This window comes from Chlorocebus sabaeus, chromosome X (assembly GCF_047675955.1).
Source record: "Chlorocebus sabaeus isolate Y175 chromosome X, mChlSab1.0.hap1, whole genome shotgun sequence".
NCBI classification, from domain to species: Eukaryota; Metazoa; Chordata; class Mammalia; order Primates; family Cercopithecidae; genus Chlorocebus; species Chlorocebus sabaeus.
The window spans coordinates 21,348,814-21,637,171 of NC_132933.1; the positions used below are offsets into that span (position 1 = coordinate 21,348,814).

At 38.0% G+C, this 288,358-nt stretch overlaps 1 protein-coding gene across 5 annotated transcripts; it reads left to right on the plus strand.

Annotated features, from left to right (window-relative positions):
- The first annotated feature begins 18,209 nt into the window (after positions 1 to 18,209).
- Positions 18,210 to 138,439, plus strand: MBNL3 (muscleblind like splicing regulator 3). Of its 5 annotated transcripts, XM_037989146.2 has the most exons (11): positions 19,094 to 19,304; positions 31,457 to 31,557; positions 70,011 to 70,890; positions 104,952 to 105,116; positions 118,166 to 118,357; positions 119,436 to 119,672; positions 123,653 to 123,803; positions 125,784 to 125,819; positions 128,207 to 128,301; positions 129,046 to 129,119; positions 130,812 to 138,439. In XM_037989146.2, the coding sequence occupies exons 3-10, from the start codon at positions 70,714 to 70,716 to the stop codon at positions 129,100 to 129,102; spliced, it is 1,110 nt and encodes a 369-aa protein (XP_037845074.2). In that variant the 5' UTR covers positions 19,094 to 19,304; positions 31,457 to 31,557; positions 70,011 to 70,713; the 3' UTR covers positions 129,103 to 129,119; positions 130,812 to 138,439. The 5 variants fall into 5 exon arrangements, with proteins under 5 accessions (XP_037845079.1, XP_037845074.2, XP_007990913.3 ...); XM_007992722.3 differs by lacking the exon at positions 31,457 to 31,557; XM_037989151.2 differs by lacking the exons at positions 19,094 to 19,304; positions 31,457 to 31,557; positions 70,011 to 70,890 and adding an exon at positions 18,210 to 18,323.
- Positions 138,440 to 288,358: the final 149,919 nt, after the last annotated feature.

The window sequence follows — 288,358 nt, forward strand, 5'->3', positions numbered from 1 at the left end:
AGCTATTTTGTCTGATTTTAGTGTAGTCATTTCAGCTCTTATTTTATTATCATTTGTGTGGCATATCTTTTTCCGAACTCTGGAAATTATCCAAAGTTTTGTAGCAGTCCAGAGCTCTAAAAAAGTTAATCCTGAGAAATATTGTCAGTTTTTAAAATTGAGTTTAAGAATAAATTTCAGAGGTCTACACTCTGCAATTTTTACTGATTTCATTGTTTGACTTATTCTTTCAGGACATTGAAGAGTTTTCCTAAGTATCTGGGTTTGAGAGACTTTTGTTATCGAGTTTTGACATAATTGCATTGTGATGAGAACATACTCAATCTGAATAACTTTATTTTGTTAATTGATGGAAGTTTTTCTTTTAACTTGGAATTTTAGAGTTAGAATAAACTATAATTAACTGAAGTTTAAATAAATGGCCTTTTAAATCTCATTCCTTGCTGAAAATATTTCACATACATATGAAATATATAAATATATATAAATATTTCATATGCATATATGTAAATCAACTTTCATGGACCACTCAGGACATAGACACTAATGGATGCAAGAGAACATTTCTGTACTGGTTAAGGATTTTGCAGTGTTTAAGGGCCATCATTCAAATATACGTTTTGGTGTCAAACTGGTCTGGATTCAAATACCAGTCCTATTACCACCATGTGACCTTGGACAAGTTACTTAACTTCATGTCCTTGGACAATTTAACATCACTAGTCTTCCATTTTGTCATCTATAGAATTAAAATATATTACAACTTTTACATGATTGTTGTCAGGATTAAACAAAATGACCGATATCTAGAATGGCTGGAATGGAAGACATGTGAAGGAATAGGGTGTAAAATGTTAGCTGGGGCCAGATCAAAAAGAGCTGGGCATGTGAAAAGTGCCTCATAAATCTTTATTCTTTTCCCTATTTCTTTATATAGCTATCACAGGACAAGCGCAGAAAACTGGGCTTATTGGGAAACGAAGACACTCTCCCCTCCAGAAGATCTGGTAGTGTTTGCTAACCAAATTGGCTGTCTTGCACTTGCATTTTTTTTTTTTTTTTGGTTTTGTTTGTTTGTTTGTTTGTTTTTAGTAGAAATGGGGTTTTGGCCAGGCTGGTCTCAAACTCCTGACCTCAAATGATCCACCCACCATGCCTCCCAAAGTGCTGGGATTACAGGCGTGAGCTACCGGCCTGGCCACTTTATTGTTATTTTCTTCTCTCTGAAGGGTAATGACAACAACATTCCAGGAAAGTGAGACTTCTAGTTGGTTGAGTTCCAATTAATTGAGGTTTTATCTATTATCAATAACTGGGAGTTGACTTTAAATAGAGAAAAAAACCTTGTGATCCTCTGAGTACGTAATTTTGAATGGAAAAGTGTTAAGACTAATCACTTACTCAAGGGTCTGTGAGAAATTCTGTATTTGGCTTTTTATTTTGAGGGTCTAGGGTGGCATCAAGTATTACATTTCTAAGAAGAAATCCATTGAATAAAATTTTGTTCAAGTAAACTCAAATTAAGTTTCCCAATTAATTCATTTAGCTTTCCTTTAATAAGTGTGTTTTGTGTTGAAATACCGGTATAAAAAGAATAATAAGTATTAAGTCAATTGAGAGTAATTAGCAAAATGGTTCTTCCTTTGTTGGGTTTAAATGTGGTCTGATCTTTGAGGGTTTAACCTTTTCTAATAGGATCGTTTGGTATTAAGATAGAGAAAAGTGAATCATTAGTAAAATTCAAGCCACTATATTCTGCTTTTAAATCTGTGTTCACCTTTCTACTCTTGTAATCTAAGCTCAACTGTTCATTCCTTTTATCTCCATCCTCTTCAAATCTTCTTCGTGTTTTCCTTATAGATTAAAAGATGGGAATTTAAAGCACTAGTTTTATGTAGTGTGTGGATGTGTACAAATGCCTATATTTGTTTACGTACATACACATACACCTTATTCTTGAATGTGCACCTCGGGGTCTACAAAAGATATCCACATATCTTGATTGTTTATCACAAAAGCGTTTTGAAGTCAGAGTTTTTGATCCCCATTGTTAGAAATGGGGAAGCCTAGATTTTTTAATCCACTTTAAACTAAAATTTTTTCCCCTATACACACAATATTTAAATAATATTTCATAATTTAAATATAAATTAGTGCTGTCCGTTTCAGGGCTATACACTTACTTCAGCTTGGTTAATGACGCTCCTCTTTGGAAACTATCTTCTGAGCCCATTCTTATGACTCTCAGTGGCGCAAAAGTTTGGTCTTCTGAGAGTGGGTTTAATTTTTGGAAAGGACACCTTCTCTGGAAGCAAAGTCTAATGCAGTGCGGGGGCGGCGTTGGATCAAACTGAGCAATGCTGTTTTTGTTCACCGACTAGGTGTGGATCTGAAGAAATGACTGTGCTTTTCTTTTGCAACTCAGATACTGACTCTAAGGACATTTCCCCAAGAGGAGTTCCAAAATGGGAAGTACTGGCAGTGAAAAGGCTACTTTTGAAAGACAAAGGTCACTTGGATGTTTCAAGTGCTGAGAGTTTCCTTCAAAGTGGTCTCATTGCATTTTAGGCAGGCAGTGGTCATTACACAGTAGATCAGCTTGTTCCCTGATGATTTAAGTATAGCTTCACTTTCACTGACCTCACCTTCTATAAAACAAAGCCTTGAAGCACTTAGCAGGAGTCACTTATTTTAAAAACCCTAGGCCTCCCTTAAATCACACTTGTTTCCTTCAGGCCCTCTGTAGGCATCACCCTGAATCAAAGTGAAGAATGATTTGGATGTCCTGCTGATGTAGGAAACATCTTAGTGAAGAGAAATACCTCTGCTGATTGGATTGAGGAATCCTAAAAGCTAGATAACTTATTCCAAATCTTTCAAATGTAAAGAACTTGGATGCATGTGTGTTTTACTCCTCTGAAAGGAACTGTGACTCAGGTTAGGACTGAGAAACAAATGTAATCACTGGTATTCAACATCCTTTTAATTCTGGGAGGTCACAATGTTAAAGGGACTTAAGGCAAGGATCCCATAACCAAAGCATGCTGAGAAATACATAATAGGATTCAGGAGAAATCATCCTCAGGAATATTAAGAAATAATCACAGTTCTGTGGTGCCTTTCTTCTTTGCTACTGAAATGCAGCCAACTCTTGGTGGCAGAGCACGCAGCCTACTTCCACACAGCACACTGCATAGCACAAGTGGAAAGAAGAGTAGGAAAACTTTCAATGCCTTCCCAATGTTTAACCAAATTTTTATACTCCTGTGAAAAAACCCTGATGCTTCTCATTGTAATGCTTTGTCTGGAAAGAGTAAGTATCTGGTAATTGACCTTGGTTTAGGGTTCTTGGAAGCTACAAACACAGGGCTGCCAGTTTTGAATTTTTCCATTGCATTGTGCAATGGCACAGTCAGGGGGTTCTGTCCTTGGACCATTATGCAGTAAAGGAGTACACAAATAATTCTTTAAGAATGTTCACTTGTGAATAGAATTTGCTGCTGTGGCATATGCTTCCTTTAGAGACAAGGAGCACTGGCAGAGGGATGGTGCTGGCTACAGAGGGCCACCCTTAATGCATATTTTGACTTTTGATTTTTACAGCCAAGGCTGGACTGTTCCTTTTGGACTTTGATCTAAGCCTTAGTCATTCATTACACATTGTTATGAACCATTGGTTTAAATTACACTGCCTTTCTTTATACTCTCCTCCTTGGTCTGCCTTCCTAGGTCCATTAGAAACATTGCTTCATAGAAGCACTATTGAGAGAAAACAACAGTGCTTCCATATTTCCATATTTCCCTTCTTATGTACCCCTTCTCTCTCTGTGTCTTTCTCTCTCTCACTCTCCTTCCCCTTTCCTATTTAGTGAAGCACCTGCATTATTTGTATGTGACCATTGGCCCTTTTATATTTCACAGAATAGCAGAAAGAAAAAACAATGACAATTTTGAAAAATGTACTACTTAAGTACACTCCATTTTTTAAAGTTGCTTTTTTCTCTGACCTATGTCAAATGTAAAGGTCTAAGCAGTATTATAGTCACACTCCCATTTAACTGTCACTCAAGCAATCAGAACCTTCAAACAACTGGCAGAAGTTGCAACTGCATGTACAATCTGGGGAATCTTACACTGACCAGAAGACCTGCACTCCAAAGCTGGCTGCCTAAGTCTTCAGACACATGGGGAAAGATGCTGAGGTTGCCTAGCAGTACTTCACATATGCTAATTGCAGCCATCAATGATTGTGGAAAGAGGGGACTCTGTGGCTAAGATTGGCTGGTCATGGCATAGAATCAGTTTGAGTGCATCTGGGGAAAATGATGCAGGCTTGTATAAAAAGGGTTGTATTTACCAAGGAAATACTGTATCATATATGAGCTGTTTTTAATGAGCTGAAAAGAATTATTTTTATAATAAACAGTGACACAGTCTGGTGGAGAAATGCAAATGTCAATTTTTTTTCTTTGCCTTAGAAAAGAGGAAAATAGGTCTCATCATAGGATGAAGAAGACAAAGATGAGTAAAAATTGGGAGAGGGAGTGTACAAAATACAAGACACTTAAAGCACTCATCTATAATTTCTCCAGTTCTTCTGAATTATCTATCTATGCCTGAACCTATACAAACTGTGGTTTGAATTGGGATGGAAAAGTACTGCCCCAGCCTGCAGTTTAGAGGTCTCAGACTGTATCTAGTTCAACTCATTTCACTCATGTATTCATTTATGCCTTCCTTCCTTCATTTATTCATCAAACATGTTTGAGGGCTCACTGCATTCGAGGTGATAGTAATACAAATATAAGTAAGATACAGTCCATGCTCTGAAAGAGTTCAAGGCCTATTGGAATAGTGCATTAGCAGACAGAGTAGAAAGTGGAGAGGCTAAGTTGTGTCCAAAACGTAGTGGGAGCTCAAAGGGAAGTATGATCTCTTTTGCCAAAGTAAGGTAAAAAAAATCATAATAGGGCCGGGCGCGGTGACTCACGCCTGTAATCCCAGCACTTTGGGAGGCTAGGGCAGGTGGATCACTTGAGGTTAGGAGTTCGAGAACAGCCTGGCCAACATGGTGAATCCCCCATCTCTACTAAAAATACAAAAATCAGCCGGGTGTGGTGGCACACACCTGTAGTCCCAGCTACTCGGAAGGCTGATGTAGGAGAATCACTTGAACCCAGAGACAGAGGTTGCAGTGAGCCGAGACTGTGCCACTGCATTCCAGCCTGGGCCACAAAGTGAGACCCTGTCTCAAAAAAAAAAAAATCATAATAATTCACAGAGCAGGTAACACCATTACTGATGAAGAAAATGAGGCCTGCAGAGGGAAAGTGAGCTGCCTAAAGTCTGAGTGGGAGGCAGAATTGGATACCACCTTGCCATTGCTATAAAGGCCTTTGGTATCACACCTCAGTACAGTAATAACAGGCCAGTCTTGCCCCCATAAATAGCAAAGGAAACCTGAACCATTTACTTAAAAAATTCCACAGAAACAAAATTACATTCTCCTATGGGACATGGGAGGTTAGAGAGAATTATTAGAAAGATTTAGTGTTCCCTCCCTTTCCCTCCTCCTCAGGCTTATTCTGCTCAGTCAGAACCACCCAAGACAGCCTGGACTTTGGGTCCTCATGAGCCTTTTTCCTAGTGGGTTGTCACCAGGGCTGATGGTTTGTCTGCAAGAGTGACGTCCTGGGGTTGGTAAAGGGCTGTATTTCTAATCATCTGTAACTAAGAGGTTAGATCAGTTAGCACATGTGTTATCCTCATTCAGGAGTGAAGGGAAGTCCACGCTGCTGGGGCAGCCTCGCCCCAGTGAGCAGTTTTATTACATAAAGAAAGAAGAATCTCCCCTTCTCCCCCATTAATCTGAATCTCATTTTCTAATGAGTCCACCTTCTGGAAATGTTACTGGAGTTACTTACATGATCAGCTTCAAGGGACTTCTTTATTAAGTCATAATCAGAGGGTTTTATTTGATAAGATTTGAACATGAAGAAAAACAGCAACAACAGACCAAGTCTGGCAATCTGTCTTTATTATTATTTGTTAACAGTAAATACAAGGGTAAGGAATTATGATCTCACCTCTTTCCTTGATCATTTTAAGCATATTTGTGATAGAGGTCTATAACCCTTTTTGAGTTAAGATGTGTATATCAGAGGGAGTAAGATGATGGATGAGTTATCTAAGAATATGCAATAAATTGGTAATGCTAGAGGCAATGATACTGACTCTCAAGCTCGGATTTAACTTCTTTTGGGTCACATTACAATCAGAAAGTAAATGTGTGCTATGTGTAAAATATGCAAAGGAATATTGTACCACAAAATTTTTACATGCTGTCATTTAAATGGGAATGTTAGCTACACAAAATGAAAGATTATAATAATGCTAATAGATTTTTTTCTTCTTAGGCTTTATTCATTTATTTGGAAAACATATAGGGTTACACTGTTCTAAAAGTTATAAAAGTTCTAAATTCACTCATCTTCATAACTACCTTTGAGGTAGATACCATTATTATCCCCAATGTACATACAGATGTTAAACTGGCTTATTTTAAATTTTAATTTGTTAATAAAGGGAAGAAGCAGTTACACATTTACCTCCCATTATTATTCAAATCGAGTAGACCCATTTTTTTTCTTCAAAAGAAAATGATTAAGGCAAATTGCCAATTTCCATTTTTTCAGAGAAATCAATGTTTATGGTATGCCCGTTATCCTGCCTTATCCTCAATCTCACCCTTCCCTTCATCAATGAAAATGTACTATTATTGGCTTTTGGAAGAACACAGTAACTACTGTATAATTACACGCTATCTCTCAGGAGCAAAGCAGACTTGGGGTCTGAATGTTATTTACAGCCCCATGTTTTCCTTCCCAAGACTTCTGCTGTCTTCTAGCTAATTTTAGCTGTGTGAAGGAGGAAGACTGATGGATCCAATTGCCAAAGCAGACAGAGTGTGGACATGCAGTGCCAGGTTCATGCCGTAACTGGTGATCACACCTCAGTAGAACCTTGCAACAGTTCTTGTAATCCCAGCTGGGCCTCCCCTGAGCAGAGACAGCAATTATGTGTAGTGGCTTTCAGATGTAAACAAATGTTCGTGGGGAACTGACTTATAATCAGCCAAGTCATTTCATTTATGGCTTGCATCAAATTGGAATGAAAGGCTCTGATCAGGGAAATCGAGCACATTCATTTACTATCTCAGCAAGTGTTTTTAGAACGTATGTACATTTCTTTCCCTTTAGAGATATGACTGTTCAGTATATTTAAGGCTTTGAAAGCACTTTAGAAATAGAGTGTATCTTAAAACTAACTCTATATCTCCTTTTGTACTTAGTTCCAGTATACCAAGTACATTTGGCCATTTTCCATTACTGTTATTTATTATGACTCAGTGCCATATGCCTGGGAAGGGATAACATAGAAAATTATGTTTTTACGGGAACGTTGGTGGTGCCATGTTGTTTCTCTGTTTCTCAGTCTCTGTCTCTGTTTCTCTCTCACACTTGTACTAATTGTGCTTCAGCAAATGCTTTAAAATGATGATAGCTGAGAGAATTGTTTAAAAAATACAAAAAACATACTAAAACTTTATATAGAATGAGTTAAAAACCAGAATGTCTATTTCTTTCAGCCATTGGTTAGGTATGAAACAAAAACTGTTAAAATGCATGGGCAGATGTGGAAAATGTGAGTACATAAGACCAAATGATTCCGGACCTCTATGGCCTGCCATATACATTTCTTTCTCGTGGTTCTTGGAATCCGTCCTGCCTTGCTATTTTCTTGAATACAATATGCTGCCTCTCTGCTCAGGTCTCCTATCCTTGCTTCTGCAGTGCCCATGACTATGCTCCAGCCATTTAGCAAGTACTCAAAACTTTAAGACCACTCAGTGTTTGAACTCAATACACAGAGGAAATGCTAGGTACTTTGGAACGTGAAAATAAAAAAGTGAACTCCTCAAAAAGAGGTGTATGAACTAGTTTGAAAAACAAGATAATGTGCAGGAAGAATTCAAATCATTAGGTAAGCAGTCTGAAACTGGATATGAAGCAGGGAATCAAAGTAGTCTCGGACTGGGTAAGTTTCCTGGGGGATACGGGACTTCAAGGAGTCCTTGAAGAGAAGTCAAACTTGAGGTTTATGGAGGAGGTAGGAATTGTGCTAGTACTGAAGTATTTGGACCTGAGCTCAAGTCCTGCCTACTTCTCATAATGGCTGTATAACATTGGGAATATTAATTTATTTACCACACACTTATATAACTGTTTTATATATATATATATATATATATATATAGAACAGTGCTTACAAAGCACTGTTCTAAGTGCTTTGTAAATAGTAACTCACTTAAACTTTATAATAATTCTATGAAGCAGGTACTATTATTATCCTCATTTTCCTCTAAGAGGAAACTAAGGAACAGAGCGGTTAACTAACTTGCCCAGGGTCATACAGCTAATAAGTGATAGAGCAGGAGCCAAACCCAGGCAGCTAAGTCTACACTAAGCTACTATACTATGCTGCAAATTCACAGCTTTTCTATTAGTTTTCCATTTATTGAACAAATAGAGGCAAGAATTCATTTGGGTCCTGTTTTGAAGAATATATGTGATAAGGTCAGTGAAGAGTGCCTGGTACAAAGAAGGCACTGGATAAAAAAGCTGTTTTTTTCCTCTCTCTCTTTTTTCATTTCCTTTCTCTTGAAAACTCAGCTTTCTCCTGGTTCTTGGAATCAGTCCTGCCCTGCTATTTTCTTGAGTACTGTATGCTGCCTCTCTGCTCAGATCTCCTATCCTTGATTCTGCAGTGCCCATGACTATGCTCCAGCCATTTTGTGAATACTTTGGGTTTTTTTTCCTTTTATTTTGTTAATTGACTTATAACAATTGTAACTATTTCTGGGGTACATAGTGATGTTTCAATACACATATTGTACAGGATCGGATCAGGGTAATTAGCATATTCATCATCTTGAACATCTATCATTTATTTGTGTTGGGGACATTCAGTATCCTCCTTCTAGTTATTTGTGAGTGATTTCTTAGTATGTGTTAAGTTCCCAGCCACAGGTGCCTACCTCACCCTATGTAGCAGGCCAACCTCTAAATTACAGCCCCTTCTAGTCAGTAGTTACTGAGCCGGACCTAGCTGTGTTCCACACAGGACATCCCTGTCCTGTCTTGGGGAGGGATGGGGAGGCATGTGTCTTCTGTAGGCACTTATTCACTCAATAGGTACTTAATACATATCTCCTTATTGTGTGTCTGGCCCTGTACTAGGTGGTGTATGATACACATGAAAATAGGGAAATGAAAAAGAATACAGGACAAAGGGAGTAGGGAAGACAGTAGGGCTGAGGAAGCTCTATGCTCCATCCAGGAGACCGTGCAGCTCCTGGCTTTGCCCAGCTTTAGTCCTCAGAAGCCCTTAGGCTGCCTCCCCATGCTCTTTCCCTCTTCTTTCCCTCCCAGCATCATTTAGCCATCCTTCATCTGCTGGCTTCAGGGTCCAACTCCCAGAAGCTAAGTAATCTGATAAAAGTAATCTCTGCTAAAGTGGTCATCCAGCTAACAGGTTGATGTGTTATTCTTCCCGGGTAATTTGTTCATTTTGAGAGGGGTTTTTTGAAGACATTAAGGCATGATGGCAGGAAATTTTGGGTCTCATTGCAGCCTGGAGAGGAAGAGAGTGCCCCCACATGACCCAGGCTTTCAGGATTAGCCTCAGTCTGGTTTCTATGGCCATTTGCAAAATCTTCCTGGTGCCAAAGGCACTTCACTGTCTTATGAATTTTATTATGCCTCAACCAAGTTTGGATCAAAGAGAAAATGCATGATCCTCCTGTTTTTTTTTTGTTTTGTTTTTTGTTTTTTTTGTATTTGGAATGCGTTTTCTTGGACCCATGAAGAAAATTCTCCTGATCGCAAGAGAAGCTGAGGAATGGGCTATTTGTACTTGGATAAAAATAGGCAGTACTCATGATCTGGTAGGCAGCATTCTAAGTGCTTGACATATGTGATCTCATTTAATTCCCACCGCAAACCCCATGAAGTAAATACTATCATTATCTCACTTTTTTTTTTTTTTTTTTTTTTTTTTGAGACGGAGTCTCGCTCTGTCACCCAGGCTAGAGTGCAGTGGCCTGATCTCCACTCACTGCAAGCTCCGCCTCCCGGGTTCACGCCATTCTCCTGCCTCAGCCTCCCAAGTAGCTGGGACTACAGGCACCCGCCACTGCGCCCAGCTAATTTTTGTATTTTCAGTAGAGATAGGGTTTCACCGTGTTAGCCAGGATGGTCTCGATCTCCTGACCTCGTGATCCGCCCGTCTCGGCCTCCCAAAGTGCTGGGATTACAGGCGTGAGCCACCGCGCCCGGCATTATCTCACTTTTTGAACAAAGAACTGAGGCACAGAGAGGGTAAGTAAGTTGTTCAAGGTCACACCGCTACCAAGTGAACCCATGAAGTGTGGCTCCAGGATCTACGCCCTTAATCACTATCCTATCTCTATCAGTGTCTCAGGTTCAAGTCTCCTTTTCCTTCATAGAATTAGCAGATATATCAGACACAACAATTGGCTCATAGAGAGTCATCATTAAGGCACACACTCTAATCTCATAGCCAGGGTATTGCAGCCATGCCCCGTGTTTGGCAGAGCAGAAACAGGCCACTGACCTGGCACTCTGACCTTGCTCATAGGAGCTTAAGCTACTCTGAGGTTGATATCACCCTCTTCCCTTCTATGCTGCACAAGGTTGACAAGGGACTGCCTCTCAAGCCCTCCTTCTCCCACTCCATTCTATCCCAAAAAAGGAAGGAATGCTCAGCCCTGGGGGTTGCTCTGTAGGTTTGACAAAGAACAGCTGAAGTGTGACTAATCCTATTTTCTAAAAGTAAAAGGATGATTCTCCAAACCCTCCAGTATGACCAGAGGTAAGCCAATCTCTTCTCAAGCTAACGTGCATGCTATGCCTCCAAATCTGCAATACCTTCCACATTCTCTCACTAATGGAGCACTTACTGTGTGTCAGGTACTGTGTTAAATGCTTTCAAAACCTTGCCATATATTAATCCTACAATATATTCTTCAAAAAGACACTAGTATTATCTTCATTTTATTTGTGAGGAAGCTGAGAGAGAATAACTTGCCCAAGGTCACTGTACTACCAATAGCTATTTTTTAGCTTCTTGACCATTCTCTGCATTTGTGCATTGCCATTCAGTTTCATCTCAGGTTCCATGATTAAAGGCACCCATTCATACTGATACTACGTTCACAATATCTTGAATGCCAAATACGAGATCATAATTATTGCATCAACATGTCTCATGAGAGTTAAAAGCATGTTTTAGCATAATTAAGAGGTAGATAGTTGAAAACACAAAAATTGGCATAGCAGGGTTTCCTGTACATACACATGTAAATCTTTAATGTTTATGTTCACTGTTCTTCCTGTGATGATAAATCTAATGGAATTATGATATGTAGTATTTTCCACTTGACATAGTTTAGGGCCTTGAAGAAGCTTTTGATTTGGCCTTGCCCATGCATAAACAATTAAAAGACAATTCAATTTGAGTGCCCTTTATAACAGAATTTAAAAATAATGAATTCAGTTCACTTTAAAAATGAACGAAAGCAATGTTTTATTCAACAGATAAAACAAATAAAATACATTCCTGTTCCATATTTTAACCATTCCAAGAACAGAGGCAAAAAAGAAAGCTAAGAAGGATAAAAGGGGGAAAAATGTGTAGTATCCAGGGTGACAGAAGAAAAAAAGAAATATAGTTGGAATAGGGAGAAATGAAGAAAGAGACAAAGTGCCAGAAAAAATATTCATAGAAGGTAAAATAACAGATGTTGAGAGATGCAGAGAAACAGAAAAAGAAATGGCACAAGGTGACATAAATAGAAGTAGTTCATTTGAAATAGAGGTCTGATTCTCCCATTGAATTATTTATTTCTCCAATTCAGTAATGTTTTGTTAGACAGAACGCCAAAATAATAAAATAAATAAAACAATATCCCCATTTTATTTTTTTAAAAGCAAATGAATATGACTGGATACAATGTGAAAAATATAATTTTGCATTTTAATCTTTTATTAATATTATTTTATGCAATTTTCTTGGTTTTTATTACAGAATGAGTATATAGTAAATAGTTTAAGCATTCCACTATTTTTTAATATTTAGGTTATTTTAAGGATTATTTTTGTATTCAAACTAAGGTTGCTTTTTTTCTTCATTTGAATTATTGGTTTAGGATAACTTGCAGGATTAGAATCCCTGGGTCCAAGACTATGAACATTTTTATAATTCTTGACTCTTTTTGCAATGCTATTAGCAACTTGAATGAGTCTTTTCTTCCAGAGTCTGTATAGTATTGGGTTTTGTAAACTGTTAGTTTGGGCAGTTGAATTAGTATCAAATGGTGCCTCCTACTTTGAACTATATATATTTCTTTTAGCGTGATGATGTTCTTTGACCATTTGTCCCTTGGGATCTTGGGGACCTTCTAAATTTGTAGTACTTCTGAACACACTTTAGATGATATTAATTTATCTCTGACATTCCTAGCATTTCCACCATTTAATCTCAGTTTTGACCCTGATTTTACATTGTTGTATTATGCTGTACTCTCTGACCAGTCTTTGTAATGTTTTCTATTATTTCAAAACTTTAAAAAATCCCCATAGTTGATTTAAATAGTCTAGTCTCATGGTTAGTCTATTTCTTCTAGTTTTTAAATTTTTCTTTAAATATTTAAGTATTTAGCATATGTAGAAAGAATTGTTATATATGGTAAGAGATAAAAGCTTATGTTAATTCCTCTCCATATCCATGACCAGTTACCCCACGTGAATTTATTAAATAATGAGTGTTTTCCTATTGTTTAGTTATGCTTTGTACATCAAACATTCAATTCTTACATTTACTAGGGCTTTTCCTTGGTCTCGAGGTCCCATTTACTGATTTTTTGATTTGCATCAGAATTCTGCTATTTTAACTAGTGTTAGCTTATAATACATTCTAGTATTTGGGAATTGTTTTAGACTTTTGCTTTTCTAGGACAGTCATATACAATTGTTAATGTATCATTTTTGAGATAATGGATATCTTCATTTGAATTGTCTACATTTATAAATCGATCTGTGAAGAAGTGTCATCTTCATACTGTTGGTCATTACATTCAGAAACACAGTATGACTTTACATTTATTCAAATTTTTCTTTATTTCTGCCATTAAGGTTTTATATTATTTCTTTTTCTCACAACTCTTCTGTATATTGACTTACTTCCAAATATTTTAATGATTTTGCTTTTTATTTTATTTACTTAGAGACAAGGTCTTGCTCTGTCGCCCAGGCTGAAGTGCAGCGTTGCAATCATGGCTCAATGCAGCCTCAAGAACTCTAATAATGTCTAATCTCTTTCAGTTAATTCTGAGGATTTTCTAGGTATACAGCAATATTGTCTAAATATTTTCTATCTTTGATTTTTAGGGTATTGAAAATACTCTGCATGATATTATAATGGTAGATAATGTCATTATACGTTTGTCCAAACTCATAGAATTTTTAACACCAACAGTGAATTCTAATGTAAACTGTTCGTTGCATGATAATTATGTGTCAATGTAGGTTCATCAATTGGATGTTAATAATTGGAGAGGTTGTGCATGTGTTGGGGCCAGGCTATATGAGAAATCTCTTCACCTGTCAATTGGACTGTGGACCTAAAACTGATTTTAAAAAATAGTCTTGATTTAAAAATTCTCCATAGTTTCTTCCTTTACAATATTTACTTCTAATCTATTTTTATATCTTATTGCCAGATCAAAGATTCCTCAGAAACACTAGACTTAATAAATGATTAAAACACTTATTTTAGTCCAGCTTTTTGGAAAATAATGTTTTATCAATAGGTAGGTGGTTAGTTCTTTGTTTTTCGAGTACACATTTTTTATTATGTCAGAGACATAGTTCATTATTCCTGATGTTAACCATAAACAGGAGTTAGATTTTATTAAATGCTTTTTTTGGCATTTACTTGGATAATCATATATTTTTCAATATATTGATAGTTGTTGAAATTATCTTTACATTTCTGGGATAAACAATACTTGATCAAGACAAAGTTATTTTAATACATGTCTCTATTGTATTTGTAGAATTTTTGTTAAAATGCCCACATCAATGAGAGGCGGTGTGGCATACTATATGGAGCAAGTGTTTGAGTTTAAATCCAATTGGACCTCACAGCAGCTTTATTCAGTACTGTGCAGTAGTTAAAACATGAGCCCTGTCATCAGAGAAAAATAGTGCAGAATCCTAGTTCTGCTACCTAATAACTTTTTTACTTTGGGCAAGCCTCAGTTTTTCTGTTTTTATGGGGACATAAAAGTAATTACCTTATAAGGATTGTTATGAGAATTAAATGAGTTAATTTGTGAAAAATACTTAGTACAGTGCCTAGAGTAGTTCTACATTAAATGATTACTGTTAGAATTATTGTATTCCTAAGTGAGACTAGGGCTTGCATTTCTTTTTTATATCATGCTTCCATTTTTGAATTATTCTTACCTTTTTGTATCATTTTATCTATATCATTCTTAGCACATTTCCCTCTGAGGGCAATTTTAAGAAATATACTATACTTTTCAATAATCAAGGATAATTTGTATAATATGTTCTTAAAAGGCTTGGAAGAGAATTCACCTTGTAAATCCATCAGGCCCAGGTGCGCTTTGAAGGATTTTTAAAAATATATTTGTCCTGTTTTCTTCTGTATTTATTAGAATATGTCCAAATAATTCTGAAAATTTTGTCCATGTGAAAAAAAACACTGAGTTTCAGAAATTTTCTTTGCAACCTGAGAATTGTTGATCAATTTGTTATCTATGCTTGCAATTGTTTCTGCATTCAACTAGTTACTAAATTGCCTTATAGTTTCTCCTGTAAGAATACAGTCTATAACATTTTACAGAGGGGTTACCTTGGAAGCCAACATTTACTTGATTGTTTAAACCTTTTTCCCATTTATTTAGTAGGAACCTTTGTGTTGAACCCCAAAGTCCAAATTCCCAACTCTGAATGAAAAAGACTCTTCAAGAATGAATGAATAATCAGTGTCTTCAGCTCCTGAACCACCCTTAAATGGCCAGAGGCTTCTCTATGGAATTACCACAAATACTGCTGTGGGGCTGGAGCCTGTGGAGCCATCGCTAGAACACAGCAGTAGCAAATAATACTATTGTTGATAGACCAGTGAGAATAATTACACAAGTTCAAAACAGAAAAGAGATGTTTGACCTTTTGTCCATAGCACGGCCTTGCCCATATGTCCAGTAGTACACGTTGACTGTCTGTTTCAAAGAATAATGAATGAGTTATGTGGCTTAGCAGAGGAGTAAAAGGATAATTCTGATAGAACATGCTGAAAGTTCAAAAACTTCTCAAGACCCTGGTTCACTGATATACGCATGAGTTTAACTTTTCACCTATCCGATATCTCTAAAAACACAGCAACATTTGTTTGGTGGTGGAGTACAATAATCCTTTTATTAAACCATTACATAACTTTTACAATTCTTTCCTGCATCAAAGTTAATTATATTTATTGGAAGAACATGCTACTTGAGAGGTTACTACATCCTTACCCAGAATCCTAGCCTTAACATTTGTGTAAGTGTCCATCTCAAGCGTTAAGACCTAGTTAGAGCACAGAAAGCATGTCCCCTAGGTTTGCTGAAACATTTGCTTACACACCTGCATTTGACTGGCTAGGAGAGAAGGACGGGACTACTTCTTTCTTCTTCTTCTTTTTCTTCTTTTTCTTCCTTCTTCCTTCTTCTTCTTCAGCCAGGGACTTAATTTTTCAATCCGAGTTGCAAGACACTGACTTTTGAAGATCCGGCAGGATAGTGGTTCTCAGATGATCTCAAAACGCAATGGGGGAACAGGCATATGTATTCCGAGCCTATAATGCACATACAATATTGTAAGAATTCATCTTGCGTATCAGTCACTACACGATCCTATTTTTCCTGGGTCATGCCACCAATTATGCCTAAAGAGAAGAACAGAAGAGAAAATGTTGGCTAGCTCTAACCACTCTAGGAAAATGGAAAGAAAGTAATTCCAAGGTGAGTCCGCCCCAGAGAGCAAATGGGCCTTTTAAAAATGCTGAGGGGAGGGACTAGCAATTTCTTAGGGCCTTTGACAACATTCCCCAGTGGCCTAGTGGCATGGAAATTTGCCTAGCTTCATTTGTGGAGGTCATGCCACCCTGGATAAAAGGAAGGCAGTTTACCAGGCTAAAATTTGTTTATAAGGTTTCTTTCCCCTCCAGTATGGGAAAGAAAATACTAAAGTATCATCTGCAATTTTCACTGGCCAGAAATTAAAAGCAACAGACAATGTTGAAGCTATAGTATCCCAAGAAATAGCAAATTGACCTATTTATGCCTTAAATTTAAGATAAAACAATTATTTCAGCAATTCAATAAGATTGAGCCAGTTTTTGTGTTATTAGCAAAACCCCGAATGTCCCAAAGGAGATGTGGCTTGCAATGGTGGACAGAGGTAAGAGAACGGGTGTTGACCCAAGTTATGTTTAATATAAAGACTCCTTTGTTGACTCGCTGTGATAACAGTTCCTCATTTGTTAGATCATTGGGTATAAAGTTATGTAATTCAGCCATGCCCTTCTCTCTAGCTGACGGTGGTAGCCAACATTGCCTACTTTTTGCTGTGGTAGATCTTGGACTGCCAAAGCCACTTCCTGTATGTCAGACACATTTGACTTTTACAACAGTTCAGGCAATTCGGCAAATTTGAAGGAAGGTGGGAAGGGGTGGTTAGGAATTAGAGTCTTTTCCCCCTTTTCTCAAATAACTGGAAACTCCTACTCTCTTGACTCATGCTAGGTTTCTACCCAGTATAACAAAGTATCGGACACCATCCCTGCGCATTGTCCCAATGACTTTCACAATACTTGCCAAACACCATCGGGTATTTTCTCAATTATTTGAAGGGTAGTTTGTACCCAGTCTTCTCCTCCCAACAATTACCACCCTACTCTATTATCTTGCACTTAACAAACGGATTGATTTCTTGCCTAAAATTAGCTGGAGAATTCTATTTGGATCAGTCCATCAGAATTAAAAAGTATAATTAGCCTGAGAATTCACTCCACTTTTCAACCTAACTGCTGCTTAAATATCTCCTGCAATGTTTCGCACTTTGTGCAGAGCATGTAGAACTCTGTCTCTGGGTGAAGCAGTTGATTACAGGAAAGCAGCCATGAATTGCTATGAGCTTGTCACTGACGATCCTGCATATGTGTGCGTTATCAACTACAATTGTCTTCGTAAAATTAAATAAAAGCACGCATTTATTATTGTGGGGCTCCAATTACGGGACAGCTGGTGCTCCTATTACACTTGCATTAAATCGAAACTTGTAATTTCCCTGTGCAGATGCACACTTTTTAATCAAGATATAAAACTGCATTTGCTTTGTCCATTTTCCAAAGTATCTGGAACCTTACCTCAGGGTTCCTCTTATCCTGCAAACTCCGTGGAAGAAGGGGAACAGATTGCACTGATCAGCATTTCCCTGCCTGAAATTCTTAGAGGGAAATAAAGGATTGGGGCATTTATGAAAGATAAAACCCCCAAGAAGGCAGCTGGTGAGTATGAATGTATTTATTTAGCCTGTAGTGAGTGGACATATTTATCGACTAAGATCAATTTTGAAAGGACCCATTTCGCCTCTCACCTGTCTGGGAAGTGTCTATGAGCGTCCCGCTGTGAACCACCCTGCCTTTCTCACTGGTACTTCAGTTCCTGAAGCGCCAGAAACTTTGCACCCCCACCCCACCCCCGCCTCTGGGGATGTGTGCCTGCTCCGTTTGTTTTCGCTTTTGTAAAATCTGAGCGTTATGATTTGTCCCCCTTTCCCTTCCTAATGAAATGACAAAGGGTCTGTGCAGCGGGGGCTGGGCTGCCGGGTTTGGGGGCGAGGCGCCACACCCCCTGAGAATAAAGCCCGCGCTGCGCTCTTGGAGAACCAGGCACGAGTGAGCGAACCACACAAAGAATATTATTTCGCGACGAAACAGCGCCCTACAGGAAGAAAGTGCCCGCACTCCGAGCGTGAGCCGGAGCGCGACTTTTTGGCGCTCTTTGGGAGCAGCGAGAGGGAGGCGGAGGCCAGAGAGTCCGGGGTGGGCGCGGGAGCCCGGGCGGCCCGTGGCCAAATTCCCGTCTGTCCCACAGCGGCGCGCGGAGCCAGGTGAGGTTGGCGGCAGCACTGGTGACGCGGGGCGCGCCGCGCTACCTGGCCGGGCGGGGCGGGGCCGGGCGCCCGCGTGCGCCGCTTCCGAGTCCGGCGCTCCGGATGCCCGCGCGCGGCTCCGCTGGCCGGCGGAGTTTCGCGGGAGTTTCCGTTTTGGCGCCTAAAGCCCCTCGCCGGCGCCGTTTCCCTCCGCGTGCCGCGTGTGTCCGGAGCTGGACGCACGGAGCCGCGGCCCTGGCCCGGGCTGCCCGGGATCGGCGGGGCTGCGCGAGGGGACGTCTGGCGTCCGGCGAAGGGCACTGGCCCGGGAGGAGGGCACGCCTTTGGCAAAGGCCGGGCGGGGTTGGGACCGGGTTGCTATGGTGGCTGCGAGCCCGGGCGGGAGCCCCACGCCCGGCCTCCGCGAGGGAGCTGGGGCGCTACGAGGTGTGCTCCGAGTGGACTGAACCAAGAGCCTGGGAGGAGCGGGGAGGGCCAGTCCGTGGCCTCGTCCCCTCCCCCAACAGCCCGCCGGCCGGCCCCGGGAAGGGGCCCCGAGGAGCCCAGAAAAGAAAGTATTCTGGCCCCTGGAATCGAAAGGAGTCTTGCAAAAAGCACCAAAGGGTCAAGGGGGCAGAAGGGAGAGGGGGATCCGTCGCCTCCGTCCGAGAGTCCGCTTGCGCGTGTCTGTAGACTTGACATTTTATACCCCAGAGCGGCCGACTTGGAGCCGGGTTGCGAGTTCCAGCCCTTAAGTTCTGGAGGTGGGGCGGGCTTTAATTTGCTTATATCTAATGATTTCAGGAACCTCGCTTTAAAATGGCGGCATTCAGTATGCACCCCTGCTAAAGGCTCTCCCGGCACCGGGGCCACCTAGCGCAGCGCTGCTTTTGCTTCTGCCGCTAACAGATGGCATGTGCCGCTGTCGCTGCCGCTGCCCCTGCTGCTGCCGCTGAGAGCAGGGCCCCTTAGCCTCTGGGTTTGCGCTAGCAGCGTAAGGTAAGGCTGGAGATGAACTGGGATTTGTAAGCGAGGCTGCTTTCCTAGGACTCCGAGGAAATAATGCCTTTTACACTTCATTTTACAAAATAGCAAATAGAAGGAAAAGTCATCCTGCAACTTTGTTGCGATTTTAGAGCTTTGACCATTTTCCTCCTCCTTTCCTCCTCCTGTTTCTTCTTTCTCTTCCTGCTCCTCTTCTCTTCCTCCCCTTCCTTCCTTCTTTCTTTTTTTTTCTGCTTTCTTCTATCTTTTTAATTTAAAGGAACTTCTTGCATGGCATATCATCATCAGCAAATGCTTTTTAACAACTAATTTCCCCATTTTCACGCGATATCGTGAGCAGTGCCACAGCTTCCTTGCAGAACCTTGTCTCTTCCTGCCCTGAGTCAACACATTTGGGCAGCTCGCTTTTACTACTGGGCTTTGAAGGGCATGAGAGTAGATTTTAGGAGACTATTAAAAAGGGAACTTTAGTTTTTAACACTCACACAATAAGCTTTTATGGTAAGAAAACGAAATTAAACCCAGACAAGTAATGAAAGTTGACATTTAAGTGATTCATTGTTGTAGTTTCGTAATTAGGGTAATAGACCTACTGTGTGTTTTTCTGAGCACTCTTAGCTAGCTAGCTAGCTAGATGAGAGATAAAACAGAAAAATTGATTGTGGCTCTAATTCAAGTAATATGTTTTAAAAGAGTTATTTTCTCCTAGATGTTCTTACATCGTTGGTAAATTGAGCTGGGATCCCCACAGCCTCTCCGTCTTCGTGGGTAGACTTCATGGGAAAGAATCAATTAAAACTTGCAAGATTTAATTTTGAAATGATTGGTACATTTTTATTAAGCGGATTCCCTGCTTTAGTGAATAAACGTTTGGGTGATTACTGATATAATGTTTGGGAAACATTGTTGGTATGTGGGAATGACTAAACATCCTTGCTTGATACAATTTATCTGAATTTTGTTTTGTTTTGTTTTCCCCTCCAATGAAAGGTAAATAGACAATGAGGCTTATCAGACACCTTGGATTTTTCCTGATTATTTTCTCATTTTCTCCTTGGCCCATGAAAATCTAGTCCTGAATAACTACTTTTTAAAGTAATTTTTAACTTCTTTCTAATGTGCGATACTTTTGGGGGATGCTTTCATATTTACCAACACTTCTTCAAATATAACCTAAAATGGGCTTCTGCCCACAGCTTAGCTGATAATATTCTATCTCTGTTCACTTCTTACTTCTCCCAAAGCAGGTAGAAACTACTTGGTTGGCAGACACTCTGCTACTAAATTTAGCAAGTGTGTGGAAAGGGAGAAAAATATTATTTTGCACTTATTAAAGCATGGTGCAGTTTTCTGCCCAGGTGCTGTAGTCTACCTAGAAACAGTCAAACTGTTTACAGTGGAATTTACTGTACAACAAATTTTCAGCAATTTTCTGTAGTATTCTTGAGAGAAGTATGTGGGGCAATTCATTGCTTCATGTCTAGAATGAGAGTTCCTGCAGGTAGAGCAATAAACACTTGCATTTTGGTAAAGGGAGGATGAGAAAAAGCAACTTCTCCCATTTTTAGTGATTATGGACTTAGATCCCATTTCAGTACTGTTTGCTTCCGGATGTGCTGCCTTGCTGCTAAAAGACTTCGGACCAAATGCATCCTTAAAAAAAAAAAAAAAAAAAAAAAAGTGAAAATACTAAACCTTGAGGCTAGAATAGATAAGCTAAACTGGTGTCAGAGAAATTAGGAGGAAATTTTGCCAGTTAACACTCTGCTGCCTCATACAGTGATGAGATTGGAGACCTTATATGAAAACATAAGTGAAAGAGTTTGTTAAAAAAAAAATATTTTGAGAGATAATTGATATAGTGCTGGGCTAGAGGTGGTGACTGCATGTTTTGCTCTACTTCCAAGAGCTACTTCATTTCTCTAATTTCCTTTGCTACTTTAAGCAATTGTAATGACTCCCAGGACTATTATAAAGTACGTTTTTTCCGCAACTGTCCACTTCAGGCATTTCACAACAGCTGCTTTTTATGATTATGAGCTGGTGGCAAAGTACCTTTGGTATTCTCTTGCACCTACCCTCTACCTAAATAATGCTTTGCACAAACTAGGTGCTTAATAAATGTTACATTAAAAAGAAAAATGAATAGCTTATAAACTCACAGTGGAATGGATTTTGGGTATAGCTTTTAATTTAAACGGAAGGCATTTTTGTGCACTTACAAGAACCTAAACATTCAAAGAAGATTAGAATGTACATTCCCCTGGTTGTCTGTATTGTATTTGCTTCTAAAGGGTTCTCTTGCCTCTCATTGTACTTCCAGGCACTTGCATGCTTCATGCTTTTGACCAGTAGGTGTATTATTATCTCTCCAGCTTCACTGTGATACTTCCCAGTAATCACAGCAGCTTGGGAATAAAAAAGGTTTTGTCTTTTGAGTGACTGTATAGTACCACACATGCTGGAACAGTGACAGTCTCTTGACTGTTGTGCAGATGTTGACAGTATAGTTTAGTACAGTTTTGTTCTCCACCCAGCTGCCTTTATGTGTGAGGGAGGAGGGGAGGGAATGGTGTGAGAAGCTCTAAAATGATGAAGATTTCTATTGATAACATTTTACTTTTATTCTGCTTATAGTACAATAAATTCAGGAAGGTGGCAGACCTTTTCTGTTTTCAAATAAATAATGTTGCCTGATAGGCTTCCAAACAGATTGGGGCATAGCTGACAGTACATAAGTTATAGTACATTTTTAACAAGTAATTTCATCCTGTAATTAAAGTTAGACAATGGTCACTGCCATGTTAACACTATCAAGTGTCTGTAAGAGCATGAAGGCTACACTCACCTTTACTTCATCAAGGTTCTTCTATGCTGTTGAGTTTTCTTATGACATTGTCTACTAGGCAGAACAGATGGATTTTTCCTCATTCAAATGTATGTGATATCAAGAAAATGGAAATCCGAAGTTGTGTTTGTGGGATTTTTCTGCCTTTCTCTAGGAGAGATATAGCTCTCACTTCAAATATAGAAAGAAACCCGAGCCTCAGCTAAAATGAGATGGACACTTTTCCTGAAAGAGAAGAAACTGTGTCTGGGAGCAAGTTGTTTAACTGTCAATTAAACAATCAGTAAACAAACATAAATTATGACTGAAAGAAAGCAATTAGATCTTTAATAATGTGGGCTTTTAGGTCTTAAGGATACCAGATGGTTCCATGACATTCTGTTCTTTCTAAATGGTTATCTATTGCCTCAAGATAGCCAAATGACAGTGTTGGAAAGGCAACTTTGAGAATTAGGATAAATAAGGTATCAGTTGTCTTATTGGATATTAATAACATCCACATGACCTGAAAGGGTTAACAAAATATTTTTTTCAGATCATTCTAGTAAAAATGCATTATTAACTCATCATTTAGATCTGCTTGGTATTAGATTGAGTGACATTGTTTTTAAAAGATTGATGGGGAAAACAATACAATCTGAGAAGTAGGACCTTACCATTTTTATTTGAGAAATAACAGGACTTCCAAATTGCCTGGGCACACAAACACATACGTGAGTGTGCAAATTAGTGGTCAGTTCAAAACAATGTATACAGATGTGCATTGCTTTCTCACTGGAATATTACAGAAAATACCTATTTTTACAGCATTCCTTCAATTCTAAGAATGAAAGAAAAAAGGTTCACTGTAAACTGTAATAAATATTTGATATAGTGGTGTCTTTCTGAGGCTCAGGAAAAGAGCCAGGGCTCTGAATGTTCAACTCCAGGCAGTTAACTTTCAGACAAAAAAAAAAAAAAAAAAAAAAAAAGAGATGTTTTGCTCAGAACTCAAGAGGAAGCGAGAATAAAAGGAGGCATGATTTAAATGTGTGTGTGTGTGTGTGTGTGTGTGTGTGTGTGTGTGTGTGTGTGTGTGTTCTCCCTTTGTATGAGTATGGTGATTTTCTAGAAGCCCAAGCATAGGACTCAACTTGACATGCTTCCTGAAATACTATGTTGACTCTCAAGTTTTACTTGCATCAACATTAAGTTGGCTCATGAGGAAAAGAAATGATTTGTTTTCTGATTTGAGGCAGGAGTTTGTTTTGTGCCCGGTGAGTGAACTTGAAGGGCTTAGAAAGAAAGGGCCTCCCATTGAGAAAAGGCAACCTGGACAGAAATGCAGGGGGTTGGCAGTAGAGACTAGAGGTCATTTGATCTCTCTAAGCCATGGGAGCATCCTGGAGTCTGATAGTTGGCTGGATTTTGTTTTCAATTTAGGATCATTCAAATTAGCTTAAAATTGTCCACATTGGATTCTTTGAATCCTGAGCTTCTTGGCATTGCCTTCAACTGGTGTGGAAAATTGGGAAAGGTTCCTTCAGGCTTACTCAGGTTTCCTTGAATGTACCAGTAACTATTCATTAAGCAGAGGTTATTGGGTCTTTTTACCTCATATCCCTAATGCCTGGTAAATAGTAGGTTCTCAGTAAAAGTTTGTTAAATAAATGAAAGACTATATTAATCTTTCTAACTTGTTTTTGCATGTTATGAACATTCTTCCTTATAGCATTATTTCTGTTTTTTATTGACAAAAGAAAAATCAACACCAATAAGCAGACTGAACACTAGATTGAATGACTGTTCTGTTAGAGGCCACAGTAGCAACTCAAGTCCAGGGAGATGCAAGCAATGCAGGTTTGGGAATGAGACCTTGAGGACTGGCCTGAAAGCCAGCTGCTACTTTTCTTTCACCTGTAGTTGCATTTAGAATACCTCCCCCACATCCCAGGGATATCAGTCTTCATTACAAAGAAATGTTTACATAGAAACAGTTTTTTAACTGTTTCACCAGATTAAAAATAAGAAAAAAAAAAATCAGAAATACTGTGACTCTGATGCCTCCCGTCATGTATACTTTAGGAAGTGATGAAGTTACAGACAAAATCCAAAAAGGACACTGGGAGCTGTCTCATTTTCAGTCAGATGTTGATTGCCCATTTAGAGGCTGGATTTGCATAGGTTTTTACTTACCAAGATACAGGTATGAATAGTGCCTCTTTTTATTGTGTCCAGAAAGCAAAGTCCACACAGTAGAAGAGACAAGAGCTGTCATTTCAGATCCACCACAATCATCTTTTGTGCCCAGAGGATAATCAGTCTTTAGGTTCAGCGCTTGCAGTTTCTCCTTATGTGGCAGTACAAAGTAACCAAACAACAGGTTGTGTTGGAGAGTGGCGTGGGAGGGGTGGTCTATTAGCAAAATGAGAGAGTGAAAGTGCCAGAGAGCTAGCATTTCACCTTTTGTTTTGTAGTACTCAGCTTCTACGCGGGAAAGCAAAACAACACAAAACAAAAGCACGCTGTAGAATATTAACTGGACATATATCTCATGAAATAATTCCTTACTTAATTTACCAATAGGGAAAATGAGATTGTCACAATATATAATATTAAGGTGGTTGCTTTAAGGTTGGATTCATATACTATACACTGGTTTTTCTGAATTCCATTTAAAATATGTAATGAAAAATTCAACAAGACCCATGGCACAGAGGTAGGGGATCACATTTAACCTCAGTACCCAAGTGAAGAGTTTGTATTCATCCTCTGAAAAGTAGGCGCTTGATAATGGCCCAGTTGGGGGTGCTGTTTTGTTAAAGGGTACATTGATATTTTAAAAATTGTTTGCTGTCTGTGATCCATGAGGATCCCAAAGAAAGAATGGGGGCATTTCTTTCAGAAGTGATTTTGAGAAAATTTTAAACTCCCAACTCCTTTATGTCAGCATTTTCCCCCAAGTAATTGGACATGAAGAGAAACCTTATTAGCTCACCCAGATACATGAAGTGAAACATAGTACATGTTATAGAGTTACATTTTATATTTAAGGACTTCCAAATAAAATAATTAGGGAGGGACTGGGGTACCATGCCTGTGTAATCTGCTATGTTTCATGAATGCCTATAGCAGCGGCCTCAGCTGCAGACAGAGGCTGTGTCAATATGCATTCTGTTGGCTTTCTGAAGTCAGGGTCAAGGCCAGACTCAGATTGACAGGCTCCCCAAGGGAGGCCCTTTTTTGAGAAAGACTTTGGATTTTGGCGGGACTTTTTTGTGATGTACTTTATATGTTTACATTTGTTAAATTAACATTGTAATGCAAATGAAAATATAGGGTCAAAATACATAGCCTATACTATACTGCATCTGAGGCAATTTGTGTATTGGAGACCTTAGGTAAATGGTCATCATGACATTTAGTCATCATGACATCAGAACCAGGGAGGAGACCAGTATGAGCAGTGAAGGGCTTTATGTCTGCCTCTAAACTTCAGTTCAGGGTATGTCCCACTCACCATAGAAGATGAGTTGAAAATCAGTGTCACCCATCTAAATGAGGAGGAAGGGCTAAAACCTGTGGATTGACCAGAGGGAGGGTCTGGGAGTTCTTTTTACAAATTTTTATGTATATTTTAAATTGACACTTAATAATTGTAATATTTATGGGGTAGAGTGTGATATTTCAATACATGCATACAATGTGTAATGATCAAATCGGTATATAGCGTATCCATCACCTCAAACATTTGTCATTTCTTTGTGTTGGGAACTTTCAAAATCCTCTCTTCTAGCTATTTGAAAACATAAACTAAATTGTTATTATCGTCACCCCACAGTGCTATAAAACACTACTGTTTATTCCTCCTATGTAGCTATAGTTTTGTGTCCATTAACCAGCCTTTGGATATTCCCCCACCCCCACCCTTCCCAGGCTCTAGTTACCAATGTTTTACTCACTGCTTCTATGAGATCAACTCTTTCAGCTTCCACATATGAGTGAGAACATGCAGTATTTGTATTTCTGTGCCTGGTTTATTTCATGTAACATGATGTCCTCCAGGTTCATCCATGTTTTGGTGGGACTTCTGACTGACTCGCAAGTTGCCCCTCTTCCCCATGTTTAATAACCTGGTTTTGCTGGGGAATTCATTTATATACACTGAGATTCAGTGCAGCAACAATACCAGGGCAGAATGCTTTTGCTTTGTTACCGAAACTCCCCCTCCAAAGCTCTTTTGTGATTGAAAAGTTGATAGGCTAGAAAGACGTGTCCTAAGGCTTGGCATTTCACAGTGCTGAAAAAAAGACGAGACTGCCTCCGTATTTTGTGAAGAGTGTGATCATCATCATCATCACATCATCATAAAAGGATCTAAAATGTGATTTGATTTAGAGAACTCTCATACATGCACATACTTTGAACTTGCACAAGTAATTTTGTGGGATGATGATGATGATGATGAGAGGAACCTCTAAGAAGCTAGTTTTCTGGGATATAGTAGTTTCCAGCTCTGTCACTTACTAATCAGGCATATGAAAATTGTGGTTCTGAATATTTATCCTAAATTAACAGGAAACAGGCAACCTAAGATCTGATTTTAAATGCTTTTACAAATATGGGCTTTTATTCCAATATTCATTAAAATGCAGTGGTTCAAGTGACTGAATCTGTAACCTGTGTTAAGTGAATGTTTTTTGGAGAAAAGTTACATTTTTCACTTTCAAGCCTAGATCATATAATAGGCCTCCTTGTTGCCTTGTGTCTATCCCCAAAGAAATCTCTGTAATATTTTTAGCCATCTAAGAAAACAGTTCAGACAGAGGCACTCAGAAACGGTGACAAGCAATGACAGGAAATGCTGGTTGCACTGGGCTCCTTCATAACTTAGTGAGGCCACAGCTGGCTGATTTGCTTTTAACTTCCTGTTTGGGGGCTATTTGAGTCAAAAGTAGCTGTGTTTTCCATATAGAGTTTTTTTTTTTTTCTTTATTCTGTAAGGCCACAATAAATCTGTCACTGGGCTGCATGTTTTGTATATTTTATGAACTGTATCATGTGGTTTGAGTTTAATTTGGAAGGCAGTGCTTTTACAATCAAGGTCCCTCCCCGCCCCCCCACACGTGCAGCTTTGTGGTCTGGGATTGCATGGGCCTTCGAAAGTTTATGGCTTTATTTACACAATAGTGATTGCTGAGGAGGGCATTTCCTGCCAGCTAATGACTGGTTGGAAGGACCAACAGTCCAAATCCACGGAGAGAGGACCATTCATTAAATGCCAGGAAGCGACCAGGCTGCTTTTCTCATGAAGTAGTGGGGAGAAAGTGAAACCACATTCTGCCCTTTGAAGAGCCCAGAGCACCATGGGCAGAGCTGGGTATGGATGTGGTGCCTCTTCATCCATATGGAGAATGGAGCTGCTTTTCCTAACAGGGACGAACTACTTATTTCCCATAGGTTGCCAAATTGGGCCTTCGATGGGAGGGCATTTCCTATAGGTAGATGGTCCAATAGAGACTGGCCAAATAAAGTTGAAGGCCCTGAACTTGCCATTAACGTCTGCCAGATAATTCTTAACTCAGAGCTGTTACAGGTACTTGAAAAACCTTTAAGATCACATGATTGAGTTTCCTAATTGGTTGAATAACTGATCATTAGTAAAGTGGACAAAAACTTGGAAAGGAATGGAAAGAACGGTTTGTTTTCAAGGTCAGTCTAGCAGGTTACAGCTATTTTACTTTGATCTCCTAATATAATGAAGGTAAATAATATACATGAAGAGTGCTTTGCCTTTTGTGGAAGTACCATTGAGAGCTGTAATAGTGATCATGTAACCCATGACATTTCCAGGAAACAGTTTTGTCCTCGGTATAATTCTTGCCTGCTATAAAGCAGCTGAGGTGTGAAGAGTTTGGCATTGATTTAGAGCAAAAACAGAATAAGATCGAGGCTGGGTTCGCATCCAGGAATCCCTGACTTCCTGGCCTGCCCTTCACTCCCTTAGCTTCCTAAGCCTTCAATTTGCCAAAAAGTTAAATGTTTATAAAAGACAAACATCTGTTCTGAGTTCTTTGGTAGGTACCTCCATATAAAGGAGGCTATGTGACAGGCCTCCCCCCACCCCCACAACTCCTCCGACTCCACAACTTGGCTTGGTCCTTTACCTTGAAATTTAAATTTCTTTCATATCTTCCAAATTTGGTGGGGGGATGGCAGGGGTGGGCTGAATCTCTGAAATAGAGGCAATCATTGATGGCCAGACACCTGCATTTCTTCATGGGATTGAGTAATCTGTTACATGCAGAACAAACCAAATATTAAGTTTCATTTTTGAGTCTGGCAAATGTCATTACATGCTTTTTAAATATTTAGTAATCCAGGGATTGCTGGTCATTACCAGTTCACAAAAGTGAAAGGGTTTTCTGAAGTTTAAAATGTTCCACAAATAAACCGTATACTCATTACTGTTGTTATTAGATGATGCCCAGAGCAGATTTATAAACAAAAAAGTGGCTGATAAATGAAAATATATATATATTTCAAAACATGATTTTAATTTTTGAACATTTTTGAGTTTGAATGTTAAGATACACTAAAATTTTGAACACTCAAAGACAGTATTTGATTTAGAAACTAGTTTGGACTAAGAACAAATAAAGTTTTTTTAAGTAGATTGGCCTGAATATTTACACACATTTATAATTAGCAAAACAGCTGCATGTATGTATGTATGTATGTATGTATGTATGTATTTTTTATTTTTGGAGTTGGAGTCTCACTCTTTCACCCAGGCTAGAATGCAGTGGTACCATCTCAGCTCACTGCAACCTCTGCCTCCTAGGTTCAAGCGATTCTCCTGCCTCAGCCTCCCAAGTAGCTGGGATTATGGGTGCCCGCCACCATACCAGGATAATTTTTGTATTTTTACCAGAGATTGGGTTTCACCATGTTGGCCAGGCTGGTCTTGAACTCCTGCTTCAGGTGACCTGCCTGCTTTGGCCTCCCAAAGTGCTGGGATTACAGGCGTGAACCACCATGCCCGGCCTGGACATTATTATTTTGTTTAGCAAAACCTTTTTTTATAGGTAATCTAAAATATATATTTCAAGCTGATTCAGGTTCAGTTATCACAATCTGAAGTAGTGGTATCAAAATTGATATAGGTTTACTCTACTGTATTTGGAGCCAACAGCATTACCTTGTGGTATTAGAAAAGCCTATTTATTCTATCATTGTAGTTTTCAAGTGGTAGGCAACAACTCATTAATGCATAATGAAATCCATTTAGTAGGTTGTGACTAGCATTTCTATTAAACAGAATTGCATTAAATAGTAAGAAAATATCAACATGTGTCATGTAGTAAGATTAGATATTTTGGGGGAGACTTATTTCAAATTCATGCACATATTACTGAGTGAGGATGTAAAGTGTGTTTCTTACTATTTGTTGCTGTCAGAAAGGTTTAAAAGTCAGTATTTTAGTGGATGTTATTTCTGTGTCAGAAATATTTTTCCTCTTTTTTTCTGACGGGAAGATGGTCAAGGGATGCTGAGGGCTTTGGTGATAACATACCTAGTGCTGTTGGTTCAGTACCCTGATAGTTATGTGTCTGCTTTTCAAACTGAACAGTAAGATATTGCTATAGATGTGCTATAAGATTTAATGTCCAAGGTATTTTGCAATCCTGAAGGCAGAAACTTTATATATTATGTATTTACTAAGTGGTATTGCCAGAATATTAGGACACTGAAAATAAAACTATCTGGGAACAAAAGCCAAAAAAGGATGTTTAACAACAACAACAACAAAATGACAACTAAAAATCTTGGGACAATTGGGTGTGAGGTGCTTCGAATGGCAAAACAATTATCCAAAAATTTTAAATGTTGGAAGAAACTCCAGCTCATTTTACTGAGTTAAATATAAGTTAAAGGGCTCAAAAATTGTTTTTGATTTTCATAAACCAAAAATGGTCACAGCAAGAGAGAATGTATTTGCAAGAACAAAACAAGCTGATTCATAAATAAATGTTTGTGCTGGAAAAAAAACTGCTGGTGCCTATTTTTTCTGCAGTGAACAAAGGCACATTTTAAAATGAATTTTAAAATTGTAGATGAGGCATAAGCTGAAAGTCTGTTAAATATACCTAAAATATTAATGGGAGTGATTACAGAAATAAAGAAGAAAATAGCCACATACTCTTCCTATCACTTTTTTTTGTACTAATGAGTATTGAGCTTAGTAGTAGGAAAAAATAAGATGTACTCACATGAACAGATAGGAGATTAACTACTGAATGCAACCCATTAGGAGAATGGAATCGTCCTTAGAAGTCTGGCCAATTTGCATATTCCTTAGAATTAAATAATTGTCAGGGGGAGGAAAATATTGCCTTCTGAGGGTACTATTGCATCTCCAGTAGGATCGTGAGGAGTTTGTCTTTACCCTCACCTCTCCTGCAGTTCCCTCCTGTTGTCATTAAATCTCTTTCTGCCTGGGACATACTAAATTCATTTCCCAAAGGTCTCTTCCTGTGGACAACCTTCAGAGCCTTAAAGCACTGTTGCTTCCTCAGCTTTGCGACTTGACATGCAATAAGGCTTTATAGATATTTAAATGTTAAACTGAAGTTACTGCTCTGAAAATATAATGTCAGCTTTTTTGAGTTAGTGACTAAACTCTGTCATTGTGAGTTTGTATCTCCCTCCTCAGATATAGTACATTTAAATATTAAGAAGAGGAAAAGATTTACACATCTTCTGATTGTGTAATTAGCAATCAGTTTATGACATGAGATGTAAAACAAATTAAGGACCATAATAAAAGGTTACATCATCACCAACAAAACCCGTTATATACATTATTCTGTTTATGACGATAAAAACTAAAAAATGTTGAAGGATGAAATTGCATACACTCTCTGATCCTGCGAGTTAAAAGTTTTAATTCTTCCTTATTCTGATGTTAAAGTTTTTTAGAAAGCAGTAATACATATTTTGGGGGATTATAGGATACCTTTGCCTATAAGCATCTATTTCACTGTAAACATTTATAGAGTAGTATAGAGTCAGTTCAAGACGGTGTGGGGGGTTTGAGTGTGAGTTATTCAGGATTTTCAGCTGTAACAAGCATGTAGTTGATTGTTTTAGGCAAACAAAATTAGCCTTTGTTTTGGGTGTCAGCTACCTTTTTCACGTTAGCCTTTTGGGATTTTTTGTTATGGGATGCTTGACAAATTAATAGTGATAAGCAAAAGCTCTGTGAGAGGGAGTGCTCAAGCCAACTAAACACCAACTTATCATTCATTTCATGCAGCATTCTAACTTTCATCAGGCTGTCTGGGAAATATTATGACGTGTTATATAATATTACATTTGAAACTTTAAGGTGTACACGGAACTCAAGACCTTTGACAGGTGAGTTTGTTTTGTTTATTGTGAGCGGAAATTTCCTTCAGTAGGCAATGAGACTGTCAAGGCAAACTTTCTTGTAGAATGGAGGAGGAGGAAGGAAGGAGAGAAAGAGCTGCACGGTTTCCTAACATTTTGTTTGGGGAATTCCTTATACCACATTCCTCATTTTCATGAAATCCAAAAGAAGGTTGAAATGCTATATTGCTGTTAGCAGAGTTTTCCCTAAACTAGTAAGTGAGGGAAACCCCTTGTTCCCAAGAATTGCAACCATTAACACTCTCAGGAAGCCTGCAATGATTTGGACATAAGGAAAACAAAATATATACACCTTCTATGTACTCACAACATTTTTTAAAAAAATAAAAATAAATATAATCATGTTGGAAAAAAAAAACTTGATCATCTCGGATCCAGGAGAGGAGTCCTGGCTCATATTATTCCTCATGTTGAATAATCATTAAAACAGAAGAAAATAAAACCCCCTTGAAATGGCAGGTTTTTTAAGTGAAAATAAGTAGGGTTTCCTTGGATTCCTATAAGGAGACTCTTGTGAAGCACTCATCCAGACTTCTGAGAGTTTATACTTTTTGCTTTCTAGAGCAGGAAAGACTTAAGAAATAGGAAGTCAGAAAATACAGTAAAAATCTATGGCTTCTGTGCTGTTAAGGGTCCCTTTCTGATTGGCTTGGTGCGAATAATGGTATAGAATTTAACTATGTAAGATGTTAGAGGCCTGAGACTTCCCTTGATGCTTCCTTATGCTGGCAGGCCCAGGCAGTTTGACATTGGCTCTTGTAGCACTTGGGTGGCAGGAGAAACAGTGTTTACAACCACCTTCACCTCCAGGAATGTATTATACTTTTAAATCAATGTTAGTATCTGTAGGCAGGAGTTTATATTTAGGAATAAAATTTGAACCCCCATTTTCACACCCAATAAAAACGTCCTGTAATAGGTGTTTATTCAGAGTCAACTGACATTTATTGAACAATTACTGTGTGCCAGATGCTCTGCTAGGTACTTTCATTTTGTTATGACAGTTTTTTTAAGTTATGAAATACAATTGGTTCTAGCCAGGCAAATACTGTCTTTGGCATCTAGTAGATATCAGGCTAAAAATTGCATCCTCAAGACCCTGTTCACTTTTTATATAAAACACCCCCCCCAACACAATCATTTCTTCTCTGTCTTGCTTCATCATTTGGGGACCATCTAATGGCCCATGGCCTGCCTCTTCCATCCATTAAGATATTTATTTCATTATAAATCAAGCCAACACTAATCTGTTACCCATCTTGATGTAACAAAAGGCTGCTTTCAGTATTTGATGGATGGTGCTACAGTAGGATAGAAGAAACAGAGGAAGAGGCTTGAGAGGTGGATGAAGAGTGAGGGGTCAGGAGTGTGAAATGATGTGGAGTTAAGTGCTAGTGAAAGCCATGTAGAAAAATCTAGAATAACATTGGATTAAGTCTAGAATGCAGAGAAAATAACAGGGCAAGATGTTGGAAGTTAATCCCTCACCCCTAGGAGTGGCCAGGGCAACCCAAGTTGAGCAGCACCAGAGGATTTTTTTGTTATAGAAGCAAAGGGCAAAGAAAGTCTAGAAGAAGTGAGCAGTCAACAAATACCGCAGGAATTATGTAAGTTGAGGCCACTGGTTTTGGCATTGAAAAGGTTGTTGGTGATTTTTGAGAGCCAAGAAGCTGGTTTCCAGTGGGTTGAGGAGTAAATGAAAAGTTGGAAAGTGAAAGTGGTAATGATGACTTTTTTTCAGATATATGATGATGAAGGATGAGATATGTTGGAACTTAAAAAGGAAATTGCATCAAGGGAAGGAAGAGTTTTGTTATTAGGATAGAGACGACTTAGATGTGCTTACTGGCTGATGAGAAGGAAGCAGAAGAGAATATTGAAAATGTCTGTCAAGCATGGAATATGTTCTGAATGGCTACCCTACTTGCCCAACATCTCTGTTAATATGCACAGTATTAATTGTGCAGTCTGATCAAGTAATTCATGCAGAACTCTGGTGAGCCTGAATTTTGGGTACTCTTTATTCTTTTTGCCTTTAAGGTAGAGGATTAGGGTTGTCATAAAATAACTGGGATAGGTATAACCAAAAACAAAAAAGGAGGAGGGTGAAAGACAGTGGAATTCAGCCAAAATAACAGATAGGATTATTTTTAAATGGCTTCAGAGGCAAGACAGTGCTACTGAAATAGTGCAAATGTGACTGACATATTTTTACAGCACATGCTCAATGAAAATGAAAGAGAGGGTTGGGGAAATCTATAAAAATGAGAATTCAAATATAACTATAGAGGATATATTTTTACTCTATGATTTGCCTTTGCACTAGGATTCAGTGTCTTTCATAAATTTGGAAATTTACCATAGACATTACTTCCCTTATGTTGCATCTGACAATTTCAGTTTTTCATGGATTTTATATTTCAACTTGTAATAATAATTTAAAAAACCTCAGGTCTGGTTCAATTTCCCTCATTTTAATCACCATCCCTATTCTCACATCTAGAAGAATATATTTATTTCCTCTTTTCTTAGAAGCTTATGAATTATTGGTAGAAAATATCTCTACCTTAAGCTTTGAATTTAATGTCTAGGTTGATTCTAGTCAAACAAAAGGTGATGCTGCTCTGAGGTTCTGCAAATTTCTTTTTACTCTGAAGCGGAAAACGTGGCAAATTTTCAATGCAAATACATTGAAAAACTTAAATCTTTGAAGTTATATTGTAGAGATACTAATGATCTAAACCAGCATTTTCAAAACTGTGTTTATTTTGCCACATGTTCTAGGATAAAAAAGATATATTAGGTGGAATGCCTGAGAATTGAGGTTGAAACAAACACCACATTCTGAGAATTAAATTGCATTAAGGCTATATTCCTAAAAATATATGTATACATATGAGTTTGTGTGTGTGTGTGTGTGCATGTGTTTATTCTTTTAAATTTCAGCTTTTGGCTTTTTATGCTGCATTTCAAGTTACTGTGCAAATATTACTTGTTGATAAGAATTTAAGAATACTCTTTCTATAGGAATCAAAGTAGATTAATGGCATCTTCATGCCAAGAGAACACATTGCACAAAATCAATTTAGATTAAAATCTTTCCCTAATGCTAGAGAAAAATGTTTATTAAATGCATTTCTAAAATGAATACAGGAATTTGCTTTTAATTTTGTTTATGGTTTCTAGTATAAATTTCTTTATCATTTTATACTGGGGAAAATATATTTTGTAGTATCCTATATAGAGAAGCAAGTCAAATGGCTTTACATTTAGATTATGGAGGATATAGTTTTACTTTGTTGAAGTAAAAATATTCAGCAGGTTTAAATTCTGAAATAATAGCATGAATGAGCTTATTAAGCTTGTGATCAACGATTTGCAACTGTTTGCTTGATAATTGGAAGGATTGCAAAGGAAGGCAAGTTTATATGGTTGGTTTAAATTAAGGCTATTGTTTTGAGGGAATCAGACAACCCTTGTAATCAAGTTGTGAACTCAGTGCATCTCTGAACTAATTAATTTAGTGTGATATCCCCTCAAAGTCCATGTTCTGTGTTACCAATTAGCTACACCTCATAGGAATCTTAGTCTCTCTTTCAGGGTCTGCTCTCTAGTTTAATATTATGATGATTATTTACTGGATTCAGTAAAGAAATTCAATTTGCAAGCAGATCCTTTTCGGATTTGGATAGTATCAATAATCAACATTCTTAGAATCCTTTTCCTCTGTAAAATAATATTTTTAACACATTTTACACAATGAAATTAAAAGAATTAAAATGGGAAACCTATAGAAAAGATGCATTTTCCCCAAAAGTCTTTACTATGTTATCTTTTGAGGGGTATGTGTCTGTATGATTAATACTGCAGTAAATACCAAAGAAATGACGACTTGTTTGTTGAGCTTTAAGTGGAAAAAATCCAGCAAGGAAGACAGAAGTGAGTGATGAGAGAGTATTTCCAAACATATCCCTCTTAAAATGTCTTAAAATGACTTTTCAGTGAAAAGCTTTTGCCTCCATCTCTGCCGGGCTGCATTTTAGTTGAGAGAGAGAAACATTTACTTTAGGATGCTAAGTACCTTGCCTTATTCAAAGATAGAGAAGCCTAGTTTGAAGGACTTGTGATCTTTGAGAGGTATTCACTTCTTCCAATTCAAATTCCAGTCAATTTCTCTTGTGTCTGTACATCATCAGAACTCCCTTTTGTCTGAAAGTGCAAGCTCACATTTAGTCCCTTAGCCCCAGTTCCTGGTACAGCATCAATGTTCCTAAATATCCACATTGACATCCAAACTTTTGTGTCCTCTTTTCTTGGCATGAATTTGATTCTTCCAATACTCAAATTGAAAATTGTGCCCTTACATGTGTAGAGCAGTTGGCACAAAGGGGAAGGGGGCTAATTTATCTGACTCTAGTCAATAAGCCCACATAATTTCACATGAAAACAGCAAATCTACAAAACACATGGAGAAAAGTTCAGTATACCAGTTGTGTGTGATGTCTGCAGTTGACCTTCTATAGCATATCAATGCTGGCATCCTCCCAAAGCAGACTTAGCCCAGGAAATCACTATACTTATACTCTTGGAAAATTGCTTCACTAACAAAATATATTAGATAGCAAGTCTTCTTTTTATTTTCAAAGTATATTTACAGACTACATATGTTTTATGACTTTATAACAGAGCATCCTAAGTGCTAAATATATTCCCTTCCCTCCTGCAGCATGTACACACAGAAATAAACATAGGAACAGCTTTAACTTATATTGAAACTACAGTTATGTAGTAGCTTGCAGTTACATTGTATTTTTATTTTACAAAAAGGGGGTCTCACTCTGTGGCCCAGGCTGCAGTACCAGTGGCACAATCAGATCTCACTGTAGCCTCAAACTCCTGGGCTCAAGCAATCCTCCCACCTCAGCCTCTTGAGTAGCTGGCACCAGAGGCATGTGCCACCACGCTTGGCTAATTAAAAATAACTTTTTTAATAGACAGGGTCTGCTGTGTTGACCAGGCTGGTCTTGAACTCCTGGGCTCAAGCGATCCTTCTGCCTCAGCCTCCCAAAGTGTTGGGGTTACAGGCATGAGCCACTGCACCTGGCCCAGTTATATTATAGATGTGTAGCAGTTGTGAAAGTTTTTCAATTGTGTTTTCCCATGTAATAACTGACCTAAAATAAATCATTTAATCATATCTTTTTATTTTAATGTAATATTAACTGATAGCCAGTTTTTAGTTTCAGAGTGGGTCTAACTGTAGAATTATCCACTAGGGAGAAAAAAGGAAAATAAAAGGAATATTGATATCATATTAAGAAGTGGTGGGAAGTAGTGATGTAATTTTGTACTTTTTTCTAATAGTAACAGCTACTTACTCTGTGCTAGTCTCTGTGGCAAGCACTTTGCACATGTTATCTCATCTAATCCTCACAGCAACCCTGTGAATTTGGTGTTCTTATTTATCTCCTTTTTACAGATGGGGAACATGGGACTCAGAGAGAGGAAGCAGCATGCCCAAAGACATTCTGCTAGTAAACAGTAGCATCAAAACTTGAACTTAATGCTCTAACGTTGGTCTATGCCTATAATCCCCGTGGTTATATTGTGGAAATATAAAAAAAGGTTTGATTGGGAACTTGAGTTTGCTGCTTGTCTCTTCCACAGTGTATTAGCCACCTAGGATTGGGCACTGGATAAAGATAGTGCTGCTTGAATGAAGTAAACATCTGGAACCACCAGATGGGACAGACATTACAATTCACTTCCAAATTATAGAATTATAAACTGTTTGAAGTGGAGGGGGGAAAGCATCATTTGATTAATAATACATTTGTGCAGAATAAGACTGTTCGGCGCAATATTTTCAGTAATAGCAAGCCTAAATGTTTCAGACTTTTAAAAGTTGTATTATGGTGGGATTTACTATTATATAATAGAGGTAGTTCTTGATATTTTTCTAGGAATGTTTCATTTAGGAGACTTTAATGTAAAGTGTTAAATGCTTAGAAGTATCTAGCATTTTTGAAATTACAGCTTGATTTTTCCCTGATATTTGACTCCCTAGGACTTTCCTATTTCCCTCTCCTTTTCATCCCACTTTCAGTTTTTTTGTTTTTGTGGTTTTTTTTTTTTTGATTTTGCATTTGTTGTTCATTCAACATACTTTATTGAGCACATACTATGAGTCAGCCGTGTTTCTAGGTGCTGAGGATATAACTCTGATCATGTAAGTAAATTAATTTTAGTGTTAATGTAAAGGACTTAGACATTTTTCTATAAATTGAGTCTCACAAAGCATCATTACCTTTATTGCCTTAGATGTCCTTCTTTAGCCTAGTCATGTTGTTTTAAAATTGTACTGATTCAGTCACAATAGCCAAAAAGTGGAAATAGCCCAAATGTCTATCAACTAATGGACAGGTAAGCTAAATGTGGCATACCCATACAATGGAATAATATTCAGGAATAGAAAGGAATGGAATACATGCTGCAATGTAGATGAACCTTAAAAACATTGTATTAAATGAAAAAAGGCAGACACAAAAGGCTGCATATGATATGATTCAATTTATATGAAATGTCCAGAAAAGGCAAATTCAGGGACAAGAAAGCAGATTAGTGTTAGTGGCTGCTTAGGGAAGAAGGGGTGGGAGTACAGCCTAAGGGAAATGGGGTTTCTCTGGTGGGGGAGTAAAAGTGTTATAAAATTGACTATAGTGATGGTTGCAGATATTAGTAAACAATACTAAAAATCACTGAATTAATACTTTTTCAAAGGGTGAATTTTATGGTATGTGAATTATATTGCAATAAAGTTGTTATTAAGAATTGTACTGACTTAAATATGATATGTTATATTATTCCCATTTTAGAATTACAAATTTAATCAATAGCTAAATTGAGGGGATTGTTGATCTATTTTTAAAGAGAGCAATGGATTGGAATAGCTTTGGATTCCACTTATTCTTTGATCTTTTTGGGAACAGTTGATTTCTTACCTGAAGACCCACATCAACTATCTCTGTTCTTACAGATGCCTTCCTTTTTGGTCCCACTATTTACTGAGCACTTGGCCATGCTGCCTTACATGTGGACCAAATCATTGCCTTCCCAACATCTAGCACAGTGTCTTCCATATGACAGATGCTCATGACTTCCATTGGTTTAGCATGTACTTGTTGATGACTTATTTATATGTAGTATTGAGCCAGACACTGGAGATGAAGATGTGTCCTCAAGGAGCTCACAGTCAGCCAGACAGCTAAGCAGCAGTTACACTACAGTGTGACAAATGTTGAGGTGGAGATGGGCAGACATGTTTGATGGGGATGCTGAAACCCTGAGTATAATTCTATGTCTGGATCTAGTTCATTCACTTATCCGATATGCATACCCCATCCACGGTATTCTTCTCTATATTTGAACACATCCAATAACAAGATGCTCACTTTTTTTTTTTTTTAATTATACTTTAAGTTCTAGGGTACATGTGCATAACATGCAGGTTTGTTACATATGTATACTTGTGCCATGTTGGTGTGCTGCACCCATCAACTCGTCAGCACCCATCAACTCGTCATTTACATCAGATATAACTCCCAATGCAATCCCTTCCCCTCCCCTCTCCCCGTGATAGTCCCCAGTGTGTGATGTTCCCCTTCCCGAGTCCAAGTGATCTCATTGTTCAGTTCCCACCTACGAGTGAGAACATGCGGTGTTTGGTTTTCTGTTCTTGCAATAGTTTGCTGAGAATGATGGTTTCCAGCTGCATCCATGTCCCTACAAAGGACACAAACTCATCCTTTTTTATGGCTGCATAGTATTCCATGGTGTATATGTGCCACATTTTCTTAATCCAGTCTGTCACTGATGGACATTTGGGTTGATTCCAAGTCTTTGCTATTGTGAATAGTGCCACAATAAACATACGTGTGCATGTGTCTTTATAGCAGCATGATTTATAATCCTTTGGGTATATCCCCAGTAATGGGATGGCTGGGTCTTATGGTACATCTAGTTCTAGATCCTTGAGGAATCGCCATACTGTTTTCCATAATGGTTGAACTAGTTTACAATCCCACCAACAGTGTAAAAGTGTTCCTATTTCTCCACATCCTCTCCAGCACCTGTTGTTTCCTGACTTTTGAATGATCGCCATTCTAACTGGTGTGAGATGGTATCTCATTGTGGTTTTGATTTGCATTTCTCTGATGGCCAGTGATGATGAGCATTTTTTCATGTGTCTGTTGGCTGTATGAATGTCTTCTTTTGAGAAATGTCTATTCATATCCTTTGCCCACTTTTGGATGGGGTTGTTTGTTTTTTTCTTGTAAATTTGTTTGAGTTCTTTGTATGTTCTGGATATTAGCCCTTTGTCTGATGAGTAGATTGCAAAAATTTTCTCCCATTCTGTAGGTTGCCTGTTCACTCTGATGGTAGTTTCTTTTGCTGTGCAGAAGCTCTTTAGTTTGATTAGATCCCATTTGTCAATTTTGGCTTTTGTTGCCGTTGCTTTTGGTGTTTTAGACATGAAGTCTTTGCCCATGCCTGTGTCCTGAATGGTATTACCTAGGTTTTCTTCTAGGGTTTTTATGGTATTAGGTCTAACATTTAAGTCTCTAATCCATCTTGAATTAATTTTCGTATAAGGAGTAAGGAAAGGATCCAGTTTCAGCTTTCTACTTATGGCTAGCCAATTATCCCAGCACCATTTATTAAATAGGGAATCCTTTCCCCATTTCTTGTTTTTCTCAGGTTTATCAAAGTTCAGATGGCTGTAGATGTGTGGTATTATTTCTGAGGACTCTGTTCTGTTCCATTGGTCTATATCTCTGTTTTGGTACCAGTACCATGCTGTTTTGGTTACTGTAGCCTTGTAGTATAGTTTGAAGTCAGGTAGCGTGATGCCTCCAGCTTTGTTCTTTTGACTTAGGATTGTCTTGGAGATGCGGGCTCTTTTTTGGTTCCATATGAACTTTAAAGCAGTTTTTTCCAATTGTGTGAAGAAAGTCATTGGTAGTTTGATGGGGATGGCATTGAATCTATAAATTACCTTGGGCAGTATGGCCATTTTCACGATATTGATTCTTCCTATCCATGAGCATGGTATGTTCTTCCATTTGTTTATGTCCTCTTTGATTTCACTGAGCAGTGCTTTGTAGTTCTCCTTGAAGAGGTCCTTTACATCCCTTGTAAGTTGGATTCCTAGGTATTTTATTCTCTTTGAAGCAATTGTGAATGGAAGTTCATTCATGATTTGGCTCTCTGTTTGTCTGTTACTGGTGTATAAGAATGCTTGTGATTTTTGCACATAAGATTTTCACTTTTTACTAACACAGTGAAATTAAGCTGCATTTTTCTAATCTACCAAATGCCCATATATTTTGACATCACATCTATACAGTATAATTACATAGTTTGTAAATAAAACTTAAATAGAGCTGTTAACATTACTTGGCACCTCCAGAAATGATACCATATCATAATAGAACTTCGAGTAATCTTTATTATTTTATAGAAAGTACTTGGATTTTTAATGGGCCAAAATCTCTGGTAAGCAATATGTATAAATTTTAGATTATGTTTGTATGCTTTTGTGCCCATTAGAGGCAGTACAGAGTGGTGATTGACAGTAAGCGTTTTGGAACATGCCTGAATTTGATCCTAGCTCTTCCACTCATCTGCTTGTAATCTTTTTTTTTTTTTTTTTTTTTTTGAGACGGAGTCTTTGCTCTGTCACCCAGGCTGGAGTGCAGTGGCACGAACTCGGCTCACTGCAAGCTCCGCCTCCCGGGTTTACGCCATTCTCCTGCCTCAGCCTCCCGAGTAGCTGGGACTACAGGCGCCCGCCACCTCGCCCGGCTAGTTTTTTGTATTTTTTAGTAGAGACGGGGTTTCACTGTGTTAGCCAGGATGGTCTCGATCTCCTGACCTCGTGATCCGCCCGTCTCGGCCTCCCAAAGTGCTGGGATTATCTGCTTGTAATCTTGAACCAAGTTACTTAGCCTCTCTGTGTCTCAGTTTCCTCATCTGTGAAATGGGTACAAAAATGGAACCTGCCTTACAGGATAGTTATGAGCAGTAAATGAATTAATATATATGAGTATGCTAAAATTAGTGCCTTGCACGTGGAAAACCCGTGCATATTTTCTGTTGTTATATTTTTAATTCAACTGAAATGCCATGTTTTATTAGTCTGTTCTTCATAAATTATACACACTCACCATTAAATGATATTCAAGTCATTGGAAATTGAATGTTCCTTTTACAAGGACCTGTAGTTTTTGAGTGTTCTCACACCAAAGGCCAACTAGATTTTCTGGTATCTGTACTTGAAAATAAGAGGTCACGGTTGACATTCCTTTCTGCTCCTTTTGCATGGTCACAGAGTTTTATAATGTCACATGCCTATCTCCTATCAGTTAGCTTGATAAAATCTCTATAACTCACACATTATTTCATGCCAAAGGATCAGTGCTTTTAAAATGTTTGATGCATAGTTACAAATCCACAGGAAATAAAGCATAAACAGGGTTGGATTTACACTTCTTGTCTGCATTGATGTCATTCTGTTTGCCAGTCTTGTGATTTACAAGGGCATTTTTTTTTTAGTCAGCCAGTAGCATCATTGGCCAGTATGCTGTCTAGGGACCAAAATTTAGTGGTGACTTGCAGTCTGTCTTGCTGATAAATGTTTTTGGCAGGGTTTGGGCGTTCTGCTTGGTCAAAAATTGACACATACAAAGTAATTTAGAATAACAAATTAACATTGAGATTATTGTTTTTGCCTTAGTGCAGATGCAGGTTACTAATAACTTTTCATCTTTCAATTTGCTTCATATTTATTATGTACAGTGCAGTGATGATATATAGTCATTTTCAGGATTAAGCACAAGTATAAACATTGAAAATGGCATAAAAGAGTGATGGAGCTAGTTTGGCACAGAAAAACAGAAGCCTGTTGGGACATGATGCTATACTATGTGTGACTTAGTCTAGGGTTTACAGGAGATTCACTTTGCACTTTTAACCTTTTGGGATCAAGTTGTTAACAATGTCTCATTGTATTTAGATCACAGTTTTATCTTTGCCATTAAATGTAAATATATTGCTGTTAAATGTAAAAATATTACTGTTGTATCCACAAGGAAGTTTCCTCAGCACCAATAAGAAAATGAGTTAATGATAGTTCTTATATGTATGATCATTATTAATTTTTAATCAGAACTTCCCTTAAATAAAATGCACAAGAAGTTAAGTTGGGTTTATAAACTTAACAACAAATAGTCTTTCTAACCTGCTGTAATTATCTCTAGAAATTTTAATGTGTTCAGTGACTAATTCTCTAGAGCTTTTAACTAAGATAAATAAACAGAAACAGCAATAACCACTTTCCTTGTATTTCCTAATTATTGGCATGCCTTTTAGTTGTATTTTAGACTTAAGGAGGGCTGTGTCTCTCTCTAGGCATGCAAACTATGCTTTCTCCTAGTTGGCTTCCTGGAAAATCTAATCCTCCCTCTTGTTCATTGACTCAAGTCCAACTAAGCTCTTGTATATACCTTCACGTTGTGCATATAATGTCAAGGGATCTGAATGTGTGGTGTGCATTAGCAAGCACCCAGCACAAAGTAACAGTGTAATAGTCTGCATGTATATGGCCATATAGTATTGAATATTTATTGAAATATTTCCTTACTGGTTGGTAAATAGACACTGCCTACAGTACCCTTTCCAATGCTCACTTCCTGACAACCCCCCATGATTCAGCAACAAAAATGGCAACACTTGGCAGAACACCTTCAGTCTTGATTGGCCTGTGACCATGCTATAAGAATTGTTTAACATTTTGAGTGTCATTCCTGGCTCATGGTTTACTATGAGGTCAGCCCCCTGCCTCACCGACCAGGCCATTGGTGCTTTGTGACATTCACAGCCTTTTGCTGAACACTTTTTCCCTGATTGCTTCCTAAACATCAGCTAGACTTCTGAGAGAAGAGCTGTATCCCATAAAGAAATGGCATACTACTTCCAGACCTCAGCTTCTAACAGATGCTGTAGATCTCATGAAGGCCAGGCCCTAAAGATTTTAAAACATACTCATAGGGAACCTCCCAAGGCCCTCTCTAAGAACACTCAAGAGCCCATGTCATTTATATTTTAAGACCCAAATCTTAAAGACTCTTGATTCAATACCTTACACAGAGCAATTGTTTGCTACAGTTTATTTGATTGAATGTGACTTTACAAACCACAGAAATTTAATCAGTGTGTTTGTGGGGGAATTAATAGAGGCAGAGGCATAGTGAAGTCATGGCCAATAAATAGCTGCCAGTGAGGAAGAAGACAGACAAACTGTAAAAAGTGGAAATGAAGACAGCAAACACACAGGCATTTGGGGCCGTTTAACAAAGTGCCCAATATATCCTTCAAGGCATTACTAAAGCTTCTTTCTAATGATAACCTGGAATTATCAGAAAAAGCATTACTTTTTTCACTGTTTTATGTCTAAGGGGGAACAAAGTTTTACAAAGCACTTCAGAAATATTTCCAAAGATTGATTAAAAGAGACAAATATTAATTTATAAGGGTTTTGTTTTTTGAAATTTTATTCTTATTGATCTCCTTGCCTGACATTTTTCCAATAAATGAAGTGTTGTAATAAGAACTGCATATGAACTTAGGTACTTTTGTAGTATATGATGGACTTGCAATATTAATCAAAATTATTTGTCATAGAAATTATCACAGTGAGAAAATTATTTTGGGACCAGAGCCAGCATCACAAAGAAGTATCTGCTCTCAGTGAAAATACTTCCAAACTCATAGAGTTTTGTTTGTGAGGTAAAAGAACACATAATATTAATCTTCTTAGTCTCTTTTTTCAAAGAAATATGATTAAAGAATTATTAGATATCTCACTGATAATGGTATAAGGGAGCCTGTTCAGGAAATGTCTAAAATGAACTGGTGTCACCACTGAATGTTTACATGTACACCTTTTACTTTTTAATAAATATGCATTTGTATTTGGAGGGAAAATTATTTTTCTGTCATCAATATCATATGTGCTTCAAAATATTTGTGCATCATTTAAAAATAGAAATGTGGACTAAAAGAAGAACGAAGATGAAGAACACTAACTTTTTAAGGTTCGATTTACCAGCAGAACTTTAAAAAAATATCAATAATACTTTGCTTATCATATGAGGATTTTCAAGTGCTGTGTTAATGTGAATGCTCACAATACCCTGTGCTATAATACAGAGAAGATAATATTATACAGATGTAAATGTTACTTGTGTGCACCAACAACCACATGTACTGTTTCCAGGATCATAGCTTTTAAATTTAAGTTTGGCTTTCTACCATTCATAGTGTAATGAGCAACAAATATTCCAATTTATTTAAAAGTATTACCACTACCATAACAAAATAAATACATAGTAGCTTACAGCTTACAAGATGTGCCCTGGAGTTTTCTGTGTTCAAATATATACACACACAGTGATTTACCAGAGGTAAGGTTTTTGATAGCCTGTATATTAGAATCCTATATATGCTAATATATTTTTGAAAACCTACTATGTGCTTAGCACCAAAATGTCTGTTTTACTTCCCTTTTTTAAAGTTTTTATTATTTATTTACTTTGAGAGGGAGTCCTGCTCTGTCACCCAATCTGTAGTACAGTGGATGGATCTCAGCTCACTGCAACCTCTGAATCTCAGGTTCAAGCGATTCTCCTGCCTCAGCTTCCCAAGTAGCTGGGATAACACATGCATGCCACCACGCCCAGCTAATTTTTTATTTGTAATTTTAGTAGAGATGAGGGTTTCACCATGTTGGCCAGGCTGGTCTTGAACTCCTGATCTCAAGTGATCCATGTACCTTGGCCTCCCAAAGTGCTAGGATTACAGGTGTGAGCCACCACACCCGGCCAGATGGTTTTTAAAAAAAGCTCTTCTTATCTCTCCTTAGCATATAAAATGTATTTGGATAGTAAATACAATAAGACATTTGTGTGTCTTTAGTTGATACAGCACCATTCCACTTACCACTAATGGTCTTGCTGATTTTTCTATTGACCCAAATAACCTCGTAAACAAATGGCATATAGAATTAGTGTTTTTTTTGGTGTTTTAAGTTTCACTTCTGAGTTCCCACTTAGATGTGAAAAGCAAAAGCCCCTTCATTCTTTACTGTTATTTTATCAACCTTTGCAGTTGTGAGGAGCAGATATTCTTGATTTTAACTTAGCATCATATTTATTTACATTGTATGATCATATTATTTCTTTTCACTGAGGGCTACTAATACATTTTCTCAGGTGCAGTGAAATATTAATTAAGTAGAACCCAACTGTCTGAAACCACAGTCGACAAAAGTTTTATTTGTATTTGATTATTAGGAAGAATATGAATTTACCAAGGATTCAGTGTTAAGAAAAGTATAACCACGTTCTTTAGTAATGAGAGAAAGTTTTAATTCCGTTTACTATTTGCTGTTTACCAAGACAAAAACAAGGACTGGTATTTTGAAATGGTTTCTATCAAAAGTGGTTTTTAGTAACCACGATTAAAAAATTCATTCAGTATTTTCATTAAATGAATCTATTTCATATGTCTACTGATTTCAGACAATATTGTGCTTTGTCTTTTTATAAAACAGAGGAAGAAAAGCTATTTTTCTCATACATCTATTTTTTATGTTCATAATCTCATGCCACATTATTCTCCCCTAACCCCTTAAAAATTGCCGACAAATTTTTTAGGGACAGTGATGGTTTAACCTTTGTTACCTTTGGCACACATACAGATCATGTTTGTTTGACAGATTATAAATGAGAAATTATTTATTTCTAACTCTTACACAGTGATAGGAATTGCTATGCAATTGATTCAGTTCTAATAATCTATGTATAACTTAAATACCACAAAATGAGAAAAAGCAGTCATTGAAAAGGCATGGCTTTAGTAATTTCTTAATGTTTTATGGAATACGTATTTCTTTTTAAATTGTGTGCAAAACTCCTTATTTTTAACTAGCCACTATGCTTGCAATTCTGTTATCTGCCACTAGGTGGTGCGTGGTTGGAAGTTGTAACCATCTGGGCTTGCCGTGTGTGGATAACAATGAGAATAGGTTTATAGTACACAACTGAATTCGGTTTTTTAATGAAAATTAATTGTTATTAAAATGGTCAATATAAAAATTCTTTTTGTTTGTTTGTTTTTTTGAGACGGAGTCTCGCTCTGTCACCCAGGCTGGAGTGCAGTGGTGCGATCTCGGCTCACTGCAAGCTCTGCTCTGCCCGGGTTCAAGCGATTCTCCTGCCTCAGCCTCCGGAGTAGCTGGGACTACAGGCGTCAGCCACCATGCCCAACTAATTTTTGTATTTTTAGTAGAGACGGGGTTTCACCATGTTGGTCAGGTTGGTCTCGAACTCCTGACCTCAGGTGATCCACCTGCCTTGGCCTCCCAAAGTGCTGAGATTACAGGCATGAGCCACCGCGCCCGGCCTCAATATAAATATTCAGTCAGCTTCCAAGTATAGTCAGATTGGTCTGCATTTTTAAATAAAATTTAAATAAACGAGGGTGCATAATTATACATAATTTCTTTCACCAAACTTTAAATGTTTTAAATCACCTCATGTGCTTTCTTTAGTTTTTCTTTAAAGGAGAACTTGACTGTTTCTGTTATTCAAAATTTTTTGTTTATTAAAAAGCTCTGGGCCCTATGCATATGGACAGCTTCCTGTAGGCTCTTTGCTTGTAGCTTTCTCTTCTATTGACCTAGTTAATTGTTTTGCTACTAGTTCTAAGTGCCCTAAATAACTAAAGTCTGGTTTAGTTGGGCTTCAGGTGAAGTGTTAAGCCCTAGCAATTTTATATAGGAAAGAACTGTGTCACGTATTGAATACAGTGTATCAGTAGTTTTAGCTCCTTTTTGACCATTGTACATAAGATTCCACACCCATGTCCAAAAATAACAACACACAAACACACATGCATGCATGCACACACACACACACACACAGTGCAAGTGTACTCACCCCTCCACACACTGATTTATAACAGTATAGTATACGTATGTAGACATGTGGCTGTGTCTTTCCTTGATCTCTGAAAAAGTCCTGCAGTGGTCTCTCTTCCACCAACTAGCTTCCAGCTTGTCACTCATTCTAACTTGTGCTTTCTTTTGGACTTTGATGCTTGGATTGGTATAAAAACTAATTTGCATCAAATAGCGAAATTACCTGTGAACTTCTGTAGCAGATTCCCAGCAGTTTTACAGTCTGCTTTGCAAAAGGAGGCCAATAGTCTGTTTCTACTGAATTTTTGAAAGCATTTATTTCAACTTCCCATTCAAATAAATAGAATGGTTTTTAGATAGAGACATAGTTGCTTTAGTTCTTTGACCACATGTATTATCATGCCATGAAAATCGAGTTTAACTGTAAAGAGAAAGAGAAGAGAGAGGGAGGGAGAGGGAGAGAGAGATTGAGATTGGGAAAGAGATTGAGATTTAAACTTTCTCCAAAATGTAGAACAAAATATTCAACTCCAGGTATCAGAACTGAGCTCTTGTGTTGGCTCTGTCACTCTTTGTGACTGTGTCATTTATCCTCTATAGTCCTATTGTCTTCTCTGAAAAATGAGGCAGTTGGCCTGTAGATCATCACTTGCCCACATTGTGAGTCCATAACTCAGGCTTTCATATTAAAGCAAAAATGTGGGGGAATGCATAGTTTCAGGTCTGCTTGAGTTCATGACTGAACTACTCAACTTCCTATAAAAAGCACAGATTCTTATGTATAATAGAAATATGTATGTTCATTTTTATTTTTATTTCTTGCATTTTCTAAATCATCTGCTATCAATGCAGTGCTTTGCACTTAGGATATCTTGTTAGATATACCATATTCCCATTCATGTTAAAGGAAAATAGGAACCTTGCAATGATTATTTTTTGTTTACATAGATGCAATCATTGTGATCTACAAGAAATACTGCCATTGGATAAGAGAGTGCATTCCAAGAGGGCAAAGCTTGTCATTTTATATTCTTTTTAAATAAAAAGCAAGTGAAATTCAGAACTTAATTATATGCTGCCTCTAATAGTTTTGGGGTGTGAGATTATCTCCCCAACTAGATTATAAACTAATTGAGAGAAGAAACTATCTTGTATGCATTTTGTGTCACCCAAAAACCAAATGCAGTGCTATGCACCTAGAATACAGGTTAGAAATGCACTTCCTCTCTGATACTATAATAATAAGTTATTGACTCATGGTATCTTAGCCTTATGTGGTCATTTGGGGATTTCTAGTCCAACTTCCCAGCCAGTGTGACGGAAACCCAGTGAAGAGGAGTGTACCACCCAGAAAAGCATTTCAACACACTTAGAGAGCTCAGGCTGTGAGAAAGCTCTTCAGTTTGTTTAGCTAAAGTATATCTCTCTGTACCTTTCACCTGTAGATCTTTCTGGAAAAACAGCAAGTGAACCATTTGTCTTTATTTTTTTCTTGTTCAACTGTGTTCATCTCCAGAATTTATCATTTTGTAAGTGTGTATATAAGGACCTTGATGGCTTCAGAGCAAATACATAACAAATCATTTTTTAAAAATTGAGTCATTGCAGCCATAAAAAGGAACAAAATAACGTCTTTTGCAGCAACTTGGATGGAGTTGGAAGCCATGATTCTAAGTGAAGTAACTCAAGAATGCAAAACCAAATACTGTTTGTTCTCACTTACAAGTGGGAGCTAAGCTATGAGGAGGCAAAGACATACAGAGTGATATAATGGATTTTGGAGACTCACGGTGGGAGATTGAGAGGCGTGAGTGAGGGATAAAAGACTACATATTGGGCACATGGTACTCTTCTCAGGTAATGGATGCACCAAAATCTCAGAATTCATCACTATAGAATTCATCCATGTAACAAAAAACCACTTGTACCTCAAAGGTTGTTGAAATGAAAAGTAATAATAATTTTAAAAATTGAGCCACTGTAAAGTAATGGAATGAGATTTGTCAGAGTTCTATTTCCACACTGAATGAGATAACTTCAGGTGATTTATTTCAGAAGCACTTAATTAGTATTTACTCTGTGTCAGACACTATTCTAAGTCCTTTATAAATATTAACTAATTTCAATCTACAAAACAACCCTAGGAGATAGATACTATTATACCATATTATAGATGAGGAAACTGAAGTACAGATTATTTAGGTAACTTGCCCAGGGTTTTCAATTAGTCAGTAAGAAGTAGAATGATGAACAAGGCCTTCTGGCTCCAGAATCCTATTCTTAACCACTATGCTATGCTGGGATAACTGTTACGGGTTTCCAAAAAGTCTAGGACGTTTAATTTTGTTTCTTTTGTTCTCTTAAGTAAGAACCTAGTCGTTTAAAGTTTCCAATTTTTCATGTGAACTTTACTTATTTAAACGTTAATCTTAAAAGATCTGGAAAAGGTACTCTTTCATTTGTTCTGTTTGTGCCACCTTGAAGCACTCTACCTTTATTTATTTTAATTGTATAAAACTTTTGCCTGTTTAATTAATTGACATTGCTACTATCTGGGTAAGTTTTACTATAGTCTCTAAGGATGCTGTTACATCAGCTCTGTTTTCTATCCCTTGGGCAACTGTTAACTTTTTTCCATCTAGGTCCCTTGCACTCTCCCACACTTTATTTAAAGCTTCACCTTGGCTGAAGTCAAGCCTAAAACACCAAATAAATATCATAATTTGCTCATTTTTAACACTTTCTTTGAATTCCTAACAACTCATTTACCATATCTGTCATTAACTGGGATCTTGGCTTTATTGAGTGCCTATCTCACACCAAGCATTTGCACGTGTCATATGATTTATTCCTGCTAGGAAACTGAGATACCGCGTTTAAATACCCTGACAGAGGTTCAAATTCAGGTCTTTGTGATTCTAAAACTTATTCTGTAGTGTATACAACAACACATTTTCTTCACTTCTCTGGGTCTGGTCTTAGTTTCCTCACCTGGAAAAGGGAAAAAAATATATATATAAAAAGTAGACTGAGAGCCTGTTAAGTGTTAGGCATCAGGCTAGGTTCTGCTCTGAAGGGGTTCACAGAAATATACAACTTTAATTTAATGGGTTCATAGTGGTGATGTCTATTTGAACAGTGTTTTGAGTACCCATTGATCCCTTTTACTTGGTGTAAATCAAAAGCTGGCTCTCACGGAATGAGTAGGATTTCTCCCTTTCTAAGGAAGCACATTCCATAATCCTGTAAGACCTTTAAATATATTTTTAAAAATCAAATTTATGTTATACTGTTTTTTATATACACAGGTTTATTAAGTATGTGGCATGGAAATTATAGTTTGTTAGACTATTAAAGTTCATGACAACAGGAACCATGTGCACTGCCTTGTACTGGTACTTAATACATATTTGGAAAACAAATGAAAGAAAAAATAGTTGTAAATATGCAGACTCTTACACAACTGACAATTTGAAGTTTTGTTTAATGAGTAACTACTATATAGTGCACACCACCTTTATTATTTATACAAATTTCAACTCAGCTAGTATTTATTGAGAATCTAGTATGCCAAGTACTGTACTAGGAGAGGTAATATTCAATTCAAATTAATGTTGTACTTGAATGCAGTCATTGAATCTAGGGGAGTTTTAATAGAATGATAGATGGAAGCTGTATTGTAGTACATGCTGGAGTGATTAAGGGTGAGGAAGAGGAGGTATCAGGTAGAAGAAGATATTTCAACCATGAAGGCTTTGGAGGCCTTCCTCTAGAGGGAGGCCAAGTTGAAGTTTAGGAAAGTCACATGGATGTTTGTTGGGGAGACAAAATTACAGCTCAAGTGATAGTGGGAAGAGGCCTGAGGAACATGGTCAAGGGATAGATGGGTTCTGCTGTGGTTTGGATGTGGTTTGTCCCTGCCAAGATTCATCTTCAAATTTAATTGCCAACGTAATAGGGCCTTCAAGAAGTGTTTATGTGATGGGAATTCCACCCTCACAAATAGATTAACGCAGTTCTAGTAAGACTGGGTTTGTTCTCATGAGAGTGTGTTGTTATAAAGTGGGCCAACCACTTTGTCCCCCTTTCTTTCGCATGCATCTAATTGTTCTTCCACTTTCCACTATGAGTTGAAGCAGCACAAAGCCCACACCAGAAGGACTGCCTAATCTTGGACTTTCCTACCTTCAGAACCATGAGCCAAAATGAATTTATTTTCTTTATAAATTACCCAGTCCCAGATATTCCTTTATAGCAACAGAAGATGGACCAGTTCCTAGTGTTTGGCCTATTCTTCACTAACATTGTGGGCCTACACATAAGTTTTTTTTTTTTTTTTTTTTAAATGAAGGGTATATAACATCAGGATTTCTAAAGTTTTATCATTTATCCACTAAGACATTTTTTGAAATTTATTTGAAATTTTGAAAATTAAATGTAAACGAGGGACTGTGGTTTATCCATGTTTGTACCTTCAACATCTAGTTATATGGCCCTGAGTTAGTTCTTACTGTTTGTTTAGTGAATAAATTTATAAAAGATTAATTATGGATAACTGCTATTGATATACATTGAATAAATGGATATAAACCATTTACCCTAAAAGGTTTAGAGGCCTACATTTGCCTTCCTGAAGGTAATGAGCTAGACTTGATCTTTCAGAGTTATTTCCAACTCTAGAATTGGCAAAATTCTTACCCTTTACTGAATGAATCTTATTTGACTTTTGCCAAACCTGAAAACATGAGTTGTGTTGTTTCGGTAGTTACTAATGTGAAAGCTGCTTTGTTGTTTGAGGCTGGTGTATCTTCAGTGGAACAAGTGTTTAGTAGTACATGTAATAGATAATACCATCCATATTAGACCCTGGGAATTTCAGCCTAGTTTTATGTCAGTTTGAGTTGAAGAAGTTTGTATTTGCTGAGAACCTTTATGATCTTTTGTAGGATTATACTGTTATTTTAAATAGAATGAAGGCATTTTGGTTCCCTTTCTGTATATGGAATTATATGGCTGTCAGATTTAATGGTTTAAGTCATTCAGTACTTAGTGACATAGATGATACCTACATGACATGATTCCTACCTACAGTACAGGAATCTATCAGCTTTAATGGACTTTGCCTTCACCTCAGTATAAATGTAAATGTCTTCTTTAAATTACTATTTAAGCCACCACTCCTCCTCCTCCATCTCCTCCTTTTTCACCTCCTTCTTCTTTTTTGCCTAGGTATTTAAGCTGAGTTGATTTTTGAGATGGTTCTTTATAGGTACCTTCTTACTTTCCATATATGTTGGTACTTACCAACATATATGTACAGACTTCCTTGCTTGTTTGACTTCGGTATTTCCATTGAGTTTTATTCTCAAATCCCTGTTTTCTTTGCAGGCTCTTACTCAGATCTTGTCCTGAAAACCTCTTGTGGTGAAATCTTTTTTTAAAGAAATTTGCCTTCTTTTTATGACTTGCACACTCCAGATTTTTATATAGTAAATTGACAAGTTAGCAACCGAGTTGCATTTGTGAAGGTTACTGACAATCTTGTTGTAGTATTATAGCTTCATAGTTTTTTCATAATTTCCAAATCTTGTTCAGAGATTTCACTTTGATTTGGATAGCCATTTTTTTGGTAGAAAAAAATTTATTTTTAGAGGAAGGATCTACTGTGCCCAAGGGTTTTTATGCTTCCCTTCTGCCAGCTGGTTGCCAGATTTCTGGACCACATGTTCTTTTGAATGATGATTTTAAACCCAATGTGTCAAGCAGTTTCTAACTTATTTGCCAGATATGTATACCTATAAGCAATTCAGGATGCTTTGGCTTCCATGGGTAGGGATTAGTAAGCTTTCTTATTGTAATTTCAGGAATCTGGGGTGTAGAGAATGAGAACTTGGAGATTTTTTATTGGTGTTTATGACTCTTATGATTTCTGAGAAATTTAAATATTGAAAAACAATACAATGATTTGGTGACAAGTCTAGAATTAAAATTTGTGAAAGATTGATTTTGTTTTTAAATGAAATTTTAACATTGCTCTTTAAAAGTATGTACCTCATAGGATATTGGGGATGATTAAATGAGAAAATGAATATAAAATGCCTAGCACAGTGTCTGGCACAGAAATAGAGCTCCATACATGTTAACTATTATTGATACCTATTAATAATCAATAGATTGACCTTGGAAGATAAAAATACCTATTAGTTAATAACAAAGATATTGGCTTTAGAATACATCATATGATATGCTCAGCAAAGCAAATTTATCTTCTTCATTGTGTTCTAGTGGTTGTGAATCCTAAACTCACTCTTAGAATTCCTACTTAATACAATTCCCAGTATCACAGTTGATTAGAAATTAATATAGAAAATATTTTGTGTGGACACAGTTTATCCAGACCAGAGGATAACAGGATAAATGGGCTCACAGAGGTAGACACAGGAAAAAGAGAGGACAAACCAAATTATTTGTTTAACAGAAGAAATGTGCTAGATCTCACGAGTTTTGGCTTGCAACAGACTGTGGCCAGGAGGGTCAGATGGTTACAAACAGGTAAACTAAATCTGATTCTAACAGGTTTTAGAAAGTAGAGAGGAGGCGACAAAGCAAGACTCTGTCTCAACAACAACAACAACAACAACAACAACAAAAAAAGAAAGTAGAGAGGATCAGGTAGAGTATGATAGAAAAGCTGAATCCAAAGTTTGGACAATCTATAGTAGAGAGGCAAATGAAACAAAATCATGTGTCCAAAGAAGATGTTGTTCTCTGAAACTGAACAAGGGTGTCACGGCAATTGTGTTGAAATTAATGGAAGACACAGGCCCACAGAGGTCAATGAATCTTTATAACCTCAGAAGCAAGGGATTGCCTTTCTCCAGGGATTTAAAGCTATGGAAGGTGTCCCTCTGGTTTTCAGTAGTGTGAAAATGCCTCCAGATCCAGGAATTAAGTTCCAACATGAATATGAGCTGTCAATAAAACAAACTAAATGAACTGGGACAATTGGGTTAAACTTTTGGGACTCTGCCTACCCCTTCTGATCACAGATTGCCAAGATATCAGATAAGATGAAATTACAGCGTGAACTCTTCGTGTGTACACTAAAAATTTTAGGCATTTCAGCCAAGTAAATGAACCCTTCTGGGCCTCTGTTCAAGGTTGAAATAATCAGTAGCTTACTTTGTCCCTCATTGGCTTTGATAACTCTATTATGAGCCCATTTTATTTGGAATATTTTCGTATTTGATGTATACTTGATTGTCTATATCCCTTTTTTATATCCAAAACATGGATTTAAATCGCATGCCTTGCAAAAGTTGGCACAGAAGTTGTTTCCCCATTTATTGAGGTAAATCAGAGTTGAAACTGATGCGTTTCATAGCATTATTTTTATTGAAGATGAGTATTAGATTATGGGGGTAAGGTGTTGCTTTCCAATCTCATGGTATAATTAAACCAATCTCCTTTCCAGCTCCCCTCTATTTTGGGGGTTCTATAATCTTTCTTTTGAGATTTTTTGAGATTGACCTTGGAAGATGGAAGAGAACTATTCTATCTGGGCCAGGAAGATGACTTTATAATGACTGTATTATATTTACACAACTTTCTTTAGTGTTAACAAGGGCATTGACTACTTGGCCAACATTCAATTAAAAGATGTTTAAAAGCAAGCCTATTTCGAAGTTCCTCTAAATTTTTCCATAAAGAAAGGCCCACAATTTCCAGTGAAGCATAAATTACTTTGGAATATCAAGAGAAAAGTGAATTTTTTTATTTTAGAAACTCTTAAAGAAGGATACCCTCAGGCCTGTGTAAAGATTGGGAAATGTAGAGCTTAAGATTCTATCCTGTCTGTGCTCCCAGCATTTCACTCATAACTGTTTGCTAAAGTAGCCAACTTTCCAATGAACTCTAGGCAATTGGTTTGTAGATACGTATTTCAGTCATGTGTGTGATATGAATGTGAAATAATGCTTCTAGAAACAGTAAGTTCAGACACAAAGGGTTAGAACTCTTGTGCATACTTTCCTAGAAAATTCACTTTCCCAGAAAACTCCCTTCAAGGCTACTGGAAGGTTTGGCATTGGTCTTTGAAATCAGGGTACGTTTGGTACTCTCCCAACATTTTCAGCCACAAAGCTTTTTTCTCTTATAAGTGCTCTTGATAAGAAGGTACTTAGTATGGAGATTGAGAATCTGAATTTATTGGCTATAATGCCAGTGATGAATTCAGGTAAGGAAGCCCTCACAGGATGCCTATTAGGTATGGTAGTGAATCCCTTTACAACATTATATCACATGGATGCTACCTTAGTTTACCTCTCTGCCAAATAATTATCCTTACATGACCCTCATGTTTGACTAGAGAATTTCTTGGGCTGTTTATAAGTAGTTAAAGGATGCATAAACATTTAGTGATAGCTTTTGATGTGTGTGTGTGTGTGTGTGTGTGTGTGTGTGTGTGTGTGTGGGTATGGGGAGGTGAACAGTGAATGTTCAACCAAATCTTATAAGTGAATATCTTGGCCACCAAAATTTAATTTGATTCAATTCAATATGTACTTTGGGAGAACCATGAACACTTTTTCTTTTCTTTTTCTTTTTGAGACAGAATTTCCCTCTGTTGCCCAGGCTAGAGTGTAATGGCACGATCTCTGTTCACTGCAACCTCTGCCTCCCAGGCTCAAGCGATTCTCGTGCTTCAACCTCCTGAGTAGCTGGGATTACAGGCATGTGCCACCATGCCCAGATAATTTTTATATTTTTAGTAAAGATGGGGTTTCACCATATTGGCCCGGCCAGTCTGGAACTCCTGGCCTCAAGTGATCCGCCCGCCTCAGTCTCCCAAAGTGCTAGGATGACAGGTGTGAGCCACCACGCCCGTCTGCATGAACACTTTCAAACTACTGGTTTGAAAGGGGTGCTGGTTAAAGCCCTATAGCAGGAATTTACAGGATGCCATTATATCCAAAAAGTTACTGTTCAAATTTAGTTCCTGGTGTGAGCTTACTATTTGGCAAAATGTAACTGGAAAAAACCATCCTAGTTGAAAGTTCAACTACATTTTTAAAAGAATTTATATTATAGAGACAAAGATTGAAAAGTATTTGAGTCAGTTCAGAAAATAGGAATGTAGCTATGTGTCCTTAATGACTGGGGTCATTGATAAATGATGGGTAGGTAGCAAAATGCAAACAAGAAGCTGTAATTTTCTGTTTCCCAACCTTTTTAAGTTGACCGGTCTTGAAATACTCTCTATCTTGGCCTTACGGAGCCTGTGAAGTAGAGAAAAACACTCTGACCTTTATCTACTTTTGCTTCACCTTTTGTTCTTCCACAGTACATTGAATGCATGAACTTTACTCTGACTCTGTGCTGTGGGCTCCTTAAGTAAACCAATTTTCCAGGAGCAGATCATTGTTAACATACTACATTTACGGCCTCTAACACTCTACTCTGCTTCAATTCTGTGAGAGAGGCTCCTTCTTCTATAACAAATATATACTCCTTGGGTCGCTTTCCAGGTTCTTCAGAAACCACCCACACATTATTTCTCTTCACCAGTATAAACCCACCATCCTAACCAACCCATGTATGCTCACCATCCTACACATGCCAGGTGCCCAGTCTGATCTTCCAGCCCTTATTCATGCTGCTTCCCTTTTCAGAAATACTATCTGCTCCTCTTGCTTTCATCTAGATCCTTCTCATTCTTTAAGGCCCAGCTCCCCTTTCTTCTTGAAAACTCCTTTGACTACTCCAGACTTCAGTGATGTTCTGTTCTCAGAACTGTCATCAGATTTGTTGTTAATGTTACCAAATTTTGTTCTTAATTGTCTGCATTGTTTGCAGACATATCATATATGTTGTTCTTACCTCCCCAACTAAATTAGGGGCTTCTTGAGTGCAGAGGCAGTGCCTTAAGGTTATTCTAATTCCCAAGAAGCATGTGATACAGGTCTGTGCAGGTAGTTGGCATACAAAACATGTTTGTTGATTGATTGGTATTTTCCTATGTTAACATTTTTAAAGATTTTACTTTCATTGATATTAAATATTTGTTGATTGGATAAAATGAATGATGGAATATATTTCTTTATTTTCTGCTCCTCTGGCTAGTCCTCACCTGCTACCACTCACTTGAATGTACAAGTCAAAGGACAGGGCTTTTGTGTTGTTCACCTTTGTTTCCTCAGGACCTAGATCAGGGCCTGGGTCATAGTGGATGCCTGATAAATGTCTGCCGAGTATTGTCAGCAAAATCACCCCACATATATTAAATGGAATCAGTCTTGGGACCCATTTAGTATTTCATTCATCTAAGATGCTTGAGCATTATAGGATTGGAAGTGCCAAGTGTGTCAAGTTCCTGTTGTCTTCAAGTTGAAATCCAGTTTTTGGTGAAAGAAGACCTTTTAATGGCACTGGGATTTCTGTCACATGCACATAAGCAAGCACTTAATGAGTGTGATTTAATAACAACTATGTTTAGAATCCAGGTTTTCAGTTGTTTTATATTAAATTGGGCTAGTTTAACATATTTAAATGGTGGGTTCTGGGTGTGGAGCAAGATGGTCGAATAGGAACTGCTTTGGACTGCAGCTCCCAGTGAGATCAACATAGAAGACAGGAGATTTCTGCATTTCCCACTGAGGTACCCAGCTCATCTCACTGGGACTGGTTAGACATTGGATGCAACCCATGGAGGGCAAGCTGAAGCAGGGTGGGGCATCGTCTCACTTAGGAAGCAGAAGGGGTGGGGAAACTCCATCCCCTAGCCAAGAGAAGCCATGAGGGACTGTGCTGTGAGGCACGGTGCATTCAGGCCCAGATACTATGCTTTTTCCATGGTCTTTGCAACCCGCAGACCAGGAAATTCCCTTGGTTGTCTACCCCACCAGCACCCTGGGTCTCAAGCACAAAACTGGGCAGCTGTTTGGGGAGACACGGAGCTAGCTGCAGGAGTTTTTTCATACCCCAGTGGTGCCTAGAACACCAGTGAGACAGAACCGTTCACTTCTCTGGAAAGGGGGCTGAATCCAGGGAGCCAAGTGGTCTAGCTCAGCAGATCCCACCCTGCCAGAGCCCAGCAAGATAAGATACATTGGCTTGAAATTCTTGCTGTAGGCACAGCAGTCTGAAGTCGACCTTGGATGCTCCAGCATGGTGAGGGGAGGGGTGTCTGCCATTACCAAGGTTGGAGTAGGCAGTTTTTCTTCACAGTACAAACAAAGCTACCTCAAAGTTCGAACTGTGTGGAGCCCACCACAGCTCAGCAAAGCCACTATAGCCAGGCTGCCTCTCTAGATTCCTCCTCTCTGGGCAGGGCATCTCTGAAGGAAAGGCAGCAGTCCCAGTCAGGGGCTTATAGATAAAACTCCCATCTCCCTGGGACAGAGCACCTGGCAGAAGGGAAGGCTATGGGCACAGCTTCAGTAGACTTAAACGTTCCTGCCTGCTGGCTCTGAAGAGAGCAGCAGATCTCCCAGCACAGCACTTGAGCTCTGCTAAGGAACAGACTGCTTCCTCAAGTGGGGCCCTGACCCGGTGCCTCCTGACTGAGAGACACCTCCCAGCAGGGGTTGACAGACACCTCATACAGGAGAGCTCTGGCTGGCATCTGGTGGGTGTTACTCTGGGATGAAGCTTCCAGAGGAAGAAGCAGGCAGCAATCTTTGGTGTTCTGCAGTCTCCGCTGGTGATACCCAGGCAAACAGGGACTGAACTAGACCTCTGGCAAACTCCAGCAGACATGCAGCAGAGAGGCCTGACTGTTAGAAGGAAAACTAACAAACAGAAAAGAATAGCATCAACATCAACAGAAAGGACGTCCATACAAAAACCCCATCTGAAGGTCACCAGCATCAAACACCAAAGGTAGATAAATCTGTGAAGATGAAGAAAAGGCAGCACAAAAAGGCTGAAAACTCCAAAAACTAGAATGTCTCTTCTCCTCCAAAAGATCACAACTCCTTGCCAACTAGGGAACAAAACTGGACGAAGAATGAGTTTGACAAATTGACAGAAGTAGGCTTCAGAAGGTGGGTAATAACAAACTCCTCCAAGCTAACGGAGCATGTTCTAACGCAACGCAAGGAAGCTAAGAACCTTGAAAAATGGTTAGAGGTATTGCTAACTAGAATAACCAGTTTAGAGAAAAACATAAATGATTTGATGGAGCTGAAAAACACAACACAAGAACTTTGTGAAGCATACAAAAGTATGAATAGCTGAATTGATCAGGCAGAAGAAATAATATCAGAGATTGAAGATCAACTTAATGAAATAAAGTGTGAAGACAAGATTAGAAAAAAAAGAATGAAAAGGAACGAACAAAGCCCCCAAAGAAATATGGGACTATGTGAAAAGACCAAACCTAAGTTTGATTAGAGTTACTGAAAGTGATGGGGAGAATGGAACCAAGCTGGAAAACACTCTTCAGGATATTATCCAGGAGAATTTCCTCAACCTAGCAAGAAAGGCCAACATTCAAATTCAGGAAATACAGAGAACACCACAAAGATACTCCTCTAGAAGACTAACCCTGAGACATATAACCGTCAGATTCACCACGGTTGAAATGAAGGAAAAAATGTTAAGGGCAGCCAGAGAGAAAGGTCGGGTTACCCACAAAGGGAAGCCCATCAGACTAACAGTGGATCTCTCTGCAGAAACCCTACAAGCCAGAAGAGAGTGGGGGCCAATATTCAACATTCTTAAAAAAAAGAATTTTCAACCCAGAATTTCATATCCAGTCAAACTAAGCTTCATAAGTGAAGGAGAAATAAAATCCTTTACAGATAAGCAAATGCTGAGAGATTTTGTCACCACCTGGCCTCCCTTACAGGAGCTCCTCAAGGAAGCACTAAAATATGGAAAGGAAAAACCGGTACCAGCCACTGCAACAACATACCAAATTGTAAAGACCACCGACACTATGAAGAAACTACATCAACTAATGGGCAAAGTAACCAGCTAGCATCATAATGACAGGATCAAGTTCACACATAACAATATTAACCTTAAATGTAAATGGGCCAAATGCCCCAAATAAAAGACACAGACTGGCAAATTGGATAAAGATTCAGGACCCATCAGTGTGCTGTATTCAGGAGACCCATCTCACACATAGGATCAAAATAAAGGAATGGAGGAATATTTACCAAGCAAATGGAAAGCAAAAAACAAACAAACAAACAAACAAACAAAAAACAAAAAAAACAGGAGTTGCAATCCTAGTCTCTGATAAAACAGATTTTAAACCAACAAAGATCAAAAGAGACAAAGAAGGGCATTACATAATGGTAAAGGGATCAATGCAACAAGAAGAGCTAACTATCCTAAATGTATATACACCCAATACAGGAGCACCCAGATTCATAAAGCAAGTTCTTAGAGACCTACAAAGAGACTTAGACTCCAACACAATAATAGTGGGAGACTTTAACACCCCACTGTCAATATTAGATCAATGAGACAGAAAATTAACAAGGATATTCAGGACTTGAACTCAGCTCTGGACCAAATGGACCTAATAGACATCTACAGAACTCTCCACCCCAAATCAACAGAATATACATTCTTCTCAGAAACACATCATACTTATTCTTAAATTGACCACATAATTCGAAGTAAAACACTCCTCAGCAAATGCAAAAGAACAGAAATCATAACAAACAGTCTCTCAGACCACAGTGCAATCAAATGAGAACTCAGGATTAAGAAACTCACTCAAAACCGCACAACTACATGGAAACTGAGCAACCTCCTTGGGAATGACTACTGGGTAAATAACGAAATTAAGGCAGACATAAATAAGTTCTTTGAAACTAATGAGAACAAAGACACAATGTACCAGAATCTCTGGGACACAGCTAAAACAGTGCTTAGAGGGAAATTTATATCTCTAAATGCCCACAGGAGAAAGTGGGAAAGATCTAAAATTGACACCCTAACATCACAATTACAAGAACTCGAGATGCAAAAGCAAACAAACTCAAAAGCTAGCAGAAGATAAGTAATAACTAAGATCAGAGCAGAACTGAAGGAGCTAGAGACACGAAAATCCCTTCAAAAAAAGCAATGAATCTAGGAGCTGGTTTTTTGAAAAGTTTAACAAAAAAGATACACCACTAGCCAGACTAATAAAGAAGAAAAGAGATAAGAATCAAATATACACAATAAAAAATGCTAAAGGGGATATCACCACTGATCCCACAGAAATACAGACTACCATCAGAGAATACTATAAACACACCTCTATGCAAATCAACTAGAAAATCTAGAAGAAATGGATAATTTCCTGGACACATGCACCGTCCCAAGACTAAACCAGGAAGAAGTCGAATCCCTGAATAGACCAATAACAAATTCTGAAATTGAGGCAGTAATTAATAGCCTGCCAACCCCAAAAAGCCCAGGACCAGACGGATTCACAGCCAAATTCCACCAAGGGTACAAAGAGGAGCTGGTACCATTCCTTCTGAAACTATTCCAAACAATAGAAAAAGAGAGACTAATATCCTCAATAGAATACTGGCAAAACTAATCCAGCAGCACATCAAAAAGCTTATCCACCATGATCAAGTTGGCTTCATCCCTGGGATGCAAGGCTATTTAAACATACACAAATCAATAAATGTAGTCCATCACAGAAACAGAACAAGGACAAAAACCACATGATTATCTCAATAGATGCAGAAAAGGCCTTTGAGAAAATTCAACAGTGCTTCATGCTAAAAACTCTCAATAAACTAGGTATTATTGGAACATCTCAAAATAATAAGTTATTTATGACAAACCCACAGCCAATATCATACTGAATGGTCAAAAACTGGAAACATTCCTTTTGAAAACCAGCACAAGACAAGGATGCCCTCTCTCACCACACCTATTCAACATAGTATTGGAAGTTCTGGCCAGGGCAATCAGGCAAGAGAAAGAAAGAAAGTGTATTCAAGTAGGAAGAGAGGAAGTTAAATTGTCTCTGTTTGCAGATGACATGATTGTATATTTAGAAAATCCCATTTTCTCAGCCTAAAATCTCCTTAAGCTGATAAGCAACTTCAGCAGAGTCTTGGGATACAAAATCAATGTGCAAAAATCACAAGCATTCCTATCCACCAATAACAGACAAACAGAGTCAAATCATGAGTGAATTCCCATTCACAATTGCTACTAAAAGAATAAAATACCTAGGAATTGAACTCACAAGGGATGTGAAGGACCTCTTCAAGGAGAACTACAAACCACTGCTCAAGGAAATAAGAGAGGACACAAACAAATGGTAAAACATTCCATGCTCATGGATAGGAAGAATTAATATTGTGAAAATGGCCATACTGCCCAAAATAATTTATAGATTTAATGCTGTCCCCATCAAGCTACCACTGACTTTCTTCACAGAATTGGAAAGAACTACTTTAAATTTCATATGGAAGCAAAAAAGAACCCACATAGCCAAGACAATCCTAAGCAAAAAGAACAAGGCTGGAGGTATCACGCTACCTGACTTCAAACTATATTACAAGGCTACAGTAAGCAAAACAGCATGGTACTGGTACCAAAATATATATATAGACCAATGGAACAGAACAGTGGCCTCAGAAATAACACCACACATCTACAAACATCTGATCTTTGACAAACCTGACAAAAACAAGCAATGGGGAAAGGATTCACTATTTAATAAGTAGTGTTGAGAAAACTGGCTAGCCATATGCAGAAAACTGAAACTGGACCCCTTCCTTACACCTTATACAAAAATTAACTCAAGATAGATTAAAGACTTAAACACAAGACCTATAAAAACCCTAGAAGAAAACCTAGGCAATACCGTTCAGGACATTGGCATGGGCAAAAACTTCTTGACTAAAACACCAAAAGCAATGGTGACAAAAGTCAAAATTGACAAATGGGAGCTAATTAAACTAAAGAGCTTCTGCACAGCAAAAGAAACTCTCATCAGAGTGAACAGGCAACCTATAGAATGGGATTAAATTTTTGCAATTTATCCATCTGACAAAGGGCTAATATCCAGAATCTACAAGGAACTTAAATTTACAAGAAAAAAAAACCCCATCAAAAGTGGGTGAAGGATATGAGCAGATACTTCTCAAAAAAAGACATTTATGTGGTCAACAAACATGGAAAAAAGCTCATCATCACTGGTCATTAGACAAATGCAAATTGAAACTGCAATGAGATACCATCTCCAGATACTGGAGAGGATGTGGAGAAATAGGAATGCTTTTACACTGTTGGTGGGAGTGTAAATTAGTTCAACCATTGTGGAAGACAGTGTGGTGATTCCTCAAGGATCTAGAACCACAAATACCATTTGATCCAGCAATCGCATTACTGGATATATACCCAAAGTATTATAAATCTTTCTGCTACAAAGACACATGCACACATATGTTTACTGTAGCATGATTCACAATAGCAAAGATTTGGAACCAACCCAAATGCCCATCAATGTTAGATTGGATAAAGAAAATGTGGCACATATACACCATGGAATACTATGCAGCCATAGAAAAGGATGAGTTCATGTCCTTTGCAGGGACATGGATGAAGATGGAAACCATCATTCTCAGCCAACTAACACAGGAACAGAAAACCAAACACTGCATATTCTCACTCATAAGTGGGAGTTGAACAATGAGAACACATGGACACAGGGAGGGGAACATCACACACCATGGCCTGTTGGAGGGTGGGGAGCTAAGGGAGGGGATAGTATTAGGAGAAATACCTAATGTAGATGATGGGTTGATGGGTGCAGCAAACCATCATGGCACGTGTATTCCTATGTAACAAACCTGCACGTTCTGCACATGTATCCCAGAACTTAAAGTACAATTAAATAATAATAATGATAATAAAACTTTAAATGGCATTTATTAGCAAGTTCTTGTACTATTTAAAAATGGACACATCTTTTTTAAAAAGATGTGCCAGTAACATTATTTTATCCATTGCTAAAGTGATTTTCAAAAGAGACACTGTTGCACCTATTTTTTCCTTTTATGATTATATGTATGAACTGAGTTGGGATGTTTAATTGTTTTGTAAAATAGAATAAGTTGACTTACCTGCTTTTTGAAAAAAGACATGGAATTTACCATCCCAGGAGTATTATGAAAAAAATGCAGCAAAGCTTTAAAAATACATTAATGAAAAAGTTCTGTACTTAGGCAAAATATCCTTATTTTTTTACGACCACTTTTTTTTTTCTGGACAGAAGACTTGATTTTCCATAGGATGTCTATGAAATCATGGTTTCCATCTGCAGTGCTGAGTACCTCTTATATTCCTTACAGAACTTGTGGTGGACCACTAACAAAAACACGTGAGGGAAATAGAACTTGAAGCAAATCTGAAAACTTGAAGACTTTTAAATCTTGTCAGCCATCCAATTCAAGCAGTGTATGGCAGGTGTGTCATATATTTGTAGAGCCAAAATAAATGGCCACAAGAAATTCAGAAGTAATACAGATGTAAGGAAAGTTTAAAATGGAAAGAAAGAAAACATTGTTTTCATTGTTTATTCAGGGGTTGATAAATGCATTTAAAGGAAGACCTCTTCAGTGATTGGTTTAGGTGCCAAAAATCTTTGTGATCTTCTGGACCAGGCACTGGCAGTGTTCCTGTTATGTGCTGGTTTGTGGAGGGAAGGCAAAAGAAAGTAGGAGACAAGGAAAGTATAGGAAAACCAGGGCAAAAGTAGCTGATGGTAGTGGCCTTGCAAACAGCTCTAGGACAAGTTACTGTTTCCATTAGATTAGAAGAAAACATGTCTTTCTTCTCTTGTTTTACTTTCAAGACAACTTCCGTGAGAAAAAAAATATGAATTCTTAAAAATAATAAAATCTGCAGTTCTTTTTTCAAACATTATACTTTAATAGAGAATCTGTTATGTATTTAATTTTAAAATATACGTTTTTGCATTTTCCTTATGTTGTATCTTGTCTAGGACTCTCATAAATGAGCAACAATTCAAAGTCAAAGTTAACTATTTTATTTTCACGGAAGAATACTTATGAAAGGTTTCTTCCTGTGGATTGGAGTGAAATCTCCCCCACCCTTACTCCCACCACCAGTTCAGTTTCATCATACCTATTATTGAGCAAAAACATTCCAAAGATGAACCTACTATCCAAAGACACAAACAGCAATCATCTGGGAATTTCATATTTTTATAAGATCTTGTTGCTATCAAATGGACAGGAATAGGTCATTCTTTGTGAAGAATGAATGCACTATATATGAAGAATCCTAGGTATTGTCATCCCAATTTGAAGGCTAGGATTGTGAGAAAATATTCAACTTCACAGGTCCAATCGATTCAAAACTAACGGAGGTGGCCAAAGCTCAGCTAGCCTAGAGGGTGCCCAACTGACACAACTCTTTTCTAGTGTCATACAACAGAAGGGTTAATGTTAAATTACCATTTAATCTTTATAATTTTCAAAACAAAAATCCTGGGAGATGCTACTGTAACCCCCAATGACAAGATAGAGCCAGCAGTGCTGAGCAAGACATGATCTCTATGCTCAAGGAGTTTAAATCTAGTAAGGGAGAAAAGGTTAAGGGGCCCAGTCAGCAAGCATGAGGAAGAATATGATAGATGCCATAAGAGTAACACAGTATTGTGGTATGGTTAAGTGGTGGAGGGGACTCTGGAGTCAGGCTGCCTGAGTTTGAACCATGGCTTGATCACCTGCTAGCTTCATGAAGTTGTGCAAGTTAAATTACTCAACCTTTCTCCACCCTCATTTCCCCATCTGTAAAATGAGAACAGTAGTTGCCCTCTCCAAGAGAAATCTGGAGAGCAATAAGTCTCAATGTAATTCCAAGGTATTCCTCTTGATGACTTAACTTCTATGCAGTGGTGTTTGAGTGTGCGTTTAAGAGTATCCTTAAATCATAGTGCTTGCTGTATCATTCATGGTGAGTTAGAGGTTTGTGGAAGTCAGAATTCCTAGTGTTTACTTCCAGCTCTTCATAAATTCTAATACTCATTTTATTTCCTTGTACTATCAAGTTACTTCTCTATTTAAATGAGCATAGCATGTTCCACAAGAGCAAGGACCTTATCAGTCTTGTTCAGTACCTAGAACAATGCCTGGCACATAGTAGATGCTAGATAAATGTTGGTTGAGCACAACTTATGGCAATTATGAAAATGTTGATACATCAGGCATGAATGTAATTCTGAAAACGAACCATAAGTACTCTACAAAAATGACAGGTTTCCCTTGTTTAAGATTCCCAAGAGAGATAAACAATGCTATCTATGACATTTCTCAGCTAGAATCAGTGCATGAGATTTGGAGTCAGAAGATCTTGCCTGGAGTCATGGCTCTACCACCAGGCTTTGTAACTTCGAATAAGTAATTTAACCTCTATGAGCTTCATTTCAGTCATCAGTGTTTTAGGTTATCACTCATGCTTTAGAATATTTTTGAGAGATCGAAAGATCAGTGAAATACAAGCGCTTGTAAACTGCAAGTACAATAAAGTACAAATGCACTAAGAAATGGTAACTTTTCATGTTCTGCTTTAGAGGACTATAAATCTTAAGAAGCAGAACTGTATTCCTATTACTTAAGTCTAAGGAAGTGAAGACAAAGCTATATTATCCCCAAAACAAAATTGATCTTAAGAATACAGAGAAAACTGGCACTTCTCCCTGTCTTTTATACATAGACAAACAGAGCTGCATGAGAGAACTTCTCCCCATCTTTCCTCCAGCTCCCTTGAGTGTTGCACTTAGTTTCTTCTGAGTCAGCCCCTAAAATAGTTTCAGTCTGAAGGAAGACATGTGGTGGCTAGAACTGCTTTGAAGAGTTGGCCAGGGCTTCATCATAGGTTACAGGCCAAAATTTTGAAAAAGAAAAAAGAAAATTCCTTCTCCCCCTATCTCTGAATAAAATGCATGTCCAGAAGCCAGTTCTTGTTTGCATTTTTCATTTGTAAAAGTTCAGAATTCACATGTATCATTTATTATGTTTCTATACTTGGTGGACCTCTGTAGAAAAAGTCTTTCTCCAGACCTCACTGTTTATGTTTTGAGCAGATCTTATATAGATTGATCTTTTTTTGTCATTTTCCTTCCAAATGTGTTCAGACAGACTATATAATTTAGTTGTGGGATTAGGTTGGAATATCATACTCTTCCAGAGTACTTTTCATAATACATTAAGTCAGTTACAGTGTGGAAATGAATTTACTCTTGAAATTCAACTTACTGACACTACTGAGAAAAATCTCTGGCTAAGGAGAAACTCAGAAAGTTTGGGATAGCTAATCCCATCACTAGTCAGGCTGTTTTTGGTTGTCATGTCTCTTTAGACATTTTAAAATATATATAACAGCTTTATTGGGATGTAATTCACATACTATCCAATTCATCTATTTAAAGTGTACAATTCAGTGAATTGGTTATGGTATTTCAAAAATCAAGCAATCGTCACCACTATCTAATTCCAGAACATTTTCATCACCCCCCAAAGGAGACTCTGTACCCATTAAGCAGTCATTCACCCTTATCCCTTCTTCGCAACCCCTGGCAACCACTAATTTATCTTCTGTCTCTGTAGATTTGGCTACTCTGAACGTTTCATATAAATGGAATCATACAATATGTGGCCTTTTGTGACAGAGTTCTTTCGCTTAACATGATGTTGTCAAGGTTCATCCTTCTGGTAGCATGCCTCAGTACTTCATTCCTATTTGTGGCCGAATAATATTCCATTGTGTGGATATACCACATTTTGTTCATCCATTCATCTGTTAATGGACACTTAGGCTATTTCCACTTTTGGCTATTGTGAATAATGTTGCTATGAACATTCATGTACAAGGATTTGTAGGAGGATTTCTTTATCGCTTGTTTTCAGATACTTTGGGTATATACTGAGTTGTGGAAGTGAAGGAACTGTCAGACAGTTTGCCACAGCAACTGCACTATTTCGTATTCCCAGCCACAATGTATGAGGGTTCAAATTTCTCTAATTTCTCTGTCTTTTAAAATTATAGTTAGACTAATAAGAGTGAAGTGGTCATCACATTGTGATTTTGTTTTGCATTTCTATCATCAGGTTATTTAAAAAATATTTTTTCCTAGAAGTCATTTGCCTGCAACTTCAACCCTCTAGAACGTGGTCCTGCATGTAACTTGATGCAGAAGGGCCCCCAAAGAAGTAAGAGCAGTCACAGAAGATGCAAGAAAGCTATGCATCTTGTTCCATAGGCCCCTCATTCAGTGGGTAACTAATTGTTATTCAACATTCATGACTGGCTATTAGGTTTTTCAGAAGAGAGCTGGAAAATTCACTGTGGTAGATATTGTGACAGTCAGATAAGTGGCAGTGGATATGACAATTAGTCTGCCACTTAAAGATGAGAACTATTATACTTCCTAATATATTAATAGTCCCAAGTCTTTAATTAGAGACCAAATTATATTTGATATTTTTTAAGAAGGCAAAGTTACATAGAATACATTTTGTAGTGATTTCCATGAAGAATGATTCAGAGAAAAACGTGTTTTGCTCTTGAGTAGATAAGCTTGCTTGAATTTTCTAGGTACTTAATTTCTCAATGATATTTGAAAAGTCAGGTGATATTGAATTTCATCTTGAATATGGAAAAGACAAAGAGAAGATTGAGGTTTTATAAAGTTGTTGAAAATATTGTCCAAAAAATTAAATGAAATACTTTTAAGAACTTTAATCTCACTTTTTGATGAAGTTAACAGTTATTTGATTTTTCTAATACTCAGAGCTCACTTTTGCATTAGTGCTATTTCAGTATGTGTTTATGGCATATGCCAGTAAATTAACCTTTCCTGTATCTTTTCAGCTGTTGCTAGAAATTATAGCTGGTTCACACTGAGTTAAACTGCATACTTTAAAGCTGCATAATATTTAATCTATTTCATTAAACAGCACATTCTGTCTCACTTGTTTGTATATGCTGAAACCTTCTTCTGAGTTGCTCCAATTTCCCTTGAGAGACTAAGGAGCCTACACACAAAACAAACAAACAAACAAACAAAAATATCTTTTCAAATGACTTTTTTCTTTATCTGAAGCACATTTTACATTTCCATCCTCCACCCCACTTAATGTGAGGTTGTTGCCCAGTCTTGTAGTACAACAGTAAATCTAAGCAGTTGCTTGCTTTTACTATAAGTTTTATACTGGGAAATGCCCTTTTTATTGACAATAGCTGACTGTACTATGTTGCACTGTCAGTATCTAGATGCTTCCTGTTTTAAATAGGATATAGTTACTTCTTTTCCAAATCTAGAGTTTGAAACGGAAGCATTGTATTATTTTAGCTAATTTTATTTATTTTTTTCTTGCAGGTTCTGAAAAGTGCCTTTTCTGAAAACTCTGCTGCTTGGATTCTACTCTAGAGCTGTCTCTTTATAAACCCCTCTCCCTACCATACCGTTCCCCGCCCTCTCCACCTCCCCGCCGAACCTGGTGTGCTTGTAGTTTACTGTCAGCAGCTGGTCCATTTCTTTTTTCTGTGATTCTCAATTTTCTTAGTCATTTTCCCTCCACTTGATTTTGCAACAAAACTTTTTTGGGGTTCTAACATCCTTCCCAATCTTATTATTTAAAGCTAATAAATAGAGAGAAAAACTTTTCTCCCCCTGATCTGAGACCATTCCACAAATCAAAGGGCAGCCAGCAGCATATGTTTTTTACAAGAATAATTGAAAACATCAACTGCAGAGCACAGAATTCTTTTGAAAGTCTGCTGGTTATTTCACATAAATTCGGCAAAGGAACAAAATAAAGCATTCATTATCTTAACAGTTGGCTTCTTAGGAGTTGGTCTCTAATTTGATTTTTAGTTATTCTGATAGTTTTTATGATTGGCTTTTTGTTTGACTAGACCAGATTTGACTTTAATGAAAACCTAAGTGTTAACAAATAGACGTTTCACCAAAGCAACCTGTTATCTCTTCACACTTAGTTTGAATTCATTTTTAATCCTTTAATAGTCCACAATAATATTGTCCTAAAGAGGGTACATTGGATTTTAATTTTGCTTTCAATATGATGGCTGTCAATGTTGCCCTGATTCGTGATACCAAGTGGCTGACTTTAGAAGTCTGTAGAGAATTTCAGAGAGGAACTTGCTCTCGAGCTGATGTAGATTGCAAGTTTGCCCATCCACCAAGAGTTTGCCATGTGGAAAATGGTCGTGTGGTGGCCTGTTTTGATTCTCTAAAGGTGAGTCCCATCTGAATGCACATAATTTAAATTTGTTGATTTCTGTGTTTTTTGAAATATAATGTGCTTTGAAATGAGTAAAATTAATAATAGCATGAAAGTGATAAATTAAAAAAAAAAAAACAGAATGGCAAGATAGAAGGTCTTAAAGTCAGAATGGCTTAACGACAAAATGTCTTAATTCTTAGTGTTTGTAGAGCTAAGCCAAGTCTAAAGCTCATTCCACCAAAGACCACTTACCACTTATCAAAACAGATACACTTAAAGAATAAAAATTGAATAATTTTTGTAGGAGTGAGGGATTGTAGTCTTGCTATCATTTACTTTTTTGTATATGATTTAGATGTTACAGTGATCATAATCGTCATGTAACCTAGAGAAGCCCTTCACTGAATTATAGCTTATTATCCATAGTACCAAAATGCACTTGGGAGGGACCAGTCAGCTTTCAGAAGATAAATAAGGTCAGACTGAGGGAGTATAAGGTTTCCAGAAGGAAAATTATAGCATTTTGAAGTATCTCAAAGTATATTTTGAACCTTTAACTTAAACATATTGCTATAAAACTAGGTTCACTTAATTTTCCTCCTGGACAGCTGATTGACCAATTTCAGATTTGTAAGTATATTTTGTAAGGAAAACGCTATTACCAAAGTCATCAAGCCTGAGTATTATGTACTAGATTATAAACAAAATATGAGGGCAGATGAGGTATTATATAGGACAGGATGTATATGATTGCAGAAAAAGAAAATGTAGTCATTTTCATGTTTTATTCATAGTTATCCTTAAGGATAAAAAGTACAAATTAAAACATAGAAGCAATAAATTGTAATGGATTTCTGGTTTAATTAATAAGATTTGCTACAATGCATTTGAGATTTTTTTCAAAATATGTCAAAATGAATTAAGCTTAACAAGAACCTTTTCAGTTTCTTGATATTGTTTTACCCTCATCATGACCAGTGACCAATTTTACCTCATTAACATTTTTATTTATGGCTGCATTGGCTAACAGAGATGTATCCCTTAGTGTGATGGTTTCCTCAGGAAACATTTTCTTAAGTGATATACAGGTTAAGTATCTCTTATCTGAAATACTTGAGACTGAAAATGTTTTCGATTTTTTGGATTTTGGAATATTTGCATATCCATAAAGAGATATCTTGGGGATGGGACTCCAGTCTAAACATGAAATTCATTTACATTTTACATATACTTTTTACACATAGCCTGAAGGTAATTTTATACAACATTTTGAACAATTTTGTGCATGAAACAAAGTTGTGTACATTCAGCTATCAGAAAACAAAAGTGTCATTATCTCAGCCACCCATGTGACATCATGTTGGCACTTAAAAAGTTAAGGCTTTTGCAGCATTTTATACTTCAGGTTTTCAGATTAGAGATGCTCAACCTGTACTACTTAAGGAGTTACTTTTACCTATTTCGTGATTACTAGTGTGCTTTTTTTTTTTGCAGACCATTCCATTTTAAGAATACAAACTTGTTATTGTAAAGATAAAGGTAATTCCTACCATTGAAAATCTCTGAATTGCCTTTATTTGTGGTAGACATTATGACTAAAGAACTTATTTTGTTTTCTTCATTTTGGTTTCATTTAAGTTTCATCTACAATTATTTTGTGTATTATTTGCTATAGGATTGGGCATTACTTTGAAGGGGAAAAGATTGCTGAGTTAGTTGGGGGAAAAAATGAGGTATCTTTCATCCAGTCCATATAGAGGGTCAGGAACTGCAGTAGGAACTTTGCATGTGGTGTTTCAGGAGATCTGGGGTACAGTCCCAGCCTCTGTATCTGACCTCGGGCAACTTAACCTCACAATCTTTGAGTGACTTCATCTCTAACAGATAGGTAATATCTTCTCTACCTAACTTCTGTGATTATTGTGGAGACTGCAGTAAGCTAGTACAAATGGAAAACCACATATCACTATAAAAGTGAATTAAATAAAAGGTTTTCTTCCTATCAACTAAATGTTTGTTGGAGGCATTCTTTAATAAAGTTCTATTTAGTTAGGGTTTATTATTTAAAATTACAAACTCATGTTCTAAAGGTACATGACCAAATCTAGTTGCTGTGTGATATTAGTTGTTCAAACTAAGTATAACTGTTTTGTGGTTGCTCTGATATAGAGTTCCTTGCAGGCTTTGTAAATTCTATCTTTCCGAACATCATAGAATGTGAAAGGAGATGTGTGATCTTCCTATTAATTAATAAACTCAGGTCAGTAATTCCATTTAAAGGCAAAAGAGTGCCATAAACTAAACATTTTGAAGAAGAGTACTAGGGAAGGTGACTGTTTACAAAATGCGTACTGCACTACAACTTTAGAGCTTGGAAAGTGTTTAATTCAGAGACAAAATAGATAAGGGCCAATGAATATTAATAAGCCACTTAATTATTTAAATAAGTTGTCTACTCACTGTATCTAGTATTTTTAAAGTAATGTTTGCATCATGTTAATATCCTGATGACCAGTCACAAAGGGTAAAGATGATTTACATAATCCTTACAGTCTCATATTTTTGTGAAACGCTTAGTATTTCAAATATATAAAGCCTTTCAAACAATTATTTAATTTGCCATTTAGATAGCACATTAATCAGAGTTCCATGTCTACACAAGAGCTTTATAGTTCTTATCCATGACATGCATGAAAGTTAAATTAAGCTGAGGGTAATTGACCTGTGTGCATTGTACTAGTATCATATCTATAATACACAAATAACATACTTCTGTGGTTACTGCAGCATTTCCTACTTCTCCTGAGTTTTTATAATTGAAACACTGTTGAACTTCATGTGTATACTGTTTCTTATCTCATGAGTGATTAAATAACTGAAGCAATCATTTGATGAGTTTTGGGCTGCTGCTTTTGTTTTTGTTTTGTTTTGTTGTTGTTGTTGTGTAAGAATTCTATTAGTACTAGCTACTCTACCAGATGATGGTTATTGCCTTAATAACGGGTACAACAGATACAATGTTCTAACTCACCTTGTAACGAGGGAATATTATGAAAATAAGAAGGGCAAATTGGATGACTGATTGTGTATTGTGCTGAAGTGCTGTGCCTATCAATCCATGAATGTTGAGTGCTCAGTGATGAAGGCAGCACCATCTTCAAATGGAAATCTAGTGTAGTCCATGGATTAATTTCCAACTACGTAGAATGGTCTCATATCATGTTGGTATGCAGCTGTTTTTGACTCCGTTGCCTTGTGGACTGGGCATAATCTGTCTCCAAAGTTCTCTTTAAATATTGCTTAATCCATTCTATGCCAATTTCTTGATATTACAGTTTGCCATTGATCTAGGTTGGTATTTTTAGTGAATGTTCCTTGGATTTAACGAAGAGTCGTCATTTTTAAAACGAAATCAATCTTTGTGATTGTTTTCATAGCCAAGTTATTCTGCTTCAGCAATATCATGATGTCTTGAACCTTTCCCTCTATACTTGAAGCAATGTGTTATCAGTCACTTTTTATCGAGGAAGGATATAAATGTTGTCATTATTTCATTATGACAGATCAACACCCATCACATCTGCCCACCCCTCTTACCACTTTGGGTAGTTTTGTGCCAAGAATTTCCTGGTAAAGGCTATAGCAGCAGACATAGTTAGAGGATACTCAAGCTAACCTATATACATTCCTTAAAAAATGGGAACTGGGTGAGGAATGCACATAAAACAGTCACATGCTGTGTCTTCAAAATCACATATGATCACAAGAAAAATAATATTTTGACAAGTGAAACCTGTTGTATAAAGCATATGGATATGAATCTATCCTTGTAGGTCAAACTGACCCGAGTTACCAGTATATTCTGTAATAGCACCACTAGTCACAGCAGTTTTCATTAGTTTAAAATTTGACTATTTTTGACTGAATACTTACTCATCCCTATTTGCTAAGGGAAAGTTTACCAGAAACTAGATGCCTAGCAACACAATCCCAAGGGTCACTGGATTATGCAAGACTTAGCACCATTTATCAGCTCCATCAGAGAGGTCTGTCTACACTATAAAGACACATAAGCAGCACCTGTCATCCTGAGAGTCAAGGAAAATAACATTTTATTTAAGGATCTCTATTTTCTATGATGCTAATCTTTAAAAGGAAGTATCTTTGGTAAAAGTCAATGCTATTTTGAATATTTCAAAAACCTCTTTTGAAAGGAAAATAGAATTGTAATTATAGGTTGGTGCAGAAGTAATTGTGTTTTTTGCCATGAAAGCAATGGCAAAAACTGCAATTACTTCTGCACCAACCTAATGGTACCCAAACAAATACATATGGATAGTTCAGCCTCGCCTTTTAAACATTTTATTTTGAAATATTAATAATTTTAGGCTTACAGAAAAGTTACCAAAGTAATACAGGAAACTCCTGTATACTTTTTATCCAGATTCTCCTAATGTCAACAGTTTACATGCCATGCATTGCACAGTTATCAAAACCAGGGAATTATCACTGGTACAAGATTCTTAAGTAAACTAGAGAACTTATTTGAATGTCACCAATTTTCTTCCTAATGTTAGTTTTCTGTTCCAGGATCCAATCTAGGATCCCATATGGCATTTATTCCTCATATCTCCTTAGTCTCCTCCAACCTGTGACACTTTCTCAGTCTTTCCTTGTCTTTCATGACCATGACACTGAGGATGAATACTGGTCAGTTATTCTGTAAAATACATCTTACTTTGTGCTTATTGAATGTTTTCTCATGATTAGACTGAGGTTATGTGGTTTTGGCAAATAAAAAAGAAACCCACACACAGAAATGATGTGCATGACATATGAGGGTATGTGATGTTGATATATCTTATTCATTATGTTAACTTTAATCACTTGGTTAAGGTGGCATCTACTGGGTTTCTCTACTGTAACATGACCAGTTTTTCTTTTGTAAAAACTGTTAACTGTGTCTCCCATTTATTCATCATCCCCTACAATATGCCATTGATCATAATGGGCATCCCAATGTCCTAGATGTTAAAAAGTGAACAAGTGTCCATCTTAGAAGTGATTGGTAATGTACTTCTGTAATTATGGTCAATCAAGAAAGAGAGCAAGGGAAAATGGACCAAGAGCGTGACAGAGAAAATAGCAGCAACAAGTCACCAGAAAGACAGAACACTGGAGAGTGAGAAGTACTAGAAGTGGTGTGATATATGTGTGCCTATCATATACTCCTGCAGAGTGTGACAGCTGTCCCCTTCTAGTTCACGGCCTTGGGACTTAGCCGTGAACCAGAAACAGTCCCTGTCTCCATGGTACAGACATTCTCATTGGGAGTTGGAGGAGGAGCAGGTAAAAAATAATTAAATATGGCCGGGTGCGGTGGCTCACGCCTGTAATCCCAGCACTTTGGGAGGCCGAGGAGGGTGGATCACGAGGTCAGGAGATCGAGACCATCCTGGCTAACATGGTGAAACCCCGTCTCTACTAAAAACACAAAAAATTAGCCAGGCGTGGTGGCAGGCGCTTGTAGTCCCAGCTACTCCGGAGGCTGAGGCAGGAGAATGGCATGAACCCGGGAGGTGGAGCTTGCAGTGAGCTGAGATCGCGCCACTGCACTCCAGCCTGAGCGACTGAGCCAGATTCCATCTCAAAAAATAAATAAATAAATAAAAATAAATAATAATAATGAAATATTCAGGATAACAATATATTGTCAGGTGTGAGGAAAGGGTACAGAGAATGGCAGGGGCTACTGTTTTAGATACAGTGGCCAGGAGGCCTCCAATGAGGTGACCTTTGAGGAGAGGCATGCAGGAGATGAGGGGATAGTGAAGAGGATTTCTAAGAACACTCCAGGCAAGGAGAATGGTGACAGCTGAGGCCCTGAAGCTGGCGGCAGCCTGGTGTGTGTGAGGAAACTCAAGGTCACTAGTGTGGCTGGAGGAGAGCGGTGAAGGGGGAGGGCAGTGGGAGATGAGGGCAGGGAGGTCCTGGGGGTGGGGAGATCAGGTGGGGCTCTGTGTATCATACTGAGGACTTTGGATTCTGTTCCAAGAGCTGGAAAGGTTGACATAATCGGGGGAAAGAAAGCCCACACAAAGCAGAGGTGTCTATTCTTTATATTTTTAAATGGAAAAGAGAATAATTTCCATGAAGACAAATAACTCCTGTTTATAGGTAAAGTAGAAGTCAAACGGTGCCCAATCCCTATTCTTCACTCCCTTCTTTCTATGACTTGTACATCAACTAGAGTTCATGCCCCAGTGATGGGGGATTATCAATAAAGAAATCTCATGTGAGGAAAGAGTTAACATAGCAGGTTTGGTGGCTTACTCTTTGCATGTCTCCAAGGGAAACCTTAACTATCCCCTGGGAATGTGGCCACCATTCATTTTGTCACTGATTGGTTATTGTGTTGTATACACCTGGAACAATGGACCATGACATAACAATTTGTCAGGGTTGCTTTGCTCAAGATCAAGATTGATGACTGATTCATTGTTAGGGTCCTGGATTACAGTTGCCATGGCCAGTTGGTAGCAGGCTGTGCATATGTGATCAGGACCCATCTGCACCTCAGACGTTGAGACTAGAACTGGGCTTCCCAGGGTGGAGACACTCCATACATGCCTCTGTAGTTTGCTACTAGAGAGAGAGTCCTTGTGCGTGTGGCTTCGAACTAGAAAGAACATTGGAAGCTTGTGCTGGGCTTCTCTTGACTCTGCTGATACATTTGTGTTTCCTGTTACTTTTCCTCTGTATTCCATGCTGTAATAAATTTTAGCTGCGAGTGTAAGTTGCTGTTGAGTCTGTGAGTCCTGGCAAATGTCAAAGAAGCTTTTCTGTACATTAGTATTTTTCGTACATTATTTGCTTGATTCTTTTTTTTACATTTTTATGTTTTTATGAGAAGGGCTTGTTCATTTTGTTTCTATTTTTTAAAGTTTAATTTTTGAATGGATATTTTCATAATTCAAAAATTTATAAAAACAGTCACCAACTGATGACTACATCAACAAAATGTGGTATATACATACAATGGAATATTACTCAGCCACAAAAAGGAACAAAGTACTGATCCATGCTACAACATGGATGAACCTTAAAAACATGCTGTTAAGTGAAAGAAGCCAGACATAAGAGGTCACATATTGTGTTATTGCATTTATATGAAACATCAAGAGTTGGCAAATCCACAGAGACAGAAAGCAGATTAGTGGTTGCCAGGGTCTTGTGAAGGGTAGTAGATGGGTGAGCGAGGGATGAGGGGTATGGTAATTAACTGCTAATGGGTACAAGGTTTTTTTTTTTTTTAAGGGTGATGAAAATGTCTTGGAATTAGATAGTGGTGATAGTTATACAACTTTGTATATAAATGCGTTAAAAACTGCTGATGTGTACACTTTAAAAGGGTGAGTTTTATGATTTGTGAATTATACTCAATGAGAAAGTTTAAGAAAATTCAACGATAATAGAGTATGCAGTGAAGTTTTCCCCTCATCTCTTTTTCCCAGTTAATCAGTTCACCTCCAAACTGATACTTTGGTTTTCCCTCTCCAATAGATATTCCCTCTCCCATAGATATTTTATATATATATATATATATATATATATATATATATATATATATATACACACACACACACACACACACACACACACACATACACACACACACACATATGAGCAAATATATCCATACTTATTTTCCGTTTTTACACAAATAGTAGCATACTGTTTTCCTCCTTGCTTTTTTTAAGTTTAAAATATTAATTGTAAAAGATGGGAAAAGCTATGTCATGCTGACACTAATAAATAGAAGCCTGGAGGTGCTATATTTATAATAAAGATAAAAAGAATTGCACACAAATACAGGATTCTAGTTAGTAAATCTGTTCCTCACAGGCATATGTAAGTATGTGGACACTGAGGTTGAACAACTAAATGTATATAGAGTAGATAATGAGAGCCTGTTTTCTCACTGTCAGAGAAAAAATGTTAAAAATAAAAGGGGAAGGTTAGGATGAATGCTGTGGTGTGGATTAGAAAGGACACATGAGTATGTATACAGATAGATACAGGAATAGATATTGATATGTGTGTATGCATGGGTTATTATGTATGCTTTCATTTCCTAGCTCTGTCTAGGGAGGACCTAGAAGCAATTAACACCCCAACAGCAATGAGCATACCTAGCACCCACATCTTTGTGTCTAATATCATTCTCCAATAATGGAACTAGGGATCTTTGGAATAATGGCTGATTCTGGACAGAAGCAGGGAAAATACAAGATGAAGCTGTAATGTCTTTTGGTGTAAGAATATAAGAAAGTGCTAGAAAAAGGGTGGGGGCATGAAAGAGAGCACAGTAGCCAATCTGAAGGAGCTCCCAATGACTGAAGTTGGAATAACTTGAGCAAGAAACTAAATGATGATAGTATAGAATTATAGCCCATAGAATAAAATAGATGCTCATGAGTCCATAGTTTACAAAAAAAAAAAAAAAAAAATGAATAAATGGATAAGTTGGGGAGAAGGGACAACTCCTCCTTACAGAAGAATTCCAATTAATAAATGGAGAACAAATGAAGGAAACACAAAATCACTAGTAGGCAAATGCCACGGTAATAGTGGTTGCAGGCAAGATCCACTGATACATGCTGAAATCAGTGGGTAAAAGTTGGAGGAGAAACAGGATATTTGCATTGTCCCAAAGTATTTCTCCCAGGATATTTATCAATTAAAAGTGAAAAATAGACCAGGCATGGTGACTGGCTCATGCCTTTAATCCCATCACTTTGGGAGGCCAAGGTGGGAGGATCTCTTGAGGCCAGGAGTTTGAGACCAGCCTGGGCAATATAGCGAGACCCTGTCTATACAAAACATTTTTTAAAAAATTAACTGAGCATAATGGTGCATGCCTGTAGTCCCAGGTACTCAGGAGGCTGAAGCAGAGGATTGCTTGAGCCTGGGAGATTGAGGCTGCAGTCAGCAGTGATTGTGCCACTGCACTCCAGCCTGGGCAGTACAGCAAGACCCTGTTTCTAAAATAAATAAATAAATAAAGGGAAAATAGTCACTTTACAGTGGAGAAACCCAGCAGATGCCACTTTAACCAGGTGTTTAAGGTTAACATAATGAGTGATAAGATATAGCAATATCACATACCCTCAGATAGAATACACATCATTTCTGTGATATTCCTGCCAAAAAGACATGGTTTCCATCTAATCATGAGAAAACATTCAACAAACACAAAGTGAGAGGCAGTTTACAGAATAAATGACCAGTACTCATCCAAAGTGTCATGGTCATGAAAGACAAGGAAAGACTGAGAAAGTGTCATAGATTGGAGGAGACTAAGGAGAAGGGAGGAATACATGCCATGTGGGAACCTGGATTGGATCCTAGAACAGAAGAACATTAGGAAGAAAATTGGTGACATTCAAATAAGGTCTCTTGTTAAGAGTCTTGTACCAGTGTTAATTTCCTGGTTTTGGTAATTGTGTTATGGTTATGTAAGTTTTTAACAGTAGGGGAATTCTGGGAGAAGGGTATACAGGGACTCCAGGTATCATTTTTGCGATTTTTTTGTAAGTTCAAAATTATTTCAAAAGGAAGTATTTTAAAAGTTAGCTTTTTTAGTCTGTCCTTTGAGGCTCAGAAATATTGTCAGGTGTTGTTTCTTTTCATTTTTATTTTTTTAAAAAAACTTTGAGTATGGGGATGAGAAAAATCTAAAATCCATGTCATGAGTGATCATGAGATTGCCCGCCCCCGACAAAAGCTTGATGACTCAGATAACTTAATAGTTAAGAAAGCACTCATACATATAAAAGCACTTCACAAACCTAGCAAATGAATAATTTTGGCTGTAGAAGGAAGAACGTTCAGTTCAAAATTGTTGCCATTTACAGTTGGGTAAACTGGCGATCCGTTGGGGGAGAGTTACTTGACCTAGTTCACATATGCAATTATCAAAAGAGCTTGATGACTCCAGCGTTCTTCCAATCATTATTCGGTCTTCTTTCCTATGGAGGAGAAGGAAATGGAGAAAACATCAATTAGTCTACTGCTTTAGTAAACCAAAAACATCCAGCTCTTATCACAGTCATGCTGCTCCACATGACATTGGGACTGTCTGTGAAGTTTTGTGGCTCTCCTTTACTTTTTGCACTTAAAAGTGAGGGGTGGAGAGCCAACTTTTCCTTTGCTAATCCCTCCCTCTTTTATTGTTTCTGATTCATGATAATTTAGATTAAGACTTTATTAACCTCCATATTTAGTTCATGGACAATTACTTGGATAACTTGTTTTGAAAATAGGGCAGAAGAGAAGAATTTTTAGACAAAGTTACCTAACTCTGTGGTACTAAATTTTGCTTAATTGATGAATATCAGAACACTGAGCTGTCTCTGCTCCCTTGTCCATCCTTCTCCCCAAACACTGCATTGTTGAGTTTGCTGACCAGAACTGGGGATTATAACTGTGGCTGCGTATCACATCTTCACTGCATAAAACTCACTGATGTCTGATTCTGTTATATTCTCATTAGTACGATGCCCTGGCCAACTAGGAAGAAACCTGTCATAGATCAGCTGAAATACTGCAGTAGCAATTCAGCCTTATTATGGGTCAAGTATTTTGTACAGTAATTTAGAATCTAATCCAACTTATTTAAAGTGTTGTTTTATGGGATCATAGCTCAAAATCATTTCTTCCTGGCCAAGTTGTAATTGGGCATCTGGTGAGAAAAGACTTGGGCTAGGGCCAGGCATGTATTCCCCAACCACTATTTGATGATACCATTAATACTGACCCTTTGCTACGGGAGCTCCATTAAGTAGGAGAGATTTGGAAATTTGAAATTTGAAAACTATTTTATGTCAACTATTTTGTCTAGAAGAAACTCTTAGATGTTAGGGTAATATACATCTGATCCTACTTGGTTAGTAAATAATCTCTTCATGTAGCATAGCTGAAATGAAGTATTTTTCGCCATATCAGATTTTTTTGAAATGTGTATACAAGGTACTTCTGTGCATCTGGAAATAGCAATTAGTTCTTCTAGGAACATGACATTATTCATAGAACATTGTTTACTTACTGTTCTTTTTGCCCTTGCAGATGACCTTTCTGCATGTACCATCTTTGGGGTGACCCTTGTTTTCCTCTATCTCAGTGTGTCACTTGATCCCTGACTTATGGGGTTATATATTCCAGAAGAATCTGAGCTGTCTGCTATTTTCTCTAAATACTCTTTTTTTTTTTTTTCTTCAGTGTTTATTCTGCTGCATAATTGGTCTTCAGTTTCTTAAATTTATGGTTTTTTTTTTAAATTTTTGATGTCTAATCCAGATTTGCAGTCCTGCTTGGGTTTTAAATGTTTTTTATTTCTGTGCCTTCAATTCTCACCCCAGGGTCAAGTTTTACTGCTAGATGTCATTACAAGTTTATCTCACATTTTTTGCCATCTTTCTTGATACTGTTTTCTTTGAAGTCAGTAAACAATTCCATTTGTTTTTCATCCTTTTATTTTCTAAATGATCTCCAGTATTTGGATTGAACCATGTTGTATCTAGAGATAGAGTAAATCACTTTTCAGTATCTTGTTTATGATGAGTTTATGTAAAATTGCTTAATGTCATGTCTAATCTGTTATTTAGTTAAGTAGATATGGCTATAGAATCTATCTGTTAGAAACAGTTTTGCAGCCATAACTCAGTCATAGGCATTTAAATGTATGCTTTAAATTGGATTTTTGTCTATCATAAATAAGTTTTTTTTCTGTTGAAGCTCAAATTTTTTTTAACCCACTGGAAATTGGTAGAAAATAAATTAGGCTTTGCTTCTACCTATATTCTTATGAGTAGATAGTGGACAGTGAAGGCAGTTTCCACATTGAAAACTGTACAAAAATTTGAAAATGTAAAGTCCACAGTAATATAAATGTATTACAGATGACAAATTCCCTTTAATTCCATTAAATATGACAAAAACCAAGACATGTCCTATGTATCAGCCATGATTTGTTAGCTAACTAACTGAATGGTAGTAATGTTCTAATTTCTGTCTTAGCATGCAAAAATGCAAACAGAAAACCTTTTTCTGTGACTTTAAACTCTTTAACCATCTTTTATATGCGTCTAAATACAGTGGGTAGATGACACTGTAGTATCAATAATCTCTTAGCTCCAAATACTTTTTAGAGGTCTCATTTTTAAAAAACCACATTGTTTTAAGACCACATTGTCACACTGTCTTAATATCTTTGTTCATCCACCTATTTGTGAAAGATAATAAAACTGAAGTAATAATTTGAGGATTTTTAATAGCTCCATGTATTCTGTGTTCTTGTTTTAAATATTTCACAAATACCTATCCTAGGAGTCGTTCCACTTAACAAACTTAATTTTTTCCAGCTTTTATAAAAATGTAATTTCTAGAGTTTCTGCAATTTCCTGGTTATTTTACTTTTTTTACTAACCAAAAAAAGTGTTCTATATAGAAACAAATTCAGTCTTAACTTCAGTGTTACTAAAAAATTTTTAAAACCATAGCCATCCTTAATCTCCCAGTACCCCACTGTAGGAAGAATTTGACTTTGGAATATTGTCTCATTTTTCAAAGGAGCCTGATAAGTAGTTTTGGAAAATGCCTTTTTCTTGGGTGAACTCTAGATGTAACCACTGAAAATATCTGAAATGAAACGTTCTATCAGCAAGTGGCATAAACACTGAAAATGCTGCTTTGTCACACATAACAGTTCTAACAAGGGCTCCTTATGCGGCCTTGAGCAAGTCATGGGAATCCTACTACCTCTGTTTCTCTTCATTTGAGAGCAAGCAGCAGCACTGAATTTATAAGACTATTTGGTTGTGGTTTCCTAGAAGGATTTTTATAAATGTCAGGGGTTATTTAATTCTGAAAGTCCTGTTAAATCCATTAAGAATTGTATGTACATTCAATTCCCCAAAGAAATGATTCATTCAACAAACATTTATTGCAATCTCTTACTTGTTAGGCACTGGGCTCAGTAATGTGGAGAATACAAAGTTAGGAAAGACGTGGTTCTTGCCTGACCTTTTAGTAAGAGGTTGCTTGTGTTATATGCCGTAAGCCAGATACAAACTAACAGCTAAAACAGTCCAAGGGCACAGGTAGGGACTGGGATTATATCCAGCAGTAGTGGCTGAAGATGCAGTCATGGGAGAGACACTGTTTGAGGTGTTCTTTGAAGAAGGAATAGGAAGGTAATCCAGGCAGAGGGGATAACCTGAGCAAAGATAGAAGGGGAAAACTGTGATATGTTTGGGGAGTCAAATGTTAAGTCAGAATGGCTGAAGCATGAGAAATGACACCATCAGCTTGTGCAAAAAAAAAATGATAGAAAAAAAAGACTGACAAGAGGAAGTACCTCTTAGAAAGCTGTTGAAGTATTGAAGGTATGACATATTAAGGTTTTGAATTAGGTGGTCATGGTGGGAAGGAAAAACTAGTGATGGAATTGAGATTCAGATGAATCCTACATGGTTAAGTAGAAAGCAGTGGATATTTTCCTCCAGCCTACTGACCTTGTGCTCATCTTAACATCAGATTTCTTTGAAGTTGCAGTGAAAGTCTGCCATACTTTTTGTTTTGTTTTGCATTAGATGCTATCTTGTCCACCATCATATCTTTTGTGCCTAGTACATGTTAGGACTTGGAAAAATATTTGTTGAATGAAACATGAGATTGTTGAAACACTTTGAGAGAGGGAGAATAAATATGGGCTCAACTGAGAGGTACACAGAGATCTCTTCATCTACAGTTGTAATTTCACTCCCAGTTCAGTTTTTACTCAAATATAGATGAAAATTGTATACACCCATGTGCCAACTTTCCTCACTCAACCAGATTTTAACCTAGATTTGATGGCCTACAGATTGCTGATATTTGCAAATTTAATTCCATCCCTTAGCATTATAGAAATGATATTTGGCTAAATGCTGTTGGATACTCCCCAACTGTTACATTTTGCATGCTTTTACCTTATATACGGATTTAAAAACAAAATTACTTAGTGGCCATTGTTAAGTGTTATTTTTAAAATAATCAGTGTGATTATGTAGTAATAGTCTAGCATTTTTTGTCTTAAAATGTTTGAGGTTGAATTTTACAGCAGATGGGTAGCTTACAAATCAAGGTATTCTTGGAAGCATAATGAGTGCTAATAAGGTGATTCTGAATCAAGTATGAGCTCATAATCTTCAAAAAGGGATTTTGTGAAAAAGGTGACTGCCTAGTTCAAAAATATATATATTTAAAGTTTATTAAAGAACTATTGTTCTAAATACACAATGACGTTTTCAAAGTCCAAAAAGTTTGAACATAGAAAGACAAAGAAATATTATAATAGAGAGAGCCCATGAATTAACACTTAAAAAAACCCACAATAACTGTAATTTAGTCCAAGCAATATGCTTTTAAAAGAAATGGGAGAAATAATAAGAAAGTAATTTCAACATGGAAGTTTAAGAAAGGATCTCTAGGCTCATGTACTGTATCTTGGAGTTTGTATAGTCAGTCCAGTCTCTTAGACTTTCTCCATGTTCATCTCCATTCCTGGATAGTGATTGCTGGTTTTCTGAACAGGCGATCCTTAGGTCTTAGTGCAATCCTTAGTAACCAAGATACGATTCAGGTTTGGAGAACTGACTCTGCTTTCAAAAACAGGGAAGGTGTCTGGAACATTTGAGAAAAGTGTTTCAACAACAAAAAAAAACCTTAAAATGATTTTTAAATATTTAGCAGCATTCAGCTGGTGTCAACATTTGGCAATGATTTCCATAATTGTGACTTGCATATTTTAATAGGCAACTGACAGATAAAACAGAACCAAGACTGTCTCCCCCTTTTTCCAAATTCTTGAGGCCTCACTTTAGTGGCATGTGACATTTACTCATCTTTGAAATGATAAAACATTTAAACATGTTTCACTTATTTCTCCCCAAATTTTCCTATTGTCCCACTAAAGAAATACCTTTAAAAAGTGGCATTGCTTCCAAGTCAGAGAAAGAAGGAAGGAGGAAAGGAGGGAAGGAGTGAGTGAAGAAAGAAATTAGGAGACACCCATTGAGAAAGGCCTTTCATTCTGAAATACTTCAGCTCCAATAATAATGTATTTGTAACAAAAACATAAGGAAAGTGTAATGAATAGAGTAACATACTCATGAAAAGAGGGTAATATAAGAGAGTAGGATTCCTCCACCCCCAAGAGAGAATTATTTGTGCCATTTTTATCACATATTTTTCATTATAAACTCCTCTGCTTTCACTGAAGCAAAAATGAATAGCTGTGATTAATTATGGCCCAGAGAAGTCTCATTCTCCCCATGGAACTTGGTCTTCCTCATTTTCAACAGCACCACTAAACATGCACCACTAGTTACCTTTGATCTCCCTACTGTTCACAACCTCCAAGCAGGCGTCAAGTCCTAGGTCCCCCGCCAGCACAACTACTCATGCCTCTGTAGTTATGGGAGAGAGAAGATTTGTAAACTCCTTGTGGGCAGTTTCCATGGCATAATCTTTTTCATTTCTTCCACAGTATCTAGCACAAGTTTTTACTTTTATGCAGGAGAGGTATTAAACAGTATGCCTTCTTTTATCAGACTACAGGAGCAAATGCAATTCAGTACATTTTCCTATTTACTGTGGTTGCCAGAAAGCTCACAGCTATGTTTTGGGCCCAGCTGCAGCAATTAAACTTAGTCTAGAATTTTGAAGTTTTAGCTGCAGCAATTAACCTTAGTCTAGAATTTTGAAGTTTTTGATACAATTATCTCCATTGTTCCACCTTCCCCATTATATCAGTCTTTACAGTTACTGTAATAATCTTACTGCAAAAATATCTTTCTTGAAGGTCATTTCGAAGCCTTTTGGGAAGAATGTAATTGTCTAAGTAGTAAGAGAGCAAGTCAACAAGAGAAGGGGCAATTCCATTTCTGCATTTCTTATTTGCAGCTTATAAGGCTATCTGAGTGATTTTCATTTGGACATGTTAATGTATTCCAGGAATTCCAGTATGGTTAACTGGGGGCCTCAGTTTAAAATGGGCTTCCAGTGATACTCAGAAGTAAACCAAATGCAGCTGGGGCTACTTGTAAAACAGAAAGGAATAAATAACAAATACTTGACATTCCTTAGATGTTCACTTTTTTTCATTAGGAAAAAAGTAGAAAGGGTTGTATGGAGATGTGTTTTTTCCTTACTTCCTCGCTGCAGGGTGCAATTGATGAACTTGTATTCAGTGCTTGTTTTGAAGTTTAGTAATCTATTGATACTTAAGCTTTTGATCATCTGTGCTGAAATGCTGTGGTCAGCATTACATTGTTTGCCTAATCGATGTGGAAAGTATTTTCCTCCTTTTAGCTTGTCTTTTTTCTAGGTATCTTTATTTTAGGGGTGAGGAGAGGGGGTAATGTTCTCAAATGATTGGGATTTCTATAGTGAGTAAAGGTGTGAGTTTATTGGAGAGCTGAGGGGCAGTTTTTAAAGAATCCTTTATTCGTTCAAATTTGAGTACATAGCAAACATTTAGAAAACATTCTGGAAATGTTTATACAGCAAATGTAAGCAACATACAACACAGAGCTCTCATATACATACTTACCATCATAACTAGCAGCCCTACTTTGTAAACAGAAAATGAATGTGTTTCCCAGGAGTAGTAGAATAGATTTTGAGAAGGCCAATCCTTCTTCATGACCTAGACCGGCCTTCTTTTACGTGGCTGCTAACATCATTACTGATGTCAGAGATGTAGAATTAAGGTGTCCAGATTCCTTCAGTATGACCTTTTGGAAACTGAATTATCAGTACCATAAGAAAATGCTTAGCAAATAACTAAATCCATTGTCAGATAGGACAATATTCCCTTAGAGCAGGGGTTCTCAAAAGTATGGCAGATGGACTAGCAACATCAGCTTCACCTGGATGCATTTAGAAATGTAAATTCTCACCTCACCCACACCTACTGAATCAGAAACTCTGTGGGGAGGCCTGACACTTTCTGTTTCAAGAAACTCTCCTGGTAATTCTGGCAAATACTGAAGTTTGGGAACCATTAGTTTAGAGAAAACGATAATTGGTTTAGCAGGGTGTCAATTAAGGATGATGTTTCAAAGCTTCATAATTCTCAGGACTCTGTCTTGTTCCTCCAATGCCTCTTCCTTCCTCACCACTTGTTCAAACGGCCCTTTCTTGATATATATTCAGATCTGTTGGAAGGGAAATGATGTCTATTCTGGAAAACTAATGTTTCTTTCGGAGACCTATTATATTTTCCCTCCAAGGAGCATCACAATGCTTTTTAGCTGATAAAAGGCTCTGAGAGGTATTGCATGAAAGACAGTTTAGTTCTGTTAACTGCGTGTTAGTGCAGTTTAGTTCTGTTTAACCCAAGAATTTCTCTAAATCCTTTGATCATAGAACCCTGTCTTTGTGGAGCATAGAGAAACTTATGGAATATTATATAACAGGTAATTGGGCAAGAATCATGCTGATGTCTAAATGTGTGGAACCCAAAAGAAATGAAGTTATTTTAATTATTTGCCTATTATAACCCTTTGAAAGGATTAGTGACTTTTTTGTACCCCAAAAGGTGTATTGTAGGTGTTGCTAGCTGCCACATGTGGACCTTCAAATTTTCATATGTAGTAACTGTGAGAACAAAAGGGTGTGTGTATGTATACACACACACACACACACACACACACACACATAGTATATTCAGACATTTCACATTTATATGAGTCAATCTTCACTTCCATAAGGTTAGCCTATTAAAATGAAAAATCAGAAAAATGAAAAATTGGCTCAAACATCTATAAACAGTTTTCTAACGAGATTCGATTTTATTATTTTACCAATTTATTTAAATAATATTTAAAATCACTTTGCTATAATTTTTAAAAAATATTTTAAGCACATTAACATCTTTTATAGTCTCTTATTTGACTTTGTCTTTCTAACTTACCAGGAAAAAAATGACTTGCCTGGTTTCTTGTTATCATTTTAATATATGTTATAAGTAAAATATAACAGTACCCATGGCCAAATTAGAATAAAAATAGTACCAACTAGAGTGTGATGCTCCATGCTTTTTTATATAATACAAATGACTTTGAATGTTTTATTCATTATAATTTTAAAGTGGATGTTCGTTATGCTAAATCTTAAAGAAGCTTGTGATGGTAAAAGAGTGTCTCTTGACTAGATAAACTAGTCTCCTAAGTAGGCACTGGCTTATTACCATTTGAAAAGGAGCAATAATTCTTTTCTCCTTTTAGTTATTTACGAGGATGAAATTAAAACTTGGATATGCTTCTTTATCCTCTGCCTTTCCACCTAGAATACTACTAAGTTGTGGGAACAGCAACTGTTTGACAGTAATATCCATTTCTAATAAGAGAAGTGTCCTCAGTTTCCTAACATTATACATATACAAATTCCCTCCCTAGGCACATAGTAATTTATATTACTCATATAATTGGTAATTACTCTATGATAATATATTACCTCTTTTAGGGAAGTAAAATGATTTAAAGTAGTTATAATCTGTCAAAGTTATTATACTTAATTCTCGGGAAATATTTTAGTTCTGTTGTAAAGAACTAATAAAGAAAAATATATTTTTTACATTCTGTACTGATTTTACTTCCAAAACATACTAAATTTTACTTTGTTCCTTTATTCTTTCAAAGCACCTAGAAAGTATGTAGGGGCAGGAATTATTTCTAGAGAAGCTAGCACAATTGGAAAATAATTTACTGATGATCTAAAAGTAATTAGAATTAAGGCCACTTGAATCTCAGCTTAGTACTCTTTCTAATAAAATCCTGTATTCCTATTAAAACTTAAATTCATTTCTTCTTGGGAACAAATACATTAGAGGACAGAGTATGAACAGCCTGTGACCTGCTTCCAAAAACAGTTAATTTACATAACAGTGGATTTATTTGTTGTTGTTATTATTTTCCCTATTATATTGTCTTTAGAAGTATTAGTATACTTTTGGATTCTGCATCCTCAGTTGTCTAGTCACCTTTTTTTTTTTTTTTTTTCTGAGACAGGGTCTCACTCTGTTGCCCAGGCTGGAGTGCAGTGGCAAGATCATGGTGAGAGACAGGACTAGCTGGATTTCCTAGGCCAACTAAGAATCCTTAAGCCTAGCTGGGAAGGTGACCACATCCACCTTTAAACAGGGGGCTTGCAACTTAGCTCACACCTGATCAATCAGGTAGTAAAGAGAGCTCACTAAAATGCTAATTAGGCAAAAACAGGAGGTAAAGAAATAGCCAATCATCTATCGCCTGAGAGCACAGGGGGAGGGACAATGATCGGGATATAAACCCAGGCATTCCAGCTGGCAACAGCAACCCCCTTTGGGTCCCCTCCCATTTTATGGGAGCTCTGTTTTCACTCTAATAAATCTTGGTACTGCACACTCTTCTGGTCCGCGTTTGTTATGGCTTGAGCTGAGCTTTCACTCCTCATCCACCAGTGTTGTTTGCTGCCGTCGCAGACCCGCCGCCGCAGACCCAACGCTGACTTCCACCCTCCAGATCCAGCAGGGTGTCCGCTGCACTCCTGGTCCAGCAAGGCACCCATTGCCGCTCCCAGTCGGGCTAAAGGCTTGCCATTGTTCCTGCATGGCTAAGTGCCCAGGTTCGTCCTAATCAAGCTGAACTAGTCGCTGGGTTTGGAGGTTCTCTTCCATCATCCACGGCTTCTATTAGAGCTATAATACTCACCACATGGCCCAAGATTCCATTCCTTGGAATCCATGAGGCCAAGAACCCCAAGTCAGAGAACAAGAGGCTTGCCACCATCTTGGAAGTGGCCCACCACTATCTTGGAAGCTCTAAGAACAAGGATACCTGGTAACAATGACTCACTGCAGCCTCAACCTCCTGGGCTCAGGTGATCCTCTCACCTCAGCCTCCCGAGTAGCTAGGACAGCAGGCATGTGCCACCACACCCAGCTAATTTGTGTGTGTGTGTATATTTGTTTTTAGTAGAGATGGAATTTCACCATGTTGCCCAGGCTGGTCTTGAACTCCTGTGCTCAAGCAATCCTCCACCTCAGCCTCCCAAAGTGCTAGGATTACAGGCGTGAGCCACTGCACCCAGCTCACTTTTTATATAACAGGCAGATTATCTACTGTCATCATCAAAATGTCTATAACCCTTCATTTTAAAAAGCTGTGGAGAAATCTAAATGATAAATCACAGAATAGAATTGATATGTTTATCTTATTGGCATGTTTACATGATGCAGCCAATATTGTGTTTGAAATCCTTTAGTTTTATTTTGTGAATAATGTTTGCTTAACCAAAAATAAATTGCCAATAAAGAAAAGAAAAGAAAGAAAAAAACTTGTACATTTGAAGCACTGAAAAAGTCAAACCCTAGTGCCTAGGCCCGCAGATCGTCACCTCCACTTTGCAGTATCTCAAAATATATCTACTTTACAGTCATTTAACTAAAACCTCCTCTGAAACTGAGCTTTCGGTGGGGTAGTCTTTTGTGAAATGGTGTGTGCAGTTCATGTGCGTTCTCATTTGCCTTTGTCCTTAGGGGAATGAAATGCTTCAGAAGAACACTTTGTACCATTTTGTGTTAAGGTTGATCTTTTCTCATCATTTGGAGACTTTCTGTGCTTTGTGATAGTGTCAAACCTACAGCACTCACTTGTCATCTGAGTAAACTTGCTTCTGAACGGCACTATGGTGTTTTTAAAAGATTCTTCTCTTAGGGTGGTGATGATAGTCATGAAGTTCACAGACCACCTCTTTCATTGAGACCTACTTCCATCGGTTCTCAATCTCCATGGGATATTGCTAGACTGTTACTTCTATCAAGTCACGGCCGTTTATGCTTAAGCCCTCATGACCCAACTCCTGATAATTGGACATTGCTTCTCCCAAACCAACTAGCAAAATGCTACTGTGCAAACATTTACTAAAAAGCTGTGTCAACAGATAACATGTTTATGCTAATTGTTCTGCTTCAGGAATTATGGAAGGCTATTTCTAACATTTGGTTACCTAGGGCCAGGTGCAGTGGCCCTCGCCTATAATCCCTAGCACTTTGGGAGGCTGAGGCAGGTGGATTGCTTGAGCCCAGGAGTTCTAGACCAACACGGGTAAACCCCGTCGTTATAAAAAATACAAAAATTGGCATGGTAGTGTGTACCTGTAGTCCCAGCTACTCAGGACACTGAGGTGGGAGGATTACCTCAGCCTGGGGAAGTTGAGGTTACAATGAGCTGTGATGGTGCCACTGCACTCCAGCCTGGGCAACAGAGTGAGACCCTATCTAAAAAATAAAAATAAAAATAAAAAAAAACCACACACACGCACTTCAGTTGCCTTGTCTTATTCATTCTCAAGTCATTCAAGATCCCTGGGTTTTGAACAAAATAAATTTGCCACAAATTTGGGCTAGTAACTAGTGTCTGGACATACCTAACAGCCAGTTGATATGCAGTCTTTGTTATAATCTTAGAGGGTAAGTGGTGGCCCAGACAGTATAAATATTTGAACCAGCTCATTCCTCTATTTAGAACTATCACAGTATTATGAAGCAAAGTATCCTGATTGAGTATGAGCTCTGGACACAGAGCACACAGGTTCAAATCCCAGCTCTGCTGCTTATTAGTTATGTCAGCTTGAGCATGCTTTTTCACTTCTCAGTGCCCCTGTTTCCTCAGTTGTGAAGATTAAATGAGATAATGCATATAAAGTACTTTGAACAATGCCTGGCATGTGGTAAATCCACAATAAAGTTAGCCATTAATATTCAGGTAGACATGGTGTGAAAAAATTGAAACCAGTTTACAGTATTCTAAAAATCTCTCCAATTAGTTTTGTTTTTTTATGACTAGTTTTGTTTTTAAAATTAGTTTATGTTTTATGACTACTTTCATGATATTAATAGAAAATATAATTTTACAGGGGCCTCAACCTGGTGTCTAAATGGGTATCAACAATTGTCTCATGCCAAGTAACATGAGCTAAATCTGTATATACAAATATCTGCAGCTTATTCATAAGTGATCTGAATTAGTTAACATCAAAAGGGTCATTTGACCTTATATGCAAGAGTCTAGTATACCAAGTCAATGCAAAACATGAAACAATGTAAAACCAAATTAATAGACAAGTTATCTTTAGTAGAAAGATGAGTGTAAAAGATTAGCGCACTGAGGTTTTACACTACGTAGTTTCTTTCATTCTATCCACTTTGTCAAAATCTTTGAGAATGGAATTTGATTTACCTTATATAACAGACATAAACTGACTTTTTTTTTCAGAAAGACATGTTTTCTGAAGTTTTCTAATTTTATCTTGATTTTGAGGGAAAGCACAATGGAGCTAGAGTAGATTTATTTTATTTATTTTTCCTCACCAAAATAAGGATTCTGCTAATTAAAAGGCACTGACTAGAATATCACCATGGCCTGAATGACCCCAGAAATCTTTTTGTGCTTAATATAAAGGATGCGCATTTTTAATGAACACTACATCCTTAGACATGTACTACTTTTTTAATAAGTCTTATTCCAGCTGTTTAAATTGACTAAGGGAGTACAGTTCATAGATTTTGAAGCTAACTAATTAACTCTCTGTTCTTTGCTTTATTTTTTTCTTGTTTTGGGTGTGGAGATATGCATCCTTTGGTAGTGGTCATATTTCAACTTCTTCTCTGTAAGACCATGAGACATTTATGGTTGAGGCATTGATTTATTTTAAAGCAAAAAGCCTCCCTTTATCACTATTTTCTTTAACCCCATTTCTAGTTACATTGTTTGTGGAGGGCCTTGTTTAGTTCTTTAAATACTGGGAACAGTTTCATCATCATTAAATATTAACTGCTCACTGGAAGCAGAAGGTGAGCTTAATTAAGGTTGCAGTATTTACTAAATTAGACTGTGAGAGGAACATTTTAAGACACACACATATATGAAAGAGAGAGAGAGAAAGAAAAAGAAAAATAATCTCAGCAGTTTTCTTTAGAGCTTTGTCAATTGTGTTCACATATCTGAAACATTTCATCCCAAATGAAAGTTACATTTTGGATGAAACTTAACATACTTGGTAGATATTCATGCCAGGCAGAATAGATCTTTATTTTTAGAAGAGAAAGCATTTGTATCAATACCTTGTTTTCGTGTCTATAGAACAAAAATAAACAGTAAGTTGGCCTATTTTTCAGATACTTTTTAAAAGAATCACTTGGCTAAAAATGCCACTTAAATACATGATACATTTAGAGTTTGGAATTTTCCCTGGGCATATGCCTGATACTCTAAACCACATACAATTGTGTGTTATTTTTAATTAGTAATTATTATGGGAACATAATAGTTGTGCATATTTGTGGGATACATGTGATATTTTGATACAGGCATACAATGCGTAATGATCAAATCAGGGTAATTGGGATATCTATCACCTCAAACCTTTATCATTTCTTTGTGTTAGGAACATTCCAATCCTACTCTTTTAGTTATTTTAAAATATACAATAAATTGTTATTAACTGTAGTCACCCTATTGTGCTACTGAATACTGGACCTCATTCCTTCTATCTAACTGTATTAGATACCCATTAACCATCCCCTCCTTATAAGCCCTTGCTAACTACCCTTTCTAGCCTCTGGCAACGAGATCATTCCACTCTCTATCTCTATGGGTTCAGTGGTTTTTTGTTTTGTTTTTTTCTCTCCCATATGAGCAGTATTGATCTTTCTGTGCCTGGCGTATTTCACTTAACATAATGTTCTCCAGTTCCAATCATGCTGTTGCAAATGACAGGATTTTGTTCTTCTTTATGGTTCAATAATATTCAATTGTGTATATGTACCACATGTTCTTTATCCATTCTTCCGTTGATGGAAACTTAAATTGATTCCATATCTGGGTCATTGTGAGTAATACTGTAATAAACACAGGGGTGCATCTCTTTGAAATACTGTTTTCCTTTCTTTAGGACAGATACCCAGCAGTAGGATTGCTGGATCATATCATAGTTCTATTTTTAGTTTTTTGGAGAACCTCCATACTGTTTTTTTTTTTTTTTTTTTTTTTCCAGTGGCTGTGCTAATTTACATTCTCACCAACAATTGCCTACTTTCCTACAATTTTAATAACAACTTGGCACAAAGGTTTCAGTAGAACTTTTGGTGATGAAATGTATACTTTCCCTAACAAAATATAAACTTAGTCCATGCCTCAAAAGTATTTTAATGGCAGTCCATGTCACCAAGTAAAAACTTTCTGCGTGGAAATTCCATTTTTGGTGTTAGGTTGGTAGGGTAGGAGTGTGAGGAAAATGCTTATTATAAAGTGGAGACATTTGGCCTCATTGGGGGATTGAAACATAATTTCACACAGACTAATTCACCCTGCAAACAATCATTTTGATACCATGTTTTACATTTCTTTATCTGAAAGAAGATTCATGTTTAACAAAAGGGGAACTGATTTTCATCTTTGTACTGCTAATTTCAAAATGCAGAGGTAAATCAATAGCTATATCTACCCTTTAAATAAAGTTTGAGTGGAGAGATATGTGGCTGGCTATAAAGACATAATTATTTAATTTATTCTGAGCAGCACACTGAGCCCTGCAAAGATAAATTGTTTAAATCTGAACAATAATCAGTGCCTTTCTCACCTTATACTCTTCATAAATTTGTAAGATATTTTTGCAAATTAAATTCTTCTTTGAAACTTTTCATTTTACTTAGAGACAGGAAATTTAATTTTGCCAAGTGGAAACCCCAAGGTTTAAGGTTGGTGCAAAACTAAAACCATTTGGAGGTGAGGAGATTGCCCAATACCTTCTGACTTCCCAGGTTTCAGGACAGCGAAAACTCACTTGAGACCCTTAAGTCATGGAAAGCCTAAAATAATTAGCATGGTTTCAAGGGGCAGAAGTCACAATGTGGGAAAGCCAGTTAGGCAGAGAATGCTTGACGTTCTTATTTCAGAAGTTCCTTGACTAAAGCCTTCAAATGAAAGAAGAAAGCCACGGCAACCATTTGGAAAGATCTGACGAAACTTACAGCTTTGAAAAGGGGTGTTGGGAAGATGATTGTGGGATGTTACTTTGAAATAATAGGAAAATATCCATCTTGTTAGCTCTTGGGAGATCAGGGGTGGGCAAAAATGGCATTTCAACAGAAGAGCCATTTTTGGGGAGTTCACTCTATTTTTCTATTTAAGAGAGAAATCAGAATGAAAATACGAAGGAAAACTAACTTGACCTGTAAAACACCATACAACTTGGTTTAAGCTTTAGTTTCTTTACCTATAGAATGAGGAAGTTGGATTAGATCAGTATTTTCCTAAGGGTGTACTAAAGAGAGATGTTAACGGTAATATGTTGAAAAAAGGGGGGATGGTTTGTGAGTTAAACAATGTTGGGAAATGCTGGGTTAACAAAGGTAACCAGGTTTCTTTACTTTAGGACATGTGAGAGCCTTTATCATACTCTTGTGTATTGTCAGCCTACAAGCGAGGAATATAAAGTGACATTTCTTATACCTAATTGACCAGTGAACCCAGCGTTTGAGGTTCCTCTCTTGGTATTAGTTGTCTGTGGTACACACTCTGGCAAATGCTGGACTAAATGATCTCTAAGAGCCTTTCCAGCTTTACTATTTGATCTTTCTATGATATATCCATAAACATATAAACTTCCCCAGAGCAGTACAATTTTACTACTTCTGACCTTACTAATTCTTAATCTTTGATCATTCCAATGAAAGAGTCTGCATTCTTACTGAAAAAATAAATTCAGGACTGTGTCTGGCAATTGCTTAAATGTTCACGATTGTAATGTGAGGCTATTATGGATTGCCATTTTTCTTGAATATATTATTTGGTTCATTAGAATTAGCCATACCTCTCTACTTTGCGCTCTCTTTTAATGTAAGTAATCAAGTATTGACTGAAAAAGATATCTATGCAAATAATGGCTATTCATCTGCATGCTGTGAATCTGTACCTTTATAGCACTTATGTGTGCATTTAGAAACATGATGCTAAGCAGTTATTTCCCTGCACTTTAATGATTGACTTTTACTCGAATTTGAGTATTCCAAAGACAGGGCTGAAGGGGGAAAAAAAAAAAAAAAAAAAAAAAAAAAGCTTAACCACCCCTCACCTCTGCACACACAAATAAAAGCCTTAAAAACTTAAAAGCCTCGTCTTTATGTAACACCTCATATACTCAAAAATCTGTTCTGTAAAATCGGAATTACGGGTTAGGCAGGTGTTGGTCGCACACCATCCCCCTCTTCATCCTAGCCTAAAGGGGGAGCTCCAGGGGACATCGAGGGTATTTAAATATACTGTTGCGCCACCGGTGGGTGGGAAGGTGGAGTGGCTGCCAGGGTAGCGAGCCGTGTGAAGCTTTTGGTGGGAGGAGCTATGGATCAAAAATTGCTGTCTCCAACAGTCAACTTCCTTAAATTTCCTTGCAGCTGATCAGGTAAGCTGGGGCTGAGAGTGCCTTCTACTTTACTCTGGGCAAATGAAGGCCTGGGAGAGCCTGGGCTGATTCCATGAAGAGGGCTGCTAAGAATCTTAAGGTAAAGAGGTAAAATGGGTTTTCAAGGATTTGCCTTTATTGAGCTCAAGTCATCAAGGCAGAAGAACAGAGCGGGAGAGGGCTGCCAGATAACATATTGTATGGGGCATACTTATACTAAAAAAAAAAAAAAAAAAAAAAAAAAAAAAAAATTCACTGTTTATCTGAAATTCAAATTTACCTGGGAGTCCTGCATATTTATTTGATAAACCTAGCATCTCTAGAGAGGATCCTAAGCAGAAGCCCTAGCTGGGGAATAAAGGGGGCAAGCAGCTGGTACCCTCTTTGTCCTGACTTGTAAATCGTTGTGGCAAGTGAGTGGATGAGGTGTCCAGAAAAAGGAGGTAAAGAAGCCTAGGACCAGGAGATTTGACTAATGGGTCAGAGAGAAACACCTCCTTATGTTCTTAATGAAGTCTGTGTAGAAGGAGATGTTTGAAATTATATGATTTTATGTGTGTTTTATTTCTTGGAGTAACAAATTCAGTACCATTACTTTTTCTCTTCCTTTTTTTCCATTCTTGATGACAGTTTATGTTGGCAGCTATCAGCTGCTCTAAAGACAGCGTCTAGGAGTACTTTGCATCAGGAATGCCTTCTGACTTTTGATAACTTGGTACCAATGTGCTTCGTTGTGTTTGGGTTTTAATTTTATTCTGGTTGGCTGGTTTGTAAATAGATGATGCATTTTTGATGAGCTTATTATTGACCATTCAGTTAATATTTTTCTACAGCGATGGACAGTATTCGATGAGAACCGAGGTAAAAAGTGTGTAAGTGGGGTGGAATAGGGCAGGAAGTAGATTTGGGTTATTAGTGAGGCAGGCTTGCTTTCACTGTGAACAGCTTCTGGGATTTTTAGTGTTATTTGCTGTTCAAAAAATTTCTGAGAAAAAGATCAAGCTCATGATCATTTGAAAATAAATGTTTAACGTAAACAAAGCTAAGCGTGGGTCATGAAGGAAAGCCGCAAACATTTTTCTTGTAAGAAGGCATATGCATTAGAGAGCCACAAGAAGGCCCCACCTGCTGTGATTTTCCTAAAGCCACCTTTGTCTTAGTAGCTTCAGGGAATTTGACTTGCGGCTTGTTCAGAGAAATTCAGGATGGGGGTGGGGCAGTTGGAGAACGCAGTTTTTTTCTAAACTGACCCTGGAAATGCAGGGCCCTCCTGGGCAGGCCCAGGTGCTGATTAGATATGGATCTGCTGCTAGCTCCTTTATTCGTCCGGTGGGGCCCTATATCCTGAGGGCCTTTGTGGCCAGAGACCCCTTGGAATCAGACCAGAGTTTGTGTCTGTGGGCCTCATGGATTCATGTCACTTCTGGTTAAGTTATACTAAATTATCAGGATGTTTCAGCTGTAATGGTCACATATTCCTCAGGGTCTATATTCATAGGGGAAAAAAAAAAAAGTTAGGAACTAGCTATTTTCTGGACCTGAATAGAATAACGGTTCATTTGGAACAGACAACCAGGAGCAGCCTCAGTTGTGTGTTGACTATTGTTCTCTTCTTGGAGGGAGAAGAAAGAACTTGTGAAAGAAAATAACAAGAGAAGCACTTAGGCTTCTAAGGCAGACTTAGTGTTATGCCCTATAAAATTATTCTCACAAAGTTCAACAAACGTGTATGGCGGGACGACTATTCATCAGGCACACACACACATCCCTGGAGATTGAAATTGGAGGAAGATGTAGTTCTGCCGTTATACATACTCAAAGTCTAATAGAGGAGACAAGCATGCAAACAATTTATCGACATACACAGTGAGAAGAGCTACAATATACTGAGTACAAGGTGCAGTTGGAAGCACAAAGAAGGGAGAGATAAATGGAGGCAGGAGTGGGGAGATGGTTCCAGGAAAATCTTTACAGAGGAAAAGTCATTTGAACTGAGAATCCATATTGGGTAGTGAAAGTCTGGAAAGTTGGCTTATCTGCTTACTGAGCTGCTTATGAATCAGGACAAGTCACCTCACCCCTTTGGCCTTCACATTCTCTGTAAGATAAAGGTGCACAAGATGTTCCCTACAATCCGATTCAGCCCTAAACTGTTTCCATCCTGGGAATCAAATTATCTTAGTGGGCTATTTCAGAACAAAAGTGTGATTGTTGAGCCCAGTACTCCCTTTGTCATTGGGAGATCAAAATGTGAAAGTTCTCGGGAGGCAGATGGGCAAGAAAATTCTTCTGCTCTCCCCCCAGCTTCTTGCCTATTCAAACTTATTATCTGGTTTGCACCCAAGTCGTTGCCCTGTGTATGTGTGTATGGGATGTGTCAAGAAAACAGAGTTGGGACAGCATGAAGAAGGTGGGTACAGTGCTGGCTGCAATGGTAGGGAGTACTTGGCTGGCCCTCTCCATAGGGGTCGACGTTCAGCCTCATTAATTTTGCCTTCATTATATTTAAGAAATGGTTTATCAAAGACTTTCCCTCTAAATTTCTTGCCTGCATCTCACATTTAACTTAAAAGTTGTATGCAGAATTTTAAGGCTGCTCTTTGTGCATTTATATCAATATTTATAGATGATACATTATTTGGAGGAGAAAATAATGCAGATTATCCATTTTTGTAAAGACAGAATTCTAAGAGGAAGAAAGTGGGAAGTTTGCCAGTAGAATGCTGATATCTGGCTAATAACTCACTGTATGTTGATCTTGACTCAGGTTTTTCCTAGCTTTAATAAATCTGTGATGCTTGCAGGAACTAGTCAAATTGGTACATATGATTTGTAATTCTGAAATCACTGTTACTTCCTCTGAGAAGCCATGTCTATGCATGTAAGTATGTTACAGTGGGGCACTGTCGTCAGAATTCTTTCATTTAATACATGATGATTAAAATGGAATAACAACATTTTTCTTCATAGAACAAATCATCTGTTGGGTGCCTTGATTTAACATTTAACTTTTAACTGTTGGCAGTCTAGCAGATCAGTGAGATTATGTATTTGAAAAATAATCCAGTTATAATGGTATTTGAGAGAGGATATTTAGGGTTTTTTTTTTTTTTCTCTCTAACTCCATATGTATTTGAAGAAGCAAGTCATTCTGCAAACAGCTGTTTCTCTTAAGATACTGTGGCTGACAAAGGGTAATTTGCAGCCTCCCAGGTTCCTTTTCTTATTCTGATGTATGGTAGGGCTTTTTCTCATGAACATAAAGTACATTTCACAGGGTTTTTCTATCACCCAGTGCCTGGGAAGTCTTGTGTCTGACAGACTGACTCTCATAACTCCCTAGACATAGGTGGGATTTGAATCTCTACAATGAGACTTTTCTCTCTTAGTCAAAGGCTTTGTATTCATTTGGGAGAAGCCTGAAGGTAGGAAAAAGGTAATAGATTGAATTTGGGAGGCTTTATAAATGTTCTGCAACGTATCCCTTTGTCTGTCATCAACTTCTTGATGCAGATGTACTTCAGAAATGTCATCGGTCATTTTCTCCCCCTGCTTGCTGCTTTTTGAGTGCATTTTTCAAAGACAGTCGATGGGAAAGGGGAGTTGGAAGATTCGTATGATTCATAGGTGTAGTAGCACTTATTTCAGCAGAGAATCACTTTCCTATTGAATCACTTTGCTATTTTCTTAACTCAGTAACACAGTGAAAGACATGTTTTTTAAGTCCAAAAGGAAATGGAAAAGGAGGGAAATTGAGGCAAGCATAAATGAGCTTGCACTCTAATCTCTTCAATGTTTCTTTAATTTTCAGTGTACATGGGAGGGGGGGGAGAGAGAGAGTTAATTTTCATGTCTTGACTCCCCTTAGCTGCTGATTTTAGTATGTAGCCTGCTCTGCCAGAGGATGGCGACTGTCGTAGGTACATTTACAGAGTCTTTTAAGACTTGGTCTGATACTTTGCACTAGTGTGTGCCAACTCTGAACCTGTGGGTCTAGATTGGAAGAAGGAGGACTTCGGACACCATTGACTTGGCTAGGGAAACATGAAGGGTGAATTTTCAGAGCCAAGATGGCTGCTGGGCTATCACACCAAACTGTTATAGAGCCAATGTGATAGGGTACCTTGTGGCCCACTCAGAGTGCTTAGGTGGCCTACAGAAATCATTGGAACTTTCCTAGTACAGAGTCATCGATTTTCCAAAGGACAAAAACAATAGATGATTGCCTCCTCCACTGGGACAGTCCCTCCCTAATCCCCACTCCATCCCAACCTTACATGCCTTACCAAAGCCTTAATTCTATACAAGGATTAAAAAACAAGTGTTAACAGATGTCAAAAACCAAGTTTGTTCTCTCCCAAACACCAATTAAAGTATTTTGGCCTATAATTACGTTTGGGCCTCTTGAAGAATGAATGCTATGTAGACGAGATTTATTATCACCAAGTGTTGTGCGTATAAATATATTATCCTGAGTTCTAATGTCATTTTGAAAAAAACAGGGGCATAGTTTTCTTTTGAAATGTTGTATTCCATGGATAATATAGATATTAAATTACTTGGTCTCCTCATCTATTGTTTGGATAGAGAATGCAGATTTTTATTTTATTTTATAAGCTTTCTGGAACATAAGCAGCAGTCTCTGGTAAGGTGGTGTTGCTATGCATTTGCATTGTTATAGAATTAAATTATGGATTCTGTCATTCAAAATAGAAGCTTTATAAATCAAGTAAAATCTCATAACTAAGATGAATAAGTTTCTTTAAATCTCATGCTGCCTCATATTCCATACTTTAGTTTTATAGCCCAACTTGATATAATTTTTTAAAGTGTAATTCTCTTTTTTTCTATTTCTGTGTACTGCTTTTGCTCTGCTAAACTGTCATTATTTCCCAAGAAAAAGCTTAAGATAAGTTACTTTATGTAAAGGATAGTGATATAAAAGCACAAAGGCATGTTCACTTCTTTATCTGTATATTGGCAGGAAATGTGCCAAATACAGTGTGTTCTCTCCCTCCCTTTCTTCTTCTCTGTCTGATTACATTCAATGTAGATGATATTAAAACTCAGTTGTAACAAATGGTGAAATTCCAATTATTCTTTTTTCTTTCTTTTCTTTAACTTATCTAATGTTTGGAATTCCTGAATATGAAAGACAGTCTTAATTATATAGTTTTTGTTGTTTTTTTTTTTTTTTTTTTTTTTTTTTTGCAGTGGAGTTACAAATTGTGTTCCATGCTTATGTATGCTAATTGTCTAAACAAGCTATCTAGGTGGCTCTGTAATCCTTAAGCAATACTGCTGAGCTGCCTAATTTGTTTTCCCACTACTGCTGTCTAACTACCCCAAAGCACAGGATTTAGAGTGGTGGCCCTAACCGGGAATATGCAGCAAGATGAAAAATAGTCAAATGAGAAGGAAGGTCAGTAGTAAGTTATTTAGACCTGGTTAGGCAGCAGGGTCTCCAAATGCAGCTGCAATTGGTTAAAACAAAACAAAATAAAACAAAAGATTGAAATTCAGAAGAGAGGTCAGGGGTAGAGATAGAGATTTAAGATCCAAGCAATTGTACAAATAGATGGAACTTTGAGACAACTTAGTCTCTCCAGGGAAAAGAGATTAGAGAGGAGAGCAAGAGGATTTAGAACAGGGCCTTGGGGAAATCTTTAATGTTAGGGTGTGGGAGGAGGAAGAGAAACCCTGAAGTAGAAGTATAAACTAGAATGCTTGGCTGTGGAAGTCACCAAGTGCCACTGCCTCCATCAGCTGTTAATTCTGAGCCGGATCACCTCAGTTATGTAGATGGACAGTGGAGAATCTAGGAACTGAAGATCCTTGTGACTTTCTGCCTTGCATCACGTTGGTGGGTGTAAAAAGAAGCTTATGGTTTCTCTTAGGGGTACATTTATGGGGAAAAGACCCCCATTATTGTGATTTAGCATACACAGGGGTCTGCTTACACTCATTATATATGTTGAAATTGTGTAGCTATTCCTAGGCTACTTTTAAGAATTTAGAAGGATTAGGTTAACATGATTCTTAACTCATACTACCAATAAATTATTCTTTCTCCAAGATTTGCATAGAAATACAAAAGTACATAAAACTAAGATAGCATTTGATTTTGTAAATTATTTTAATTTAATTAAATGTAAATTGAGCAATGGGAAAAACAAAAAGACAAACTCGACAGAAAACAATGATGTGTCTTTTAATCTCTCACACTGACTTTTAAGTTATACTCAGCTTCTTGACAGAGGAGGTAAAACAATAGAGCCACCTTGTCCTAGTGATCTAATATTTAAAAAGAGCAGTTGCAGTGCATCTGGGTTTGCATTATATGTAGCTCTAGAAAAGTTTTGAAGGACACATCTTGATTCTCAATGACATTATAGGAATGTTTTAATAACAACGAAACAATGGAGAAGCCATTGCATAAACTGTGTAGGCATCATAAATAAGGAAACTGCACATAGCATGTGTTGAATGAAAACACTTGGTGAACAAACTCATTTTTCTCTTGGGAACTCAGGTGGTCTAGCAGCTTGTACTCTTTGGTCCAAAAAAAAGTTGCCCCTTTGCTCCCCACCTTCCCCTCCCCCAATAACCTCATGTACTGTAAAGAATCTTAGCAACTATGGGAAATAGAATTGTTTGCAGTTGTGCTTTCTTTTTTTTTTTTTTTTTTTTTTTTTTGAGACGGAGTCTTGCTCTGTAGCCCGGGCTGGACTGCAGTGGCCGGATCTCAGCTCACTGCAAGCTCCGCCTCCCGGGTTTACGCCATTCTCCTGCCTCAGCCTCCGGAGTAGCTGGGACTACAGGCGCCCGCCACCTCGCCCGGCTAGATTTTTGTATTTTTTAGTAGAGACGGGGTTTCACCGGGTTAGCCAGGATGGTCTCGATCTCCTGACCTCGTGATCCGCCCGTCTCGGCCTCCCAAAGTGCTGGGATTACAGGCTTGAGCCACCGCGCCCGGCCAGTTGTGCTTTCTTAAAAGGTTTATGGTGGACCTAGTAATCCAAATAAGAGAGAATCATAAGCTTCTTTGTATACTGCTCATGAGTTAAACACAGTAATGGGTCACATTGTGACAATGTGATCAACAACTAGTCCAGTGACATCCTTTGCTGCTACATAGTAAACACCATAATCAGCGGCCATGCCAGCATTTAGGTGACACCAAAAGCATGTTTGATTCCACGGACCTGACACACTATCCTGTCTTGAAAGTGCTTAACCTCAATAAAAAACATTCAATTAGCTGAGGTTCCAAAATACACTTTGGTCTCCATCATGCAAGTGATCTAAGGCCATTGTCTCCGGAACCTAAAGAACAAAATGGCTGCCAGGCATAGGGATTTATTATTTCATTAACAGACTGTCAGTGAATTTCAGGGTATTTCTCGCCTTATGTGGATTCAAGATGAAGAGTTTTGGAGCTTAGATTGTCCCCAGATAATGGAGTCCAAAATTTATCTATTTGTGTATAGTTTTAATTAAATATTTTCCCCATTCTTCATTGTTAGGGTCGGTGTACTCGAGAGAACTGCAAGTACCTTCACCCTCCTCCACACTTAAAAACGCAGCTGGAGATTAATGGGCGGAACAATCTGATTCAACAGAAGACTGCCGCAGCCATGTTCGCCCAGCAGATGCAGCTTATGCTCCAGAACGCTCAAATGTCATCACTTGTAAGTCGCAGCTATGTTTTGAAAATTGCCAATAAAGATCTACGTGGAATAACGTGGCAGGGACTTGCGGAAATTAGTTGCAACAGGATTTAGGACACAAACTAATATGTTCATTGACACTACAGAGCTGTGCACTTGAAGAGAGCAGTCAGGTGTGTTGCACTGAAAACCTGGCTGCATTTATGCATGAGTTCAGTTTATAAAAGAATATGGATAAAGGAGCAGGGGCATTTTAAGATAAGGAGAGTTGATTATTGTTACATGGAAACCTTTGAATTCTAGGACATTAAGTCAAACAAATTTTCTTGTTCTTTGATGGGGATTTTGGTGTTGTTTTGTTTTGTTTTGTTTTGTTGTTGTTTTTTGAGACAGAGTTTTACTCTTGTTGCCCAGGCTGGAGTGCAATGGTGCGATCTAGGCTCATTGCAACCTCTGCCTCCCAGGTTCAAGTGATTCTCCTGCCTCAGCCTCCCAAGTAACTGGTATTACAGGTGCCTGCCATCACACCCAGCTAATTTTTTTGTGTATTTTTAGTAGAGACGGGGTTTCACCATGTCCAGGCTGGTTTCAAACTCCTGACTTCAGGTGATCCACCTGTCTCGGCCTCCCAAAGTGCTGGAATTACAGGTGTGAGCCTGGCCTGTTGTTGCTGTTAAACAAACTTTTTATTTTGAAATAATTTTAGATTTACAGAAAAGTTGCAAAGGTATTAATAGTACAAAGAGTTCTTGTATTACCTTTCACCCAGTTCTCCCCACTGTTAACATCTTATATTACCCTGGTAGATTTGTCAAAAGCAAGAAACTGGAATCACACGTCATTACTATTGACTAAACTCCAGACTTTATTCAGATTTCCCCAGGTTTTCTATTAATGTAATCTTTCTATTCCAGTGTCTGATTCAGGGTACCAAAGTGCATTCATTTGAATTTTGCCTCACCTCTCTTCTCTGCTCTGTGACCATTTCTCAGTTTTTCCCAATTTTCCATGATCATGATGGTGGCTTTCCCTTAACTTAGCTACAGGGTTTCCCTATGCAGAAATTAGTAAGATTATGTCATTCTAGACAAATATCTACTATTTTGTGGACTTGTGAGTTTAAATGGATCCTTTATAAAGTAATTAAGCTGTATCTGTTCATATTATTCTATTGAAAATTCATCTTGTCCCTATGCCTTAAAATATAAACTTTCATTTTGCTTTTACACCTCTTAGGGTGAATTGAAAACTGTCCCTTTTCTGCTATAGTTCTTCAGGCCTCACATTTAGTTCAGTGGTGCCTCATTCTAATTCCAGCTGACCTACTTCCTTTAAACTATTAACAGGCTAAATTTGAAAATCCTGTTACCTTTATTTGTTACCCATTTAATCAGTGACTACAATGAACTTGAAAGCTGAAATATGTATATAGTATTTAGATGCAATGAAAATGTGGGAGGACAATCTGCTGTCAGTAAAACCTATCTCATTATAAAGTTGATTCTCAGAATTCAAGGATATCTGTGTTGATATGGAACCCTTTAATGAGTACATCTTTATGGATATATGCAAAAACAGATGGGAGAGGCAATGATGAATCACTAAAGGTTTGCACCATACTTTTTCCAGAATGTCTAGACAGATTTAAGTAAAATAAATAGATGTCATGTTCTGTACTATTAGTTTACCAAAAAGTTTTGCCTTGGAACTCAGATTAATTATGTTGGTAAATTAGTTCCTAGAAGGTGAACTCCTCGAAGCTCCTCTTTGACCCTCAGTAATTCTTTACATCTTTGAACTCCTTGCGCAAACGCTTTTTCTGGGCTTTCACATACTGACGTATCTCAGTCCCTCCCTACTTCTAAGGGCACAGGGAAGATAAAGTCTTTTGGATACTGAAAATTGTTATGAACAAAACCACAGAGAAGTGAACGTGCTTGGTAAGTCCAGAAAATGTGAGTGGCTGGGGAATAAAGCAAGGCAGCTTTTATTTTTTTCCCAGTTTTATTGCGGTATAATTAACAAATAAAATTGTGTATATTTTAAAGTGTACAGCATGTGATGATTTGTTAGACGTATACATTGTGAAATGAGATGACATGGATGAACTTGGCAGGCATTATGCCAAGTGAAATAAGCCAGACAGAGAAAAAACAAATACTGTATGATCTCACTCATATGTGGAACCTTGAAAAAACTGAATGCATAGAAACAGAGAGTAGAAGGGTAGTTGCCAGGGGATGTGGGTGGGAGGGGATGGGGGAAGATGTTGGTCAAAGGTATAGCAAGGGAGATTTTAACACACAATTACTACTCTCAGCTTCTCATGGGATGTCTCAATTCAAACTGAGCAAAGACTAGGAAGCAGATTTCATTATCAGACACCTGAGCCCAGTGTTTCCTACAGAGCTGGAGCGTTTATCTTTTCAAAGGTCGAGGGACAGCTTCAGGGTACTAGTGAAATGCCTTGTTTCAGGGAATCAGAGAGCAAGAAGTGGGGTAAAGTAGGGGTACAGAGGAAAGCCGTTCTATTCAGCCTCTGCTAGAGTCTCTCCAATTCAAGTCTCAATCCTTCAAGTGTTATTGATCATGCTAGCTCATACTGGAGAATAGGGAGTAGCTTTTTTGAGAATCCAATAAGAAATCCATTGTGCTTTCCAGCCTCTTCACTTGTGCTTTCTAATTTGATTCTCCATCCTTTCTATGTTAGAATACGTTTCCCTATCTTTTCTTCAATGAGGGTAATTTTAGATTTCAGATGACGGAAGATGACTGATATGATTCACAGGAGTACAATTTATTTTATAGAATGTTACAAGATACAAGGCATTACTTAGAAGACCCAAGGGAACAATTGGAAATTGCTTCTCTACCTTGTAGGTTATTTAATGATAGCTATTATGATGCGATGAGCTGCTAAATGATTAATTCCTGCAGTTATTATGTGTACAAAAATCTAACTCCAAAATGGTTGATATGTTCCTCTTCTATGGTCTAAGGAAGCCATTTTATAGGCATGGTGTAACTGAGCTAGTGTGAGCAATTTTAAATAACATTTACCAGCCTGATTTGGAAAAAAAATTTCTTTGTTGTGGATCTTGATATTATTACAGAAGTAATGTATGATTTTACTTAATTTCTCTGGTACCTACTCTCCCTCAAACAACTCTCTATCCCTTTCAATCACCGCACCCAATAATCTGATTCTTGTCTCTAAGATAGTCATGCTTTTGTTTAAGAAATTTCCAGTCCTGATATTTGTAGGGTTGTATATTAAGACCCATTTGTATCATTGGCTTGAACTTCATGTCTTTCCACAAAGAAGACTTTGATCTGTTTCTAGGATACCAGAAGAGCACATCTGCCTTTGCAGAATTGAATATGGTTTGCTTATTATAAGCCCCTAGATAAAGGGAATGTCAACCTAAATGCGATGGTACCTAGAGAACAGATTCTGTTGAGTGTAACTGAACAATGAATAAAAGCCACACCTAGTCAATTTGGGTGGAATGCTTGCTGGAACAGGCAAGTTTGTTCACTCTGTTAAACAGATCTGAATTGACATTTGCCAGTATAAAAGTCCATCTCTGAAAGATTTTTTTTGGCTTTATTAAGGAAGTTCAGCAGGTGAAACAAAAGGTGTGACTACCTAGTATTTTTCAATGCAGTTTAAAAGAGATTGTTCCTGATGTTCCCAGCAAAAAAAAGTATAAGTTGAAGTATCCCCTTGCCATAATCAGGAGGCAAATACAACCACTACAGAAGAATATTAGAAAGAGTAGGAACAGTGGATTACCCTGAAGCAAAGCTAATGTTTTAAAATTTTGGTTTTACAATTAGAAATTTTAGTTATGAGGAAAGATTCTCACTACTGGATGTGGTGTATGTATTTATAAAGTGAATATGATATTACAGGCTGTTAAAATGTTTTATTTGGACATTTTGCATATCTACACCTGTTCATATCCAAACTAAAGGAATACCTGGGAAATTCCTCTATTTTCTCTCTTTGAATGTGGTGATTCACATGGAAACAGATCCTGACACACAAGTGAACTTGACTCAGTAGAGTGTATTCATTTGATTATTTATATAGAGATTGTTGATTCAGCACATTTGAGGTTGCATTGGGGTGTGCCAAGTCCTCAGGTTCTGTTGTATGCTACTCATGGCTGGCATTCCTGTGGCTAAGTTACCAAGTTCCAAACCATGAAGGCCATAAACAAGGCTTCCTCTCTAGGTTTTCCTTTATCTCAAATTGAATCATCTGATGTCTGCCTGGATCCCCCTCCACCATTTTACATCATTATCATAATTCTATTTACCAAATATATTTCTCATAAACAGGCTTATATGTTTATCTCACATTAATGTAGTAAGGAATGAAGGTGATGTAATGCTTCAGAACCAAGAGAAAAAAATAATAGAAAGTTCAAATAGGTACGAGGAAGGGAGATATACTAATTAATGAATAATATTATTTTTAGACTCATGTTTTTAATTTTTTTTCTCTTTTACTAAAGGGCTACAAGGTGTTATATTACTTAGGTATATATTACTTATAAACTTAGGACTAGAACAATTTTAAGTGACTAGAGATAAAATTGGAAAATATTTATTTACTTTTTAATATTTATTTTTTTGAGACACGGTGTCACTCTGTGGAGCAGGCTACAGTGCAGTGGCATGATCATAGCTCAATGTAGCTGCAAACTTGTGGGGTCAAGTCGTCATCCTGCCCCATCCTCCTGAGTAGCTGGGACTACAGGTGCACATCACCATGCACAGATAATGTTTTTTAAAAAAATTTTTTGAATAGAATTAGAAATGTGATCTCACTACGTTGCCCAGTCTGGTACTGATTTCCCAGCCTCAAGCAATCCTCCTGCCTTGACCTCCCACAGTGCTGGCATGCCTGGCCTACTTTTTAATTTTTGTAAGTCAGTCGTTAAATGATATAGTACTTAAAAACAAGAGGACAAATATTCATATTAGAGTTACAGTTTTTTAGTTCATATAAACTTAGTTTATTGATTGAAATACGTATGCTGTTTTAAAAAACAGTAGTTTTGTCATGGCTCTTTTATGAACAATTATTATTTTAAAAGGTGGCCCAGATATTGTGTAGGTTCAGTAGAAATGAAAACTGTGTCCATATTCTAAATTACCAGTCTCATGGTCAGTACAGAAATTATAACATGTTTTAATGAAGGTTCCACAACAGGTTTTTCGGTTCACCTACTCATGAATGATGGCATTTAGTTCTTTCATCTTGATGTGGTGACATTACATGTTTTGTAAAAGGATTTTTGCAAAATTTTCAAGTCAGGAAAAGACAGATATTATGTAATTATAAGGTTAATATGCTCTTAATATAATTACAACAGTCATGATCATGTGAACTTCCCCACTGAGGTTGACCAAATCACATCACAGAAGTGCCTGGAGTTCTACCATGCCATGATCATCTGGACTTTACTACATTTTCTGAAAGATTGGACAAAATTTTACTTTTAGGTGTACCAACTGAAGCCTATTGTTATCTGTTTGTTCAACTAATATTGTTTTTAAGGTAGACTTACCTTCAAACTAACATGAGGGGTTTAGGGATGCTCATTTGCATGGTTTCCTTCCAAAACCCTGAGAGGGGTCCTAGCAACATATTTAAAATGTGTTTGTAAAATTTGCAAAATATATTTGTGTGTTTCATTCTTAAGGCTTCAGTTCCCCACCCAGTGGTCTAAGCTTCAGACCCCACAGATCCTAGATTTGCTCCTCATTGCAATTACTGGTCCAGAGTAGAGTAGTTATTCGGGCCTTTTGCTAATAAGACTGTGTATGTCACATAGCTTAAAGCTTCTTTTACGTTAAAACAAAATAAATCCCCTAGCAGTCCCTTTGCTGCTTTGCCCCACCTCTGTTAATAGACACTGTGAAATCTGCTTTTTTCAAAAGTTGAATTAAAATGCTACACTTTTACAGTCAAACAGAGGACACTTGTACATATGATATCTTTTATAGTGCCCAGTTTCTTTGATAGTCACAAATCTCAACATTCTCCCTTTATCATCCTTTATATATTCTCATGAGATAAATTATATGTAACCTCCTCTATTTTGTGTCCTCCTCCTTTGGGGCTGGTTAGCTTGGTTAGTTGGAGCCTGCTGCTAATGAGACCATGGTGGCCTGTGAGCTTCACTGTTCGTGGTCACAGTGTAAGCTACAGCCAGCTACCTTGAGATTGCTTGCTGTTGATCACAAATGAGGTGAAGGCTGGGAGTTTGGTGGGCTCTGTGAAATTGTTTTATTTTTTTACCTGCAGGTTGATATGGCTCAGTAATTTGTCAATGAGAGGAGACCTTATATAAAAACCTGTGGTTGCCCCACCACCTGATAATTAAAGTGGTACCCCCAAGCGTTTGTAATTTGCCTTAATATCCTGTAATCATTTGTTAAATATTAATTTACACCCTTCTTTCCATAGTCTTATCTCTTGAACCACTCTGGATATCAGTCACATTAGCAATTCATTAATCACCTGGATTATACACGTTGTGAATTACACACTTTGTAATAAAGTTACATATTTTTATCTATAGTATCACTAAATCACTTTTTTTAAAACTCTTAATTAGGTACCTTCTAGTATGGATTTAGCCACTCCAATTTTAAAAATACATGCATACATACATACATACACATATGGGATTCATGTATGTACATATGTATGTATAAAATACCCTGTGCTTTTCATACTGTTTGATCTAGCAATTCATATCTTTATCAAAAGACAGTTTAGGACTAGCCATCTGCCTAAAGTCTTCCTCAGCGGAGAGCAAGACTGAGGATTTATTCATTCTCTTTGCCACCATTTTTGAAACTACTTTTACTTCTTTTTGCACTCTGATTTTTAAATTGGGTTGATCTATTTAGTAAATCAAAAATTAATTAATGGTTTAGGAATCCTTTTTATTCAATTCAGTAAGTATTTATCGAGCATATACTCTGTGACAGGTATTTAAATGAGTAAAGGGTGGATGAAAAGATGATCAAGAAACAAACTCTACCCTCTAGGAATTCATTATGTAACAAAAGTAAGATGTTGGATGAATATCTTCTGGTCCCCTTAATTTCTGATTTGTACCTGATTCTTCATATTTTTATAGCTTTGGGCCTCTCTTTTTTCCACATAGAATTATCTTTCTATTAGCCATGCAAGGGTCTGTTTTGGTTTGTGTTGTTTTGATGGTGGTGGTGGTGGTGGTTGTAATTGGTCAAACCCCTGATAATGTTAACTCTTAGCGTGCCTATTTATCTAACTTTCACTGACATCTTCATAAATAGTCTCCAGGTTTCCTGTGGGTTGCTTGCTTTGCTTATCTCTTCCTATTTGTCTCTCAAAAACCCACATTTTGTTTATACCCTTTGTTAAAACTAGATAACCACTTAATTTTTTGAACTACTTTAATGAGGTATGATTGACACACAAAAGCTGCACATGTTCAATGTATGCAAATTGATGACTTTGGAGACAAACAGAGGCTCATGATACCATTACTACAATCCATGCCATAAACTTGATTTTTTAAAAATAATCTTTGTTTCCTACTAGATTACTAAAGTTAGTTGAATTGTCATTATTATTACACGGTGGTCACCAACAGATTTTTAGGTCAATTCCTGTTCACCTCCTTGGGAACAATGTCAAAGTTACCCTGCTTATGAAGTGTCAATCATTTGCTCTCTACTTAGGTGATGTGCTGATCTGTGTTTAGGTACTCCTTTATGATTCCTGGCCTGCTGTTGTATTTCTCCTCCCAGCAAATATGGGTAGCTCTGATCCATGACTTGTGTTCTCATTTGTGTTATTCTTTATACCTCTTATACTCACAATCACCTATTGATCTTTCAACTAACCTGCCTGCCTTCAATGCTTCCTCTTACTTGGAGACTTCTCTGATTAATAAGATCAGAAAATCCAGGTCTAGGTGAGGACAATGGTTCACTTTTGACCCTTGAACTTTTTTTTCCTTAGCTCTCTCTAGAGCCAGGGCGACTTATTCATTAACAAGTACAATTAGTACTTAAATACCACCGCTATCAGCTTGCATCTGTTTATAAAGTTAACTCTCAATTATTGAGAAACCAATTAACTAGTCTGGAGGTTATGTGGGTCTCCTGCAGCCTGCATTTTGGCCACTTCAGTCCCCATGGAACATTACTCAAGCAGTGTGGAAATGACCAAGCAAATACTGTGAAAGAGAGATTATTCAATTGTACTCTGTGTGAAAATGAAGTCGGATGGAAACTAACATTATATATTTCAGTGCATTTTGGGATTATCTAAAGATAGAAATATGCATGATGACCGTAAAAGGAGCTTCCTTTTACATTATATAAATGCTTGCAAATGAGCAATAAAATGCAGATATTATGATGCTATTAAAATTTAAGAGTGCTATTTTTCTTGTATTAAAATTGGGTCAACAAATGGTTACCAAATGTTTACCCTTCTGTAAAAGAAAATATCTAGTCATTCAACTCCAGACAGAAACTCAGAGATGGAAGGCCCCGATTATTCTGTTGACCTTAGGCCAGGATTTTGAAATTTTTACATTCATCCAACAATAATTGTAACTGATCTTGGATATTTTTGAGGTAACTACAAATAGATCTAGGCTATTGAGGAGACACAAAGATTGATTCGGCATAACATTTAATTTTCATTTCTTTATACTAGCTTGAGAAATAACCTGTTAAGTCATTGTTCCTAAAGTGTGTGTAAACTAGACATTTATTTGAGGCATAGTTTTGCATTGAATTGCATTGCCTCAGAATCCTTTAAGAGCAATCTGTGGTGGCTCTTAAAATTTTTACCTTTACAGGATTCCAAGTGCTATTTCCTCATTCTTAGTCACTGAGTAGTGATTATTCTAGAAACAAATAGTTAAAAATCCTAATGTTAGTAACTATGTAAAAGAGCATTTTAGTGAATACCTTAGTATTGGTTTACAAAGCCAAACATTTTCAGTTTGTGGAATCTTGCTACAAATACTAAATTCACGTCTATATATATGTATATATTTGGTGCTTTACTCCTGAAAGTGTTGGAGAATTTCATTTTTTGAAATCATTTAGAACCAAGGTCAGTGAACTTTCTTGTGAATGGCTAAATATGAATATTTTAGGCTGTGAGGTTCAAGAGGCAAAGTTGAGGGTATTATATAGGTACTTATATAACAAGAGAGGAAACAAGTATCTACAATTTTTTGTAATACAGGTCTACTAATGAGCACAATGAAATTTGTAGATGGACACTGGAATGAGAGTTTCCTATAATTTTCATGTTTCACTAAATATTATTTTCTTATTTTTTTCAATCATTTAAAACTGTAAAAAACATTCTTAGATTGCTGGTCATACAGAAACACGGGCAGGCTGAATTTGGCCTATGGGCCCTAGTTTGCAGAGTCTTACTCTAGAACAGAGATTCTTAACCAGTAAGTAGTTCATAACCCCACACCAGGGGTGAGTGTCATGGGGTTCTTGAACTTGCTGAGATCACAAGCAACATTTTTTGCATACATGAATTTTTCTGTGGACAGAGCCTGCAGTCTTCATCTGACTCTTGGAGAAGTCCTGGACTCAAAAAAGATTAGAAGCCACTGTTCTCTAGATATTTCATTAATTTTTAGGACACATTTCCTGAATGCCCGATAGTTCCTAAGCACTCTGCAAGTCACTGGGAACTCATGGGAATTTCTACTGTAGGAGCTAATACTTCTAGAGACATCGGGATAAATAGTTCTCAGGTGATCTTATTCATAAAGCCTATTGTCGCCACCATTCTTGCTGGTTGACAAGACTCAGAAAGATGAAAATTTACACCTGGTTATGGGAGGGACAGCCGTCTCTTTTCAAGTGTTTAGTAAATAATTTAGGTTGGAATTTAAATATCTGAAACATTTGAGTGTTCAGACTATTTCAAGCTGTAAAGATAAATCAGAGTCAGCGTATTTAAAACCTTTTCCTTTACAATAAAAATTAACCCACAGATAGGTTCATGTTAGCTCAACTGACATCAAGGGCTGAGATATATGTAGAGACAGGATTAAAGTTGTTTATTAAAGCTGAGCTCGTGAGCTTGCAGGCTGCTTGACTTAACCCATGGCTGTTAGTCAATGCTAAGCCCTTGAATGTTCAAATTCATGAAATGGAGTAGTTACCCTGGGGCAGAGGTGGTGGTGAGAAAACAGAAATGTCCAACTGAAAATAAATAAGCCACTCAGGAGTTCCTGCCTCTGCCCCAGTATTGACAATGGAATAGCTTGCTTCTTCTCAATAAACAGTGTTATAGAATGCATTTCATACTCAAGGAGGAAATAGTTATAAGCGCTAGGATACTAGTTTTAAGATCTAAAGATAGCATAGTTTGTGATGAAACCTTAGAAAAATCTAAATACTTGCAGCAAGCCCTTTACATTTTATATGTAGACTAATCATTAATTTATAGCTTTTTTCCCATACACTTGGAGCATATAACAAACCTAAGAAAGCTTAAAAGTAATCCAAAGAAAGTAGAATTTAGCTAGGAGAATTTCCCTGGCGAGTCACCCCAAAAAAGAAAAGAAAAAATTACGGAAGTAAAAAGCTACCATAAACAGAAAGCATTGCTTACACATACATTAGGCTTTAATATTATTAATTGATCAGCATTTATTAGTGATTAATAACTTTTTAATCTGGAAAATTCACCCACCTCCAGGTCTTTCTTTCAGTTCAAAAATTAATAGATGCAATAATGGTCCTGCTCATTTTTGTAAAAGGCAAAAGCAAAAAGCATGCAGGAGAATGGGCTGGTGGCTTCAGTGAGAAATTTACCAGTAAAGTCAGAGAAAACAAAAAGTCAAGTGAAGAGCACTATCATGTGCTTCAAAAATGGAGTTTTTCTCAGAGATTTCTTGGTGATCTTGAGACAACTATGAATCATTACATCGATAAAGTCTGCCTTATTGCTGAAGCATGCCTGGGTGGCTGTTTCCAGAAGATTTCCTTCTCATTATATAAGATAATGTCACATCAGCTAGTTCCTGAGCTTCACATCTCATTCCATGACAGGTATCCCATATTCCTGTATTCTATTATATCATAAGACCTAGTTAGACTGGGTCAGCCCTTGGCTATTTGCCCCCAGACTTTAGAGTCCTTCTCCTGACTATGCCATCATCTTTCCTGGCACCTGGCGTTCCCTTTCCACTTAAGGCTCTTAGCAACCATGCCTTTTCTACTCACCCTCATGCGTCTTGCCAGTTTTTTGGCGCCAGATTCTTCCTGCTCTTCCTAATGTCCCAATCAGCTAATTTGATAAACTCATCTAAGGTAGAATGCTAATGGGGGAGTGCTTCCTTCTAAGCTGAATATGGTTTATAACAGGGTCTTCTTGGAATGCTGTGCGGGTGACAATTTCAAGTCTGTGTGGGGGTGAGGCAAAGAGTATACATTGCCCCTCACTTTATATTCCACAATTTGTATTTAGACTTGTTTCTATTAATGTGACTTAGCAGGTATGGGCACAGTTTGGCAAATGCAACAGATTCGGGTTCTTTTTAACATGAAAAAATTGTATAAGGCAAAAAGGAACACATGTAATTAGTAATACACAGTGAAACACCACCAGTTTCACAATAACTACCTTATAGAGTCATTTTTAGAAATATACTACATTTAGTCATGATTTGTTATTCATTCATTAAGCTTTTAAAATGTATCATTGAGTATATCTGTCAACCAGTCATTCACTAAGTGTTGGGTACTATAGGGGAGATGAGAACTATCAAAGGAATAAGACCACATTGACAAGAAAAGATACCCACATGTGGAACAAACTGGGAAACAGCAAAGTGATAAATAATGTGACAGATAATAAAGGAAATACACATATCAAACTTTTTGAGTCCCAGGATCTTTGAAAATAGAAAAAACAGTAATAGCTTTTTGCATTTCTGAGGCTTTTTTAATTTTTTACAAGTTACACTTAGTTTGTATACCATATAATCCTGTTATCTTATCTCTTCCTGCCTAACAGGGATTCTTGTAGCATTTCTAGTGCCTTCTTTTGAACTATGAATATCATCTGGCCCCCTAGATAAAGACAAGGCTAGGCAAGTCAGATTAGCTTGTGAAACAGGACCTCTAGGATGACTACAGTAAACAATAATTTCTTGTACACTTAAAAATAACTAAAAGAGTATAATTAGAGTGTTTGTAACACAAAGGAATGATAAATGCTTGAGGTGATAGATACTCCATTTACCCTGATGTGATTGTTACATATAGTATGCCTGTATCAAAATATCTCAGGTACCCCATAAATATAGATACCTACTATGTACACATAAAAATTAAAAAATTAAACAAAACAGGACCTCTAATTTTAAAAAATAACAAAATATAATGGACCGTAGTAAACTCATTTTAGGTAGCTATTAAAGCATTCACTTTTTCTAATTTATCCCTTTCTTCTTCAACTCCTTGCTGTGTTCCATAACTGTCAGCAGGCCAGGAAGACAGAAGCACAGTCAGTATTTGGTAGTACAGGTGGGGCCTGTGGTAGGACAGACAGCCTTACAGCCAAGCAGTATTGACGGGGAAGAGGAAGGAGGAAGGAAAGGGACTGAATGCAAAGGCCATGCCTGTGTAAGGAAACAAAGAAGATTGTCCATATGTGTATTGTCATTGGTGACATGGTTTTTAGGGAAAAAAGAGTTGGAGGAAACACATTTGGAGCAGACTCTAGCAATGAGATTTAATTTGGCTAATTCGTGACTGTTAAAGTCATGTGGCTTATTTTATCAGCTTACCAATAAAGTTATTACTTAAAGAGATTTGTTGGTTTAAAAGCAACTTCTCTATGGGAATTAGTAAGAGGCTAAAAATAAATCAGAAGAAACAATGGTAAATTTTGATGTGGCGTAAGTAATTTTGATGTTTCTGAAAGAATGCCTCTTTGTGTAATGACAGGAAGAATCTGTTTACCTCTAACATCTTTTTTTTCTCTTTTAAACATACAGGGTTCTTTTCCTATGACTCCATCACTTCCAGCTAATCCTCCCATGGCTTTCAATCCTTACATACCACATCCTGGGATGAGCCTCGTTCCTGCAGAACTTGTACCAAATACACCTGTTCTGATTCCTGGAAACCCACCTCTTGCAATGCCAGGAGCTGTTGGCCCAAAACTGATGCGTTCAGATAAACTGGAGGTATTTGTGAAGATATATATAAATACCTGTAGAATAGATATTAACCTTACACATAAAGCAGTATTCTCAGAGCCCAATTCGTTGTGTTTTAAATAAGAGAACCCAAATTTCTTAACTTATAGGGTATAACCTCAGAAAAATGTTAAACATTTTACTACTGCAATCATACCTTGTTATAAAGTGCATTGATTCAGCTGTATGGTGGGTCAAACAATATGTTAAGTGTACCCAGCCATAGACTGTGTGATGGCTCAGGAAGCCTCTGTGGGAATGTTCCTTTTACCTAGGCTCCAGCTTTCAGAAACAGATTATTGTATTTGTTAATGAGTCTCTACTTGCTAGAATAATCAAAGTGGGAAAAAAGTAGACAATATAACTCTCTATGATTGCAGAATGTAAAGCTATATGAATAAAGAAAGTAAATTAGTCTCATAGTGCCTCAACTTTTTTCTCCATTTTGAGAGTGATGTGCTAGGCAATAAATACCCCTGATGCCTAAGAAAAGAAAATCTGAAAGAAATTTCAAACAACTTTTTGATTTATTGAAGTCCTTCATTCTTCTCTTGTTATTCTTTGTACATTGAAATAGCTAGTCTTTTTCTTATCAAGTCAGCTCCATTTGCAGCCCCTTAAATGCCTAGTAATGTATTGTAATAGAATCTGATTGTACATATAACTCAGTTATGGTTCACAAGTTGACTTTGGAAAACCAGTGCGTTACATTGTGATAAAGACTCATCTTGGACTTAAATAAACACTAATTATGCTTAGGGCTATGTATTAATTGGAGAATTAAAACTGGTTTTCAGTAATACATTTTTTAAGCATTTTTATTTTAATAGAAGGACAACCTTCCTTTGTGGAGAATAGAATTTTTTTCTGGGAATAGAAATTCTGTCTGTTTATATGTCATAGTGAATATGGCTTTACATTATTCTTTATCTTTTTAGATTTGTTCATAAATAATATATTCAATGTATGTATAATTACTGTTACATTCGCTAGCAAAATAAATAAAAGCCAGTCAGCTTCCAGTCATCAGTGTGATGCGTGTGTATGTGCATGTGTGTGTTCTAAGGTTTGCCGAGAATTTCAGCGTGGAAATTGTACCCGTGGGGAGAATGATTGCCGCTATGCTCACCCTACTGATGCTTCCATGATTGAAGCGAGTGATAATACTGTGACAATCTGCATGGATTACATCAAAGGTCGATGCTCGCGGGAGAAATGCAAGTACTTTCATCCTCCTGCACACTTGCAAGCCAAACTCAAGGCAGCTCATCACCAGATGAACCATTCAGCTGCCTCTGCCATGGTAAGAAAAGGCCTGTACTTCTGGCCTGTTTCAGAGTAAATGCTTTGTATATTCCTCAATTTGTCTAATATCCTGTAACCATAATCATGGATAGTCATGAGTAGACCTTAATATGAACAGTCAAGGTTATAAGCTGGAAAAGAAAGAACCTATTTATTCTACTTTATTTACTAAGATTTTCTAAAGATAATTATTTAAAAGCCTTACTAATGCTTTTAACCTACTGTGCTCTTTCTCCGATTTTCAGAGTAAGGGTAAACTATATAATTTAAACAGTAAGTTATCTTTTAGTGCTTTTATAGTTTCACTACCCTCAATATCCTAGCGAGGCAGAAAGTTGCCTCTGCTCTGTGAGCCACTTTCATGGGCACTTTGCTACTAACATCCTTAATGCCTTTCAAAAACAGAGCACTTAAAAGATAGGATATTAAGTAGGCTGTAATTTCCTAAAGGTTAAGGCCACTTTTCCTCTCTAGAGGCATAGTATCAAGGACAGCAGCCTGCTTAGTCTGGGGAAAAATTTCTACATGGTTGGGAGCAGAGGCCTGACTTTGGTATTTTGTTGTTGTTGTTGTTGTTTGGTGGGGGGGCCGGTTGTGTGTTTTTTTTTTTTGTTGTTTGTTTTGAGACAGAGTCTCACTCTGTTGCCCAGGCTAGAATGCAGTGGTGTGATCTCGGCTCACTGTAACCTCCACCTCCCAGGTTCAAGCAATTCTCTAGCCTTAGCCTCCTGAGTAGCTGGGACTAGAGGCGTACACTACTTCTGGCTAATTTTTGTATTTTTTATAGAGACCGGGTTTCATCATGTTGGCCAGGCTGGTCTTGAACTCCTGATCTCAGGTGATCCTCCTGCCTCAGCCTCCCAAAGTGCTGGGATTATAGGCATGAGCCACCATGCACAGCCCAGAGGCCTGACTTTTAAGTTGCTGTAGAAAGCCAGTTTGGGGGAATAGTTAGTGCTGCTTAGTAACACTGAAAGGTAGGAAGTAAGAAAAATATTTGTGTAACACTATAGTGCGATCAGTGAGAACCAGGAATTCTTATGACTTAAGTTTGCCACAGCTGTCCATTGTTTTGATGTGCTGCTTGCTATGTCTTTCTTTTTCTACCTGGACCTTTCCTTGTATAATAAGGCATAACAGCTCCAATAAAGGACAAAACCCACAGGAAACCTCATGTTCCCTGGGTGTGGAAAAAGCACTGATGTGACCCTGAAGCCCAGGAGATGCACTGTAGCTGAATCTCCTCACAAACATTCATAGTTTGGACTCCCATGGACTTTGCCTATACACAACACAGAGACACTTATTTTCAAACATCCCTATTAAGAAGGTTTTCTTCATACTGAGTTGAAATTTATCTTGCTGCAACTGGAACTTCATGAAAGAAGTCAGTCCCTATTCCAAGTGAGAAGGACTGTCATGTCTCCTCTCTAAGCCAAATACTGCAGATTTCTCCCACTTTTCCTAGTAGTTTGTGGTTTCAAGGACACAGTACCATTTTTGGACTGGCTCCACTTTTTTTCAGAGCTGAACTCATTACATCATGAAAGATCTGAGCACCAAAGAAGAAAAAACTTACTTTCTCCCTTGATCTGAACAACATAATCTGTAAATTAATGTTAAAAAAGACTTTACCAAATTCTTTTTGTCTTAAATGCTCTTGAATGGGAGAATTATAAGCTATGAAAATAACTTCATATGCATCTGTCCATTTATGATTATTTGAGTGTGTTTGATAGAATGCATAGGTTATAAGTCAGCCTCAAATTTCCATTTAGAGAGCTAAATATTATATCGTAGGCCTTCAATTGTTACTTGTGAATATCAGTATAAAATTCCCTTTTAAGTAACTGATCACAGCAGGGTCTTAGCAGTGAGATAAAGTTGGCCCATACGAATTTGATAGAGGTAAGATTAAATAAAGAAGGGCTTCATGAAGAAATTCAAGCATTTTATATTTTTAAGGATTCATAGTGGACATGCTTTGTAAAAGAGACATTTTTACCTTGTTCATGTATATAGCTCAGGTTAAGTTCACAGAAAGCAGCTTGTAATTAAAAAAAAAAAAAAAAAGACATAAAGGGTTGATACTTAGTTCATCCACAGTCTCACACTTCTTCAGTAGGTTTATGAATTTAGTAGTACAATCACCACCCAATTGGAACTGGGCACTGACTCATCAGGATAAACCCCAGCCATAAACAAGCAGTACTACTTTACCAGCGTCTGCCTGTTGAATGTTCATCTAGGTTTCACCCCAATTTATAGTTTACTAGGGAACATAACTGTGGTTCTGATGATCATACCATGCTGCCAGCTTTCAAGAGAAAGGGACACTCCCCATTTATACCAAAGGGAAATCTTTTTAACAACCAGATAAGTAAGTCTTCTGTCTTAGTTAAAATGTTCAGCAAAACCATTTTCTCCCAATGGTGATAAAAGGCATTCGAAATGATAGATTTTGTTTTATGGTTTATGATTTTAGTCCTGACCTTTGCCATCTGGTCTGCTGGGATAAATTTGGAAATTTTGTATCTCTAAAGCTACTCAGTTTATTTCATCTCACTCTTCTAGCATGCTTTTCTTTATTTAGGTGAAATGAAAAGCAGCTCTGTCACAATGTGTGTACTGACAGTAGAGTTCCCAAAAGAAAATAGAGATACCTTGAGACCTTTGTTATCCACAGGAACGAGGTCATGGCATTACCCTTTTGGACACATGGTAGGATAGTTACTCAACACAAGCATTCCTGTTTCCTTAAGAATTTGGAGGATACCTAATTGTTGTTGCTGGGACATGTTTTTTAAGTAACATGCAATTTACTGAGAAAAAAAAATGTAAAGTAGTGTTAAACTTCTCCAAAGAATCTGATCCAGGGGCAAGTTTGACTGAGTATTGTAAGCACAGTGGGATTTTGAAAGAACTGTAGACATGAAAGGATGGTTTAAAAATGCTAATAGATTTTAGAATTAAACCTTACAAGAACTTAACAAAGCAAATGGTACATACCGAAATGCACAGCAAGCCTCTATAAATAGGAACTGTGTATATTTTGCTAGCTATCTACATAGTACCTGGGTGAGGTAGGTGGTGGGGGAGGAAATATTCATTTGCTTTTTCCTTACCTGTTAGGAAATATATAGTTATTGGATTTGAACCTGAAGTCTTTGTATAAATTGGATTTTATTTTATGGGGTGACAGTGTCAGACGCTGATCTACCAACATCTGCTTTATCACCTATATGCCATTTATGTCCTAGATCTGTATCGGAGTTTTAACAGGCAGGAATCTCTTTCCTGCTATCTGTTGCTTCTGCTAATCTCATTTTTATAGATTCACAGATGAGTATCCCTGAGATATTAATTATAAATGATTGTTTACTGTAGTAGCTTTCTGTCACATCCTGCCCAAATGAGGTCTAAATTAGTGAAGTTGAAAACCTTTTTTTTTTTTTTTTTTGCGTTTTTTTCTGTTTTGGACTACTGCTCATGTAGTGGACTACCTTTTTTCTTTTTCTTGAGACAGTCTCTTGCTCTGTCACTCAGGCTGGAGTGCAGTGGTGTGGTCTCAGCTACTGCAGTCTTGACCTCCTGGCCTCAAGCAATCCTCCCACCTCAGCCTCCCAAGTAGCTGGGACCACAGGCATGCACCACTATGCCTGGCTAATTTTTCTATTTTTTTAGAGATGGGGTTTTGCCATATTGCCCAGGCTGGTCTCAAACTCCTAAGCTCAAACAATCTGCTGGTCTCAGCCTCCCAAAGTGCTGGGATTACAGGCATGAGCCACTGCACACAGCCGTGAACCCCCTTATCTCTGCAGTTGGTTACCTTGCTGTGGGGCCACTGCTTATCCAGTGTCTTGCCCAATGGATACCCTTACAGAGGATTCCCAGGAAATACCTTATATAACTGGTGCTTGCTTGCTTTGAGTACATTGGTTACTTTCTCTAGTACTAGTACCATCTCTCCCCCCACAGGCCCTGCAGCCTGGTACACTGCAACTGATACCAAAGAGATCAGCACTGGAAAAGCCCAATGGTGCCACCCCGGTCTTTAATCCCACTGTTTTCCACTGCCAACAGGCTCTGACTAACCTGCAGCTCCCACAGCCGGCATTTATCCCTGCAGGTGAGAACACAGCTCTGGGCACTGCAGCGAGTTTGGTGATGTTGTGAATGTATACAATGCAAAGCAGCTTTCAAAGAGCTTTTATAGGAGGACATGTATTTTGATTAAAAATAAAACAAGGAAGTTATGCTTATCTGCTAGTATCTAGAACTACTTGTTTTTCTATAAGTCATGAAAATTCATGGTTTGAAATCAAACTAGGAAAAGGTATCAACATTTTTCTTTTTAGCATTTCTTGGTTTTTGCTTATGATTAATTCACTTGGTTCAGTCTCAAACTAATTCCTTGACTCTCAGGTATCACTGTCACAGACAATAGAGTGTTGTCAAAAAAAAATAAAAAAGGAAAAAACTCCCAGCTTTGATATTATGGAAATGTGTTGTCAATATATCTTTGATATGCCAAAGGTAGTTAAAATAAAACTACCCTTAAATGCATAATATAGTATAATATAGATTAAACAGATAGTTTTAGCCTGTAACTCTTGAATCAGTTAATATAAAATACATAGCAGTTTATCTTTTCTGACATTTTGCAGCGTATTTTGTTATCTCCTACATTCAGCTATATTTAATAGCCTGTTTTACACCAAGTTGAATAGAAAATGTTAAGCCAGAAATTTGTTCAATTAGATATCATATACTGGGGGGGAAAATAATTTTCTTCCAGTGGTTTAGTAGTTTAAGAATGAGCATATAGTTTCTTAAGAATAAATTGAAAATTCTAACCATTGAGAGTACAGCATTTTTTTTTCTTTTTTCTTTTTTTTTTTTTTTTTTTTTTGACAGAATGCTAAATGCCCAAGATTGGAAACTATTTTTAAATGAAAATAACATATGTTTAAAAAAAATTTAGAAATCCTTGTTAATACCCAGACTTCAGAAAACTTATTGGTTAATTAGTAAATTAATCAGTTAATTAATTTTGAAAGGTACCATAAAACACCAGTCTTTAATTACTAGCCACAGTAGTCCTTCATGCCATCATTTAAATTATACAATTTGTATACATTTATATGATATTTTCTGAGAGGAAATATGGAATTCTTCAGCACTTTCTTACATCCCTTATGATAAGTAACCACTGATATCTAATAATTTAGATATTTTCTCCCAACCTAAGAAGAAAACACATAATGTCTACAGAGTAAAAGAGAAAACCAGTATGAGTTGACATGACTTTATTCCTAGCATTTTTTTTCTTCAAAAATTGTGGTAATTTACCTACACATTAGATCACTCTACCTTGGCTACTTCCAATTTATATTATAGCTATGGAATGAATTCAGTAGCCCTGGAAGTCTAGTCAAGGTGGTTGAATATAATAAAATTTATGCTGTTCATCTTAGGTTTTCTTAATACTACAGTTACTTTGTTTCCAAGTTTAAATTTTTTGCAAGATTTGGCCAACATGAAATCTAGTTTCATAAGCAAAAATTTCAGAAAAATTCCTTTCCCCTTGGTTAGTAGCAACATAAAAGCCTGTCCAGCTAAGAGGTTTCTCTTAATGGAACCTGTTTGCCATATATTCATAGTTGAGTCCTATTGACTGTGAGACAGTGGAGGAGACAGTGTTAACAGATTAATACTCTAAATAGAAATACAGACACCAGATACAAGACTCTGGAGCATATTTAGAAAATGATATGTGTAATAAATTAAAATTCTCCTTCTTATTATAAAAATTATTTAGAATGTATTTGTCCACAGTAAATATGTAATTTAAGTGAGTTAATTATTTTAAAGAAAAATTATAGCTCATTTTGTACGTAAGAATCCAAGAATTATTTTGATTAGCTGGGTTTGTGACCTTAAAGCTAATCTGTAATTGTAAACATGAGAGATTGTTGGACTTGCATGTGCTGAGTAATTGATATTGCAAAGAAATAATCTTTCTGTTAAAATGTATTTCTATCAGTAAATCCTTAATAATCAAATATCTCTTTTCTTTACTTTCCACGCTTTTCTGCATGGTGTACAGGGCCAATACTGTGCATGGCACCTGCTTCAAATATTGGTAGGTTTTCTACAAAAATTATCAACATTTTCTAATCTGAAAAAATGTGTTTTTCTGTTGTGACTATGAAAGATGAATGACTGAAAGATGTGGCTGGAAATTTTCTGAGTGTGTTAAGGTTTAACATGGTGCTTTCTGTTTTATGTCTTTGTAGCATCAAAACAGTCCTACTTTCTCAAGTCCTAGTTGGTTGCCACTGTGGCCAAATGCTGGCCCTGTCATTTCTCTATTTCTACCCTAATAATAGCAGCTGAAATATTTAAAAAGTTTCTTTTTCAATATTTGAAACTAGCCAGACTGGGCAGTTTTGTTCCTTGCTTAACATGTATTATTTAAAAATTGTAAAATACTTAAAATGTATAACTTGTAAAGTACAATGAAACAATTCCTCCCTGAAAAAGTTATCTATACAACTTAAAGCATTCAATGTTCCCATGTTGCCAGAGGATGAGTTCAGTAAAGCTAGAGGATTCTGCAGTGTTGTGTAATAAATCCTATAGTGCTCTAGACTGAGGCACCATTGGCATAGAAGCTAGGCACAACGGAATCATTTCAAAATGACTCTTTGGGTGTTATGTGATTTTTAACAAGCAGTTGCACACAGATCCTTTCATTAGCCACTAACACAATATGATAGTCATCTCTAAACCATTTTATACAGCCCTAATACTGAAGATCATGAGGAAGGAGTGGGGAGTTCACAGCTCCTACAGTCCTCATGGGCACAAGGAACAGACCAGGAGAAAATAGCTCTGTTCTATGCAAGGAGAAATGATCCCATCCAGTCCCACTCTACCATCTCACATCAATCCAGGCCATCCCATCCCTTTTGAGAGTTCGCAACAAATTGACCTTTGTCACCTTGGTGGACCAGAGTAGATGCAGAGCCCCAAAAGCACTACTAACAGGCTTCTTGAGAATAAAGTTCAAAATGACAACCGCATAGTATCAGCGCTCACTAACATAGCGAGATCTGAACCCTGGCAATGGAGGTGAGGACCCTGTTAGGGAGAGTTTGACTGTCTTCTGTAGGAATTAATAAACATTTCCATTAATACCAACAGGAGCACAATATGTATACGTTGTAATCATAATGTGTACAATCAGAACAGACTTCTACAAGTTTGAGAAATGTGTCTTTGCCTTCATATTTTGTGACAGTTTTCTTGAAGATGCTCTCTTGTCCTTTCACCTTCAGAGCTTTGCTTAGGAATGCAAACTGCATTCTTTAGTGGGTCTGCTTCCTGTAAATTGCTGCACTCCCAAATGGAAAACAAGAGTGTTTTTAGAATTGGCATGTAAGACAACAGGGATGACTCTGGGTAATGGGTAACTAGAGATAAGTGGAATGGATAACTATGGAGTTTTTGTTAATCACCATTTGGGGTACATTTTCGGTTTCTATGATATTGCACATGTTAAGTTTTCCCTGGCCATTCATTTTCTCTGTAGACTTTCAGAAAATCTGAATTCAATCGATGTAGACCTGATAAATTATTACATATGTGTGCTTGCCATTCACACATTGCCATTCACACATTAATTCCCTGGTTTGGTTTCTGAAATGAGCTAGACATCAGAAAGCACCCAAAACACTTTCTAAAAGAGATAGGAACTAGAAAAGGCAAAGATAAAACGTCCTGCAAGAGATTTCACAGCTGCTAACCATTGTAGCTATAATAGTTGCTATGAAGACAAGATTTACTATGAAGTACTCCATGTATTTATTTGATAAATGGCCAAACTTTCCCAGGAGTTTGCCAGAGGCGTACTTAAAAACCTGCATGCATAGTTCACTGTATTCTTCATATCTGCCCCCCTACCACACACCAACCAGTCTACCTACCATGTCTTTGCATACAGATCGGGTAAGTATACATATAACTGTCCATTTGCACCTGCAGATCTAGTGACGGCATTCATGTCCATAAGTCAGTGAACCTAAATTCCAATGTATGATTCCTTAATTCCATTTTGAATGCGCAATCCAGTTACTTGTCTGCTTAACTAGCTTCAGATAGATAGCTCTTGTAACATTGGATTTTTGTTTTCATATGCATTCATTATAGCCCCTTCTGAAAATTTAGCCTTTTGAGTAAACTGCAATGGGATTCTGCTCAAAACCTTACTAAATGTTGAGAATGGTTCCATTTTCCATATTGGTAAATATAATTGGCTTTCCCCTTTTCTCTTTTTAATTTTACCCCCTTCCATGCTGTGTTGCTTTGCACTGACTGTGATTGCATGAACACCCTGATGTATTCGTCATTATGATGTCACATGGCTTGCTGCTGTGATACCTACCACACCTCATTCCATCATAAATGTCATGGTTGCATAAATCCTCTACCCTCCTGTGTGTTGCTTCTATGGTTTTCAACTGAAAGTGCCCATGATGCACGGTGCTACACCTACCACTGTGTCTGCAGCAACAACACCTGCCACCAGCGTTCCCTTCGCTGCACCAACTACAGGCAATCAGGTTTGGCCATTTATTTCAGCTGTTCAGATAGAGATAACTAAAATGTTTTGGTAATGCACAGTATATGCTTTTTGGATTGGTGAGATTCTTATGTGTTTCTAAGCCATTGTTACATTTAGAATTTTTATTTTTGTGTATATTCTAGAGTGCTATATGTGCTTTGCTATTCATCTCAAGATGAATCAGAGGAGTTTTGCTCATTTTTAATTGGTTACCAGATGTTGCTCTTGATATTCTATATTTAATTACTGGTAACATACCAATCCTCAAATGTATATACTTAATATTACTTAAATGCTTCCTCATTGGTCAAGAGAATTTATTTTACTGCCATTTTTTATTATTGTGTTTAAACTTTGGCTTAGTACAGTCATCACCTTTACCTTCAGATCCACTGGAGAGAAAACAAAATATCACATTTCTTTCCAAGACATGGATATCTTTATCATTTCCCAGTGATTATATCAGAAGTTCCTTCTCATATGGACATTAGATGTGCTTGTCGTTTTGATTTTTATTTGCTTTAGGTATTTTTAGGCAGAGTTCACAAGGCAAATTATAAGTTTGGGGGGAGTCTTGAAATTATAAGGAGATACATATGATAATTATTGTATAATATTAGGGCCATTTTGCTTTATTAAAGTGGGAACCATGCTTATAGACAAAAAGTTCCACATATATAACAACATAAACAGAATTCTCTTAAGAAACTATTTTAATCTAAAATCTTTTTTACTACTATAGATACCCCAGTTATCAATAGATGAACTGAATAGCAGCATGTTTGTTTCACAGATGTAGAAGTTCCCAGTAGAACAGTAAGTTTCTTTAAGTATTAATATAAATAATATTTATAGGCTACATATTTTATTTACACAATTACACTTGCTAAAAGGCTTTGGTAAATATTTTCATTCATAGACATTGCTTGTGACGTAGAGCTTGATTTACACATTATAAATTTTCCAAATTGAAATGTGAGCGCAAATATGCAGTATCTTTTATATGGCAATGACAGCTGGTACTGTATTTTCTCAATGAGCTAACACATTCTTAAATGTTTTCCTGTTATTAAAGGAATATATGATTTGTTAGATAGAGGCACAGATTACTTTTGAATTGTAATTCTTTAACCACTTTATAGCTTCATTATTTTTGGAGATCAAACAAGAATTTTCAGAATTTGACTGATATGATTATGTTAAACACAGTAAGCACTATGCCTCTCACGTGACATTGTATTGAATTTTGAGTGACATAATTTAGTAACTGAGTCATTATTTTCATTCCAATCATGTCTCTTTTTAAAAATTTTTGTTGTTGTGGGATTTTTCTTTTTCTCCTTCACCTTCAATCTCCTCTTTGCCTGGTGCCCATCATGGCACACACTTCATTTGAGCAGTCATTCACTTAAGAACATGTGACTTCTGAAGCCATTTAAGACTCCTAGGTATTTTAATTAATTCTAGGGACTAACTAAAATAGTGTACCAACTCTGAATTTCATACCTTCGTCGTCGAAAGTTTGAAGTTCTCACACCTGGCGTGTGTCATTTGGTGGAAGGAGGGAGCAGTTCTGTTCCCTAGTTAACTAGTTCCCCAGATCCCAGCTAGCCCTTCTTTCCTGCTGAGGACACATGGGCTTAGAACACTAAGTGTTCTGGACAGAGCAGATAGCCAACTGGACATTTAATAAATAGGTCCCCTCAATCATAAGGAAGGATTTTAAAAGGCACCTTTGAGCACATGGGATAACTGAAGGAGCTGTAAATTGTAATTGTATCCAGGGGTGTCATTTGGGATAGTGGCAACTTGGGAATAGCACTAAACATGATAATATAGGTTTTGCCAACACTTGCCCAACTTTCATGGGCTGCTTTACATCAAGGTAAACAAAAGTTGTCAAATTAACTTTCCAACAGAGCATGTTTGGGAAGAGTGATTCCTTCTTGCTTGATTTCGTTAGAAAATGTAGAGGTATTTGGCAGAACATAATCACTTCAATATGTAATAGGTGCTGAAAATTTCTCTAAAGTTCAAAAATGTAATTTTGTACAATACAATACCCAGATTTCACAGGTAGGCTATCACTGCATGGCTCTAAAACATTCAGAGAAAAAGTTGAAAGTGTATTTAATATTTGCATATTTCAAAATGTTCAGTATCAAACATGTTTTCTCAGTACATGCCAGTTGAAAGGTGGACACATGAGTGTACGCTCAACAAAAAGTATTGGCATTGAGTAGATAAATAATGCCTTAGACATTGGAGTGCATCTCTGTTAGGACAGTTCTCCACATTAGCACTCAAAGGGTATCATAGACTATCATAGATACATGGTTCTTTCATGATCATTCTCAAAAGCCCCATTTCAATATGCAATTCACATTGGGGATATTTTGGCACTGTTAACAGACAGAACTGGAACAAGACCCACCACATTCTCCTGACTCTTTGTTCAATAACCTTTCAATATTTCTCACTCTTTCTTTCTTTTTTTTTCCATTTCAGCTGAAATTCTGAACAGCAGAGTTATGGAGTATCAGAATCTTTCCATGGAAACCTCCATATGGCCTTTCTATATATTTTCTCGTATGTCTTATTCTACCAACACAACAATAAGCGTGTTGCAGTCAATGTATTAAGCAAAGCAAACCTGCCAGCCAGCAAATTCAGATAAAAAATAAAGCATTAAAAATCAATGGAGATGTTAAAACAACACGAATAGAAAACTAGTAACTACCATCCATCCTATTTGAATTATCAAGCAGAACATGACCATAAAATTTGGTAACTTGTTACATTACTCTTTGTGATTTTCTAATAACCATGCTAAGTGTATTTCCACAGTGAGCTGTTGGCTTACTATATACATTCTTGGTGGATAAATTGTTCATCTGTTTTTGAAGTGTTACCTTACTATTTTGTTTACAAGATAGTCTATTGGTTTGATTCAGGATGTAACAAATATATTCAGTACCATTTCTTGTATTGTGTTGTGCTGTGTTAGGTTTTTACATACTGTAGTGTTTTGCCATATATGTATGGTGTTTGATTTCAACTAAAGTGTTATTAGTGGGGAACAGAACTATATGTGCTTAAAACCATGACAGGTTCATGCAAATATGCTCTCTTTCTTTAGAATATTTCTGTAGGTTTCTTGGGACTGACATTTAAAACGCCTCACTTTTGAATGTGCACAAAACCTGTTCATTAACATGCATGTGTATAATTTGTACCTGCAGATCTGATGTTGCATAATACAATCAAATTGCTAGATTTTTTAAGGAGAGAAATAATTACCTGCACAAAGCAGAGAACTTCATAAAACATTAACCCCTATTTCACTCTTCTTAAATAGCTTGGAAAATAAGACTTTACCTTTAAATGAATTTCTCAGCATTTATAGTAAAAATTATGTAAAGTGCCCATTAGACTTTTTGTGTGTGTGGCTTGAGAATCCTATCTCCTAGGTTGAGTGTCTAAAACTCAGCCATTTTGTCATCTTCAGCTCAGAAATTGGTACTTGGGAGCTTAAAAGTATGCTAATTACAAGTTATAAATCAAACAGAGATGGGGGCGTGGAGATAGTTCTTACATACTCGAGGAAAGTGTGTAAAACCATGGCAATGTCACCTTTTACACAAATGCCATTTTCCAAATGCAAATGGCTCATGCTCTTTAGGCTACTCTTTGAATAACAAGTAAGAAGCAATCTAGCAAAAGTCAGTCAGGGTGAAAGAGAATTGGTTACAAATAACGACTTTCCTCCCCAAATGGACAGTCTTCTCTATTGATCACAGAGGGAGCCTGAGTACAGGCTTGGAGAAATGGCTAGGACAGGGAACAGGGAAGCACTTACAATTATTCCTTGATTTATTCAAAAGAACTGGGAAAGATGGTTGTAGTTGTCTTTAGCTTCGGTTCAACTGAATTTCGTTTTGTTAAACAGTTCAGTGAAGGAGAAAGCACCTGTGATATATGGCAAGTGTCCCCCTGCCCAAACTTTAACATCAGACCCTCTCACATCATAACCAAGACTTTTTTTGCTTGTTTGGATTTGTTTGCCTTTATGTATGTTTGAAAATGACAATAGAGAGGGTTTTAGCACCCTTTGAATGAGACAGAGTGGCTATACTCCACAGAGCTCAGCTGAATTCACATTATTAATACTTATGAAAGAATTTTACAACCAAATAATTCCTGTGGTGTGTGACATATCTCATCCACTCTACTCAGTTATTAATGTTATTATACAGTGGTGGAAACATGAGATTTTACATCAAGTAATAGATTTAGTATTTTCTAGTAAATAGGTGTTCTTCCACCAGAAAGTATAAAACCATCACATATATACATATATATATGTGTATATATATATAATTGTTTTTCTCTTTCATGAATATGACAAAAAGCAAATCTGATTGAGGATAACTTAAGCTGGCTAGAAGTGTTCGAATCACAGAACAATGGAGTTAGCAAAATCCTTCTCATAGTTGATGGAACTGAATCCAGGGGCATATGACTTGCCCAAGGCTACCTTAGCCATTGTGGGAACTAGAAATATCTCCTGCTTCCCATTGTTCCTCCTTTTCACATTGTTCGTGCTTCAGAACATTTGATGCTCTCTCCCAAAGCAGACCCATTTGGCTCGGAATGCGAGAGAGCAAAATTAGCTTTCTGGGAATTGATGCTCTGTTGATCTTAATTATCCATCCAAATCCTGATCAACAGTGCTTTCTAAACAGTCTTGCTTGTATTGAGCCATTGTCAGCTGTTGACAGTGTTGCGTGGAATTAGAGATCAAGAGTTGTCCTGACTTTTACCTATGGACTCTTTGAACCAGTTAATTTCTGTTTCTTAAATCTTAACATTGCTATAGAAGAAAGTAGTGTATGCCTTTTTGAAATTCCTTCTGTATGGAACAGAGTTTTGTATGATCTGTGCCAGTGCCTCTCCAGAAGGGCGGATCTGACTACATGAATCCAGAAGGGATGCACCTGAGCTAGTCTGGATATATTTCTTAAAGGAGACAAGAACTTTTTTGTGCAAAATGAACTTTTGTATAGTTTGACATCTGCATGCAGTGAACTATCTCACTTAACTTTTTCAACTTTGGGCAAAGACGTACATAAACCATGGATAATAGACCTAGAGTACAGCTGTTTTCATGTTGCGTTAAGCACTGGAAGACATTAACAATGACTTACTTTAAAGTAAAAGGTTCAGTGAGGAATATTTAGGGCCATTGTATTTTTGGTGCCACAATTTTCTACATCGTTGGCATTTTAAAAGTTGTTTTGTAAATGAATTTAAAGAAAGAAAGCTCAAAGCCCTAAAGTTTTGATCAAATTCAATAGAGTTTTGAGGAAAAAAATACAATTTTAGGATAGCACTCTTTGAACTAGATGTGCAATGACTTATTCAAATTATCTTTATTCAAGAAAAGAAAAGAAAGATAAGTCATTAGACTATAAATTTCCATTTAAAAAGACAAGTCACAAAACTAATCAGTGACTCTAAACAAAAATTTACTGGATGAATTGTATATATAAAATTCTAATCACTTATGATTCTTAGTTAACATTTTATAAGCTTTGTATTTTACAGGGGCCTCTATTTATCCAAATTTATTGTTTTTTTCCATTTTTCTCAGCCTTTTGCAAAACATATGCAAGAGTGCTGAAACTTGGATAAAACGGGTCATGTATACAGAGAAAATAATCTAAAAGTTATCTTTAAGAGGGATTTAGTAGTGTCAACTTTTTAAAAAAGTATTACGTGACCATAACATACGTATATTTTAAAGAGGGATTAAGATTAAATTAAAATAAATGGATTCATAAAATTGCTATTTAAATACAGTATTTACTTTTTTAATTGGAGCATGATTCCACAACCAGCAGTGGCATTTCATTTCACTTATCTAGATCAGAGGCTTTAATTTGTAGTTAATCATGATGTGGAAAGTCATCTTCTCTCTACCCCATCAGTTTTCTTCATCCATTTTTGAACATGCTGAAGCACTTTGATCTTGCCATAAGTGTTGTCCTATACCACTAGGCAGTGTTCACTAATGGGAGGGCCTCAGCTCACCTGCTCTCCAATTTGGGAAAAAGCAAGTACCTCCTCCCTACCATCAGCAGAAACCGAATGAAATTAATCTTTGCAACTTGAATCTGTTTTAAGTAGCATTACCAATAAGCATAGTGATGTCTGAATAAGGAATGACATTTACATTACATTTTCTTAAATAAGAGAGAACGTTAATGTGCTACTTGAAATGTTATTTGGTTCTTTGTCCACCTCTTTGAAGAGTATAGATAAGGATGCTCTTAGGTAAAATGCAGCCACAAGTTTTCTGAGTTCCTTTAGTCTGTAGGGTAGGCTATGAGGTACAGAATGATTGGAAACTGAAATCCTCATTATTTTTCTCTCAAATACATTTCACACACATTGAAACAGAAATAGGCAAAATTTATGAGGGAAATCTGATTTCCCATTTCTGATGAATAGATATACTAAGATAGTAGCCTTGTTTAACCAGTGCCTGTAGAAGGCACTAGAATAAATAGCATGTCCAAGTGTATAACAACTTCTTCTGTAAATTTAGTTGCTAGCCTAATCAAACTGTAAATATAACTCACTAATTGGTACCATATTTTCATTTTTCTTATTTTTCATCTTTAAGGCTTTATTTTATTGCTTTTCTGTAGCTCTAAGTAACTAATGAATTTAATTTCGAAGTAAAGTTAAAGAAAATTTAAGCTTTTACTGCATGGATTCTGCCCGCCTAGCTAGGGTTCTAAACTGACACTGAAGTATGACAAGATACAGATTATAGTCCAAAACTATCCTTTACAGTTCACAATTTAAGAACAAATTTAACTTTATATACAAATAATAATTGTTATCTAATTATATTTAGTTGTTGCATTGGCAACAAAATTACAACATGGCTACCTTTAGACATTTGTGTATGTGAACATTTTACTTGTAAACTATAGGTGATTTGTGACAGTATGAGCATGTAGAAAATACAGCTCAAAACTATGAAAACAGACATGGTTGAGTTATTTTTTAAACCCAAAGGCCCATATATAAAAGCTGAATTTGTGTCCTTGTGTGACTTTTTGTGAAAAAGTTTGTAACACATGGATTCGAGAATCAGGCTTTATAGTTTATAGAATTTGTTGTGTGGATAGGGTTATTCCACAGTATTTAGACTTAAAAACACAATCATTGCATTTTTAATACATTACCTAACTTTTTTGTAACTTTATTCAAAATTACCCTATTCAAGTGGCATAGCTGTAGCTGCAAAAATTCTGTTTTCTGAAATTACATAAGCAAATATAGCTATATGAGGATTAAAGCATGACTAAAGCCTCTTTTGAAATTAATTCATATTTTTAAAACTATACGTAAAGATACTGTGGAATGACCCCTTAACAGTGTTTAAGAAACATATGCTGCAGTTAATTGACTGTCTCAGTTAGGGTGCGGATGTGTGAGACACACCTTTTTTGCACTTAATGTACATAGTCCATGAAAGCAATCCTTGGAGCTTTTTTTAAATGTGAGAAGTCTGTGATAATAGTGGAAAAGTTAGTAAGAGAGAGTTATTTCTAAGGCTTTGAAAAGGACGGTGTTTTTGCTCTAAGACTTAACTAAAGCATAATGTTGCTTTGCTGTTATGGAGGCTTTCTAGTTTGCTACAGGTCACCAAAAGAGAAGGCTAGTAACAGGTAACAGGTCAGCCTCAGCTAACAGCATTGAACAAGAGTAGAATAATTTCATCTTTTAACAAGATCATTAGCAAAGATTGTTTGCTTTTTAAATTAATCCCCACTATAAACACACACACACACACACACACACACACACACACACACACACACACCAGGCAGTTTCTAGAACAAGTTTTCCCTTTTCAGTGGTTGCAAGCAGTGAAATACCTCATATATTACACGATAGATATTACCTTTATGATAGAATCAGATTTCGTCTTTCACAGAAAGTGATCAGCTGATATATGTGTCAGTTAAAACGTTTATCAATTAATAGTTATTTAAGTGACAAATTGTTAATGTTGACCACTGTTCCTCCTTTAAGATCCAGTAACCAAAACCAAATCGGTAACCACTGAAAGATGATATTTAACAGTTAAGGATGGCCAGCGTAGGGCAGTTCATTCCCTTCAATAAAGGGAAAAAAAAAATGCTGCTGGCACAACTTTATAACTGACTTTATTTACATTATGCCTGTTCAGTGGAAGCTGTTTTCTGACCTACCTTTACCAGATTACAAAGTACTTAACTGTGCCACTTCAGCCTCCCACTGTTTTGTTTTAACTAAACAGAAGAGAACCAGCCAAAATCTTACATAACACAGGAGCTGGAAGAGAATGTTTCAATCTGACCATCTCTGCCAATTTTAGCTCCCACACCACCTACAGATAGCCAGTTAACTTTCTTTTTGCCCCAGGCAATGAGGCCCTTGAAGAGGTCAAGGTTAGAAAGGTTAAGCATTTGATCACCACAGGTACTTTGAGTACCTAGAGAAGGAGCCCATCCTGGGGTTGGTGGAGTTGGTATTGCTACTCGTTTTGATAGTTGTCACTTACAGAGAAAGAAAAATAAGCCAAAGCCAGAAAGCAATCCAAGCCTTACAGTTGTCCAATACCTCAGGGCCAGTTGGCTAGAATTTTCTTTTCCCTCAGCCCATAATCACTTAGAGTTAGCCATACAACAAACAGCCTGACAATCTGACCAGCATTTCCATTGATATAAAATGTAAGCATTCCTTCATTCTGTAGTTAGGAATTCCAACTTCAGCCCTATCTTCAACATAATTTCCCAAGTTAACCTATGTACTGATACGGACATTTCTTTGTGAATCTGCCAGATTCAAGAATGTATTTTTCTAAGGTCAATAGAGATACGACATTTTAAGTCAGGAAAAATCACCTATAAATTAGTAGGAATAACTGTAGAAGCATCACAAAAGATACCCCATGTATAGATGGCATGGTGTGCATGCTGACAGCCACAGGGTCATACTCTGGAGTTTCAACATAGAGGCTGTGTTTCAATAAGTAAGACAAATTAGGGAATTAAGTATAACAAATGGATGTAACTGAGGCCAAGAAAAAAAAAAAAAGCCCTCTATTACTAACCTCAAGAAAGTATTTAGTTTGACTAATTTGTGCGGTTTCCAGCCCTTCTACTTGTTCTTGCCTATAAGAGAATCACTAATACTCAAAAGCTGGATTACTGAAGAGAAATTTTGTCTTTAAATATAATCCATCCACAATTATGGTATATGTAAAAAAAAATGTATCACTATGAAATAAGTCGCAGCTCTTTGCAGATATTGCAAAATCCTTGCTAGGCATCTACATCATATTAGTTTTTTAAAAAATACCTCTGTAACAAGACCTAAAAGTAACCCAACTATTAAGCAGTGCTTTTTTTCGCTGAAAACACACAACCTAAAGATTTATCTGTCATAAAACTGCATGGTTCCGGAGCTTTATTTCTGTGTAGAGATGCTATTTGTTAGTGATGGAAACAAATTATTTTGTTGCTGTCTTTTGTGTCTAGCAGTTGAGAGAATGATATGACCATCATATCACTGGATTATGGGAATGAATGCCCTTTTCAAAATAAGTTTCTTTTTATTATTGTTGCTGCTTTAACAGAAAATGAGCCATTTGTCCCCATGCTCCCAAATTACAAGCATTTAAATTAAAAAACTTTTGAAGGATTTTCCTAAATATATTGTTTTTTAAAGGGCTAACTTTGTGCATTCATATAACAAGAATTTGGAATAATGTGAAAAATGGAGGCATATAATTTGGGTGGAAAATCGCAATTAAAAATACATATAAAAAAATTATTAGCCCTGTGTAACGTATTTAAATAATGACCAGAATATTTCATGAGTACCAACTCTTCCCATAGTATTTTTACTCCAAAATGCAATAGCTCATTCCCTCAACTGCAGACACTTTGATTTTTTTTCAAGTTATAGTGCTATAGTGCTTGTTTATGTTTAAAAGTGCACATTATGCAGCTCATTTTAGTATGCTACTTCCTTGTTTATTTTTTGTTCTTTTAATAAACTGCGTAAACTTCTTGGTTATGTCTTTTTTTATGAATCCATATTCACACATTAGGAGTTCACTTGAAGGCTATTCATGTTCTAGTATATTAATGCTAATATTTAGTAATTCTAAAATGAAATTTAAATTTCTGATTTGGCTCAATGTTATATTTCATACATAAAGTAAATTTATTTCCAAATATACCATCAGTATTTTGAATTATGTAGATAATATATCCATTTTGTTAGGCCTATTACTCCTATAAGATTGAAGTTACTAACACAAGAAAGACACTTCTGTTTTAATAAAAGAAAACTTAAAATTTTGAGAGAATGCTTACTAGTTTCTCTTGTGCCTCAGAAATCCTAAGGCATATTCTGAGATACATTATTAGAAGTTTCTCTTTCCCAGTTATTCATGTCTATCCTACATCCCCAGTGTAACATATGAAACCAGTGTTGTTTATTTCATACTTTCCAGATGGGTATCAATCATTTAATAACAATGAGATGCATGCATTTTTCCATTAAAATGTTTTCTCTCACTTAAAATTGGTTATCTTCAACAAATGGCACAGTAATAAAAGGATGATCATTTTTGTTCTTTAAGAAAGTAAATGTAATTTGGTAATATTTTATTCTGCCTTATTTCAAAATGCTTCAAAAATGCGAATCTGGAACTTCTCTGCATTGACCACTGTCCTGGAGTCGGGCTGATAGAAAACTGGGGTGAACAGAGTTTAGGTCAGAGGCTGTGGCAGAGCAAAGTATTACTGATGTGTCATTTAACAGTGAAGAGGGTCAGGGAGGAGGTTGGGTTTTACTATTTCTAAGGTGGTTCCCACAATGGCATTTCTTGATAAGCCAACTTTGAGCCGTTTAATGTTTTGTAGGTGTTTCTGTGAGTCTGATAATACCAGCACTAAAACCAGTTCAGTATATAGACATTTACAAGAGGTCTTAGGCCTCTTCAGAATTCAGTTAATGTCTTTCTCTTTGGGGCTGCTGAATGTTGGGTAAGAATTCAGGGCAAGCATTCCCGACCATCATCAAAGTGGAGACTTGGAGTTTCTATTGGCTGGAAGAAAGTTGACCCACAGGCAAAACCAGATGTAAACCAAGTTTGTCTTGGGTACTTTTCAAATTCTTTTCACAGCATCCTTTTCTCATCCCTCATGGTGGCCTCTGGCCCAGGAAAATCCTCAAGATAGCAACTTATCAGGCCTGCTTCCTCTGATAGATCTGGACTTTTCCCCTTAAGTACTTTCCTGTTGGGCTTCTCAGACTATGGAGAGCTGCTCATAGTTGAGATCTAAGAGACAAATTACCCTATGGTGTTCAAGAATGGCCATACTTAATGTGCTGCCTGTCCTGAAAGTGTTCACATTTAAAAAGGCATGACTTTCCAATGGGCAAATATCAGACACCTACATGCATAGATAAGGGAATATGTTTTACTTAAGCAAACTTCTAGGCATTGAATCTCAGTGTTTAGGTGCAGAGATGGAATTCCTATAAGCAATGCAGTCATTCACCACCCCAGGAAGGCCAAAAAATGAAGACTCTTGTAACTTTGTTATTATCAGGAAAGTTATGATATGATAATAAACCTAAAATACTGACTAGATAGTGAACATCCTAAAATTCCACTGACCAGAATCCACTCCCATGGTCATCATCTGTAGAGGGCATGATACAGTGACAGACCTGAGGTATGATTATAATTCTGGAGTAATTTAAAGCCTATATTTGTTAAACTTTAACAGATGGACACGCACTCTCTGATTTTCTACTTGGCTCTTTCCTGTACTGGAAATGCACATTTAACTAAACTTTCCTGGCTTTTCTGTTCAGTGCCTGACTTACACTACTCCCTTAGGCAGGAGGACAGTGGGTGTCTGTGGAGTAAAAACCAAGAGCTCCAAACAGAGATTTTGGATACAAAGGACAGCCACCAGGAAATAGGGTGAGCTTTGTGAGAGGGACAGACTATCTGATTCCCTTCTGTACAAACATGTCCAAAGCAAAAGCACAGCATAAAAGGGGATGCAGAAATTCATATACAATGGCAGTTCTGGTCAGTGTAGCCCAGCATTTTTCTGTTGTGTATGGAAAGAACACAGTGAAAAGGCAGGCAGGGCATCCGGTGCAAAGTACAACAGACATAGACATACAAATCCAGTTTTCCTGATGAGAGAGGGAGCTATCTCATCATAAGTGATGCAATGCAATGCGGGCATGTACAAGTACAAGGAAAGATTGATTTTTAAAGAATCATAGTGTAACTGGATGAATACCAGCAATAGCACCTGCTAAAGCAGACAGCCTGTTCATTAAAAACTGGACTTGAGGGAATGGAGAAAGAATCTGAGGAGCCTGTAGTCAGCATGCTTGTAGAGACCTTATGGCTACAGAAGATGATGATCAACTCATAGAGGTTCAATGTAGTTCTCAAGAAGAGGGTGGGAAAGCATAAGATGGGGACTAAGACTTTGCCTTTAACCTTCATGACATGAATTGAATGACTCTTTTTTGGAAAAAATGGCAGTTATAATTGTATCCGTGTTAATTATATATATTTCTATATATATAGTAAGTGGTTATTGATGTGCCTTTGTTAACCATTTAACTATTTAATAAATGTGTGTGTAGTTTGTTCAAAGTGTTTCAGTTCTTCTCAATCTCTATGAACAAAGACCCAAGTTAAAGTCACTTACGGGTAGTTACACTAGGAAAACTTGCACCCATAAGAATCCATGCAAACAATGGTCATAATTTGGGGCTCACAGAAGGGGCTGCCAATGAAAGCCAAGCGGCTTTCGTTCTAACAATCACACCCCATTTTCACAATTCATATACAAAACCTCAGTGATAAGCAAGTGTTTACCATAAACTGAGCTACAAGCCAGTGGTAGAGAACACTCTAATAAGCAACTCTTTCTTCTGATGGACACCATCAGAAATGCTAAAGATGCCTGGAATCTCAGTGTCACTGGGATGAAATTCTGGAGCCATAGGAACACCCAAACCACATAGGAACAATATCCAAGGAGTGTCAGACATCCCGACATGTCGTCCTCTACTCTCCACATTCTGGAGAAATGTTCCTGTGGGGGAAAAAAAATACAGCTCTAGATATTGTTAGGGTGGCTTAGGGAAAAGTCAGTCCAAGAATAACTTTTTTGGTAATAACTGACTAAAAAAATAATTGGAAATTTATGATTGTGAATGCATTCAGTGCTATGCCATTTGACCCTTCTCCTTTCTGCTCTATCCTCCACATTACTGCCAGAGTCATTTGCCTAAAGTCAAGTGGTGGATTATTTTGATTCCTGATTAAAATCTTCACAGGTCCTCAATGTCTATGGAATAGTCTACACTCTGACATAGCACTCTTTCGTGCTCTGGCCTTGGGCGTGCCCTTTACCTTTCCCCTCTGCCTCCTGTAATGTGTTACAAAAGCAAGCCAGAGGTGAACAGTGGTTCAAACAGTAAAAACAGATTTTATTCAGGACTATTGCCATATGGGAAAAGAGACCTCAGTATTGAATGGGGTTCAATTTTAAATACAAGGAAAAATGGGAATTTATAGCCAAGGAGTAGAGTAGGGGACAGTGGATGGAAGATTACTAAGAGGAAGCATCAGAGATAAGGGGCAGGGTGGGGACGCGGAGGGTCGGGGGGATGGATTCCGGCTAACCTGACCTAACAGGATTCTTGCTGAAGACAGGTCAGGGTGAAAAGACATCATCTGGGAGTCGGTAGAGGATGAGAAACCTGATCAGATATCAAGGGTGGGCTTTTGGCTAAACCAACTTGGCAAGATTCTTGCTAAAATTGAGCAATGCGAAGACAAACATGGAAGTGTAAACATTGAGGCCAAGTTGGGAAGAGGACTCAGAAGAATCTGACTAAAGTTTGATCAAGGAATAACTTCATCACTGTACATTCCAGGCAAGTTAAAGCACTGTTGGGAAAATGTAATAAAACAAGAGATCTTCTCCCAATCCAGAAATCTTCTCCAGAAAGGTAGTAAAGAAAGAAAACACTCTTACTATTGAATAAATATTAAACCAGAATGTGATGTACATCGCAGGTAACTTGCTAAGAGAATGCAAAGACAGAAAGGAATCTCACCCCCTAATATAGCCAAGCAGATACAACCCATTACATGTATGTTCCCAATTTAAGTAATGACTAGTCCTTGACCAAGAGGATTTTAGAGCAGCTTTTGTCACACAAAATTTTGTCCTAACTTTACGGTGATAATTGGAGAAGTCACTTGTGTTGGCTTTATCTGAAGAAGAAAGAAATTTTCTCATATATTTTAAGCAGGAGGTAGTTTTGCAAACTGGAGCAAGGCCCATGAAAGTTAGGCTCTTACCCTCCTATGGGAACTGGGAGATAGGGATGCTACCTCCCTTGATGTTTGCATTTCAAAAAGATAGCTCCTAGGAGTTGTAACACTGGGAGAAAGGCTTACTTATTTAGCCATTTAAAAGATTTGCATAAAAAAGACTTGCAAAGGACAGAGAAAGAAATTTTAAAAGAAAAGGGAAAGGGGTAGTGTAGAAAGAAATCTCTTCCCTTATGTTCAACAGGGAGAATTAAGCTTCTTATTTTTAACTTGTGTCTGCCCTTACACCACTCTCTGTTTCCCAGATACACACCATGGGTTCCCATGTCTTTTCATCTCAACTTGAAACACCTTTTCTTCTTCTTCTTCCTCTTCTTTGCAAACCCATCCTATGTTGACATGGTTTGACTGTGTCCCCACCCAAATCTCATCTTAAATTGTAGCTCCCATAATCCCCACATGTCCTGGGAGGGACCCAGTGGGAGGTAATTGAATCACTGGGGGTGGGTTTTTCCTGTGCTATTCTTGTGATAGTGAATAAATCTCACGAGATATGATGGTTTTATAAAGAGCACTTCCCCTGCACATGCTCTCTTGCTTGCTGCCATGTAAGATGTACTTTGCTCCTCCTCCACTGTCTGTCATGATTGTGAGACCTCCCCAGCCATGTGGAACTGTGAGTTCATTAAACCTTCCTTTTACAAATTGCCCTATCTCAGGTATGTCTTTATTAGCAGCATGAGGATGGACTAGTACATACGTATGTATCAACTAGCACTCCCTTGAGGTCTTCTCTGGTCTTACCTGCTACACTGAGATGCAGCTAATATTTCTTTAGTGCTTACCAGGTGATCTCAAAGCTCAATTACCACATCCTCTATAGTGCTTCTAACATTGTCTCTGTGCCTCCTTCATTAAATCTGGCTTCTCAAGAGCAAGAACCGGGTCTCGTTGATTTTAGTATCCTCTATGATACTTGGAACAGTAGCCATACAGTACAACTGCAATAAAAACTTGGGGGAGAAATAACTAACAAGTCAGGGCACTTTTATTGTAAAGAAGAAAGAAAATCCATTCAAATAAAAGGGATTCGTGTAATGATAAAGAAAAATTTCAGTTTCCAGCTGCAGGAAGAACAACTGGGCCTCATGAAATTGAAAAGTTATCAGATGGCTTGTTTCTCACCTCTCTTTCTCCCTGTCTTGATCTCTCTGTGTCTGTCTGTCTGTATCTCTCTGCTCTATTCTCCTGCTTCTGTGTGCAAACCAGCTTTCTCTGCTTACTTATAAGCACTGATAATAACTTATCAGTAATTGATCAGGACTACTCCCAGAATGGTAGGCTTGTACCAAGAGTCTTCACGAATGATAGCCAACCTGAGAAGCACCTGCAAGGTTTATGAAACAAAGATTGCTGGAGACCCACCCCACAATTTCTGATTAGGCAGCTATTGTATGAACTATGAGAATTTGCATTTCTAACATGTTCTCAGATAGTTGATTCTAATGATCTGGGAACTACACTTTGAAAACCATTGATTGATGTGAACTTCAAGCTTGACTCCCCACAGAGAACTGACTCAGTCACTGGGCTCCAATGCCTGAGTCTCTTGAGAGAGAATCTGATTGGTCCAATTTGAGTCAGATGCTATCTCTGTTGCCCTCAGTTGTGGCCAAGAGGTTAGAGTCACATGGTACATATGATATGTTGTCTCTTTGAGGCTGTGGGTTGGGAAACTTTCCCAAGAAGTTAGATCTCTAGTACAGTCACTGCCACAGCTGTTTTTAAAGCCATTAGATTTTCTACACTGAATTAGTTCCTTGGTTCATGTGGCTCAATTCTCCATAGCCAATAGAGCTGATAGGAAAATAATAACCATCTACTGGGCATCACCAGCCAGTCATCTCAAGTTGAATCAAAACTTTATGTTCAGCCCCAAAATAATCTTCCTGGGCCTGGCACAGTAGCTCACACCTGTAATCCCAGCACTTTGGGAGGCCGAGGCGGGCAGATCATGAGGTCAGGAGATCGACACCATCCTGGCTAACACGGTGAAACCCCGTCTCTACTAAAAATACAAAAAAAAATATATAGCCGGGTGTGGTGGCGGGCTCCTGTAGTCCCAGCTACTCTGGAAGCTGAAGCAGGAGAATGGCGTGAACCTGGGAGGCGGAGCTTGCGGTGAGCCGAAATCAGGCCTCTGCACTCCAGCCTGGGCGACAGAGTGAGACTCCGTCTCAAAAACAAAACAAAACAAAATCATAATCTTCCCTCTCAAATATGCTGCCTCTCCAGCCAGTAGTGCAAGTCAGAAACTTCTTTGACTCTTCCTCGTTTACCCCAATCTATAAACTTTTGTCAATTCTATTTCCTAATTATTTTCTCTATCCCTACTATGCCTGGTTAGTTTAACTTGGCACCCTACCTCCAGTGATTTTTTTTTTTTTCTAAATCTGTTCTTCACATGACTTTCAGAGTGATCTAGCTAAAGCAGCTTCCCAACCTTAGCTCTCAGGACAGTTGTGTTGGGCACAGGGCAGATGGAGCCTGGGCCTGTTGTCTTCAGCAGCATGCAACTGCAAGTCTACCTCACCCAGAGTGCCACACAAAAATTATCATGCTGCATATACTAAGATGTGATATGAAAAGAGATTGGGAAGCTTGGCTCTAAAGCACAACTTCGACTAGGCAACTCCTCTGCTTAAAAACTTTCAATGACACCCCATGGGTCTTGGGATAAAACTTAAATAAACCTTACAATAGCCTATAACATCTGGCATGATCCAGTCCCTGTCTAAGTTTCCAGCCTCATCTCTTGCCATTACTTGCCTTTGACTTGCTTCAACAGCAGGTAAATGCTTATGCTGGTAGTTTCCAGCACACACTCTGCTGTTTCATGCCTACAAGTCTTTGCCTGTGATTTTCTTTCTGCGTGGAATGTCCACGCTTCCCCTTTTTGCCTGGCTATCATCATTTGAGGATCTGTTTAAGTACCATATCCCCCAAGAAAACGTCCACATCTGCTCCACACCTCCATTAATGTACTCCTTTTTGAAACTCCCATTATACCTTGAGCACACATCACTGGATTTACCATATTGTATTAAAATATTTTTTCTGCTTCTCCCACTATCCTGTGAGTTTTTTTGAGGAAAAGGTATGTGTCTTATCTGTTGCTCTATTTCCAGCAACTAGTGTAGCGATTAAAAAGCTCTTCAACTAATATAATGTAATTATATCATATACAGATGAAAGTGTACTTGTGCCCTCTATATAGACACAACTCAAGTACATATAACCTAAGGGTATCCTTTTATTTTTTTATTTTTTTAGACAGAGTCTTGCTCTGTCACCCAGGGTGGAGTGCAGTGGCACAATCTCGGCTCACTGCAGCCTCTGCCTCCCGGGTTTCAGCGATTCTCCTGCCTCAGCCTCCTGGGTAGCTGGGATTACAGGTGGATGCCACAATGCCTGGCTAATTTTTGTAGTTTTAGTAGAGACAGAGTTTTACCATGTTGGCCAGGCTAGTCTCGAACTCCTGATCTCAGGTAGTCTGCCCGTCTCAGCCTCCCAAAGTGCTGGGATTATAGGCATGAGCCACCGCGCATGGCCAGGGTATCCAATTTTAAGTGCAAGATCTTTTAGTGATTTACAGGCATTTTGGACATGTCTTAATATAGCTCCCCATGGTCTCACATTTATGGGTACAAGATATTTGATTCCATCTAAAATATCCAAAGTCCAATATTAGAGGGAAAACAGGATGAACTAAATAAAACCTCCAATTTGGAAATGGAAGAAATAGAAACAATATACAGAGATTATTGACCAATATTATAACAATTTATGTACCATATATATGAATAGCAAGAACTCCCAGACCTGGCAACAGAGTGAGTTCTTGGTCAGCCAGCTGAATGTCCCAGATTCTGCTGAGAGCATCTCCCTTGTCTGTTTTCCTACTGGCTACTCCCACAGGGGGCATTGCAAAAATGTTCCCTGGGGGTGCCACCATTTCAGCAACCCACTTCCTGTATGTGTGAATACAGTGGCTTGGAGATTGCCTTAGGAGTTGAAAAATCACAGTCCTTTTTTGTGGCCAGACTTGTGGTTTATCTGGCAATACATCTTTCTTAACTATTTAATAGGCATATCGCTTAGTATTAAATTTAGTTTCCTATAGGAAAAAAAAATAGCAGTGGCCTACTCAGGATTGAAATTTCTTCCTTTCTTTCATAAAAGAAGTGTGTAAGTAAATATTTACAGTTGATATGAAGTAGACAACTTCCTTCTAGTTCTATGCTTTACCATCCCTAGGGTATGGTCTTCATCCTTATGGCCTAAGATGGCTGATAGAACTCCAGCTAACACATCTACATTACACACAGCAGGATGGGGAAAAATGAAGAAGGGCCTGTATTCTAGTTTTTTATGCCAAATGGCAATATGCCCAGATACAAATTGGGCATCTGTTACTACAGAAGGAGAAAATAGATGTTGGTGTAGGCAACTAGAATTCTACCATAAAAGTAAACTTGATTTATATTCTATTTTATGGGATGGCGGTCAGAGGAAAAGGTACTGTATATACATGTTCTTGAATCTTTACCTTAGCCTAAGAAACAACAGGCCTTAGAACCCTGCCCAGCTTCCTAGTCCCTCAATTAAATGACTCTCTCTTGACTTTTGCATTGGGGTCATTAAAAATCACTTTAGGGTGGGGAAACACAAGTGATCTGAGGTATTGGCTCTCCTTTCGTAGGATTAGCTATTTCAGGGATGCCTGGGAGATCAGGCTTTTCCCAGGTCCTATTCTTATGTTCAATGGTGTTTCCTTCTTCTTAACTTTCCAAACACCATCTTTATATTTTGGATAAAATAACTCAGGCTTTCTGACACTCCGAGTTTCATAATGATTCTCATTCATCTTGGATTGCTGATAGCAGGCATAAAGGGCCACTCGGCAAAAATGTACTGTCTTTCCCCTCTGCTTTCAGATGCACCAGTGTCAGCCACAGCTTTTCCCCTGTTTTTGCAGGCTATTAGTGAAGGCCACAAGAAGTCCCCATATACTCCAACATACTGACATTTTTGAAAGGTACCTAAAGCTCTGCTATTCTTAATATGCAGATCTTTCATCCTGCATTTTATGATCACAAGATGGCTGCTGTACCTCTGGCATTTTGAGCATGTTTTAGGCAGAAAGAGAAAGGAAGAAACAAAAAGATTCGAAGATATGCCAACTGAATATATCCATTAAAAAGAAACAAAAACAAAAACAAAAAACCACTTTCTCAGAAATTCCAATCAATGAATGCTGCCTCATTGGCTAATACTGGGTTATGTGGCCATCTCCATCCTCAATAGTAGAGGAAGTCAAGGGAGAATAAGGTTATATAAGGCTGTGGGGAAGCCAATCTGTAGTGCCTGTTTACCACTTTGGGTAGCCAATGTTTATACACATCTATTTGTCCTTTAATGGAAAAGCTAGGACAGGTCAAAAGTCTAACCTGATTACAGCTTCCACCTTGAAGCTAGAATCTCTAGGTATTGCACATCCTCTCCATAATGTCTGGTCTGGTGACCTACAAATCAAGACACAAGTAGTCTTCTCCTCACATAACTGGTATGAAATGTTGTAGTTGGAACAGAATATCTAAAATAAAAACTCCATTCAGAAAATTCATACAAGCACATGAATTGAATGACATATAGCAGTCATTCATCCAAAACTTATATCAAATCCTGCTAGACAGGAATTACGAGGGTTTCTTGCCCTTACAGTACAGTAAGTTCTTTAGTGAGCCAACCTAGCAGTTCTTTGTCCTGCCCTCTAGCTCTCCTTACTCATTTTCCTTCATTAAAAAAATCTGTCCTCTGAGAGGCTGCTTCTTTTTCATTCAGGGCCATATGTGAGGCAGGCACTAGGGAGAATATCCTGGAGACTATAATTTCATAGCATTTCCTATTGGACACCTGGGGTTTGCTAAGGGGTTGAACCCCACAGTATGTTGTTGGCTTTGGGAACTGAATTCTCTCAAAAACTGAAGTATATTTCCAATCAATTCCATGTGCAAGTAGCCACAGACAAATGTTTTGACAAGACATATTCTTTGTAAGACTGAAGTGTCTCTTTTGTATCTACTCATCTTTGCACTCTATCCATGCCCCTAATCCTAAAATAACTTCGGTTAATGAGACACCACTCATAATCAGATATTTTTCAATGGGCTTGCCCCTTGTTCTGGCAGATAATTATTAATAGAGCCTGCTTTATAAAGGCCTAGACCACCAACTGCATCTTCTGCTATGGCTGCCAATTCTTTGCCACTGATTATACCAGCTTTAGTTTTGAGATACAGAAACAGTTGGTCCTTTCAATCCCATAAGTCTCCAAATTATGGGATAACTGTCAATGTAGACTGTAAATCAGAGGCAGAAAGCACTTATCTTGGCAATGTTGTTTTTTTCTATATCTACATTCAGACATTCTCATTTCTAGTTTGAGTTAATTTCTCTCTTGCAGAACTTTGATAAAAGCAACAAATAGCAAATGTCAACATCCTGATATTTCCCCTGTAATTTCTCCTAACTCTATAGTCATTTTTCTTTGCACATCTGATTCATTCTCCTGTGTTCAGAATGGGTATTTGTTTCTTGGAGCTTTCGGCTGACCCCACCAATGCTTGGATTAACATATCTTCAGTTTAACCAAAAGTACCACAAGTCACAAGAATCCATGGGTCCCAAATTCAAATTTCCTAGGGAGAGAATCTTACTAACTCATTTTAGTCAGCTTTTCATTTATCAAATTAGCTGTGGTCAGAGGGCAAAGGTAATGTTCTATGAAAACATCAGACAGAGTTCTCTCCTATAGTTTTGTGGTGTTATACCCGTGGTAAAGATAAATACCACGAGAAATATAAGGATTACATGCCATAGCAGTATAAAAGAAGAACAGATTTCTTACATTGAAGAAACTTCATGGAAGGAATAGTTGCCTAGACTTTTGAGAGAGTTTCAGGGTTGGCTTCCTTTCAGCTCATATAATTCATGCTCCTACCAAAGGACCCCAAATGGCAGCCGTTGGATCAGATTCAGATTGTCCAAATGTTTTTCTTTAATTGCTTGCCAACATTGAAAAATCAAGATATTTTATATAATGATGCAGCTATGGGAGTTCTCTTAAAGAAACCAGAAGATCTGGCAATGCTGGGGCAATCTACCGCATCTGAAGTGCAGCTGCTCTCTTTAAGTGAGGTATATGTTCTCCAGGTCACCAGTTTCCGGTTAGCCAATGCTGCTTATTGGCATTACTTGCTTGTCTTCCATAGCATCCCCTACGCTAGCAGCCGTCTGCAGAAAGAACAATAAAAGGCTACTGGTCTCAGATTGGCCATATAGGAATGGTAAATTAAGAAAATCATGTATACTTCTGCAAGGTATTCTGTTGTCCACCATGTGTAAAATACCTTTTCCTCTGCATATATCCTCACTAGAATACTCCAACTATCGTGCTGCCAACCAGTATTACATCTACCCTCTTTCCGATGGAGTAGCAATCTACAAGTCATGCCTTGCTGTTACATCCCAGGCAATAACTTGGGGATACTTTAAAAGTTGTTTGTGATGACGTTGTACATCTTAAATATAAATAAATTTTATTTTTCAATCATACCTCGATAAAACAGGAAAGAAAAGAAACTGCCATGTTGTTTTGTGTTTTTAAAGAATGTTCCTGGCTGGGCACAGTAGCTCACACCTATAATCCCAGCATTTTGGGAGGCTGAGGTGGGTGGATCACTTGAGCCCAGGAGTTTGACACCAGCCTGCGCAACACAGTGAGACCTCATCTCTACTAAACAAAACAAAACAAAACAAAAACACACACAAAAAACACAAAAAAAACATAGTAGCTAGGTTTGGTGGTACACACCTGTAGTCCCAGATCCTCCAGAAGCTGAGGTGGTAGGGAGGATCATCTGAACCCAGGAAGTTGAGGCTATGGTGAGCTGCAATCTCACCACTGCACTCCAGCCTGGGCGACAAGTGAGACCCTGTCTCAAAAAAAAGGAATGTTCCTGGAAGGCCTTCATAAGGATTTTCATTATTGGAGACACCTTGATTTTGGATTTGAAAGCTTCAGAACTGTAAGAGAATACATTTTTGTTGTTTTAAGCCACTTGGTTTGTGGCATTTTACTATAGCAGCCCTAGGAAACTAGTGCATGCTCTAAGTGACAGATGTCATGCACCCAAAGACTTTACCTAACCTCTAAAACATACCTTAATTAATGATTTCACAAGAGCCGCAGAGGGAGATCCTCACTGCTCCCCACTCCACCCCTCCAGCCTCTCATTCCCTCTAATGATCTTTTCCTTGTAACTTACTTTTTATCACCAATTTACATATAGTCTTTCTAATGTTACAAAGAAGAAACTCTACAATATCACTTTTGGTAATAATAGTTTATTGCATAATTGTATGGGTGGTACCCCATACACTGGAGTATGCAAGAACTGTCACATTTCTTCATTTTCTTTATATCCAAGTCATTCCAATTCCACTTTTCTGTGCTGTCAGAAATGGCAATAAATTAAATTACCATCACTTTCTGGAGCTCCCTACCCTCTGCAGAATCACAAATACTCAGTAGGTTTTTGTGGTAACTGTCATGTAGGGACGATATCTCTAATTCTCAGGCTCTCATGCTTTCTAGTCCAAGCCTTCATGGCACTGTGAAAGCAAGCAGTCACACTTCTCTCATGCCTGGGTGAAAGCTGCAACATCTAAAATCTAGCTAGGCTTCCAAGGTCAACCACAGATATATTACTCCCAGGGGTTCTGTGAGGGACTGGCCTCAGAGTTTTACTACTTCCAAACTGGCAACTGTATGTCATTCCTAAGGCTTGGAGAAATCACTCTTCTTCTGCCTGCTCTAAAGGCAACTACTTCCATCTCTTTCTTTGAGTGTAGTCCCTATAATGTGCTTAGGATTCCAGATAGATAAAAGCTAGGAAGACAGACTTTGGGCCCTGCAACGCATTCCACCCTTTCCCTAGGAAAGAAAGCGCAAGGGCCTGGATTCCTCTTTGGAATACAAGAAAGAAAAAATAGAGGAAGAATAAACAATATCTCAACAAATTTCCCTGCTTCATTTAGTGCCAGGCTAAAATAATACTAAGACCTTGTATTTGTTGAGCACATATTACATGCCAGCCATAGTTATAAGTGCTTGATCTGTATTAACTAATTTCAGCCTCACAATTTGATCTGGTAGGCACCATTTGTATCCTTATTTTACAGACAGAGAAACTAAGGCACAGAAAGGTTATATCACTGGCATGAGGTCATATAGGTATTAAACAATGAAAGCAATATTCAAACATAGGCAATTTGTTTCCAGAGACAACCAGTTTGGTTCCAACCTTAATGCTCTACTGTCTCTCGGTGAAACATATTGTCTTCTTATCTACATCGATAGTTTAGATCTCGGTAATTCCTAAACATGGATGATTATCAAGGAAAATGGTAATAATAGCCAAGATCATTTAGGAGTAAACATTCAGAACATCAGAGACACCTTCTCCTTCCTTACTGCCTCTACATTTATAGGAGCTGGGTTTCTCAATAAGCCACCTGACATGGTTTGGATTTGTGTCCCTGCCCAAATCTCATGTCAAATTGTAATCCCCATTGTTGGAGGAGTTGCCTGGTGGCAGGTGATTCGATCATGGGGGTGGACTTACTCCTTGCTGTTCTTGTGAGTTCTCATGAGATCTGGTTGTTTAAAACTGTGTAGCACTTCCCCTTGCTCTCTTCCTCCTTCTCCAGTCATGTAAGATGTGCCTGCTTCTCCTTCACCTTCCACCATAATTGTAAGTTTCCTGAGGCCTCCTCAGCCATGCTTCCTGTACAGCCTGTGCAATTGTTAGTCAATTTAACCCCTTTTCTTTATAGATTGCCCAGTCTTAGGTAGTTCATTATAGCAATGCGAGAACAGATTAACACAGTACCACAAGGACAGATAGCCTCCTTTATGTCCATTCTATAGGTATTTGCTCTTGGCACAGTACCTTCTATAACAGAGCACCATTATAAGGCAGTGTTTTAAGGCAAACAGGTTTAGATAATAATTGGCCTATATTGTGTGTAGATTTCTGGTTCAACCTGTCATGGCTGGGGTTAGTTTTATTTCAAGGGTTAGTTGTTTTCAATGCATATGGCATAGGCTCTAACAACTCTATGCGGAAAGAAACTTGGGGGCTGATTTCTTCAGAAACGGACTGTGGGAGTGGCGATCACTAAGTGTTATAGGCTACAGCCCAGGCCCATACAAAAGAATGAAGACTTAATAGCTTTGGCTGGAGCTAAGCAAGTGTGTTAGCATCACAGGTCAGACCCTCCTTTCCAGTTTCAGTACGGGATAAGCCAAAGGCAGGTGCCAAATTCATGCAAGATGAGCACATGACCTAGAAGGTAGAAACTAAATTTAAAATCAAAGCCACAAAGGATGATACTTCACCCACTCTGATGTTTTCTTCCCAATAGAATTTATAGTCTCAAGTCCCTACCAGCTTAAAAAAAAAAAAAAACTTTCTCTCAACTCCCTCATGACCTTCAATTTATCACTCTTTTCTCCTCATGTATTACCCAACTTCCTGGACAGGCTGTCTGCACCTGTTATTTCCATGTAGTTACTCTTCATTCACTTCTCAACCCACTTGTTCATATTCTGCCTTCATCTCTCCATAAAACTTCCCTCATCAAGGACATCAGTGACTTTGTTGACCACTTTTTGTTTTAAAATTCTTCCTTTGTTTTAAACAAAAAGTTTTTAAATATAAGACCAAAAGCACAATGAATGAAAGGAAAACTTGATAAGTTGGACTTCACTAAAATTAAAAACTTCTATTCTGTGAAAGACATTTTTAAGGGAGTGAAAAGACAAGCTAGAGACTAGGAGAAAATATTTCCAAATCACATACCTGACAAAGGACTTGTACCCAAAATGTACAAAGAACCCTTAAAACTCGCAATAAGACAACAAACAACCAGATTTTATTTATTTATTTATGTATTGATTGATTGACTGATTGATTTTTGAGACGGAGTTTCCTTCTTTTGCCCAAGCTAGAGTGAAGTGGCATGATTTCCACTTACTGCAACATCCGCCTCCTGGGTTCAAGCGATTCTGCTGCCTCAGCTCCCCAAGTTGCTGGGATTATAGGTGCTCGCCACCATGCCTGGCTAATTTTTTTGTATTTTTAGTCGAGACAGGATTTCACCATGTTGGCCAGGCAGGTCTTGAACTCCTGACCTCAGGTGATCTACCCACCTCAGCCTCCCAAAGTGCTAGGATTACTGGCATGAGCCACCATGCCTGACCAACAACCAGATTTTGAAATGGGCAAAATATATAAATATGCTTCACCAAAGAAGACATATAGATGGCAAGTAAACATAAGAAAATAGGTGGTCAAAGGATATGAACAGACATTTCTCAAAAGAAGACATTCATACAGCCAACAGACACATGAAAAAATGCTCATCATCACTGGCCATCAGAGAAATGCAAATCAAAACCACAATGAGATACCATCTCACACCAGTTAGAATGGCGATCATTAAAAAGTCAGGAAACAACAGGTGCTGGAGAGGATGTGGAGAAATGGGAACACTTTCACACTGTTGGTGGGATTATAAACTAGTTCAACCATTATGGAAAAAAGCATGGCGATTCCTCAAGGATCTAGAACTAGATGTACCATATGACCCAGCCATCCCATTACTGGGTATATACCCAAAGGATTATAAATCATGCTGCTATAAAGACACATGCACACGTATGTTTATTGCGGCACTATTCACAATAGCAAAGACTTGGAATCAACCCAAATGTCCATCAGTGACAGACTGGATTAAGAAAATGTGGCACATATACACCATGGAATACTATGCAGCCATAAAAAAGGATGAGTTTGTGTCCTTTGTAGGGACATGGATGCAGCTGGAAACCATCATTCTTAGCAAACTATCACAAGAACAGAAAACCAAGCACCGCATGTTCTCACTCATAGGTGGGAACTGAACAATGAGATCACTTGGACTCAGGAAGGGGAACATCACACACCGGGGCCTATCATGGGGAGGGGGGCGGGGGGAGGGATTGTATTGGGAGTTATACTTGATGTAAATGATGAGTTGATGGGTGCTGATGAGTTGATGGGTGCAGCACAGCAACATGGCACAAGTATACATATGTAACAAACCTGCACGTTATGCACATGTACCCTAGAACTTAAAGTATAATAATAATAAAAAATAAAGAAAGAAAGAAAGAAAGAAAGAAAGAAAGAAAGAAAGAAAGAAAGAAAGAAAGAAAGAAAGAAAGAAAGAAAATAGGTTCAAAATCATTAGCCATTATGAAAATGCAAAATAAAACTACAGTGAGATACTACCACACATGCCTATTAGAATGGAGTAAAAAAAGTGACAATACCAAATGCTGGTGAGACTATGAAGCAAATAGAACTTTCTTTTTTTTTTGAGACGGAGTCTCGCTCTGTCCCCCAGGCTGGAGTGCAGTGGCAGGATCTCAGCTCACTGCAAACTCCACCTCCCGGGTTTACGCCATTCTCCTGCCTCAGCCTCCCGAGTAGCTGGGACTACAGGTGTCCGCCACCTCGCCCGGCTAGTTTTTTGTATTTTTTAGTAGAGACGGGTTTCACGGGGTTAGCCAGGATGGTCTCAATTTCCTGACCTCGTGATCCGCCCCTCTCGGCCTCCCAAAGTGCTGGGATTACAGGCTTCAGCCACTGCACCCGGCCAAATAGAACTTTCATACATTACTGGTGTGAATACAAAAAGGTATCACCACTTTGGAAAACAGTCTATCAGTTTCTTATAAAGTTAAACATATCACTTACCACATCACCCAGCCTTTCTACTCTTAGGTATTTATCCCAGAGAAATGAAAAGTTACATTCACACAAAAATCTGTAGATGAATGTTTATGTCAATTTTATGCACAATCTCTACAAACTGGAAAGAACACAAATGTCTTTCAACTGGTGAATGGAAAAGTGGTGGCACAGTCATACAATGCAACACTACTCATCAGCAAAGAGGAACAAATTACTGATATACATAACAACGTGGATGAATCTCAAAAGCATTATGCGAAATGAAAGCAGCCAGATTCAAAAAGCTGCATATAGTATGATTCCATTTATACATCATTCCGGAAAAAAGAAAACCACGCAGTGGAAATCAGATCAGTGGTTGTCATGGGTAGGTGCAGGGGTTGACTAAAAAGGGGCAACATGAGCAAATTTTGGGGGGTGACAAAGCTGTTCTATTTCTTAAATCTGGTGTTTGTGGTTATATGAGTATGCATTTGCCAAAACACATAGAACAACACACCACAAAGAATAAAATGTATTACATAAACCCAAATAAATCAATAAAAACTTCTTCCTTTGGCTTTCGTGACATTTCTCATTTTCCTCCTTACTTTTATCACATCCTCTTCTACTCAGAGAATATATGAAGATCTTCAAGGTTTAGCCCAAGGCCACTATATATATGTTATAAATTCTACACTATACTCAAAGACAATCTCACCCATTCCCACAATACAGATCTCTAGCCAGGACACTTCTGACCTTCAGACCTTCTGATACACTTCAATGCCTTACAAGCATGTCAAACCCCACATGTCTAAAACTGAACTGAGTATTATATCTTCACCTTAGCCATGCTTCTATTCCAGTCTTCTTTATCTTAATAAATGATACCATTATCCACTTATTTGCTTAAGGCAGAAAACTGGGAGTCATACTTGGTGCTCCCCTTTTCTTAACTTCCCACATCCAATCCTACCTCTTAAATTTATGTTAATTCTTACTCTAGTCCAAGCAGTTATTTATACAATCCAGTTTCAACACCTTCCCTTTTTCTGTATTCTAACATCATTGTAAGCACTCCGGATTTCCTTCAATTCATAGAAAGTACTATGCCTTTGGGTCTTTGCTCATACTGTTCTTTCTTCCTGTAATACTTTTCTCTACCTCATTCCCCTCAGACTTAGCTAGATCTTAGCCTTCAGGTCTCAGTGTAAGTTTCACTCTCTTAGGAGATCTTCTTTGATTTCCTAAACTAGGTTAGGTACACTTGCTATCTACTTCCATATTGCTTTTATCATAACAGTGAATCCACAATCACTTCTTTTATATTTTACTCCTCTGCTACAATCTAAGCTTCATAAGAGCAGGACTATGTCTGTGTCATTTTCTCTCATCCTTAGTACCCAACACTTGACAAGCAATGCTTGCTAAAGATGGAGACAGATAAGTGAAGTTAGAAATTTATACTACAGATCCAGAGGCATGTGTGGACACTAAATGCATACTTGGACCTCTTTTGGAGGTATGCGATTCCACTCCTCTGCGTTTTCTTCAGTTTCTTTTCCACCATCCTTAGGATGCTCATCTGACACTAACTCTCCCCACTCTGAGTTAAAGGGAGAAGTTTTCAAAAGTGATGGAAGGCTGCCACCCTGGGTTAGAGGGAAACATATAGAGGTGTGGTAGGTTCTCTTGTCTTTTTGTTGGGCTTGTACACACTCCAACCACCTAGATGATCAACTGTTACTGATGCCTGGGAGAGATCAATATGATCCAAATTTTTCCTCAAAATTACTTAGAAAAAATATAATGCATGGGACACAATTTTGAGAGTAGCTGACTAGTCCTGGCCTTCAGTGCCCTCTTCTTATCTTGTGACAGAAGTGCAAGATTAGGAACAGAGTTTTGCCTGAAAACATGAAGAGGCATAACCAACACATTCATAGCTTTTCCAGGGCATCAACGTGGTCCCAGACAGTCTGTAAATACTTTGATGCCACAGATAAGGTTTTACACTTCGTTAATCCTCACATTGCTAGTAACTCAACAAATTGAATCAGCCTAAGAGCTATGTACAGATCTGATTTGCAACAGACATCTGAAATTTTAACATTACACAGTATAGAATACACTAATCTGGTAGATCTTAATAATTATTCATAATTATAATGAAATGTTTATGGATCTATTTGCTCATTTTATTGTAAACACAATTATTAGTCTTAATTTTTTGGTAGATGCAACATTTACTGAGTACAATGATGTCTTGAGAGGAAAACATTTTTGTGAGTAAATACAAATTAATTTTTATCTTGGTACCTACTGATGTAAATGCTGTTGCTGAACTGTACTCCTGTGTATATTCTTTATTTTTCTTTTTGTTTTTCATGTATCCTGTATTCTTGGAGTAGATATTAGATATCTTTCCATAGGGACATCATTTAGTGTGTGTGTGTGTGTATGCATTATATTTAACTTTTGTCCTCAACACCTTGTATTTTATGGCTCACAGTTGAACACATATTGTCCACATTATGCCCTTATGAGTTGATTATTGCTTATTGATTGTCCATACATAACACCTCTATTTTATTGTCCTATTTTTCAAATTCTTAGTCTCATATTTAAGTCTTCCTTTTCTTTTACCTTTTCTTCATCCATTTTCATCATCATTGCTTCATTTTCATTTTGTAGTTTATTTCCCCTCACATCAGGGTTTGTTGTTGTTGTTGTTGTTGTTGTTTTTGAGATAGAGTCGCGCTCTGTTGTCCAGCCTGGAGTGCAGTGGCATGATCTCGGCTAACTGCAACCTCTGCCTCCGGGGTTCCAGCGATTCTTCTGCCTCAGCCTCCGGAGTAACTGGCTAATTTTTTGTATTTTTAGTTAAGATGGGGTTTTGCCATGTTGGCCAGGCTAGTCTCAAACTCCTGGCCTCAACTGATGCACCCACGTCGGCCTCCCAAAGTGCTGGGATTACAGGTGTGAGTCACTGTGCCTGTCCTTACATCAGTATTTTTTATATGGTCACAGTTCTATCATACAAATCAGTCATGTTGAAGCTCTAAAAACACTGAACTCATTTTTAAGTTGTAAATATAATAGAACACACAAACGTAAAATTTACCATCATGCCCATTTTAAATGTACAGCTCACTAAGTATATTCACATATTTTGTGCAACCAATCTCCAGCACTTTTTCATCTTACAAAACTAAAACCATCCCCATTAAACAACTTCCCATTTACCAACTCCCCCCAGTCCCCAGTAGCCACCATTCTATTTTCTTTTTCTGTGAATTTGACTACTGTTAATAATGCATATAAATAAAATCATACAATATTTGTCTTTTTGTGATTGGCTTATTTAACTTTAATGTCCTCAGGGTTCATTCACATTGCAGCATGTGCCAGAATTTCCTCCCTTTTTAAGGCTGAATAATATCCTGTTGCATGTATATCCACATTTTGTTTATCCATTCTTCCACTTGATGGATATGTGGGTTGCTTCTACCTTTTGACTTTTATGAATAATGCTGCTATGAAAACAGAAATACAAACATTAAACCTTTTATTAAATACTTAAGTAGATAAACACTCACTAATGGATAAAACTTCTTAGAAACAATGTTATATAATGTACTTGATTTGAAATTACAGTACTTAAGGTTACGTATTGTAGAAATTCTAAGCTTAATTGCAGAAAATGATTGGGAAAATAAATGCTAAGGAATGCCTATAATTATCACCTGTGTGTATCAAAATTTACAAATTAATAGATATCATTTTTCACATATCACCAGATACTCATATGTTCATTAGCTGCTTTGATTACATGAAAATTATGCCCATTTGAACCCTGATGAAATATGCCTAGGCTTTATGAACACACAGACACACACACACACAGACACACACACACACACAAACACACACACATGCTTGCACAGAATCAAGTGGAAAATGGGAGGGACTAATCCCAGTTTGGGAGCTCTGATTTATTAGAACAGGCAAGCTTCAGCAATTGAAGGAGATTTCCTTAGAAAACTTATGAAGGAGAGCTTGAAACTAATGGTCGGGTTCCAGAAAAACTAAGATTAGAATCATAAAAAAAGGCTAGGTCTTTATTCCCAAACAAAGAAATAAGGAAATCAATGGATCTGGTAAAAGAAAATGAGATTCCCAGACCAAAAGTAGAGGGGAATGAAGGTTGGGACACCAATAATATAATTGAATGCGTAAAATGATGAAGTAGTTCAACAAATAATTATTTAAACATTAAATGGTTATTTTACAACTGCAAGATGCAATATTTGAAATTAAGAATTCATTGGATAGTTTGTTTTTTTTTTTTTTCAACAGCAAAATTTTAATCCAGGCAAATCTAATACCTTAAACATTGCACTGTAGGATTTTTGTAATTATGTTGTTTGACAACAACCTAACTGCCAAAAACTGTGTTTGTAAGCAAACTATTGTGCATCTGTAAAATGAAGGATTGTGCACCTATTAAAAACAGTGATGCACCTACATGTTTATCAAATAAGAATGGATCTATGATAGGTTAAGTAAAAATGTAGGGATTTTTTGGTACAACATAATGCGTATACATTTACATTAAAAGTAACAGATTGTAATCTTTTTTTTTAATACTTTAAGTTCTAGGGTACATGTGCATAACGTGCAGGTTTGTTACATAAGTATACTTGTGCCATGTTGGTGTGCTGCACCCATCAACTCATCAGCACCCATCAACTCGTCATTTACATCAGGTATAACTCCCAATGCAATCCCTCCCCCCTCCCCCCTCCCCATGATAGGCCCGGGTGTGTGATGTTCCCCTTCCTGAGTCCAAGTGATCTCATTGTTCAGTTCCCACCTATGAGTGAGAACATGTGGTGTTTGATTTTCTGTTCTTGTGATAGTTTGCTAAGAATGATGGTTTCCAGCTGCATCCATGTCCCTACAAAGGACACAAACTCATCCTTTTTTATGGCTGCATAGTATTCCATGGTGTATATGTGCCACATTTTCTTAATCCAGTCTGTCACTGATGGACATTTGGGTTGATTCCAAGTCTTTGCTATTGTGAATAGTGCTGCAATAAACATACGTGTGCATGTGTCTTTATAGCAGCATGATTTATAATCCTTTGGGTATATACCCAGTAATGGGATGGCTGGGTCATATGGTACTTCTAGTTCTAGATCCTTGAGGAATCGCCATACTGTTTTCCATAATGGTTGAACTAGTTTACAATCCCACCAACAGCGTAAAAGTGTTCCCATTTCTCCACATCCTCTCCAGCACCTGTTGTTTCCTGACTTTTTAATGATTGCCATTCTAAGTGGTGTGAGATGGTATCTCATTGTGGTTTTGATTTGCATTTCTCTGATGGCCAGTGATGATGAGCATTTTTTCATGTGTCTGTTGGCTGTATGAATGTCTTCTTTTGAGAAATCTCTGTTCATATCCTTTGCCCACTTTTTGATGGGGTTGTTTTTTGTTGTTGTTGTTGTAAATTTGATTGAGTTCTTTATAGGTTCTGGATATTAGCCGTTTGTCAGATGAGTAGATTGCAAAAATTTTCTCCCATTCTGTAGGTTGCCTGTTCACTCTGATGGTAGTTTCTTTTGCTGTGCAGAAGCTCTTTAGTTTAATGAGATCCCATTTGTCAATTTTGGCTTTTGTTGCCATTGCTTTTGGTGTTTTAGACATGAAGTCCTTGCCCATGCCTATGTCCTGAATGGTACTACCTAGGTTTTCTTCTAGGGTTTTGATGGTATTAGGTCTAACATTTAAGTCTCTAAGCCATCTTGAATTAATTTTCATATAAGGAGTAAGGAAAGGATCCAGTTTCAGCTTTCTACTTATGGCTAGCCAATTTTCCCAGCACCATTTATTAAATAGGGAATCCTTTCCCCATTTCTTGTTTCTCTCAGGTTTGTCAAAGATCAGATGGCTGTAGATGTGTGCTATTATTTCTGAGGACTCTGTTCTGTTCCATTGGTCTATATCTCTGTTTTGGTACCAGTACCATGCTGTTTTGGTTACTGTAGCCTTGTAGTATAGTTTGAAGTCAGGTAGCGTGATGCCTCCAGCTTTGTTCTTTTGACTTAGGATTGTCTTGGAGATGCGGGCTCTTTTTTGGTTCCATATGAACTTTAAAGCAGTTTTTTCCAATTCTGTGAAGAAAGTCATTGGTAGTTTGATGGGGATGGCATTGAATCTATAAATTACCTTGGGCAGTATGGCCATTTTCACAATATTGATTCTTCCCATGAGCATGGTATGTTCTTCCATTTGTTTACGTCCTCTTTTATTTCACTGAGCAATGGTTTGTAGTTCTCCTTGAAGAGGTCCTTTGCATCCCTTGTAAGTTGGATTCCTAGGTATTTGATTCTCTTTGAAGCAATTGTGAATGGAAGTTCATTCATGATTTGTCTCTCTGTTTGTCTGTTACTGGTGTATAAGAATGCTTGTGATTTTTGCACATTAATTTTGTATCCTGAGACTTTGCTGAAGTTTCTTATCAGTTTAAGGAGATTTGGGGCTGAGACAATGTGTTGTTGTTGTTTATTTTTTTTGAGATGGAGTCTTGCTCTGTTGCCCAGGCTGGAGTGCAGTGGCGCAATCTCAGCTCACTGTAACCTCTGCCTCTTGGGTTCAAGTGATTATCCTGCCTCAGCCGCCCTTGTAGCTGGGATTACAGACATATGCCACGATGCCCGGCTAATTTTTGTATTTTATGTAAAGACGGGGTTCCACCAGGCTGGTCTCAAACTCCTGACCTCAGGTGACCCGCCCGCCACGGCCTCCCAAAGTGCTAGGATTACAGGCATGAGCCACCGCACCCAGCCCATTGGATAGATTTAATAGCAGAAGATAGTATCAGTCAACTGGAAGATAGGCTTATTGACAGGTCAGTAGAAAATTTAATCTGAACCTCAAGAGAAAAACGAATGCAAAAATCAAAACAGCACATAAGAGAAATGTGGGATACAGACAAAGGTCTAGCATATATGTAATTTGAGTCCCAGAAGAAGAGAAAAAGGAGAATGGAATGGAAGAAATAATGACTGGAAATTTTCTAAATGTGATGAAAAACATCAACCCACAGATTCAAAAAGCTCAGTGAACATCAAGCGGAATATATATGAAGAAAAACAATTCATGTACATTATAGTCAAGCTGCTCAAATCAAAGTTAAAGTTAAAATCCCAAAAGTGCCCAGAGGAATACAACACATTGTCCTGAGAAGAACAATATAAGAAGATAGCTGACTAATCCACAGAAACTATGGAAAGCAGACGACCATAAAATGACATCTTTAAAGTGCCAAAAAGAGCAAAAGAAAAACAGAAACATGTCCAACCTAGAATTCTACACTCAATATTTCAAAAATCACTGAAAAAAGACATTCTCAGACAAAAGCAGAAATAAATTTTTGCTAGTATTAGATAAAAATACTAAAGGAAGTTCTGCAAAGCTGAAAGAAAATTACTCCTTGGAACTTCAAGAAAGAATGAAAAGCACAGGAAAGGCTAAATAATTTGGTCATTTTCAAAAATTATTGACTATTTAAAACAAAAGCAATAATAAAGTTTTGTGGGGTTAAATGTAAAATATATTTTTTGATAACTGAAAAGGTGTGAAGAGTGACTAGGGTTAAACTCCTGTAAGGTTCTTGCATGGTTCTGGATGGAGAAAAAGTATTACTTTAAGGTGAACCATTAAGCTACACATGTATTTTGAAATTTTTAAGATGACTTCAAAAAGAACAATAAAAAAGTGTAACATAAAGACTAATAGAGGAGATAAATGGAATAATAAATGCTTTATTAAAACAAAGAAAGTAGAAAAAGAAGGAATAAAAAATGAAGAACAGATGGGAAAAATAGAAAGTAAATAACAAAATTGTAGACTTAAGACAAACTATACTGGTAATTGCATTAAATATAAATAAACTAAACACAATAAAAATAATGAAACAATGAAAATAACTGTATTGACAGACTTGACTTTAAAAATAGACCCCAATTATGTCTACAAGGAGCAAGAAACACACTTTAAATGTTAAAATAGAAATAGGCTGAAAGTAAAAATATAGAAACAGATACACCATGTAAACACTAACCAAAAGAAAGCTTGTGTGACTGTATTAATATTAGACAAACTATACTTTAAGGAAAGGTACAGGAAATATTTCATAATTCTAAAAGGGTAAATTCAACAAGAAGATATAATTCTATGTATGTACCTAATAACATAGCATTTATGTATGCATGTACATGTGTGTGTATCTATTTAGACAGCTGCTGGAGAATGTGTAATTTGTATCAATCGGCCAGAGACTGCTCAGTCATGGACCTTAAATTTGGACCCTCATTTAAGAATTTCTGTCTCTTTTGAAGAGTCTCCATCTCTGACAAATGAGCTTAGGTAATGATACAGGGGTAATTTACTCCTTGTTCCTGGCCTGTATTCTAATGGACAGCCCTTTGTAATAAAGAATAAAGAATTTAATAAGTTAATAATTATTAAATTTATTCAGGAAAGGAATACAGGTCAGTAAGAAGTGTTTGAGATGGAGCTAAAGAATCACATCCCCCAATTCGCACCTCCCCTTGTCCCAGTCTGATTTATCAGTGTTTCCTACTTCCTCTAACTTTAACAGGAGAAATAGACATTGAACATTTACAGCAACTCTCAGCCATCTTAAATTCTTTAGTGCAGCAAGATATAGCCTTGTTTAGGGAAGTTTTGTGCCCTTTCCTTTCTGCTTACATGTGGGCCAGCTTTGACCAAAGTTTGTATCCATGCAGATACTAACTAGAGGCTACAAAAAGTAGCAGTCACATCATAATCTCGAACATTTTCTAGCTCCAGATCAATAGGTACATAACATTAATCTAACCAATAGGTACAAGTTTCAGTAAAAACAGTTTAACTAGATGGTATACAAGTTTATAATAAAGAGTGCCAGCTTCCTGATTGGAGACGAGGGGATCCTCTTGCCCTGTAGCGAATTTCAGTGAAGCAAATTTTGTATTTAGGTCTGCCACCTTTTTTTTTTTTTTTTTTTTTTGAGATGGAATCTCGCTCTGTCGCCCAGGCTCTATTGCAGTGGCACAATCTTGGCTCACTGCAACCTCCACCTCCCGGGTTTCAGCAATTCTCCTGGACCTCCCAAGTAACTGGGACTACAGATGTGCACCACCATGCCCAGCTAACTTCTGTATTTCTAGTAGAGACAGGGCTTCACTATGTTGGCCAGGCTAGTCTCAAACTCCTGGCCTCAGATGATCCGCCCGCCTCAGCCTTCCAAAGTGTTAGGATTACAGGCGTGAGCCACTGCACCCGGCCTATGTCTGCCACTTTCTAGACACCAGTTTTGTTTCCAATTTTGCTTTAGCCAGTACTCTTTCAGATGCAGGCAATAACGACCCATGTTAAAATAGCTTTAGCAGCAAAGGGATACATTGGCCCACACAACTGGAAAGTCCAAAGGCAGATCTGGCAGAGTTGGACCCAGGGGCTCAACGACGTCATCTGAGTTCCCTTTTCATTTCTTGGCTCTGTTCATCTCTATGTGCTGCTTATTTCTTAGGTTCTCCTCATTTGGCAGGAAAGATGGTTGCTGGTAGTTCCCAGTCTATATTTGTGTAACTCAAAATTAAAAAGGTAGATAGATATTTTTTCCCCCAGAATACTTATAGAAAATCTCAGGAAAGAATTCTGATGACTCTGCTTGGTTCATGAGCTATTCTCTGCACAAATCACTGTGACTATAGGGAATGCAGTACAAAGATCAGTCTAGTCTGGGTAAGATGTCCATTCCTATGTCCATGAGAGAAATGTATCATTTGTTAGAGAAAAAAAAACCTATATAAGGTAATGACAGAGGGATAGTTCCTAAAACAAAGTACTATTGGGCAATCAAAGAGGTATCATGTTTACTATAGACTTTGACCCTTATATGTTTTTCTGCTTGCAAAATAATACACGTTCACTGTAAAAAATTCAAAATTTGCAGGAATGCAGTCTAGCATTTTGGTATAAAGCATGTCTCAGAAATCAGATAAATCTGGGCTCGAAAGACATTTTAATTTCGTAATCATGGGTAAGATACTTCACTTTTCTCATCCTTAGTTTTCTCATTTGTAAATAGGGCAAAACAATAATACTGACTTCATATGCTATTTATAAGAATGAAATGTGGTAATGCATGAAAGTGCTAAGAGCACCATCTTCTTATAATAAAGGTATATACCAAATAAACATGTAAAAATAAAAGCATGTAATAAACATTTAATCAATGTTAAATAAAATCATTCATAATATAGAATGTCCATGCCATCACTATTTTCATCCTCTGATCCCAACTTCAGCCCACCAAACTGTTATCATACTGACATATATTTCTCCATATTTTTTGTCTTGTACTGATGCATGCTCCTTTTATAACTTAAGTAATCACAGGATAGTACCATACATACTGTTTTGAAGCCTGTTTTTAAATCTTCAATTCTCCCCCTCTTTTTACACAGTAGAGATTATGTCTGCTCCCATGTAAGACAATCACTATTTCTAGCTTTACATCTTCCACCTTCCTGCCTTCTAGGGAACCTTATACTATCAACCATCCATTCCATTTCCTATACCATCAACTTCTTTCTTTCACCATAAACTTTCTCAACAATACTTGTGCCTTGTTAAGTCCCTTCTTTCTTTAAAAACCCTTCCCTAGACTCCACCACCCTTTCCAGTTACCCTCGTCTCTCTTCTCCCGTTTATAGATACATTTCTTTAAAAATTTGTCTATTTTTTCTACCCATTTTGTTATTCCTCAACCAACTCCAATCTGTCCTCCACTCCTCCAACAAAATACCTTTATGAAAGTCATCAATGATCTCCTTGTTACCAACTCAAGGGGACACTTTATGATCCTTATCCTATTTGGCCTCTTAGCAGCATTTGACCCTGTTAATCTTTCCTCCATCTAGAAAACTTCTCCCTTGACTTTTGTAAAACCACATTCTACTGTTTTTCTTTCTATCTCTGTGGTCCATGCTTCAAAGTTTTTGCAGATCCATTCTCTTCTTTCTGGGCATTCAATCTTGGAGTTCCTCGAGGTTCTGCCCTAGTATAACTCCTCCTATACTCCCCATACTCACTCCCTAGGTGATCTAATTCACAATCATAGCTTCAATTACATCTAAATGTCAATGACTTCCCAATAAAATCTCTAGCCTACACGTCACCTGTAAGATCTGCTTGATATATCAAATTTGATATCTTCCTTATTATTATTATTATTATTATTAGTAGTAGTAGTAGTAGTAGTAGTAGTAGTAGTAGTAAGAGATGCGGTCTCGCTATATTGCCCAGCTAGGGCTTGAACTCCTAGCCTCAAGCAATCCTCCCACTTCAGCCTCCCAAAGTGCTGGTATTACAAGCATGAGCCACTGTGCCCGCCCCAATTTGATATCTTGAAGACCCTTTAACTTCTCACCTCCACACATCTAATCCTCTTTCAGTGTCCAGTGTTATTGAATGGTACCCCATCCACTCAATTCCTCAAGCCAAAAATCCTAAGTATCATACTTGACTCTTCCTTGTCTTTCACCTCCCCTATATTGAATATATTACAAATTTTAGTTAATTTCACTACTTAAATATCACTAAAATCTATTGAATTGTCTTCATGTCTTCTGCTATCACCCTAGATTGATCTTACTTAAAGTACTAGACAAATCCCCCTATCTGTTGCCCTGAATCTCTGATTCCCCTCTAATACAAGCTCTGAACTGCAGCCAGTCTTCTTTTCAAAAACAAATCTGATTGTATTGCCCATTTCTTTTAAAAACAAACAAACAAACAAACAAACAAAAAACTTCAGTGACTTTACATTGCTCCTAACATAAAGACTAAAGTCTATAATGTGGTTTCCAAACTTCTTCTGGTTTGGCTTTTACCATACTCTCCAGGCTCATCTCTTACTGTTCCTCATCTTATTATCAGAGTTTATTCACAAAGATGTGCTCCATCCTACAATAGGGCTTGTGATGATCCTTAATGATACCTGCTACTCTTTTGTCTAACTCCTTCCCAACTTTCACACATCAGAGTAAGCACCAGTTACCGTCCCATTCTACTACTTCCTGTTCTACTTAATGTTTCTTTGTTATATGCTCTTATGGGACTTTTATTCCATTTTCATTTAGACTGATATTTCATTAAGGACTCTGTAATTTAGTCTTTATTATTGTATGATTATTATTTTTTCATCATTTTTCCTGAGCTGAACTCATTTCATTTCTTGCTACGTGTTTTTTTTTTTTTTTTGGTTCATTTATGTTCTTTGGTTTTGTATTTCTCAATGAAGGTGTTTCTTCATATCTCTAAAAGCTTTTTTGAAGAGAAAGCTATATAGACATAATTTACTTCAAAGTATTTTCAATTTTATTTCACTTCATGTTTTTGGGGGGATAATTTTTACCATCAGAAATTCTTTGATTAATATAGTCTTGTTTCTTACAGTAGTTTTTTTATGGACATGGTCAGTCTTTTTTCTATTTCTATTAAATTCATGGACAGGATTCCTAGTTAAAGAAGTTATTCTTCCAGTTCTTCCCTCTACTATGAAGTTTCTTTTATCAATGGTGGTGTTGGTGCAAGGGAGTGAGGGAGAGGTTGCTGTGTCTTTTTTATTTTCTTCTTGTTTCCCTCTTTCACTACACAGCCTCATCTCTAAAGGGTACTGACACTTCTCTATATATCTAGTTCTCCCACAGAAGCATATGAGGCTGCCCCTTGTGGTCCAACACACATTCACGCCCTTTTCTTGCAATTGGTGCTTTGAACTGCCAAATCCCAACCTGTATTCAATATTTTGTCAATGTTGAATGCTCACATCCTAGGGGTGACTTTTATTTGTGCCTCATCTAAGTCCTCTGATCAGATCAACACTTTTTGAAGGTGCCTCTTAAACCTCTCCACTACCATTTTCTGCATCCACAAGCTTGCAGTAGCAAGTGGACAGCAACAGGGTGTGTTGGAATTAGTTCTCTTTTTATCCTTGAGGGTCACGTTAAGGTTGGAGTGTTCACTGTTTCCTAGAAATGCTGAATGCATACATCATGTATGCTTATACATATATTTCTTGGTGATTTTAAGAGTTTCTGAAGGGTAGGTATGGGAGAGATTCAAAATAAGGCTTTGTTCTTTCAACCTGCTTTCCTTTTAAAAAATAGTTTTGTCACATATGTTTGTTTTCCTAAAGAATATATTGCCTAGAATTGCTTATATTGAACTTTATTACAATGCTATCATTCTACATATATTCTTAGAATTGCATTTTCACTCATGATTTCTAATATTTATCCATGTTATTGTATAACCTTAGTCCATGTGTTTTTACTGCTGCATAGTATCCTATTGCATTTATTATTTATACCACTATTGATGGACATATAGATTATTTCTTATTTTGATTATTACAATCAGTGCTACCATAAACAATTTTGCACATGTTTCTTGATGCACATGAACAAGAATTTCTCTGAGGCTCACTGTCCAATCTGGTAGGCAGTAGCTACCTGTCACTATGGATCATTTGAAATGGGCAGGTAAGAACTGAGATCTGCTATAAATCTAAAATACACACTGGATTTTAAAGGCTTACCATGAAAAGGTAATGTAAAATATCTCATGGATAATTTTGATATTGATTACATGTTGAAATCAAAATGTACTGGATATATTGGTTAAATTAAATATAAACATTAATATCACCTTTTTTCTTAGTACTTTATATTACTTCAAGAATGTTCAAATTACATATTAGGCCTACATTTATGGATCATATTACATTCCTATTGGAATTTGCTGCTCTAGGGTATAAACCTAGGAATATAATTTCTGGGTAGATTATGTGAATATTCACTCTAATGATAAAGCCAAATTCCTCTTCAAAGAGATTGTGCTGATTGATAATGATCAGCATTACTGTACAAGAATTCCTATTGATCCACATTCTCTCCAATACTTAGTATTGTCAGACAGTTTAATCACTGTCAATCAAATGAGTGTAAAATGGTACCTCATTGTGTTCTCAATTTTCATCTTCTGGATTATTAATGAGATTGAGAAAATTTTTGTATTTTTAAATTGGCATTCATGTTTATGCATGAAATGCCTGTTTTGTCTTTCTTCTCTCTCTCCTTCCCACTAGCTCATTTTGATTTTCATATTTATTTGTAGAAATATATATTATTTAAGACACCAAAACTTTGTCTACTATATATATTTCAAATATCCTTTATCTGTTTATGGTTTGTATTGTCACTTTCTTTTTGTTACATTTTTATAAACCACAGCTCTTAATTTTAAATGTAGTCAAATGTATCAAAGTTTGTTTTTTATGATTTATGCTTTTTTTAATCTTGAGTCTAAACTAGCCCAAGGTCACAAAGACATTCTCTTATAGTTCCTTCTAAAAGTGTTAGAAGATGAACATGAAATTCATAGACGTGTAATATCTTTTCATTTATTTAGGCCTTCTTTAATGTGTTTAATGAAGGTTCATAAATTTCTCCACAGATGTCTTACACATGTTTTATTATATTCATTCTCAAGTACCTTAATAGTTTTCCAGCTATAAGAAATGTTATCTTTTAACAAAAAGTTATGCTTTTTGTGTGTTGCTAGAATATATACATGCAATTACATTTTTATTTGTATCATATTGTGAGCCATGTTGATAAACTGTATTATAATTTGTAATAATTTTACATAGATTCTTTTTTGTTTTCTGTGTAAGAAATCATACAACTTGCAAATAAAGACCATTTAATTTTATCCTTTAAAAATATTTCAACTTTTACTTTAAGGTCGGTAGTACACGTGCAAGTTTGTTACATGAATAAATTGTGTGATGCTCAGGTTTGGGGTATGAATAATCCCTTCAGCCAGATAGTGAGCACAGTACCAACTAGATAGTGTTTCAACTGTCACCCCTATCCTTCCTTTCTCCGTCTAGTAGTCTTCAGGGTCTGTTGTTCCCATCTTTACATCCTTGCGTACTCAGTGTTTAGCTCCCACTTATAAGTCAGAAAATGCTGTATTTGGTTTTCTGCTCCTGCATTAATTTATCAAGAAAATCACCTCCAGCTGCATCCATGTTACTGCAAAGGACATGATTTCATTATTTTTTAAGGCTGCATAGTATCCCATGGTGTATAGGTACCACATTTTCTTTATCCAGTGCACCATTGATGGGCATCTAGGTTGATTCTATGTCTTAGCTATTGTGAATAGTGCTGTGATGAACATACAAATGCGTAAGTCTTTTGAGTAGAAGAATTGGTTTTCCTTTGTTATGTATCCAGTAATGGGATTGCTGGGTTGGATGGTAGATCTGTTTTAAGTTCGTTGAGAAATCTCCAAACTGCTTTCCACAGTGGCTGCACTAATTTATATTTGTACCAACAGTGTATAAGTGTTCTCTTTTCTCCACAACTTCACCAATATCTTTTGTTTCTTGACTTACTAATTATAGCCATTCTGACTAGTGACAGATAGTATCCCATTGTGGTTTTGATTTGCAGTTCTCTAAGGATTAGCAATGTTGAGCATTTTTTTCATGTTTGTTACCTCCATGTATACCTTTCTTTGAGTTTTCATGTCCTTTGCCTTCTTTTTAATGGAGTTCTTTTTTGCTTGCTGATTTGTTTAAATTCCTTGTAGATTCTGCATATTAGGCCTTTGTCAGGTGTATAGTTTGTGAATATTTTCTCCCATTCTGTAGGTTGCCTGTTTACTCTGTTAATAGTTTCTTTTGCTGCGCAGAAACTCTTCAGTTTAATTAGGTCCCACTTATCAATTTTTGGTTTTGCTGCAATTGCCTTTGAGGACTTAGTCACAAATTCTTTGCCAAGGCCAACGGACAAAATGGTGTTTCTTATGTTTTCTTCTATAATTTTTCTAGTTTTAGGTCTTCCATTTAAGCCTTTAATCAATCTGAGTTAATTTTTGTATATAGCGAAAGTTAGGGGCCTAGTTACATTCTTCTGCATATGGCTAGCCAGTTATCCCAGCATCATGTATTGAACAGACAGTCCTTTCCTGATTGCTTGTGTTTGTTGACCTTTGAAAATCAGATGGTTGTAGGTGTTCAGCATTATTTCTGGGTTCCCCATCTTGTTCCATTGGTCTATTGTGTCTGTTTTCATACCAGTACCATGTGTTCTGGTTATTGTAGCCTCGTAGCATAGTTTGAAGTCAGGTAGTGTGATGCCTTTGGCTTTGTTCTTTTTGCTTAGGATTGCTTTGGCTCTGGGCTTTTTCTCTATTTCTGGGAAAAATTTGTAGTCCGATAGGAAAAGCATTCCATCTGTATATCGCTTTGGGCGGTATGGCCATTTTAACTACATTGATTCTTTCAGTCCATGAGCATGGAATGTTTTTCCATTTGTTTTTGTCCTCTATGATTTTTTTCATCAGTGTTTTGTTGTTCTCCTTGTAGAGATCTTTCACCTCTTGGTTAGATGTATTCCTAGGTACTTTTTTTTTGGTGGCTATTACAAATGAGATTGTGTTCTTGATTCAATTTGGGTAGCTTCACACTTTAGTCCTTAATCCATATGGTTTTATTTAGCTGTAGGGTGTGAAATGATGGTTTTATTTCACTTTCCCTATACATAACCAATTGTTCCAGTTCCATTTATTGAACAACTAAACCTTCCTTACACAGAGATCTCAATGCTTCTGTTATATGCAAAGATTCTATATACACATTTCTGTTTCTGGGTTCTCTATTATTTTACATTGATTATTTTATTTGTCCCTTCATTTAATAAAAGATGCTGGCTTAACTGGTCTAGATTTAAAATAAATTTCAAATCAAGTAGGGCAGATTCCTTTGACCTTCTTTTTCACAAATGTCTCATCTGTTTTTGGCCTATTGCTCTTACATATAAATTTTAGAATTGGCTTATTAGAATATGGTTTTGGGAGTTTTTATCAGAATTGCATAGAATCTATAAATGTTTTTGGAGATAATTGACATATGTAAAATATTAAGCCTTCACATACATGAAGAGAAAATATCTCTCCATTAATTCTCCCTTATTTCTTTAATGTCTTCAGAAAAACATTTACAATTTTCTCTGTAGGTGTTTTGTACATTTTTGTTATATTTACGCCTACGTACTTAATGATATTCTTGATATCGTAAGTGGTATCTTTTGTTCAACTTATATTTTAAAAATGTTTATTGCTGGTAGATTCAAATGAAATTAGGTTATGCACATTGCTCATATAGTTAGCCATATTGCAAACACTATATATGTAATAATTTGTGTATTCCTTTGTTTTCCGTGTAGAAAATTATATCAATTGCTAACAAGAGTACTTTTGTTTCCATTTTCTTAATTCATCTGTCCTTAATTATAATTTCTTATCTTACTGCATGGGTTAGAAACAGAAATACAAAGGTGAGCAGGGGTGGTGATAATAGTCAGCCTTACCTTGTTTCTTATTTTAATCTGAATTTTTCTACCTTTCTCTCCCATAAAAAAAGAAATGTTTGCTGTAGATTTTTGCTAGGGACCTCAAATAACCTTTGGAAGTTCCCTTCTATTCCTAGATTGCTGAAATTCTTTGTCACAAAAGGGTGCTTAATTTTTTTAGAAAAAAATTATGGACAGTTTCTTCAAATCCTTTTTAACATAACTCCTTTTGAGATATAAATCAGAAAATATATAATTCACTCTATTAATTCAATGGTTTAGAGAATATTTACTGAGTTGTGCAACTATTGCCACTACCTAATTTTACAGCATTCTTGTTATTCCAAAAAGAGACTCTGTACCCATTAGCAGTCATTGCCCATTGGACCCACTTCCCAGTCCCTAGCAAATGCTAATTTAGTTTCATTCTGTATGAATTTGGTTATTCTCAACATCACGTATAAATGGCATGATACAATATGTAGTCTTTCATGACTGGTTTCTTTAACTTGTTATAATTTTTTTCAAGTTTATCCATGTTGCAGTATATATCAGTTCAGTTCTCCATTCCTTTTGATGCCTATATAATATTCCATTGTGTGGATATACAACATTACGTTTATCAACTCATCAATTCATGGATATTTTTGTTGTTTCCATTTTATGGCTATTATGAATAATGCTGCTATGAAACATTTGTGTAAAAATATTTGTGTGAGCAGATGATTTCATTTCTCTTACGTATGTAATTCAAAGTGAGATTGCTGGATCATATGCTAACTCTACATTTAACCATTTGAGGAGTTTCCAGACTGTTTTCCAAAGCAGCTGCATCATTTTACATTCTCACCAGCAATGTAAGAGGATTCCAATTTGTCCACATCCTTGCTAACACTTGTTATTGTCTTTTGTTATTATTATTAACATTGCCATTCTATTGGGTGTTTGTTTGGATCTCACTGTGGTTTTGACTTGCATTTCTCTAAGTATTAGAGATGTTGAGAATCTTTTCATGTACTTATTGGTTGTTTGAATATTTTCTTTGAAGAAATGTCTGTTCAGTTCCTTGGTCCATTTTTAAGTTGATTTATTTCCTAAATGTTTAGTTATAAGAAATGTTTACATATTCTGAACACATGTCTTATCAGATATATGATTTGTAAATATTTTCTCTCATTCTGTGTTTGCCTTTACTTTATTGATGGTATTATTTGAAGCAATAAGTTTTTAATTTTGATGAAGTCCAATTTAACTATTTCTTTCTTTTGATATTGTGCTTTTGGTGCTGCATCTAAGAAACTATTGCCTAACCCGAGGTCACAATGATTTACTTCTGTGTTTTCATCAATCAGTTTTATAATTTTAGCTCTTCCATTTAAGTCATCGATCTACGCTTCTACTTTTGACATATTTGTGTCTTTGAATTTAAGTATTTCTTATAGATAGCATATTGCCAGATCATGTTTTATTTATCCATTCTGTGAATTTCTATAGGTTGTTTGGAGTAGTTAGTCTTTTTTGCACTTAATATAATTACTAATAAGGTAGGATTTGTGTCTGCCATTTTGCTCCTTGTTTTCTATACGACTTATGACATTTTGTTTCTCTTTTTCTATTACTGCCTTTTTGAGGCTATGTATATATGCAAATAAGTTTAGAATTGCTACATATTTCTAGCAAATTTAGCCTTTTATTCTGTGGTGACCCTGTTTATCTCTAATAATTCATTTTAAAATTTTCCTAGTAATATTGCTATCATAGCTTCCGTTTTGTCTACTATTTTGTCTGATACATATTTTTTCTTGGTATATCTTTTGACTCCCTATTCTTTCAGTTCTTCTGGAAAGGGTTTACTTTATGAGATTTGTTATATGTTTATAATTGTCTCTACCATCTCACTGCTTTATTTCTATTGGAACTTTTTAATACTTCTCTCTCGTTGTCTCTCTCCCCTGATTAAATTATAGTATAAGTATTGCTTTTTTCATATTCCAGTCTTTTTTTTCTGAAAGAGTTTGGAATTTTTACACCAAATAATATTCTTTAGGTGGTTATCATTAAAATGTTGTTTCATAACACAACCTAAAGTTAAAAATAGTACCTTAATCTCCCTCCCAAACAGTACATGGATCTTAATACATTTTAATTCCTATCAACCATATTTCCATTTTTGCCAGTAACAGTGACAACTTACATGCCATTTTGGTCCAATATTTTATTTTTGTCAATTTTTAAGCTGATAGATTAGACATAATCAAGATTTTGTACATAAAATGTGTACTGAGACTGTTACACATGCTTACTATCTAATCTGTTTAACATTATTTTACAAAATCAGCTTTAAAAAATATAATTTAAAAACAATAGATCATCTGAGGTCAGGAGTTCAAGGCCAGCCTGGCCAACATGGTGAAACCCCGTCTCTACTAAAAATACAAAATTTAGCTAGGCGTGGTGGTGGGTGTCTGTAATCCCAGCTACTCTGGAAGCTGAGGCAGGAGAATCGCTTGAGCCCAGGAGGTAGAGGTTGCAGTGGGCCAAGATCGTGCCACTGCATTCCACCCTGGGCAAAAGAGTGAGACTACGTCTCAAAAAAAAAAACAAAAAAAACAAAAAAACAAAAAAACAAAACGAAACATAAAAAATTTAAAAATGAACATATATTAAGCATATAGTTTAATTATTTTTGACAAATATATACACGCATTGCTGAAAACACAACCATGTGCACATCCCCTCACCAACACATCCATCCCCACCACCAACTGTGGGGAATGTAGTCAGCAGATTGCATCCACTGTCAGCTTCTTCAGTTTCTTTCTCAGATACAGAGAACCACCATGTTCCAGGTCACAAACTTCCTAAGGCAGGCCATACCCAGTGACCTAGCAAAGCCAGAATATAAAGGCTCAGGTATTTCTGCCTGATGTGGGACACTCTTATTGGCAATACTTCAGATTGACAGAGGTTTTACTGTTCCTATGTCATAGTTCAACAACTTCCACTCTCTAATATGGCTTTCTCTCTCTTCCTTCACAAGTATTGATCCCTAATAAACAACTTATGCCCCCAATTCAGCATCTTCTTCTGAAAAGCTTAACATGTAACAGTTGTGTAATGAGCACCATAATCAACAAATAGACGATTTCCAACACAACAGAAAACTCTTTCATTCCCCTTCCCAGTCAGTACCCTTCCCTTCTACCCATACCAGCTCTAGATAATTGCTATCACTATAGATTAAATGTGTATTTCCTGGAGTTACATATAAATGGATTCATAAAATATGTATAATTTTGTGTCTGGCTATCTTGATCACCATAAACTTCCAAAGATTCACCCATGCCACTATGTGTGGTATAAGTTAATTTCTTTTTTAGTGCTAAACAATATTCCATTGTATGCATATACTATGACTTGTTTTGTTTACTCACCCTTTGATGGACACTTAGTTTGCTGGTAGTTCAATAAAACTGCTATAAATGTTTAAGTTCAATTTTTAATATGGACATACGCTTTCCTTTCTCTTGAGTAAATCACTTGATAGTGACTCTTTTCTTTTCTTTTCTATTCTCTTCTTTTCTCTTCTTTTACTTTGTCACCCAGGCTGGAGTGCAGTTGTGCACTGCAACCTCCGCCTCCTGGATTCATGTGATTCTCCTGCCTCAGCCTCCCAAGTAGCTGGGATTACAGGCATGCACCACCATGCCCAGCTAATTTTTGTATTTTTAGTAGAGAAGGGGTTTTGCCATGTTGGCCAGGCTGGTCTCAAACTCCTGACCCATGGGATCTGCTCTCCTTGGCCTCCCAAAGTTCTGGGATTACAGGCGTGAGCCACTGCTCCTGGCCTTAGTGACTATTTTCAAAGTGGTTGTTGTAGCCTTCTCCAATCTGACAAGCAATGTATTTGCATTCCAGTTGCTCCACATCTTCACCAACACCAAGTACTGCCAGTATTTTTCAATTTTGCCTATCTTAATGAGTGTGTAGTGCTATGACTCTGCTGTTTTAATTTGCATTTCCTTGATGCCCAGTGATTTTGAATATCTTTCATGTGCTTATTGACCATTTATACGTTTATTTGCAAAATGTTTGAATATTTTTATCCATTTTAAGTAGATTGTTTATCTTCTTGTAATCAAATTTTAACAGTCTTTATATATTCTGGATATAACTCCTTCATTAGATATATGCAGTGTGAATATTTTCATTTCTAACTTACCTTGACATTTTTTAACAGTGTATTTTTAAAGAGCAAAAAGTTTAGTTTTGAGGCAATTCATTGTACGTTTTTACACGGTTCACATTTTTGTGTCCCAATAATTTTTTTTTTACAAGAGCGTATTGTGATTCAGATTCAATCACAATATATACATTGAAGAAAGAGCTACCAAATTGTGATTCAACTTCATTTGTCAAATAATGGTTGAATTGCAATTAGAGATTGCATATGGATATAACAGTCAGCAAAAATCAAAGCATTCTGTACGATTCAATTGGCTATATGGAACTTATGATAAATAATACTGTATATTATTTATTTTTGGTAAATTGTGTATCTTTCATATCAGTACCATTTATAATAAACTATGTACATATATATGCACACATGCTGTGTGTGTATGTGTGCCTGTGTGTGTGTGTGTGTAAAGCCAGTTACACTTTTTAATTGAATTCTAAGTTTTTAAATTTTATATATATATTTAGAGGGTACAAGTACAGATTTTTTACATGCATGTATTATGCAGTGGTGAAGTCTGGATTTGAGTGTACCCATCACCTGAATAATGAACACTGTGTCCAATAGGTAATTTTTCAACTCTCACCCTAGTACCATCTTCCCACCTCTTCTAGCCTCCAGTGTTCTATTATTCCACTCTGCATGTCCATGTGTACCCATTGTTTAGCTCCCACTTATAAGTGAGAACATGCAGTATTTGATTTTCTGAATTATTTCAGTTAGGATGATGGCCTCCAGTTTCATCCATGTTGCTGCAAAAGACATGACTTCACTCTGTTTATGACTGAGTAGTATTCCATAGTGTGTGTGTGTGTGTGTGTAATATTTTCTTTATCTAATCATCCATTGATGGACTTAGGTTGATTCAATTTCTTTGCTATTGTGAATAGTGCTGTAAAAAACATACTAGTGCAGGTATCTTTGTGATATAATGATTTCTTTCCCTTTGGATAGGTACCCAGTAGTGGGACTGCTGAATTGAATGGTGGTTCTGTTTTTAGTTCTTTGAGAAATTTTTATACTCTTTTCCATAAAGGTTGTACTAATTTATATTCCCTCCAACAGTGTATAAGCATTCCCCTTTATCCACATCACAAACATCTGTTGTTTTTTGACTTTTTAATAATAGACATTCTGACTGCCATCAGATTTCTCATTGTGGTTTTAATTTGCATTTCTCTGATGATTAGTGATGCTGAGCATTTTTTTCATATGTTCATTAGCCACTTGAATGTCTTCTTTTGAAAAATGTCTGTTTATATCCTTTGCCTCCTTTTTAATGGGGCTATTTGTTTTGATCAGATGGGATTTCTCCCATAGATGCAAGGATAGTTCAACATATGCAAATCAAGAAATGTGATAATCACACAAAAAGAGTTAAAGACAAAAACCATATAACCATCTCAACAGATGGAGAAAAAGCATTCAATGAAATTCAGCATCCCTTTGTGATAAAAATCCTCAACAAGCTAGGTATAAAAGAAACATACCTCAACATAACATAGGTAATATTTGACAAACCCACAACCAACATCATACTGAACAAGAAAAAGTTGAAAGCATTCCCTCTAAGAACTGGAGCAAGATAAGGATGCTCACTTTCACCACTGTTATTCAACATAGTACTAGAAGTCCTTGCCAGAGCAATCAACAAGAGGAAAAAAAAAAAAAAAGACATCTACATTGGGAAAGATGAAGTCAAATTATACTTGTTCACCAATGACATGATCTGATATCTTGAAAACACCAGATTCCACTAAAAAACTCTTCGTTTTGGTAAATGAATTCAGTAAAGTTTCTGGATACAAAATTAACTACAGAAATCAGTAACATTTCTGTACACCAATAATGATCCAGCCAAGGACCAAATCAAGACGAAAATCCTATTTACAATAGCCACCAAAAAACATAAAATATCTAGGAATATATTTAACCAAGAAGGTGAAATATCTCTCCAAGCAGAGCTATAAAACTGATGAAAGAAATCGTAGATGATTTCTGCTTTCTTTTTTTTTTATTTACTTATTTTTTATTATTATTATACTTTAAGTTCTAGGGTACATGTGCATAACGTGCAGGTTTGTTACATATGTATATTTGTGCCATGTTGCTGTGCTGCACCCATCAACTCGTCAGCACCCATCAACTCGTCATTTACATCAGAAAAAAAAGAAAAAAAAAAGAAAAAAAGAAAAAAACCCCAAAAACTAATAGAATAGGGCTGTTGTTAACACACAGGCATTCAATAAATGTTGGTTCCCTTCCTTCAAAAAAAAAAAAAAAAAAAGAAAGAAAGAAATCGTAGATGATACAAATGGAAAAACATCCCATGCTTATGGATGGAAATAATTAATATTGTTAAAATGTCCATTCTGCCCAAAGCAATCTGCAGATTTAGTGCAATCCCTACAAAATTACTGATGTCATTTCTCACAGAATTAGATAAAGCAATTCTAGAATTCATATGGAACCAAAAAAAGCCCAAATAGACAAAGCAACGTTAAGCAATAAAGAAAAAAAAAATCTGGAGTCATCACATAACCTGACTTCAAATTATACTACAAGGCTATAGCGTGATATTGATATAAAAATAGACACATAGTTCAATGGGACAGAATAAACAACTCAGAATACCGATAAGCAACTAATCTTCAACAAAGTCAACAAAATATACACTGGGAAAAGGATACCCTTTTCAACAAATGGTGCTAGAAAAATAGGCTAGTCATATGCAGAAGAATGAAACTGGACCCTAACCTCTTACCATATACGAAACTAATTCAAGATGAATTAAAGAACTAAATGCAAGACCCAAAACTATAAAAATCCTAGAAAACACTCTCTGGACATTGCCTAGGCAAATAATTTATGATCAAGTCCTCAAAAGCAAACTCAACAAAAATAAAAATAGACAAATGGGACTTACTTAAACTAAAAAGCTTGTGCACAGCAAGGAAACAATCAACAGAGTAAACTGACAACCTACAGAATGGGAAAAATATTTGCAAACCATTCGATGGAAGGCTAATATTCAGCATCTACAAGCAACTCAAATGAATAACCTAAGAAATTTTTGCCTACCCCAAAGTCACAAAGATTCCAAAGTTTTCCTCTAAAAATTTCTTTTAGCTTTTATGTGTTTGTCCGTGATCCATTTCAAGTAAATATTTGCATGTAGTGAGAGGTAAAGATTGAGTTTCAACTTTTTCCTCAGGTCTTAAAAAGATCATCCTTTTTCCCCACTACTTTTCTTAGACCAGAAATTAACAAAAAAGTTGTTCTGAAACAATAGGGTCACTCAGAGCCTCTAGATGCCATATTGTTGGATTACTATTATTTACTTAATGAGTTCCCTATTACTGAACGTTTTCACTGTTCTCAATGTATGGCTAGAAAAAAAAAGCTTCATACATACATACATAAACATGTGTGTGTGTGCATGTGTGTGTAGTATAATTGTGAAAGCATTTTTTAAGGAAAGTTTCTTAGATGAGGCAATGCCAAATCAAAGGATGTCCACATTTATAATTTTAGTAAGTTTTCCCAGATCGCCTCCCAAAGAGTTCGTATCAATTTATAGCAATAGAAACATTGAAGTTACAAATTACTGTGATTTATCCTAGAGAAGAAACAGAAATTAAAATCAGTTATGGTGTAGATATGAAACTTTCTCCAATTCCAAGTGCTCTAAAGAAGTAGATTTAGAGAAGAACTACTGGAACCAATAATTCTTATAATTATTAATACCTGCCAGCCTTCCAAACTGAGGTTATCATCATTTGCTCATTTGTAGGGAAAGATATTTTGAGGAAGACACCAAAATTATGTCTCAAGAATGGCAGGTGTCAGATGTAGAAAAGAAGAATCTAATTGCCTTTGGGCCCCATGATTGAGGCAATATCCTCCACACTTCCAGTGCATTTGTAACAGAGACAAATTTCTTGGGGACACTGGCTAAGATGTTTAGGAGTATGGAGAGATGCAATTCCAGGCTGGTCATATTTTCCTTGATAGTTATTAGAGGAGGCAGAGGCTTCTGCCTAGGGGTTTGAAATAGAAAAAGTATTACTAAATATACTTCAAAGAATCCATAGATACGTTATTGAAAACTCAAATACCTATAGGGCAAGACAGGTATTAAAAAGAAATGAAGCGTATCGCTTGCAAGAAAGCTGAAAACTTTGGCAATCTGTGCCTGCTTCCTTCTAAATGGAGAATTTGCTACTTTAGTCAATTATTGTCATGAGCTAATGAGGGTCCAGTGTTGTTATAGATGCTGAAAATCTAGAATTTATGAAAAATATTATGATTTTTAAATGCTGACAATGGATTCTAATCTTTTAAAACACTGAGCAGGCTATATCTTCCCGCTTTGAACCACCATTTTTTTTTTTTTTTTACTTTTGCCATAATGGGAGTCTGTATATGAGGGGATTCTTAAAAGTTCATGGACAGTAGAAGTAAATGATAGAAAAATATTATTAGTTGTATTTCTAACATAAACTTCATCAAGTTCAAGCACTTTTGTAAGGGATGATCCCAGTCATTTAGTCTATCCCTAACGAACTGGAGATCCCGGGAATTTAATCATGTCAATGTGGTCTTGTTTACATTATTATCTGAAGAAAAATGGGTGCCCTTTAAAGACTTTTTAAGATTAGGAAACAAAAAGAACTCAGAAGGAGGCAAATCAGAACTGTAAGGTGGATGCCTAATGATTTCCCATTGAAATTTTCCCAAAATTGTCCTTGTTTAATGAGAGGTATGAACAGGAGCATTGTCATGGTGGAGAAGGACTCTCTAGTGAACCTTTCCTGGTCATTTTTGTGCTAGAGCTTTGACTAACTTTCTCAAAACACTTTTATAATAAGCAAATATTATTGTTCTTTGGTCCTCCAGAAAGTCAGCAAGCAAAAGCAAAATGCTTTGAGCATTCCAAAAAACTGTTGCCATGACTTTTGCTCTTGATCAATCTGCTTTTGTTTCAACTGGACCACTTCCACCTCTTGGTAACCATTACTTTGATTGTGCTTTGTTTTCAAGATCACAAGACATGGTAAAGCTATGTTTCATCTCCTATTACAGTTGGTTTGGAGAAATGCTTTAGGATCTTGAACCCACTTGTTTAAAATTTACACTGAAAGTTCTGCTCTTGTTTGCAGCTGATCTGGGTGCAGTGGTTTTGGCACCCATCAAGTAGAAAGTTTGCTCAACTTTAATTTTTCAGTCAGAATTGTGTAAGCTGAACCAATTGAGATGTCTATGGTGTTGGCTATTGTTTCTGGTATTAATAATTGGTCCTTTTCAATTAAGGCAAGAACAAATATATTTTTTTCCAGACAAATTGATGTGAATGGTTTGCCACTGTGGGCTTCATCTTCAACATTGTCTTCTCCCTTACTGCCAGTTTTGGTTTTTTTTTTTTTTTTGGTTGGGGGGGGGCTTGTCCCCATAAACATTTTATAAAGCATTAGTGATTTCTCCATTCTTCCACCCAAGCTTCACCATAAATTTGATGTTTGTTCTTGCTTTAATTTTAGCAGGATTCATGTTGCTCTGAGAGGGACTCTTTTCAAACTGATAATTTATACTTCTTAGCACCTCAAACTAGATCCTGTTCAGACATGTTGTAACACGTTAATATGAGTGTATTTTGGCACAAAAAGAAATTGAAATCCCTGCACAGTTTTTTCATAATGTGCATTATTATGAACTTCCTGAAGACCCCTCATATTAAGTTGAGATTGGGTTCTACCCAAACTCAGTGTAATCTCCATATAACTGCAAAATGAAAGCGTCTGCCTGCCAACCTCTTCCAGCTAAAAGCAAAACTACCTGAGGAAGAAGAGAAATGAAAAGAGGGACAACCAAAGTAGCAGAGACAGTCATAGAACGTCTCAAAAGGGCCTTTGTGGTGAAAGAAGAGCAGAAACTTGCATGAAAGAGGTATACCCTGGCAGGGGCTTCTCCTTCTCCTCTTACAACAAGTTTGGCGGTGGGCAGCTCAGAGTTGGTTTAATTACTCAAGGTCAGTCCTCACTCCAGTCTTCCTTTTCTGCCTTTCTTACTAATTGGCTTTTTTTCCTATGGGTTTGAGAGTTATCATAGCTCCAGGGACTGCATCCATGTTCCAGGCAGGGAAAAGGGGTAAAGAACAAAGGCAAAATCCATATGATGCGTGAGTCTCCATCTTCTTGGAAAGAAAACAGTTTTCCTTGTAGTCTTATCTATTAGACTTTTACTTAACGTTTAACTAGCCAGAACCCTGAAACATGGTCACCCCTAAGCCACAGGGGAGACTGTCCTGAATAAAGAATTCTGTTAAGAAAAAAGGGGGAAATGGATATAGAGAAGTCATGAGCCAAGTATACAGGGCAAGTAATTCTGGGGCAAGCCCGCTGTTATATTGTTCTTATGATAATGTTTGTTCTCTATAGGCTGGATGCATCTGAAACCAGAATTTACCCCTGGAGTTTCAGAAGCTATGATGTATCTGGGGGAGGTCAAAATAACAGAAAAGCATGAGGTCTGCATCTCCATGGCCCTCAAAAAAGTAGGCTGAGACCATAAATATCCCTTTGTTTCTCTTCAGCTTAGACTTGACGGCCTTTATGAAGAGATGGCAAAATAATCAGTATGAGATCAACTCATACAGTGAAATGGACTTTGCCATATTTTAGCCCAGGATGTTGGTCCCTGAGGCTCAGCAATATAAAGCAGGAATAGATCATGGGAACCACAGTCTGTGGCTATCATGAATTCAGGGAATGACTATGACTCAAAATTCAAGACTGAGGGAGTTGTTAATGAATTGGACAAGAAAAAAAATTAGTTTATGGAACACTGTCCATTTTGATCCAGCTCCTGCCGTTTGAGCAGGGTAGAGCCTACCTCTAAACTAGGAATCCTATCAGGGCTACCTCTACTATGGTTTAAAACACAAACAAACAAAAACAGAAATATAGGGATGGATGAGCCCCAAGTGAAACTTTGTCTTGGTTGACTTCTACTGCCTATTCAGTCTGGCACTTTAGAAATCTGATTCAATCCTTCCTTCCATCTTTTTTTTTTTTTTTTCATTAATTGGTTCATTCAGCAAGTATTTGAGTAGTTACTCTATATCATGAAGCTGGATGTAGGGTAGCTATTGAAGTTAATAACTATTGAAGGAATGCTCTCAAAGTCATCAATTAAAAGGGGGAGATCTTGGGTAAAAGTGAGAACTTTACAGGAATAATAAAAATGTTATGGGGAGAGACTACAGCAAGGTCTTTGTAAGGGCCTGAATTTAAAACCTACATTATAAACTAGAGGATAGCAGGGACAGCCAAAGTTACTCTTATTTTTGTAAGGGGCCATCTGGCAGAAATATGGAACGGGATTTAGAGATCAAAGAGCAATTCACACACACAAAAAAATTCAACAAGACCTCTGGAAGGAGGAAGGAATGGCAGATTGTAGAGTCAAAAAGTCAAAACATCTTGTACTGTGGTTCCAGGGAAGAAAGGTTGGAAATAATATTCCCAGAATAGTATGAAGATGTGCCACTAAAACGTCCCTTCAAACAGTTCACGATGAAATTGTCCTACATTACTCAAAATTGAAGATTCTCTTGGGGATGGGGGTGGAGAGCAAGAGTTTAAGAATTGTGGTCTCTTGAATGCTAGATAATCTGTATTTGACCAGGAAATCTGAAATTGCTCTAGTATGGGAATTGTTCTCCAACTTTGAAAGTGATAAAGTAGAACACTGAAAATGAAACCAAAGCATGAGGGCAACAGCAAAAACTACAGAGAGCGACGATTCATGACAGAAAGAGCCTCTTGGGGTATAAGGGCAAATTAGATGCCTAGGTTGAAAGAAGAGGTTGTAGTTTTAGTAACCAAAATGTGTGAGTCTCAGAGCCAAACCTCACTGAGTTTGTCTTAAAGTCTTTGACTATTCCTGAATCTAAACAGACAGTTTGTATTTGTAGATTAATTACCTTTATACACAAAAGGATACATCACACATCATCCACACAAAAACATCTATGCATACAACATTTGAACTTTTTTATCACTTTTATCCATTTTCTCATTTGGGTTTCAGTATTTGTGTGCCAGGCTTAATGAAAACTTTTTCTGGAGTCAATTCTATGGAAGGCCTGTGGCAAATCTTCCAAAATCTATATTTCAAGGGCCTCCAACAAGATAGAAGGAAAATGGGGTTTTCATTCTTCCTTACTTTATGACTGCTTACCTCTTTTGGATCCACTTTTGCTCTGAGAAGAATATGAAATAGAAATTGTTAAGCCGTTAAGAGTTTCATTGTAATAAATCCTCTCAAAACAAAAGGCTATTCCACAAAAAAGTTTTATTTTTATTTTTTAAATGGGTCTTGCCCTGCTGCCCAGGCTAGAGTGTGGTGGCATGATCAGAACTCACTGTAGCCTCGACCTCTTGAGCTCAAACAATCCTCTCATCTCAGCTTCCCAAGTAACTGGGACTACAGGCATGCACCACCACACCTGGCTAAGTTAAAAAAAAATTGGTAGGGATAGGGTCTTGCTATGTTGTCCAGGTTGGTCTTGAACTCCCGGCCTCAAGCAATCCTCCCACTTTATCCTCCCAAAGCACTGGGATTACAGGCATTAGCCACTTGTGCCAAGCCCACAAAACGTTACTGCTTTAAGATGTTGAAGCTAAAACAAGGTTGAGGAGAAGGGGAGGACCAGGACATTTCAGAATCAATGTATTGTTTTGTAGGCTTCACTCTTGGAAGAAAACAATGAAAGGAACTCAATTTACAATGACCTTCTTTGTGTCCTTCTTGAAGGAATATTATTGTTAAGTTTGGCAAGTAGACACTTGCTAGGTAGTACATATATGGAATTGAAGTAATAAAGCATTTAGGTGCTCAGGGACTGCAGCCATCCCAATCTACACATACACCATGCATGTACTACCTGCAAGGCTAAGAGCAAAGACCCAACAGGACCAACTGACTTATTTTTTGCTGGCTGTCACTCTAATGCTGTCTCACACTGATACAAACTCACAACCCTCATGTTGCTACTGGCCTTTTGGATTTTTCCATCAGTATTGACTTTATCTTATTATTTGATGCTCCCTATATTGCTTCAGATAGGATAACCCCATTCTAACTTGGGTCCCCCAGAAAACAACTCCCAAAAGTATCCACCTCCATAGAGCTGAGTCTATTTACTGTACACCTAGAGGAGAGCCTCCACCAACTCTCCTTTTCTGTAGGTGTACAGTAAGGAGAAAGGGCTGGGGTTCAGACAGCCAGCTGCTCAGGAGCCACAGGAACTGAGGCTAGCAAGTAAATGTAGCAGGCATGGAAACTGTTGGGCGTATACAGTATCCCATTAAACTTCCTGCCCAGAGGATCACTTTGTAGAGTGGAAAAATAATTAGGAGTGGGCAAGATTTCATCACCTACTTGCTCCCGCTAGAGTCCAGGGCTGCCCCATCTATCAGTAGCAAATTGTAGTATGGGTCACTTGATCTTGGGAAACTAAGAGGAGTCAGGCCACTGTTCATCCTAATGTATCCACAGGGTACTGGTGTAGAGTGCAGAAAGGTAGGCCTTATCACCTTTTCTTATCTTCTCTGTCATCAATCATCCTATCAAAGGACCCGGATTTCACCATGATGGATACAAAAAGCCCATTTTTTTTTCCTGAGAAGGGCTTTTATGTGTTTACAGGCAATCTGTTGTTATATCTATCACTGGTTGTGAGTGTTAAGGGTAGAAAAAATTGCAGTAGTGTTGATAGCAATAATTCTATTTACGTTTTTCCTTTGTTGGTTTTAAAATATGAATCAAATATACCTTGTAAATAGGAAAAAATTGTAATAATGCTGTTGAGTACAAATTTTACTGCTATGGTAACTGTAAAAACACACTGATGATAGATATTTTTAATGTAGTGGTATATTGGTATTGAATTTTAGTGCTATGACTAAAACCCAGGAAAACAAATTTAATAAAAATATAGCTGTCAGCAATTTTATGTGTTAAAATGTAGGGTCTAGTAAACAGGATGGATCAAAGGTTTCTGACTTTAACTGATGGTGAAACACAAAGATTAAGCAATGATACCTCCAAATGTCTGGTGGCTTAGAGAAGAGGCAAAAGCACAATGGATAATCTCTTACAGGTACAGTCAGCAGGAAGGTTCACATCAAAGAAACACTGAGGTAAACAAGGGAAACAGGATTATGAGAAGAGAGGCCCTGAGCCCCCATGGTTACTCTGAAAGTAGCAAAAGGTCACAGACTGATAACCTTCTCTAGATATAGTTGGCAGGTGGAGATGGAGATTAAAGAAAGGCTTCTTAATGTAATAGGTGGGTGATGTCAAATTGCACTACCAAAAAAAAAAAAAAAAAAAAAAAAAGGCAAAATAGTAAATCTGATTAAGCCACCACCAATTAAATTTCAGAAATATTCAACTTAACAATAGTCATCCTTTATAGAATCAGCACATGTGCCAGGCCTAGTTTCAGGTGCTCTATTTACTTTCATTAATATCTATTATCTCTCATTCTCATACAACTTTGTCGGGTATTTTCCCCCCATTTTAATATGTTCTAAAAATGTCACTTGGAGAGAAGCACCCTCCTCCGAAGGAGGTTGTGATTATAAATAACAAAATAAAAATCAAATTTGTGTAGATACAGTTGAGGGAACAGATTCAGGGAGGTGGTGCCACTTCATGAGGACTCAACAACAGAAAGTGACAGAGTATTGTACAAACAAGTCTGTCTGAAACTAAAGCCTGGTTCTTTGTATTCAACAATGGAAATCTCTCCTCCTGGCTTACAGGGGAAGGAGAAGCCCAGACTGCCTGACTCACTACTTTCTCCTCCACTTTGCATTCAGCTACTGAATCTCGGATTGTTCTTAGCATATCTAGGTGAGAGGTGCTAAAACAGATGCTGCAAGGAATCCATGGATCACCCTGATGGACTGAGATTCAATCTACTCTTAGTGTTCTGTCATTCCCTACAGCACTGCTTCTCAATCAGGAATTTTGCCTCCAAGGGGATATGTGGCCATGTCTGAACACATTTTCAGTTGTCACAACTAGGGGAATTCTATTGGCATCTAGTGGATAGAGGTCATGTATGCATTCAGCATTCTACAATGCACAGGACAGCTCCCCACAACAAGGAGTGATTCAGCTCCAAACATTAACAGTGCCAAGGTTGAGAAACTCTGTTTTAAGGAGTCTACCCATTGCTGTACAATGTTTACGGACTGTTATGTTTTCCATTGCTACTGCTAATACAAACTGTCACTGAGCCTTCCAATGACGCTACCACCATCAAAATTCCAAATGGCCATTCCCTCTGGGAAATATTTCCAGGGATGCTGTCATATGGACTGAATCTAGCTGACTCTCTTGGTGTTCCTCAAAATGATGGCACTAGGTTATTAATGTATATGTGGGAAAGCCTCCAGCAATAATTTGCCCATTATTTTTGTGATGCCCTAATGTAAAGCTTATATTTATATGGGGCAATGTTGGACATAAGTATCCCTGTCCTCCATCTTGGATATTGTGCCCTACTTCCCAGAGAAATAAAATCCAGCTTCCAAACGAAAATTTCAGAATCACACTCCTTTATTCTCCATAGACATTCCTGTCTTAACATTCTCAGCTTGATCTTTGGGTTGTGGGTCAATAGATTTAGTTATGTGCATATCAGCCTGCCATTTTCCCTCCTCCTTTTTTGGAGTCTTTGTTATCATCTAAAAGCTAAAATGTTGATCTCAACATCTAAATGTTGGACCTGGACCTTTAAAAATATTGAACTTCAACTAAGGCACTTGAACATCTCGTAGGGCTTGCCTGTTTGTGTCCCTTCAAAATTCCTGTTGAAACTTACTCTCCAATGCAACAATATTAAAAGGTGGGGCCTTTAGGAGGTAATTAGGCCATGAGGGCTCCACCTTCATAGATGGGATTAGTGCCCTTATGAAAAGGCTTGAAAGAGTGAGTTTATCTCTTTTGCCTTTCTGCCTCTTCCACCATATGAGCACACAGCATCCATCTCTTTTATCTCCTCTGCCATATGAAGACACAGTTTATCTCTTCCCTCTTTCCATTAAGTGAGAATACAATGAGAAGGCATCATCTTGGGTCCTCAAGTCTCACTGCCCATGGGAGTGTCAGGTTTCTGCTCCATGTATTCCGATGCAGCACTCTTCAGTCTCTCCAGATGTGGCTCAAGTGAGCCCAGCTCAGCTTAGGCTACCTCTCCAGGAGGCACATGGGGTAAACTTTCATAGCATCCACGTGGTGCTAACTCTGCAGGCACACAGAGTCCAAGAGCTGTGGGGGCATGGCTACCTTCACCTAGATTTCAAAGGATTCCCTGGAAAGCTTAAGGGCCAAGGCAGAGAAATGCCACAGGGACAGAGGCACCAGAGAGTTTCCACTAAAGCAATGCTTAGTGGTGCCTAGTGGGCCACTACGGAGAGTCCCCACTAGGGCAATGTTCATTGGATCCATGGGAGCAGGAGTGATCCCAAGAACCCAGAACTCTAGAGCTAGGGCCACCAGCATGTAACTGTAGACTGGGAGAGTCACAGGCACAAGACTCTACTTGGCAGAGTTTCAGTATGGCTGTGCCAAGCAAAGCCATGGGAGCAAGGTTCCCTGGAGCCTTGGGAACCCAAATGCTACCCCAGGGTGTCCAGAGGGCAGGATATGGAATAAAGGAAGATTATTCTCCAGCCTTAAGATTGAATATTGTTTGCTCTGTTGGGGGTTGGACTTACTCAGGATCTGTTATCCCTTTCTTCTTTTTTGGCACATTTTTGGAATGAAAATGTTTAACCTAAACCTGTCCCACCATTCTATTTTGGAAGCATGTGACTTGTTTGATTTCACAGGCTTACAGTTAGAGGGGGAATTTGCTTCGGGATGAATCATATTTTGGGTCTCTCACCCATACCTGATTTAGACAATATTTAGACGAGACTTTGGATTCAGACTTTAAAGTTGATGCTGGAATGAGTTAAAATTTCTAGGCCTATTGGGAAGGAATATTTGTATATTTTAACATAAATTTGGTGGGTGGGAAAGGGCAGGAGTGGAATGCTGTGGATTGAATACTTATGTTCCTCCAAAATTCATGTTGAAACTTAATTTCCAATGCAACTCTATAAAGAGGTAGGTGCATTTAGAAGGTGATTAGGCTGTAAGGGCTCCATACTCATGGGTGACAATAATGCTCTTATAATAAGAGCTCAATGGAACGTGTTTATCTCTTTTGCTCTTCTGCCCCTTCTACCACGTGAGGATATAGTTAGTGTTTGACCCTTCTCACTTCCTTCATGTGTGGATGCAGTGGGAAGGTGTCACCTTGGAAGCAGAGAGCAAACCCTTACCAGACATTGAACTGGCCAGTGCCAGTTGGTCTTAGACTTCCCAGCCTTCAGAACTGTGAGAAATAAATTTCTACTTTTTATAAATTACTCAGTCTCAGGTACAGGTATTTTGTTATAGCAGCACAAACAGACTAAGATGGCATCCTAATAGCACTATGTATTTCAAAGGATGAAAAGAATTTCAGTTAAGATACCCAGAATGATATCTCAAAAAGGAGGGATGAAGAAACTAAGGCTACAAAGAGGAAAATGACTTGCTCAAGGACAAAAGCTAATTTCTACAGAGTCACACCTGAAGCCCACTAATTTTACTACCATACCACTGTGACTCTATTAATGTCAAAATACATATACAAAATAAAATCATGTTTTGTGTCATGAACTTTTGGTCAATCGTGGAGCACATACATGATGGTGGTCCCATAAGATTATAGTAAGGTACTTTTTAAAAAAATTATACTTTAAGTTCTGGGGTACATGTGAAGAACATGCAGTTTTGTTACACCGGTATACATGTGCCATGGTGGTTTCCTGCACCCATCAATCTATCACCTATATTAGGTATTTCTCCTAATGTTATCCCTCCCCTAGCCCCCCACCCCCCAAGAGGCCCTGGTGTGTGATGTTCCCCTCCCTGTGTCCGTGTGTTCTCATTGCTCAACTCCCACTTATGAATGATAACATGTGGTGTTTGGTTTTCTGTTTGTGATAGCTTGCTGAGAATGATGGTTTCCAACTTCATCCATGTCCCTGCAAAGGACATGAACTCATCCTTTTTTATGGCTGCATAGTATTCCATGGTGTATATGTGCCACATTTTCTTTATCCAGTCTATTATTGATGGATATTTGGGTTGGTTCCAAGTCTTTGCAATTGTGAATAGTGCCACAATAAACATATGTGTGCATGGGTCTATATAGTAGAATGATTTATGATTCTTTGCTTATATGCCCAGTAATGGGATTGCTGGGTCAAATGGTATTTCTAGTTCTAGATCCTTGAGTAGTTGCCACACTGTCTTCCACGATGGTTGAACTAATTTACACTCCTACCAACAGTGTAAAAGTGTTCCTATTTATCCACATCCTCTCCAGCATCTGTTGTTTCCTGACTTTTTAATGATCACCATTCTAAGTGGCGTGACATGGTATCTCATTGTGGTTTTGATTTGCATTTCTCTAATGACCAGTGATCATGAGCATTTTTTCATATGTCTGTTGGCTGCATAAATGTCTTCTTTTCAGAAGTGTTTGTTCATATCCTTTGCCCACTTTTTGACGGGATTGTTTGTTTTTTTCTTGTAAATTTGTTTAAGTTATTTGTAGACCCTGGATATTAGCCCTTTGTCAGATGGATAGATTGTAAAAAATTTTCCCCCATTCTGTAGGTTGCCTGTTCAGTCTGATGGTAGTTTCTTTTGCTGTGCAGAAGCTCTTTAGTTTAATTAGATACCACTTGTCAACTTTGGCTCTTCTTGAAATTGCTTTTGGTGTTTTAGACATGAAGTCTTTGCCCATGCCTATGTCCTGAACGGTGTTGTCTAAGTTTTCTTCCAGGATTTTTACGGTCCTAGGTCTTACGTTTAAGTCTTTGATCCATCTTGAGTTGATTTTTGTATAAGGTATAAGGAAGGGGTCCAGTTTCAGTTTTCTGCATATGGCTAGCCAGTTTTCCCAACACCATTTATTAAATTGGGAATCCTTTCCCCATTGCTTGTTTTTGTCAGGTTTATCAAAGATCAGATGGTTGTAGATGTGTTATGTTATTCCTGAGGCCTCTGTTCTGTTCTATTGGTCTATATATCTCTTTTGGTATCAGTACCATGCTGTTTTGGTTACTGTAGCTTTGTAGTATAGTTTGAAGTCAGGTAGTGTGATGCTTCCAGCTTTGTTCTTCTTGCCCAGGATTTTCTTGGCTATGCAGGCTCTTTTTCGCTTCTATATGATGTTTAAAGTAGATTTTTCCAATTCTGTGAAGAAAGTCAGTGGTAGTGTGATGGGGATGGCATTGAATCTATAAATTACTTTGGGCAGTATGGCCATTTTCACAGCATTGATTCTTCCTATCCATGAGCATGGAATGTTTTTCCATTTGTTTGTGTCCTCTCTTATTTCCTTGAGCAGTCAGTGGTTTGTAGTTTTCCTCGAAGAGGTCCTTCACATCCTTTGTAAGTTGGATTCCTAGGCATTTTATTCTCTTAGTAGCAATTGTGAATGGGAGTTCATTCATGATTTGGCTCTCTGCTTGTCTGTTATTGGTGTATAGGAATGCTTGTGATTTTTGCACACTGATTTTGTATCCTGAGATGCTGAAGTTTCTTATCAGTTTAAGGAGATTTTGGGCTGAGACGATGGGGTTTTCTAAATATACAATCATGTCATCTGCAAACAGAGACAATTTGACTTCCTCTCTTCCTATTTGAATACCTTTTTTTCTTTCTCTTGCCTGATTATCCTGGCCAGAACTTCCAATACCATGTTGAATAGGAGTGGTGAGAGAGGGCATCCTTGTCTTGTGCTGGTTTTCAAAGGGAATGCTTCCAGTTTTTGCCCATTCAGTATGATATTGGCTGTGGGTTTGTCATAAATAACGCTTATTATTTTGAGATATGTTCCACTGATACCTAGTATATTGAGAGTTTTTAGCATGAACGGGTGTTGAATTTTGTCAAAGTCCTTTTCTGCATCTATTGAGATAATCATGTCATTTTTGTCATTGATTCTGTTTATGTGATGGATTACATCTATTGATTTGCATACGTTGAACCAGCCTTCCATCCCAGGAATGAAGCTGACTTGATCATGGTGGATAAGCTTTTTGATGTGCTGCTGGATTTGGTTTGCCAGTATTTTATTGAGGATTTTTGCAACGATGTTCATCAGGGATATTCACCTGAAAATTTCTTTTTCTGTTGTGTCTCTGCCAGGTTTTGGTATTAGGATAATGCTGGCCTCATAAAATGAGTTAGGGAGGATTCCCTCTTTTTGTATTGTTTGGAATAGTTTCAAAAGGAATGGAACCAGCTCCTCTTTGTACCTCTGGTAGAATTCGGTTGTGAATCCATCTGGTCCTGGGCTTTTCTTGGTTGGTAGGTTATTAATCAATACCTCAATTTCAGAACTTGTCATTGGTTTATTCAGGGATTTGACTTCTTTCTGGTTTAGATTTGGGAGGGTGTATGTGTCCGGGAATTTATCCATTTCTTCTAGATTTTCTAGTTTATTTGCATAGAGGAGTTTATAGTATTCTCTGATGGTAGTTTGTATTTCTGTGGGATCAGTGGTGATATCCCCTATATCATTTTTTATTGCATCTATTTGATTCTTCTCTCTTTCTTCTTTATTAGTGTGGATAGCTGTCTATCTATTTTGTTGATCTTTTCAAAAAATGAGCTCCTGGATTCATTGATTTTTGAAGGGTTTTTCGTGTCTCTAGCTCCTTCAGTTCTGCTCTGATCTTAGTTATTTCTTGTCTTCTGCTAGATTTTGAATGTGTTTGCTCTTGCTTCTCTACTTCGTTTAATTTTGATGTTTAGGTGTCAATTTTAGATCTTCCCTGCTTTCTCTTGTGGGCATTTAGGGCTATACATTTCCCTCTACACACTGCTTTAAATGTGTCCCAGAAATTCTGGTACGTTGTGTCTTCATTCTCATTGGTTTCAAAGAATTTATTTATGTCTGCCTTAATTTTGTTATTTACCCAGTAGTCATTCAGGAGCAGGTTGGTCAGTTTTCATGTGGTTGTGAGGTTTTGAGTGAGTTTCTTAATCCTGAGTTCTCATTTGATTGCACTGTGGTCTGAGAGACTGTTTGCTGTTATGATTTCCATTCATTTTCATTTGCTGAGGAGTGTTTTACTTCCAATTACGTGGTCAATTTTAGAATAAGTGTGATGAGGTGCTGAGAAGAATGTATATTCTGTTGATTTGGGGTGGAGAGTTCTATAGATGTCTATTAGATCTGCTTGGTCCAGACCTGACTTCAAGTCCTGAATATCCTTGTTAATTTTCTGTCTCGTTGATCTGTCTAATATTGACAGCAGTGTGTTAAAATCTTCAACTGTTATTGTGTGGGAGTTTAAGTCTCTTTGTAATTCTCTAACAACTTGCTTTATGAATCTGGGTGCTCCTGTATTGGGTGCATATGTATTTAGGATAGTTAGCTCTTCTTACTGCATTGATCCCTTTACCATTATGTAATGCCCTTCCTTGTCTAGTAAGGTACTTTTGCTGTACCTTTTATATGTTTAGATACAGAAATACCTACCATTGTGTTGCAGTTACCTACAGTATTCAGTGCAGTATCACGCTGTACAGGTTTGTAGCCTAGGAGCAAGAGACTGTACCATACAGCCTAGGTTTGTAGTAGGCTATACCATCTAGGTTTGTATAAGCACACTCTATATTTTCTTGCACAATGAGAAAATTGTCTGACAAAGTTAATGACAGGAACATATCCCTGTCATTAAGTGATACATGAATGCATGTGTAGAATGATTCTTCAGACATCTTGAAGCACTTTATATGATTTAAAAATACTTTCACTACAAATATGAGACATGAAAATACTAATGATGTTCTAAGTATTATTATCATCTCTATGAGAGAGCCTCAAAGACGTGATGAGACTTGCAGAGCTGAAAACAGAATCCAGGTATACAGACCCCTTTCTAGTGCAACACAGAAATCAGAATGTTGGTTTTCAGTGTGAAGCTGACAGACATGAATAATACACATGCAATTAAGTCATGTCAAAACCCAATCAAAGGATTCAGACAGTCACCTAGGTAATAAAGACAGAAACACAAGATTTGAACTGAATTAGCCAGATTATCGGTCAAACTGATTCATTTTGACCTAAGATAATATGCCAGCATGAGAACTTCTCTACAGACATTATTTATGATGTTTACATGGAAGCTCTGAAGCTATTGCAAAAATCTGCAGTAGCCACGTATAGATATCATGTCCTAGCTATATATAGGAGACTCTTCCTTCTATAATGCTGAAAAAGGGGATGTCACTATGTCTCAGAGATCAATGAATCTCGGGGGAACACTTCTCAGTCCAGTGAGTATACCCAGTGTGAGAGGATTAGGCATTTCCAAGTATTTTTCTGATCATAAATCTATTGTAGAAAAATAAGCTATTCTAATTTTATACCCCCAAATACTTACTAAATACTATGTGTTGCAGTGTGTTATATTTGGTGTTTATATTACGAGTCTGCATGGGGTGGGGGGTGTGGGAAGTATGATAAACAAAACGCAATCTCTATACTCCAGGAGCTTACAAAGGGGATTGAGCTTACAAAGGGGATTGAGAGTAATAGTGTGACTTGGATTTACACAGACATTAAGAGTACATGTTAGTCCTTTCATCTGGAACACTCTTCCCTCCTGCCTCTCCTAGCAATGATCACTTCTACTAATAAACCTTCTGTATGTGGATTCCTCCAGCAGACTTCTTGTCCTTCCACAGTGTGTGCTTATGTGGTCCAGTCGGCATCCTTCTGCCACAACAGTATTAATATCACAATGTATAGTCTCCACGCTCAACAAAAGAAAAGGGACTTTGCATTTCCATATCCTCAGGGCCTAGCACAGTGCCTGGAACATGGAAAGTGCTCATTATATGATTGTTTAATTCCTAAATGAGTGAATGAAGGAAATCATAAATGTGCACTGGAGAGCAAAGTAAAGAGAGATTGTTTCTGGCAGGGGTATATTAAATGTTGCATCAAGGAGATAGCATACACTGGGTCTTGAAGAATGAATATGATTTGGACATGAGCAAAGGCACAGAGACCAGAAAGAACCAGGTCAGAAATGTGCTTTAAAAATGTTTTGTAAAAGTAGTACTTTGAGAGGCTTTGAATTCTATCATGGTGGAGTACTTAGTACAAAACTTGTTGCCCTATTATACACATTTAGAAAACTGGACAAAATACGTGAAACAACTATTTTCAGGTGCAGAACTGTGATCCATCATGGAATATAACAGTTGAGGTGAGCCCTACTTTCTTGTCCATACTGCAAGAAGAGGGAACTTTAGCAGAGTACAGCAGACACTGAATTCAGGAGACAGAGACTAGAGTTTATGGAAGCTGAGGTGAGTGGAATTTCTTGACAAGAGCACAGGAGAGGAGGATGACATGCAGGAAAAGACCTTCAGAAATCTGCATAGGCATAACCCTGAGTTCTGTTTATGAATCATCCACATAAATACATATGGTAAAATGCCATGTTTCAAGACAAAGGCAACTACCAGGATGCTGTGAGCTGAAAATTTACAGAGTTCACACAAGTATAGGAGACATTTAAGTTCCAGCCAGATAAAGGAGAGAGAACTTATTGAATACCCAGGGAATCTGGTAGTGGCTTATGAAGGAACATTTTTTTTATTAGGGCTAAGCAAGCAGTGGGTAAGGTATGCAATAGATCTGCTATAACAAAACTTCAAAATGAGACTCAAAAGTATCATAATGAACTGGATACAGTAACATAACTGCCTATTAGGCAAAGCCCAACATTTTCTTAAGGAAGACAACCAAGTGCAGACACTCAGCAACATACTATTCTCAATTAAAAATTATTAGACATACAAGAAAAAGGAAAATGTTACCCACAACTAGGAGAGAAGTCAGTCAATAGAAATAAAACAAAAAAAAATGAGAGAGCTAATGAAACTAGTAGATAATAACATTAAAATGGCTATTTTAAGAATGCTCAAAAAATAAAGGAAAACTTATAAACATAATGAGGGAAGATATAAAAAAGAAACAAATGCAACTTTTAAATCTGAAAAATACAATATGTAATATGAAAAGTAATCATAAATTGAAGTGTGCTGTTGAAAGTTTTGTACTTTAATAGCAAATTAGACACTTCAGAAGAAAATATCAGTGACTTGATGACATAGCAAGAGAATCTAACTACAATGAAACATAGAAAGATTTAAGTGCCAAAACAGTAACAACAAAGAATAGAGATTTGTGGCACAATATCAAGCAATGTAATCTACATGTAACTGAAGTCCCAAAAAAGAAGCAACAGGAGAAGGAGGAAAATGTATTTGATGAAATAATAGCACATTTTTTTTCTAAATTTCATGAAAAGCATAAACCCACAGATCCAAGAATCCCAGTGAACTCATGAAGGGCAAACACCAAGCAAACAACACAAAGACACATCATAATAAAATTGCCAAAAAGTCATGATTAAGGAAAATATCTCAATAGCAGCCTGAGGAAAAAAGACATATAAGATACCAGAGAAAAAAGATAAGAATGACTGCAGACTTCTCAGCACAAACAATGCAAGCCAGATAGGAACTAATCTTTAAGTTTCAAATACACTTCAAGAATATATTCTTCAAGAATTAAAGCAAAATGAATACTGTTTCTTAACAAGCAAAAGCTAAGAGACTTCATGCCAATAGACCTGTAATACAGGGACTATTAAAGGAAGTTCTTCAGCCTAAAGGAAAGTTATGCCAGATAGAAATTGGGACCTAAACAAAGGAATAAAGAGCTCCAGAATGGAAAATATGTGGGCAGATTTTTTTTAAACTAAGTTCAGGGGTACAAGTGCAGGTTTGTTACATAAGTAAACTTGTGCCATGGGTTTCTGTTGTACAGATGATTTCATCACCCAGATATTAAGCATAGTACTTATTAGTTATTTTTCCTGATCCTCTCCTTCCTCCCACCCTCCATCCTCCAAAAGGCTATTGTGTGTGTTGTTCCCGTCTATGTGTCCATGTGTTCTCATCATTTAGCACACACTTAATAGCGAGAACATGTAGTATTTTCTGTTCCTGTGTTAGTTTGCTAAGGATAATGGATTAAACTAAAGAGCTTCTGTGGGCAGATAGTTTCAAACTGTTTTCTCATTTTACATTTCTCTAAAAGATAATTAACTTTAGGCCGGGCACAGTGGCTCATACCTGTAATCCCAGCACTTTGGGAGGCCAAGGCAGGCAGATCACAAGGTCAGGAGCTCGAGATCAGCCTGGCCAACATGGTGAAACCCCATGTCTACTAAAAATACAAAAATCAGCCAGGCATGGTGGAGGGCACCTGTAATCCCACCTACTCGGGAGGATGAGGCAGGAGAATGGCTTGAAACCGGAAGGCAGAGGTTGCAGTGAGCTGAGATCATGCCACTGCACTCCAGCCTGGGAGAAAGAGTGAAACTCCATCTGAAAAAAAAAAAAAAAGTAACTAACTTTAAAGCAAAAATAATAACAGTGTGTGTCATATAGTTCAGAAACATGTAGATATAAAGTTTATGTCAACAATATTGCAAAGGGCAGAGGAGAAGTGGAAAATATATTGCTCTAAGGTTCTTTTATGTGAACTGATGCAGCATTATTTGAAAAGAAAATCTAATAAGTTAAAGACGCAGATGATAAATCTTACAGCAATCCCTAAAATAAAAACAAAGAGGTATATGTAACAGACTCATAATGGAACTTATGAATAGAATCCTAGGACACAATTAGTAAATGTCAGGGCTCAGAAATCATCATTCTTATAGAGTTATGGTAGATCCTTCAATTCAATGGCTCTTTAGAGGCCTCCTTGATGTCTTTTGGAGCCTTCAGCATGAATTATTCTCAAGACCTTTCTTCTTGGCAATATTGAGTTCTTAATAGCCAGTTATTGGCACATCATTACACTAAAAGCTCCATCTTCACTAGGAATGAGGGAGAAGAAATAGAGTTTAAAGAGATGAAAAACACCCTCCTATATTTATTTCTCCAGCCTGGATCTCCCCTCTGAATTCTTAGACTCATGTATACAATGACCTACCCAATATTTGAGGACCTACTTGTTCCTCAAACTTAACATGTCCCAAACCCAGTTCTTTATTTTAACAATTTTATTGTTAAATAAAATATACCATATATACAGTTTATTTTCGAGGTGATGAAAGTGTTCTAAAATTGATTGTGGTGATGGTTACCAAACTCTGTGAATATACTAAAAACCACCAAATTACACATTTTAAATGTGCAAATTGTATAGTATGTGTCTGGTTTCTTTCACTTAGTATGTTTTCAAGGTTTATTCATGTTGTAGCATCTATCAGTACTTTGTTCCTTTTTATAGCTGTATAATATTCCATTGTATAGCTATACCACATTTTATCCATTCAATTGTTGATGGGCATTTCAGTCATTTCCACCATTTGGCTATTATTAATAATGCTGATATGTATAGTACTTAAAATAAAATACAAACTTTATGCCCTGACCTTCAGGCCCAATCCTGGTTACTGCTTAATTATCCTACATTTTCTCTTATGATCACAGTTGCTCACTGCCCTTCAGTCACATTGACTTTCTTTTTGTTCTCACCTCAGGACCTTTATATTTGTTGTTTACTCTGTCTGGAATGTTCTTCCCCAGATCTGCATGTAGCTGGATCCTTTTTATGATTCAGATCTCTGCTCAAATGTTTCCTCATTGGGAAAGTCTTCAGTAAGCACCCTAGCTATAACATCCTCCCTTTTCAGTCACTCTCCTTTATAGTAGCAGGGCTCATTCTCTTCATATAACTTATTATGATTACTATTATTGGTTGTACCATGTACTTATTTATTATCTGTCCTTCCCAATTAGAATATAAAATCCACAAGAGTAGTGACTTTATGTGTGTTATTTTTGCTGCACCCACAGGGATTTGAACAGTGTCTGGATTTGTAGTAAGTCCTCAGTAAATAACTGGTAAATGAAGACTTCCAGTAGACAGTTAGTTACATAACTTCAGGAGAAGGGTCAGAGGTGCAGACAAAAGTTCAGGAATATCAGCAGAAAGATGATACCATACTTCCTTGATACTAAGCAATTTCTAAAATAGAATGCAGTGAATGTTGTAAAGCTATTATTAAATCAATGTCTTAAAATACATGATTTCTTAAAATCATGGAAAGATGGTACTTGAAGTACAAAGCGGGAGAAGAAATGGTGGCCAGAGGCAAAATCTTGGTGAAGATATATTCAAGGATTAGGTGGAAGGTTACCTGGGGAATTGAGGCATGCTTCTTAAGACCCCAAACTTTTCTTTTTTAATTGAAATGAACCTAATGAGCATTTCTTAGATGAATTATGCAGTTGTCTGCCTTCTTTAAACATCACTGAACTTTTTCTGGATGAGTAAAGGAACTAAAAATGAAAATTTGGAGAGAGGGTAGCAGGGCCAGAAGGCAGAAGTGGCTACTGACCACTGGACACTAAATTTCTTGACTTTCAGGCGTAGCTGTAGGCCTCCTCTGTTGGGGAATAGTATTGCTTTTCTTATCCTTCTTGAAGAAAAAGATAACAAAATGCCAATAAAATGGGGTGGGGGGAGGTTGCCCAGATGGTCGTGAAGGTTGAGGTTCAGATGGTGACAGGATTTTGTTTTGCTCTCAGAACTCCTCTGCCATTAACAACTTCCCTACAACAAGTCCCAGTCTCACTTTCATGTGTCTGTTCCCTCTGGACCTCCATTTCCAGAGCAGAAGGTGAGCCCACAGGGTTACTTGGGAAGCAAGACAAGCCTGAATGACTTACTGTTTATCTCCTATTAAGTCTCTTCAGGCTGACTTAGAGGGAAGCTTGAGGCTGAGAGTTGGAAAAACAAGTCAGCAGTTAAATACTTGGTGAACTCAAAGAAAACATTTTGCACATGGCCTGAAAGAGTTCTCCTCACTCCAGGGAAAACTTTACCTTACTCCAGGGAAAGCTTTACCTTTGGGTCTGAACGCCATTTCCAGAGGCTTTTTACAAGCCTCGGAAAATGAAAGAGAATTTTAAATAATATAAAACATAAAACAATTATTCAATGTTCTTTTTTTATTGGTGGAGGGATGGAGTCTCGCTCTGTCACCCAGGCTCAATAATGGCTCACTGCAACCTCCGCCTCCCGGGCTAAAGTGATTCTCATGCCTCAGCCTCCTGAGTAGCTGGGATTACAGGCGTGCACTACCACGCCTGGCTAATTTTTGCATTTTTATTAGAGATGGGGTCTCACCATGTTGGCCAGGCTGGTCTCGAACTCCTGACCTCAAGTGATCTGCCTGCCTCGGCCTCACAAAGTGCTGGGATTACAGGCTACCATGCCAAGCCACAGTGTTCTTTTTCATCTTCTTCTCTCTCAAGCCAAAGTCCAGTTGTAGGAAGTGCTTCTGTGACCACGGTCCATTGTTAGCTGTTATTCTCATCCCCAGCAATGACTAGGTTTGGGAGAAACTGTTTGAGCCTCTGTGCCAGAGCTAGCAGTCACCCACACTGGGGAACTCCACATTTGGACCCTAGAGGGTACAGATTAGAACCCTCTGGATGGGTAAGGTAACCAGGTTATCTCAGGATTTAAAATCCTTGTTGGAATTCAGGCAGGTATTGGAAAACATCAAATCTCTTTAAACCATTAAGCTACCACCTAGTGCCCACTTCTGAGGCTGGAAGAAGATCAGCTTCCAGAGTATCTAACTTCCAACTGAGGAGGAGCTACAAAGTAGGGAGCCAAAACCTGATACCACATAAATCACTGGCATTCAAGTATCCTGGGGCATAATAAAACAGGAAGCTATCATACAAAAAGGAATAGTGATGTTTATGGCTCACAGGAGACACTGCTCTGTCTAAAAGTATTCAAATCAAATCTTTAAAACTGTGCTGCCCAAGTAAGCTCTGTGGACAGGCATTGGTTAGCCCCTGGGTCACTAGTTTGCAGCCTTTGACTGAAATCTGCAGTATTGCAATGAATGCCTTTTAAATGGGAAAATTAGAGGCATAATGATGAGCACTGGAAGAAGCATGCTTTATAGTGATGGTCTCCCTATTATTCCTCAATGCACACCATGTAGGTCATCACCTCCTCACAATGCTAATCCTCACATTAGGCACTCATCAGCTCCTGGTAGGCATCCTCTGGGACCTAGCTCCCAATGCAAATGTATTTCCTCCTTTGGAGAGAACTAGAATCTCTAACTCTTGAGAAGTGAATTAAAGCCGCTTTAATTATATTCACAGAATGGATTGCACACTTGTCTTGACAAGAAATCAAGCAAACAAAAATGCATCTGTTGGCAAATTGGACCCACCCAATGAGTTATGCCAGACACTCGAGCACATGCACCAGGAAGCAAGAGACAACTTTCTTCTCCCAAAATGCTTCATGACTTTCATAGGTAGTCAGCACCTGGTCTGGTTTCAGGAAATGTTCCATAGAATGCGAGGATTGGCAGGGCTATTAGTAACAATGTAGTTCAGCCTCCCATATTCTAGATAGAGAAACTTAGATACACAGAGGGCAAGTGATTTGTCTAAGGTGGGATACAAACACAGAGCCCAGGTGTATGCTCTCTTTTTACTTTTTGAATATCAGAACTTTCAACATCCTTAGCAATGCAGCCTACCTTTCCCCTTATTTACTGAGGCCCAGGAATTGAAAGAGATTTGTCCAAGGTCACACAACTAAATAATGGCTCAACTAGGCCTCCTAAACCCCAGGAACTTATTCTTTCCTCTATATTTTGTTAAATTGTTTTGGAGACAAAGCCTTGTTCTGTCACCCAGGTTGCATTGCGGTGGTGTGATCATAGCTCACTGCAGCCTTGACCTCCTGGGCCCAAGTGATCCTCCTACCTCAGCCTCGTAACTAGCTGGGTCTACAGGCCAGCACCACCATGTCTGGCTAATTTTTTAAAAAATATTGTAGATACAGGGTCTTATTCTGTTGGCCAGGCTGATCTTGAACTCCTGGCCTCAAATAATCCTCCTGCTTCAGCCTTCCAAAGTGCTGAGATTACAGGCATGAGCCACTGTGCCTGGCCAATGATGGTCTGTTTTAATGATGTAACTCAACTCTGTGTCCCTTATATTGACAAGCATACATCAGGAGATTGAGAATGGAAGGAGGAAGAGGCTTGGGGTATGTGGGGGGTGAGGGGAAGGTACCCGAGAATCACTTGCTGCTCTGTGATTCTTTGGGTGATAGGCCCTACTTTTTCAAGTGGTGCTAGATTTTCATTTTGTGTACTTAAAGGAACAGATCTCAGAATAAAACTAGCTACCCAGGAACAGTGTGGCCACAACATGCACAAAATGAATACATGGCCATTTTATTACAACTTTTGAGCTGTTCCCTACAGTCCCTGCTATGTTTCCTCTGCCCATAGATAGCACAGAGAAGCATTCAGGCATTGAATGTATCAGGGAAGCCACCAGGAAGAGAAGGAGGAAAAGAGAACCACATATGTGGGACTAGATAAACATTAACGTTCTGGGGGAGTCTGATGGGGATATCTGAATAGAGTTTATTCTGGAAGCACCAAAAGCAGCCCCCACTGATAGCATCTAGCCCACTACTCTTGGCTGATATTGAACACTACTCCTGGCCATGTATCCATTTTGTGCATGTCACGGCTACATTGATTCTGAGTAGCTGGTTTTATTTTGAGATCTGTTTCTTTAGGTACACAAAATGAAAATCTTGCACCACTTAAAAAGGCAGGGCCTATCACCCAAAGAATAAGATTTACTTCCAATAGAACCAAAGCCTGAGCGGCAATCTCTCCCTTGTCTAGAATCTAGCACAGAACAATTCAGTTGCACTCCATTTTCATGTGCATTCTGCTTCATATTCAGGGAGTTCTGAGGAACAAAGACCAGATTAGCAGTATTAGATAGTGAGATCCCTATTAATGATTAGAAACAGAGCCTTTGCAAATGAGAATGAAGAGGTACATCTTCCACCTTACAGCCAATCCCACCCCTCATCCCACCAGCTCTTTAAGACTAAGGTGGCTTGCTCGCTCAAATAAGCAATGTGGAAAGAAAGTAATGTTTAAGACAAATGTGTTAGGCATCAATGATAACATTTCAGGTTCTAAGCTCTTTATGGAGAGATATTTGGGGGTTGGAAATCATGCTTGATACTTCTCTGATCATACCAATGTGGAACCCCCATGTCACTTCGTCACTCTTATAATACAGTACATTTTGATTTAGGTAACACCATGATTATTTTGCAAAACACCTTGAAATGATATGCAAAAATAGCCCATTTCTAACTAGTAGTCCATCATAAACACACTCAGATTTCAGAGGGTAGTACAAAAGAGTTATTCACTTTACCTATTGATTTTCCTTTCAGTTCAATCAAAACTCATGTCTGATGACAGTCCCTGGTTTCCCTCCTCTCCCTTCTACCATGTTCCAGCCCCTTCCTGTAGGTTTTCCAAATGGTCCGGAATCTTGATTGTGATCAAGGCCGGAGATTCTTCATTCTGGCAGACAGGAGGCGATGATGATGGATCTTTCCATCCAATGGCTTCTTACAGTCTCTTTTAGCATAGAGAAATCACATAACCTTTCTTCTTGCTTATATTAAACATCATTAATAGTAAAACTTTGATGTGTCATTATGTGAAAAACTTGCTCCCAGCCTGGGAAACAATGTGAGACCCCATCTCTACAAAAAATTTAAAAAATTAGCTGGATGTGGTGGCACACGACACTAGTCCCAGCTACATGGGAGGCTGGGGTGGGAAGATCACCTGAGCCCAGGAGATCAAGGCTGCAGTGAGCCATCATCATGCCACTGCCCTCTAGCCTGGAGAACAAAGCAAGACCCTGCTTCAAAAAAAAAAAAAAAAAAAAAAAAAAATTGTCCCCCTGCCCCAGAAATAAGGAGAAAAAATGAAGAGTTAAAGGAATGAAGAATCCTGTCCTGCTATACTTGTATTAAAGTTATTCGTCTTTCCTGCTCTATTAGGCCATTCATGCATTGCTATAAAGAAATACGTGAGACTGGGTAATTTATAAAGAAAAAAGGTTTAATTGGCTTATGACTCTGCAGGCTTTACAGGAAGCATGGTCCTGGCATCTGCTCAGCTTTTGATGAGGCCTAAGGGAGTGTTCAATCATGGCAAAAGGTATAACAGGAGCAGGCATTTCACATGGTGAAAGTAGAAGCAAGAGAGAAAGAGAGTGGTTGGGTGGGGGGAGTAGGTGCCACACACTTTTAAATGACCCCATCTCATGGGAACTCAGAGCGAGAGCTCACTTATCACCAAGGAGATGGCCCAAGCCATTCATTAGGGATCTACCCCTATAATTCAAACACCTCCCACAAGGTCCCACCTCCAACATTGGAGATTACATTTCAACAAGAGATTTGGATAGGCACAAATATCCAAACTGTATTACCTACATACATAGGTTCCTAGAGGGCAAGGATCATGTATATAGTAGTGAGAGCATTAGTAGCTCAACAATATTTTGGCAGAGAATAAACAAGTAAATGAATGAATATTCCATGAGCCTCCTTCTTTGTTATGGCTGCCTATAAGGAAATTCATCTGTGCAAATGGGTTGAGGAAACTTCCCTCAAAAACAGAATGGAGTTAAGGTTTGCCCTCCATGAAATCTTTGGATATGGAAATGGTGTTTTTTCAGGGCCTGCATTTAAAGTCCATCCAAGCCCATATCTGAATTCTGCATGACTTTTAAGGATCATTTATGTTTTTGTTTTCATTCCCAGTTGCCCAGTAGCACTCCATTTGAGTTATCAACCCCTGCTCTGATAATTCCATGGGTCTTCAAATGTCTTCAATTCTTGCATCAATCAAGATTGTTTTGTTGGCCAAAATTCAACCCAGCCTTTTATGTTGAACTGTATTAGTTTCTTATTGCTGCTATAACAAATTACCATAAACTTGGTGGCTTAAAAAAACACAGATTTACTACTTACAGTTCTAGAGCTCAGAAATCCAAGATGGGTCTCACTGGGCTAAAATCAAGGTCTTAGAATTACTGTGTTCTTCTGGAGGTTCTAGAGCAAACATATTATCTTGCCTTTTCAAGCTACTAGAGGCTGCCCAAATTCCTTGACTAGTGGCTCCATTCCTTTATCTTCAAAGTCAGCAATGGCTGATCAAATCTTTCTCACAATGCATTGTTTTGTGCTTTTGTTTTTTTGCCTTTTTTTTTTGGCTTTTGCCATCACATCTCCTTCTATAACTCTTGTAAGAACACTTGTGATTATATTGTGCACCCCCTGACAATCCAAATTATCTCCCCATCTTAAGGCCCTTAACTTAATCACACTTGCAAAGTCCCTTTTGCCTCTAAGGTAACATGTTCACTGATTCTAGGCATTAGGACATGGACATTTTGGGGGGGGGGCATTATTCTGCCTGTCACACCAAATTAAGATCACTGCTTTTCCTGATTGTCCCAAAGCTCCATAATCTCTTTTTAAAAAAAATTATTGCATAAGAGTGGGTACCATGCCCTTTAGCACCTGTTATTCTTTAATTAGCTCATATCTGTATACTTACTCATCCATTCCTTCCTTTTACTAGTACTTATTGCCTTGGATATCTTCTCTGTGCTAGTGATTGTGCTGGGTACTGCGAAAAAAGTCATGACATTTGTCTTACAGAAGCTCACTGTTTAGTGAGGAAGAGTAATATATAAAACAGAGAAACAGAAGAAGATGTTTAGTGAGCACTGACAGAAATATGCACAGGATATTGTTATGTTCAAAGGAGAGCATAGTTAGTTCCATCCAAGTTATGGCCTCATACACAAAGTTGTCTTTAAGCTAGATGAACAATTTTTGGCTAAGCAGAAAGACAAACTGGAAAGAATATTCCAATTAAAGGGAACAGTGAGTTAGTACCTATTTATCTTTTCCCATTAGCTGTTTGTATGTCCCTTAGGGTCAGAGATTCTATCTTATTTATCTTCTGTATATCATCTGAGATTGAGTACACGCTGGGAATATAGAAGACATTGAATAAAAATTTATGAGTCAATGAATTTTGAAGGTGATAGCAGTCCTTCTGACCATGATAGAGTAAATGGCAGCTAATTTGACCTTCTGCATAAATAACTATAAAAGTAGACAAAATATATAAAACAACTCTTGTCAAACATTGGGCAACAAAAAGTGGAGGAATTTTATCCCTTAGAGATGGAAAATAAATAAGGTAGGTCTTGTGATTACCTCAACCTTCTTACTGAATATACTTCCCACACCATTTGCACAGGGAGGGTAAACACATGCAGAACATGGTACTCTTGATGAGTTAAGAAGGCACAAATTAGGGTTCATCGAGGCTGATGAAGCTGGAATTTGTGAGACAGAGTACCAGAGGAAAGGGTGCTATGCAGAGACAAAGCCCAAGAAAACTTCTTGGGGTCCCCTTGAGTCTTTCGCTGAATATTAAGCTGCATATGCATATGGTGAAACCCCACAAGGCCAGGCAAAGAACAGCTACTAGGGAACTGTAATTGGAATAATTCCCAAACTGACATGTACCAGGAGACATTTGAATTCTGACCTGCCAAAGCGAAGAAGCCACAGTGAACACTGGAACATTCGGTAAATAATGAAAGGGTCATGCATTCATAGTGGGTTAAATTAGCGCTTATCTAGAGGTTATACTAGACCCACCTGAACGAAACTTAAAAATAAGACTTGAAAGAATCAAAGTGATACACAAGTAACTTAGCTTTCTGTCAGAACAAACTTCAACCTTCTTTGCAGAAACACGGCAAAATCTAGACCTTGAACAATGTAATATTCATGATGTCTAGCACTCAATTACTAACATGAAGAAGGCAGGAAAATGTGATCCAGAGCCAGGAGAAAATTCAGTCCATATAAACACAATCATAAATGACAGGAATGATAGAATTAGCAGACAAGTACTTTTAGAAAGCTATTATAAATACAACTATTGAAATATTGGAAGGAAAACATGAGCATAAAGAGAAATGGAAGATATGAGGAAAAACATATAAAACAAAGAATGATACCAGCAAGATGTCAGAATAGGAATCCCTGGACCTTTCTTCCTCTTACAGACACATTGATTCAACAATAATTCACAGAAAATTACCTTTATGAAAAATCCAGAAATTAAATGACAGTATCTTGCAACCTGAGCGAATGTGAAAGCAGACTCACAGAAGCCAGTAGAGAGATTCAGGACACCCTCTCATTGAAATCCCTACCTCTGGCACAGCAACACATGAGAAAGAAGAGACCTTCAAACTCCCAGCTTCTCCCAAGAGAGGCTAAAGAGTTGGTTTGCATGTCAAGCACCACAACTTTTCTGAGGGGGTTCACTAGAGGACTGTTTTCCTACTTGCCAGTCTTAGAGCTCTGACAAGCCCAGCATAATCTGTCACCTGTGGGAGAACAGAGATGGTGGCTTGCGCTGGTAGATGCCATAGCTCATTTCCCCCTATCAAGGGAATTAAAAAAAAAAAAAAAAAAAAAAAAAACCGGTCTCAGCTTTCCCCTAAGAAGAAAAAGAGTTGAATTGGACTAGAAAACAGAATTGAATGTAGCATCCAACAATCCAACTTTCTGGGAGTTTTCCAAGGAACCAACTGCATTTACACTTGTTGCACTACACTGATAGGATTCAACATACCCTATATGCTTGGGGACTACAAAGCACAAAAAGCAGGTTGGACTAGCACAAAGGTTTGAGGGACCCCCAGAATCTCTGGCAATACTGATTGGTGGAGGTCTTCTTTTGTATAAGGCTAGTCTGTGAAGACTAAGAGAGGTGGCTGCTTTGCATAATGTGCAGACATAACACAGAGAGTCAAGGAAAATAAAGAATTAGGCAAATAAGTTCCAAACAAAGGAACAAGATAACTTTTCAGAAACTGCACACTTCAGAACAGAGTTATATAATTTACCTAACCAAGAATTCAAAACATTGTTATAAAGATGCTCTTGAGGCCAAAAGAACAATACATGAATAAAGTGAAAATTTCAACAAACAGATAGAAAATATTAGAAGTACCAAACCAAAATCATAGAGCTAAAGAACACAATAACTGAACTGAAAAATTCACTCATGAAGTTCAACAGCAGACTAGATCAAAGGAAAAGATCAGGGCCAGGCGGGGTGGTTCACACCTGTATTCCCAGCAGTATGGGAGACCCAGACAGGCAGATCACTTGAGGTCAGGAGTTTGAGACCAGCCTGGTCAACATGGTGAAACCTCATCTCTGGGGGGGGGGGGGTGCCCAAGATGGCTGAATAGGAAGAGCTCCAGCCTCCATGTCCCAGCATGAGCGACACAGAAGATGGGTGATTTCTGCATTTTCAACTGAGGTACCGGGTTCATTTCACTGGGGTGTGTCGGACAATCGATGCTGGTCCATGGGTGCAGCCCAATCAGAGAGAGCTGAAGCAGGGTGAGGCATCATCCCACCTGGGAAGCTCAAGTGGGAAGGGAATTCCTTTTCCTAACCAAGGGAAATTGAGACACACAACACCTGGAAAATCGGGTAACTCCCACCCTAATACTGCCCTTTACCAAGGGTCTTAGCAAACGGCACACCAGGAGATTATATCCCACACCTGACCTGGAGGGTCCCACGCCCACAGAGCCTCCCTCATTGCTAGCATGGCAGTCTGAGATCTAACTGCAAGGTGGCAGTGAGGCTGGGGGAGGGGTGCCTGCCATTGCTGAGGCATGAGTAGGTAAACAAAGCCCCTGGGAAGTTCAAATTGGGTGGATCCCACTACAGTACGAGAAGGCCTGCCTGCCTCTGTACACTCCTCCTCTGGGGACAGGGCATAGCTAAACAAAAAGGAGCAGAAACCTCTGCAGATGTAAAAGTCCCTGTCTGACAGCTTTGAAGAGAGCAGTGGTTCTCCCAGCACAGAGGTTGAGATCTGAGAATGGTCAGACTGCCTGCTCAAGTAGGTCCCTGACCCCTGAGTAGCCTAACTGGGAGACATCCCCCACTAGGTGCAGGCTGACACCTCACACTTCACATGGTTGGGTACACCCTGAGACCAAGCTTCCAGAGCAAGAATCAGACAGCAACACTCGCTGTTCAGCAATATTCTATTTTCTGCAGCCTCCACTGCTGATGCCCAGGCAAACTGGGTCTGGAGTGGACCTCAAGCAAACTCCAACAGACCTGCAGCTGAGGGTTCGGACTGTTAGAAGGAAAACTAACAAACAGAAAGGACACCCACACCAAAACCCCATCAGTACATCACCATCATCAAAGAACAAAGGCAGATAAAACCACAAAGATGGAGAAAAAGCAGTGCAGAAAAGCCGGAAATTTAAAAAATCAGAGCGTACCTCCCCTCCAAAGGAACGCAGCTCATCACCAGCAATGGAACAAAGCTGGATGGAGAATGACTTTGACGAGTCGAGAGAAGAAGGCTTCAGTCGATCAAACTTCTCAGAGATAAACGAGGAACTGCGTAACCAGCGCAAAGAAACTAAAAACCTTGGAAAAAGAATGGATGAATGGATAACTAGAATAATCAATGCACAGAAGACCTTAAAAGAACTGATAGAGATGAAAACCATGGCACAAGAACTACGTGACAAACGCACAAGCTTCAGTAACCAACTCGATCAACTGGAAGAAAGGCTGTCAGAGATTGAGGATCAAAAGAATGCAATGAAGTGAGAAGACAAGTGTAGAGAAAAAGAGTAAAAAGAAATGAACACAGCCTCCAAGAAATATGGGATGATGTGAAAAAAACAAATCTACGTCCGATTGGTGTGCTTGAAAGTGACGGGGAAAATGGAACCAAGTTGGAAAACACTCTGCAGGATATCATCCAGGAGAACTTCCCCAACCTGGTAAGGCAGCCCAACATTCAAATTCAGGAAATACAGAGAATGCCACAAAGGTACTCCTCGAGAACAGCAACTCCAAGACACATAATTGTCAGATTGACCAAAGTTGAAATGAAGGAAAAATGTTAAGCCAGAGAGAAAGGTCGGGTTACCCACAAAGGGAAGCCCATCAGACTAATAGCAGATCTCTCAGCAGAAACTCTCCAAGCCAGAAGAGAGTGGGGGTCAATATTCAACATTCTTAAAGAAAAGAATTTTCAGCCCAGAATTTCATATTCAGCCAAACTAAGTTTCATAAGTGAAGGAGAAATAAAATCCTTTACAGACAAGTAAATGCTTAGAGATTTTGTCACCACCAGGCCTGCCCTACAAGAGATCCTGAAGGAAGCACTAAACATGGAAAGGAACAACTGGTACCAGCCATTGCAAAAACATGTCAAAATGTAAAGTCCATCAATGCTAGGAAGAAACTGCATTAACTAATGAGCAAAATAACCAGCTAATATCATAACGATAGGGTCAAGTTCACATATAACAATATTAACCTTAAATGTAAATGGACTAAAAGGTCCATTTAAAAGACACAGACTGACAAATTGGATAAAGAGTCAAGACCAATCAGTTTGCTGTATTCGGGAGATCCATCTCACATGCAGAGACACACATAGGCTCAAAATAAAGGGATGGAGGAAGATCTACCAACCAAATGGAAAACAAAAAAGAGCAGGGATTGCAATCCTAGTCTCTGATAAAACAGACTTTAAACCATCAAAGATCATAAGAGACAAAGAAGGCCATTACATAATGGTAAAGGGATCAATTCATCAGGAAGAGCTAACTATACTAAATATATATGCACCCAATACAGGAGCATCCAGATTCATAAAGCAAGTCCTTAGAGACTTACAAAGAGACTTAGACTCCCATACAATAATAATGGGAGACTTTAACACCCCACTGTCAACATTAGACAGATCAACGAGACAGAAAGTTAACAAGGATATCCAGGAATTGAACTCAACTCTGCACCAAGTGGACCTGATAGACATCTACAGAACTCTCCACCCCAAATCTACAGAATATACATTCTTCTCAGCACCACATCGCACTTATTCCAAAATTGACCACATAGTTGGAAGTTAAGCACTCCTCGGCAAATGTAAAAGAACAGAAATTATAACAAACTGTCTCTCAGACCACAGTGCAATCAAATGAGAACTCAGGATTAAGAAAATCACTCAAAACCACTCAACTACATGGAAACTGAACAACCTGCTCCTGAATGACTACTGGGTACATAACGAAATGAAGGCAGAAATAAAGATGTTCTTTGAAACCAATGAGAACAAAGATACAACATACCAGAATCTCTGGGACGCATTTAAAGCAGTGTGTAGAGGGAAATTTATACCACTAAAAGCCCACAAGAGAAAGCAGGAAAGATCTAAAATTGACACCCTAACATCACAATGAAAAGAACTAGAGAAGCAAGAGCAAACACATTCAAAAGCTAGCAGAAGGCAGGAAATAACTAAGATCAGAGCAGAACTGAAGGAGATAGAGGCACAAAAAACCCTCCAAAAAATCAAGAATCTAGGAGCTGATTTTTTGAAAACATCAACAAAATTCATAGACCACTAGCAAGACTAATAAAGAAGAAAAGAGGGAAGAATCAAATAGACACAATAAAAAAATGATAAAGGGGATATCACCACTGACCCCACAGACATACAAACTATCATCAGAGAATACTATAAACATCTCTATGCAAATAAACTAGAAAACCTGGAAGAAATGGATAATTTCCTGGACACTTACACTCTCCCAAGACTAAACCAGGAAGAAGCTGAATCCCTGAATAGACCAATAGCAGGCTCTGAAATTGAGGCAATAATTAATAGCCTACCAACAAAAAAAAAAAAAGTCCAGGACCAGACGGATTCACAGCCGAATTCTACCACAGGTACATGGAGGAGTTGCTACCATTCCTTCTGAAACTATTCCAATCAATAGAAAAAGAGGGAATACTCCCTAACTCATTTTATGAGGCCAACATCCTGATACCAAAGCCTGACAAAGATACAACAACAAAAAAAAGAGAATTTAAGACCAACATCCCTGATGAACATCGATGCAAAATCCTCAATAAAATACTGGCAAACTGAATCCAGCAGCTCATCAAAAAGCTTATTCACCATGATCAAGTTGGCTTCATCCCTGGGATGCAAGGCTGGTTCAACATATGCAAATCAATAAATGTAATCCAGCATATAAACAGAACCAAAGACAAAAACCACATGATTATCTCAATAGATGCAGAAAAGGCCTTTGACAAAATTCAACAGCCCTTCATGCTAAAAACTCTCAATAAATTTGGTATTGATGGAACGTATCTCAAAATAATAAGAGCTATTTATGACAAACCCACAGCCAATATCATACTGAATGGGCAAAAACTGGAAGCATTCCCTTTGAAAACTGGCACAAGACAGGGATGCCCTCTCTCACCACTCCTATTCAACATAGTGTTGGAAGTTCTGGCTAGGGCAATCAGGGAAGAGAAAGAAATCAAGGGGATTCAGTTAGGAAAAGAAGAAGTCAAATTGTCTCTGTTTGCAGATGACATGATTGTATATTTAGAAAACCCCATCGTCTCAGCCCAAAATCTCCTTAAGCTGATAAGCAACTTCAGCAAGGTCTCAGGATACAAAATCAATGTGCAAAAATCACAAGCATTCTTATACACCAGTAACAGACAAACAGAGAGCCAAATCATGAATGAATTCTCATTCACAATAGCTTCAAAGAGAATAAAATACCTAGGAATCCAACTTACAAGGGATGCAAAGGACCTCTTCAAGGAGAACTACAAACCACTGCTCAGTGAAATAAAAGAGGACACAAACAAATGGAAGAACATACCATGCTCATGGATAGGAAGAATCAATATTGTGAAAATGGCCATACTGCCCAAGGTAATTTATAGATTCAATGCCATCCCCATTAAGCTACCAATGACTTTCTTCAAAGAATTGGAAAAAAAACTGCTTTAAAGTTCATGCGGAACCAAAAAAGACCCCGCATTGCCAAGACAATCCTAAGCCAAAAGAACAAAGCTGGAGGCATCACGCTTTACCTGACTTCAAACTATACTACAAGGCTACAGTAACCAAAACAGCATGGTACTGGTACCAGAACAGAGATATAGACCAATGGAACAGAACGGAGCTCTCAGAAATAATACCACACGTCTATAGCCATCTGATCTTTGACAAACCTGACAAAAACAAGAAAAGAGGAAAGGATTCCCTATTTAATAAATGGCACTGGGGAATTGGCTAGCCATAAGTAGAAAGCTGAAACTGGATCCTTTCCTTACTCCTTATATGAAAATTAATTCAAGATGGATTAGAGAATTAAATGTAAGACCTAAAACCATCAAAACCCTAGAAGAAAACATAAGCAATACCATTCAGGACATAGGCATGGGCCAGGACTTCATGACTAAAACACCAAAGCAATGGAAACAAAAGCCAAAATTGACAAATGGGATCTCATTAAGCTAAAGAGCTTCTGCACAGCAAAAGAAACTACCATCAGAGTGAACAGGCAACCTACAGAATGGGAGAAAATTTTTGCAATCTACTCATCTGACAAACGGCTAATATCCAGAACCTATAAAGAACTCAATCAAATTTACAACAACAACAACAAAAAACAACCCCATCAAAAAGTGGGCAAAGGATATGAACAGACAGTTCTCAAAAGAAGACATTCATACAACCAACAGACACATGAAAAAATGCTCATCATCACTCGCCATCAGAGAAATGCAAATCAAAACCACAATGAGATACCATCTCACATCAGTTAGAATGGCAATCATTAAAAAGTCAGGAAACAACAGGTGCTGGAGAGGATGTGGAGAAATAGGAACACTTTTACACTGTTGGTGGGATTGTAAACTAGTTCAGCCACTGTGGAAAACTGTGTGGCGATTCCTCAAGGATCTAGAACTAGAAATACCATTTGACCCAGCCATCCCATTACTGGGGATATACCCAAAGGATTATAAGTCATGTTGCTATAAAGACACATGTACACATATGTTTATTGCAGCACTATTCACAATAGCAATGACTTGGAATCAACCCAAATGTCCACCAAAGACAGAATGGATTAAGAAAATGTGGCACATATACACCATGGAATACTATGCAGCCATAAAAAAAGGATGAGTTCATGTCCTTTGTAGGAACATGGATGCAGCTGGAAACCATCATTCTCAGCAAACTATCACAAGAACAGAAAATCAAATACCGCCTGTTCTCACTCATAGGTGGGAATTGAACAATGAGATCACTTGGACACAGGAAGGGAAACATCACACACCGGTTCCTATTGTGGGAAGGGGGGTAGCGGGGAGGGATAGCATTAGGAGATATACCTAATGTAAATGATGAGTTAATGGGTGCAGCACACCAAGATGGCACATGTATACATATGTAACAAACCTGCACATTGTGCACATATACCCTAGAACTTAAAGTATAATAATAATAAAAAAGAAAACATGGCACATATACACCATGGAATACTATGCAGCCATATAAAAGGATAGGTTCGTGTCCTTTGTAGGGACATGGACACAGCTGGAAACCATCATTCTCAGCAAACTATCACAAGAACAGAAAACCAAACACCACATATTCTCACTCATAGGTGGGAATTGAACAATGAGATCACTTGGACACAGGAAGGGGAACATAACACACTGGGTCCTATTGTGGGGAGGGGGGTAGGAGAAAGGGATAGCATTAGGAGATATACCTAACGTAAATCATGAGTTAATGGGTGCAGCACACCAACATGGCGCATGTATACATATGTAACAAACCTGCACGGTGTGCACACGTACCCTAGAACTTAAAGTATAAGAATTAAAAAAAAATCACCGTGAAGACTAAGAAATCCATAGAGAAGATCATGAATATAAATAAACATGTATTTAAAAAAAAAAAAGAAATGTCATCTCTACTAAAAATACAAAAATTAGCTGGGCATGGTGGCAAGTGCCTGTAATCCCAGCTACTCAGGAGGCTGAAGCAGGAGAATTTGGGGGGAAAACTGGATATCCACATGCAAAATGGTGAAATTAGACCCTTAACTTATACCATACAAAATAATCAATTCAAAATGGTTAAGTACTTAAATGTAAGATCAAAAATGGTAAAACTCTTAGAAAAAAAAACAGGAGAAGATCTTCATGACATAGATCTTTGCAGTGATTTCATGGATATGACACTAAAAGCACAGGCAACCAAAGCAAAAATAGACAAATAGTACTACAGCAAACCAAAAAGTTTCCAAACAGCAAGGGAAACGATCATCAGAGTAAAAAGCAACCTATGGAATGGGAGAAAATACTTGCCAACCATCCATCTGATAAGGGGTTAATCTCCAAAATATCCAAGAAACTCAATAGCAAAAAAGAGAAAACAAACAAACAAACAAAAAACTAATAACATGATTTAAAAATGGGCAAAGCACCTGAATAGGCATTTATCGAAAGGAGACATAAAAATGACCAACAGGTATATGAAAAAAAATGGTCATCATCTCTAATCATCAGGGAAATGTAAATCAAAACCATATTATCTCACACCTGTTAGGATGGCTATTACCAAAAAAATACACCATGGATGGGAATGAAAATGGTGCATCCACTATGGAAAGTGGTATGGAAGTTCCTTAAAAAATTAAAAATAGAACTACCATATGATCCAGCAATCCCACTTCTGGGTATTTATCTATTGAAATCAGGATCTCAGCACTCCTATGTTCATTGCAGCATTATTCACAATAACCAAGATGTGGAAACAATCTAAATGTCCGTTAATAAATGAATGGAGAAAATGTGGTAAATATATGCATGTGCACGTGCGCGCGCACACACACACACACACGTGAATATTATTTGGCCTTAAAAAAGAAGGAAATTATGATATGGGACAGCGTTGATGAAGCTTGATGGCATTATGGTAAGTGAAATAAATCAGTCACAGAAATACAAATAATGCATGATTCCACATATATGTGGTAGCTAAAATAGTTTAACAGAATCAAAGAACAGAATAATGGTTGTGAGGAGATGGGGGAGTGAAAAATTGGGAGTTACTAATCAATTGGCATAAAGCTTCAGTTGAGCAAGATGAATAAGCTCTAGAGATCTGCTGTATCTTTAATGTTGTGCCTATAATTCAACAAAAATGTTTCAACACTTCAAAATTTAAGAAAGTAGATCTCATGTTAAGTGTTATTACCACAATAAAATCAAAATAATTTAAAAAGATAAATTATAAAGAAGAAAAACTCTATAACAAATATATTTAATTTATGTACATTTTACTTAATCTCAAGTAGAATGATATATCCAACTTTTGATCAGTTTGGAAGTCTAATACTGACTACATAAACTATTACAGGAGTATTCTGCTTGCTTTGCTGATTTTAAAGTAAATGGTAAAATACTGCAGATTTACGGTATAAAATATTGATTAATTATTGATTTGTGAATGTTGAACCAGCCTTGCATCCCAGGGATGAAGCCCACTTGATCATGGTGGATAAGCTTTTTGATGTGCTGCTGAATCCGGTTTGCCAGTATTTTATTGAGGATTTTTGCATCGATGTTCATCAGGGATATTGGTCTAAAATTCTCTTTTTTTGTTGTGTCTCTGCCAGGCTTTGGTATCAGGATGATGTTGGCCTCATAAAATGAGTTAGGGAGGATTCCCTCTTTTTCTATTGATTGGAATAGTTTCAGAAGGAATGGTACCAGCTCCTCCTTGTACCTCTGGTAGAATTCAGCTGTGAATCCATCTGGTCCTGGACTTTTTTTGGTTGGTAGGCTATTAATTATTGCCTCAATTTCAGAGCCTACTATTGGTCTATTCAGGGATTCAACTTCTTCCTGATTTAGTCTTGGAAGAGTGTAAGTGTCCAGGAAATTATCCATTTCTTCTAGATTTTCCAGTTTATTTGCGTAATCCAGCATATAAACAGAACCAAAGACAAGAACCACATCATTATCTCAATAGATGCAGAAAAGGCTTTTGACAAAATTCAACAGCCCTTCATGCTAAAAACGCTCAATAAATTCGGTATTGATGGAACGTACCTCAAAATCATAAGAGCTATTTATGACAAACCCACAGCCAATATCATACTGAATGGGCAAAAACTGGAAAAATTCCCTTTGAAAACTGGCACAAGACAGGGATGCCCTCTCTCACCACTCCTATTCAACATAGTGTTGGAAGTTCTGGCTAGGGCAATCAGGCAAGAGAAAGAAATCAAGGGTATTCAGTTAGGAAAAGAAGAAGTCAAATTGTCCCTGTTTGCAGACGACATGATTGTATATTTAGAAAACCCCATTGTCTCAGCCCAAAATCTCCTTAAGCTGATAAGCAACTTCAGCAAAGTCTCAGGATACAAAATTAATGTGCAAAAATCACAAGCATTCTTATACACCAGTGACAGTCAAACAGAGAGCCAAATCAGGAATGAACTTCCATTCACAATTGCTTCAAAGAGAATAAAATACCTAGGAATCCAACTTACAAGGGATGTAAAGGACCTCTTCAAGGAGAACTACAAACCACTGCTCAGTGAAATCAAAGAGGACACAAACAAATGGAAGAACATACCATGCTCATGGATAGGAAGAATCAATATCGTGAAAATGGCCATACTGCCCAAGGTTATTTATAGATTCAATGCCATCCCCATCAAGCTACCAATGAGCTTCTTCACAGAATTGGAAAAAACTGCTTTAAAGTTCATATGGAACCAAAAAAGAGCCCGCATCTCCAAGACAATCCTAAGTCAAAAGAACAAAGCTGAAGGCATCACGCTACCTGACTTCAAACTATACTACAAGGCTACAGTAACCAAAACAGCATGGTACTGGTACCAAAACAGAGATATAGACCAATGGAACAGAACAGAGTCCTCAGAAATAATACCACACATCTACAGCCATCTGATCTTTGACAAACCTGAGAGAAACAAGAAATGGGGAAAGGATTCCCTATTTAATAAATGGTGCTGGGAAAACTGGCTAGCCATAAGTAGAAAGCTGAAACTGGATCCTTTCCTTACTCCTTATACGAAAATTAATTCAAGATGGATTAGAGACTTAAATGTTAGACCTAATACCATAAAAATCCTAGAGGAAAACCTAGGTAGTACCATTCAGGACATAGGCATGGGCAAAGACTTCATGTCTAAAACACCAAAAGCAATGGCAGCAAAAGCCAAAATTGACAAATGGGATCTCATCAAACTAAAGAGCTTCTGCACAGCAAAAGAAACTACCATCAGAGTGAGCAGGCAACCTACAGAATGGGAGAAAATTTTTGCAATCTACTCATCTGACAAAGGGCTAATATCCAGAACCTACAAAGAACTCAAACAAATTTACAAGAAAAAAACAAACAACCCCATCCAAAAGTGGGCAAAGGATATGAACAGACATTTCTCAAAAGAAGACATTCATACAGCCAACAGACACATGAAAAAATGCTCATCATCACTGGCCATCAGAGAAATGCAAATCAAAACCACAATGAGATACCATCTCACACCAGTTAGAATGGCGATCATTCAAAAGTCAGGAAACAACAGGTGCTGGAGAGGATGTGGAGAAATAGGAACACTTTTACACTGTTGGTGGGATTGTAAACTAGTTCAACCATTATGGAAAACAGTATGGCGATTCCTCAAGGATCTAGAACTAGATGTACCATATGACCCAGCCATCCCATTACTGGGTATATACCCAAAGGATTATAAATTATGCTGCTATAAGGACACATGCACACGTATGTTTATTGCAGCACTATTCACAATAGCAAAGACTTGGAATCAACCCAAATGTCCATCAGTGACAGATTGGATTAAGAAAATGTGGCACATATACACCATGGAATACTATGCAGCCATAAAAAAGGATGAGTTTGTGTCCTTTGTAGGGACATGGATGCAGCTAGAAACCATCATTCTTAGCAAACTATCACAAGAACAGAAAACCAAACACCGCATGTTCTCACTCGTAGGTGGGAACTGAACAATGAGATCACTTGGACTCGGGAAGGGGAACATCACACACCGGGGCCTATCATGGGGAGGGGGGAGGGGGGAGGGATTGCATTGGGAGTTATACCTGATGTAAATGACGAGTTGATGGGTGCAGCACACCAACATGGCACAAGTATACATATGTAGCAAACCTGCACGTTGTGCACATGTACCCTACAACTTGAAGTTTAATAATAATAAATAAATTTAAAAAAAAATAAAATAAAATAAAATATTGATTAAAAGCATGTTGTATCTATTATGCTCAATAAGTAACTGATTTAACGTTTGAAAACCAATAAGTTATCAACTCCTATCATATAATAAATAATCAACACCTTCTGAAAGATAAAAAAAGTCAATTTAAACTAAAAATATTTGAGTGTTTAGAGTTGCAAAGTACAATGTCTAAAGTGAAAATTTACTGAATAGGCTTAATATCAGACTAGATACTACAAAAGAAAAGATCTGTGTACTTCAAGGTGACAGTAGCTAAGAATGGTATGGTCTCCATTACCTTTTGGCCACCTGAGCTATGGTGGGAAGGCACACCTGGAATTCTGATTCTGGTCATTCCATTCTCCCTCCTATAATTTAAATCAGTTCTAGCTCTGTCCTTCTCAAGATGCGGAGGGAATCTTCTTAGATTATTGGGTAAGTGTTAAACACTGCCACCAGTGTCATGTTGATGTGATTCACAAAGCAATGCGTCACTCTTCCAAGGTTTTCCATTCATCTGGAAACCACTTATCAATAATGCACAAAGTCCCAGACATAGTGCTAGACACTGAGGGTAGGAAAATAAATAAGAATTGTCACTTTTTCATGGCAGAGATAGGGGTACACACATTGGTAAAATACAGAGTGGCAAATTTGTTCAACATATGTTCACTGAACTCTTACTCTGTACCAGTCATTGCTAGTTGGAGATGAAACAACAGTTTGTCTTCAAACTGCTTTGAGTTCAGGTTTTCTATAGATGTGGTTAAAAGCTTGGGTCAAAGAATAATAATGTTTACCTTTTATAGAGAGAGGGAGATTTGGCATATGTGGGGGTCTGTTTACATGAATGGACTAATTCTTGAATTAATGTACTTATTAACTCGATGAGGGCGCCACACATCTATTGATCCATGAGAATGAACTGTGGACATCCACTGATATCCAAGAAAATTTGCTTGTTCCTGGTATGCTTCTACTGAGACACAGTTTCATCCTATTCTATGACTCTTGATTGTATCCTTCATTTACCACCCTTCTCCTGCTATTCCAACTAGTCTATTCTGTTCTTTAATTTTGTATTCACTTCAAGACTTTTAGTTTGAATTTATCCTACCAGTCCCTAAAGATCCAAGCTCTGTAGTTGTCCATCACATCCACTGTGAGGACTGGTGGGTAGGAACAAAAATTTTCATAGACATATGTCATTATCTGTTTGGAAATTGTCTAGGTCATCTCACATTTGTACATATTGTTTCTCAAAACTTTATAAAAGGCAGGTGACTTTATATCTCCTAGTAAGTTTGATGACATGTGTCACTATAATCTATGTCCATTCAGTTTTGTCTCTTACTAAATGGCTTGTCTAGATACATTTGAGAAGTTGGTCAGAGTTTGGCCCGTGTGGAAGCATGAAGGTTGAGCACGAACTAGTGCTAGTGTTTACACTAGCATACCATGTGAAGAATGAGCCAGGATGAGATAGTTGAGATAATGGGAAAGTTATGTATTTTGGAAAGCGGGTTGTTGAGTGACCAAAACCAATTATTAAGACAAAGTTCAAAAATAGAGATTGGTTGCTCAGCTGGGAGTTACGAAAGAGACAGAAATGGACTCTAAAAGGAAGATTCCAGCATATGGAGCAAGGTAGAACATCAAAATGGTACATGCACCCACGGTGAATTTACCACATAGCTAACTAACCGTCAAGTTTCTGGGCCCTTTTCAAACAACCTTTCCAAGGCCCTGGGAATTACTATAGCATTAGTCATGTTTTTGTAAAATTTGCAGAAGTAAAATAGTTTAACTTGAATTAGTTAAGACTACAGTTTTCCATTTCAACTTCCCCTTCCATCATACTTCCCCTAGTGTTGGGTGGTGATGGAATAGCCATAGGAAATCTTAGGATCCTTATGACCTACTTAGATCCAGTGAAGCTCCCTGGTAATTTTCTAAGTATGTCCTGTTAAAAGGAAGGAAGTTAGGGAAATCTAGGGGAAGATGTCAAACTCTGAACTACTATGATGAAGTTCTTTGGGGAGAAGTCACCAAACTATACTCCAGGGAAGCTGTCAAGGGCCTCCAGTCAAGTGAGACATGAGTTTGCCAATATGAAGGGACAAGGGCAGTGGCCATAAGGGAGAAGACTAAGAGGGAAAACAGATCCTGGATAGAGACAGAGAATATCCCTGTTCTGTATGTGTCCTTGGTGGAGCCCATGAATGCAGCAGGTTTGCAGCTAAATTAACTATATGGGACAAGCTCAAGAGGAAGCATAATGAAGAAGCTGAGATGTTGTTAGAAGAGCTTTCCTGAAGATGGACCTCTGCTTCTGATTAAGATGAGTATCAGGGACCAGATTTCATCTCCCACTTGAAATAACCAAGAAGTTAGAAAAAATATATGATGCAACACTTTTCATGAGTGTATATCAGGCAATGAAGAGCAGTAATCCCCGGGGGACGAAAAACAAATGAAGGAAACCTAGGAAGGGGAAATCCAGGTAGAGTGTGACAGACTTCTTGAGTTGAAGAGATAGAGCTGATAATCTGGGGTGACTAAGGAGGCTGGAGTTCTCAGAACAGAATACCAGGAGAGGACTGCATAGAGAGGGAACTTGAGAGATCTACAGAGGGTTCCTCGTAAGCATTCAGCTGAGTACTAAACTGCACATGTGAGAAAACTACCTGATATTGAGGGAAGAACCACCCAAAAGGATCAGAAACAACTACACTTAGCACTCATACAAGGCTAGGAGTAGTGCCTGTTCCCAACCAGCCAGATTGCAAAACCTCATAATTCTAGGGCATTGGATAGAGTACTCAGGAAGGCCTTGCCTCAGTTATAAAGACTATTTACCCATAGACTGAACATTCTTTCAGACCTGTCTAGTAGATTATAAAAGCTAGCCTTGAAAGGATCAAAATGTTTTTGAGTAACTTAACTGCATCCCAGAACGAAGGTCTATAATATTTATTATAACTATAAAAACATCTAGCATACATTGAGGTAAAAGTCACAATATCTGGCATCCAATAAAAGATTATCAGTATGCAAAGAAGAAGGAAAGAATGATCCATAATGAGGAGAATAACTGTATTAGAATTAGCAGAGAAAACGACATTGAAATAGTTATTGTAATTGTATTTCATACATTCAAAAGTTTGAGTGAAGACATGAGTGATATAAAAAATACCAAATTGATTGTAAACCAGGGGTTGTGTGTTTTTACAATTTAAAAAAATTAAAATAGGCCAGGTGCAGTGGTTCACGCCTGTAATCCCAGCACTTTAGGAGGCCGAGGCAGGCAGATCACTTGAGGTCAGGAGTTTGAGACCAGCCTGGCCAACATGGTGAAATGCTGTCTGTACTAAAAATGTAAAAATAAGCCAGGCGTGGTGGTGCACGCCTGTAATCCCAGCTACTCAGGAGGCTGAGGCAGGAGAATTGCTGGAGGCAGAGGTTGCAGTGAGCCAAGATCGTGCCACTGCACTCCAGCCTGGGTGACAGAGCAAGACTCTGTCTCTAAATAAATAAATAAATTTTAAAAGACCAAATTGAACTTCTAGAGATGAAAAATACAATGTCTAATATGAAAAATACACTGGATAGACTGGCAGAGTACACACTGCAGAATAGATTAGTGAACATGAAGATATATTAGTAGAAACTATCCCAAGTGAAACAGAAAGAAAAAAACTAAATAGAATATCAGTGAGCTTAGGAAAACAACAAGCGGCTTAATACACATGTAATCAGATCCCCTGAGGTGGGGGAAGGAGGGGCAGAAAAAAATATTTTAAGGAATAATAGCTGAGAATTTTCTAAATATGATGAAAACTATAAACCCACAGATCCAAGAAGCTCAATTAACCCCAAGCCCAGGAAATATGAAGAATAGTAGAATCGGGCACATCATAGTCAAGTTGTCCAAAACCAGTGACAAAGAAAAACTCTTTAAAGTAGCCAGATAAAAGAGATATGTTATGTTCAGAAGAACATATATATAGGTGACAGCGGATTGGAAATTATGCAAATGGTAAGACAGTGGAGCAACACCTTGCTAGAGGTTTGGAAATAAATCTATCAAAAATTCAGGGGGCTTCTACCTCAGTGAAATATTTAGGGGCTAAGTGGAGTAGGGCATGTGGAGGAATCCCTACAAAGGTGAAAAACAGATTGTTGCATCTTTCTCCTCCCACAACCAAAAAGGAGGCACAGTTCCTGGTGGGCCTCTTTGGATTTCAACATATTCCTTATTTGAGTGTATTACTCTAGCCCATTTACTGAGTGACCCAAAAAGCTGCTAATTTTGAGTAGGGCCCAGAACAAGGTCCAGGCTGGTGTGTAAGCTGCTCTGCCAATTGGGCTACATGATCCAGCAGATCCAATGGTGCCTGAAGGGTCAGTGGCAGATAGGAATGTTGTTTGGAACCCATGTCAGGCCCCATAGGTGAACTGCTACACAAGGCTCTCAGGATTTTGGAGCAAAATTTTACCACCCTCAGCAAATAACTATTATTTGGAGAAAGAGCTGTTTGCCTGCTGCTGGGCCTTAGTAGAGACTGAATGCTTAACCACAGGCCACCACATTACCAGGTGACCTGAACTGACCATTATCTCACCCACCAAGCCATAAAATTGGGCATGCACCAAAATACTTCATCATTAAATAAAAGTGATATTATACTTGATTGGTCTGAGCAGGACCTGAGAGCACAAATAAGTTACACGAAGAAGTGGCCTAAATGCCCATGATCCTCACTCCTGCTACACTATCCTCTATCTGTAAGCTTGCAGCTATGGCCTCATGGGGGAGTTTCCTATGATCAGGTCATAGAGGAAGAGAGGACCCAGATCTGCTTTATAGATGATTCTGCATGATATACACGTACTACCCAAAGGTGGACAGCTGCAGGACTATAGCCCCTCTCTGAAATATCCCTAAAGGACACTGATGAAGGAAAATATTCCCAGTGGAAAGAACTTGAAAAAGTACACTTGTCATTCACTTGTTTGGAATAAAAAATGGCTAGACATTAATATATACTAATTCATGGACTGTGGCCAATAGTTTAGCTGGATGGTCAGAGACTTGAAGGGAACATAATTGGAACATTGATGAGAAAGAAATTTGGGGAAGAGGTGTGGGATAGATCTCTATGAATGGGTAAAAAAATAATGAAGATATTTGTGAATGTTCATCAAAAGGTGACTTCAGCAGATAATTTTAATAATCAAGTGGATAGAACACCCACTCTATGGATACCAGTCTCTTTCCCAGCCACCTCTGTCATTGTTCAATGGGCTCATAAACAAAGTGACCATAGCGGCAGGAATGGAGGTTATGTATAGAATCAGCAACATGAACTTCTACTCAACAAGGCCAACTTGGCTATGGCCGTGGCTGGGTGTCCAATCTGCCAGCAGCAGAGATCAACATTGAATCCTTGATACGGTGGCAGGCTGATTACATTGGGCCACTTCCATTGTGGAAGTTTTGTCCATACTGGAATAGACACTTACTATGGATAAGGATTTGCCTTCCCTGAACACAATTATTCTTTCAAAACTACTCTCTGTGGACTTACAGAATGCCCTATCTACCATCATAGTATTCCACACAGCATTGCTTCTGATAAAGGAACTCACTTCACTGCAAACTGGCTTTTTGAAAACTCTGTTACAGCACCAGCCAGCTGGCAATACCTTGTAGGGCAAGAGGAAAGTTCTCCAGAAGGCTGTATATGCTCTAAATCGGCATCTTCAGATGGGGCTGTTTCTCCCACAGCCAGGATTCATGGGTCCAGCAATTAAGGGGTGGGAATGGGAGTGGTACCATTCACCATCACCCCTTTTGATCCACTAGCAAAATTTCTACTGCCTTTTTTCATGAATTTATGGTCTTCTGGCCAAGAAGTCTTAGTTCCAAAGGGAGGAATGCTTCCACCAGAAGACACGACAATGATTCCATTGAATTGAAAGTTAAGGTTGCCGCCTGGCCACTTGGGGCTCCTCATGCCTCTGAATCAACAGGAGGCAAGGAAGAGAGTTACTGTGCTGGCTGAGTTGATTGATCCTGAATACCAAGGAGAAAATGAACTATAACTCCACAATGTAGGTAAGAAAGAATATGTCTGGAATAGAGAGGATCCCTTAAAGTGTATCTTAGTATTTCCACACCCTGTGATTAAGGTAAATGGAAAAGGACAACAAACCAATCCAGGCAAGACTACTAATGGCCCAGAGCCTTCAGGAATGAAGGTTTGGGTCATGCCTCCAGGTAAAGAACCACAACCAGTTGAGGTGTTTGCTGAAGACAAAGAGGATGTAGAATGGGTAGTAGTAGAAGGTAGTTATAAATTTCAACTACAACCATGTGACCAGTTACAGAAATGAAGACTGTAATTGTCATGAGTATTTCCTTATTTCCCAATGATCCCTACCTCAGTGGCCCATTAGGTGGCTCCATAATATTCAGGCCTAGATAATCTCCAACGTCCTTGTGAAGGACAAGAACACCATGTATTGAGTACCTACTGTGTCAGATTGTATACCAAGCACAGGCTAAGAGGAAACACATAGCATCCTGGGGGGACGAGAAGACAGCAAATGGCAGGAAGAAAGCCAGATGGAAGGTGCTGAGGCAGGGGTATCCACTATATCCTGGAAGAAAGACCTCAAGCCATTTGGGAGTATAAAGGGAGAGTTGAGAAGGGGAGAGGGTGGCACTGTTTGGCTTTGAAATGTGGTTGGCCAAGATGCTTGGGCACTGATGTGCTCTTGACAATCTGAAAGGGCTCTTGGATTGTTCCTACGTTCAGACTGCTTTTAAAGAGGTGTTTTGTATGGAGGCCTCTTTCATTTGCATGAAGTCATGCTCACCTCCTGTAGGTGTTTCTCAGCTGTCAAGAGCTCTCCAAACCTTCAAGAAGGTACTTGTGACAAAGGAAGTTGTGGGATGCAGGGGCCAGGTGCTCAGACTCCCATGAGTGGGTGGAGAATGGAAATAAAGTGAATGAAAGGGGTTTAGGGTTGGAGAATGTCCAGGTCACTCTTGGTTGAATCACTAGGGAAAAGCTGTAGTAGAAATAAGCCCCAGACTGATTTTTCAGCTCTACTTCATCTCCCTTCTACGGGGATGGCAAGATGAGACTAATGGGGAAAAGCACGGTAGAGCAAAGAGGCTACTTCTTGGGGAATCAAACACAGTAGAAAGTTACCACTGTAAATAGAAAACAGATTGAAAACATTTTGAAAGTTTCTGTTCAGCATTACCAGGAATTAGCTTGGCATTTAAGAGCCTGTACGGTACAGTCCCAGTCCATCACTGAGTCTTATCTTTTACTTCTTATTGACCCCCACCCTGTACTTGTCAGGCCTACTTATTAGGCCTTGATCCCTGAATAATAATAATCCTTGAATTTCTCATCTCCCAGCTTCACCTCCACCTCCACTCCTCCACCCCCACCCATTGCCTTGTTTTCTCTTAGAGCTGTTGTTCCTCTGAATCCCTGTGCCACTTGCCTACATTAGCATTTTTTCTTAGACTACCTTATCATACAATGCATTTATTCTTTTTCATTGTGTAAAAGTCTATATTCCCACCTAGATTCTAAGTACCTTAAGATTAGACACCATGTCCTGTACCTCCTGTCTCCCTCCCCTTCTTCTGTTGTGCTAGATCCACAATTAATGGATCAAAAATAATCTTCTGGTTGTTTTGTTGATTATTACAAGTATGTCATGAGATTATCTCATAGGATTCTGCCTTGAATTTTTATATGGCCTTGAACAAGTTTCTGCTCCTGTCTTTGCCTCAGTTTCCCTATCTATAAATGATTGGGTTGGACTCAATGACATCTAAGAGTTCTTCAAGCTTTGATAGCAGATGATTCTACAAGTCCACGCTCAAAAAGAGGAAAGAGAATCAATCCAGCTTACCAACAAAGCTGGGAAATGAGGAAATGCATTTGCATAAAAAATGAAACCAAAAAACAAACAACAGCTGAAGGGGGAACAAAAGGGAACCTAAGGAATCTAAGGGCTAGGAACTTGTGTGAGAATTGAGGTAGAGGAAAACGCTAACCCTCTTAGAGAACAGGCTTTTCCAGACCTGGGTGTTTTACAAACATGAATTTTCTTCTATCATGGAGAAAGAGATCCAGCTAAGTCTAGTGCTTGTGTTAGCAACTGGTTGCAACAGCCTAAAAGCGGAATAATCAAGTAAAACTCCCTACCACTCAGCAGTCAGGCACTCATGAATGCCTAGACCGAGTTAACAAAGTTCCCAGACACTGCCATCTAGTGGCAATTCAGAAACATATTTGTGGCAACTCATCCTTGCATTCTGATGGAGCTGTCGGCATTTTGGAGAAACATGAACCAACCCAAGGATGAAATATTGGGCTGGTGAAGAATGAAAAAGGCCCCCGAGGGAAAGCTAGATAAGGAAACTAGGAGAGACAAAGACAGAGAAAGACAAAGACAAGGCCAAAGCAAGTGAGACAGAGCAAGACACAGATATTCATGAAGCTAGGTGAAACTTGCACTGAAAATGGGGTAGGAAGCGGAAATTAACACAATCACTCACCCTGGCCCAGCATCTTAATCATAGCTTTAGAGAGATGGTGGTAGGAGCAGCTTCTGATACGTTTTATGTGCTTTTCTCCTCTCTCTTTCTCAATTTCTCCCCCATCTCACACTCTTTTACCTTGTCCGTATGTTCTTTCCCACATGACCTCTCCATACCCGACTCCCTAGAAACAAAAATAAAACAACAATAACGAAAGACTTTCTTGGGGTTGTAGATAAGTATTAGAGACTATGGATGATCACACGTTTGTTTTTAAAAAGAGTAATACCAAAGATGTCTACAGGTCTCTGGATACATCTCTACCTAAATATAAATGTGAAAGATCTTTCATCCCATTACGTTTGCAGTGTTTTCTTGCTCCTGAGCTCCAGACCTACATTTCCAATTGCTTATGGGGCATGTTCATTTGGATATCTCCATGACTTTCAACATTAAAACTTTCTCAAAACTGTCCCCCTCCTCACTTCTCCCCACATCCTGTCTCCATCCTTTGCTCCTCATTTCTTTGTCTGGTCCTTCAATCTTCCTAATGATTGAGATCACAAATCAGTCTCCCTGACCCTCAATACGCTCTAATTCTCCCTGGTATTAAGTCTTTGAGACTTCCTTCAAAGTTATATCTCTAAGATATCTCTTATTTTCTGTTTCTACGTACACTGTGCTGGATCTGACCTCATAACCTCTCAGCTGGAAAACTGAAATCGTCTGTGGTTTCAGCAGTTATTATAGATGCCCAATTCATCCACTTTTCTTCATCTGCATTAGCAACAACCCAGTCACAGCCTCCATCATCTCTCTCACCTGTGCTACTTCAATCATCTTTTGATTGGTCTCTCCACCTTCAAACTTGTCCAACAAAGGATGTCCTCCTTAAATAAGCATACATTGAAGATACTGTGGTTTTGCTTTCAGACTACTGCCATAAAGCAAATATTGCAAAAAAGCGAGCAACGTAATCTTTTTGGTTGCTGAGTGCATATAAAAGTTACATTTCGAAGTTCTAGCCACAGCAATCAGGCAAGAGAAAGAAATAAAGGGTATCCCAACTGGAAAAGAGGAAATCGAACTATCTCTGTTTTCTGATTATATGATCTTAAATCTAGAATACCCTAAAGACTCCTCCAAAGACTTTTAGATCTGATGAATGAACTCAGTAAAGTCCCAGGCTACAACATCAATATACACAAGTGAGTAGTACTGCTATGCACCAACAATGACCAAACTGAATGCCACATCAAGACTCAATTCCTTTTACAATAGCTACAAAAAATAAAATACCCAGGAATATACCTAACCAAGGAGGTTAAAAACCTCTCTAAGGAGTATTACAAAACACAGCTGCAAGAAATTGTAATGACACAAACAAATGGAAATATATCCCATGCTCATGCACTGGAAGAATCAATATGATGAAAATGACCATACTGCTCAAAGCAACCTACAGATTCAGTGCAATTCCTATCAAAATACCAACATCATTTTTTCACAGAATTAGCAAAAAGCCCCTAAAATTCATACGGAACCAGAAAAGAATCCACATAGCCAAAGCAATACTAAGCAGAAAAACAAATCTGGAGGCACCACATTGCCTGACTTCAAATTATACTATAAGGTTATAGTAACCAAAACAGCATGGTACTGGTAAAAAGGTAGACACGTAACTGATGGAACAGAATAGAGGTCTCAGGAATAAAGTCAAATCTTACAACCAACTGATCTTTGACAAAGCATACAAAAACATAAATTGGGAAAAAAAATCCTATTCAATAAATGGTGCTGGGAAAATTGGATATCTACATGTAGAAGAATAAAACTGGATCCCATTCTCTTACCATGTACAAAATTCAACTCAAGGTGGATGTAAGAACTGATACCATTAAAAATCTAGAAGAAAACCTAGGAAAAACTCTTCTGAACATTGACCTAGGCAAATAATTTATGACTAAGACTCCAAAAGGAAATGCGACAAAAATAAAAATGAATAAATGGGACCTAATTAAACTAAAAAGCTTCTGCACAGCAAAAGAAATAATTATCAGATAACCCACAGACTGGGAGAAAATATTTTCAAACTATGCATCCAAAAAAGAATTAATATCCAGACTTTACAAAAAAGAAAACCTGAAACAAAACAAAACAAAAATAGTCCCATTAAAAAATCAGTAAAAGACATGAATAGACATTTCTCAAAAGGAAATATACAAATGGCCAACAAACATATGAAAACAATGCTGAATACCACTAATCTTCAGGGAAATGCAAATTAAAACCACAATGAGAGACCACCTTACTCCAGCCAGAATGGCCATTACTAAAAAGTAAAAAGAAAAAAAAAAGTTTGGTGTGGATGTGGTAAAAAAAAAAAAAAAAGGATCACTTAAACACTGGTAATCAGAATGTAAGTTAATACAACCTCTATGGATAACAGTATGGAGATTTTTCAAAGAACTAAAAGTAGATCTACCATTCAATCCAGCAATCCCACTACTGTGTATTTACCCAAAGGAAAAGAAGTCACTATATCAAAAAGACACCACCACACATGTGTTTGTTGCAGCACAATTCACAATTGCAAAGATATGGAATCAACCTAAGTCCCCATCAACCAATGAGTTGATAAAGAAAATACTGTATATATACAGCATGGAATACTACTCAGTCATTTGAAAAGCACAAAATAATGCCTTTTGCAGCAACTTGAATGGAACTGGAGGCCATTATTCTAACTCAGGAATCGAAAATCCAATACCACATGTTCTCACTTAAAAATGGGAGCTAAGCTATGGGTAAGCAAAGGTATACAGAGTGGTATACTGGTCATTGGCACCTCAGAAGGGGGAAGGGTGAGAGTGGAGTGAGGGAGAAAAAACTACCTATTTTTATTTATTTATTTATTTATTTATTTTTTATTATTATACTTTAAGTTCTAGGGTACATGTGCATAACGTGCAGGTTTGTTACATATGTATACTTGTTCCATGTTGGTGTGCTGCACCCATCAACTCGTCAGCACCCATCAACTCGTCATTTACATCGGGTATAACTCCCAATGCAATCCCTCCCCCCCCATGATAGACCCCGGTGTGTGATGTTCCCCTTCCCGAGTCCAAGTGATCTCATTTTTCAGTTCCCACCTATGAGTGAGAACATGCGGTGTTTGGTTTTCTGTTCTTGCGATAGTTTGCTAAGAATGATGGTTTCCAGCTGCATCCATGTCCCTACAAAGGACACAAACTCATCCTTTTTTATGGCTGCATAGTATTCCATGGTGTATATGTGCCACATTTTCTTAATCCAGTCTGTCACTGATGGACATTTGGGTTGATTCCAAGTCTTTGCTATTGTGAACAGTGCCACAATAAACATACGTGTGCATGTGTCTTTATAGCAGCATGATTTATAATCCTTTGGGTATATATCCAGTAATGGGATGGCTGGGTCATATGGTACATCTAGTTCTAGATCCTTGAGGAATCACCATACTCCTTTCCATGATGGTTGAACTAGTTTACAATCCCACCAACAGTGTAAAAGTGTTCCTATTTCTCCACATCCTCTCCAGCACCTGTTGTTTCCTGACTTTTTAATGATCACCATTCTAACTGGTGTGAGATGGTATCTCATTGTGGTTTTGATTTGCATTTCTCTGATGGCTAGTGATGATGAGCATTTTTTCATGTGTCTGTTGGCTGTATGAATGTCTTCTTTTGAGAAATCTCTGTTCATATCCTTTGCCCACTTTTTGATGGGGTTGTTTGTTTTTTTCTTGTAAATTTGTTTGAGTTCTTTGTAGGTTCTGGATATTAGCCCTTTGTCAGATGAGTAGATTGCAAAAATTTTCTCCCATTCTGTAGGTTGCCTGTTCACTCTGATGGTAGTTTCTTTTGCTGTGCAGAAGCTCTTTAGTTTAATGAGATCCCATTTGTCAATTTTGGCTTTTGCTGCCGTTGCTTTTGGTGTTTTAGACATGAAGTCCTTGCCCATGCCTATGTCCTGAATGGTACTACCTAGGTTTTCTTCTAGGATTTTTATGGTATTAGGTCTAACATTTTAAGTCTCTAATCCATCTTGAATTAATTTTCATATAAGGAGTAAGGAAAGGATCCAGTTTCAGCTTTCTACTTATGGCTAGCCAATTTTCCCAGCACCATTTATTAAATAGGGAATCCTTTCCCCATTTCTTGTTTCTCTCAGGTTTGTCAAAGATTGGATGGCTGTAGATGTGTGGTATTATTTCGAGGACTCTGTTCTGTTCCATTGGTTTGTATCTCTGTTTTTGTACCAGTACCATGCTGTTTTGGTTACTGTAGCCTTGTAGTATAGTTTGAAGTCAGGCAGCGTGATGCCTCCAGCTTTGTTCTTTTGACTTAGGATTGTCTTGGAGATGCGGGCTCTTTTTTGGTTCCATATGAACTTTAAAGCAGTTTTTTCCAATTCTGTGAAGAAACTCATTGGTAGCTTGATGGGGATGGCATTGAATCTATAAATAACCTTGGGCAGTATGGCCATTTTCACGATATTGATTCTTCCTATCCATGAGCATGGTATGTTCTTCCATTTGTTTGTGTCCTCTTTTATTTCACTGAGCAGTGGTTTGTAGTTCTTCTTGAAGAGGTCCTTTACATCCCTTGTAAGTTGGATTCCTAGGTATTTGATTCTCTTTGAAGCAATTGTGAATGGAAGTTCATTCATGATTTGGTTCTCTGTTTGTCTGTTACTGGTGTATAAGAATGCTTGTGATTTTTGCACATTAATTTTGTATCCTGAGACTTTGCTGAAGTTGCTTATCAGCTTAAGGAGATTTTGGGGTGAGACGATGGGGTTTTCTAAATATACAATCATGTCATCTGCAAACAGGGACAATTTGACTTCTTTTCCTAACTGAATACCCTTGATTTCTTTCTCTTCCCTGATTGCCCTAGCCAGAACTTCCAACACTATGTTGAATAGGAGTGGTGAGAGAGGGCATCCCTGTCTTGTGCCAGTTTTCAAAGGGAATTTTTCCAGTTTTTGCCCATTCAGTATGATATTGGCTGAGGGTTTGTCATAAATAGCTCTTATTATTTTGAGCTACGTTCCAGCAATACCGAATTTATTGAGAGTTTTTAGCATGAAGAGCTGTTGAATTTTGTCAAAAGCCTTTTCTGCATCTATTGAGATAATCATGTGGTTCTTGTCTTTGGTTCTGTTTATATGCTGGATTATGTTTATTGATTTGCAAATGTTGAACCAGCCTTGCATCCCAGGGATGAAGCCCACTTGATCATGGTGGATAAGCTTTTTGATGTGCTGCTGAATCCAGTTTGCCAGTATTTTATTGAGGATTTTTGCATCGATGTTCATCAGGGATATTGGTCTAAAATTTTCTTTTTTTGTTGTGTCTCTGCCAGGCTTTGGTATCAGGATGATGTTGGCCTCATAAATTGAGTTAGGGAGGATTCCCTCTTTTTCTATTGATTGGAATAGTTTCAGAAGGAATGGTACCAGCTCCTCCTTGTACCTCTGGTAGAATTCAGCTGTGAATCCATCTGGTCCTGGACTTTTTTTGGTTGGTAGGCTATTAATTATTGCCTCAATTTCAGAGCCTGCTATTGGTCTATTCAGGGATTCAACTTCTTCCTGGTTTAGTCTTGGAAGAGTGTAAGTGTCCAGGAAATTATCCATGTCTTCTAGATTTTCTAGTTTATTTGCGTAGAGGTGTTTATAGTATTCTCTGATGGTAGTTTGTATTTCTGTGGGGTCGGTGGTGATATCCCCTTTATCATTTTTTATTGCATCTATTTGATTCTTCTCTCTTTTCTTCATTATTAGTCTTGCTAGCGGTCTGTCAATTTTGTTGATCTTTTCCAAAAACCAACACCTGGATTCATTGATTTTTTTGGAGGGTTTTTTGTCTCTCTATCTCCTTCAGTTCTGCTCTGATCTTAGTTATTTCTTGCCTTCTGCTAGCTTTCGAATGTGTTTGCTCCTGCTTCTCTAGTTCTTTTCATTGTGATGTTAGAGTATCAATTTTAGATCTTTCCTGCTTTCTCTTGTGGGCATTTAGTGCTATAAATTTCCCTCTACACACTGCTTTAAATGTGTCCCAGAGATTCTGGTATGTTGTATCTTTGTTCTCATTGGTTTCAAAGAACATCTTTATTTCTGCCTTCATTTCGTTATGTACCCAGTAGTCATTCAGGAGCAGGTTGTTCAGTTTCCATGTGGTTGAGCGGTTTTGATTGAGTTTCTTAGTCCTGAGTTCTAGTTTGATTGCACTGTGGTCTGAGAGACAGTTTGTGATAATTTCTGTTCTTTTTCATTTGCTGAGGAGTGCTTTACTTCCAACTATGTGGTCAATTTTGGAATAAGTGCCATGTGGTGCTGAGATGAATGTATATTCTGTTGATTTGGGGTGGAGAGTTCTGTAGATGTCTATTAGGTCCACTTGGTGCAGAGCTGAATTCAATTCCTGGATATCCTTGTTAACTTTCTATCTTGTTGATCTGTCTGATGTTGACAGTGGGGTGTTAAAGTCTCCCATTATTATTGTATGGGAGTCTAAGTCTCTTTGTAAGTCTCTAAGGACTTGCTTTATGAATCTGGATGCTCCTATATTGGGTGCATATATATTTAGGATAGTTAACTCTTACTGATGAATTGATCCCTTTACCTTTATGTAAGGACCTTCTTTGTCTCTTTTCATCTTTGATGGTTTAAAGTCTGTTTTATCAGAGACTAGGTTTCCAACCCCTGCTTTTTTTGTTTGTTTGTTTTCCATTTGCTTGTTAGATCTTCCTCCATCCCTTTATTTTGAGCCTATGTGTGTCTCTGCATGTGAGATGGGTCTCCTGAATACAGCAAACTGATTGGTCTTGACTCTTTATCCAATTTGCCAGTCTGTGTCTTTTAATTGGACCATTTAGTCCATTTACATTTAAGGTCAATATTGTTATGTGTGAACTTGATCCTGTCATTATAATATTAGCTGGTTATTTTGCTTGCTAGTTTATGCAGTTTCTTCCTAGCCTTGAATGACTTTACATTTTGGCATGTTTTTGCAATGGCTGGCACTGGTTGTTTCTTTCCATGTTTAGTGTTTCCTTCAGGATCTCTAGTAGGGCAGGCCTGGGGGTGACAAAATCTCTAAGCATTTACTTGTCTGTAAAGGATTTTATTTCTCCTTCACTTACGAAACTTAGTTTGGCTGGATAGGAAATTCTGGGTTGAAAATTCTTTTCTTTAAAAATGTTGAATATTGACCCCCACTCTCTTCTGGCTTGGAGAGTTTCTGCTGAGAGATCTGCTATTAGTCTGATGGGCTTCCCTTTGTGGGTAACCCGACCTTTCTCTCTGGCTGCCCTTAACATTTTTCCTTCATTTCAACTTTGGTCAATCTGACAATTATGTGTCTTGGAGTTGCTGTTCTCGAGGAGTACCTTTGTGGCGTTCTCTGTATTTCCTGAATTTGAATGTTGGGCTGCCTTACCAGGTTGGGGAAGTTCTCCTGGATGATATCCTGCAGAGTGTTTTCCAACTTGGTTCCATTTTCCCCGTCACTTTCAAGCACACCAATCAGACATAAATTTGGTCTTTTCACATCATCCCATATTTCTTGGAGGCTGTGTTCATTTCTTTTTATTCTTTTTTCACTACACTTCTCTTCTTGCTTTATTTCATTCATTTGATCTTCTATCACTGATACTCTTTCTTCCAGTTGATCAAATCAGTTACTGAAGCTTGTGCATTTGTCACGTAGTTCTCATGTTATGGTTTTCATCTCTATCAGTTCTTTTAAGGACCTCTCTACATTGGTTATTCTAGTTAGCCATTCGTCAAATCTTTTTCAAGGTTTTTAGTTTCTTTGCGCTGGTTGCATAATTCCTCCTTTAGCTCTGAGAAGTTTGATGGACTGAAGCCTTCTTCTCTCAATTCGTCAAAGTCATTCTCCATCCAGCTGTGTTCCGTTGCAGGAAATGAGCTGCATTCCTTTGGAGGGGGAGATGCGCTCTGATTTTTTGAATTTCCAACTTTTCTGCACTGCTTTTTCCCCATCTTTGTGGTTTTATCCGCCTTCGGTCTTTGATGGTGGTGATGTACTGATGGGGTTTTGGTGTGAGTGTCCTTTCTGTTAGTTTTGCTTCTAACAGTCAGGACACTCAGCTGCAGGTCTGTTGGAATTTGCTTGAGGTCCACTCCAGACACTGTTTGCCTAGGTATCAGCAGCAGAGGCTGCAGAAGATAGAATATTGCTGAACAGCGAGTGTTGCCATCTGATTCTTACTCTGGAAGCTTTGTCTCAGGGGTGTACGCAGCCCTGTGAGGTGTGAGGTGTTGGTCTGCACCTAGTGGGGGATGTCTCCCAGTTAGGCTACTCAGAGGTCAGGGACCCACTTGAGCAGGCAGTCTGTCCATTCTCAGATCTCAACCTCTGTGCTGCGAGATCCACTGCTCTCATCAAAGTTGTCAGACAGGGACATTTACCTCTGCTGAGGTTTCTGCTGCTTTTTGTTCAGCTATGCCCTGTCCCCAGAGGAGGTGTCTACAGAGGCAGGCAGGCCTCCTTGAGCTGTGGTGGGATCCACCCAATTCGAACTTCCCAGGGGCTTTGTTTACCTATTCATGCCTCAGCAATGGCGGGCACCCCTCCCCCAGCCTTGCTGCCACCTTGCAGTTAGATCTCAGACTGCTGTGCTAGCAATGAGGGAGGCTCTGTGGGCATGGGATCCTCTGGGCCAGGTGTGGGATATAATCTCCTGGTGTGCCGTTTGCTAAGACCCTTGGTAAAGCATAGTATTAGTGTGGGAGTTACCCGATTTTCCAAGTGTTGTGTGTCTCAATTTCCTTTGGCTGGGTAAAGGAATTCCCTTCCCCCTTGTGGTTCCCAGGTGAGGCGATGCCTCACCCTGCTTCAGCTCTCAGTGGTCGGGCTGCACCTGTGGATCAGTGCCAACTGTCCGACATGCCCCAGTGAGATGAACTCAGTACCTCAGTTGAAAATGCAGAAATCACCCATCTTCTGTGTCGCTCACGCTGGGAGCTAGAGGCTGGAGCTGTTCCTATTTGGCCATCTTGGGTGTGCCCCAGTCAATTGATTTTTGACAAACATGGTAACACAAGTCAGTGCAGAAAGAATAGTCTTTTCAACAAATTGTCTAGGAGAATGGGATATCCACATGCAAAAAGAAGAATTTAGATTCTTAATGCATACCATATGAAAAAATTAACTCAAAATAGATTATAGACTTAAATATATGGGATAAAGCTATAAAACTTTTAGAAGATAATACAGGAAAAAAATCCTGTGACTTCAGATTGTGCAGAGTTCTTGGATGTAATGCCCAAAGCACTATCCATAAAATTAAAAATTGATAAATTACACTTCATCCAAATAAAAACTTTTGTGCTTCAAAGGATGCCATTGAGAAACTGAAAAGACAAATCATATAGTGGAAGAAAAATTTGCAAATCATATATCTCATAAGAGCTTGTATCAAGAATATATAAAGAACTCATAACTCAATAAATAAAAGACAAATAATCCAATTAAAAGTTGGACAAAGTATCTGAATAGACATTTCTCCAAAAAGATATATAAGTACATGAAATAAGTACATGAAAAGAGGTACTTATTTCATATTATTTCATAATAAGTATTATTTCATAATAAGTACATGAAAAGAGGCTCAACATCAAGTTCATCAGGAAAATGCAAATCAAAGGGACAACATGCCACATCACACCCACTAGAACAGGATGGCTTTAATCAAGAAGAAAGATAATAAGCATTGGCAAGGATATGGAGAAATTGGAACTCTCCTACACTGCTGGTGGGAATGCAAAAGGGTGTAGCCACTTTGCAAAACAGTTTGGTACTTACTCAAAAACTTAGCATATCACCCAGAAAAACCACCCCTAGGTATGTATGCAAAAGAAATGAAAACATGTCGACTCAAAAATTTGTAAAAATGGGCAGAGGGCAGAACAAGGTGGCAGAATAGAAAACTCCACCAATTGTCTCCCTCACAAAGACACCAAGTTAATAACTATCTACAGAGAAAAAGGACACCTTCATAAGAACCTACAATCTGATGAGCACTCATAGTACCTAGTTTTAACCTCATATCGCTGAAAGAGGCACTGAAGAGATAGAAAAAACAGTCCTGAATAGCCTATGCCACCCCTCCCCCACCCCAGCAGCAGCAGCGTGGTACAGAGAACAACTCTGGGCACTGGGGAAGAGAGAGCATTGCAATTGTGAATCACTGAACTCAGTGTTGTCCTGTTAGAGCAGAAAGGAAAACCAAACCAAACTCAGCTGGTGCCCGCCCATGGAAGGAGTACTTAAACCAGCCCTAGCCAGAGAGGAATCACTGATCCCAGGTGGGTCTGAACTTGAATGCCTACAAACCTCACCACCCAGGGCTACAGCACTCTGTGTCTCCAAGTAAACTTGAAAGACAGTCTAGGCCATAAGGACTGCAACCCTTAGGCAAGTCCTAGTGCTGAATTAGGCCCAGAGACAGTGGACTGGGGGGCACATGACCTACTGAGACACCAGTTGGAGCAGCCAAAGGAGTGATGGCATCACCCCTCCCCTAACCCCAAGCTGCACAGCTCATTGATCCACAAGAGACCCCTTCCTTCTGCTTGAGAAGGGAGGAAACAGTGGGGAGGACTTTGTCTTACATCTAAGATACCAGCTCAGCCACAGCAGAGTTGGGCACTGACCAGTGTCATGAAGCACGCCCTCCCACCACCCTGTTCCAGGTCCTAGCCCCCAGGCAACATTTGTAGACACACCCTGGGCCAGAAGGGAACCCGCTGCCTTGAAGGAAAGGACCCAGTCCCAGAAGCATTCATCACCGGCTAACTGAAGAGCCCTTGGGCCCTGAACAGCCAGCAGCAACACCCAGGTACTACTTCAAGAGCCTTGGTTGAGCCTCAGGCTTGCTGTCTTCAGGTGAGACTGTGCACTTAACGAGCTGTGGTGGTTATGGGGCAAAACTCCTTCCACCTGGGAAAAGTAATGGGGACTTTGTCTTGCACCTTAGGTACCAACATGGCCACAAAGGGGTGGATCACCAAGTGGGGTCCTGGGGTCCCCAATTCCAGGACTTGACTTTTGAACAGCATTTCTGGACTTGCCCTTGGCCAGAGGGGAACCCACTGCCCTGAAGGGTGAGTCCCAGGCCAGGCAGCATTTACTACAAGCTGACTTAAGAGACCTAGGGCCTTGACAGAACATCAGCACTACTCTGACAGTACTCCTCATGGCCTGAGGTGATGCTGGATACAGGGTGAGGCTCCTCTGCCTTTGGAAAGGAAAGGAAAGAGTAGGAAAGACTGGGTCTTGTGGTTTGAGTGCCAACTCAGCTGCAATACAATAGAACACCAGGTAGACATCTAAGGTTTTTGACTCTAAGGTTTTTGACTCTAGTCCATAACTCCTGGATGGCACTTCTGGACTCACCTGGGGCTCAGGGAACTGTGTTGCCCCAAAGGGAAGGACACAGGCTTGGCTGACTTTGCCACCTGCTGATTGTAGAGCCCCAGGGCCTTGAGCAAACATAGGCAGTAGCCAGGGAGTGGTTACAGCAGGCCTTGGGTGAGATCCAGTGCTGCGTTGGCTTCAGGTCTAACCCAGTGCAGTCATAGTGTTGGTAACCACAGGGATGCTTGTGTGAATCCAGCCCCAGCTTTAGGTGGCTTAGAACAGAGAGAGAGAGTCTGTATATTTGGGAGAAAGTAAGGAAAAAGAACAAGAGTCTCTGCCTGGTAATCCAGAGAATTCTCCCAGATCTCATCCAAGACCATCAAGGCAGTACCTCCATGAGTCTGCAAGAACCACAGTATTACTGGGCTTGGGGTGTCCCCTAAAGCAGATACAGCTTAGATCACAACACCCCTGTCTTTCAACTACATGGAAAGCCTTCCCAAGAAGGATGGCTACAAATAAGCCCAGACAGTAAAGACTACAATAAATACCTAACCCTCAAAGCCCAGACACTGATGAACATGTGCTAGCATCAACACCATCCAGGAAAACATGACCTCACCAAAGAGCTGTAGAATATACATTCTTTTCCTCAGCATAGGAATCATTTTCAAGGATAGACCATATGTTAGATCACACAAAACAAGTCTTGAAACATTAAAAAAAATTTACATAATATCAAGCATCCTTTCTGACCACAATGGAATAAAACTAGAAATTAAAAATGAGGAATTTTGGAAACTATACAAATACATGCAAATTAAACAATATGTTTCTGAATGACCAGTGGGTCAATGAAGACATTAAGAAGTTGAAATATTTCTTGAAACAAATGATAATGAAAGCACAGCATACCAAAACCTATGTGATACAGCAAAAGCGATACTCAGAGGGAAATGTATAGTTGTAAGTGCCTACATTAAAAAAGAGGAAAAACTTCAAATAAACGATTTAACAATGCATCTTAAAGAACTAGAAAAGCAAGAGAAAACCAAACCCAAAACTAGTAGAAGAAAATAAATAATAAAAATCAGAGCAAAAATAAATAAAATTGAAATAAAAAATAAAAAAGGTCAATGAAACAAAAAGTTGGTTTTTTGAAAAGTTAAACAAAATAGACAAACCTTTAGCCAGACTAAGAAAAATAAGAGAAAATCCAAATAAACCAGAAATGAAAAGGGAGACATTACAAGTGATACTGCAGAGATTCAAAAGATCGTTAGTGGCTACTATGAGCAACTATATGCCAGTACATTGGAAAATCTAGAAGAAATTGACAAATTTCTAGATAGATACAACCTACCAAGATTGAACAAGGAGGTTATCCAAAAAGTGAATAGACCAATAACAATGATTGAGATCAAAGTGCTAGTAAAATGTCTCCCAGAAAACAAAAGTCTGAGACCCAATGGCTTCACTGCTGAATTCTGCCAAATATTTAAAGAACTAACACCAATTCCACTCAAACTATTCCAAAGAATAGAATAGAAAGGAATACTTCCAAACTCATTCTACAATGCCAGTATTACCCTGATACTAAAACCAAAGACACATCAAGAATAGAAAACTAAAGGCCAACATCTCTGATGAATATCGACACAAAAATCCTCAACAAAATAGTAGCAAACTGAACTCAGCAATACATTACAAAGATCATTCATCATGATCAAGTAGGATTTATCACTGGGATGCAAGGATGTTTCAACATACACAAATCAATCAATGTGATACATCATATCAACAGAATGAAGGATAAAAACCATACAGTAATTTCAATTGATGCTGAAAAAACATTTGATTTAATTCAACATCCCTTCATGATAAAAACCCTAAAAAAACTGGGGATAGAAGGAACATAACTCAACATAATAAAAGCCATATATGACAGACCCACAGTTAGTATTATACTGAATGGGGAAAAACTGAAAGCCTTTCTACTGAGATCTGGAACATAAGGATGCCGGCTTTCACCACTGTTATTCAGCATAGTACTGGGATTCCTAGCTAGAGCAATCAGACAAGAGAAAGATATAAAGAGAACCCAAATTGGAAAGGAAGAAGTCAAATTATCCTTGTTTGCTGACAATATGATCTTACATTTGCAAAAACCTAGAGACTTTAAAGAGAACTGTTAGAGCTGATAAACAAAATCAATAAAGTTGCAGGATAGAAAATCAACACACAAAAATCAGTAGCCTTTCATTTTCTACTGTAATTTTAGTTCTAGGGTACATGTGCACAATGTGCAGGTTTGTTACATATGTATACATGTGCCATGTTGGTGTGCTGCACCCGTTAACTTGCCATTCACATTAGGTATATCTCCTAATGCTATCCTTACCCCCTCCCCTCACCACCCCCTGGCAGGCCCTGGTGTGTGATGTTCCCCGCCCTGGGTCTATGTATTCTCATTGTTCAATTCCCACCTATGAGTGAGAACATGCGGTGTTTGGTTTTCTGTCCTTCCGATAGTTTGCTCAGAATGATGGTTTCCAGCTGCATCCATGTCCCTATAAAGGACATGAACTCATCCTTTTTTATGGTTGCATAGTATTCCATGGTGTATATGTGCCACATTTTCTTAATCCAGTCTGTCACTGATGGACATTTGGGATGGTTCCAAGTCTTTGCTATTGTGAATAGTGCTGCAATGAACATACATGTGCATGTGGCTTTATAGCAGCATGATTTACAATACTTTGGGTATATGCCCAGTAATGGCATGGCTGGGTCATATGGTATTTCTAGTTCTGGATCCTTGAGGAATCACCACACTGTCTTCCACAATGGTTGTACTAGTTTACAATTCCACCAACAGTGTAAAAGTGTTCCTTTTTCTCCACATCCTCTCCCCACCTGTTGTTTCCTGACTTTTTAATGATCACCATTCTAACTGATGTGAGATGGTGTCTCATTGTGGTTTTGATTTGCATTTCTCTGATGGCTAGTGATGATGAGCATTTTTTCATGTGTCTGTTGGCTGCATAAATGTCTTCTTTTGAGAAGTGTCTGTTTATATCCTTTGCCCATTTTGTGATGGGATTGTTCATTTTTTCTTGTAAATTTGTTTAAGTTCTTTGTAGATTCTGGATATTAGTCCTTTGTCAGATGGGTGGATTGCAAAAATTTTCTCCCATTCTGTAGGTTGCCTGTTCACTCTGATGGTAGTTTCTTTTGCTGTGCAGAAGCTCTTTAGTTTAATTAGATCCCATTTGTCAATTTTGGCTTTTGTTGCCGTTGCTTTTGGTGTTTTAGTCATGAAGTCCTTGCCCATGCCTATGTCCTGAATGGTACTGCCTAGGTTGTCTTCTAGGGTTTTGATGGTTTTAGGTCTAACATTTAAGTCTTTAATCCATCTTGAATTGATTTTTTTTTTATTATATTTTAAGTTCTAGGGTACATGTGCACAATGTGCAGGTTTGTTACATATGTATACATGTGCCATGTTGGTGTGCTGCAACCACTAACTCGTCATTTACATTAGGTATATCTCCTAATGCTATCTCTCCCACCTCCCCCTTACCCACAATAGGCCCCAGTGTGTGATGTTCCCCTTCCTGTGTCCAGGTGATCTCATTGTTCAATTCCCACCTATGAGTGAGAACATGCGGTGTTTGGTTTTCTGTCCTTCCGATAGTTTGCTCAGAATGATGGTTTCCAGCTGCATCCATGTCCCTACAAAGGACACAAACTCATCCTTTTTTATGGCTGCATAGTATTCTATGGTGTATATATGCCACATTTTCTTAATCCAGTCTGTCACTGATGGACATTTGAGTTGATTCCAAGTCTTTGCTATTGTGAATAGTGCTGCAATAAACATATGTGTGCATGTGTCTTTATGGCAGCATGATTTATAATCCTTTGGGTATATACCCAGTAATGGGATGGCTGGGTCAAATGGTATTTCTAGTTTTAGATCCTTGAGGAATCGTCACACAGTTTTCCACAATGGTTGAACTTGTTTACAGTCCCACCAACAGTGTAAAAGTGCTCCTATTTCTCCACATCCTCTCCAGCACCTGTTGCTTCCTGACTTTTTAATGATTGCCATTCTAAGTGGTGTGAGATGGTATCTCATTGTGGTTTTGATTTGCATTTTTCTGATGGTGAGTGATGATGAGCATTTTCTCATGTGTCTGTTGGCTGTATGAATGTCTTCTTTTGAGAAGTGTCTGTTCATATCCTTTGCCCACATTTTGATGGGATTTTTTTTGTTTTTTTTTTTCCTTGTAAATTTGTTTGAGTTCTTTGTAGGTTCTGGACATTAGCCCTTTGTCAGATGAGTAGATTGCAAAAATTTTCTCCCATTCTGTAGGTTGCCTGTTCACTCTGATGGTAGTTTCTTTTGCTGTGCAGAAGCTCTTTAGTTTAATTAGATCCCATTTGTCAATTTTGGCTTTTGTTGCCGTTGCTTTTGGTGTTTTAGTCATGAAGTCCTTGCCCATGCGTATGTACTGAATGGTATTGCCTACGTTTTCTTCTAGGGTTTTGATGGTTTTAGGTCTAACATTCAAGTCTCTAATCCATCTTGAATTGAGTTTTGTATAAGGTGTAAGGAAGGGATCCAGTTTCAGCTTTCAACTTATGGCTAGCCGGTTTTCCCAGCACCATTTATTAAATAGGGAATCCTTTCCCCATTTCTTGTTTTTGTCAGGTTTATCAAAGATCAGATGGTTGTAGATGTGTGGTAATTTTTCTGACAGCTCTATTTTGCTCCATTGATCTAGATCTCTGTTTTGGTACCAGTACCACGCTGTTTTGGTTACTGTAGCCTTGTAGTACAGTTTGAAGTCAGGTAGTGTGATGCCTCCAGCTTTGTTCTTTTGGCTTAGGATTGACTTGGCAATGTGGGCTCTTTTTTGGTTCCATATGAACTTTAAAGTAGATTTTTCCAATTCTGTGCAGAAAGTCATTGGTAGCTTGATGGGGATGGCATTGAATCTATAAATTACCTTGAGCAGTATGGCCATTTTCACGATATTGATTCTTCCTATCCATGAGTATGGAATGTTCTTCCATTTGTCTGTGTCTTCTTTTATTTCTTTGAGCAGTGGTTTATAGTTCTCCTTGAAGAACTCCTTCACATCCCTTGTAAGTTGGATTCGTAAGTATTTTATTCTCTTAGTAGCAATTGTGAATGGGAGTTCACTCATGATTTGGCTCTCTGTTTGTCTGTTATTGGTGTATAGGAATGCTTGTGATTTTTGCACATTGATTTTGTATCCTGAGACTTTGCTGAAGTTGCTTATCAGCTTAAGGAGATTTTGGGCTGAGACGATGGGGTTTTCTAAATATACAATCACATCATCAGCAAACAGGGACAATTTAACTTTCTCTTTTCCTAATTGAATACACTTTATTTCTTTCTCTTGCCTGATTGCCCTAGCCAGAACTTCCAACACTATGTTGAATAGGAGTGGTGAGAGAGGGCATCCCTGTCTTGGGCCAGTTTTCAGTGGGAATGCTTCCAGTTTTTGCCCATTCAGTATGATATTGGCTGTGGGTTTGTCATAAATGGCTCTTATTATTTTGAGATACGTTCCATCAATACCTAGTTTATTGAGCGTTTTTAGCATGAAGGGCTGTTGAATTTTGTCAAACGCCTTTTCTGCATCTATTGAGATAATCATGTGGTTCTTGTCTTTGGTTCTGTTTATATGCTGGATAACGCTTATTGATTTGCATATGTTGAACAAGCCTTGCATCCCAGGGATGAAGCCAACTTCATCTTGGTGGATAAGCTTTTTGATGTGCTGCTGGATTCAGTTTGCCAGTATTTTATTGAGGATTTTTGCATCGATGTTCATCAGGGATATTGGTCTAAAATTCTCTTTATTTTTGTTGTGTCTTTGGCAGGCTTTGGAATCAGGATGATGTTGGTGTCATAAAATGAGTTAGGGAGGATTCCCTCTTTTTCTATTGATTGGAATTGTTTCAGAAGAAATGGAACCAGCTCCTCTTTGTACCTCTGGTAGAATTTGGCTATGAATCCATCTGGTCCTGAACTTTTTTTGGTTGGTAGGCTATTAATTATTGCCTCAATTTCAGAAGCTATTATTGGTCCATTCAGGGATTCAACTTCTTCCTGGTTTAGTCTTGGGAGGGTGTATGTGTCCAGGAATTTATCCATTTCTTGTAGATTTTCTAGTTTATTTGCATAGAGATATTTATAGTATTCTCTGATGGTAGTTTGTATTTCTGTGGGATTGGTGGTGCTATCCCCTTTATCATTTTTTTATTGTATCTATTTGATTCTTCTCTCTTTTCTTCTTTATTAGTCTTGCTAGAGGTCTATCAATTTTGTTTGTTTGTTTGTTTGTTTTTCAAAAAACCAGCTCCTGGATTCATTGATTTTTTGAAGGGTTTTTTTGTGTCTCTATCTCCTTCAGCTCTGCTGTGATCTTAGTTATTTCTTGCCTTTTGCTAGCTTTTGAATGTGTTTGCTTTTGCTTCTCTAGTTCTTCTAATTGTGATGTTAGGGTGTCAATTTTAGATCTCCCCTGCTTTCTCTTATGGGCATTTAGTGCTATAAATTTCCGTCTACAAACTGCTTTAAATATGTCCCACAGATTCTGGTATGTTGTGTCTTTGTTCTCATTGGTTTCAAAGAACATCTTTATTTCTGCCTTCATTTCGTTATGTACCCAGTAGTCATTCAGGAGCAGATTGTTCAGTTTCCATGTAGTTGAGCGGTTTTGAGTGGTTTTCTTAATCCTGAGTTCTAGTTTGATTGCCCTGTGGTCTGAGAGACAGTTTGCTATAATTTCTGTTCTTTTTCATTTGCTGAGAAGTGCTTTACTTCCGACTATGTGGTCAATTTTGACATAAGTGTGATGTGGTGCTGAGAAGAATGTATACTCCATTGTTTTGGGGTGGAGAGTTCTGTAGATGTCTATTAGGTCCACTTGGTGCAGAGCTGAGTTAAATTCCTGGATATCCTTGTTAACTTTCTGTCTCGTTGATCTGTCTAATGTTGACAGTGGGATGTTAAAGTTTCCCATTATTATTGTATGGGAGTCTAAGTCTCTTTGTAAGTCTCTAAGGACTTGCTTTATGAATCTGGGTGCTCCTGTATTGGGTGCATATATATTTAGGATAGTTAACTCTTCTTGTTGAATTGATACCTTTACCATTATGTAATGGCCTTCTTTGTCTCTTATGATCTTTGATGGTTTAAAGTCTGTTTTATCAGAGACTAGGATTGTAACCCTTGCTTTTTTTTGTTTTCCATTTGCTTGGTAGATCTTCCTCCACCCCTTTCTTTCGAGCCTACATGTGTCTCTGCACATGAGATGGGTCTCCTGAATACAGCACACTGATGGGTCTTGACTCTTTATCCAATTTGCCAGTGTGTGTCTTTTAATTGGCGCATTTAGCCCATTTACATTTAAGGTTAATATTGTTATGTGTGAAATTGATCCTGCCATCATGATGTTAGCTGGTTATTTTGCTCATTAGTTTATGCAGTTTCTTCCTAGTATCGATGGTCTTTACAATTTGTCATGTTTTTGCAGTGGCTGGTACTGGTAAAATCAGTAGCCTTTCTATATGACAACAGTGAACAATGTGCCAATGACGTTTAAAAAAAAGGTAATCCCATTTACAATAGTCACATAGAAAATTAAATAGCCAAGACTTAACCAAAGAAGTAAAAGATCTCTATAATGAAAAGTATAAAACACTGATGAAGGATATTGAAGAGGACACCAAAAATGGAAAAATACTCTATGTTCATGGATGGGAAAAATCAATATTGTTAAAATGTCCATACTACTCATCTACAGATTCAATGCAATCTCTATCAAAATACCAGTAATACTCTTCATAGACATAGAAAAAACAATTGTAAAATGTATATAGAACCACAAAAGATCCAGAATAGCCAAAGGTAGCCTAAGCCAAAAGGACAAAATTAGAGGACTCACATTACCTGACTTCAAATTATGCTACGGAGCTATAGTAACCAAAACAACATGGTACTGGCACATAGACCAATGTAACAGAATAGAGAATGCAGAAAGAAATCCACACACATACAGTGAATTCATTTTTGACAAAGGTGTCAAGAACATACACTGGGGAGAAGACAGTCTCTTCAATAAATTGTGCTGGGAAAACTGGATATCCGTATGTAAAAGAATGAAACTAGATCCCTGTCTTTCACCATATACAAAAATCAAATCAAAATGGATTAAAGACTTAACTCTATGACTTCAAACTATAAAATTACTACAAGAAAACATTGGGGAAAATCTCCAGGACAGTGGTCTGGGCAAAGACTTCTTGAGTAATACCCCACAAGCACAGACAAGTAAACCTGGACAAATGTGATCACATCAAGTTAAAAACCTTCTGCATTGCAAAAGATACACTCAACAAAGTGAACAGACAACCTACAGAATTGGAGAAGATATTTGCAAACTACCCATCTGACAAGGGAATAGTAACTGGAATATATAAGGGACTCAACTCTCCAGGAAAAAAAATCTAATAATCTGGTCAAAAAATAGGCACAATATTTTAATAGAAATTTCTCAAAAGAAGATATACAAATGGGAAAGAGACATATGAAAAGGTGCTCAATTGCTTAACATCACTCATCATCAGAGAAATGCAAATCAAAACTATACTGAGATATCATCTCACCACAGTTAAAATGGCTTTTATCCAAAAGACGGGCAATAACGAATGCTGACGAGGATGTGGAGAAAGGGAACCCTTGTACACTGTTGGTGGGAATGCAAATTAGTAAAACTGGTATGGAGAACAGTTTAGAGGTTCCTCATAAAACTAAAAATTGAGCAACCATATGATCTAGCAATCTCATTGCTTTTGGGTATATACCCAAAAGAAAGGAAATCAGTATATCAAAGAGATATCTGCACTCCTCTGTTGCTGCACTCTTTACACTAGCTAAGATTCAGAAGCAACCTAAGTGTCCTTCAACAGATGAATGGATAAAGAAAATGTGGTACATATACATAATAAAGTACTATTTAGCCATAAAAAAGAATGAGATCCAACAGTTTGCAACAACATGGATGAAATTAAAGATCATTAAGTTAAGTGAAATTAGCCAGGCACGGGAAGACAAACATTGCATGTTCTCATTTATTTGTGGGATCTAAAAATCAAAACAATTGAACTCATGTACATAAAACAGTAGGATGGTTACCAGAGCCTGGGAAGGGTAGTGGGGGACTGGGAGCAAGGTGGGGATAGTTAATGCATACAAAATAGATAGAAGAATGGATAAGACTTACTATTGATAAAATCATAGGGTGACTATAGTCAATAATAACTTAATTGTATCTTTTAAAGTAACTTAAAGAATGTAATTGGATTGTTTGCAATTCAAAGGATAAATGCTTGAGGGGATGGATTAAAAATTATAAAAATGTTTATAACAGCATTATTCATAAGAGCCAAAAAGTATAAACAGCCCAAATTTCCATCAACTGATAAAATGGATAAATGAAATGTTGTACATCCATACAATGGAATATCATTTGGTCATGAAAAGGAATAGAGTACTGATACATACTATAACGTGGATGAACCTTGAAAACATGCTAAATGAAAGAAGCCAGTCACAAAAGATCATACATTGTTTGATGCCATTCATATGAAATATCCATAATTGGCAAATATATAAATGTATAAATAGATTAGTAGTTGCCAGTGGCTCGAAGGTAATGGGTATGGGGGGTGGATGGTAATTAGTACAGATAGTTTCCAACTTATGATGGTTTGGCTTATTATTTTTCAACTTCACAAGAGTGTAATAGAGATTCACATTCAATAGACACCATTCTTCGAGCACCAATACAACCACTCTGTTTTTTACTTTCAGTACAGTGTTCAATAAATTGCATGCAATATTCAATGCTTTATTATAAAACAGGCATGGTATTAGATAATTTTGCCCAACTGTAGGCCGATGTAAGTGTTCTGAATATGTTTAAGGTTGGCTAGGCTAAGCTATGAAGTTCAGTAGGTTAGGTATATTAAACGCATTTTCAACTTATGAAATTTTCAACTTACAGTAGGTTAAGGATGTAACCCTATCGTAAGTCGAGGATTGACTGTATGAGGCTTATTTTTGGAGTGATGACAATGTTCTGGAATTAGATAGTGGTGATAATGGCAGAACTTTGTGAGTATACTTAAAACCATGAATTGTATACTTTATGTGAATTGTATGGAATGTGGATTATATTTCAATAAAGCTATTAGTACACAAGAAGAAGAAAAGAAAAAACTTCCATAGCTTTCTGTTGCCCTTAGCATTAAGTACAAGGTTAGTTGCCTGGAACACCAGAGCTTTACTCCTACATAAATGTCCAATCCCTGGCATGCACCATGTCATATGTAACCACACTAGATTGACTTGTCTCTATTATTCCAATAAGCTGTGTATGAGTACCTAACTGTGACTCTGCTCCTGCTGTTACCTCACTCTGGCATGTTTCATTTGCCTTGTTTACTTGGTAAACTACTACTTAGTTCTCAGGAAGCAGCTGAAATTCCTCTCCACTCGCCCAGGCCATGAAGGGTTACTCACTTTTTCTCTCTGCTACAACTGCTCCCAAAACATACCTCTACCATTATACTTCTTACACTGTATGGCAATTGTTTGTATTCAACTGCTTGTCTGTCTCCTTAAATAGATGATGAGACCATTGTGGGCAAGAACTATGTCAGATTTACTTATTTCTTCCAAGCCTATAGCACAGGGCCTGATACACTAAAGTACATATTTGTTGATTGAATAAATAAATATAAGTAGATTATCAGTTATTCATACCATGTTGCCTCTCCACTTTGTCAAGGAGATATCCAATGCCCCATGAGCTGGCAACAAGGTTTGAACACATGGAAGGGTAGAACAAGCTTATTTGGGAGGAGGGAGAGGGTAAGCTTGTCCAAGACACTGCAATGTAGAATGCCAGATGATCAGAAGGCCAACAAAGGCACGTGGCTGGGAGAGAGGATGTGGGGTCACTGTGCTTGGTACAAGTGGCAGGCATTAGAGGAAAGACCAGTAAGTACTCTTCTAATTCAGAGGGGATGGCCAGTCAGTCAGGATAGGGCAGTACAGAACAGGGAGGGCCAAACTGTCTTGGCTTAAAAGGCAAAGACCTTAGAGTAGTTCTTGAGTCACTGCCTATCATGGATATCTCCTGAAGGATATGATATCTGAGAGTTTGGCTCTCTTGACACAGCCACAGAGACTCCCTCTGTGCAAGTTAGAGTGGTCAAATACCTCGGTCTTTTAAATCTTCCTGGATTCCTAATTTCACAGGGAGCCCCACCATGTTTCCTTATGGTCCAGACCAACAACTTTGAACCCGCATAGCCTTCAGTCAGTAAGACCAGTTGACTCTAGCCCAGTCTAGTAGTTTGACTGGTCGCATGAAACTTTGAATAAAATGTGGCCCATACGAAATGAAGTTGAAATGCCAGAATTGTCTTGGTATACTGTAGAAGAAGAAATTCTGCCTCAAGTCTATAACATAGAAATCCTGCCTGAGTTTCTAGCCTGCTGGAATTTCTAACTAGAATTTCTAACTGAAAATCGTGATTTCAACTCTTGCCTGAGTTTGCAGCTCCTGGTCTGCCCTACAAATTTTGAATTTGCCAATTCCTACAATCATATAAGCCAACTCTTTAAATCAATCTCTCTCCTTCTCTTTCTCCCTTCCCTCCCCTACTTTATATATATCCCATTGATTGTGTTTCTCTAGAGAACCCTGATACACCCAGCAAATGGAGAGATAGTTTAAGAGAAAACGTGAAATGCGTCTATTTCACAATCTCATCTAGGGACAACTTTCTCAGGAGAAGAATAGCTTCCATCATTGGCCTGTTCATCATCTTTCGGTTTCTAATTCAAAACAGTTATTTCTTTGGCCAGCAAAGCTCAATTCAACAATAGACATTTCTGATTAAATGCAGTCAGAGGCCTATGACACGGAGGTTGCCAGCAAGCCCTTATTTTTCTGTTACTTCAGTGACAGAAAGACAGTTTTATCTTTCTTCCCCAGTGTCAGACAGAAGCTAGTCTGAAACCACTCCCGTCTCAGTCTGGGTGTGATTCTGATTAGAAGCCAAGGAGCTCAAATGAGAGGACTTTTTAGGAGCAGTGATTTATCAGTAAATATATGCCTGAGGCAAAAGCAGCGGGTTCTGCCACTTCTAGTTTTAGCTGCTTTGCCTGAACTTGAGGGTTTTTCCAATTATCAAGTTTCTCTGCAGTGTACTGCAAAGAAATGAGATAATATGCTTTACAGGACCTATCAGCATCTACAGACAAGGTGGGCGCTGAACACCATGCACAGCTGTGTTAATAATTAATGGAGCCCTAGGGAAGAAGAGAAGGTTATTCTTGTTCAAATGATGTGAGGAAAGAGAAAGTGCAGAGGGAAAAAATCCTTTCAATGGGATCTTTACCTCTCTTCTAAAACCTAGGAAGCATTGCTTAGTTGTTTGCCTATTTAGATCAAAACATAAATACATTTTGTACAAGACACTTAAAACTGTGATTCATTCAAATTGCTCAATTGTTCCCTTCATCTGTATTCATAGTCATGATCCTCTGCCAGCGCCAGATGTTTCTAGGAGTGGTTAGCTCAAAAGCTCACTTGACATCATTCCGTGGCATTCTTGCACTGATGTTTAACAGAGGACACAAGGCTTGACTCACACCTTGGCCAGAGACTACATCAACTATGGGAAGCTGTAAGGAATCATAACCTCCCTTTCTGATTGGGGCCAGCTTTGTGCATCCACAGCTTTCTCATAGGAGAAAGGGTTCCCTTGCCCAAGATAGGGCTCCTTCCATGTTTTTGAGGAAGGGGAAGGTTCCAAACTAAGAGCAGGAAGGAAATTGGTCTGGTGATTCAAAAGCAGAGAAACACACTGTGCAGCTGATGTGAAAGTTGATACCATGTCTGAGAGCACAGAATTACGAGATGTGGTGTTTCTCCTCTTTTAAGGATGCTCTTACCTTGTGTAATAAAACAGTGCACTGCTTCTTAAATTTTAATGTGCATGTGAATCACCTGGGGATCTTGTTAAAATGCAGATTCTGATTTGCTAAATCTGGTAGGCTCAAGATTGTAAATTACCACCGAGCCCCCAGGTGATATCTAAGCAACTGGTCCTTAGAAAACACTTTGTGTACAAAGTTATAAAACTTATGGTAGGCCTCCAAACAGGTCCCTAACTTCTGGTGTTGGCCAAGTCCTGTCAGTCATACAGAAATGACCAAGCTCTTCTCCCTTGTGGTTTGCAGTGTAGTAGAGAATGAGCCTTGTGTGCACATAATAGGATCGATGCCACAGGGAGGTAAAAAAGGGCTGGGATGTTCAGAGGGAGCAGTGGTCATTTTCAGGTGCCGGGGGAATTGCAAAAGCTTCAGAGAGGACGTTACTTTTAAGCAGGATCATGAAGGAGAGATGGGACTTAGGCAGAAATGCAGTGAGGGCTTGCCAGGAGGATGGATCACCAGAAGCAAAGGCACAAAGGCTAGAAAACGTGAAGTACTGGCAGGAAATAGCATGAAATTCTATTTGACTAGAATCTGGAGTTTCTTCTAAGCAGAAAACAAGATGGACAAATAAGGTTGGTCAGGTAGTTTAGGACCAGATTACAGAACACCTTAATGTCATGTCATACAAAAGTCTTCAGACTTCATTCAGTAGGTGAGGGCAAGAACTGATTTTTCTTTAAGCTCCAAAGTGATTTGATTGGGGCTGTACCTTAGATTCTAGGCCTAGAGATCACTCTGCAGAGAGTGGATAAAATAGGTTGGGAGGGAAGACCCTGAAGGAAGGCAGACCAATTAGGAAGTCATTGTTTAGTCGGCCATTTAGAAAATATTTATTTATTTATTTTTGAGAAAGAGTCTGACTCTGTGGCCCAGGCTGGAATGCAGTGGTGTGATCTTGGCTCACTGCAACCTCTCCCTCCCAGGCTCAAATGATTCTCCAGCCTCGGCCTCCCTAGTAGCTGGGATTACAGGGGCTCACCAACATGCCCGGCTAAATTTTGTATTTTTAGTAGAGATAGGGTTTCACTCTGTTGGCCAGGCTAGTCTTGAACTCTTGACCTCAGGTGATTCACCCACCTCAGCCTCCCAAAGTGCTGGGATTACAGGCATGAGCCACTGCACCTGGCCTAGAAAATATTTATTGATCTCCTATTCTGTTTCCACCACAGTGCTAACAACTTGAGCTGGGAATTAATACATCCATGTCCTGTCCCCTTGTGGTACTTACAGTCTGAGGAGTGCTACAAAGAAGTCTGGGGTGCTAGGAGAGCATGAAACAGAGACCTAAAATTCTGAGGGGTGGTCAGAGAAAATTGTTCTGAGCTGGTGACACTTTTATCCAGATCTGTAGAATGAGGAGGATTTAGCCAGATGAAGAAGAAAGTGAAAGGAAACTGCAGAGGGAAAGCTCCCCACAAAGGCCCAGAGACTAGAGAGCCTGGCATGTCCTAAGAAAGAAAAAAGTAGAGCATGGTTGAGGTGGGGAGAAGCAAGGGAGGAAAGTGGGGAGACCCAAGGGAAAAGAGATATGAACTGTTGTCAGGGGTCATATTTGAGCAGGACTTTTGTAGGCTAGGTAACAGTTTTGCACTTTACCTTAAGGGCAATGAGAAGACATTCAGGATTTTAAGCACAGGAGTGACTTGAGATATAGGTATCAGAACGACCCTTCTGTGTCTTTGCTCTGTGGAGGACAGATGGGGGCAGGGAGCAAGATTTGATGTAAGAAAGCAAGTTATGAAATGTCTGAGTGAGGCCAGGCGCAGTGGCTCATGCCTGTAATCCCAGCAATTTGGGAGGCCGAGGTGGGCAGATAGCTTGAGGTCGGGAGTTCGAGACCAGCCTGGCCAACATGGTGAAATCCCCCTCTCTACTAAAAATACAAAAATTAGCTGGGCGCCCTAGCTACTCGGGAGGCTGAGGCATGAGAATTGCTTGAACCTGGGAGGCAGAGGTTGCAGTGAGCTGAGATCATACCACTGCACTCCAGCCTGGGCTACAAAAAAAAAAAAAAAAATGTTTTAGTGGAACAGACAAGAGGTGATAGGGGCTTGGTCTGAGTGGAAGTGAGGATGGAAACAGGTAAGCAGACACAAGCGAAAATAAGGGGGTAAAATCAGCAAGAACTGGAGAATGTGAGGAAGAATGGAGATGGAGAAGGCAAGAATGATTCCTGAATTCATAGTTTGAGGACTGGATGGATAATGGTACCAGTCACTGATGTAATGAACGTAGGAGGAGATGGAGATTCTGAAAGGAGTAAGGAAGAGGAGTTCAGTTGAAGGTCCTGTGGAACATTCCGGGGGAGATAAATAGGAAGATGTATACACCACTTGAGTTCAGGAGGGAGGTGTGGGCCAGGGATACGAATCTGGGAGTCAAAGATACAGATGGTGGCTGAAGCCCTGCAGTCTCATTCTGATCCCAGTGCATTCCTCCCAGCTCCCAAAGTCCTTCAGGGACAGATGTTGCAATAAACGGGCTGATACAGAAGCCCAGATTCTCCCATGACTGAGGAAAAGGAGGTAAATCACAAATAGAAATTTTGAGAATGTCTGAAAAATTATGGCATCTTTAGAGTTGGTATGCAGCCCATCAAGGTGAGGAACAGTTCTCATTTAATGTGTGAAATCTGACAGGTAAGTTACAAAAAAAAAAAAAAATTTCAAGACTTTGCAGGCAAATTGTACATCAAACAGCTTGAGTCTTGGGTCGGCTCTCCCTGCTCAGTTACCCAATATGTTTTTTATATATCATATTCTATATATATACACATACACACACACATTCAGAGTGTGTAAGCTAATTCCAGTATTAGCCTAAACAAAATCATGATTAGGAACACCTGCTGCTGCTGGAAAAATAAACTATAATACATTCGCAAAACAAATACAAATGACCTTTCCCCCAACGTTTTAGATTATTTGCACCACTTTGCCCTTTCGGTAACCTAGATAATTGAATTGGCTGTATTTATAAAAATAAAGATGTGCATTCTAAATAAAACAATGCAAGGAAGGTCACTATATATAAGTGGTCTTCTTGGATAATATGCCTATCAGCTATCTCCAAAATATTCTTTGAAATTATTATAGCCATAAATTAATGTTTTCACAGAACCTGTTGAAGCAGAACTCTTGTCAAGGAAGCAAAAATAAGTAAATAAAGCCAGCAACAATACATCTTCTAACTTTGCAGCAGAATGATGCTTGTGGAAAAATATGCAATCTGAACTCAATCTGATGCAAACCTCAGGATGACATCATGTATTCATATGTGAGAATTTTTGAGTGAAACCAGGACTTCTAAGTGTTTATGGTGGTGGCGGGTGGATATGGTTCCCTAGAAAGGCAATACCATTGAGCAGTTATCTGCCTCTGCACAGGGAGGCATGTAGAGGGAGGAGGCCACCTATTTGGATGATTGATTATGAGTCATCCAAAGAGTTTTCACACCTGCTTTTTGATACCAGAAATGTCAAGGTCTGGGACTGAAGCTTTTCATGCACAACTCAAGAGACTTGGAATACTATGTTTTAGGAAGATGTACTGAGGCTTGCCTCACACAGAAGTGTGGATGATTCAGGAGGTAAGTCTTTTCCATGGAGAGATGAACAGTTTTCTGATAAGTAAAGCTGGCCTGTAGGTTCAAGAAAGTTTGGAAATCAGATTTCTATTTCTGTTACCCTATGTCATAGTGTAGAGTATGAGGTAGTTATGAAAAAGAGTGTTTCTACGATCTATTGTCACCTAGTAAACTACTCCAAAATTTAATGGCTAAACATAAATCTGTTTTCTGTCACTATTCTGTGGATTGACTGGGCTCAGTCAGAAATTTCTTCTGCTGTTCTCACTCAGGCAGTGTAGTTAGATGGCAGTTGGAGTCATCCAGAGGCTCAACTGGGTATCTGAGATGACTGGCCCTCTCTTTATTTACACATAGTCTCAGGATCTCTCCTCTCCACATGGTCTCTCCAGCAGGGGAGCCAGACTTCTTTCAGGGCTTCCTAAAGCAAGTGTTCTAAAACAGGGGTCCCCAACCCCCGAGCTGCTGACCCATACCAGTCCATGGTCTCTTAGAAACCAGGCCGCACAGCAGGACATGAGCAGCAGGCCAGTGAGCATTAAAGTCTGAGCTCCGCTTCCTGTTAGATCAGTAGCAGCATCAGATTCTCATAGTGCCAGTCCTATTGTGAACTATTGTGAACGGCACATGTGAGGGATCTAGGCTGTGCGCTGCTTATGAGAATCTACTACCTGATGATCTGAGGTGGAACAGTTTTATCCTGAAACCATCCCTACCCCCACTCCACCCAGTTCACTGAAAAATTGTCAAAGTGTCTTCCACAAAACCGGGGTGAAAGACATTTCGTGAAAGACATTTTTTCCATGGCATAGGGTGGGTGGTTTTGGGATGAAATTGTTTCACCTGAGATCATCAGGCATTAGTTAGATTCTCATAAAGAGCACACAACCAGCCGGGCATGGTGGCTCACGCCTGTAATCCCAGCACTTTGGGAGGCTGAGGCGGACAGATCATGAGGTCAGGAGTTCAAGACCAGCCTGGCCAATATGGTGAAACCCCATCTCTACTAAAAATACAAAAATTAGCTGTGTGTGGTGGCACATGCCTGTAGTCCCAGCTCCTCAGGAAGGTGAGACAGAAGAATCACTTGAACCCGGGAGGCAGAGGTTTCAATGAGTTGAGATTGTGCCACTGCACTCTAGCCTGGGTGACAGAGCAAGACTCCATCTCAAAAAAAAAAAAAAAAGAGGCACACAACCTAATAGATCCCTCACATGTGCAGGTCACAATAGGGTTCGAGCTTGTATGAGAATCTAATGCTGCCCACTGATCTGACAGAAGGCAAAGCTCAGGTGGCAATACTTGCCTGCCCACGGCTCACCCTGAGTCCATGGCCTGGGGGTTGGGGACCCCTGTTATAAAAGACAGGGAGGGAAAACTGTCAGTCCTCTTAAATAATAGGATTAGAACTCTCACAACTTCATTTATGTTGCATTATATTGGTTATTGACAGTCACAGGCCACCCTAGAGTCAATGCAGAGAGAGACAACACTAGGTTGCGAAGAGCAGGAAGAGTGGCTTATTGAGGGCCATCTGTGGAGACTAGGTATCAGGAAGAGCAACCTGATGTTCTACTTGCTCTAACATTCTACTGCCTGGGGCACTTCATCAAGGAACCACATTATCTTTCCTACCGTAGTTTCCGCTGAAGAAATTCAGGTTTGGAGTATGGGTAAAGGTTTATTTAACTTTTTCCTGATCCTGTATTTTATAATAACTTCTTATGTCTTTGCATCTCTGACACTTATATGACCTTTGGAAGCTAACCCCAACCAACTGTCCAAATTTAGTGGGAAAATTATGGTCACAATATTTGGAGTTTGCAGTCATGTATGTACAACTGGAAGGGAGAGTAATGAGTCTGCATGGCATTGGGCACCAAGTGATAATTCAACCCAAGAGCTCTTCATGACCTAGGATTTTTAAAAAATTAAATTTAAATTCTCTGTGCATGTATAACAGGACCAGGATGGGAGCATGTTCTAACTAATCACCTGAAGAAACTAGGGCAAGCTCCACGGAGGGGAAAGTAATAAGGTAAAATCACCACCTATCCCAGACATACCTCATGCTGTTCCAAATATCCCTCCAACTACAAATTTACCCTTATTCTAATTATCAGACAAATGTGGCTTAAAACTCAGTGCTTTCTACCACCACAATCCTGAAAAGCCATGTATCACTCATTCAGCAATTATTGAGTGCCCACTTTGTACCAAGTATTATTCTGGGCATGATCCCTGGCCTCAAGGAGCTTCCAGTCTAATAAGGAAGATTGGCATTGTGATAAAGATGAAAATAGGAGATTGTGGGAGGACAGAGAGACGTCTAACTAAATCTTGAAGCATAAAGGAAGGCATTCTGAGAGAAAGTTCTCATTTAAGCTGAATTACAAGAACAAGTTGGAGTTAGCCAAGTGATGGTGTGTGGAAATAGGGTATGGAAAGAAAATTCCAGGCAGAGAGCGAAGACAGAGGGAATCCCAGGGAGTTCAGCAAAGATAGGTTATAGAGTCTGAAAGAAGATGTGGTGAGAGATAAGACAGAAGAGGTAGGAAGGAACCAAACCCAGAAGGATTATATACTATGCCAAGGAGTATGAAAAGCTATATACGATGGTGAGTATGTTTTTTAAAAAAGGTAGTATTTTGAATAAGACAGGCCTGGCCTTGAATCCCGTCTCTGCGATGTGATTGTTGGACAAGTCACTTGACTCTCTGAGCCTCAGTTTTCTAATCTTAATGTGGAAATGGTAGAGGATTCATTTCATAGGATGGTTGTAAAGATTCTATTCTTTATCTTCCATAATTGCTGTTAAATCAAATGTCATTCTTATCATTACTGTATTAGTTTCCTGTGGTTGCTGTAGCAAATTACCACAACTTGGGGGCCTAAAACAACAGAAATGTATTCTCTCACAGTTTTGTATGCCAGAAGTCTGTATAAATGTTATTGGCAAGTTTATGTTCCCTCTGGAAGCTTTAAAGGAGAATCTGTTCTTTGTCTCTTCCGTCTTCTGCTGACTGCCAGAATGCCTTGGAGTTCTTTTGCTTGCAGCTGTATCACTCCACTTACTGCCTCTGTCATCACATCACCTTTTCGTGTGTGTGTATGTGTGTGTGTGTGTGTGTATGTGTGTGTGTGTGTGTGTGTTGTTGTTGTTGTTGTGTGTATGAGAAATCTTCTGCCTCCCTTTTATAAGGACGCTTATGATTGGATTTGGGACCCACCTAGATAATTCGGACAACTTCTCCATTTTTCAGATCCTTAACATAATCATATCTGCAAAAACTCTTTTACCTTATAAGGTAACACTCACATGTTCCAGGATTAGGATCTGATATTATTGGATGGCCATTATTCAGCCAACTACAATGTTTCTTTTCTCCCGGATGTTTCACCTTTTCTTTGTTTACAAAAGTCTTATTTATGATGGGCCTAGGTGTATTTTCTTTGCACTTATCCTTCTTGGGGTTGACAGACCTTCTTGATTCTGTGAGTTGATGCCTTTCATCAGATTTGGAAAATTCTCAGTGTCTTCATATATTGTCACTGTTCATTTTTCCTTCTTCCCCTTTTATTCTGGAACTCCAATTAAAACTGTGTTAAACCTTTTATTTATATCTCACCTGTCTATTATACTCTTAATTTTCTATTAGTTAATTCTCTATGTGCTTCAGTCTAAATACTTTACTCTAATGTGTCTTCTAGTTTACTAATCCTCTATTCTGTTGTGTACAATCATTCATTAAACACATCTATTGAGATTTTAGTTTTTTGTTCTAACTTTAGAATTTCTATTTGATTACTTATAGATTCCAATTATTGAATTAAATTTCCTTTTTTTATATTTCTTTTCACCATCTTTCTTCTATTATCTGAATATATAGTTGTTAGAAATGCATTGTCTGCTAACTTACATATTTGGATCACCCATGGGTTTTTTTCCTATTGTCTATTTTCTTCCTTCTAGGTTTTCAGTCATATGACCTCATCTCTTATAATTCCTAGAAAGTTTTAAACGAATGCCATCCAATTGTGCATAAATAATTTAAAAGGCTCCAGATGATGCTATCTTCCCTCAGAGAGAATTTACTCTTTTCTCTGTTAGGCAGATCAAGTAGGGACAGATCACCTTTACCAAATCAGTGACTAAGCTGAATCAAGAAGGTCAGGTTCAATGTTGGTAAAGCCCCTGGCCCCTGCTCCTAAGGCATCACCTTTCAGAGCTATCATCTGATGATCTTGTGTGTTCAATGGGGCTCTTATTCCTGGCAGATCTTGAAATCAAATCCTTACATTACTCAGCATAGTGAGACTGCCCAAAATGCTACTGTTTCTCGAGGCTTCCTGCTTAGCTTCTTAGTCTCATCCCATGTACGGTTTCAAAATTAATCAAATATCTTCAGAAAAACACTCGACATGTGTCATATTCTTATGTTTTCCTTTCCCTTTCACTGGGGTCTTGGCCCCTCAACCCAGCCCTCAATAACCATCAAAAGTTCTGTTTTTCCTGTATTCCCCAGCAGTGGCCCTCTGTCTGGCCAAAGCCCAGATTCTCAGTCTCTAACTATACACCCCAAATTTGCCAAAGCCCATGGGGAAAATGTAGCTCTCCTCTCAGTGGTTCAACCTTCTTTGAAATCTTGGCCCCTCCAATGCTGATTGCTTCAGCAGCTTTCTATGCCTTTAGAGAGACTTAAAAAAATTTTAAAGAACCATTTTCTAGTTATTCGTAGTAGGACTGAAAGCAGAAGCCCACTGAGGGAGCTTTACCTGGAGCTTTCTTATAGCTTTAAGTTTCTTTTTTCAGCTTTATTGAGTTTTTTTTTTTTTTTTTTTTTTTAAGGGATGGGGTCTCACTATGTTGACCAGGTTGGTCTCAGACTACTGGTCTCAAGTGATCCTCCCATCTCAGCCTCCTAAAGTGCTGGGATTACAGGCAAGAGCCACTGTACCAGGCTGATTGGGTTATTTTTGGTATGTGTATATCTTGTGAAATGATTACCACAATCAAGCTAATTAACATATTCATCACCTCATAGAGTTAATTATTTTATTGTATGTCTTTTTTGTTGTTGGTGGTGTTTTTGAGGCAGGGTCTTGCTTGCTCTGTCACCCAGGCTGGAGTGCAGTGGTGCTATTATGGCTCACCGCAGCCTCGACCTCCTGGGCTCAAGCAATCCTCCTGCCTCATTTCTTATTGTTTATGGAGACGAGGTTTCGCCATGTTGCCTAGGTTGGTCTCGAATTCCTGGGCTTCAGTGATCCTCTACCTCAGCCTCCCAAAGTGCTGGGATTACAGACATGAGCCACAGCATGTATGTCTTTTTTTCGATGGTAAGAACATTTACAATATACTCCCTTAGCATATTCAAATATACAATACAGTATTATTAACTGTACTCACCATGACATGATTAGATCTACAGAACTTATTCAGTCTGCATAACCGACACTTTGTATTGTTTGACCACATCTCTAACCCCCAGCCCCCGACAACCATCATTCTACTCTCTGCTTCTATGAGTTTGATGTTTTTCAATTTCCCATATAAGTAAGATCATGTAGTTTGTTTTTCTGTGCCTAGCTAATTCTACTTAACACAATAACTTCCAGGCTCATCTATGTTATTGCAAATGACAGGATTTCCTGCTTTAAAGACTGAATAGTATTCCATTGTGTGTGTGTGTGTACACCACATTTTCTTTATCCATTCATTCTTTGACCAGCACTTAGGTTCATTCTATATCATGACCATTATGAATACTGTTGCAATGAACATGGAAGTGCAGGTATCTCTTCAACATACTGATTTTATTTCCTTTGGATATATACCCAGTAGTGGGATTGCTGGATCACATTGTAGTTCTACTTTTAATTTTTTGAGGAACTTCTATACTGTTTTACATAATGGGTGTACCAATTGACATCTCCACCAACAGTGCACAACCATTCTCTTTTCTCTACATCCTCTCCAACACTTATTCTTTATCTTTTCAATAATAGCCATTCTAACAGGTATGAGGTAATATTTTATTTGTGGTTTTGATTAGCATTTCCTTGATGGTTAGCAATGTTGACATATTTTTTCATATGCCTATTAGCCATTTGTATGTCTTCTTTTGAGAAATGTTTGTTCAGGTCTTTTGCCCATTTTTTAAATGGCTTATTTGTTTTCTTGCTCTTGAGTTGTTTGAGCTCCTTATTTATTTTGGATATTAACCTCTTATCAGGTGTATAGCTTGCAAATATTTTCTCCCATTGTGTGGGTTGTCGTTTGACTCTCTTTCCTTTGCAGTGCAGGAGCTTTTTAGTTTGATGGAATCCCATTTGTCCCATTTGTCTGGGTTTTAACCAGAGGAGTGACATGACCAAGTTTGTAATTAATGAGTCATTTTGTAGGCAGTGTAAAGGATTATGTGTTAATTTTCCTGAGCTTCCATAACAAAGTACCCCAAAATCAAGTGAATGGTTTAAATAACAGAAATTTATTTTCTCACAATTATGGAGCCTGGAAGTTTGAGACCAAGGTATTGGTGCTCTTTTCTTCTGATGCCTCCCTTCTTGGCTTGTAGGTGGCCATCTTCAACCAGTGCTTTCACACGGTCTTCCCTATGTATCTGCCTGTATCTAAATTTTCTCTTATAAGGACACCATCATATTGGATTTGGGCCCATCCTAATGACATTATTTTAACTTAATTACTGCTCTAAAGACCCTATCTTTAAATATAGTCACATTCTGAGCTATCATGAGTTAGGACTCCAACACATGAATTTTGGGGAAGGTGGCACAATTTAGCACACGACAGATGGGTTGGAGGGCAGCAAGAGTGGAGTTAGGAAGGCCAGTGAGAAAGCTGTTGCAGTAATCCAGGAGAGTAGGGCTTTGGAAAATTGGACAAAGTAATGGTAGAAGGGCTGACGGTAACTGAATTGCTTCAAGAGAACATTAGTAGATAGAATAGATAGTATTTGGTACTTATAATTAGGATATGTTAAGATGATAAGGAACAAGTCTAGGATGATACTCAATTTTCTAATTTGAGCACAGAGTAGAGGGCAATGGAAGTAACATGGTTTGGGAAGAGTTGTCCTCTGAGATAGAAGCATATCCTCTTTCTTTCCTGCATTCTGAGATAAAGCTCAAGCCCTGGCATTACTGCTCCTTGAGTCACCTTCCCTTCTTCCTTACCTGAATATCATAGCTCATAATCCTCTGCACCTGCTCTGGTCCCCACCATGACTCCTTGCTCCTTGTAATCCAGGAGGGTTCAGACCTCTTCCAGTGCTTGGGGGCTTGAAGCCCTATCTCTGAGCCCCACTCAGTAGCTTAGACTCTTTTCCCTGTGGACAGAATGTGGCCAGCTTATGGGACTCCTCTATTCCATGACACCAAGCTATACTTCCATCCTGGGATAGGTGCTAATTTGTTTTTAAAATAATGTCATTAGGATGGGCCCAAATCCAATATGATGGTGTCCTTATTAAAAGAAAATTTAGATACAGGCAGATACACAGGGAAGACCGTGTGAAAGCACTGGTTGAAGATGGCCACCTACAAGCCAAGAATTGCTGATCACTTGCTTGAAGCTATGACTCGCCCTGCTTTATACCTCATCTCAGTGGACTGATCCTGTTCAAGCCTCTGCTTCTATCTAGTTGTGAGTGTACAGCAATGCCTTTGTACTGATTCTGAGGACTTGGCATGCCAGTCTCAGAGAATGAAAGCAATGATCTGGACGAGTTCAGAAATATTTACATAGCCCTGTCAGACTTCTCTATCTGGTGAAGATGTTCTTCCTAAAAAACAGGCAGAGAGACTAGCCTGACATCTTCAAGTCAGGCAAAGCGGAATTGAGTAAAGAGGCCTGAGCGACACAGCTTAAAGATAGCAGTAACTCTATCTGGGACACTCCTATCAAGGATTGTATCCTTTTGTCCTGGCCTGCTAACTTTTGGGGGAGTTGCCAATCCAGAATGCTTGGACATACTCTTAGCTTATCCATTACCCAAACCAGCAACCTTGAGACACCGAAACTCTTTAACTGTCCATGGCTAAGACCCTCTGCAGTCTATCATTTAACTATTTCCTCTCTAAAACTGCCTTTCCCTGTATATAGGGAAACAAATTAGCATGTGTTAGATACTGTTACTTTCCCCCACCACCCACTGTCCATTCCTTCTATTTATTTCTTTTAGTAATATGAATCCCTAAGACTTAGCAAGGAGCCTGGCTAGAATAGAGACTACTTTTCCCAACCTCCCTTGCAGCTATGTATGGTCATGTCACTGCGTTTGTATATGAAAGTGATGCCTGCAATCTCTGAGGTGCTTCCTTAAAAGGAAATGTTTTGTCCTGCACTTTTTTTCCCTCTTTCCCCCTAGAGGCTAAAACACTAACACAGTGGTGATGAACTATTTTTCACTGTGCAAACTAGGACAATATTCTAGGCAATGATGGCACTACAAAAGGTAGTAAAAGATCTCTGGAAGATCGTTTGGAGCAAAGCAGTCTATTGTTCTCCCTCTATTTGTTGCATGAGACAAAGAGAAATTTCTATCCTGTTTGAATATCTATTAACAGAAGTTTAGTCTGTACCCTAATACACAGTATGTTGTCCTTCATTCGTAACACAAAGGATAGTTTTCTGTATACTCGGGCCCTATACTCGGGCCCATAGTCTGTCTTCAGCCCTCTATCAAGCCACTTTGGTCAGTGCTCATGAAGACCAAACTCAGGCGTAATCATCATTGTAAAGGTGATCCTGGCCACCCCATTCCCTTTCCCTGTCTCCAATAGTAATTCCTTTTCTGTGTCCCCAAAGATCCCTGAGTTTACCTTTCTGCCAGCCCTTAGCACAGAGGATTTTTGTCTATCCTCCTAACTGCAGAGTTAGTTTATTTACAGTTACACCCTATGTGAATTGTTCATTGTTCTTGTCCCATCACTTTTAGGACTTGATTTGGACACCAGCTACTCTGAAAAACCTTCTATGATGTCTTCTTCTGATAGGATGAGGTGCTCCTCCTCCATGCACTTACAGAATCTCAACAACTCTGATTTATCACCTCATCCAATGATAATCACACTGCATTTTAATTATCCTTTGTATGTTTTCTCCTCCATTAGACTATGAACTCCTCCAAGGTCTTTGAATTCCCCGTATTTTTTTTTAAATTTATTTTTATTTTTTAGAGACTTAAATGATAGACCTAAAACCATAAAAACCCTAGAAGAAAACCTAGGCAATACCATTCAGGACATACGCATGGGCAAGGACTTCATGTCTAAAACACCAAAAGCAATGTCAACAAAAGCCAAAATTGACATTTGGGATCTAATTAAACTAAAGAGCTTCTGCATAGCAAAAGAAACTACCATCAGAATGAACAGGCAACCTACAGAATGGTAGAAAATTTTTGCAATCTACTCATCTGACAAAGGGCTAATATCCAGAACCTACAAAGAACTCAAACAAATTTACAAGAAAAAAACAAACAACCCCACCAAAAAGTGGGCAAAGGATATGAACAGACACTTCTCAAAAGAAGACATTTATGCAACCAACAAACATATGAAAAAAAAAAACTCATTACCACTGGTCATTAGAGAAATGCAATAGCTTATCCTTTCCCATGTTCCACTTTGTGACCAATGGAGGAGACCATGGATCGCAGATTACTCCCTCCCTCCATCTTGAGAAAACAAAGGGATCAATGGAAACAAATACATTGAAGCATTAAGAAGAATCTCAGAAGCCTTGCATTTTAACAGAGGCATGAGAGAGCAAATCTTTACCCAGAACTCAAAGCAATGACAGCCTATGGCTACCCTCAAACATATAGAAATTGAGAGCTAGCAGAGGCATCCCTGCTGTTCAGGTTTCAGGCACCATCAGTGTCTGTCCTAGCTTGACAGGGAGGCTTGTTTGTGAAAACGCAACCACTAGTGGGGCAAAGATTAACCCACTCAGATTCCCAAGGCTGACCAAAACAGTGGGTCTCTGGGCATTCCCAGCGGCCACCCCTTAAATAACTTTGGAGCAAAGTCCTCATCACTCATCTCTTTTCACCTCTCAAGCTCAGTTTCTCCCAATATTCCCACAGTTGGGAAACTTACCAGGCTCCAGGCTAGGACTGGCAGGTTTTCTTGAGATGCTGATTGGGACATTGTTCAGGATGACGTCCAACTTGCCAGGTGTGTGGTTGAAGGCAATCAGAGAATCCCTGATGGGGCAGACCCTGCATGGAATTTTTAGTTTCTTGCTGGGAAGGCCGGTACACTCTGAGAAGACTATTACATTTGCACTTTGGGTGGTTTGCTATCAAGGGGCAATGATTATGCCTTTCCTCATGTGTTTCTGTCAGTACACATGATCCTTAATGCCTATCTTCTTCTGCCTTGAGTGTTAGCACTCAAGGGTTCAGGTCTGTGAATCTGATGAGATGAACGTTGAGTGTGTACATAGGTGTCATGTTTGCAATTCCAGTCACCAAGCAGAAAGGGACCTGGGGACTACTTTACCTTCTCTGTTTCTCCACCTAACCTCATCTGTTTGCCTTCCTTTTTCTGATGTTCCTGCCTTTCCTTTGCTTACCTTTGTTTAGGGCTTAGAAAGAAAAGAGGCAGTGAGCAGGGCAGGTTGGTGAAGGGATGCTGAGAGGAGCTGGGGCATGTGCAGCACTAGTTTGCTGGCCAAGTGATTCCTCTAAGGGCAGCCAGGGCACTGCAATGAAGTAGTACAGAGGCTGGGATCCCTGGCAGCCAGTCTTGGATCCTAGTGCTGCTCCATCTTTGTTCATGCATTAGCTGGATGACCTTGGCCTTATGGGACTCAGATAAGACGACCTAGATGAAAGTACATCATAAATGCAATGCAAACGCTTGGCTTTATTACATGGCTGTATTTGAGAACAAAGTGAAAACTTCCCTGCTAGAAAGTATGTCACCTGTGGCCGGGTGCCGTGGCTCATGCCTGTAATCCCAGCACTTTGGGAGGCCAAGGCGAGCGGATCATGAGGTCAGGAGATCGAGATCATCCTGGCTAACACGGTGAAATCCTGTCTCTACTAAAAATACAGAAAAAAAAAATTAGCCGGCGTGGTGGCGGGCGCCTGTAGTCCCAGCTACTTGGGAGGTTGAGGCAGGAGAATGGCGTCAACCTGGGAGGCGGAGCTTGCAGTGAGCCAAGATAGCGCCACTGCACTCCAGCCTGGGTGACAGAGCCAGACTCCGTCCCATAAAAAAAAAAGAAAAGAAAAGAAAGAAAAGAAAAGAAAAAGAAAAAGAAAGTATGTCACCTGCCCACCCATTGCAACCAAACCCCATTTTGGTCAGAAAATGTACAAATGCCTATATATCCATATTTAGAAATTATTTCTTGCTTAGCATTGACCTGCTCCAAACTCCTTTTTTAAAAATGTAGATTCTACCCTCCAGTACCCTCTTCCTGAAGGGATAGACCCTTAAGTGCCTAGGGTCACGGGTTCAAATAAACTATGCAAAAGAAAAAATGAATCTGGTAAATCATTTACTTTTATTTTATTTTATTTCATAAATATTTTTTACTTTTAGAAACATAGTCTCACTCTGTCACCCATGCTGGAGTGTAGGAGACTATGATCTCAGTGTGAAAGAGCTTTTCAAGCTCTTTTCTCTCCAATTATGGCCAGGAGGAAACCACAGGATGTATGGGAGCAGACAGTTGAGAAAATGGGGGTGAAAATAACCTCTACCTTATGTTTAACCACCATTGACACTTTTTCAAACTGATCATTATTTTTGACTAAATAATATATACTGAATTACAATGTTATATTACCCTAGTATAAAAGGTTTATGCTATAACAAAAAGCAAGACTCCTGTCTCCTTGTTCTCCCTCTGCCCTCACACTTGCCCCATCTTACTTTCAATTTTTTAACTGTTTCTTCTGACATTTACTTTCATATTCTTAAATAACACGCAGGCATTGCTGTCTTTTGATCCATTATAATTAATCTATTGCCATCTTATACCGGTAAATGAGGAGTCAATTTGCTTACAAATCCCCTCTCCTCCTCTGCTCTACCAATAGAGTTATATATCACAATTTAAAGTTTGCATCATTATGACTATGGTAATATTGTTCACTACTGAACCAAGAAGTATACTGTGGTAACATTTTTTGTACCATTTCTGCTTTTAAAAAAGATAATGACTGGCTGGGTACAGTGGCTCACACCCATAATCCCAGCACTTTGGAAGGCAGAAGCAGAAGGATCACGTGAGACCAGGAGTTCGAGACCAGCCTGGGCAGCATAGTGGGACCCTGTCTCTACACACACAAATTTTATTTTTAATTAGCCAGTGTGGTGGCGCATGCCTGTAGTCCCAGCTACTAGGGAAGCTGAGGTGGAAGGATCACTAGAGCCCAGGAACACAATGTTACAGTGAGCTATAATCGCACCACTACACTCCAGCCTGAGTGATAGAGTGAGACTCTGTTTCTAAAAGTAAAATAAAATAAAAGTAAATAATTCACCCGATTCATTTTTTCCTTTGCATAGTTTATTTGAACCTGTGACCAAATCTTCCTATACTTGCCAACAGTCTTATCAAATGCCTCAGTACAATGTTCACATGGTCACAGAAGCAAAGCTTTCAGATTCTCTCAGTTTGGCTATTGTTTTGTTTGTTTGGGTTTAGGGGGTTTTCCCCTAGAAATGTCCCTCTTGGGGCCCTCTGGTCTGCTCCAGTCTGAACTGCTTGCTTTCTGAGCTTGCTGCACAGCTGTCGTCTTGTACATTCCTGTCCCCACTCTCCTGGATAGCACCCTGTTTTGTGAATCTCTCCCATGGTTTCCATCGTTGTTTTGGTTGAGCACCACCTCCTGAATAAGGATGCATGGTAGGTAATATTTTTGAGACTTTGCATATCTGAAAATGTTTTTATTCTACCTTCTGATTTGATTGATAGCTTAGCTGAGGATAAAATTCATGGGTGAAAATAATCACTTTCTCAGAACTTTTTCCCTTTTATTTTTAGAGATGAGGTCTCACTCTGTTGTCCAAGTTGGAGGGCAGTGGCACTATCATGTATCACTGCAGTCTTGACTGGCTGGGTTCAGGCGATCCTCCCACCGCAGCCTCCTGGGACCACAGGCATGCACCACCATGCATGGTTAAGTTTTAATTTTTTGTAGAGATGGAGTCTCCCTATGTTGCCCAGGCTGGTCTCAAACTCCTGGGCTCAGGTGATCCTCCTGCCTCAGCCTCCCAAAGTGCTGGGATTACAGGCTTTCTTCTCCTTTTGCTTTAGGTTCTGGAGGGTACATTTGCCTATTTGTTAAATGGGTAAATTGCATGTTACTGAAGCTTGGTGTACAAATGATCTCATCACCCAGGTACAGAGCATAGTACCTAATAGGTGGCTTTGCATCTCATACTCCCCTTCTCTCCCCCTCCAAAGAGTCCCCAGTGTCTATTGTTCCCATCTTTGTTTCCATGTGTATTCATTGTTTAGTTCCCACTTGTATGTGAGAACACATGGTATTCAGTTTTCTATTCCTGTGTTAATTCGCTTAGGATAATGGCCTCCATCTGCATCCATGTTGCTGCAAAAGACATGATTTCATTCTTTTTATGGCTGCATAGTATTCCATGGTGTATATGTACCATATTTTCTTCTTTTTTTCTTTTAACTTTTATTTTAGGTTGAGGGGTACATGTGCAGGTTTGTTATATAGGTAAACTTGTGTTACAGGAGTTTGGTGTACAGATTATTTCATCACCCAGGTTCTAAGCCACATAATCAACAGGTATTTTTTCTGATCCTCTCCCTCCTCCCGCCCTCCATCCTCAAGTAGGCTGCAGTGTCTTTTTTTCCCCCTCTTTGTATCCATGTGTTCTCATTATTTGGCTCCCCTTTACAAGTGAGAACATATAGTATTTGGTTTTCTGTTCTTACATTAGTTTGCTAAGGATAATGGTCTCCAGCTCCATCAATGTTGCTGCAAAGGCATGATCTCATTCCTTTTTATGGCTCTGTAGTATTCCATGGTGTATATGTACCACATTTTCTTTATCCAATCTATCACGGATTGGCATTTAAGTTGAGTCCATGTCATTGTGAATAGTACTGCAATGAGCATACATGTGCATGTGTCTTTATGGTAGAGAGATTTATATTTCTTTGGGTATATGGCCAATAAAGGGATTGCTGGGTTGGGTGGCAGTTTTGTTTTTAGCTCTTTGAGTAATCACCACACTGCTTTCCACAATGGCTGAATTAATTTACACTCCTTCCAAGAGTGTATAAGTGTTTCCCTTTCTCTGCAACTCACCAGCATGTTATTTTTTGTTTTTTAATAATAACTATTTGACTGACGTGAGATGGTATCTTACTGTGGTTTTGATTTGCATTTCTCTGATGATTAGTGATATTGAGCATTTTTTCATATGCTTGTTGGCCATATGTATGTCTTCTTTTGAAAAGTGTCTGTTCATGTCCTTTGCCTACTTTTTAGTGGGGTCGTTTGTTTTTTGCTTATAAATTTGTTTAAGTTCCTTTCAGATTCTGGATATTATACCTTTGTCAGATGGATAGTTTGCAAATATTTTCTCCTATTCTGTAGGTTGTCTGTTTATTCTGTTGATGGTTTCTTTTGCTGTGCTAAAGCTGTTTAATTAGATTCCATTTGTCAATCTTTGCTTTTATTGCAATTGCTCTTGGCATCTTCATCATGAAATCTTTGCCAGTTCCTATGTCCAGAATGGTACTTTCTAGACTGTCTTCCAGGATATTTATATTTTTAGGTTTTACATTTAAGTCTTTAATCCATTTCAAGTTGATTTTTGTATATGGTGTAAGGAAGGGGGTCCAGTTTCAATTATCTGCATATAGCTAGTCAGTTATCCTAGCACCATTTATTGAATAGGGAGTTCTTTCCCCATTGCTTGTTTTCATCAGCTTTGTCAAAGATCAGATTGTTGTAGGTGTGTGGCATTTTTTCTGGGCTCTCCATCCTGTTTCATTGGTGTATGTGTCTATTATTTATGTGGCACATTTTCTTTATCCAATCCACTGTTGATGGACACCTAGGATGATTCCACATCTTTGCTATGGTGAGTAGTATTGCAATGAACATACATGTGCATGTGTCTTTTTGGTAGAATGATTTATTTTCTTTTGGCTATACACACAGCAATGGGACTTCTGGGTTGAATGACAGTTGTTTTAAACAGAAATCTCCACACTGCTTTGAGAAATCTCCATGCTACTTTCCACAGTGGCTGAACTAATTTACATTCATACTACCAGTGTGTAAGTGTTCCCTATTCTCTGAAACTTTGCCAGCATCTGTTGTTTTTTGACTTTTGAATAATAGCCATTCTGACTGATATAAGATACTATCTCATTGGGGTTCTGATTTGCATTAGGTAATGATTAGTGGTGATGAGCTTTTCTTCATACATTTGTCGGCCACACCTAACATTGTTTAGATTTGTTTTCTTTTTTCATCTTTGTTTTGGTCTCTCTTTTTCAAATTGGAGTTTTCCTTCAAATAACTGGTGATTTTTGGCTATCCATTCCTGCTTAAGAGCGAACTAGACAGCGCATTGGAAGTTGTATTCCATTAGTGGGGCTTTGTAACTGGTGGGCAGAACTTAATGCCTGCAATTTTGGACCTTCTCCAAAGTCCTCTAGGATGAATCAGCTTGTCTATTATTGATATTTCCTCCTAACCTTTCAGTCTCCTTTAGTATTTATTTGCATCTCCAGTGGCTATGGCCACCACACTGCTCCTAAGCCCTACTGAACAATAATTATCGGCTGCCATGATTAAGAAAGCCTTCCCAGAAGCATGCCATTGGAGTTGAGTGTTAAAGGATGATGCATTCATTTTCAATGGCTGCCATAACAATTTCCACAAATTTTGTGCCTTAAAATAACATCCATTTATTATCTCACAATTCTGTAGGTTAAAAGTCTGGCTACACTATGGTTTGGATGGTTCCTATGCTATGAGTCTCACAAGTCAAAACCAAGGTGTCCAGCAGCTGCATTCCTTTCTGGAGTTCTGGGAAGAATCTACTTCCAAGCTCATTTTAGGTTGTTCACCAAATCTAGTTCCTTAAGTTTTAGTACTGAAGTCCCTCATTCCCTTGCTGTCAGCCAGAGGCCAGTCTTTGCTCCCAGAGGCTACTTTTATTCCTTCTCATGATTTCCATGTGCCTCTCAATTTCAGAAACAAATTTGAGTTTCTCTCACACTTCAAATCTCTCTGATTTCTCCTGTCACATCTCTCTGACTCCAACTGGAGAAAGCTCTCTGCCTTTAAGGCTTCATGTGATTAAATTGGGCCCAAATGGAAAATCCAGGATAATCTCCCTAATCTTGAAGACTGTAACCTTAATTATATCTGCAAAGTCCCTTTTGCTGTGTGATGCAGCATAACCACAGATTCCAGAGATTAGAGCCTGGATATCTTTGGAGGCCATTCTGCTTACAACAAATGCATTCAGGAAAAAAAAAATTAGAGAAAGGGTGTTCTGGGAAAAAGCCTTGAAAGATGAGAAAACATTGATTTCAAGGAACCATAGTCAGTTCCATATGAATGGAAGACACGTGAAAATTAAGCTGGAGTCAGAGGCAGGAGCCAGATAATAATGGACCTTAACTATTCCAGCTCTCTCATTCTCCTTGGTTTCTTTTATCCTCTTAGTTTCTTTTGGGTACTCTACATCAGAATATTTCATCTCACCTCTCTCATATGCCAGTAGAAACTATCTGTACCCTCCATCTGAATCTATTCTGGTTGATCTGAGCCTCCATCATAGCCTGATTTCATGCCAGCCTTCAGCCTCTTTCCCTTCACATTCATTGCACCAGCAAGTAAGAATCTTTGCAACTGGTGTGTTTGCCATCTGGATGGCCATATGTAATCCCATAAATCCTGGTCTAATTTTCCCACAACACTGCATTCATTGTGTCACTATGCTGCTCAATAGATCCTGATGGCTCTTCTTTGCCTTTGGAACTCAAACTAACTTCTAAAGCCTGCATTGCCAAGTCTGAGTCTACCCGGCCATGCCAGCCTTCTCACATACTCTACCCTAGGTAGCCTGGCCTCCTCTTTGCCTTCTGCCCACCAATTTCATTCTATCTCTCATGCCTTTGCTCTTTTTCTTCCCCCTTTTCAATCAGAATATCTCATTCTCTCTCCCTTCTGTGCACCCAAACTGAGACTAGTGCCTAGCCTCCAAGTCAACACAAATCATACATCCCTCATGAAGCTTTTCCCAAGACTCGAGCTCTTCATTAATCCTTTCTTTCCCTGAATTTCCATAGCTTTTGATGTGTGTCTGTATCATGCAGGTTTACACTAAGTTATATGCATTTCACTCATCATTGCAAGCTTTCTTTGACTTTAAAGATGCCAAGTGTGGAAGTCTTATCTTTTCAACTATGTTATAAGCTACTTGAGAACAGGTTTCATGTCGATTAGATTTTTGATAGATTTTTTTCAGCTTTTATCCAAGTGTCAAACATTTTGTAAACAAATTACAAACAAAATCCATTATGTATTCCTTTTCCATCTTCAAATAGTGATCTAAACTGAAACTCAAGGGTAGTTTTCCCATAATATCAATTTTTGGACAGGATTAAGAATGCTTTATCTCTGGCATCTGAAATTTTTACCATGTTTCTCTTTATACTGATTTATTTTTATGCCAATTATTGTGTGTACTTATCCTAGCTTTCACTAGCTTTCCCCATAGTCCAGTTTTTTGTTATTTGGCCAAACATCTGGATGATTTATTGGCAGTGGTGTTGTTTAATCTAATTTCTGCAGTCTTTACCAGGCAATGTTGGGAGGAACAAACTACTCTTTGAAGAAGCTGCCAAACTTCACCCCGAGACATTTTCCAAATAAGATACTAGATTTATTGCAAAACTCATTCCAATGGGCAAAAATGTATAGTAAATTCAGTTCCAAATCATGAGGTCCATAAGGTTCTAACTAGAGGGCTTTGGGAACTCAAAAACCCAAATCTTTCTTTGATTCTAAGCAGAAAACTATTACTGGAAGTGTTGACAGTTGATAAGTTTAAGACATATGGTCCTATTCTCGTTCTCCAAAATGAGAATGGTGGTTTTAGCAGTAAATTGATAGTGTAAGTAAATCTAGCACTTGAAAGAATTTAATTAAATTTCCCCCATCTTCAGTGTAAACACCAGACAGAATCCATCCTCCTGGTAAGGAGAGGTAATGGAATTCCCCTATGGCAAATGGCTATCGCGCTAGACTAGCTCCTGTTCAAAAGGCAGGAATGATGCTCATGCAAGATAGCCTGTAGTCAACAGCAGATACAGGCAGGCGCTCCAATTTTGAGTGGGGAGTATATCACAAAAGAGCATGAACATGACTTCTTAGGGGCACCAAGCATTTATTCCAGTGAGCTCTAACACACAATAATAACTGGCCCACAGTAAAAGGGAAAGGATCCATTCTCACCAAACTTGAAAGCAATATAGCAAGTGAAGCCACAGAGTGAGGGGAAAAAAGGAATGGAAACACAGAAAATGCAGACTTTAGTTGAAAAATGTTTTAGAATAATACTAATATTTAGTGAGCTAACAACTGTTTCAGAGCTCTAGAAACCTGAATGGTTAATTAAAAATTTTCAGACTCCTTTTTTTTCCTAGAAGAAAAGAAGTTCACACAGAAAGCCTTTAACCAGCTTGGATGAATATGCAGTAGAGAGTAATGCACTACCCCAAGTCCAGTTGTGCCATTCAACACCATGTTCACATGGAAAATACTTGTAATACATTCTGGAAAGAAAACTTTTTTTGGGGGGGCCAAATGCAGGTGTTTTCAACTGTGTGTAAGTGAGTGTATTAGTCTGTTCTCACACTGCTGTAAAGAAATACCCAAGACTGGGTAATTTATAAAGGAAAGAGGTTTAATTGACTCACAGTTCTGCATGGCTTGGGAGGCCTCAGGAAACTTACAATCATAGCAGAAGGGGAAGCAAGCACATCTTACATGTTGGCAGAGACAGTGTGAGTGAGTACGGGAAAACGACCATTTATAAAGCCATCAGACCTCGTGAGAACTCACTTGCTATCACGAGAACAGCAGGGGGAACTGCCCCCATAATCCAATTACTTTCCTCCCTCAACACATGGGGATAACAATTCGAGATGAGATTTGGGTTGGGACACAGAACCAAAGCACATCATTCAGACTTGAAGCTATTATATAAAACAAAAGGAATTCAGATTGAAGGATGGTTACAGGCCTGAATCTGGGCAAAGTTGTAAATAAATCAAAAGGTGTCTCATATTTTCTGTGGCTCTTCTCTTCCCTCAGCCTACTTCAATAGTGCCACTGGAAACCACTTACAGTTGCCCTCACTCCCAGGCTCTTCGCAGTTTTGCATTTGTGTTCATGCCCTTCACTCTGCCAGAGACATCCGTGGCTCCTTGCCTCTTGCCTGCTTCAGGGAGTCCTCCCTCTCCTTCAAGACTGAACACAACCTTCTCCAAGAAGTTTCCCAGATCCTTGCTCAACCTCCACCATCAGCTAAAACTAACCACTGCTTCCCTTATGTTATCCCCCACTGCACCTGTAAATTTTTATCATTGTTGTGCATGTTTGTTTCTCCTTACTAAACTATAAGTTCATCGAGAGCAAGGAAATACATTTTTAACTTTATCTCCAGCTCCTAGGACAAGGACCAGCTCATAGTAGTTGCTCAATAAATGTTTGTCAGGTGAAAATGATTTAATTAAGTACTGGGAATAAAGCAAATGTGATGCTAAAGCTGTGTGCCTTAAAAAGATCATTTTTATAGTTGTAGTCATTGTATTGATCAATTCCAATAACCACCTACTTAATTTATTTTCAGAAATGTAGTAACTGCAATATTTTCAGAAATGTTACCTCTATTTTGGCACTTAGGATTTTCTACCTCACATTTCTCATTTTTATATATTTTATTCTTTCTCTAGCAGGCTAATAGTTTCTTGAAGGCAGATGAATGTTTCCTTTTGTGCATTATACACAGTAGGTACTCAATAAACATTTGTTAATTCTTTACTTGTGTGTAGGTCTCTACAACTGGCAAAGCTCTTCACAGTACCCCAATGGAGTAAGTAAAGCAAGTATCGTTCTCTCTGTCCCTCATCTTGTTTTAGTCAAAGAAACCGATTATCGTAATGTGACAGAGCCTGACTCACCTTCAAACTGTGGGCAAGAATCAGGGTTGAAAGCCCTGGAGGGCCTCCTGCTCCTTGCACTGAGATATTTTACTCCTTCTCCTTGTTATCTTTGTTTAGACTGATGAGCTTCTCTGTGCAAGGGTGCCTTTTTGGTGAAATGTCCCCATTCAGTCCATTGATATGAACCACCTCATTGAATGTCTTAGACAGTGAGTAGTAACAGCTGCTGTGCTTTATTGTCAAAAGGAAATTTTTCAGAGTCTGGACTTTTGTAATGTATGACTTCTTTCTGTTTTCTATAGCTACCAGGAGAAAGTAATCTTTCTCTGGAGCCATCCCACAATGTAGATCAAATTACATCAGAATACACAGACATTGACTTAGTGGTTAGTCAATCACATAATCAATGTGAAAAAAACGATACTGTGCATTTTTGTACCACAAATTTTACTTCTTCAATGTTCATTCAAATACAGTATTGCATTCAGACCATCTACCAATTATCTGAAGGGCAGTAAGGTAGACATTTCTATCCCCATGTGAAAGACAAGAACACCGGTTCAGAATGATTACATAAATTACCTAGGGTTAGATAGTTCCTATTTTCTTGGTTGTAAAAAAAAGTCAGAAACCTAGAGACTACTTAAAATAATTTTTTTCGGTAGCTAAGACGAATATACAATATAGGTCAAACACACTTGAAGCTCAATAAAACAAACCAACCACATAATAAAAGAGGGGAAACCCTTTGTAGATAACTGACAAATGTGAAAGTGTTATTGTTCATCTATTTATTAAATCAATGAAAATTTATTTTTATTACATTAGTCTCTGGCAGGGAGGTATGGAAGCAATGGTGTACTCTAGTCAATTAAAATGGTATTAAAATACCAAAAAAAGGAAAAGTCAATTGTACTAATGCTACATTGCTAATTACTGTGTAAGAACTTCTGAAATATATTATGGAGGTGAGTTTTTAAAAGATTTTTGGCAAACTTGAAGGAAGATTCTTATTTTTACCAAGATGCCACTTAACTTTTCTGAACCTCAGTTTTGCCATTTCATTTGCCAAACGGGGAAAATGAGTATCTACTTCATACAGAGTTGCTGTGGGAGTTAATCTAGCTTAGCATATAGCATATAATGAATAGCTGAATGGTGGAGAGATTCAGTAAATGTTACTTTAATTTTTTTTTTCCTTCAGAAGTAAAAGATATTACTTCTACCAAAAATCTAACAATGAGGATCAGTGAAGTACAATAGGTAACCGTTAATAACATAGCTATTATTTCTAATTAAATCAACTCCGAAATCATAAGTTTGTCAGATAAGGACTGTTGCCTTTCAAAGTGTCCTCCCTCAGGAGGAAGTCTACTTATTTCTGTAATCCTCAAAACATCTGTAGGAATAAGAATTGCTGGCCAGGCTCGGTGGCTCATGCCTATAATCCCAGCACTTGGGGAGGCCGAGGCAGACGGATCCCCTAAGGTTGGGAGTTCAAGACCAACATGGAGAAACCCAGTTTCTACTAAAAATACAAAATTAGCCTGGCATGGTGGCGCATGCCTGTAATCCCAGATACTCAGGAGGCTAAGGTAGGAGAATCACTTGAACCAAGGAGGCGGAGGTTGTGGTGTTGTGGTGAGCCAAGATCATGCCATTGCACTCCAGCCTGGGCAACAAGAGCGAAACTCCGTCTCAAAAAAAAAAAAAAAAAAAAGACTTGCCTTCAGAGCCAATTACGAGGCCCTCAAGAAAACCAATCTCATTTCTTAATTATCATACCTCATTTTTAACTCAAAATTTATGGACCAGGTCTATCACTCTTCTTTTTTTATTATGGACCAGGTCTATCACTCTGTCACCCAGGCTGGAGTGCAGTGGCACAGTCTCGGCTCACTGCAACCTCAACTTCCCAGGTTCAAATGATTCTCCTGCCTCAGCCTCCCGATTAGCTGGGACTACAGGTGCGTACCCCCACGCCTGGCTAATTTTTGTATTTTTAGTAGAGATGGGGTTTTGCCATTTTGGCCAGGCTGGTCGCAAACTCCTGGCCTAAAGCAATCCACCTGCTTCAGCTTCCCAAAGTGCTGGGATTACAGGTGTGAGCCACTGCACCCAGTCTATCACTCATCATATTCACTTCATTTGGCTCTAAGTGATGTTTGGCTATTCCCACACACCTTTTCTATTCTCCAATGACCAAAATTTATCCCAATCAAGTAAATTTGAACATGTGCCACAGGTTATGTAGGCAGTTTCCAAGTGTCTTTGAATAATTGTTCAATTACTTCAAAGAGATGATACACTGTGCTTAAGTTCTGGTATATTGGTTTTAAACCAATGTGCTATGGTTTGAATGTTTTTGTTCCCTCCAAAATGCATGTTGAAACTTTATCCCTAATGCAACACTGCTGGGAGGTGCAGCTTAATGAGAGGTGTTTAGTGCTGCTATAAAAAGGGTTTGTGGAGTGGGTTTGCTCTTTCTTTGCTCTTCTGCTATGTGACGAAGCATGATAGGCCCTCACCAGACATGAGATGTTAGCACCTGATCTTGAACTTCCCAGCCTCTAGAAGTGTGAGAAATACATTTCTGTTTGTTATAAATTACCCAGTCTGTGGCATTTTGTTATAGCAGCACCAAACAGATAAGAGACAGTGTTATCACTAATTTTTAGCTGTGTATAGATAGGTCTTTGGAGCAAAACAAATGGAATTGAAGCGAAGACAAACATTGTAGCCTTGCTTCATTGTTAGAATTGTATAACTGTCCACTTATGTGCTCTGTCTCTGCCTCAGTACTTGGGGCCTTCTTGAGTCCTGTGAGCAAATATTTGTGGAATATCTATGGAATATTCAACTCCTTACTTTGATTTTTAAGAACTCGAAGCCAGGGCCAGGCACGGTGGCTCAGGCCTGTAATCCCAGCACTTTGGGAGGCCAAGCCACATGGGTCATTTGAGGTCAGGAGTTCGAGACCAGCCTGGCTAACATGGTGAAAATCCATCTCTACGAAAAATACAAAAGTTAGCTGAGCGTGGTGGTACACACCTGTAATCCCAGCTACTCAGGAGGCTGAGGCAGGAGAATCGCTTGAACCCAGGAGGCAGAGGTTGCAGTGAGCCAAGATCTCACCACTGCACTCCAGCTTGGGCAACAGAGTGAGACTCTGTCTCAAAAAAAAAAAAAAAAAAAAAAAAAAAAAAAAAAAAAAAAAAAGAGAGAGAGAGAGAGAGAATTTGAGGCTAGGCACAGCGGCTCACACCTGTAATCTCAACACTTTGGGAAGCAAAGGTGGGAAGATCGCTTGAGCCCAGGAGCTCAAGACCAGCCTGGGCAACATGGCAAAACCCTGTCACTACAAAAAATACAAAAATTAGCCAGGTCTGCTGGTGTGCACCTATAGTCCCAGCTACTCAGGAGGCTGAGGCAGGAAGATTGCTTGAGCCCAGGAGATTGACGCTGCAGTGAGCCATGATTGTGCTACTGCACTCCAGCCTGGGTGACACAGTGACAGAGTGTGACACAACAACAGAGAAATTTTTAATATTTCTATTAAAAATATACAGCCTCCAAAAAAAGAACTTTAAGAACTATAATTTTGGCTCTCACAAAGCACCTAGTGCTTCACACCTAGTAGAATCATAGGATTCATAGGCTGCTAGATCTAGAAAGAGCCTTGGGAGTGGAAAACTCAGAAAGAGGAGGTGATGAGTCTTGATTACACAGGGAGTTGGTGTTATAGGAGAAGTCTTCCAAACTCAGACCTTCATACTTCTCAGTCCACTACTGTTGTCAGCATACCACATTTGAATAAATAAACTAAGGTCTCTCAATTGCTTATTTGCATAGACATTCCGTGTGAGTTAGCAGTCTTGTTTTTGTAACTCCCCTGGCCTCTAGTTTACTGCTGCAAATACATTACACTTGGTATAATGTTCCCAGTCCAAGCCCCTGCCACTCATTTCCTGGCATGATACTGCATACATACTTTTCTTGATGTGTAGGCAAAAGCCAGCAGAATCTCCTATTGTAATCCCCAGGAGTCAGTCTCAAATACTTAATAAATAAATGAATAAATACATTCACCCTATTAGTCATCATAACATACCCTTAATTTGACTTCATTCAAACAATAATGTTAGCAGAAATTAATGACATCTTTTGGATCAACATAAGCAGAGATAAGCCCAAACAAATAATGTAGTTTACCTCTAACCCATAGGGAGTAGTAAGTAAACATTGTCCAAATAGCAGTAACACTCAAAATATGACATTGTGTTCAACCACAGTGTTGGTTTAAATGATAATATATTGTAATTATTATCTTAGGTAAAAGCCCACCCAGAAGAACCAAATTTTAATATTTAATAAAATGCTACCACAAAGTACAAACTGGCTAGTTATTTGGGGTCACTTTTCAATTCATAAAAAATATCATGAGTTCTAGTTGACATTTCTAAATGACGCAAATATCTAATGCCACAAATCTTTCCCATCCCTTGTGTCCTAATTCTTGGAAATATGCTGTGGTTTAGCAAAACATAGCCTTTGGAGACTGTCAATTCCAATAGTATCTCAGGTAGTGACTCTGAACTGGATTATCTCCCTTTAGATATAAATCCAAAAGTCTCTTGTTTTTCTGAATTCTCTACATAGCGTATCCTCTATATTTATCTCTCTTACCTCCTCACTTATCACTGATCCTAAAAGGAATTCAAAATATTCAAAATAGCTCACAAAACCCAACACAACCTACAGCCTCAAAGAGAAGTGTCAGAGTCTAGGAAGCAAACTCTTCAATCAGACCCCCTTCTATAATGTAAACAAATGACACTGTCTTCCACATGATAGGAAGTAGACCCAGAGAATCCATCATTTGAGGAAAGACATGGAGACATAAATCTCCTCTGAAATCATTAACATTTTAAAATGAACTTGTAGATATTAACATGTTGCTGTTAATGACATGAAAGGGTTTCATGCCAGGTATTTAAGTGAAAGCAGAGTACAAAACAGTATGTACATTGTAATTATATGTAATTATATATACATACACATATAATTACAATGTAATTATATGTAATTACATATACATACACATATAATTACAATGTACACATACACACATATATGTAATGTACACACACACACATATAATGTAATACCCTTGATATGGTGTGATGGGAATGGCATTTTACTGATGAGAATTGGACTTTACTTCTATAGTCTTTCTCTTCAAACTCCATAACTTCTGTCAAATTATGAAAAAACATCAGACAAATCCAACTGAGAAACATTCTACAAATATCTAACCAATACTGTCAATGTCATCAAAAACAAGGAAAGTCAAAGAAAGTGTCACAGCCAAGAAGAGGCTAAGGAGATATGACGACTAAATGTGATGTGGTATCCTGGATGGGATCTTTGAACAGAGAAAAGGCATTAGGTAAAAACAAAGGAAATTCAAACACAGTATGGACTTAAGTTAATAATAATGAATCAATATTGATTCACTAATTATAACAAATGTACCATGCTAACATAAGATGTTAATATCAGGGGAAACTAGGTGTACATTATATGGGAACTCTATACTATCTTCACAATTTTTCTGTAAATCTAAATCATTTCTATCAAAAAATATACAACTATGGTTACTTCTGGGTGGTAGAATTTTAGGTGAACTTTATGTTCTTCCTCTTGCCAGTCCATAGTTTTTGACAATTAGCATGTATTGCTTTTGCAAAAAGAAAAAACTAAAATTTTTTAAAACATATGTGAATTTATATTTTATTCTTCACAATAACAACAATATAAATCTAAAACATTGCACATATATACCAGATCTATTTATTGTGTACAGACAATTCAATGTAGGGATTTGCAAGCCTCTAAGAGATCCACAGCCCCACTTTTAGAAATTTCGACCTTAACTTTAGATGAACCTGGAATCCTGTTCATAGTTCAGTCTTTCCTGATCACACTGAAAGGAGGCTGAACTTTCCAGGTTGTCTGAAAACTCATTGAAATCCTCTTTTTTATTCTCTACTATCTTTTTCTAAATTACATGCATTCTCATTTGATGTCTTTAACTAATGAGGATTAGGAGGAGCATATTGCAAGACAGGGAAAAAGATTTATAATCTATCTGTAAATTATGTATAGTTGAACCTAATTCACACTCTTTCCTTATCTTAATATGAAACACTCATATTTTCTGATACACAAATATGTATCCAGAAATAACTTACTTTTCAAGCAAAATTTATTTTATTTTTACATACTTCATTTTAGCTTGCAAATTCACATAAAATACGGAGACGGAGGAAATCAATCACTTATTTCTTGTAATGTGCCTGGTCCACTGTAGTTGCTTGATGGTTACAAGTTTCTTTCCTTCCCTTCCTCTTTGCTACTAACTCCATAGCTCTTATATTTTTTATACCACTTACTTGCCCTTGGATGTGATCTTAAGTGTCCAAAAATTTATCCGTTGAAATCATGGTTAACAGAGAAATATGTGACTGGAGGGGAAAACATAAAAAGAGAATAAACTTTCTTTAAATCCATTGAAAATATTTATTGAATACCTCCTAGGTGCCAGGGATACAGGGCCTGACACATAGTAGTGTTCAGTAAAGATTTGTTGAGTTAATGAACAAGGTTCCTGCCATCAGAGAGTTTACATACTAGTGGAGGAGAAAGATAAACAGATATTTAAAATATAGTGTGGAGGTACAGGGTGCTATGGGAGTCCAGAGGTACCTCACCTAGTCTGAAGCACCCAGGAAGGCTTCCTGAAAGAGAAGAACCCATCTAAGCTAAAATCTAAGGGATAAGTAGGAGTTAGCTGGGAAGGGTGGTGAGTGCGGGGTGAAAGGAGTTGAGAAGGGAAAGATATACAGGCAAAAGTTCTCATGGTATAATTTAAGGATTAATTTGGATATACAGTTGAGGATTCATAAAAGAAAAAATGTTTTAAAGTCAGTTTGAAGCTAAATTAAGAAAATCCTTGAATCTCAATTGAAAAAGATGTGCCTCATCTTGGAGGCAGATGAAGCATTTATCACTTTTTTTGAGTAGGGCACTGACTGATGTGGACAAACTAGTTTTTTAGAACAGTATTCTAGGAATCTTGGGTTGAACTAGAAAGGACAATGTTAGAAGTAGAGTGGGGAATTAGGATGCTCTTGTAATGTGAGGTGATGAGGACCTGAACTAAGATGGTGAGGCTGAGAATGGGAAGAGGCAGTGGCAAATGCATGCAGGAGATATTCCAGAGGAAGAGTCAACAGGACTCAGTGGCCTGACCCAGTGAAAGAGGGAAAGGGAGATGATCTGCACAACAGGTGTTCATTAAGTACATATGCCTCATCAGGTGATTTGACTTTGAAGTGCTTCTCAAACTTGATCTTGCATAAGAATCACTTGGAGGGCTTATGCTAAACACAGATTGCTAGGCCCAACCCCTGAGTTTCTGATTTAGTAGGTCTGCAGTGAGACCTGAGACTGTATGTCTAACAAGTTTCCCAGGTGATGCCAATGCTACAGGTCTGGAGAACACACATTGAGAACCATTGGACTATTAGTGAAATAGGTCATATCTTTTGCAGCAGACAGGCCATGAGGATCATGTTTTAGTCTCATTTGGTTACAAACTAATACATCATGACTTTGAATTCCCTAATCACACAGACTCAAGACTCAAGATGGACAAGCATATATTGATATTGTCAAAATTCAAATTGCAGAACTAAAGAGACAGTAAAGTCTCTCAGACGTCCACTACGTCTCCTTAGAGGCAACCAAAGATTTTAGCAGATTTATCATTCTGAAAATATCTCATGCACATATAAGTTAATATGTGTGCATACCTTTTCTCCACTTTTGCTCAAATGGCAGCATACTCTACACAAGTTCTGCACTTCGCTTTTTAAAAAAATTCAATGATACATCTTAAAGATTATTGCCAATCATTAAAGAGTTCCTCATTCTTTTATGGCTGCATAATTTTCCACTACATGGCCATGATTTACCAGTACAATACTGAAGAACAATTAGATTGTTTTCAATATTTTGATGTTTTAGACAATGCTATAATAAATGCTTTGAGGTCATTTAAAATGCATGTATGTGTATCTGTAGGATAAATTTCTAGAACTAGGATTGCTGGATCAAAGAATATGTAGACTCCTAATGGTGATAGAAATTGTCAAATTTCCCTCCATAGAAGTTAACAGTTTACAGTCCCACTATCAATTTCTGAGTGTTAGTTTTCCCACACACTTGCCAACAAAGTGTATTATTAAACATTTTGTCGTTTGCCAATCTGATAGGTGAAAAACAGTATCTCAATGTGGCTTTAATTTACACCTTTCTTATTATGGAGTGAGACTGAGTATCTTTTCATGAGTTTAGGGCTCTTTATGTTTTTTTTCAGCCAGAGATTTTACAATGAACCATGAATGATTTAGAAGGGTGGAATATGAATAACTGAGATTTAGCTTTTTAAGGACGTTCTTGGCAACTTGTGGATGAGAGAGAAAGGTCATCATGGAGAAGGGCAAAGAGAGAGATCAGAAATAAGAATAAGAGAGGACACTGATGAGAAAATAGGAATAGCAAATGTAGTTCAATAGTAGATATAGATGCATCAGGCTAAGGGAGCTTCATAACAGTCACTAATTTTAGCTAATTTCCAAAAACATTCATTAAGCATCTTGTGTCATTAAGACCAAAGTTACTTTCCTCAAGTTTCTCACAGTCTAGGAGGAAAACAGACATAATAAAGAGGAAATAATACAGTCTGTAAAATGATATGATGAGGGAATGAAGAGGGGTATTAGAATATTACTTCAGAAAGATTATTGGGGTGGGGATAGGGGTAGGAGGAGTGTGAAAGAAAGCTTTGTGAAATAGGTGATGTGTGAGTTGGATCTCAAAGGAGGAATATATATTAGCCAGGCATAAAAGGGAACATTACTACAGACCTTGCAGGAATAAGGATTATAAAGGTGTACTATGAACAATTGTCTACCAATAAAATAAAAAACCTGGATTAAATGAAAAAATTTCTAGAAAGACAAAACCTACCAAAATTTACTCAAGAAAAGTTAGGCAATGTGAAGAGACCTATAACAAGTAAGAGATAACAAATAAGACCTATAACAATTAAGAGATAGTTAAACAACAACAACAAAAAGGCAAAACTACCCACAAAGAAAAACCTAGGCACAGATAGCCTCACTAGTGAATTCTACCAAATATATGATGATGAATTAATAACAATTCATCACATTCTCTTCCAAATTAAAAAGGAGGAAGGAACATCTCCCAACTGATTCTATGGGACCAATAGTATCCTGAGAGAAAAAACAGACAAAAACATCACAATTACAAAAAAACACTGCAGACCAATATTTCTTATGAATATGGATACCAAAACTCACCACAAACACTAGCAAACTGAATCCAGCAAAATCCAAAAAAGAATTATGTTTCATGACCAAGTGAGATTTATCACAGAAATGCAAGTTTGGTTCAACATTTGAAAATCAATTAGTATAATACATTACATTAATGAAACAAGAAAATTACATGATCATCTCAGCAGACACAGGAAAATCATTTGACAAATATCCTAACACTATTTCATGATTTTAAAAAACACTCCACAGACTAGAATTAGAAAGAACATCCTCAAATTGATTAAGGGTATCTACAAGAAACCCACAGCTAACAGCATACTTAGTGGTGAAAGACTGCATGATTTCCAGGAGATGGAAAACCAGACGAAGATATCGATCTGTTCTCACAATTTTTATTCGACATTGTACTGGAAGTTTTAGGCAGGGTAATTAGGCAAGAAGATGAAATAAAAGACATCCTGATTGGAAAGGAAGACATAAAATGATCTCTATTCACAGATGACATGATCTTGTATGTAGACAATGCTAAGGAATCTGATAAGAACTATTAGAACTAATAAGCAAATTCAGCAAGTTTTTAGGGTATAAAATCAATATACAAAATTCAATTTTATTTCTATACACTTGCAATGAGCAATTCAAAATGAAATTAAGAAACAATTCCATTTATAGTAGCATCGAAAAAGTATAAAATATTCAGGAAGAAATTTAACAAAAGAGGTGCAAATCTTACACTCTGCAAACTAACAAATATTGTTCAATAAATTTTAGAATATCTAAATAAATTGAAAAAATCCCATGGTTGTGGATGAGAAGACTTAATATTGTTAAGGTGGCAATACCCTTTGAATTGATCTATAGATTCAATGCAATTCCTAACACAACCTCAGGTGGATTCCTTTTAGAAATTGACTAGCTGATTCTAATATTCACACAAAATTGCAAATGACCCAGAATAGCCAGAATAATCATGAAAAAGAGGAAAAAACCTGGAAGATTCACACCTCTGATTTCAAAATGTACTAAAAAGCAGTAGTAATCAAAACAATGTTTTACTGCCATAAGGATAGACATAGAACAATAGAATAGAATTGAGAGTACAGAAATAAACCCATACATCTATGGTCAATTGATTTTTGCCAAGACCATTCAACAGGGAAGAATAATTGTTTTTA

Excerpts from the sequence above, each read along its gene's own strand:
- MBNL3 (XM_037989146.2), top strand. The coding sequence starts at position 70,714 with ATGATGGCTGTCAATGTTGCCCTGATTCGTGATACCAAGTGGCTGACT. Across the intron at positions 125,820-128,206 it reads GGCACCTGCTTCAAATATTG|TGCCCATGATGCACGGTGCT; the intron begins GTAGGTTTTCTA and ends TTCAACTGAAAG. Across the intron at positions 128,302-129,045 it reads CACCAACTACAGGCAATCAG|ATACCCCAGTTATCAATAGA; the intron begins GTTTGGCCATTT and ends TTACTACTATAG.